The sequence below is a fragment of the Salmo salar genome, chromosome 25, assembly GCF_965601325.2.
Source record: "Salmo salar chromosome 25, fSalSal1, whole genome shotgun sequence".
Classification (NCBI taxonomy): Eukaryota; Metazoa; Chordata; class Actinopteri; order Salmoniformes; family Salmonidae; genus Salmo; species Salmo salar.
The window spans coordinates 17,298,289-17,535,864 of record NC_138315.1 but is presented as its reverse complement, the minus strand read 5'-3'; the positions used below and the strand labels follow the sequence as shown (position 1 = coordinate 17,535,864).

Below are 237,576 nucleotides of genomic sequence, written 5' to 3'. Positions count from 1 at the left end.
AGGATAATTGGTGGATGGGGGACCAACTCCAACAGGAAGTGACAGTACAGTACTTGTGCCCTTAAGAAATAACTACTCATGTAGACTCATCAAATAAATTTTGTCACTTAAATTTTGTCATTGGTTTTTCCATTGTGGTTGACTCATAGAGAATAAGGATTGACAGCACTCATATGGTAATAGGCTACTGTACCAGCATAGCTTGATTGGTATCACAAAGGACCCATATTTCCATTCCACCATTGTGACACAATACCACCCCTAGTTACCCCAAATCTTTATGACCATCTGAGTTTAGTCATCATGTTATTTTATTGTTGGCTTTGGCAATTTCTATGGTGACAAAGCTGACCTGTTTACTGACGTTCTCACTTCTCCCCAATTCTGACCTTTACTTGACAGCCAAGATAAGTGAGAAGCATTCAGATACAGGATTTGGACTCAAACATGAATTTCTGTTTGTCAGCCTATGCCGATTGCTCACACATCCTCCATTTACTGTGATGTGATTTTTTTCCCCTCTTATATTATTTTTACGAATGAAATCGGTTCAAATCAATTCCCACTGTATTCTTCCATCCTAAGAAGGTTGAACTCCATCTGCTCAGCCTGCTCTCATAGACTAGATGTAACATACTAAACACTCAAATTAGAATGACATGCTATTACCTTTGGTATGGTTACATAAGACTGAAGGTAACTTCAAACTGCAAATAACCCAAATGTCTAGCAACTCAAAGGTTGCTTGCTTGAATCTCATCACAGACAACTTTAGCATTTTCGCTAATTAGTTACTTTGCAACCACTTACTACTTTTTAGCTACTTTGCAACTACTTAGCGTGTAGCTAACCCTTTCCCTAACCATTTAACCTAACTCCTAATTCTAACCTTAACCCTAACCCCTAGCCTAGCTAACATTAGCCACCTAGTTAATGTTAGAGTTAGCTACCAAGCTAACGTTAGCCACAACAAATTTAAATTTGTAACATATCATACTTATTGTACATTCATAACATATTGTACAAATTGCAATTCTTAACATATCAAACGAAATGCAATTCATAATGCCAAATGGATGATGGACATCCACAAATTAATACATACCCTACGAAATGTAACATACCATACTAGATGGAGGGAGACAGATTTTTTTAAATGTTCTCCTTGCAGATGTCAAGTAATTCAAAGGCACAATTAAGACTTGTCTCTTCCAGTACAATGGAGACTGGTCTCTGTTGAGGCAATGGTGCTTTCTGCTCTGCAGCTGATTGTGTTCACCAACCAACAGACCTATTCCTCCCTCATCTGTATTCGCTGGAGCCTCATCTGCACTCTCTCTCCATATATACTGTAGCTTCATCACCTTGAAAGGCGATTGTTGTAACACTCACAAATTAGTCTTTTTCAATCATTTCTCACCTCCACTCCTCTCTCCTGTTGAGTAATAACGCAGCTCTAACATGACAAAGATCCATATATCTTCATGGCTCATATATTCTCATTGATTGGAAAATACGCAGTTGCATCTTAATTCGGCGTTAGCCTTGCTACAAAGTCCAACTCCGTTCAATTACAAAAAAGATTTGTCAAGCAAGAAGATACATGCTGTAATTTAGACGTTCTTGAACTTCTGTAAATATAACAACTAAACATTATGGATGGAGAACCTCTACCCGCAGTTTTACAGAAGATAAACAGTGATCTGTTGTCTTCCTATCTCTGTAGGCCTAAATTATTGTTATCTCTGTTTCAAGGTTAGTACTGCAGCCTTTTGAGAGTGCAGTCCACTATAGCAAAGCTACTAGTTTCATTGGAAAAAGAGACTGCATGAATCTTCAAACCGAGACAAGACACAAATTCAGTAGTGTAAAGTACTTCAGTGAAAATACTTTAAAGTACTACTTAAGTCATTTTGGGGGGTAACTGTACTTTACTTGACTATTTATATTTTTGACAACTTTAACTTTTACTCCACTACATTCCTAAAGAAAAGAATGTACTTTTTACTCCAAACATTTTCCCTGACACCCAAAAGTACTCATACATTTTGAATGCTTAACAGGACAAGAAAATAGTCCAATTCACGCACTTATCAAGTGAACATCCCTGGTCATCCCGTAGTACTGCCTCTGTTATGGCGGACTCACTAAACACAAATGTTTCATTTGTAAATGATGTCTGAGTGTTTGAGTGTGCCCCTGAATTCCCCTGGCGGCGAATCGCATCTCTGCATGTCTGTCAGACATATCAGTGTGGATGACGGATCACCACCTCAAGCTGAACCTCGGCAAGACGGAGCTGCTCTTCCTCCCAGGGAAGGACTGCCCGTTCCATGATCTCGCCATCACGGTTGACAACTCCCTTGTGTCCTCCTCCCAGAGTGCTAAGAACCTTGGCGTGATCCTGGACAACACCCTGTCGTTCTCCACTAACATCAAGGCGGTGACCCGATCCTGTAGGTTCATGCTCTACAACATTCGCAGAGTATGACCCTGCCTCACACAGGAAGCGGCGCAGGTCCAAATCCAGGCACTTGTCATCTCCCGTCTGGATTACTGCAACTCTCTGTTGGCTGGGCTCCCTGCCTGTGCCATTAAACCCCTACAACTCATCCAGAACACCGCAGCCCGTCTGGTGTTCAACCTTCCCAAGTTCTCTCACGTCACCCCGCTCCTCCGCTCTCTCCACTGGCTTCCAGTTGAAGCTCGCATCCGCTACAAGACCATGGTGATTGCCTACGGAGCTGTGAAGGGAACGGCACCTCCATACCTTCAGGCTCTGATCAGGCCCTACACCCAAACAAGGGCACTGCGTTCATCCACCTCTGGCCTGCTGGCCCCCCTACTTCTGAGGAAGCACAGTTCCCGCTCAGCCCAGTCAAACCTGTTCGCTGCTCTGACACCCCAATGGTGGAACAAGCTCCCTCACGACGCCAGGACAGCGGAGTCAATCACCACCTTCCGGAGACACCTGAAACCCCACCTCTTTAAGGAATACCTAGGATAGGATAAAGTAATCCTTCTAACCTCCCCCCCCCCCTTAAAAGATTTAGATGCACTATTGTAAAGTGGTTGTTCCACTGGATATCATAAGGTGAATGCACCAGTTTGTAAGTCGCTCTGGATAAGAGCGTCTGCTAAATGACTTAAATGTAAATGTAATGTAAATGTAATATCCGTGAATTTAAAAAACAAGACAATCGTCCCATCTGGTTTGCCTAATATAAGCAATTTGAAATGATTTATACTTGTAGTTTTGCGTTTGATGCTTAAGTATATTTTTGCAATTACATTTACTTTTGATTCTTAAGTATATTTAAAACCAAATACTTTTAGACTTTTACTAAAGTCATATTTTACTGGGTGTCTTTCACTTTTACTTGAGTCATTTTCTTATCTTTACTCACACAGACTCATTTACTGACTCAAGCACACATCCTCATACCCACAGAAGTTGTACCAGATGTCTTTGTCCCAGGACTGCACAATAACACATCAGTCATGATAGTCTCATAGTATGACAGGTATGGATTTTGCATCCTGAGGTGACTCGCAACCCGAAGAACTCTATATCACCAGAGATCATTGTCATGTACTGGGTGTCCATAGTTATCAGAGTGTCATTGATTTTGTGGAGATGTGGTTAACTCCTGTTATTTTTCTCCATGGCCTAATTAAAGATTCAGAAGGGACCTTGTCTCTGTGTTGATGTTGTGTCCCAGGGGGTGGTGTAATTCTGCTAACAGACAGGAAAAGGCCCTGTGTCAACCAGGATGCTGAGGTGGCACTTCAATGCTGGCATCCATACAGACGAGGGTTGCTTCCTTCATCTGACCGCTGTGAGTTAACTGTACCTCCATCTCTAGGACTCCACACGACCTGTAAATGAACTCACCGCTTTACATGCATATGGCACACCCCAGCTGTCAATTTATGCTAATGCCCCTCGAATTAGCCATGGAAAACAATTAATTCTCTCAGAGAGTTGATGGGGAGTTTTCAAAAGGAGCCTTACCACAGTCTTTTGTGTCAGAACACTTGCTGACTTTGTGGGTAGTGAGGCAGAGGCATGGATAGAATTCAAGTGAAAATGTGCCCAAAATTAAAACAAGGTCTTGCAAGCTTAGTTAATATGCCAGCAAGTAATCACTGGAGTTGGTTAGTTCATTGATCTGACAGTAGTTTGTATGTCTTTCTTTTGACACCTGTTTGCAGAAATGGTCTGTCCATAGGGCAATTTGGGCAAATTTCAAGTGGGCCAGTCCATCTCATGGAGATTTTGGTTTGTTAAAAAATGGTCCTGTTAAGAACTATTATTGTATTTTTGGTGCGGAATTATCATAATTTGGGTAATGGGTAGCCGTTCCATTTCACAGATACCGGCCCTAAGTAGTTTAGTGGGCCGACCCATTTGCCCCTGGTGAGCTGGTGTGTCAAAAATGCCCAGGACGATGTATGGTCCCAGTCCGCCCCTTGTTTTTGTATCAGTAGTTGGCTGTCAATGTGGTTGTGCTTGGTGGTTACCAGAAAAGTATTTATTACTATTTTATTTGGCTACTACTTGTTTTACTTTATTATAGTTTCTTATGACATAAATCTAACATAATAAGGGATTTTAAAACAAATGTGATGTGTCTTATTTGGTATGCCTTGCTGTGCTTTGGATGACATGGCATCTTGTGTGAGATTAACTGTAACAGCCTATTGCTCTGCTATCTTCTGCAGGTAAGTGGCTGCTCTGGAATAAGCTTTTTGCTGAGTCTTAAAGTCCTACTACAGTCTCCTTTTCAGCTAATTATGACCTGATTTACTTAACAAAAGGCACATCTCAATAGGTGTTCCAGGTATCCTCATGATACGGCACAAGTGGAGAGGTGGGCCTTTCCTCTTTTGTTCTCTATGGCTCCTCCATTATTCGTTAAGCAAGGTGGGAGGCCGATGACATCACGATTCCCCATCAAACCAAATAAAATGAAGGTTTATTGGTCGTGTACACAGATTTGCAGATGTTATCACAGGTGCAGCGAAATGTATGTGTTTCTAGCTCCAACAGTGCAGTAATAATACCTAGCGATACAAAACAATATGACCATGATCCCAAAAGTAAAAACAAATAAATTAAGAAATATCAGAACGAGCAATGTCCAAGTCAGAATATAAATATGTACACATAGTGTACAAAACACTAGGAACACTAATATTGAGTTGCACCCCCTTTTGCCCTCAGAACAGCCTCAATTCGTCGGCGCATGGACTCTTCAAGGTGTCAAAAGCATTCCACAGGGATGTTGGCCCATGTTGAATCTAATGCTTCCCACAGTTATGTCAATTTGGCTGGATGTCCTTTGCGTGGTCAACCATTCTTGATACACACGGGAAATTGTTGAGAGTGAAAAACCCAGCAGCATTGCAGTTCTTGACACACTCAAACCGGTGCTCCTGGCACCTACTACCATACTCTAAAATCACTTAAATATTTTGCCCTGCCCCTTCACCCTCTGAATGGCACACATACACAATGTCTCAATTGTCTCAAGGCTTAAAAATCCTTCTTTAACCTGTCTCCTCCCCTTCATTTACACTGATTGAAGTGGATTTAATAGGTGACATCAATAAGGGATCATAGCTTTCACCTGGATTTACCTGGTCAGTCTATGTCATGGAAAGAGCCGGTGTTCCTAATGTTTTGTACACATATAATGGCGCAGGGATAGTATATGAATAGAAAAGGTGTGTACAGCGGTAGTTATATAGGATGTGTCATGCCTGCTCCCACTCCCCCTCCCTGGCGCTCGAAGGCGCCAGGCTCCCCAGCATTACGCATCCCTGCTACCATCATTACGCACACCTGCCTTCCCCCGTCATGCGCATCAACAAATTATTGGACTCACCTGGACTCAATCACCTGTTTTATTACCTCCCCTATATTTGTCAGTTTCCCAGCTCTGTTCCCCAGTGCTGCATTAATTGTCATATGTCCTTATGTTACTCGGTGCTGACGCTGTTCCTGTCCTGTTCTATGTCCATTACAAATTAAATGTTGACTCCCCGTACCTGCTTCTCATCTCCAGTGTTGGTCCTTACAGGATTAGCCATGAGAATAGAGTATATGTATACACATGTACTGTCTCCTCCTTGTAGATGGTAGCGGGGTGAACAGCTTGTGGCTCGGGTGGCTGACGTCCTTGATGATCTTCTGGGCCTTCCTGTGACACCGGGTGCTGTAGAGCAGGCAGTGTGCCCAAGATGATGCGTTGTGCTGGCTACACCAATCTCTGGAGAGTTATGCGGTTGCAGACAGTGCAATTGCCGTACCAGCCCAAAAGGATGCGCTCAATGGAACATCTGTAGAAGTTTGTGAGGGTCTTAGGGGCCATGTCAAATTTCTTCAGCCCCTGGAGGTTGAAGATTCGCTGTTGCACCTTATTCACCACACTATCGGAGTGAAGGGACCATTTCAGGTTGTCAGTGATGTGCACAACGAGGAACATGAAGCTTTTGACCCTCTCCACTGCAACCTCACTGATGTGGATGGGGGCGTGCTCTCTCTGCTGTCTCCTGTAGTCAACGACCAGCTCCTTCTTTTTTTTGTTGACGTTGAGGAAGAGGTTATTATCCTGGCACCAGTCCTCCAGGTCTCTCAGCTCCTCAGTGTAGGCTGTCTCATCATTATTGGTAATCAGGCCTAACACTGTTGTGTTGTTAGCAAACTTGATTATACAGTTAGAGACGTGCGTGGCCACACGGGTGAACAGGGAGTAAAGGAGGGGCTTGAGCACACAGCCCTGTAGGGTCTCCGTGTTGAGGTGTTCTTGCCTACCTTCACCACTAGTGGTCGGCCCGTCAGGAAGTGCAGGACCCAGTTTTACAGGGAAGGGTTCAGACCCAGGGCCCTGAGCTTAGTGATGAGCTTGGAGGGCATTATGGTGTTGAAGGCTGAGCTGTAGTCAATGAACAGCATTCTTCCATAAGTATTTATCTTGTCCAGTTGGGATAGGGCAGTGTGCAGTGCAATGGTGATTGTGTTGTCACTGGATCTGTTGGGGCGATATGCAAATTGTAGTGGGCCTAGGTTGTCAGGTAAGGTGGAGGTAATATGGTCCTTAACCTCTCTAGGGGGTGTGGGATGGTAGCGTCCCACCTGGCCAACATCTGGTGAAATTGCAGAGCGCCAAATTCAAATTAAATTACTATAAATATTTAACTTTCATGAAATCACAAGTGTAATACATAAAATAAAGCTTAATCCAGCCGCTGTGTCAGATTTCAAAAAGGCTTTACGGCGAAAGCAAACCATGCGGTTATCTGAGGACAGCGCTCAGCAGACAAAACATTACATAGTTACCAGCCAAGTAGACTAGTCACAAAAGTCAGAAATAGCAATAGAATTAATCACTTACCTTTGATGATCTTCATATGGTTGCACTCACAAGACTCCCAGTTACACAATAAATGTTTGTTTTGTTTGATAAAGTCCCTCTTTATATCCAAAAACCTCAATTTTGTTGGCGCATTTTGTTCAGTAATCCAATGGCTCAAATGTGGTCACAAGAGGCAGACGAAAATTCCAAATTGTATCCGTAAAGTTCGTAGAAACATGTCAAACGATGTTTATAATCAACCCTTAGGTTGTTTTTAGCCTAAATAATCAATAATATTTCAACCGGACAATAGCGTCGTCAATATAAAAGAAAAACAAGAAAAGTGCGCTCTCAGTCGTGCGCAGGACCCAACTCTGGGGACATCCCACTATCCACTGACTGTGGTCATTCTCCCTCATTTTTCAGAATAAAAGCCTGAAACAATGTCTAAAGACTGTTCACATCTAGTGGAAGCCATAGGGAACGGAATCTGGGTCCTATCCCTTTAAATGGTGGATAGACTTTCATTGGAAAAACAGCCATTTCAAAATAATGGCACTTCCTGGATGGATTTTCCTGGCAGGTTTTCGCCTGCCATGTCAGTTCTGTTATACTCACAGACATTATGTTAACAATTTTAGAAACTTTGGAATGTTTTCTATCCAAATCTACTAATTATATACATATCCTAGCTTCTGGGCCTGAGTAGCAGGCAGTTTACTTTGGGCGCGCTTTTCATCCAGAGGTGAAAATAGTGCCCCCTACCCTAGTGAGGTTAACTAGCATCTCAAAGCACTTCATGATGACAGAATTGAGTGCTATGGGGCGACAGTCATTTAGTTCAGTTACCTTCGCTTTCTTGGGTACAGGAACAATGGTGGACATCTTGAAGCAAATGGGGACACCAGACTGTTTTGATTGATTTGATTGATTAGAATCCCCATTAGCCGATACCAATGGTGACAACTAGTCTTACTGGGGTCCGACATATAACGAAAAAGACAATACAGATAAAATACTTTACAATTTACATACTGTACATATGGGATATGGAGCGAATGAATATGTCCATAAACACTGGTCTGCACATGCTCTGAGGATGAGGCTTGGGATGCCATCTGGGCCAACAGCCTTGTCAGGGTTAACAAGCTTAAATGACTTACTCACGTCGGCCACGGAGAACGAGAGCACACAGTCCTCGTGTGCGGAGGGGGCTCGATGTTGCTTTCCTCGAAACAGACGAAGGTGTTTAGCTTTCACCTTTATAATCCATGATTGACTGGAATCCCTACAACATACAGTACGTCTCGTGTCTGAGCCATTGAATTGCTTCTCCACTTTGTCCCTGTACTGTTTTTTGCCTCTTTGATTGCTTTTTTTAGACCGACTCCTTGAATTGCCTACCCTAGCTTGCAGTTATGTCTAAAAACACTCATTCGCTCAAAACATATTTGTTTACCCTTTAGTGTGTGTATGTTATTGTATTTCTACTTGGAATATAGTTTTCCAACAGTAAAAGTAAAACCAATTGCTGGAGGCGGTCTTTTAGTAGAAATCAAGGCACGTTTATAGTACCTTTTGACAGCCTCCTCATATCTGGAGTTGCCTCTTCATCTAAACTACGATTAGAACCGCGCTTAGATCAGCAACAGGCATGTCAGGTTGAAAATATCAAGCTTCTTGACATGCCTATGATTAAGTAAATATATTGTTATGTTACTTGTTATCTTTTCCTTTTTTGATTTGTCAAAGATAACAAAAATGGAATTGGGTTTCCATCCAAAGTAAATCTTGACTATTCTTTGTGAAGGGTTCTTTCTGCTCTCAGTCTATTTTCTGCACCATTCTTGTACCTCTTTTGTGTCTCACAAAGCAGTCATGCCCACAAAAGAGGTTCAAAACCTGTGATTTTTTTTGTCAGGAGAGAAGTAACTGTCTCTTTTGTATGGTGTGCAGTGTTGCAGAGCAAAAAGCAATTTGGAATTACAGAGGCCCAAGCACTGATTAGCAATGGTAGGTTGGCTAAAAATGACTTTTTAATGACCAAAATATCACATATATAGGATTTTCTGTTTGTAGCATATTTTGTAATTGCAAGTAAATAGTGAGTGTGTTTGTGTGTGAGAGAGAGTGTAAGTTAGTAATGATAATACACTGTTGCCACTATATTAAATCAGATGACTGACCAGTCGTGTTAAGGCATGTCCACCCTGACTGAGTTTCTATTGGTTGTAGCTCCTGCTGTCACCTGTCTCTCACACCCAGCTAGGCTCTGTAGGGGGACAATCGCTGTCTATCTCTGGCTCACTAACCTTCCTCATTCTTTTTCATCTGTTCAACTGACTTCCAGTGGGCCTGCCAGTATTCCTAGATCGAACTGGCAGAGATTCCAGCTCTGTTGATGTTGATGCACCAACTGCTCTCAATAGCTATCTGGCCCGTGACATTCAGGAGGGAGACAATTCCAGCAGAAGTATCATAGAGATGAGTTTTGGGGGTTTAGCCTGTGAAATGACTGTGTCCCGGTAAGTCCAGAAACCCTATGAGATTTTTATATTCACCATTGGTAATGTAGCTCCTAAACAGTGGATTTTCAACCATATCAAATAGCTCTGTACAGGATCTAATACAGCAGCTGTCTCTGTGGAGCTGTGCCTGGCTGATGCACAGTGTTAGGGAACATCAAGTCTTGTCTCCTGAACGATTTCTAAGAGGTTCTCTGGTGGAGATGAAATTGGCCATTCGCTCTGGACTGAATGCTGGAGAGGCCACGTGGGGCAAATGACGGCCAGACATCTGTGTGCATTTTATCTGCATTATACGGGGTAAAGCATTCAAAGTGTACCATCTGGGCTTGTGCTCAGCTTTATAGAAGATAATGACAGGGAGTTGTCCTGATATTCCAAAACCATGGCTTGGTGGGAATAATATTTTCCTCTGCAGGTAACATGTAGAAATACTGGATAAGAGACATGAAGGTTAGGTTAAATCTCTTAACCATTACAAATATCTCTCAAGTCAACCTGGCACTTGATTAAACTGACAAATATAGTTTTACAATGCATTTGAATGGATGCACTTCACCATGATACACATTTCCTTTGCTTAAACGTTATTGTGCATTTCCACACCACTGCCACTCTCTGTTGTCATCTATGCGTAGTCACTTTAATTAACTCTACCTACATGTACATATTACCTCAACTACATATTACCTCAACATTGACTCTTTACCTGCACCCCCCTGTATATATTGTTAATTTTTACTGCTCCTCTTTAATTACTTGTTACTTTTATCTCTTATTCGTATCTGTATTTTTCGAAACTGCACTGTCGGTTAGGGGCTCGTAAGTAAGCATTTCACTGTAAGGTCTACACCTGTTGTATTCGGCACATGTGACTAATACAATTTGATTTGATTTGAATTAGTTCATATTTTTACACACAATTTAGTGTGTACTAAAACATGTTTGTGCTGGTTGATTAGCTCTACAAAGCCCACAGCACAATCATTTCCAGACTCTCCATGTCTCTCAAAGCAACAACCCAGTGCAGTCAAATTAGTGAGCTTCCCTTTGCCACATTATCATTATTCATTTGCGCTCCCCCAGAGAAACTAACACTGCCAGAGGACAACGCAGCTGGAGCATCAACAGCCAGAGGGTGCAACCATTATCATGAAACCCAACTAACACCTCGAGCAGCACAGTGTGGGTTCCTTGTGAAAATTGCTAAACACGTTCTGTTGGCAGAGTGTGTTATACTATTTGATTATATGGTGAGGCTGATAGAGCAGAGGACAGCTGGCAAGAAGAGGACTGAGAAGAATCACTCTTCGCAGCTAATGCTACAAAGGACATAGAGTGGTCCTTCCCCACAGGGTAAAGACGTCAGATAGACATTCAGTTTGGGTTGAGATTGAGTTGTCAACTAATGGTATTTTGTAAAATTGTGTAACTTTATCTATCAATGATTTGTGATATCTAGGTTATATTTATGTTGATGTTGATGATTAATTAGTCATGTTGATGCAAAGTGATCATGTTAAAGTATGTTGAAATTAGTTTTTTTTTTGCTTGGAGGTAATCTCAGAACAAAATCAGGTCAAAATAATTAACCAAGTCTATCAATAGTAGGTTGAATTAGATTGAATGCTTGTATTTTATGGAAAACATAAGTGTTATGTGCATGTACATTGAGTAGATAACATGAGTAAAAAATATATTTTGTTTGACCAAGCATTATTGTGTTTACCGAAGTGCTACTCAAGAACTCTGTCTTACAGCACAATGAATTATACTTTGGGCAAACGAACGGTGGTAAAAACCACTAGGCTGCTCAGTGTAATCTGTGCCATTAAATAAAACAGATGCTTATTTGTTTTCCCTTGTAGGGAAAAATAGATTAGTACCGGATTGACATGATAAAGGTTACCTTCAATTACAGAAGCAATTTTCCAGCCTTTTTTCGTCTGTTTGAAATCTGTTAGGCCAATCGTCAAACACAAGCAAAAAATATTGTTTGGAAAACATTATAACAGGTATTGAAGTGTCAGTAAGTTTTGGGAAGCATTGTCCGGAACGGAATGATATCACATCAATAAACTTGTTGAAAAGTAAAGCCATTATTCTCTTATTTCTAAATTACATTATATGGGTATAAAAACACAATGGGTGGAAGTGCTCTAGTTTGCAAGTGCTAGGGAACAGATTTATATCTGTGTGCCCCCGTGTTAGATTACTTTTTCGAAAGCCATCAAACTAGTCATAATGTTGCTTTTAGAATTTCCATGAACACCTGCCAAACCACCACAGCTTAGCAACTCAGTGGGCTTACCATGTTTATAAGACATTGCCTTTGAGGCATTGCCATCAATCACAGCTGCTGCAATATATTGTCATGTAGCCTACCCAAGCCCTCTGCACCCATTCATGGTCTAGTCTAGAGACAGACATGAGCCAACAGAGCATTGAATAGTAACGCAAAACATTCTCCAAGAAAAGGCATGGCAAAACTGAAATGTACAGTATACTTTATACCTCTGGTGAGGCATCTCATTTCAGCATAGTGGCTGTTCCATGATTGAAGCCACAACGATGGGCTTAGCTTTATCTCACTGGAGGCAGATCACAACTCTAGAGCTAACTTGAATCAAAGGACTGAGGAAGTGGAGCTTGCCTTGCTGCTGTACTGAGCTCAAAAAAATGACTTCCCTTCCAGGATGTAAGCCCTCTTGAGACAGGCTCTTTATTTTAATTCAATCCCAAACTTCTCTAACAGCAGAATATCATCTGCCTGCCACATTGTCACAGGGAGTAGGTATACAATCCATAGGCCTACTCCCCAACCAGCTCAGAATGTTGCTTGCATCTATGTTCAAAAGCAGGAAGTGAAAAGACAGGAAGTGTTTCATAATCCTCTGACAGTTTCAGCTGTTTTAACTCAGCACTGTGTACTGTAAGCCTCTGACTCACTGAGGGTTGGGATATAATAAAAGTGAGATATATTGTCAGCTAAAATTACATAATATTGATTTCCTGCATGGGAATCCAGGGAGAGGAAGAAGTATGGGGCCTCTTAGCAGGATCTTATTAATTAATAGGTTGTCTCAGGGGGTGAAGAAGTTATGTAACACTGTGGTGATTCAGTCCCATGGCGGAGACAGGAAAGCACTATAGGTGTCTCACAGGATGAGCCTAACTAGTGTGTTCTATGATGAAATTCTTTACTCAGATACTGTACGTATAGCAAAGACCATCTGCACAATAACAGCAATGAATCATGTGGCTTCAATTGAATAACATTGGATTCTGTCACCAGAGCTGCTCAAAGGCCTACAATTGAAGTGATTTTAGATATTTATGATTTTTATTAGGATCCCCATTAGCTGACAGTTAGTCTTTTTGGGTTCCAACACATAACAAAAATAATTTACAGACAAAAATTAACATAGACATTACAGACTTACATAAGAACATTTTTTGAATACAACTAAAGACAAATTTGCAACAATTTTTTGTTGTTGTTGAAATAATACAACTAAAGAATAATAATGTGTTTAGTGTCTGTGTGTGTGTGTGTGTGTGTGTGTGTGTGTGTGTGTGTGTGTGTGTGTGTGTGTGTGTGTGTGTGTGTGTGGTGTGTGTGTGTGTGTGTGTGTGTGTGTGTATCAGTTACACATGTCAGTACATACAAACAAAAATTTGCTCACATGGGAGAGAGGCGTTGTTCCGTGAGGTGTTGCTTTATTTGTTTTTGAAACCAGGATTGTTGTTCATTGCATGCGATCATAGCTCTATATAATACCCCTGAATGCATGTCTGGTGGGATAAGTATATCTGTCCGAGCTATATGTAAGTTGATTATACAGACAATTTTGAATTTTCAACCCATTACATTTTCTCACAACAAAAATAATTAATGCAGTCAATCTCTCCTCTACTTTGAGCCAAGAGAGACTGACATGCATTCTGTTGACATTAGCTTTCTGTGTACATTGAAGGGCAAGAAGTGTTGCTCTGTTCTGGGCCAGCTGCAGCTTTTTTAGGTCCTTCTTTGCAGCACTTGACCATATCACTGGGCAAGAGTCAAGATTACATAAAACTAGAGCCTGCAGGACTTCTGTGATTAGAATGCTGAGCATGTGATTAGAATGCTGAGCATCTCTTTATCACAGACAAAACTCTCCCCATATTTACACCAATTGAATTAATATATCTTGACCATGACAATTGACAGTGTAAGGTGACTGAAAGAGAGAAACACGGCTCTAGGTAGTGTATTTCACTGGTTTGTGATTCACTGACACCGCCCCCGGGGAATAAAGCAGCCCAAGAGTTAACACACAGGAACTTTATTTCAATACACTGAGGAAGATGAACATGGGATGTACATAGGGGTGAAAAATGGGAAAGGTAATGGAAAGGTAGCAGTTCTGTAATAGACAGAAACAGAGGTAATAAATACAACATATGCCAAATTAATAGACCAAGGCACAAATGCACAGATACAGAATCTTACACAATATAGCAGTAATAAATGGCAAAGGACTGTATAGATTGCATATGCCACCTGCAAAGTATGTTTCCTCTTGATGGAGTATGTTTCCCCTGCAGAGGGGCAACATACAAAAAATGTCTCACAACTCACTTTGGGCATGCACACCATTCCACAAGCACAGAGATATGAGTGAGTTGTTGATGGGCAGCGACAGATATGTTGCTCTCTGTCACTGCTTGATGGAGACTGCAAATATTGTGCAGAGTCAAGAGGATGGGCAGATGTCCGGCTCCCTAGTAGCCTCCCTAGCAGCCTATCAGGGCACAGGTCACACAGGTTAGGGAGAGTTTGAGAGGCACGTTTATGGTACCCTTTAGACTCTCAGGCTCCGGTCGTGGAGGATGGGGAGTGGAGCTTAGGGTTGTGAGGTGCTGATAACTGTCACCGGCAGGGAATTTGTAACAGTGACACCAAGAACTGCCATTTCCCAAACTTGCTCAACAGCCACATCATTCATTATCAGATTCAGCTGAGGTCTAGAACTTAGGGACTGATTTTTACCAAATACAAAGCTTTTAGTTTGAGATACAGTATGTTCAGGACAAGTTTATTAGTAGCCACCTATTCCAAAACTGACTGCAACTCTTTTTTTAGGGTTGCAGTGAGTTCACTAGCTGTGTTTGCTGACATGTATAATGTTGAATCCTCAGCATACATAGACACACGGGCTTTGTTAAAGGCTAGTGGTAGATCATTAGTAAAATAGAGAACAGAAAAGGACTAAGACAGCTGCCTTGCGGAATACCACACTTTACATGTTTTACATTAGAGAAGCTTCCATTAAATAAGACCCTATGTGTTCTATTGGATAGATAACTGTCAACCCATGATATAGTAGAGGATGTAAAGCCATAACACATACACTTTTCCAATAACAGATTATGGTCAATAATATCAAAGGCTGCACTAAAGTCTAACAATACAGCTCCCACAAATCTTCTAATTATCAATTTCTTTCAGACAATCATCAGTCATTTGTGTCAGTGCAGTACATGTTGAGTGCCCTCTATTAGCATGCTGAAAGTCTGTTGTTAACCTTTTACTGCAGTGGGCTAAGGGATCACACTAAGTGATTCTCGGTAGTCTTAAACAAATCTACTTTGAAATGAAAAGTATACACCTCACACACATAGTTATGGGCAAAACAAAAAGAAGACACCTGTACCATTTCAGATATAATTTATTCAATTTTGAGTTTTCAATCTCAATATTACACTTTATATACATCACAGAATACTGAAATATAACAAAACCTTTTGACATAGAAACACCAGATAATGAAAAAAAAATCTTTATTAATTATAAAATTATGAAAGATATTAATAACATTCCACCCATGAGGCCAAAGAGGGAACTTTTGGTCATTGAGTGCAGGAAAGGGCTATATTGATCACAGAGAAATCGCATTGTATTTGGTCAAACCATTATTTTCTCCAAAAGGTTCCTAAGAGCTGGCATGCTGATTGGTAGGCTTTTAGAACCAGTAAAGGGCGCTTTACCATTCTTGGGTAGTGAAATGACTCTAGCTTCCCTCCAGGTCTGAGGACAAATACTCCAGGCTCAGGTTAAAGATATGACAAACAGGAGTGGCAATACAGTCCGCTACCAAACTCAATAGCATTCCATTTAAGTTGTCAATACCAGGTGGTTTCTCATTATTGATGGACAACAATAATTAATCCACCTTTACCACACTACATTTTTTTTTCATTGTTAGGTATTTAATGCATGAATATGATGGCTCACAGTTTGTGTTGGCATTTCATTTCTGAGCTATTCCTTTTCATTTCATTCCTTTTCATGGAGGTAAAACTGTGATTTAATTAAAGTGTCAATGCAATTTTTTCTAGTTCTTGCTTGTTTAAAAAAATTATATTTGAAGCAGCTTAAAGGAAGAGAGCAGCACAGCAAATCAGATCTGAAAACTGCTAAGGCAGAAAGTCAGTCCCATTAGACCACTTTTTTCTCACACTGAAATCAGAGCTAATGATAACTAATGTATGTTATCCAAATTTGTTCATGCATAAACAATCCGGCTAATGGACTATATGAAACCTTTGTGATACTCCTCACTCTATCTGTCTCGTCATCAGACCCTAAACTCGACAAAGTTAATCACATAATTCCCACATCAGCGTGTGGTTCCCCTCTGAGCCAGTATTTCACGGATTACAATCAGATGCTCTGTCTAATTACTCAGCATTAATTTGAACATCAAACTTCAGTCTTATCCTCTCTGGAAATTTACAAAGTAAAGCTGCAAGTAATAATCTGTCAAACCATCTTTATTGAGGTGGTGAATTGACGGTTTGACCCTTTGTCAGAAGATCAAATTTCTTGTACTCCTGAAGGCAATGTCGAACATGACAGCGGGGGCAAACCCCATTTAGACTGACATCACCAGAAGTGATTTTACCAATCATGTAATTTCCCTGATATCTAAGTCTTATTTCCAAAGAGAATCGAGCTGATATCTATTTATATTTATAGCACCTTAAAAATACTAGCAAGATGATTGAAAACACTTTACCATGCACAACATAGATCTTTGAGTGTTGCATTTGGGTTTCTCCTTCAAAGTACATAGATTTGGGTTTTATGTCATGCACCAGCATAGACCTGTGATTCCAGTGTTACTTTCCTGTGATGCTCTCATAGATCCACTTCACACTCCAGGGGAGAGGTGAGTGGTGCCTCAGCCGCATGGTCCCTTCCACAGAGCCCTGTGAAGGTGGGAGACAGGGCCTACTGGTCTCAGACAGTTTTGACACTGAACATGGGATGGCTATCAGATTGGATGCTGGAAGGAGTTCAGTCTAGTCCTTGAGAGACACTGCCATCACCGTGGATTGCGTCAGTTTCTGTGATGGCTGCTCAAAGGGTTACCTGGCTGTACCTGTTCCAGGTTTGGATCTTTGGCTGTGTCCCAATCGACAAGGACCCTGCCTTTTGAAGCATAATTTGAAATGTTTTAAAATAAATAAATATCTAAATAATATCTAAGATATCTAAGATAAAGTAAGATAAATGTATCTTATACTGTATCTCTTATATCTCTGGTGTAGGATATCCTGTAACTTAGCAAAGATATTTTTAACAATTCTGTTAAATTTGAGAGACCATTTTCCAGAAGAATGAGGAATAACTTTGTGAAATGTGAGTGTTATGTTTATTTATTCACAAATTTTGGACATACAACGCTAAGTTTGCTGTTATCAGCCCGTGCGGCCTGCCCAACGCATTACCGGGGACAAACTTCCCACCCTCCTGGACACCTACAGCACCCTATGCCATAGGAAGGCCAAAAGGATCATCAAGGACATCAACCACTGCCTGTTCACCCCGTTATCATCCAGAAGACGAGGACAGTACAGGTGCATCAAAGCTGGGACCGAGAGACTGAAACACAGCTTCTATCTCAAGGCCATCAGACTGCTAAACAGCCATCACTAGCACATCAGAGGCAGCTGCCTATAGACATAGATTAGGAATCACTGGCCACTTTTAGAAATGGATCACTAGCCACTTTAATAATGTTTCCGTATCTAGCATTACGCATCATTGAAAATAAGAATTTGTTGTTAACTGACTTGCCTAGTTAAATAAAGGTAAAATAAAATAAAAAATACAAATATCATATCATATGTATAAACTGCACTCCACACTATTCTACGGTATCTTAGTCACTTTAAAATCGTGTTTACATATTGCATCACCCATTTCATATGTATATATTGTATTGTATTCTATACTACACCACTGACTGTTAAACAGCCATCTCCAGCACATCAGAGGCTGCTGCCTATAGACATAGATAAGGAATTACTGGCCACTTTAAGGAAATGAAACACTAGTTACTTTAATAATGTCTCCGTATCTTGCATTACTCATCTCATAGGTGTAAACTGTACTCTATACTATTCTACGGTATCTTAGTCACTTTAATTGTGTGTAAATATTGCATCACACATTTCATATGTATATACTGTATTCTATATTATGTCACTGTATCTTAGTCCAATGCCACTCTGACATATATGTATATTCTTAATCCATTCCTTACTTAGATTTACGTGTATTTTGGGTATGTATTTTGAAACTGTTAGATATTACTTGTTAGAGATTAATGCACTGTCGGAGCTAGAAGCACAAGCATTTCGCTACACCCGCATCTGCTAAACACGTGTATGTGACCAATACATTTGATTTGATTTGATTTTCATTTGATTTCCATACGCACACACACACATAACACATACACACATATCGACCAAACACACATTCATACACATTACACACACACACACACACACACACACACACACACACACACACACACACACACACACACACACACACACACACACACACACACACACACACACACACACACACACACACATGTACACTCACACACTTTTACGGTCATCATTTGCTGCTGCTACTCTGTTCTTTATTTTACTGTTATTACTATCTATCATGATGCCTAGTCACTTTATTCTGCCTTCATGTACATATCTACGTCAAATACCTTGTACCTCTGCACATTGTTCTGTTACTGGTACTCCCTGTATATAGCTCTGGTGTATTTTATTTTATTCTTCTTGTGTTAAAGTTTTAAGCAAGCATTTTGCTCTAAAGTCTACACTAGTTGTATTTAGCGCATGTGACAAGTCAAATTTGATTTGATTAGCTAGCTAACAATTGACATGATCTGGCTAGCTAGCTAGCGATTTCTTCCAACCAACAATGAAATAAATGAATTGTGAATTCAGCAATGTGTAAATTATAAAGAACCGGACAGTTTTTAAATCCCGAATTGGTGAACTTGCTAGTTAGCTAATGATCAGTCTTGCAATGTATGTATGTACTTACTCTGACTGTGATATATGGTTTTCTTACCTAGCTACAGTATCTTAAAGTAACTGTCCAGTGGAAATCTTTTAAAAGTTCATATTCTGTTAACTCATAGCCAAATAATGTTGTTAACTCATCCTATACTTGTATTTGTGACCAAAGCATAAATTGGAGAAAAAGCACACAAAAAAAACCCACCTCAAACATGTATCTCAAACAGACCGTTTACAAAATGCTTGCTATTTCCTCATATAGGATGATGTCATCCTTCTGAGGAAGATGAGCTGGCCAATTAGCGGTCTACTTACATTAATATTTTTTTTTATGACCAGTATACACCCACACCACTCTCTTTTTGGGGTATGCCCACACCATTTAAACAGACTTTTTAACATATTTAATTACCATTTTTTGGAAGGAAAACTATTTCACTCATATTGTAATTAATTACAGGTCATATTTCATAGAAATCTGGAAACACTGGACCGTTACTGGTAACACTTTACTTGACACCCTGTCATAACCATGTCATAATATGTAAGAACAGCTGACATAACTTGTCATAACCTGTTATAATATGGTCATAGCACTGTCCTGACACATCTATTTAGACCTGTTGTGACATATATTGTGTTATTTTTGTGGCAGGTTACGACACCGACAAAACCTACAACGGTAGTTATTTTATGGCTGTTTTTTTGACACCTACATAAAACTGTCAAACCCCACAAAAACTACCACACAGGGAAAAACATTCTATTACACCATAGCCTACCTAACATTGTTTTATTAACCATATTAAATTATCATTGTAATTGCGCACACAGTGATGTCAGACATGCACCTACCCAATGCTCTTTTGCTGATGACTGGGATGAATGCAGGAGCAGATTTCAGGAGCAGGACAAGACACCCTCTGTTAGACTGATGACTGATATAAGGGCATGCACGTGATAGGCCTATCTGGCTTATATGATTATGATGGTCATAATGCTTCTTGACAATGTCATAAAGTGTATTTTCTACAAGTTATTTAAAATATGATGAAAAAAACATGACTGTAAATAATTAATTACAAAATTAATTACATGTTATGACACTGGGTGTCAAGTGAAGTGTTACCCAGTTATTTAAAGATGAATGCAGTTTTTTCCCCTAATGTGCTTTCAGGTCTAAAAAGGGCATGTGTTAATTTCACTCTTTTGGCAGGACACTCTTTTGCAACTTCACTCTTTTGTTTTTTTGTTGTGCGCCTATTTTATTATTTTTATTAAGTGAAGTGTTAATTATTATTACACCACTAATGTTACAGTAATTGTAACATTAGCTATCTGATTAAAAAGAAAATGCAGCTAGCTGTGTTCTGTTCAATCTTGGCTTTCTAGCTATTCAGGTAATTTGTGCATTCACCTAGAGGGTGTAGTTATTCCTGACGTTATGTATTACCTCTAGGTGTAAACGGAATCATCCTAGCCGCTAATACACTAATGTCCCCGGCGACCGGTTTATATATAAAACATTCTCCTATCGGTTTCCTCCTTAGCTTTATTTAATGGGAGGCCGCCAATATGCGTACTGTCTTAATAAAACACAATTTTCACTTGCTTTGGGACGCCAAAGACCAGACAACATATACTTTGGCAAACTTTGGGGATAGTGTTGCATCACATTGGGTCTGAGGGCAAAGTTACCAGTTAAAATATTTATAAAAGGATAAGTTATTGTACTCATAGTGTAAAGACTTATCTGTAGAAATGTACAAATGATACTGTAATTTGAGGCTAATTCTCCTTTACCTCCATCTCCAGCACTGGACATTGTATAGAGAGATATAGACCTCCATGATCATGAGTTTTCCTTAAAGTATTGAACATTTTACACTGTTAGAAAAAAGGGTTCCAAAAGGGTTATTCAGCTGTCCCCATAGGAGAACCCTTTTTGGTTCTATGTACAAGCCTTTTTGGTTCCAGGTAGAACCCTTTTAGGTTCCATGTAAAAGCCCTCTGTGGAAAGGGTTGTACCTGGAACCAAAAAGGGTTCTACTTGGAATCGAAAGGGTTCTACCTGGAACCAAAATGAGTTCTTCAAAGGGTTCTCCTATAGGGACAGCCGAATAACCCTTTTGGAACCCTTTTTTCTAAGAGTGTAAAATGTTACTCAACGGATCAGAGGGAAAAGTACCCACAACAATAGACCAGCAACAGAATTGTGTAGGTTTATATGAGAAGACACTACTATGCATTGTATTATTGATTAATCAGTGGGTGTAACTTACTGCAAATACAGGTTGACGGAGATTGTGTTTATTCAAGTGTCTAATCCTTAACAAAAGGTCTAATGACACCCACAACATTTAATGGACATTTCTTAAAATAAGCAGACTCTTCTTCTCATCTAACATGGTTTGCCAGATTCCAAGGCATTTCAGACAGTTGTTGAAATAAATACTTCTTCTCATGTTAAAGTATTGCCTTATTTATTCAGTGACTCATTTCTTCTCACACTTCTCACACTTCTCACACCCGTACAGTTTAGGCTATAATATGCCAAGAACACATATAGAGATACAACAGACTAGTATTTTTCACCATAGTTATTCCTATTTCTCTCTGATGCTCCAGGGCTACCCAAAGTGTTGGTCAAGCCTGATAATCTGATGGCGTCCATCTTCTCCATCCATGAGGGAAACATTGTATTTATTTATTAGACATTATGCAGGACGAACCACCTAGTTTTCAAGAGTGTCCAAATGAAAAACCCCAAGACAAACAAACAGTACTTAGTAACAATAATAATATGGCAACTACTGTCTAATAATAATAGCAATTAAATAATAATCATAAAAAAGTAAATTAGCAGCATAAAAAAGTTGTTGTACAACTACTAATAGGCCTATAACTAATAAAAACTACTGCTACAACTACTAATACAGAAAGAAAAAAAAAACGACAGTGCCTTCAGAAATATTCACACCTCTTGACTTTTTCCACATGTTGTTGTTTTACAGCCTGAGTTAAAAATTATTATTATTATTATTAAACATCACAGGCAACTTCCTGTGGCGGGTGTCACAGGTCCTTGCTCATCAGCTTATCACAGGCTTCCAGGTCACCTGGGATGAGGTCACAACTGAGAGCTGACAAAGCAGTCAGTCCAACAGTGTAATCTCTTAGTCCTAGATTCTGCCTCCATTCAATTTGTTAAATTCTATTTCATTCTATTCTATTCAAATATCAAAATGTTCCTGTGACGGAACGTGGAAAGGCATGCAGTCACTTTATGTGGCTACTGTAATGTGTTTGCTTTCGGAAAATAACCACAAATGCATTTTCTCAGTACCGCTAATATTTGAACAATAATACAATTCAAAGATGCACTAAGTATTATTAGAGAATGGTTGTAAATCACCAGTATTTCCCACTAAACAACTATCATGTGGATATCCCTCTTAACCTCTGTATTTCTAGAAGCACTTTAGTTGTCATCCTATAAAGGGAGCTACTCTGACATAACCTTGGTCCCTGTCAGTGTTCCAGGCATTGACTTAATGAGGCTGGGTGCAACTGGCAGCATCATTTTGGTAATGAACCAAGTACACATTATTCAGCTATCGCTTTAAATAAACCACATAGCCGTCATATCTTAGCCCCACAAACATGAATTTAGCTGGATATTAGTGTAAGAAAAATCACTAATAGGAGATATCCCTTCAAAATCCTCTTGGCCTTTCACTTGTCTTGGGCTATGTGTGTGTGCTCACTTTAATAAATAGTGCTGCTTCAGTCAGTGAAAGTGTGTTGCTGACCACTGGTCAGACTCACACCTGTGTTCTGGTTTCAGCTGTATCTAAACCCTAACCCTGGTCCCAGCCACTTCTCCAATCCATACTGAAACCCATGCCTGGTACGTAAGCCATTTTGGCAATGGCTTACAGAAGTTATGTGTTCATTAAGCATTATCCTTCTATAACTGCTTTTTAATGGACATAGCCTAGTTAGAGCAACTGCTGAGCTGAAGGTACTGTGACTATTACGCATTTATCCTGTTTCCAGTCAGCAATTCCTTCCAAATTCATTTGGCAAAAGTACTGTCTTACATTTTCAAGAGTGGTATGCATTTCAAGTGGGCTATACTTCTGAAGTATGCAGTAGGAAAAAAAACTACAGTTTCTGTATTATGGTCTGTGTTGTTTATCTGCTACTTACTACAAAAAAAACGCATTTGCATCTGAACGCTGGGACGTAACATTATAATAAACCACTATATAAATGTGAGTCAACAAATCATGAGGATAACACACAGTGTAACTTCTGAGCCCCGCACTTAAATGCAGGGTTATGTACTGTAACTAAAGAAAAGCATGAGTTCCAACCATCCTGATACACTTAAGAATAGAAAGTCTTTGGCCCTATTTCTCTGCTTGGATAAAGCCGTGGAAAGGAAAATCTGATTGTTTATGTATTGCTTTGTTGTTGTCCAAGCCTGGATGAATGTGTGTGACTTCTGAATTAAACATGATGCTATTTTATTCATTTCTTAAAATGCAACGAATATGCCCCAGAATAGGGCCCCTCAACCAATTAAAATGCCTGACCATACACATAAGCTTAGAACAGTGGAGCTGACAGTGGCTTCAAAACTTGTCAAACAGAATCAAAGATTCCTTGAGTTTTTTCTCATCTTTCTTTTCTTTCATTCTAAGTTTTTTTTAAATGTATGATGCAAGCAGTCTGAAGTCGGAAATTGGATCTGTTATTGATGAGGGAAACTGGAAATTGTCCAACTGTCAGATCAGCACTATTATCTGCCTTTAGGTTTGAGGCAAATTAGACTTGGGGTCTCTGAGGTGCTGGGACCCTTACAGGCTGGCGGTGCGGCGCAGCACTCACAGAGCGTGGCATTTCCTTGATGGAATTCTCTTTAATCGGGAGAAGTTTCACCGTCCCCTCTTGACTTGTTCACATCAGTTTGCTTAGTTTTTCTGGGCAGACAAATGGCTCTGTATTTCACAAGTCACACTGGCAACATCTCCAGGTTGGTCAACAACAACAAACTGAAAAGTGATGCATATTTACAAAAAATTATTTGTTTAGGAAGCTTTTGGAGCATGCAAGGATCACTGTTATAAATAAGGAAACATTTGCAGAAATAACAATCCCACCACAAAAACACATGTCTAACACTAAGAAATATACATGTGTCAAAATGCATTAGGCATATCTCTTGGTAGATAACTTTGGGTTAATATAGCAGTCCAAACCTTTTCCGTACTGGCTTTCAGGGAGTGGTATTCTTTTGTTTGTTTGTGTATCAAATAAGGAGAAACATTTTATTGTGCCTCACAGTTGTCTTGTGGGGCAGCTCTTTCAATACTATATGTCTCTGGTGAAATGGCTCTGAAACTGTAAATATATACCGAAAACCATTCATCCAAATAAAATGAACACTAGACTTTTACAATGGGAAGGCAGCATATTATCAGTCATGACTGGAGGAGAGTTTTCTTACTAATTTAACACAAGGCACAAAGCTTTACACCAGTGTCTTTAAAAAAAATCAGTAGTGAAGTTGTTTTTGGTTCAAGTTCTTTTTGGTTCAGTGTAGCTACCTTCATTGGGTTTCATTTCCCACTAAGGTAAACTATTGTCTCTTATTTTCAGATGATTAGCCCAAGTTTGTAAGTTCACAGAAATTTAGTCATCACACTCAACTTCTTGAACTTGAACAATCACACTCATGCAAGCATGTACGTACTCACATACACACACAACCATATGCCTGGCCACCTTTAACAGCACCCATGGATGGGAATTCTCTGCTCCTGTGGGCACTCTCCCCCTGAACCACTTTGATGATTCCTGGTATAATATATCATCCACATCCGGTCTACAAAGCAGGGGCAATAGGCACATCCTCTCCTGCAGGGTTTAAAGTTAGTTAATGGATCACAGAGTTAATCAACCAAGGAGGGCACCTCTACAAAGTAAATGAGAGGAGAGCTCCATTTGACTGTTATCATTTGAGATTACTGGATCAGACACAGCATTTTAAACAAGCCCCAATGATTCCTGCTCATTCCCTTCTGTCAGATATACTCAACTGCTATTACAAAATAAAATAAAATTTGATTGGTCGCGTACACAGTTTAGCAGATGGTATTGCGGGTGCAGCAAAATTATTGTGTTACTTGCTCCTAACAGTGCAGCAAAAAAATCTAACAAGTACACAAATAATCATCAAAAAACTAAAAACAAGAAATCACGAATGTCAAAACAAATCCAGTCAACATCCCAAATAACACTGTACCGGTGGAGGCTGCTGAGGGGAGGACGGCTCATAATAATGGCCGGAACAGAGCAAATGGAATGGCATCAAACATCTGAAAACCATGTGTTTGATGTATTTGATACCATTCCACTGATTCCCCTCCAGTCATTACCACAAGCCCGTTCTCCCCAATTGAGGTGCCACCAACCTCCTGTGGAGTGTACAGTTGTGGCCAAAAGTTTTGAGAATGACACAATTATTAATTTCCACAAAGTTTGCTGCTTCAGTGTCTTTAGATATTTTTGTCAGATGTTACTATGGAATACTGAAGTATAATTACAAGCATTTCATAAGTGTAAAAGGCTTTTATTAACAATTACATGAAGTTGATGCAAAGAGTCAATATTTGCAGTGTTGACCCTTCATTTTCAAGACCTCTGTAATCCACCCTGGCATGCTGTCAATTAACTTCTGGGCCACATCCTGACTGATGGCAGCCCATTCTTGCATAATCAATGCTTGGAGTTTGTCAGAATTTGTGGGGTTTTGTTTGTCCACCCGCCTCTTGAGGATTGACCGCAAGTTCTCAATAGGATTAAGGTCTGGGGAGTTTCCTGGCCATGGACCCAAAATATTGATGTTTTGTTCCCCGAGCCACTTAGTTATCATTTTTGCCTTATGGCAAGGTGCTCCATCACGCTGGAAAGGCATTGTTCATCACCAAACTGTTCCTGGATGGTTGGAAGAAGTTGCTCTCAGAGGATGTGTTGGTACCATTCTTTATTCACGGCTGTGTTCTTAGGCAAAATTGTGAGTGAGCCCACTCCCTTAGCTGAGAAGCAACCCCACACATGAATGGTCTCAGGATGCTTTACTGTTGGCATGACACAGGACTGATGGTAGCGCTCACCTTGTCTTCTCCGGACAAGCTTTTTTCCGGATGCCCAAACAATTGGAAAGGGGATTCATCAGAGAAAATGACTTTACCCCAGTCCTCAGCAGTCCAATCCCTGTACCTTTTGCAGAATATTAGTCTGTCCCTGATGTTTTTCCTGGAGAGAAGTGGCTTCTTTGCTGCCCTTCTTGACACCAGGCCATCCTCCAAAAGTCTTTGCCTCACTGTGCATGCAGATGCACTCACACCTGCCTGCTGCCATTCCTGAGCAAGCTCAAGCCTTCTTCACAACAATTGAACTGCTCTCCTTGAAGTTCTTGATGATCCGATAAATGGTTGATAGAGGTGCAATCTTACTGGCAGCAATATCCTTGCCTGTGAAGCCCTTTTAGTGCAAAGCAATGATGACGACACGTGTTTCCTTGCGCAGGAGGCTGGTGCACCTTAATTGGGGAGGACGGGCTCGTGGTAATGGCTGGAGTGGAATGGGTGGAATGGCATCAAATACGTCAACCACATGGCTTTCCTGTGTTTGATTCCATTCCATCAGCTCCGTTCCAGCCATTATTATGAGCAGTCCTCCCCTCACCAGCCCCCGTGAGCAGTAGATATATTACAGTGAGCTAAGTCGAGAATCCAGGGGCTAAATAAACAGTGTAACAAAATGCAATTTACTGTAGTAGATATATTAGAATAGGGTATGTGAAGAATACAGTATTTAAATTTAAAACTGTATAAAAGAAACAGTCCAGTTTTTAATGTCTCTATATACATGGGACAACAGCATTGACTGTGTGAGTATAGGCATATGCATGTGTGTGAATGTATATGTGAGTACAGAAGTCTGCGTGTGTATGAGGTGTGTGTGCATCTGAGCTTGTGTGTGTGTTTTGTGTGATTGAGATTGAGTCTATCTTTGTCTCTTACTATAGGAGATTGTGCGGTGGCAGTTCAACAGTCTGATGGCCTGGAGATAGAAGCTATTTTTCAGTCTTTCGGTCCCGGCTTTGATGCACCTGTACTGTCTCTGTCTGTTAGATGGTAGCAGAGTGAAAAGACCGTGATTCGGGTAGCTCAGGTCCTTGATGATCTTCTTGGCTTTCCTTTGACACCGAGTGCTGTAAATGAATGCTCTCAATAGTGCATCTGTAGAAGTTTGTCAGGTTCTTAGGGGCCATTCTGAATTTCTTCAGCCATGGTGAGGTGAGGGAGTACAACCACTCACATGAAGAGTATCACCTGTTTTTCTTACAATAGTGTGACTGATTGATATCACTGCAGGTAGGTACAAATTTGCTGAAAAATACCAGTGAGTTCTATGGAGAACAATGGGTATTTTCACACTTACACTGTACTGTTCACACATGGGTTATTATTTAGGGATTGTGGGTCACTTTTGGTTTTTCAACACACAATAAGGACTCCAGTACAACACAACTGATCATACAAGTCTGTATGGGTGTATACCTAGCCTGACCATGTCAATAGTATTGCTCCTTAAATCTCTGCATCATCCATCTTCCCTTATCAGCGTTTATACGCCATCAGGTGTGCAGTGTCCTACACAGTCCCTCTGGTAATTTAACTCGCAATATGTTTTCAGAGTATTTTCTGAATGCTCCAAGTCATTATTGTCTCTGGCGGGTACCTTGAGGGAGATTAAACTAGAGTGGAGAGCCAGTGAGGATGTCAGGTGAGGGTCTGCTGTTTTATTTACAATCTCCACTGCCTCCAGTAGCAGAACCAGAGCGTTCAGCCCAGCCCCAGCCCCAAGGAGAGAAGAAGACTGAGGGATATCAGCAGCAATGCCAACCTGATCCTCTTCCTCCTCCGCCTCCCGTCCTCATCTGCAGGCTCTCTGTGTCCACCATGGCAGAGTGATTGACCACTGGCTCTAGATTAGAATTGATTGCATCGGCAAAATAACAAAAGAAGCCTATTAGTATTCAAGCAGCAGACAGGTAGTGTGTGTCACACTGTGGGATCTCTGCTGACAGCAGACCTGGATCCATTATTAACAACACATTGTCTAGCAAGCTGATGCTAAAGATGAGAGTGGGGCCTTTTGATTTGAGTAATGCAGCGGTTCTAATTGGGTTGTATCGATCCATCCACCCGCTCCTGTTCATGACTGAACGAACAGGATGGATGCCCTGCTGGTCGAAGTGAGTTGAAGGGTAAAATACTGGGGAAACCTGAGAAAGGTTTTTATGTGCTGTTAGCTCATGTAGTGTGTCTGTGGAGGTATTGGAAATGTTTTTGCTTAAGTTTCCATGAGAATGGATTGGAAGCAGTCATGGTCTCCTTCAGAGGACAGTAGAGGAGAGCAGGCTGCTCTTGTATATGTGTCTCCGTGGGGGATTGGGTCTGGCAAAATCATGGCTGGTCCTTAATCCCGTCTCTTTGCCTATAAAGGGATTGTGAGTGTGTCAAAAAGAGACATACAATAAAGCTATCATTGCTACGTATTGTTATGGTAAAATCTGTTATTGTATTGACACTGCAGAATTCAACGGTATTTTTTTATTCCAAGTCTATACAATGTAATAAAGTGACTGACATTTTCTCTGGGGTTCTTCCAATAGCTACATCTGTTATTCAGCCATTTTACAGTATATAGGTCTCAGGTGCAGCTAAACCACTTGGCTACTCGTCCTTGCTCTTGACCGGGAGACGCTAGAAGCTTTGCCTTTCTTACAACCTGATGTTTTTAGCATTTACCTCTACATGCATTGAAGTGAATGGGCTACATTATGAGTCATTTCCTGGTCTTTCACTCTGTATTGAACATGTCGTTAATTACTAGTTGTCAGAGCTATAGACGAAATTCCAAATATAGTCTCCCTCTTACATTTTACATTTTAGTCATTTAGCAGACGCTCTTATCCAGAGCGACTTACAGTAGTGAATGCATACATTTGATACATTTCATTTCATGCATTTTCTTTATTTTATTATTATTTAAAAAAAAAAAAATGAGTACTGGCCCCCCGTGGGAATCAAACCCACAACCCTGGCATTGCACACACCATGCTGGCGTTGAAAACACCATGCTCTACCAAGTGAGCCACAGGGAAAACTGCGAATACCATATCTTACAGCAAATACCATTTTTAAATGTTCTTTCACCTCATGTGGCTCAGTTGGTAGAACATGGTGCTTGCAACGCCAAGGTTGTGGATTCTATTCCCACGGGGGGACCAGTACGAAAAAGGTATGAAAAAGTACAAAAAAGGTATGAAAATGTATCCACTCACTACTGTAAGTCACTCTGGATAAGAGTGTTTGCTAAATGACTAAAATGTAAAATATCGGAGCATACTCCATCATTCCCCTTTTCCTGGTGTCTATTTGAATGTGAATTACTGTAAAACATGCTGACTACGCAGTTCAGAGCGTGCATAGACAGATATGACAGAGAAGGAAATAGTGTGATGAGGGAAAGGGGGATCAAGCTAATCTTTATCTAAAGCCTATTGATCTTAAACAACGTAATGTTTTATTGTCCTTTATTTATTTAAATATGATTGGTATAAGCAACAATCCGTTCAGGAATATTACAGTACTGATATTCTTGTTGCTGCTTTTGTAACGGCCGTCGTCAAAATGAGACCAAGGTGCAGCGGACGATGTGTTCATCTTGAAAGACTTTAATGGACTAAATGAACACTTACAAAATAAACCAAAAACAACCACCAACAGTTCTGTCAGGTTGTAAAACTAAACAGAAAATATTCACCCACAAACCCCAAAGGAAAAACAGGCTGCCTATGTATGACTCTCAATCAGCAACAACAATCTACAGCTGTTCCTGATTGAGAGCCATACACGGCCGAAACAAAGTAATACACCAACATAGAAAACGGAACATAGAACGCCCACCCATGTCATACCCTGGCCTAACCAAAAATAGAGAACAAAAAACCCTCTCTATGGCCAGGGCGTTACAGCTTTAAGCAATTGACATTAAGCAATCAGTCAGCTGGATAACATGTCTGCGTCAACTCAGATGACATTTAAAACAACAGCTTAATTCATTAGTACACAAACCACATACTGTAAACTGTAAATCTAGAAGAAATGTACTAAGAAAAGTTTCAAGATTTCAATGTTTTCTGGTTGATATGGAACTCTGTTATGAGCAAGTCACCCAATGGCAGTAGAGATTCATTTGACTCTGTTGTTTGAGGCCAATGTGATAAATTAAACACAGGGGAGACCATGCTATTCACAGCTTAAAGGCTCTGGTCTTGCTGCTTTAACCTCCTATATGTTAAAACTGTCCTGTTAAACATTCATGCAAATCCAATGACAGAGACAAAGATATCAAAGAATATGCCACCGTTTGAATGTTCACTGTCCATTACCTCTATCCATGTCTGGAGAAAGCAAATGATACAGCGTTTCAATGTTATACTGCGGGAAAGGTAAAGGAAGAATAAAATGTTAATTCCCAGTGACTGAGGATACAACTCCAGGACCAGAATCTATCCTTTGATCATGCGTTGAACAGGCAACCTGTTGTCATGCCTACGATGTAAGACACCGTCACCTGTCCACGGCCCTCCACTGGTCACCAGATGTATTAACACAGTTGAAGCGCTTTAAAGTAGTGTGCAGAGTGCCACTACTTGAACAGGCCACCCCTCAGAGTCTAGATCCTCTCTAGGTTCCTTCCCAGGTTCCTGCCTTTCTAGGGAGTTTTTCCTAGCCACCATGCTTTTACATCTACATTGCTTGATGTTTGGGGTTATAAGCTGGGTTTCTGTATAGTACTTTGTGACATCTGCTGATGTAAAAAGGGTTTTATGAATGTATTTCATTGAATGATTGATAATGCCTCTTCTGCAGGTTGACTATCAACATTGTAATTAAATCTGCTCAATGTGATAACTGCCTGTAACTGCCTTGAGGGTGCTCATCAGGAGATTGATCCCAAGGACAGAGTATTCGGAAGGTATTCATACCCCTTCACTTTTTTCACATTTTGTTATGTTACAGCCTTATTCTAAAATGGATTAAAGAAAACATTCTCCTCATCAATCAACACAAAATACCCCATAATGACGAAGCAAAAACTGTTTTTTAGAAATTTAGAAATACCTTCTTTACATAAGCCTTCAGACCCTTTGTTATGAGACTTGAAATTGAGCTCAGGTGCATCCTGTTTGCATTGATTATCCTTGAGATGTTTCTACAACTTGATTGGAGTCCACCTGTGGTAAATATAATTGATTAGACATGATTTGGAAAGGCCACCCACTGTCTACAGAAGTTCCCACAGTTGACAGTGCATGTCAGAGCAAAAACCAAGTCATGAGGTCGAATGAATTGTCCGTAGAGCGCCGAGACAGGATTGTGTCGAGGCACAGATCTGGGGTGTACCAAAACATTTCTGCATCATTGAAGATGCTGTAATCGCTGCCAAAGGTGCTTCAACAAAGTACTGAGTAAAGGGTCTGAATACTTATGCAAATGTAATATTTGACAAAAACCTCTTTTGCATTGTCATTATGGGGTATTGTTTGTAGATTGATGAGGGGTAAAAACAATTGAATCCATTTTAGAATAAGTCTGTAATGTAACAAAAAGTGAAGGGGTCTGAATACTTTCCCGAATGCAGTGTCTCACGTCTCACGACTTCCGTGCTTGGAAAAACCAACAACACTTATCCTGTACAAGCCTTGCAAATGTTCTCAATTCCCTGAAAATAGGGTCCCCGTCTGGATCATAGCTGTTAGATGTGATGTAAAATGGCTATTGTCTTCAATAGATCAAGTGGCTACCTCATTTGAAACCAGAATAAATGCATTTAGGGTCTGAAATGAACAGTGTCACAATGTTTCCTGTATATTAATTCAGCAGATCGCTTACATTGCCATTTCCCTCGCACTCTGCCCTGTGTCTGATCCACAGGCATCATTCACAAGGCACTCAGAAATCCCCTAATGCCAGAGGATGAGGAGGTCAGTAGTGCATATTGACCTGTTACGTATTAACATTGCAGTAAGAGTTCAATGAACGCTTGGTCCTGGCTTTAATCGTGGAGGACTGAAAGTGACACATAACAAAATTAAATCTAGCCATTTGCCAGAGTGAGATACGTTTGGTCCCAGAGCTTGATTAAACCCACCAGGATGTTATGTTGATGGGCGGATTAAGTCTGTTGAGGTCAGGGTATCATCCATCTACTGAAGATCTTAATCAATTATGTATATAAACCCTGGATTGCTGATATGCATTGACCATTGAGAGGCTTTGAAGCCACCGGTCGGCCATATTTGTAGAATGGCACCGGAGGGAATGGCTGACTTTTTAAGTGCTCCTAACCAACTGTGCTATTTTGTTCATTTTGCCGCGTTGTTTGTAACTTATTTTTAAAATGATTTTGTGCATAATGTTGCTGCTACCGTCTCTTATGACCGAAAATAAATTCTGGACATCAGAACAATGATTACTGACCTTGAATTGGAAGAATCATTTTTCTTTAACGAGTCCGACGGTAAGGATATACTGCTTTCTCAGGAACGGGCCCAAATCCCCATCATTTGCGTGAAGAAAAGACAAAGAAAAAGGGGGCAGATGTCGGGCTGACTTCTGAGAATTTGTAGGCGAGTGAGTAAACTCCCACTGCCATCCGTTCTACTGGCCAACGTGCAATCATTGGAAAAAAAAATGTTTGACCTACGATCAAGATTATACTACCACCAAGATAATTCTCATCTAAACTCAGAAAAAAAAGAAAATTCCCTTTTTCAGGACCCTGTCTTTCAAAGATAATTCGTAAAAATCCAAATAACTTCACAGATCTTCATTGTAAAGGGTTTAAACACTGTTTTCCATGCTTGTTCAATGAACCATAAATAATTATTGAACATGCACCTGTGGAACGGTCGTTAAGACACTAACAGCTTACAGACAGACGGTTGGCAATTAAGGTCACAGTTATAAAAACTTAGGACACTAAAGAGGCCGTTCTAGTGACTCTGAAAAACACCAAAACAAAGATTCCCAGGGTCCACGCTCATCTGCGTAAACGTGCCTTAGGCATGCTGCAAGGATGCACGAGGACTGCAGATGTGGCCAGGGCAATAAATTGCAATTTCCGTACTATGAGATGCATAAGACAGCGCTACAGAGAGACAGGACGGACAGCTGACCATCCTTGCAGTGGCAAACCACGTGTAACAGCACCTGCACAGGATCGATATATCCGAACATCACACCGGGTACAGGATGTCAACAACAACTGCCTGAGTTACACCAGGAACGCATAATCCCTCCATCAGTGCTCAGACTGTCCACAATAGTCTGAGAGAGGCTGGACTGAGGGCTTGTAGGCCTGTTGTTAGGCAGGTCCTCACCAGACATCACCGGCAACAACGTCGCCGATGGGCACAAACCCACCATCGCTGGACCAGACAGGACTGGCAGAAAGTGCTCGTCACCAGGGGTGATAGTCGGATTCGCGTTTATGGACGAAGGAATGAGCGTTACACTGAGGCCTGTACTCTGGAACGGGATCAATTTGGAGGTATGGGGTCCGTCATGGTCTGGGGCAGTGTGTCACAGCATCATCGGACTAAGCTTGTTGTCATTGCAGGCAATCTCAACGCTGTGCGTTACAGGGAAGACATCTTCCTCCGTCATGTGGTACCCTTCCTGCAGCCTCATCCTGACATGACCCTCCAGCATGACAATGCCACCAGCCATACTGCTCATTCTGTGCATGATTTCCTGCAAGACAGGAATGTCAGTGTTCTACCATGGCCAGCGAAGAGCCCGGATCTCAATCCAATTGAACACGTCTGGGACCTGGTGGATCGGAAGGTGAAGGCTAGGGCCATTTCCCCCAGAAATGTCCGGGAACTTGCAGGTGCCTTGGTGGAAAAGTGGGGTAACATCTCACAGCAAGAACTGGCACATCTGGTGCAGTCCATGAGGAGGTGATGCACTGCAGTACTTAATGCAGCTGGTGGCCACACCAGATACTGACTGTTACTTTTGATTTTGTCCCCCATTTTGTTCAGGGGCACATTATTCCATTTCTGTTAGTAACATATCTGTGGAACTTGTTCAGTTTATGTCTCAGTTGTTGAATCTTGTTTTGTTCATACAAATATTTACACGCTAAGTTTGCTGAAAATGAACGCAGTTGACAGTGAGAGGACGTTTCTTTTTTTGCTGAGTTTATATTATTCGTAGCCATCTGTTTACCACAACAACCCAATGCTGACACTAAGACTGCACTCAACCAGCTGTATAAGGCCATAAGCAAACAAGAAAATGCTCATCCATAATTGTCGCTCCTAGTGGCCGGGGACTTTAATGCAGGGAAACTTAAATCCGTTTAATCTCATTTCTATCAGCGTGTCACATGTGCAACCAGAGGAAAAAAAATCTCTAGACCACCTTTACTCCACACACAGAGATGCATACAAAGCTCTCCCCCGCCATCCATTTGGCAAATCTGACCATAATTCTATCCTCATGATTCCCGCTTTCAAGCACTAAAGCAGGAAGTACCAGTGACTCACTCAACACAGTGGTCAGATGACGCAGATGCTATGCTACAGGACTGTTTTGCTAGCACAGACTGGAATAAGTTTCAGGATTCATCAAATGGCATTGAGGAGTATACCAACTCAGTCATCGACTTCATCAATGAGTGCATTGACGATGTTGTCCCCACAGTGACAGTACGTACATATCCCAATCATAAGCCATGGATTACAGGCAACATCCGCATTGTGCTAAAGGCTAGAGCTGCTGCTTTCAAAAAGCGGGACATTAATCCAGATGCTTATCCCGCTATGCCCTCAGAAAAACCATCAAACATGCAAAGCGTCAATACAGGATTAAGATTCAACCCTACTACACCAGCTCTGATGCCCGTTGAATGTGGCAGGGCTTGAAAACTATAACGGACTACAAAGGGAAACTCAGCCGCAAGCTTCCCTGTAATGCGAGCCTACCAGACGAGCTAAATGTCTTTTATGCTCGCTTTGAGGCAAGCAACACTGAAGCATGCATGAGAGCACCGACTGTTCTGGACGACTGTTTGATAACGCTCATGGTAGGCGATGTGAGCAAGACCTTTAAACAGGTCAACATTCACAAAAGCCGTGGGGCCAGATGGATTACCAGGACGTGTACTCAAGGCATGAGCGGAACAACCAGCAAGTGTCTTCACTGACATTTTCAACCTCTCCGTGACCAAGTCTGTAATACCTACATGCTTCAAGCAGACCACCAAATGCCCAAGGAAGCGAAGGTAACCTGCCTAAATGATTACCGCCACGTAGCACTCACGTCGGTCGCCATGAAGTGCTTTGAAAGGCTGGTCATGGCTCACATCAACAGTATCCTCCCGGATACCCTAGATCCACTCCAATTCACATACCACCCCAACAGATCCACAGATGACACAATCTCAATCGCACTCCACACTGCCCTTTCCCTCTTGGACAAATGGAACACCTATGTGAGAATGCTGTTCATTGACTACAGCTCAGCGTTCAACACCATAGTGCCCACATAGCTCATCACTAAGCTAAGGACCCTGGGACTAAACACCTCCCTCTGCAACTGGATCCTGGACTTCCTGACGGGTCGCCCCCAGGTGGTAAGGGTAGGCAACAACATGTCTGCAATGCTGATCCTCAACACTGGGGCCCCTCAGGGGTGTGCTTAGTCCCCTCCTGTACTCCTTGTTCACCCCCGACCGTGTGGCCAAACACGACTCCAACACCAACATTAAGTTAGCTGAAGACACAACAGCCTGTTCACAACAGCCTGGCTAATTTGATGGGTCGTGTAATATTCTGGCTGAAGAGGAGTCTTTTGCTAAGACATGTAGCTAGTTAGGTAGCTAGCTAAACAATGAACCGGCATAATCCCAAGTCATACTACTACCATTGCAAACATTTTCATAGCTGTAGTATGAATCTGCAGGTAGCTAAAGCTAACAAACTAGGTTCAATGTTAGCTAGCTAACAGGGTATAACTAGCAATGCAAATGGATTTCTGATTTGAATAATATTACAACACAGATCATACACGTAAAGTTAGCTAGTGAGCCAACAAGCTAACGTTTGCTCGGTAACTAACAGTACACTTTAACTTGCAATAAAAATTACTTTCTGACAAAATTAGAAACATCTGAAAATGTAGCTAGACTCTTACCCGTATACATGGAGGAACGCTTCACGGTAGACTGGAACCATTTAACTCCATTTGGTTTGTATCTTGTTTGGCCAGTGTCGTATCATGTCACTCCGGTTCACACTGACCGTGGCGTGTGCAAAAAATAGCCCATCACTTTTTCCAAATGATTTGTCGATAGCCCCTGCTAAATTCAGGGCATCAATGTTGTTGAGAAAAGTAGCATACTTTTGTAGTTCTCGGTGGCTAACATTATGGCAAAAATAAATATGTTTTACAATGGTGGGTGAATGCCAAGATGGAGGCACGATAGTTTCAACACAGCGCCCCCTTATCAGTCATTTAGTGTATAGAGTATAAAAATCATCATTGGAATCAATCCAGCCTAGGGAAAAAGCTATGTTTTATCAGGGAGTGATACTCAAAAATGTTAAGTCATGTACTGTCAACAACTACCCACTGGGCACAAACTGGTTGAATCAATGTTGTTTCAACGTAATTTGTCAAAGTATTGTGAAGTGGAATCTAGGTTTCATCTAAAAATATACAATGCATATAGGCCTAGGGTTTCAAACTTTGTTTGATTTCAGATTTAATCTCCAAATTAATAATTAATATGTTGGATTCACGTCTCCATCTCAACAAAAAATGTAAGTTAAATAATGGGAATAAATCAAATCAAACTTTATTTAAGTGCATTTCAAGTTTGATCTGATTTTATTTAGTCCTATTCTTTAACTTTGGTTGAGATGGAGACTTAAATCCAACATATCAATTATTAATTTGTAGACTGGACTAAATCAGTGGCACAGATGGAAATATTCAAGCAGAATATAATCTCCTTCAAATTATGATATTTGGTTGCGTTGACAACCAAACACAATTCAATATAACTTTTGTAATACAATAAATAGCTTATTTACGTAATTCCAGAGTGGACATACTAATTTAAAAACTAATGTTATTTTGTGATGTTGAGATCACAACTTATTTATCACATGATCATGACATAACAAAAGTCATTACGTCGAGATCAAAATACTTTTCTGGTGATCACGCATAACAAAAAAAAACTTGCTAATCTTGTGATCTAGCTAGTTAGCTACGTAGGCGTGTTAGCTAGTCCAACTCATCCCAAACGATCTCAAGTGGGTTGAGGTTCGGGTTTTGGGGAGCCAGGTCATCTGATGCAACCCTCATTCACTCTCCTTCTTGGTCAAATAGCCCTTACACAGATTGAAGGTGTGTTGGGTCATTGTCCTGTTGAAAAACAAATGAGAGTCCCACTAAGCGCAAACCAGATAGCATGGCGTATTGCTGCAGAATGCTGTGGTAGCCATGCTGGTTAAGTGTGCCTTGAAATCTTAAAAATCACTGACAATGTCACCACCAAAGAACCCCCACACCATCATACGTCCTCCTCCATGCTTCACGGTGGGAACCACACATGCAGAGATAATCCGTTCACCTACTCTGCGTCTCACAAAGAGACGGAACCAAAAATCTCAAATTTGGACTCATCAGACCAAAGGACAGATTTCCACCGGTCTAAAGTCCATTGCTCGTGTTTCTTGGCCCAAGCAAATGTCTTATTATTATTGGTGTCCTTTAGTAGTGGTTTCTTTGCAGCAATTCAACCATGAAGGCCTGATTCATGCAGTCTCCTCTGAACAATTGATGTTGAGATGTGTCTGTTACTTGAACTCTGTGAAGCATTTATTTGGGCTACAATTTGAGGTGCAGTTAACTCTAATGAACTTATCCTCTGCAGCAGAGCTACCTCTGGGTCTTTCTTTCCTCTGGTGGTCCTCATGAGAACCAATTTCATCATAGAACTTTATGGTTTTTGTGACTGCACTTGAAGAATTTTCTGGATTGACTGACCTTCATGTCTTAAAGTAATGCTGGACTGTCATTTCTCTTTGCTTATTTGAGCTGTTCTTGCCATAATATGGACTTGGTCTTTTATCAAATAGGGCTATCTTCTGTGTACCACCCCTACCTTGTCACAACACAACTGATTGGCTCAAACGCATTAAGAAAGATAGAAATTGCACAAATTCATTTTTAACAAGGCACACTTGTTAATTGAAATGCATTCCAGGTGACTACCTCATGACGCTGGGTGATTGAATGCCAAGAGTGTGCAACGCTGTCATCAAGTCAAAGGGTGGCTACTTTAAAGAATCTCAAATGTAAAATATATTTTGATTTGTTTAACACATTTTTGGTTACTGCATGATTCCATATGTGTTATTTCATCATTTTGATGTCTTCACTATTATTATATTATGTCTATGTCTTCACTATTATTCTATTATGTAGAAAATAGTAAAATATACAAAAAACCCTGGAATGAGTAGGTGTGTCCAAACTTTTGACTGGTCCTGTATAAGGTAAACTTCATGTTTTGTGGATAATATGTACATATACAGTGGGTGAGCTCCATTCCTGACAGGCTGATTACATTCAATGGCAGTTTCAGAAGCTGATGTCAGGATGCTGCTTTGTAGGCACAGCTCCTGACAGGAAGATTAGTTGTCAACGTGTTATAGGCTGATGCATATCATCCAGAGTGAGTGAGCTCTATTCCTGGCAGGCTGATCAGATTCAGTAGAAGCCTCAGAGGCTGATGAATCAAGAATGCTGCCTTGTCCATAAACATGAATTGTCCCTTACAATTATACACATATCAGCTAACAACCATCATATATAACAACCTATCCAGCTAGCTAACAAGACTTGCCAAATTACAGTGCCTTCAGAAAACCCTCACCTCCATTTACATTTTCCACATTTTGTTGTTTTAGAGCCTGAATTTTTGTCACTGGCGAACACACAATACCCCATAATGTCAAAGTGGAATTATATTTTTTCCATTTTTACAAATTTAAAAAAATCTAAGCTGAAATGTCTTGAGTCAATAGGTATTCAAACCGTTCCTTTTGGCAAGCCTTAAAATGTGCTTAACAAGTCACATAATAAATTGCATGGACTCACTTTGTGTGCAATAAAAGTTTTTAACATGATTTTCGAATGACTACCTCATCTCTGTACCCCACACATACATCTGTAAGGTCCATCAGTCGAGAAGTCAATGTCAAAGACAGATTCAACCACAAAGACCAGGGACGTTTTCCAATGCCTCGCAAAGAAGTGCACCTACTGGTATATGAAAAAAATGCAGACATTGAATATCCCTAGTTATTAATTACACGTTGTATCAATTAACCCAGTCACTATGAAGATAAAGGCGTCCTTCCTAACTCAGTCGCCAGAGAGGAAGGAAACCGCTCAGGGATTTCACCAGGAGGTCAATGGTGACTTTAAAACAGTTACAGAGTTTATTGGCTGTGATAGGAGAAAACTGAGGATGGATCAACAACATTGTAGTTACTCCACAATACTAACCTAATTGTCAGAGTGAAAAGAAGGAAGCCTGTACAGAATTTAAAAAAATCCAAAACAGGCATCCTGTTTGCAACAAGGCACTAAAGTAAAATAAATGTTGCAAAGCAATTCACTTTTTGGCCTGAATTCAAAGTGTTATATTTGGGGCAAATCCAATACAATGCATTACTGAGTACCACTCTCCATATTTTCAAGCATAGTGGTGGCTGCATCATGTTATGGATATGCATGTAATCGTTAAGTACTGGGGAGTTTTTCAAGATAAAAAAGAAACAGAATGGAGCTAAGCACAGGCAAAATCCTAGAGGAAAACCTGGTTCAGCCTACTTACCCTGAAGAAGGCACAGTGATGCCAAAACGTTGGTGATTTACCCAATAAATGACTGGGAGTTTATATATAGAGTGTGTGACTCTCTTTATTTTTATAGCTTATAGTTTATTCGCTGTTAGTCAACACCTACACATAAAATTATTTTCTCTGGGTGTATGCCAGCTCATGTTTTTTATCAGTCTGCTTTCCACCAGACACTGGGAGTTGAATTCACCTTTCAGCAGGAAAATAAACTAAATAAAAAAGCCAAATCTACACCGGAGTTGCTTACCAAGAAGATAGTGAATGTTCCTGCGTGGCCTAGTTACAGTTGTGACTTAAGTCTACCTGAAAGATCTGAAAATGGTTGTCTAGCAATGATTAAAAACCAATTTGACAGAGCTTGAAGAATTTTGAAAAGAATAATGGGCAAATGTTGCACAATCCAGGTGTGGAAAGCTCTTTGAGACTTACCCAGAAAGATTCACAGCTGTAAGTGCTGCCAAAGGTGACTCTACAAAGTATGACTCAGGGGTGTGAATACTTACGTAAATGGGATATTTCTGTATTTCATTTTCAATACGTTTTGAAACATTACTAAAAACGTTTTCACTTTGGCATTATGGGGTGTTGTGTGTAGATGGGTGAGATAATTCAGGCTGTAACACAAAATATGGAATAAATCAAGGGGTTTGAATACTTTCTGAAGGCACTGTGGCTGCATTGTTGCTTGCATGCGATTGGCTGTGGCCAGCAGCATATCACCACTACTGCTTGCCTCTGAAGCTAAGCAGAGTTGGTCCTGGTTGGTCCCTGGAGACCAGATGCTGCTGGAAGTGGTGTTGGATGGCAAGTAAGAGGCACTCTTTAATAAAAAAAAATGGATATATAGCGTTTTGCAATAAAAATAATAAAAAGATCATACACATGTCAAATCTATTAATTTAAGTACCTTGCAAAAGTATTCATCCCTCTTGGCATTTTTCCTATTATGTTGCATTACAACTTGTAATTTAAATCGATTTTTGGGGGGGATTTCATGTAGTGGACATACACAAAATAGTCCAAATTGGTGAAGTGAAATGAAAAAAATTACTTGTTAAAAAAAAAAAACGGAAAGTGCATATGTATTCACCCCCTTTGCTATGAAGCCCCCAAATAAGATCTGGTGCAACCAATTACCTTCAGAAGTCACATCATTAGTTAAATAACGTCCACCTGTGTGAAATCTAAGTGTCACATGATCTGTCACATGATCTCAGTATACAGTGAGGGAAAAAAGTATTTGATCCCCTGCTGATTTTGTACGTTTGCCCACTGACAAAGAAATGATCGGTCTATAATTTTAATGGTAGGTTTATTTGAACAGTGAGAGACAGAATAACAACAAAAAAATCCAGAAAAACGCATGTCAAAAATGTTATAAATTGATTTGCATTTTAATGAGGGAAATAAGTATTTGACCCCTCTGCAAAACATGACTTAGTACTTGGTGGCAAAACCCTTGTTGGCAATCACAGAGGTCAGACGTTTCTTGTAGTTGGCCACCAGGTTTGCACACATCTCAGGAGGGATTTTGTCCCACTCCTCTTTGCAGATCTTCTCCAAGTCTTTAAGGTTTCGAGGCAACTCAAACCTTCAGCTCCCTCCACAGATTTTCTATGGGATTAAGGTCTGGAGACTGGCTAGGCCACTCCAGGACCTTAATGTGCTTCTTCTTGAGCCACTCCTTTGTTGCCTTGGCCGTGTGTTTTGGGTCATTGTCATGCTGGAATACCCATCCACGACCCATTTTCAATGCCCTGACTGAGGGAAGGAGGTTCTCACCCAAGATTTGACCTTACATGGCCCTGTCCATCGTCCCTTTGATGCGGTGCAGTTGTCATGTCCCCTTAGCAGAAAAACACCCCCAAAGCATAATGTTTCCACCTCCATGTTTGACGGTGGGGATGGTGTTCTTGAGGTCATAGGCAGCATTCCTCCTCCTCCAAACACGGCGAGTTGAGTTGATTCCAAAGAGCTCCATTTTGGTCTCATCTGACCACAACACTTTCACCCAGTTGTCCTCTGAATCATTCAGATGTTCATTGGCAAACTTCAGACGGGCATGTATATGTATTCTTGAGCAAGGGGACCTTGCGAGCGCTGCAGGATTTCAGTCCTTCACTGCGTAGTGTGTTACCAATTGTTTTCTTGGTGACTATGGTCCCAGCTGCCTTGAGATCATTGACAAGATCCTCCCGTGTAGTTCTGGGCTGATTCCTCACCGTTCTCATGATCATTGCAACTCCACGAGGTGAGATCTTGCATGGTGCCCCAGGCCGAGGGATATTGACAGTTCTTTTGTGTTTCTTCCATTTGCGAATAATCGCACCAAATGTTGTCACCTTCTCACCAAGCTGCTTGGCGATGGTCTTGTAGCCCATTCCAGCCTTGTGTAGGTCTACAATCTTGTCCCTGACATCCTTGGAGAGCTCTTTGGTCTTGGCCATGGTGGAGAGTTTGGAATCTGATTGATTGATTGCTTCTGTGGACAGGTGTCTTTTATATAGGTAACAAACTGAGATTAGGAGCACTCCCTTTAAGAGTGTGCTCCTAATCTCAGCTCGTTACCGGTATAAAAGACACCTGGGAGCCAGAAATCTTTCTGATTGAGAGGGGGTCAAATACTTATTTCCCTCATTAAAATGCAAATCAATTTATAACATTTTTGACATGCGTTTTTCTGGATTTTTTTGTTGTTATTCTGTCACTCACTGTTCAAATAAACCTACCATTAAAATTATAGACTGATCATTTCTTTGTCAGTGGGCAAACGTACAAAATCAGCAGGGGATCAAATACTTTTTTCCCTCACTGTATATACACCTCTTCTGAAAGGCCCCAGAGTCTGCAACACCATAAAGCAAGGGGTACCACCAAGCAAGCAGCACCATGAAGACCAAGGAGCTCTCCAAACAGGTCAGAGACAAAGTTGTGGAGAATTACAGATCAGGGTTGGGTTATAAAAAAATATCAGAAACTTTGAACATCCCACGGAGCACCATTAAATCCATTATTAAAAAAATGGAAAGAATATGGCACCACAACAAACCTGCCAACAGAGGGCCCCCCGCCAAAACTCCAGGCAAGGAGGGCATTAATCAGAGAGGCAACAAAGAGACCAAAGATAACCCTGAAGGAGCTGCAACGCTCACAGCGGAGATTGGAGTATCTGTCCACAGGACCACTTTAAGCCGTACACTCCACAGAGATGTGTTTTACAGAAGAGTGGCCCGAAAAAAGCCATTGCTTAAAGAAAAAAATAAGCAAACATGTTTGGTGTTCGCAAAAAGGTATGTGGGAGACTCCCCAAGCATATTGAAGAAGGTACTCTGGTCAGATGAGACTAAAATGTAGCTTTTGGGCCATCAAGGCCAACACTATGTCTTGCGCTAACCCATCACCTCTCATCACTCCGAGAACACCATCCCCACAGTGCAGCATGGTGGTGGCAGCATCATGCAGTGGGGATGTTTTTCATCGACAGGGACTGAGAAACAGGTCAGAATTGAAGGAAGGTTGGCACTAAATACAGGGAAATTTTTGAGGGAAACCTGTTTCAGTGTTCCAGAGATTTGAGACTGGGACAGAGGTTCACCTTCCAGTAGGACAATGACCCTAAGCATACTGCTAAAGCAACACTAGAGGGGTTTAAGGGGAAACATTTAAATGTCTTGGAATGGCCTAGTCAAAGCCCAGATCTCAATCCAATTGAGATCCAATCTGTGGTCCAATCTCAATCCAATCTGTGGTATGACTTAAAGATTGCTGTACACCAGCGGAACCCATCCAACTTGAAGGAGCTGGAGCAGATTTGCCTTGAAGAATGGGTAAAAATCCAAGTGGCTAGATGTGCCAAGTTTATAGAGACATACCCCAAGAGACTTGTAGCTGTAATTGCTGCAAAAGGTGGCTCTACAAAGTATTGACTTTGGGGGGGGGGAATAGTTATGCAAGCTCAAGTTTTCTGTTTTTTTGTTTTATTTCTTGTTTGTTTCACGATGAAAAATCTTTTGCATCTTCAAAGTGGTAGGCATGTTGTGTAAATCAAATGATACAAACCCCCCCAAAAATCCATTTTAATTCCAGGTAGTAAGGCAACAAAATAGGAAAAATGCAAAGGGGGTGAATACTTTCGTAAGCCACCGTAAAAATCAGAGAACAGTAATATTTTATACACACATGAAGGTACCCATAAGCAATGATTTCTGATGAAAAAAAAAAAAAAAAATGTGAAAATGTTGTGGATATAGCGTTTTGAAATTAACTGTTCGTGTATTCTTTATCTACTACGTTTTTAGATGCTCAGGCTCATGGTCAACGTCTCCTTATGTAAAAAGAAATATCAAATGTGTTGCGTTGCAGGCTTTTTTCATTGAGACATTTCCATCCTTTCCCCTAACCCTTAGTCTTTGAAATAGTGGTTGACTATCACAGCTTTACAGATAAAATGTTTTTTGGGGGTGTGTTGCAGTGCATATAAATTCCCAACAACAACAACAGTAGCAAACTAGACAGACTTGCAACCCAAAAAGCAGCAATCTTCTGTGAAACAGTAATGGTGTCTAGACTACCATCCTTGAACGATAGTATAACAATTTCAGCCATGACTAAATTAGACTATCATATTCCAGACCCATATACTCCAGAGAGATCAATCGAAATGGTCAAGTGCAATGGCAGTGCACTTACTTTTATTTCCTAATCTACCCAGCTTTATTGCTTCACCGGGCTGTTTGCTGATGGTTCATAGGCTGTGTCAGGTGAATTCCCTGCTCAGGGTGGGCTACATTCTGAGGATCTTGCTATGCTATCCCGCTAATTGGGGTTTCTAAGTTAAAGTGACAGGCCCTGGGTATGAGTTTAGATTGAGCTTTTAGAAAGGTCAGAAGGGGTAATGATTTTTAGCACTTGTCATAACAGATCTCAATTGCCAATCTGTCCTTTTCTCTTTGACAACTAAACCACGGTTTCCCACTGGTGTGTGACTATGTTGAAAAGAATTGTTCTGCTATTGAATTAAAATCAAAAGCTAGAGTCTGTCAAGGAGAAAATGAATACAGTTGTTATTGCTCCCTATATTTACATAATGTAGCTTTTTGTTGTTGCTTTTGCCATTATTCAGTCGATTAATCTCTCAGAGTCAGCATCAAAAATACCCCAAAGACATGTTTGTCTCTGACACAATAAGACATTGCTGAAAGTGAGGGCAGAAAGAGCAATGTATTTTGAGTCTTCTCTTGCCTCAGGCATTCCAGAATGTATGTGGGACCTTTCTGACCATGCCTTTACACTCTTATTCTATGTGGAACTACTCTTCCAGGAAGACACAGAGCAATTGTCTTTGACATTCGATAAATTTATTCAGCAGACCCCATGTACATTTTTCCATCTCCCATATTTTACGATAAGATTCCTGTCATTACTGTTTCCAAACAAACCTTGTGACCTCTTTGTTAAGTCTTGTAAATAAGCTGGAGGGGATAGCCTACGTCCCACGTGAATTAAATCAGCCTGGCCTCAGAGCCATAAGAAACATACTTTATGTATTTCTGAGCACCTCAAAGGCGTATGATACCTACTATTGGTCTAGTTACTTTAGACAAAAATGAAAGTAGTTATGTTGGTCGGGGGAATATGGGTGGGAGTTATCCTCGACTGTCTTGAAATCCAAAAGGTTACGTGTTCAAGTTATGCCGGAGACCTCTGTGTGCATTTAGCTCTGCACTGTCGGAAAAGGACCCGTAAATAAGCATTTCATTGTTGGTCTACAGCTGTTGTTTATGAAGCATGTGACAAATACAATTTTATTCGATTTGAACTAACCTTTTCCCTAACCCTTATTCTAAACTTAACCCAATTCACAGAAATTCATCCTAACCTTTCAAGTAAATTATCCTAACCTTTGTCGTTAGTTCACTTTACCACCAACTTATATTCTCCACGTAATTGTTCTTTGTTGTTTTGACACAACAAGCAACCTGGTTTCACAGAAAGACTAATAATACTATACGTCCTCCAAGACAAATGATAACTTAAATCGTCCAATTTGTATTCTATTGTACGACCGCTATTCCATTTATAATTTAACCTAACGTAACGTAACATTTCATACTAAATGGAGTGTCACAGATTTACATACAAAATAATATGAATTGCCCTGAGACCACATTGATTAAATAAATCATGTGTCTTATGCAATATGTGGCAAAGCCAAGGTATTTTAGAATACTACTGTACCTACTATAGAATTCTATAGTAAACTGTAGTATACTGTAGTATCCCTCGATCATGTGTAGTACTGACTATAGAATGTTGTAGTATACTGTATAATACTATAGTAATTACTACAGTATTATAAAAAAAAAGCATTGTAGTAAATACTACAGTAATGTCTGCAAAAACACTACAGTCCGCGAAAACACTACACCTTAACTTTAACTATAGTAAATATTACAGTATTTAATTTGCATATACCCTGCCCAATCTCCTCTTCCATATTTCAATTTGTGCCACCCATAAATGAGAAACCTACATGCCAAGTACAGACCATATATTGTGTTCCCTACAGGTTATAGAAAAGAGCAGGAGCTCTAAACTATTAGTTCAGACCCCAGGCCAACTGATTAGTATTAGTAATATTAGTATTTATCCAGTAGGTTTCCTGAAGGAGAAAGCCTCCACTTCTATGTAAACTCAGCAAAAAAAGAAACATCCTCTCACTGTCAACTGCGTATATTTTCAGCAAACTTAACATGTGTAAATATTTGTATGAACATAACAAGATTCAACAACTGAGACATAAACTGAACAAGTTCCACAGACATGTGACTAAGAGAAATGGAATAATGTGTCCCTAAACAAAGGGGGGTCAAAATCAAAAGCAACAGTCAGTATCTGGTGTGGCCACCAGCTGCATTAAGTATTGCATTGCATCTCCTCCTCGTGGACTGTACCAGATTTGCCAGTTCTTGCTGTGATATGTTACCCCACTCTTCCACCAAGGCACCTGCAAGTTCCCGGACATTTCTGGGGGGAATGGCCTTAGCCCTCACCCTCCAATCCAACAGGTCCCAGACGTGCTCAATGGGATTGAGATCCGGGCTCTTCGCTGGCCATGACAGAACACTGACATTCCTGTCTTGCAGGAATTACACACAGAATGAGCAGTATGGCTGGTGGCATTGTCATGCTGGAGGGTCATGTCAGGATGAGCCTGCAGGAAGGGTACCACATGAGGGAGGAGGATGTCTTCCCTGTAACGCACAGTGTTGAGATTGCCTGCAATGACAACAAGCTCAGTCCAATGATGCTGTGACACACCGCCCCAGACCATGACGGACCCTCCACCTCCAAATCGATCCCGCTCCAGAGTACAGGCCTCGGTGTAACACTCCTTCCTTCCACGATAAACGTGAATCCGACCATCACACCTGGTGAGAGACAAAACCGCGACTCGTCAGTGACGAGCATTTTTTGCTAGTCATGTCTGGTCCAGCGACGGTGGGTTTGTGCACGTAGGCGACGTTGTTACTGGTGATGTCTGGTGAGGACCTGCCTTACAGCAGGCCTACAAGCCCTCAGTCCAGCCTCTCTCAGCCTATTGCGGACAGTCTGAGCGCTAATGGAATTGTGCGTTCCTGGTGTAACTCGGGCAGATGTTGTTGCCATCCTCTATCTGTCCCGCAGGTATAATGTTCGGATGTACCGATCCTGTGCAGGTGTTGTTACACGTGGTCTGCCACGGCGAGGACGATCAGCTGTCCGTCCTGTCTCCCTGTAGCACTGTCTTAGGTGTCTCACAGTACGGACATTGCAATTTATTGCCCTGGCCACAACTGCAGTCCTCATGCCTCCTTGCAGCATGCCTAAGGCATGTTCACACAGATGAGCATGGACCCTGGGGATCTTTCTTTTGGTGGTTTTCAGAGTCAGCAGAAAGGCCTCTTTAGAGTCCTAAGTTTTCATAACTGTGACCTTAATTGCCAACCGTCTGTAAGCTGTTTGTGTCTTAACGACCGTTCCACAGGTGCATGTTCATTAATTGTTCATGGGTCATTGAACAAGCATGGGAAACAGTGTTTAAACCCTTTACAATGAAGATCTGTGAAGTTATTTGGATTTTTACGAATTATCTTTGAATGACAGGGTCCTGAAAAAGCGACGTATCTTTTTTTGATGAGTTTATAAAACAAACACACTATAGTAAATACTACATTAATGTCTGCAAAAACACTACAGTAAATACTACATTATACTACAGTCTGCAAAAATACTACATTAAATACAAGGTGATGGAACTTGTTCTTGGAACAGAACTGAAAATGGCAGAATAATGAAAATTTTTAAGGAAGCGAGAACAAAACTGAACTATACTGTTCCAGAACAGAAGCATTATTTTAAAAGCATGGGAAGCGGGGATTAACGTTACTTTACGTTATGCGCATTCTTTTCTCCAGTCCCTCAAGAAAAGCAACAAAGCTCCTATGCAAAGCACTCACTTTGTCACTCAGAAACGTATTACAGTGTCTGACTGCCAGCTGAAAATCTTTGCCAGTGTATGTGTGTAGGCCCATGCCCCTCCCCCTCCCTCTGAAGCATAGTCTAACTTACAAGCGTAATTCAGAAGCTAGGGAGATATATTGTTAATTAGAGAAGAATGGATTAACTTTTCAATGCTAGTTAAGGACACTATAGTTATCACTTTTCACATTTAATTTATTAACTACAAAAAGGTCATACGTGTTTTTATTTTAATTCTGGTGCAGCTCTGCACACACAAGCTTGTTAACTAGCTAGCTCTGGTCTCGCTCTTGAAAACTGTAGCCGCCATTATGTGTAATGTAATGGAACTGAAAGCCATGATCAAGGGCTCAAAGTCGTTCAAAGTTCAATCATAGAATCCACTCCTCCGTAGGTATAATTAGGTGGGCCTAATTCACATAATGCACTTCATAACAACAAGATGCCCAGCACTTCATGCCCAGCGTTCTCCTCACTAGCGAAATGTCAGTCACATCTCACACTAGCTCTATCCATTGGTGAAGACATTTTATGCTGAGCTAAATTTTAAACCATGGTGATTTCAGAGGTTTAAAAAGGAACAGAAAGGAACAAAATAAACTGTTACTTTTGTTTGGTTCGAACCGGTTCAGAACTTTATTTTGTTGGTCGGAACAGCAAAAATAATATTTCTGTTCAGAACGAAACGATTGGAAAATTATTTTGGTTTCAACCCCTAGTAAATAGTACAGTATACATACCACAATCTGCAAAAATGCTAAATTAATTACTATAGTATATATTACCATTTTCTTTTAGTACAGTATTTATAATGTTATTCACTGTAAATACAACAGTATTCTACAGTAAATTCCGCAAAAACACTTCAGTTAATACTGTAGTATTTATACAATAGTTTAATATAATATTTTTTCATGTGGGATAGCATAGCATACCAGTAGCTCGCAGCCCACATACAGTATGAGTAGCTCTCCCAAAATCCTGGAAGTACATGAATTGTTTCATGTTATCCACCGCAAACTGTGATAAACAAATCTCACAAGTATCAGGCGCTGCAAGCTCCCAGCTACTATCTAATCAACGTAACAATGCCATTTTATTTAGTTAAGCAAGTGAGTGAAGAACAAATTATTATTTACAAGGACGGACTACCAAAAGGCTAAAGGCCTCCTGTGGGGATGGGGGCTGGGATACATTTTTTTTAAATAGGACAAAACACACATCACTACAAGAGACACCACAACACTACATAAAGAGAGACCTAAGACAACATAGCATGGTAGCAACACACGACAACAACACAGTAGCAACTCAACATGGCAGCAGCACAACATGATAGGAGCACAAAACATGGTACAAACATTATTGGGCACAGACAACAGCACAAAGGGCAAGAAGGTAGAGACAACAATGCATCACGCAAAGCAGCCACAAGTCAGTAAGAGTGTCCATGATTGAGTCATTGAATGAAGAGATGGAGATAAAACTGTCCAGTTTGAGTGTCTTTTGCAGCTCGTTCCAGCCGCTAGCTGCAGCGAACTGAAAAGCAGAGCAACCCAGGGATGTGTGTGCTTTGGGGACCTCTAACAGAATGTGACTAGCAGAACGGGTGTTGAATGTCGAGGATGAGGGCTGCAGTAGGTGTCTCAGATAGGGGGGAGGAAGGCCTAAGAGGGTTTTATAAATAAGCATCAACCACTGGGTCTTGCGACGGGTATACAGAGATGACCAGTTTACAGAGGAGTATAGAGTGCAGTGATGGAGCATTGGTGGCAAATCTGATAGCCGAATGGTAAAGAACATCTAGCCACTCAAGAGCACCCTTACCTGCCGATCTATAAATTACGTCTCCATAATATAGCATGGGTAGGATGGTCATCTGAATCAGGGTTCATTTGGCAGCTGGGGTGAAAGAGGAGCGATTACGATAGAGGAAACCAAGTCTATATTTAACTTTAGCTGAAGCTTGGATATGTGCTGAGAGATGGACAATCTACCGTCCCAAGTACTTGTATGAGGTGACTACCTCAAGCTCTCAACCCTCAGAGGTAGTAATCACACCGGTGGGGAGAGAGGCATTCTTCTTACCGAACCACATGACCTTTGTTTTGGAGGTGTTCAAATGAAAGTTAAGTGCAGAGAAAGCTTGTTAGACACTAAGAAAGCTTTGTTGTAGAGCATTTAACACAAAATCCGGGGAGCTGAGTATAAAATCCGGCCAGCTGAGTATAAGACTGTATCATCTGCATAAAAATAGATGAGTGTGGGGCCTAGGATCAAGCCTTGGGGTACTCCCTTGGTGACAGGCAGTGGCTGAGACAGCAGATGTCTCAGCCACTCTGTCATCATTACCCTTAAGGGGTCCTAAACTTAAAAATCAAATAGCTAAATGATCCTTGGTATGACCTTAAGGATTTAATCTTAAGGATTTACTTTCAGATATCCACAATTGGCCATCACCCCCAAAGGATCAGTAATACAGTATTTGGTTGTCATGTCACATTTTGGCTCATCATCACTGTAGGAAAAAGCCTGGTCACTGTAACTGTAATGATGTAAGTTACAGTTTGCTGTATTAACACCCCTGAACATTGTGTACCAGCCAGTCTGAATGGAACAGTAACAGGCTGGTCTCATAGACTAGACATAACATAGTAAATTAAAATCCAGGACAGTAAATTCAAATCCAGGACACTCAAATTAGTATGATTTGGTATAGTTACATAAGACAGAAGGTTATTAAAAAGTACTACATATAGGATTTCTGAAAATAGCTGTTTCCATCAAATTGGTGACAATATTCATGTGAACATTCTAAATTCAGCATAAAAACAATATGCACATTTTCCCACCATTTTCGATCAAATTGACATGTTGCAGACAAAAGTCTGTTGCGTGATGACGTAGTGCAAATAAATATACCTTTTGCTGTTAAATTCCCATGTACCAAATAAAAAATATAAGTTAAATGGGTTTTCATTCACCATTGTAGAATAATAGTGAAAACATCAAAACTATGAAAAAACACATATGGAATCATGTAGTAACCAAAAACTGTTCAACAAATCAAAATATATTTTAGATTTGAGATTATTTTAAGTAGCCACCCTTTGCCTTGATGACAACTTTCCACACTCTTGGCATTCTCTCAACCAGCTTCATGAGGTAGTCACCTGGAATGCATTTCAATTAACAGGTGTGCCTTGTTAAAAATTAATTTGTGCAATTTCTTTCCTTCTTAATGCGTTTGAGGCAATCAGTTGTGTTGTGACAAGGTAGAGGTGGTATACAGAAGATAGCACTATTTGGTAAAAGACCAAATCCATATTATGGCAAGAACAGCTCAAATAAGCAAAGAGAAATGACAGTCCATCATTACTTTAAGACATGGTCAGTCAATCCAGAAAATGTCAAAAACGTTAAAAGTTTCTTCAAGTGCAGTCCCACAAAAAATCAACCTCTATGATGAAACTGGCTCTCATGAGGACCGCCACAGGAAAGGAAGACCCAGAGTTACCTCTGCTGCAGAAGATAAGTTCATTAGAGTGAACTGCACCTCAGATTGCAGCACAAATAAATGCTTGACAGAGGTCAAGTAACAGACACATCTCAACATCAACTGTTCAGAGGAGACTGCATGAATCAGGCCATCATGGTCGAATTGCTGCTAAGAAACTATTACTAAAGGACACCAATAATAACAAGAGACCTGCTTGTGCCAAGAAACACGAGCAATGGACATTAGACCGGTGGAAATCTGTCCTTTGGTCTGATGAGTCCAAATTTGAGATTTTTGGTTCCAAGCGCCATGTCTTTGTGAAACGCAGAGTAGATGAACGGATGATCTCTGCATGAGTGGTTCCCACCATGAAAAATGGAGGAGGAGGTGTGATGGTGTGGGGGTGCTTTGGTGGTGACACTGTCTGTGATTTATTTAGAATTCAAGGCACACTTAACTAGCATGGCTACCAAAGCATTTTGCAGCGATACACCATCCCATCTGGTTTGCACTTAGTGGGACTCTCATTTGTTTTTCAACAGGACAATGACCCAACACACCTTCAGGCTGTGTAAGGGCTTTTTTGACCAAGAAGGAGAGTGGACGAGTGCTGCATCAGATGACCTGGCCTCCACAATCACCCGACCTCAACCCAATTGAGATGGTTTGGGATGAGTTGGTCCGCAGAGTAAAGGAAAAGCAGCCAACAAGTGCTCAGCATATGTGGGAACTCCTTCAAGACTGTTGGAAAAACATTCCAGGTGAAGCTGGTTGAGAGTGCCAACTGTGTGCAAAGCTGTCATCAAGGCAAAGGTTGGCTACTTTGAAGAATCTAAAATATACCATATATTTGAATTTGTTTAACACTTTTTTGGTTACTACATGATTCCTTATGTGTTATTTCATAGTTTTGATGTCTTTACTATTATTCTACAATGTACAAAATTGTAAAAATAAAGAAAAACCCTTGAATGAGTACGTGTGTCCAAACTTTTGACTGGTACTGTATATAGCGAGTGTGCCCACTCCGGTATTGGCACATGCGCTCTAGAGCTCACGTATAGCCTACATGAGATTATTATGGGCAAAAGAGCAAGATTATTTCTACTTGTCAAACGGCAGCCAAGCATCAATGATCATGTCACCATAATAAGACCCTATTACTATAAGTTAATATTATATTAGACGTGATTACTAGAATTTGTTTAATTTTGCAGTAAAGGCTACACAAATTAAGTACCAAGACATTTTAAAATCAGTTTTTTTTCTGCCATGTGTAGTATGCGGTATGCTATGTATTGTAAAACGACACAATCATTATTTGAATTCAGCTTTTTTTCTGTGCTTGGGCTCATATTGAATGCATTCAGCTGTACAACTGACTAGGTATCCCCCCTTTCCCTATATAGGCTTATGCACATGCATAAGCTTTAATATGCGTATTGGTGTTTTGAATTAATCATCGCCTTAGAAAACCCTATCCATTTTGTTGTGGTAGACTTTGAGACAATATCCACAATGTTTTCTGCTCAGTTTCAACCTATTGTTGAACTCCTTTCTTCAAATGTATCAATCTGAGTGAGGTGAGTTTTAAAAGCACCATACTGTTTTGATAATGTGTTTGATGTGATTTTCGGTTGCATTTGCATTGATGTCAGAGTGGTTAGAGGAATAATAGAGACCTGAGTACCAGGCCATTAGTGACCTGATGGTGGTTAGTGAGTTGGGTACTACCAATGCTTGTCCAGAGTGCATAAAAGGTGATTACCATGACTCAATGGTCACATGGAATTGTACTGCGTTCATGACTCATGACTGCCAGTGTGGCGGTAATACGGATACCGCAACACCCCGAGTTCTGGACATCCTGACAAGCCGGCCCCATGTGGTGAAGGTAGGTAACATCCCCTCCTCCACGCTGATCTTATTCTAAAATTGATTCCTGTGGCGGGCCTCATGAGAGACAGTTTCAACATAGCGCTTGATGGTTTTTGCGACTGCACTTGAAGGAACATTCAAAGTTCTTGAAATGTTCTGCATTGACTGACCTTCATGTCTTAATTAAAGTAATGATGGACTGTTGTTTCTGTTTGCTTACTTGAGCTGTTTTTGCCATAATATGGACTTGGTCTTTTACCAAACAGGGCTACCTTCCGTATACCACCCCTACCTTGTCACAACACAACTGATTGGCTCAAACGCATTAAGAAGGAAAGTAATTTGACAAATTAACTTTTAACAAGGCACACCTGTTAATTGAAATGCATTCCAGGTGACTACCTCATGAAGCTGGTTGAGAGAATGCCAAGAGTGTGCAAAGCTGTCATCAGGGCAAAGGGTGGCTACTTTAAAGAATATATAAAATATATTTTGATTTGTTCTTCACTTTTTTGGTTACTACATGATTCCATATGTGTTATTTCATAGTTTTGATGTCTTCACTATTATTCTACAATGTAGAAAACAGTAAAAAATAAAGAATAACCCTGGAATGAGTAGGTGTGCCCAAACTTTTGACTGGTACTATATGTAAAGAACGTATTTCTGTTTTAAATTTTTAATAAATGTACAAAAAATTGGCAGTTTAAAAAGGCAGTTGAGAGGTGTAACTTTAGATTGAGTATTGATGGGGATAGGCAAAATGTATCGTATTGTCAAAACAAAATACACAAAAATATAAGGATCCCTAATGAATCAATAAAAACTTGACATCCATATTAGGGGGGAACACGTTTCAAGAATTAGACTAGCTTACAATGTCTCACACACCCAATCAATGTTTCCTGTATTTGTATTCATCAACCATCTCACACTCTCTCTCTCTCGCTCTCTCGCTCTCTCTCTCTCTCTCTCTCTCTCTCTCTCTCTCTCTCTCTCTCTCTCTCTCTCTCGCTCTTTCTCTCTCGCTCTTTCTCTCTCTCTCTCTCTCTCTCTCTCTCTCTCTCGCTCACACACACACACACACACACACACACACACACACACACACACACACACACACACACACACACACACACACACACACACACACACACACACAGCTAGCATGACAAAATGTTGACATGATGACAATCTTTTCAATAAGTTATTGTGATCAACATCATCTCTCCCCCCTCTCTCTCACACACACACACACACACTCACACACACAGAACATACAGACACAAACACATACATACAGATAGCATCACAGCGTTGACATGACAATGTTTTTTAAAGTTTTTGTGATCATCATCTATCTCTGTTTCTTTCTCTTTCTCCCAGTCACATACATACACACACATGTTTGTTTTACTATTCTTGTGGGGACCAAACAATTGATTCCCATTCAAAATCCTACTTTCCCTAAACCCTAACCCTTAACCCAACACTAAACCTTAACCTAACCCTTAACCCTTACTTCTGCCCCTGAGCAAGGCAGTTAACCCACTGTTCCCTGGGCGCCGAAGACGTGGATGTTGATTAAGGCAGCCCCCCGCAATTATCTGATTCAGAGGGGTTGGGTTAAATGCGGAAGCTACATTTCAGTTGAATACATTCGGTATCCCCCTTTCCCTTTCCTAACTCCTAACTGCTAACTCTTAACCTTAACCCCTAAGCTAACACTAAACCTAATTCTAACCCTAAATCTGCCTCCACTATTCCAGCACCATTTCAAATTCAGCATTTCAACAGCATCAAATCACCTATGCTTAAGTCTAATACAGTGACAACTAAAAGATTACAATAACAATTTAGTTCAATCAACGTAAGCTAAATATCAATTGGCTGTCCATGGTACTGATTTCTCTCTCTGTGCGTGTGTGTGTGTGTGTGTGTGTGTGTGTGTGTGTGTGTGTGTGTGTGTGTGTGTGTGTGTGTGTGTGTGTGTGTGTGTGTGTGTGTGTGTGTGTGTGTGTGTGTGTGTGGAAGTGTTTAACTATAAACAAGAAAAATTGGAACAACTGACAACGATTAGCCAGCTAGTTAACATTAGCCTACTACATCTAGTTAACATTAGCCTACTACATCTAGCTACATATTGGAACTTCCATCCTCTCAGGCCAGAGGCACAATGTATGAATTTATGATAAGAACATAATCACTGTTATAATCATTGGCCAGTACAGATAATTAAGTAAAAGCCCAAATCCCTATCTCCATCCATGGCTAATTTAAGAAAGGGACAATTTAGCTAGCCACTGTAACTTTTTTTCTGTCAATGACGTTTGGCTTCTGATGTGATATGATTGGTGTTACTGGCTTCCCTTGACAATTTGTTTTGGTGTGCTAGGACCATTCACAGTTGAGCTCACTCTGTTTAGCTCAACGTGGATTGGCTATTATTGTATAATTTTTTAATTAAGGGGGGCTAAATGCTCGCTGGCTTCCCTTGCATTCAATGCTATGGGCGGAAACAATATCATACTCTTTTTGACCAGACAGCATCAGATAGATGGGTTACACATACAGCGACAGAGGGGTTCTGTTTCACTCCCTCAGATGCTTTCTCCGGTGAGGTACAATCAGCCTCTTGCAAATTGAAGGACAATTATGAAACATCGAGAGACAAAAAATAAATTATTTTATGGTTTTTTTCCCACTTGTAAATGTTTTGGGGAAGCCTGGCTTCCTTTGGCATCCATGAATACATACCACTGACACACACACACACACATACGTATTGTTTTTAACTAAGCAGATTAAAACTTACCATGTCTTACCAGAATTAGCTAGAGAGCTAACGTTAGCTAGCTAAAATTTGCCAGCTAGCTAAAATGTCTTTGCCGTTCTTCTCCCCAACAAACCGCCGCTTTACTTACAAAAGGAAAACAAGAATGCAGGAGAACAAGGACTACCACTTAGCAATCAAATCTTTTCCATTATTTTTGTATGTTTTGAGAAACTGCCCTTCTATTCCATCTGTGTTGTTGTGTAGCCTACTGGGCACTCTGTCCCAATGGATGGCCGTATGGAATGTTGTTGCTTGACATAGTTTCATAATTTCATTGTACTGCAGTTTTACTGCATTTTAACGGCAGTGATTTTTGTAAAGGTATCCTGTGTTATTGTACATGTTTATCTTACATGCTGGTAGCCTGGAACAAATGTTATGGAAGTGAATGGGCACTTTTCAACTGTAGTAAAATCATAAGCATTTATGACATCAGAGATTCTCTAAATTAGGGACCATCTCTGATAGCAGACAGTCACACATTTTTGCTTGCTAACGACCTAGCGAATTTGATGACTTTAAGTATATCACATTTCTTAATTTGAAAAAATGTGTATTTGATCACCTGCCAGATAAAATCCTCAAATGGCCCTACTCCTAAAAAGTAATCGGCCAGATAAGCTGAAATGGACTCAGCCCGAGTACCATTGGCCGGAGCCCAGAGTAATATGATTCTGCTGGACTCGGGAAGTGCTCGGCCCGCATGAAGCCCCGAAGTCTGAGTCCATGGCATGTCCTCCCTGAGTATCAAACGGAATAGGCCCGAGCCCAGAGCGTTCATTCGGTATGCCATGAGACCCTAACCCACATTGGTGCACTCTGCCATCTGCTGTTACACGCCAATAGTGGCGTGTATTCATGGATGCCAACGGAAGCCAGGCTTTCCCCAAAAAATATACAGAGAAGAAAATGAAAAAATATAACATAATTTATCTTTCGTCAAGAGGCTGAATTCCCAAGAGGCTGAATGTATCTCACCGGAGAAAGCATCCGAGCGAGCGAAACAGCGCCCCTCTGTCTCTCAACGTGTAGGTCATCTATCTGATGCTGTCTGGTCCAAACAAGTATGACATTTTTGCCGCCCGTAGCATTGAATGCAAGGGAAGTAAGCGAGCATTTGGACTCCGTTGATAAAAAAGTATAACAAATTTGCCAATCAGCGTTGAGCTAAACTGAGCAAGCTCAACTGTGAATAGTCCTGGCGCACCAAAAAAAGTGTAAAGGGAAGCCAGTTTGGATTTTGGCGTAACTCTGAACAAATCACATTGAGAACATACGTCATTGACAGAAACAACTTGAAATGTTGCATCTCGTTGTGTTGTTGTCCTACGGTGGCTAGCTAGCTAGCTAAAATTGGCCCTTTCCTAAATTAGCCATGGATGGAGATAGGGATTTGGACTTGTGGTTTTACTTAATTCTCTGTACTGGCCAATGATTATAATGGCGATTCTGATCCAGCCATTAATTTGTACATTGTTGTGCCCCTGGCCTGAGAGGATGGAAGTTCAATACATGAACTCAGCAAAAAAAGAAACGTCCCTGTTTTAGGACCCTGTCTTTCAAAGATAATTCATAAAAATCCAAATAACTTCACAGACCTTCATTGCAAAGGGTTTAAACACTGTTTCCCATGTTTGTTCAATGACTCATAAACAATTAACGCTGTGCGTTACAGGGAAGACATCCTCCTCCCTCATGTGGTACCCTTCCTGCAGGCTCATCCTGACATGACCCTCTAGCATGACAATGCCACCAGCCATACTGCTCGTCCTGTGCATGATTTCCTGCAAGACAGGAATGTCAGTGTTCTGCCAGGGCCAGCGAAGACCCCGGATCTCAATACTAGATGCACTGCAGTAGTTAATGCAGCTGGTGGCCACACCAGATACTGACTGTTACTTTTGATTTTGACCCCCCCCCCCCCTTTGTTCAGGGACACATTATTCAATTTCTGTTAGTCACATGTCTTTGGAACTTGTTCAGTTTATGTCCCAGTTGTTGAATCTTGTTATGTTCATAAAAATATTCACAAGTTAAGTTTGCAGAAAATAAATGCAGTTGACAGTGAGAGGACGTTTCTCTTTTTTGCAGAGTTTAGCTAGATATAGAAGGCTAAAGTTAACTAGCTAACATTACCTATGAATGGAGGTTTTATATATATATTAACCTTTATTTAACTAGGCAACTACCTTTATTTAACTAGGCAAGTCAGTTAAGAACAAATTCTTATTTACAATGACGGCCTACATCGACCTAACCCGGACAACGCTGGGCCAATTGTGCTTCACCCTATGGAACTCCCAATCACAGCCGGTTGTGAAACAGCCTGGAAGTTAGGCTTGCGAGGAAGCAATTTAGCCTGGTAGCCTAAGACAACAAAACATGTAAGCGTGTACTGTATGACAAAGTGACCTTTTCATCAACATGAAAGAGCGGAGTATGGCATTGGGTGAGTCAACATAGTTTTCTACTTGCACGAACACGCACACACACACATAGAGAAATCAGAACCATGGACAGCCACATCATGTTTAGCTTACGTTGATTGGACTACATATTTGTTGCCATTTTTAGTTGTCACTGTATTAGACTAAGCAGAGTTGATTTGATGATGTTGAAATGTTGAAGTTGAAATGGTGCTGTAATAGTGGAGGCAGCTCCTGTTCTCTTTGCGACTTGCGGTAACTCTCTGGTGTTTTAAAACAATTGTTGTTAAGTGGTCCGAAGGTCGCCTATGCATTAACAGGTTATAGAGCAAACAACGCAGTTAATATGGCTTTTTTTCTGGCTTCCCCAGTGTATTTACCCATGCACCACTGCTGTTTGCCAACTGTTCTAAGATGAATCATGCAAATCCTGCTGAAAATAAAATAACTCAAATTGTAATAATTGTAATGGTCTTATACCCAATGGGTTTAATGGCCCACAAACACTATGCATATGTTTATGAACATAGATTGGGGTCTATTAATTGAGTAGCATTTAGATAACTGGTCAGTAGTTTAATCAGATTTCAACCAAAAACCAGATCAACCAAAATAAGAGATCTTTGAAAAATACATCTTAATCTGGTTGTGATTTAGTTATATGACGTCCCGACCAGATTTCAACCAGAAAAATATGTCTTTATTACATTGTATGCCCACTGAGTCTTTTCCAGTTTTCGGTTCTGTTCCCCGAACCGGTTCCAACACCTGCATGTGACCAAATCGGATTTGTGTGTGTTCAGACAGCAGTCATTTGCTGACATGGCTATGCTAGTTGTCATAGTAATGGCGGGTGTGTGAGCAATGGTGTAAGCTGACTGCACTGTTGCTTAAGGACTTGTAAGTAAGCATTTCACGGTAAGGTCTACACATGTTGTATTCGGCGCATGTGACAATAACGTTTGATTTGATTTGCTTTGATTGGTGGTGGTGCTCATGCTTCCTATCACTCTGGAGTTACTTAGCAAGGTAAGGGTACAACAATGCCTGTCATGGACGTTTCCCAGTTTCTTTGAATGTTCAACATTATAGTGTAAGAACACTTTTAAAGCCTCAAAAGATAAGATGATCCAACTTTCAAAATTAGTCAATTTTGTCTAGCCGCAGCAGTCAACTAGCTAGCCAGGTAGCTGTTTAGCTCTCTAGCACATTCACTAATTTGTTTGTAAACCATTAACAAGTAAATTAGCTACCACATGTTCTTGTCAAAACTGTCAACTGAGTAGCTAGCAAGCAACACGATATGCCAAAAAATAGTCTAAAAAGGTGGTTTGAAATGTTGCTTGAAATATCTGATTTCATGTGCTTTTTGGCTGTTCAGACTGCAGGAAAAACAACAGATTCAAATCAGATATGCAAATAAATGTGAGTCACTTCAAACTGCCAATGTTAACAAAGATTAACAGAGGTGGAAGTGAATCATTCACCACCAACCCTCGCTTTGTATAACTGTGTTATTGCAGCCATGATGATAATCCACTGTTGATCTACCCTGGACTAAACCGCTTTAAAATCAATAAAGCACTGAACGGTTCAATAATGGTCTCCACACAACACAGCCCAATATACCAGTACCACATAGGGATACTTCATCTCATTTGACTCTCACTCACACCACAGCTGTAAAGAGGTTAGTTATTCCAGAGGTTTTCTTTCTGATAATCAATGTCAGGTTTGACTAAAAACCTTCTCTGACAATATACTCCACTCCGTGTTTTCGCGCCCGCTCTGTGCATCTGAGCACATAGCGGTCTCCTCTCCAGTCCTCAGCTTTTCGACTTTCTACAGTAATGTATCCTCCCCGACGTCGCTTTCTGAGTGAAGTTGAGTGAACACGTTGAGGAGCCCGCTCTCTGCTGAATCCATGTGGCTTTGTGGCTTTACCTGGACTCACTACACACATTCTCTTCTCTGCGGCAACGCGGGTGGCAAAATAAACAGACGTTGATTGAGAAAGAAGTGTTGATGCACAGTTGTAGAAAAGTGTCAACCACTAAACGTTGAGTTGTTAGAGGCTACCTGCGTATGCACTGCAGTGGACTTCCTCTCTAAACTGGAATCAGCAGAGGATAAAAGAAGGATTAATCACAGAAGTGCACGATGCTGAGATACCAGACCGTCCTTTGGACTTTCTCATTGCTGTCTGTTGCAGCAGGATCCGATTTTAAAGCACGTAACTGCAGTGGGGTTAAAGAAGCTTCTATTGCAAAAGGCTTCAGCTTTGAAAATGTTCCTCTCCAACAAATGTCAGGTAAGAACGGAATGATTTGAGTGCTACCTATCAATACGTAGGCTAGGCTATGTAAACTATTCAACACAGTCCATGGTTGCAAAGTGAGTCATATTATTGCATAATAAACCATATCATCTGGATAATAATTTTCTTTATGAGCGAAAATCATATACTGTATTATTAAAATGGTAAAGTTTAACTACCGACACTGACTGCTATGGGAGTAATTTACACTGATCAAGTAAAGGTGAAAGAACATTTTGAAAACAGGTGCCTTTACACTACGAAGCACATTGATGTTATTGAGGGATATAACTGTTCATTATGATAATGCACAGATATATATGTGAAAGTAGCCTTTATGAAAGTACTGTCGTTGTTCTGCGTGGAAGGCAGACTCAGATGAAGGCTATACTCACCTGTCATCCATAAAGTTGGGGTTGCTTTTTATTTATGAAGGACAAGTATTATAATATAAATGTAGCCTAATAATAATAAAAAAGTTATTCTATTTTCTAAATAATAATAATTAGCCTAGAACAACTTAACACACACTGTTTTAACACTGTCCTTATCTAGGTTACTTCAACAGGATGGCAGTAAATCATTTTTTATGACCATCCAACAATACCACCCCTCATAAATCAAACTCTTTAGCAATTTAAACTCAAAGTAGTCTAATTATGCAGATATATCACAATAGCCAAGTGTATAACATTCCCATTCTCTATGCTTTCGTTCATTGGTTAAAAGTTCATCCTAAATATATCCACTACACTAAAATAGAATATAAGTAGTCCTTGACATATTGCTATTTTAATATTTGACTGAATAAAGTGATTTCTTTATTTCTCTAACATGCTGCATAATATGTAAATGACAGCAGCAGAATAATCCTGGTGGCACTAGATTTGCTGGTGTGTCCAGTAGAGGTCTCTGTGTCTGCTATGAGCCTCTGTGTCAAACTAATGCATCATCAGGCATGCACTGGATTGATTTCTGTCCTGTTGATAAAGTGACAATGACGCTGTCATGTAACGATCCCTCAAGTCAGTGCAATTCAATTTCCATCCAATATCCATTCCACTTCACATATGTGTCAACCATAGGTTAATGCTGGCATGATGCTATTATTATAGTTTTTGTAAGATGTATGTAAATATTATGATAACCAGCTGGTCTTCATATTTATATGGACTTTCCCTACTTCAGGCCATGGAGGCTTGGATTTCTCTGACCCACCCAAGTCAAGCTGTGGCTGGCTGGCTCAGTCAGAAACAACATTATTGCTTCACTGTTCTGCTCAAGCATTCACAAGGGCACATTTGCGCAAGAGAGTTGTCAGGGGGAATATTTCAACGATTTTGTGTAGGTATTGTTAGCTTGATGCACGAAGTGGATCAGAATGTTATTTTTATGATGTTAGTTGTTTCCTCGTTCCCTCCCCATATGAATATGCACTTTGTCTGCCCAGACCATTAATGTCATAATGGCTTAGATCCCATAATTCTGTAGTTACAGACAGAAATCTGGCACAGGTAAAAAGCCTGCATATTTGATAACAAGCACACCTGTTCATAGACGGGCTTGAATAACTAACTGATTAAATCCCTCAGATGTAGGCACGCTCCTGTCGTTGACATCTAATCTCCAATGAATGAAAACCTCAGTGTCTCTCATCTCTGAGTGATGCAGCTGTATGGCACTGCTTTGATCACATCCACATGGGTGTTGACCCCATTTGTCTTCAGGAATGGCAATGACTGACTATATGATTTATGCAATGTCAACACCTCAGCAGCGGATGGCTGAAACAATTTATGTGTGTTTAGCTGACACAATTGTGTGCATATCCTTTGTTTATTCATACTAGCGATGTTAACATTCCTGTGTCACTACCACCGTGTGTGCAATAAACTCAGAAATGGTGCCTCATCTAAGATTCTTGTCAAGTTTCAATAGTATACAACCTGCATGCCAGTTGATAGAAAATGCTAATCTGGGTAATGCATGTTAAAATAGCTCAATGTAGTTTCAATGTACAATGAGGTGGGAAAAAAACGAGTCTATCTGCTGCATAATAGGTTGACATTTTCATTTTCATATCCTTAAAATATTTAACATGAATTCTAACCGTCGTATAGGGCAGGTAGCTCTATGCATTGCTTACTTTTTGTTTGCCTTGAATCACAATGTGTTATGATTAAATCCTATTCAAGGATCTTCACTGAATAATCAGTTGAGTTGAGGTCTGTTGCTTTTGGCCATTCCCCCAAGAGGAGGGCCATCAACCTCTAATTGTGGTCAAAAAGAGATGGGTGTGCCAGCATGACTTTGATGTCTGATGCCTTAGAGACTAAAGATGTTGGACATCATCAAATTAGATGTAAGGCACTGGAATTCCTCTCATATCCTTATGGAATCCCTTTGGCTTCATATTGTCCATGGTTCTACTATTTTTCAGTGGTTTCTGATATACAAATGTGCGATTTTTTTTTTTTTACTCAGTAGGCACCATCTCAACCCTTTTCTATGTATCTCACACTTAGTTAGAATTCATTAGGGGTTTAAATATAACTTCATTGGATTGTAATGCCTTCATATAATGCTGCATTAAAACAGTATCAGAGGGACCAACTGCTGTCGCATATGCCAACATAAGAAAGTTGTCAATCATAATTTAGGCTTATTGAAGCTTTCTCAAAGCTACTTTTAAGAGAGTCCATCCTACAGTTATATGCATGCTACACCCACTCCTATCGTTTCAGACCAGTAGTTTATATCGAATGGCTGAGCTGGAGCAGCATGTGTGGTCAGCATCAGCCAGGTCAGGTGGAATGTCAGCAGTGATGTCAGCGTTATTGATAGAAGTCCTGCTATGAGTCAGTGCCTGCAGGCCCAGTTGGTAGAGTAATACTCCGGGACGTGGCCTGTACATTCTGAAGAGTCCCTGGTCCAAGTTGTCAGCATGTACAAGAGTGACTGGAAATGTGGACTGGCTGCATAGTGCATTGCTTTACAACAGGGGTGACAAACATACGGCCCACGGACCAGACAAACTTAATATACGAAACTTTTAACCAAATGCGTCCCCCGGGGGAAAATGAGTTTGACACCGCTGCCTTACGCCCTAAATCAGTGGACTGTCAGCGCAGCAAAAATTGTCCGGTGCTCCTCCATCTCCTCTACAAGTTCTTGCCCCTGTATTTAAATAAACTGTCAGTGAGTTCCTTACATACCGGCCTCCCTCATCCAATCCCATCAATGCCCTGGTGAAAGACTAGCCCTGCATGCAGGCTTGGGAAAGATCTATCTCAGGTTCCATTTACTGACCCAATGAATTAACCAATACGCAAGACGAGACGCGACGACGGGGTGACTTGGAAGATGAGTCAGACAGACTGCTAGACCCTTCCTGGTAGATGTGTGTTATTAGGAACACAGACACACACACACCCCTGAGCTGTGTCTGTGGAGCTTCTCAAGCTGTCCCAGCTCGACCCTATCATTTCATGTCCAGCTCAGCCTCCCTGTTCCCAGCAGTGGAATGGGACCGAAATAACGGTGCTGATATTTGATGTGGTCCATGGCTGCGTACACAAGCAGTCAAATTATCTCTGCTGAGCCGTGTAATGTGCACAGGTCCTCATCCTGACTTAAGTTGTGGAATAGATTGAAAAGGGCAAAATGGGAGCGCCAGCAGAGAGAACGACCAAGTGAATCTGTTGGCCTCTGTGGCATACGTCCGTATTACTATGATACATTATCAGATTATGATGACCTCCCCACTGACACACCCAGATGAGGAGAGGGATCTGTGAGGGGAATTCTGGCAAGGATCACATGTGGTGGTGGTATGCCTCTGTATTTTAATGTCCAGCTGATAGAAAGGATGGTGATGGAATTGTACCTAATTGAACTGTTGGGATTGGCAGTGATTGAAATTGATGTAAATAATAGCGGTGGTGGCGGTTGTGGTGGCGGGGGCTATAGTCTGTTGATTTAATCGGAATGTTTCCTACCGTGACACACACACAGGAGGTATCATCAGGAAAGCCAGGGACCCAAACACTCATCTCTTTTTTTCCATGCCAAAGTGGATTTCTCAAATGCCTCTTCCAGCTCCATGCGATTAATCATGCTCATGAATACTAAAATGGGCTGCATGATGGGGTTTCTCAACAGGAGCTCCCTCTTGGAGCAGGGAGGAATGACTCTGGTTTGCCTGCTAGTATTTCAGCCTCTCAGGGAGAATAACAGAATAACAGTGCAGTCGCTCAAAGCGTATCAACAAGCTCCTGCAGAGTATAGACGCTGTTGCTGCCAATATCTTTTGTCAAGAAATTAAGTTGACAAGAGGACACACTTTTTTTTGTCCCCTTTTGTGTTTAGTTATTTTATATTGGATATAAATGTGTAATTGAGCATTTATCTTGCGGTGGATAATTAATCTAGGCTATTCCAATGTTCCTAGTTCATTCTTTGTTCCTTGTTGATATAACTCCCTGTGTGTTCACACTTGGTGCACTGTTTTGATTATCTTCCCACCAATACAATTCGCACATTTCATCACACGTGCCGTCAAACTAATTGCTGGGAACATGTAATGCATAGTTTCCATGTAAGCAAAATTATATCTGACTTGACAAGTGCTTTTTATTACAATGTGTTCAGTTCTACCATCTCTCTAGATACAGTATAGTGTCATTATAATTCAAGCCATAGAAGGGAGATGGATTTCGAGGCGAGAACTTGGAAGATTAAATGCTAATTCCTATACCATTACACCCTTGTGATTGATTTCAGCACTAAGTGGGCTCTAGTTTTGAGTGTTGCCATTTTTCATATGCACGCACATCTTTTTTTCTTTATGTTTAAGCCTCTCTGTACACTTCTTGATTTTAAATTAGTCTCTTAAAGCAATAAAGACTATAATTGCCATGATTTTCAATGGCGATGGATAATAGTTAAAAACTTCTCAAGGTAAAAGTCTCTCCATGACTTTATTTAATTCTTTAATTTTTTCATTGTCCCTTGTCCCTGTTTGAACTTGAATGTCTTGACAGATAGTGTAGAATTGTGTGACGGTTTATTTAATTATTTTCATTATTATTTAAATTAGGCTTGTCAGCTCTCTCGTGTAATCTCAGAGAAGATGGCACACATTGTCACATAGGCAGGGCATCCTCCTTGGCACTAATAATGTGAAATTATTAATAAATAATACATGTCTGTCAATCTCATCACTGTTGAATTAAGTATATAGAGCAAACATATGTACAAGAAATACCGATAATTCTCGTGAGACTGTAAACAATAAATGTTTGAAAACGCAAGTCATCATTGCTTTGTGTTGTGTGAAAGAATATACTTTCACTGTCAGAATGGATTCTATGTCTTTAATCTGTCAGAGATATCCAATTCAAATATAACTGGATATGTTATTTCATTGATTGGTGATGTTAATATAACCTGACATTAATATCTTGTTTGGGTTAGGGATGTTTTGAAGAAGATGATTTGATTGTAGTGATATGAAACCTATGTGAAAGACCAATATTTTAGGAAATTGAAAGACATGAATAATCACCTTTGCCCACAGCAAATGAAATAAAGTAAAATGTCATTTATCACATGCGCCGAATACAACAGGTGTAGACCTTACAGTGAAATTGTCACGTCCTGGCCAGTATAAGGATTAATTGTTATTGTAGTTTGGTCAGGACGTGGCAGAGGGTATTTGTTTTATGTGGCTCGGGGTGGTGTTTTTCTAAAAAGGGCATTTGATTTAGTATTCCGGGGTTTTTGGGCACTGTTCCTTGTCTACGTATTTCTATGTTGATCTAGTTGGTTGTATGTCTATGTTTGGTTAATTGGGGTGGACTTCCAATTGAAGGCAGCTGTGTGGTGTTGCCTTTGATTGGAAGTCCTATATTAGTTGGGTGTGTTTGTCTGTGTATTGGTGGGATATTGTTTCTTGTCTAGCATGTATGAGCCTGAGAAGACTGACGGTATATCTTGAGTTCGTTTAGTTGTTTTTGTGTTCATTTTGATTTAATAAATGTTCAAAATGAACAAACACAGTCCTGCTGCATTTTGGTCCTCCTTCACCGACGATAACCGTGACAGAAATGCTTACTAACAAGCCCTTTAAACAACAATGCAGTTTTAAGAAAAATAAGTGTTAAATAAAAAATACATAAATAAAAAATAAAAAATTAAAGTAACAAATAATTAAACAGCAGCAGTAAAATAACAATAGCGAGGCTATATACAGGGGGTACCGGTACAGAGTCAATGTGTGCGGGGGCACCGGTTAATCGAGGTAATTGAGGTAATATGTACATGTAGGTAGAGTTAAAGTGACTATGCATAGATAATAAACAGAGAGTAGCAGCAGCTTAAAAGAGGGGTATGGGTAGCCCTTTGATTAGCTATTCAGGAGTCTTATGGCTTGGGGGTAGAAGCTGTTAAGAAACCTTTTGGACCTAGACTTGGCACTCCAAGTCTAGGTCCATTGTCTTTGACAATTTTTAGGGCCTTCCTCTGACACTGCCTGGTATAGAGGTCCTGGATGGCAGGAAGCTTTGTCCCAGTGATTTCCCTCATTAAAATGCAAATCAATTTATAACATCTCACTGTTCAAATAAACCTACCATTAAAATTATAGACTGATCATTTCTTTGTCAGTGGGCAAATGTACAAAATCAGCAGGGGATCAAATACTTTTTCCCCTCACTGTAGTTTGTTGGTGATGTGGACACCAAGGAACTTGAAGCTCTCAACCTACTCCACTACAGCCCTGTCGATGAGAATGGGGGCGTGCTCGGTCCTCCTTTTCCTGTAGTCCACAATCATCTCCTTTGTCTTGATCACGTTGAGGGAGAGGTTGTTGTCCTGGCACCACACGGCCAGGTCTCTGACCTCCTCCCTGTAGGCTGTCTCATCATTGTCGGTGATCAGGCCTACCACTGTTGTGTCATCGGCAAACTTGATGATGGTTTTGGAGTCGTGCCTGGCCATGCAGTCATGAGTGAACAGGGAGTACAGGAGGGGACTGAGCACGCACCCTTGAGGATCAGCATGGCGGATGTGTTGATACCTACCCTTACAACCTGGGGGCGGCCCGTCAGGAAGTCCAGGATCCAGTTGCAGAGGGAGGTGTTTAGTCCCAGGGTCCTTAGCTTAGTGATGAGCTTTGAGGGCACTATGGTGTCGAATGCTGAGCTGTAGTCAATGAATAGCATTCTCACATAGGTGTTCCTTATGTCCAGGTGGGAAAGGGCAGTGTTGAGTGCAGCCTTGGGGCGGTATGCAAATTGGAGTGGATCTAGGATTTCTGGGATAGTGGTGTTGAAGTGAGCCATGACCAGCCTTTCAAAGCACTTAATGGCTACAGACGTGAGTGCTACGGGTCAGTAGTCATTTAGGCGGGTTACCTTAGTGTTGTTGGGCACAGGGACTATGGTGGTCTGCTTGAAACATGTTGGTATTACAGACTCAGTCAGGGACAGGTTGAAAATGTCAGTGAAGACACTTGCCAGTTGGTCAGCGCATGCGCGGAGTACCACGTCCTGGTAATCCGTCTGGCGGCCTTGTGAATGTTGACTTGTGTAAAGGTCTTACTCACATCGGCTACGGAGAGCGTGATCACACAGTCGTCTGGAACAGCTGATAGTTTCATGCATGTTTCAGTGTTACTTGCCTCGAATCGAGCATAGAAGTAATTTAGCTCATCTGGTAGGCTTGTGTCCCTGGGAAGCTTGTGGCTGTGCTTCCCTTTGCAGTCTGTAATAGTTTTCAAGTCCTGCCACATCCGACGAGCGTCGGAGCCGGTGTAGTACGATTCAATCTTAGTCCTGTATTGATGCTTTGCCTGTTTGATGGTTCGTCAGAGGGCATAGTGGGATTTCTTATAAGCTTCCGGGTTAGAGTCCCTCTCCTTGAAAGCGGCAGCTCTACCGTTTAGCTCAGTGTGGATGTTGCCTGTAATTTATGGCTTTGGATCGGGGTATGTACGTACAGTCACTGTGGGGACGACGTCATCGATGCAATTATTGATGAAGCCAGTGACTAATGTGGTGTACTCCTCAATGCCATCGGAAGAATCCCAGAACATATTCCAGTCTGTGCTAGCAAAACAGTCCTGTAGTTTAGCATGTGCTTCATCTGATCACTTTTTTATTGACTGAGTCAAAGGTGTTTCCTGCTTAGTTATTGCTTATAAGCAGGAATAAGGAGGATAGAATTATGGTCAGATTTGCCAAATGGAGGGCAAGGGAGAGCTTTGTACGCATCTCTGTGTGTGGAGTAAAGGTGGTCTTGAGTTTGTTTTCCCTTTGGTTGTACATTTAACATGCTGGTAGAAATGAGGTAAAACTGATTTAAGTTTCCCTGCATTAAAGTCCCCAGCCACTAGGAGTGCTAAAAAACAAAATAGCACAATTGATTAGGAGATCGTAAAACGGCAGTCATCTCCTCCGGCGCCATTATTCACTGTTACGCTTAATGAATGTGTGTAACTTTTAGTCAACTCCTAACTTTTCAAGCAACTCTGGAAGCACTGATCATTTACATACCCTCCTTGGAGATCAGTGGATCTTCTTGTATTGATAAAAACTACCTGGCCCGTGTCTGCTGCAACAAGGATCAGTCATACTTTATAGCTCCTTATTTCCCCTCAGCCTGTCACAACAGTGAGCCATCAGAAAACAAAGCTCCCTTGAATACCTCGTCACTGCCGTTGGATCTATCTTTAGCCCCATGTCTGTCACGTCAGTCCTGTTGACAACATCAGACTAGACATGTGCACCTGTAGGAGTGCTTTGTCTTTTCACTACTCCTGGGAAGGGGCCAACGAGTTTGCATGTTGCGTAAGGGGCCATGAGGGAGGTATTGAACGCTAGAAGTGTGTCCTCTCCCCTCTCAGGCCACTTGGCCACTGAGTGGAGGGTGGAGGTATACCAGAAGTGTAACAAGCCACCAGGCACTAATGAAGCCCAGTGCCTTGGTAGTAAGCTGTAAATGAGGAGTGAAAGGTAATGATCAGTACAGGCCTTAGGGCCTTCCTAGTATCTACTCTCAGCCACCAGCTGCTACCTGTAAGTCCTTTGCCATGCTCCAGTTAGCAGGTTGACGCAGAAGAGAGTCACTCGCTAGCAGCTCGTCGTTCTCTGGGGCTTCTAGGCCCACTGCCCATGTATATCAAATGTCCTCAGCAATTTTCCCATTCCTCCTCCACTCATTTTATTACATAGTCCCCAATAAATATCAAAGCCAGACATGGTCGTATGTATGCTGATTATGCGTTTCTTTTCATTCCACACTGTAGTGTACATGGTCTTTGGGTATTCTTTACAGGATCTTCTATAGGTTTAGCATTTCCAATATATGCCCTCTTGTCATGTGCATCATCATCGTTGAAGGTACCTATTCTGGTACAGTATCAAAGGTATCGTAGACATTTTCATCCAATGAGGTGCTATCCCAGTCACATTGCCGGTATTGGCTCTGAATCCAACTGCTGTGACATTTAATTGCTTTGAAGTGACTTCCACAATACTTTTGGAAAGCAATTTTTAGACTTTGAACCTTTAGCCTTGAATTTTAAGGGAGTCCACAGTAGAGTGATCTGATATGATGTACAACTCACCTCAGCTGCAGCATGAGGGCCTTCGAAAATGGAATGTTCCAGATTTCAAATGTCATTGAATGGCTATTTTCTGTGTATGGCAGGATCAACAGATCCTGAAAATGCATTATATTGGCTAGAGAGCCCGTTTACCCACAAGGCTTTTTCAACTTCTCTCCTGAGAATATGGCACAGTTTTTCAAACAGCATTTCCTTTCAGTAGCAGAGGGAGTTGCCTAATACTAGTTTTTTTTCTTCTTTTTTTTTCTTTTTTGTGTAAATTCCCTTAGGATATTATTTTTTTCTTGCAATGAAACATCTTATTGTAATAAGAATGATTTCGCTCACAAATCAATAATTCTTGCCACAACCCTACGAGTTGCGAGTTTTTGGCCCAATTTGAAATGCAATGACAATGACATTTTGTAATTGTGACATTGGTTTAGATATTAGCATTTGACAGTCCGACATCTCCTTTATATTTGACTCTCCTGAGGACGCAAGCCAGACCACCATGTCATTATGTTGAAGGTAAAATGTGACACAATCATCTGTAGGCCTACTGTGCTGCTTATTTGAACATTTGCAAATTCATTCAAGGACATTTATCAGCATATAACGTTATTTAAAAACATGGGACATCCCTCTAATTTGGAGTCCTGGCATGGTGTAGTATGCTAGGGGAATACAGTGTTGTCCCATATTGATTGATGTAAGTCCTAGCTAGAATCTGCTATTCCAAATAACACCTATTGGGATATTTCTAAAAGGATGATGCCTCCGGTAGTGAGGAAAACACAGATGGCAATTTTCAGATCAATGTTGATAATTTTAACTCTCCTTGCCTATCGAATTGAGCTACCACTCAAAAAGGCACGATCAAGTTCCTTCGTAACCTCAATCACTTTGTTTAAAATAGTGTGATATCTCAATAGTATTCGTGTGGACACATTTTAAGTTGTAAAGTGTGAATATTAAAATAAGGAGGAAAAGGTACACTGACATTGACGGGAGGGATGGGTAAAACTCCTCTCTCGTTCTTTCTGTTTTTATCATAATAACACCTTTACTGTCTCTGTGACTCATAAATATAGTGCCACAGTAACTATGTTTGTTCTGACTTGGCATTTGCACAAACATTTACAGTATCATTTTCTCAGGCCCCCCTTAACCTCTTAAATGTAACTAAATGTAATCGAACATGTAATCTTCCCTTAAAGCACAGTAGATAACTACCTTGGGTGTGTCCCAAAGACAGAGCAAAGCTTTCCTCTGACCTGGATCAATGCTGGCTATAACTCAGTCATAACTCTTTAGCCATGGTATGACTCTTAATCAGGGGGTGGAATGAGTGGGCAGATTAAATCAATGTCCAGAGCCAAAGCGCGTTAGGAATTTTTTGAATGTTCCTATTGCCTAACCTTATGCAATAGTTCTGTGAAATTGATTCATTTATAAAGCAGCTGGACATTTTGACATCATGAGTACCTCTTGACCCTTCCCGAAATGACTAATATGTCACTGATGGCTATGTTGTTTTAGTTCTATAAGATGTAGCGTTTGCTCTAAGCATCAGGCCTGTAAACGTATGGCAGCAGGAGCCATGGGAGATATACCAGATGGCAGTGCACATATGCTTTGGGTCTGTTTGGCCAGGTACACTGATGAATACTTCTGAGAGTTGGCCTACCTTTTCTGGCATGGAAATGTAACTTGAACACCTTTAATTCCCAACGCTGGCTAATCCCAGTTCCGGTGAATAGGTAGAGTAACTTTTTCTACAGTGATGGGGGTCCTAATGTTTTATATGTCAATTGAAATAGGTCCCTGTCAGTGTAGGTTGTGAATGTGAAATATTGTGATAACACTTTTTATATTACACATTGGCTTGCAATGACTTGATTTAGCTGTGCAATTGTCTGTCCTTTTTTTTACTGATTGTTTTAAAACATTTTCACAAGAGTGTTCATGTAGATTACAGGATGATTAGCAAGCCTAATAGCTATCGAGGGTCAGGTGCTTCGAACATGACAGACTTGCCCTGTGCTACTCTGAAACGCTAAAATCATAGCACAATTAGAATCAGTCCATGAGTAAATTCACATCTAAGTGGTAGTAAGAAGCTTCCTTTCTACATGGCATTGAGTATGCAAAGTAAAGACAAGCACACCTTAGTGGGGTAGTGTTTGGAATATGAATGTCTTCCTGTATTAGGCCCAGGGAAAGGCTTCATCAGCACAGATAATGGGAGAGGTGATCTGACTGACACTCTGCTTGATTACAGACACTGGAGTGACAGGAAGTAATTGCGACTCACGAAGGCAGCTCATATAGCTGTTGATAAAACACTGAATGCATGCATAAGCCTCATTACCTCGCAACCACATTTGCACATTTTCTGTATTACAATGAGATATCTGTATGCCCCCACACATCTTTAGTTTGTGCCTTTGAAGAAACATAGAAAGTATAGGCTATTGCCCACACACACACATCTCCAGTCTGTGAACACCATTGTTCATACTCTGTCTCACTCTCACCAGTATACTAATCACTGCAACAACATTCAATATTTTTTTTGATTTAATTCGCTTACCTGACAATGCGAGGACAATCATATGCTTGCATGCATGTGTAAATGTGCTGTGTCTGGGGAGGCAAGAAGGAGTAGAGCCCTATTTCTGCATCCTGACAACTCTGATAGCCGAGAGGACAGGGATGAGGCTGGGGATGGGCTGGTGCTGCCGCAAGGTTGCGTTGGGACACTTCTCTTTATTTCACCCTCGCAGCATTCTTAATACTAGATGACTCACCAGAGGCCCACTTTGATACTAGGATATTAGCAGGAAATAATGTCCCCCTCAGCCATTACAGCCCAGGTCCAGGTCCAGATGACAATACACTGAGCACTACATTAGGCAAAAGTATTGTATGGCTGTTCAGGGCCAGAGCTAAGGAAGGGGGAGCAGTAGTGCACTGCTTTGCACCCTACTATGAGAGACCAGGTACCCTGATATACAGTATTCTGCACTATATCACCAGAATGGAATTCGCATAAACAGTGCAATATATGTTTATCTTGTTGCGGGCATAAGCTGTCGTTTTCTAAAGATAGGCCTTTTCAAAGCTATTTAGCGATTAAACGACATTACGGTTATTTTTGTTTTTTTAAACAACTAACTGATCGACGTCGATTCAATTATTTGAATTCCATTTAGTTTGGGTATTTCTGTGAGCTCAATGCTCAGTTTCTGTAGAAAAATCATATCAAGCCTGCACTGTGTGATGTAGTAGCGAGTGGTAAATTCCAACAGGCCAATATTCTACATCAGAGATGGGAAACTTTTATGGGGGTGGGGGCCACAAAAAATCTCAACTTGTCATGATGGGCAGCAGTTGCTTGCAGGGAACAAAATCAATGGGGGCCCCCCATCAGGTCATTTGGCCAAGTTTAGATAGCTAGCCGCAAATCTAACTTAGCATTCTAAATACATTTTGCTGACATGGACTAATTGACTGACTATCAGTGACTTACATAACAAGAGAAAAACTGATGATGCACAACTTGTGTATTCTAACTCTCAATAGTAAGTTGAGACCCCGACTGAGTTCCTAAAAAATGTAATAAATAAAAACAATTTTGAAACCAGTTGCCCATCCCTGTTCTACATGGTTTAGTGCAGAAAACGTGGTAATTAACTACAGGGTCCATAATCCATTGCGCACCCGCTTGTCCGGTCTGTGTGGAGCACACACGGAGACCTCGTTGACAGCAGTCATAAAAGTATGCCCTATTTACTTTGAAGAACTACTAAAATAGTGATTTTGTCAGACAGCATAGAGATGAGATGATGACATGGAATAAAATGTAAAAAGTCATAAAATAAAACAAATATTTTATTAAAGTAAAGTAATGTGAATAAATGATGGTTAATAAGTGGTAACAGTAATGGGCAATCACTATCAGCATAGGACTTGTATTAATTGTTTTATTATGTGTTGTTCGATCGTTCAACCCATGTAATGGATACCACCCTGGATACCACCGCTGGCTTGCTTCTGAAGCTAAGCAGTGTTAGTCCTGGTCTGTCCCTGGATGGGAGACCAGATGCTGCTGGAAGTGGTGTTGGAGGGCCAGTAGGAGGCACTCTGGCCTAAACAATGCCCCAGGGCAGTGATTGGGGACACTGCCCTGTGTAGGGTGCAGTCTTTTGGATGGGATGTTAAACAGTTGTCTTGACTCTCTAAGGTCATTAAAGATCCCATTGCACTTATTGTAAGAGTAGGGGTGTTAACCCCGGTGTCCTGGTTAAATTCCCAATCTTTCCCTCATACCATCATGGTTACCTAATCATCCCCAGCTTACAATTGGCTCATTCATCCCCCTCCTCTCCCCTGTAACTGTTCGTTGCTGTAAATGTGAATGTGTTCTCAGTCAACTTACCTGGTAAAATAAAATAAATAAAAGTAATGCATAGTGCATTTAATGTAAAAAAAAATATCGAAACTGAAATTGAAAACCGTGATACATTTTTTTATAATCGAACCGAAACCTAACCGACCTCAAAAAGCACTAATCACTCAGCACTAAAGCTATTCAAAGAGTATGCTGTGTGAACCACTCTTTCTTCTCTGCCTAATGGGGAATTGTATTCCATTGTGTACCAACAAAAATATATCTGTGTGTCCACTGTGCTGTTTTAACCTTGGACATAAAGGATATACAGGCTACCTTGGTTGAGTGGAGAAGTTCCTTGAAAGCCCCTTATGGGATGTTGATGTACGAGAAACTCATTTTAAGTGATGTTTTGCTCTGTTGAGACTGCGGGAACACTGCACGGTCTAAGTGTCGGAGCGGAGGAGCTCTTTGTGGGTGACACGTCTGATGGAGAGCTGCACTCAGACCTGTGGCCAGTGGGACCTCCCTGACTACTTCCAACCTTTGGCCCATTAAAGTGTCCACTAAACAACTGTCTCTCAAACTTTTCCTTTATACACAGGCAGTGACCTACCTAAAGCTTTTGAGTTTTCTTTTGACATGCAAACTAAACAAACCTGTGTTTAAGGTGTAGGCAACAGTCATAAGCTGTGGTAAAAAAAAAGAGTTAGCTGCGAACAAACTGTGTGTGGGTTTCAACCTCCTGCCCTCACTGGTGGGTGTTAATTCTCTACTTAATGGCTGAGGTCAGCTCAGCTTCTGCCAGATGAAGCTGAACTGATTCTCAAAGTTTGGTTAGCCTGCAGGTGTCTGAGTAAATTACATCTCAATTCTATTTGGGTAGTGAGCGAGAGAGAGGAGACTTCGGAAATTAGGTCATTTTTAGAGGGCTGTTTGGGCGACATGGTTGGTTGCTTTTAGGTTTTAACAAAACATGAAGCCTACATCATCAACACACTTAACATAGCAATTTTTTTTTATGTCAAGAATCATTGGTTAGTCATAACGTGATCAGATTATTTAGCCACATCATTGGTCTTCAACGTGATATTGCATTTGGGCTAGTGTGTGGAGACTACTAAATGGAGGGAGAGCTGAATCAGCGTCCATGGCCCTACAAATGGCTGTTTGGGAAAATGGAAGTATGATGTCGATCATTAACTTTTAATTCAGTTCAGTGTTTCATGGATGTCATCAATTGCAATGTGATTTCCTTCTGAATGGTAGGCTATATCATAAATCGTATTTCACGCTGTTCTCCCTACTGGCTACACTGACGACTTATTGGCAATGTTACACTTGCCATTATAAAAATGGTAGGACACAGAAGCTAGAAAGACATGGAAGGCGTTCGTTAATACATTATGATCCATGGACAAGTTCCAAATATTATAAACTGATCACTCATTGTTGTAAACAAATGTGAATCCTACAGCCATTGTCAAATCAAAGTTTCCTCATGTTGTGTCTCATGATTCCTTCATTTACTGTAAATGTTTGGCAAAAACCACCATGAATGTTTTTGAACGCTCAGTAGGAGAGAGGGATCATAAACAGCAGAGAAACACATGTCTTTGTCCTCAAGTGGTAAGTGGAGCTGGCCATGAATTTCATCTGTGGGCTGCTGGCAATTTTAATTTCATTTTGTTCGTAGGGAGCTGGCTGAATGTTGGGAGAACAGAATGATTGCATGGGGAGAGGTAACAACTCTGACACACATTTCTATATGTGTGTGTCTGTGTGTGTATGCGCGTGTGTGTGTGTGTGTGTGTGTGTGTGTGTGTGTGTTTGAGGAAATGCTGTCTGCCACTGTCTCATCCAACCAGATTTATGATTACTGTTATAGGCTATTTCTGGCATATTGCTATGATGTTTTCAATGCCTTTACTTTGTGACACTAGCTAGTGCTGGTATCTGATCCAAATACTGGATGTATTAATGCTTTGGATTGATGGATGCTGCAACATGTTTTCATGCCTGACTTCACAGTCACACACCATGGGTAATTCATATGTAGGGATTCCTCCCATCAGGCACGAGTGACTTTGTTATGCAGCAGATTGTCATACAGTACATTGCACAGGCACACCCTCATACACCCCCCTTTTAATGGTCGGTATTGAAAATACAGTAACATGTAGAGTCAACAAAAACACACACTAGAGCAATCAACACCTCTAGATATCTGATGGTTGAATTATTATTCACTGTCATAGCTACCTGTTAGAGCCAAAAAACAACAACAACCAATGGCATTCTCTTACCGGTAGACCTGAAAATATCTGTCAGTTTTACAACAATGGGCTCTTTAATTCAATTCAGTAGTGGTTGCATGCAGAGACTGGTTCAAAGTGAGACAACAGTGTATTAAAAAGCTGTTACTAGAATTGATCCAATCAGTTTCAGCAGCTAACCCCTAGTTTATGTGAGAGATTTTGATTTTGGCACCCATTTGTGTTAAAGGCATAAACAGCACTTTGTTATCATGTTGTGAGCAGCACAGCTTGACAAATATGACTTTAATAATTAAATAGGGAAAGGCGACTGCGTATTGACAGTGAGCGAGAAGTGCAAGGCATTGTTAGACCAGCAACAATACTGTAAACGTTCTAAAGATAATGATTTGGGGTTTTATTTTTTAGTCTGACATTACTGATATTACTCTAAAAATATTCACATCAGCAACCCTTCTGTCACAGCAAAACCGTAGGTTTATCAACCATCCCTGTGTTAGTTGGATCAGAATAGTATATAAATATGTTCTAGTTTTGGGTCTGCTGTTTATTACATGGGGACAATGTTCCCTCTAAGCTGCACACATGCAGGGCGTGCAGCTCCCCTCGGACTGCCGCAGAAGAAGCAGAGGAGCACAAGATTGGACTTCACTCAACTTTCTGCAGGTTTCCCTCTACTGGTTTCACTCTACTGAAGGAATTGTAATCGAATCAAAGCAATATCAGCCACTTTCAATGTAATATACCAAAACAAACTAACTATTTAAGATTTAGTATGCAAATCTAGCTGTGCAAGAGATTTTCTTGTAGGCTGAGCGCATTGGATTAGGATTCTATTGCATTGACATGCACAACTCTGCGGTAGACCTATATGCAAATAGCCATTGCCATATATGGATCTGTGCCATTCATTTGAACTGGACTGTGTTTAGGCTACAGCGGTCACGAGTAGATGCACTTGTTTTGAGATCAAAGTGAGAGCTGCATTTAACCACATGCGCATGTGTTCATATTCGTTCCTAGTTACTGAGTTATAATCCCAGTTATAGCTCATTTCTAGTCAACAATGGTTGAGTGGTTGCTTCCAACAAGAGCACAATAAGTGTGCATTTCTAGCCATCTTTGGAAAGTAAGTCAGGTAATTTTATAAAAATAAAGGAGAGCCGCACACTCTAGGAGCTCAGATGCAACATGATTTATGTCCCATGGCTTAAAGGGAAAGTGTTGTACTTTAAGACGGTCTTGATTAAGCTAAGTAGCCAATAGGCAGAGTGGAACATAATTTGTCTGATTCTCTATAATAATGGTATGGGAATGATAAAGCATTTTATTTTGTAAAGTGGTTTCTTGCATCAAACACAACATTTTCAGTCACCTCCTTATCTGAAGGTGGATAAACAGGTTAATGTCAAGCCCTGCATGTTGACATTAAAATGGTCTCATGGAATGTAGGCATTGAACACCACACATTGGCTGCTACTGTAGGCTGAATGATAAAACAGCAATTTCCATGTTAAAATGTTATGATAAGTTTTTCTCCATTGTTTTTTATGGTAGGCCACTGCTAGGCCTACATTATGATCAAATAGCCACAGTAGCCTACTTCACCACTGTTAAAACTGTAACTTAAAAGTGGGTACAGCCTCAGTGTTCACAGTAAACGCACGCTGGAAGTTGCACAGAATTTTCACAACGTTCGAGTTTGCACACAGCAGACCTGACATTTGCTCAGTGCCCAAAGAAATTAGAGGGAACATTGCACGGGGGTCATGAGGAATCTGTGTGACTGAATACCATCTCTGTTGTTTGCAGGTGACCATCTCCGGGTATGTCCCCAGGGCAATACCTGTTGCAGTTCAGAAATGGAGGACAAGTTTGGCCAACAAAGCAAGCTGGAGTTAGAGAACCTGGTTGATGAAACTAGTAAAGAATTACGAAGCACCTTCGTCTCCAGACATAAAAAGTTTGATGGTAAGAGACGCTCTCTTTCAATTATTTGTTTTGATATCTCACAAGTGGGATTCAACAGAATCCCTACGTAGCTTGAAGAACCAATCATAGACGACGTTTGTCGGAGACAGACAGGTTGAGTGGTGAATGAGGGAGTCCCTCCCCTCATACTAAAGAGCCACTCTCCCGCCCTCTGATCATTCTCACCTCTCTTTGTCACAGAAGAGCTTTGCCTGCCTAGTCCTTAGCATGACTTGATCTGTTTTCCTATTTAACTGTACACAGGTGTGCCGTTAAGGTTATGCCGCCGCTACGCTCTGCCTATTGTGGCCAACAATTTGTGGCGTTCCTGCTTGTGGGCATTCCTCTTTTTACTTCTATTGGTACATTTTTAAGCTAGGACTCCAGTACACAGGTGCGAGGCGGGTGTGCTCCATAACGTTGGATGCCGACTGCTGATAAACCCACAGAAGAAGAAGAACAGGCGGGGCAACAATGGTAGCCATCTAGCTAGGACACCGGTAGACAGTGTCCTTCGCCCCTGCCTTTCAGGCACTGCTTTCCCGCAGTTCTGTTAACAACGGTGAGGGCAGGTGTTCGGCATGCGGGAGTGAAGGACACTGTGTTATAGCTAGCTAGGAGGACGCCGGTAAACAGCAGGTGGGAGGCTGGTGGGAGGTATGAGGCGGGGGCACCACCAGCAGCTAGCCATCTAGGACACCGGTAGACAGTGTCCTTGGCCCTGAAAATCTCTGATAATACTTATTTTACTTTTGACCCACTTAATCGTATAGACAATCAGGGGAAATTCAGAATATCAAAAGTGTCACACAAGCGTGAAGATGGTGTGCTTGGAGTGGGGCGTACATGCTGGAACCAATGGGATACTCGAGGGAGGGCGTTCATGTATTTGCAGGAATGCCCACATGCAGGAACGCCCCGCATTGCGAGTCACAATCACACATTATTGGGTTTTTCAGCTTTCGTTTTTTGTGTTGGGTGCCTTTACCGAAAGGAATGTTTCCGTTTCAGGTAAGAATTATCTTCACTGCTTTTCTTCCCTCGTCTCCTTTCGTAGATAGCAGCTAGCTACTGAGCTACACAGCTAGCTACACAGCTAGCTACTAAGACTTAGCTAGCTCGCCACAATGCTAGCTATCCTACCGACTAACTTTTCTACCTGAAATGATAGAATTGCTAGTTCGCTCTCTTGTTTAGCTCAACCCACTACCGACCGTCCTAGAGTCACTGCTTATCAATCGAGAGCCACGCTTTTGTTTGTCGCAAGAATAACAAAGAGCTATCTTCCTTTCGATAATGTTGTGCAAGCTAACTATGCTGATAGCCCACTTGGTAAGCCCAGAGACTTGGTAAGTCCACGCTGCAAGGCGCAAGCTAACTTGGCTAGCTTGTTGGAAAGCAAGCTATCCACAGAAGCATTGCTTGCTAGCTCAGACCGACTTCCCTACCTGCACATACGGTAGCACAAGCACTGCTTGCTATAAGAACCTAGCTAACGCCTACACAAGCCCACCACGACTATAGCTTTTATACACAGTTCCCGCCCCAGCTAGCCATTAGGCACCTAATAAGCTAGCTCACGCCTTTCAAGGCTAATTTGCAGCAGGCGATATCAGGCTAGCAGGCCTTTTTCCACGAATTAGGAACAAAGGAAGGGTAATAGTGGCTTAACAATGGCCTAACCTGAATCCCGGGATCAACAAATTATGTCCACTGCTACCTCGCCTGAGGCAGGCACACAAACCACCTTGCTCTTGCGCTGGCAGCTCGACGATGCTGGGATGCTGGCTGCTACTGGCTCTCCCACCTACTGTGGTATTGCCAGCTTGCTCTCTCATTTAGTACGTTTAACTTTCAATCGTTTCATTGGCTGATCGGATACACCACACCGTGCTACGGTCAAAAGAGATTCTCTAGACCGAAGAAGCAATGCTACTGGTGCGGATCTCTTTGGCTAACAAGGTGCTAGCTATAGCTAGGTTAATACCCCACTGGGTGAACACTGGATGGCTAACACAAGAGCCTTGCGGCTAAGCGTTAAGAGTTATAATGGGACCCATACTCCATGGGAAATGAACATGCTCAGTCAGCATTCTAACGAGTCCTGCAAGTTTTATAAGGTTTTGACCAAGTACCGGCTCATGCTAACTTAAGCTATGCCACTAGCAATCACGGTTAATGCTAACTACCACCACCTAGCTGTTGTTAGCTTAGTTCCCATTTTCTAGTTCGCCTAGCATTAACTTGCTTTGTGCTTACTAACTGAACCGGTCCCTCAGGGAGGGACTCCCTGAACCGGCCGCTCTAAGCTGTGTTCCTGTCTCGCTCTATTCACCTAGGCGACTGGTTCATATCAGTCGACCTGCAGGAAACTTTTTTCAAATAAACTGCCAGCACACAGGAGTTTTCTAAGTCTTGCTTGTCAAGGCACAGCCTAAGAATACCTCGCTGTTCAATTTGGGCTAGTGCTAGCTCCCTGAACATTCAGCAAATGTGTAGAGGCAGCTTTCACACTCCTGAGAAACACACCTACGTACATAGACAATTACCTGCTTTGCTCCCCATCCCTGGAGCAAGCGGTATGTTAGTAGTTGATGCTATTCTTTAATAACACAGACCCCAAAGCAAATCAGTGGGAGGAAAATAGGGTTATTCAAAGCGGACAAATCATGCTTGGAAGTAGATGGTAGATGTTCATGCTCCCCTGTCCTCAGTGATTCTCCCCAGTGATTCTCTTCAGTGATTCTCGCCACAGAACAAAGGGATAGGATGTAGTTTTATAACCCAGCCCTACCCTGTGGTTGACCAATTAGAATTCCTTGCAATATATCTGGGCCAATGGCCAAATAACAAGTATCCTATTTCAGGTTGGACCAACGAGAATGTGCCACATATAGCTATGAGTTCAGGATTGACATTCCTAACAGATGTTGAACTGAAAACCAACTATTTATTGATAATTCCATATTGTCCGTTAGTACTCTGTTGACTTTTAGTACTCTTGACCTCTCATCATTTGCGTTGTGTATTTATCTTCAAAATATTCTTACAGGTATGAAACACAGTTTAATTTGAAAACTACATCTCAAGCTCAATCAGATAAAGAGTTGTTGTGTGCCAACACAGAGAATAGAATACCAACAGTTGAAGTCGGAAGTTTACATACACCTTAGCCAAATACAATTAAACTCAGTTTTTCACAATTACTGACATTTAATCCTAGTAAAAATTCTCTGTCTTAGGTCAGTTAGGATCACCACTTTATTTTAAGAATGTGAAATGTCAGAATAATAGTAGAGAGAATGATTTATTTCAGCTTTTATTTCTTTCATCACATCCCAGTGGGTCAGAAGTTCACATACACTCAATTAGTATTTGGAAGCATTGCCTTTAAATTGTTTAACTTTGGACAAACGTTTCGGGTAGCCTTCCACAAGCTTCCCACAATAAGTTGGATGGATTTTTCCTCCTGACAGAGGTGGTGTAACTGAGTCAGGTTTGTAGGCCTCCTTGCTCGCACACACTTTTTCAGTTCTGCCCACACATTTTCTTTAGGATTGAAATCAGGGCTTTGTGATGGTCACTCTAATACCTAGATTTTGTTGTCCTTGGAAGACCCATTTGCGACCAAGCTTTAACATCCTGACTGATGTCTTGAGATGTTTCTTCAATATATCCACACAATTTCCTACCTCATGATGCCATCTATTTTGTGAAGTGCACCAGTCCCTCCTGCAGCAAAGCACCCCCACACCATGATGCTGCCACCCACGTGCTTCACGGTTGGGATGGTGTTTTTCGGCTTGCAAGCCTCCCCCTTTTTCCTCCAAACATAACGATGGTCATTATGGCCAAACAGTTCTATTTTTGTTTCATCAGACCAGAGGACATTTCTTCAAAAAGTACGATCTTTGTCCCCATGTCCAGTTGTAAACCGTAGTCTGGCTTTTTTATGGCGGTTTTGGAGCAGTGTCTTCTTGCTGAGGGGCCTTTCAGGTTATGTCGATATAGGACTTGTTTTACTGTGGATATAGATACTTTTGTACCTGTTCCCTCCAGCATCTTCACAAGGTCCTTTGCTGTTGTTCTGGGATTGATTTGCACTTTTCACACCAAAGTACGTTCATCTCTAGGAGGCAGAACGCGTCTCCTCCTGAGCGGTATGATGGCTGCGTGGTCCCATGGTGTTTGCGTACTATTGTTTGTACAGATGAACGTGGTACCTTCAGGCATTTGGAAATTGCTCCCAAGGATGAACCAGACTTGTGGAGGTCTTCAATTGTTTGTCTGAGGTCTTGGCTGATTTCTTTTGATTTTCCCATGATGTCAAGCAAAGAGGCACTGAGTTTGAAGGTAGGCCTTGAAATACATCCACAGGTACACCTCCAGTTAACTCAAATTATGTCAATTAGCCTATCAGAAGCTTCTAAAGCCATGACGTAATTTTTGGGAGTTTTCCAAACTGTTTAAAGGCACAGTCAACTTAGTGTATGTAAACTTCTGACGCACTGGAATTGTGATACAGTGAATTATACATGAAATAATCTGTCTGTAAACAATTGTTGGAAAAATGACTTGTGTCATGCACAAAGTAGATGTCCTAACCGACTTGCCAAAACTATAGTTTGTTAACAAGAAATGTGTGGAGTGGTTGAAAAATTAGTTTTAATGACTCCAACTTAAGTGTATGTAAACTTCCGACTTCAACTCTAGGTGTAATGCTGGATTCTCTCAGGCAACACTCTCGGATGCCTGCACCACGTCACTCCGACAGTGCCTCTTCCTGTTACACAGGGGGTGCTCGGTCACGCTCAGAATATGTCTCTGAGTGCTGGGGTTGATTGCGTCCACCATTTCAGTAGTAGCACTTGGCCTACTGAGGATGAGAGACTTCCAATGTTGGGGTCTGCCCAACGTCTGTGTGCACGTGTCACATCAATCGTCAGATAAGGTGACCTTCGCATGTATCTCAGCTCTCCGTCACTGGAAGAGCCCCTCGATCTTCGTTTCTGTCACTCCCTTAGGGGTAGTGGCAACGAGGAAGGTGGGGGCGACAGACGAGCTGGGGCGCAGTTCACGAGGGGAATGCAATAAACGAAGTTACCTTGAATTTAAATTACCTCGAATTGTTGACAGCATTTCTTTTACTAAAACACTTTCTACCCTCCCTGTCACATTTTGATCAGAACGGACAATACAGCTGTGAGGGCATACATCAACCACCAGGGCGGCACTCGCTCACTGCGCTTTTTAAGGAAAGGGGAAGGGATAGGGGGATACCTAGTCAGTTGTACAACTGAATGCTTTATGAAATGTGTCTTCCGCATTTAACCCAACCCCTCTGAATCAAAGAGGTGCGGGGGGCTGCCTTAATCGACATCCACGTCTTCGGTGCCCGAATGTCAATTATACAACCTATACATCAGGATTATTCTGGGGAGCAAAGCACACCTTCTTTCACTACTTGTGACTCATGTCCGAAGCATACTAAATGTAGGAGCTGACTTATTGTCCACAGGGAATACCCATCACGGGGAATGGAAACTCCATCCCCAAATGGTGAAACAGTTCTCCTCTAAGCCTCATACTCCCCACTAGTCCGAGTGCGGGAAGTTCCTCAATGGCCAGGCAGGCTCTGGTTAGCGCATATCATTCTTCTGCGGTACGATGAGCCTTGGCAACTCCCGTTATGCAGGGATCTGCTGACCCAAGCGAACGGAGAGATTTTCCACACTCTCCCGAATGCCATCCTGCCCCGTGAGAGACAGGCCTGCTTCTCTGAGTCATTGAGACTATCCAGAGTGCTAGGGCCTCTTCTACATGCTGTATGGAAATAAGTGGCGCATATTTGAGAAGTGGTGTGAGCAAAAACTGATAATTTCTTCTGCCGGACCTTTTGGACAGAGGGAAAGCTCTCTCCACGGTTCTATCTAGCCGCTATCTCGGCCTGTCATATAGGCTTTGACAAGAACATGGTGGGAAAACACCCCTGATAAACATCCCTTGTTATGTTGTTTCATGAAGGGGGTGCGTCGCTTATGACCAGTTCACAACCCTTTAGTCCCACCATGGGATTGGTCTATTGTGCTTGAGGCTATTTCACAGCAGCCTATTGAGCTGCTGGAAAGTGTGGAGATTAAACATCTCTCCTTTATCACTAGAACCGCTGGGCCTTTCAGCATATATGTATCCGCTAGAGAGCGTTGTCAGCCATCCCCGTAAGCATACGCATCAGATTCCTATACTGTGTTATCAACCTAAATACATACAGTTTAAAAAGAATATTGATTGATTGAGTGTCTTAAGAATATTTGGGTTATTTTGAATAATTGTATATCGTATATTTTGAAGTAAATAAAATGAATGTAAGGATATGTTTTAGACTACAAAGGAAACTGCAACACGTAGGCCTCGCCTATTTTATTTTCTCTGTCAATAAACATTACAGTGTAATACATTTGCTAAATTTCATTGGTAGATTTGATTTGTATTAGAGTTATAGTAAGCAATAGAGTCCACTTACCCAGTTACAGATTATTTTGACAAAGTAGAAACGAAAAAGAGATTATCAACCAGCAAGGCGCGCAGGTCAAATTATTTGCCATAAAGCTAGGCCTTAAGCAGCAACGTTTGATAAATAGCCTAATACATAAATAATTGTATGCATAAACAATGCATAAACAACAAGTAGACTAGAGTTATAGTAAGTAATACAGTACAGCTACAGCTTCTTTTGTCAAAGTAGAATGAAAAAGTGGCGCAGGTCAAATGCGCTTTTGTCGCTATTTTCTACCCAAACCGCGCCATCCCTCCTAGATTCCTGTCTCACTGCCCGGTTGGAATCACCTTCTCAGTTGGCCCTGTTCTGTTTTTTTCTGCGGCGAGACTCAGGCATCGGAGGTGGTGGCTCGAAGTCAACATCTAAATCGGGTGAAGACCCATTGTCATCAGCAATGTCGATTTCGGGCTCAATATCCGATCCTCCATCCGACTCCAGCTCATCTAAATTCTGCAGCATCTGCAATGCTGTCAGTGCGTCCATTGTGAACTACACACATTGTACTCTGAACTCAGTGTCTGATTTGACTCTCACCGAGGGGAGATTTATATACCATTTCCAGCCTTACAATAAAAACATTACAGTTTATCAATTTTATTTTTAGATTCTATTAGTAATAGCAGTCAAATGATTTGCAGTGAAGGTAAGTACCAACATTTGATAAATATGTTTTATAAACAGTGCATAAACAATTGTAAAGGATACATTGCATAAATAAATATTTGTGAAAATATTGCATAAAGAAAGATTCATATTTGTGAAAATATATTCCTTCAAGTAAAGAAAACAGAGTCAAGACTATATTTTTCATTATTCTACAAAGGCATACTGCAACATGTAGGCATCGACTATTTTCGTTTTTCTTACAAGAAAAACATTACAGTGTAATACATTAGATACATTTGATTTGTAGATTCCATTATAACTACAGTTAAAGTAAGTAACAGTGGTGTAAAGTTCTTAAGGAAAAATATTTTAAAGTACTACTTTAGTAGTTTTTTGCAGTATCTGTACTTTACTATTTCTAATTTTGACTACTTTTACTTCACTATATTCCTAAAGAAAATAATGTACTTTTTACTCCATACATTTTCCCTGAGGCCCAAAAGTACTCGATACATTTTGAATGCTTAACAGGACAGGAAAATGGTCCAATTCACGCACTTATCAAGAGAACATCCCTGCTCATCCCTACTACCTCTGATTTGGACTCACTAAACACAAATGCTTCATTTTTAAAGGATGTCTGAGTGTTGGAATGTACCTCTGGCTATCCGTAAATTAAAAAAACAAGAAAAGGGTGCTGTCTGGTTTGCTTAGTACAGTTTCTCCCAATTGTTTACTCACTAAAACGAGCCCATGAGGCACAATTACCCAAACCTGTAACTCATTTAGCAGAACCATACACCAGAGCTGCAATACTTCTGGCACGTGTTTTACTTTACACTCCGATTGCAATTCTATAACAAACATTTTCCAAAACACAACACACAATTCTCTACCTTTGGCACCACCATCACAACTAAAATCTCTTGTATTCAAGAGCTAAGCTCAATTCCCAATTAATCACTTTCACTCTACAACACAATATTCAATAACATTCACCAGGTGAGCTTGTCTACATTGGACCGTGTATTACAGCGCAACCGAATCCAGATGAAACAGGTCTACAGGGTGCCATTTGAGCGAAACTCAGAGGGTTAAAGAACAGCGCGATGAATATGTGCAAGTAAGTACTATACTGTGAATTTACTATCATATCAGCACTGTATAGACACATTACAGTACTGTAATCCAGTGTATTGTGTCTTACCATATTGACTGCTCTAGGTCTGTCACATATTTTCTTGTCTGTTTCAGAGAGTCTTGGAGCTGGATACTGCTGCAATTCAGCACGTTTATATTTACATTGATGAGGCTGGCTTCAACCTAGCCAAAAGAAGGGGACAGGGACGGAACATTATTGGCCACCGTGACATTGTGAATGTCCCTGGACAGCGTTGAGGGAATATCACCATTACCATGCCAACCTTGGTCCCTTCTACACCGCCCTTCCCATCACATTCCTGGACACACTACATGGCATCCTCATTCCAGCCGAGCAGAGGGGTGGGACCAGAGCAGCCCAGGTATGTTGTCATCGTGAGTTTCACGGGCTGCTCTGGTCCGCAACTGGTTCATCGACCACACACAATGTATTGTTCTATACCTCCCACCATATTCCCCATTCCTAAACCCAATTGAAGAGTTTTTTTCGTCATGGTGATGGAAGGTGTATGACCACCATCCCCTCGCACGCATGCCTCTTCCCCAGGCAATGGAGGATGCATGTGGTGAAATTGATGTGGGGCCTTTCTCCGGCTGGATCCGTCACGACCAGAAGATTCTTTCCCCGCTGTTTAGCCAGGGAGAACATGGCTTGTGATGTAGATGAGGTGCTGTGGCCAGACCAAAATAGGAGGCAGGATGCAGCCTAATGTTTTTTTTCTTACATTTTGTGTGTTTTTGTCTTTGTGTTTAGAGTTTTGAAAGAATGAGCCACTTTCATTTTTTATTTTTGTACAGAAAACCCTTTATCTTACTGAATGTTTTCCCTGGTTTTCTCCTGTTGGGTATGGAAAATGTTACATACAAAACGCAAATGTTCAAAAATACTGCATTTTCGAAATAAATGACAATGTTTTTGTTACTGTATTGTTTTCGTGTTTATTTATGTATATTTGAATAGGTATACATTACTGTAACAATCTTTTACAACCGGCTACAGTGTAACACTGAAAATGCAAAACGCATAAAGCTACTGATGGGATATTTATACTGTAGTATGTTGTGTTGCGCACATCAGTGTGTTGGTTGGTAGACAGATCTATTAATTTTGATGCAAAAAAAAAAAAAAAAAAACATTTTAGGAAGAAAACAGTTATGAATGCGGTGTTTGCTTTTGCTAGAGATTTGTAGAGTTTTGCGTTTGGTGTTTTGGGAATATGGCCCAAAGATTCAGCAAACGTGTGTAAACAATTGTGGAAAACTGTAATTTTGAGCAGGGAGTACATGATTTGATTGCTGTGTTTCATTTTACAAGATGTCTGTGGGGTTTGGGTAAATTGGCTAACTGTTTTGTGTTTAGAGTTTTGAGTACCTGAGATGTCGTTCAGCAAACATGTGTTAACATTTGGGAAACTGTGGAATTTGAAATGATTTTTACTTTTGATACTTAAGTATATTTTAGCAATTACATTTACTTTTGATACTTAAGTATATTTAAAACCAAATACTTTTACTGAAGTATTTTACTGGGTGACTTTCGCTTTTACTTGAGTCATTTTCTGTTAAGGTATCTTTACTTTTACTCAAGTATGACAATTGGGTACTTTTTTCCACCACTGGCAAGTAATACAGTCCAGTTACAGCTTCTTCTGACACAGTAGAAATTAAAAAGAGTTGTCTTTTTTCCTGGGTGTGAGTTGTTGTGCGCTTGGGGAAGAGGAAGAGCAGGAGGCTCTGCTGCCACAATTCTTACACTATTGTTCTAAATTCAATCACCATCTTCACCCCCCTCCATCCTCATCATTCAGTTCATTCAAATTCAATCATGAAGTTACAACCATCAGTTTCTAGTGGTTTCTATCACCATTCAATGAGGAGAGAGACATACTATATTAGAGCCTGGGTACCAATGCCTTACAATTCATTTGTCTTTGTCCCTTAAAGGTGTACTATGCAGAACTCGCTTCGTTATTTCCTGGTTCCTAAAATTCTAACAGTTTGCCTAATTTCACTTTATGTGACAAAACAAGCAAGTATGGTGTAGATAATCATTGTACCGTCTAAGCTGCTGTGAAATACACTATATATACAAAAATATGTGGACACGCCTTCAAATTAGTGGATTCGGCGATTTCAGCCACAGCCGTTACTGACAGGTGAATAAAATGGAGCACACAGCCATGCAATCTCCATAGACAAACATTGACAGTAGAATGGCCTTACTGAAAAGCTCAGTGACTTTCAACGTGGCACCGTCATAGGATGCCACGTTTCCAATAAGTCAGTTCGTCAAATTTCTGCCCTGCTAGTGCTGCCCCAGTCAACTGTAAGTGCTGTTATTGTGAAGTGGAAATGTCTATGAGCAACAACTGCTCAGCCGCAAAATGGTAGGCCACAAAAGCGGGACCGCCGAGTGCTGAAGCACGTAGCGCGTAAAAATTGTCTGCCCTCGTTTGCAACACTCACTACCGAATTCCAAACTGCTTCTGGAAGCAACTTCAGCACAATAACTGTTTGTCTGGAGCTTCATGAAATGGGTTTCCATGGCCAAGCAGCCAAGCATTGGCTGGAGTGGTGTAAAGCTCACTGCCATTGGACTCTGGAGCAGTGGAAATGCGTTCTCTGGAGTGATGAATCACGCTTCACCATCTGGCAGTCTGGCAGACGAATCTGGGTTTGTCGAAGCCAGGAGAACAATACAGTGAGGGAAAAAAGTATTTGATCCCCTGCTGATTTTGTACGTTTTCCCACTGACAAAGAAATGATCAGTCTATAATTTTAATGGTAGGTTTATTTGAACAGTGAGAGACAGAATAACAACAAAAACATCCAGAAAAACGTATGTCAAAAATGTTATAAATTGATTTGCATTTTAATGAGGGAAATACGTTTTTGACCCCTCTGCAAAACATGACTTAGTACTTGGTGACAAAACCCTTGTTGGCAATCACAGAGGTCAGACATTTTATGTAGTTGGCCACCAGGTTTGCACACATCTCAGGAGGGATTTTGTCCCACTCCTCTTTGCAGATCTTCTCCAAGTCATTAAGGTTTCGAGGCTGACGTTTGGCAACTCGAACCTTCAGCTCCCTCCACAGATTTTCTATGGGATTAAGGTCTGGAGACTGGCTAGGACCTTAATGTGCTTCTTCTTGAGCCACTCCTTTGTTGCCTTGGCCGTGTGTTTTGGGTCATTGTCATGCTGGAATACCCATCCACGACCCATTTTCAATGCCCTGGCTGAGGGAAGGAGGTTCTCACCCACGATTTGACGGTACATGGCCCTGTCCATCGTCCCTTTGATGCGGTGAAGTTGTCCTGTCCCCTTAGCAGAAAAACACCCCCAAAGCATAATGTTTCCACCTCCATGTTTGACGGTGGGGATGGTGTTCTTGGGGTCATAGGCAGCATTCCTCCTCCTCCAAACACGGCGAGTTGAGTTGATTCCAAAGAGCTCCATTTTGGTCTCATCTGACCACAACACTTTCACCCAGTTGTCCTCTGAATCATTCAGATGTTCATTGGCAAACTTCAGACGGGCATGTTATGTGCTTTCTTGAGCAGGGGGACCTTGCGTGTGCTGCAGGATTTCAGTCCTTCACGGCATAGTGTGTTACCAATTGTTTTCTTGGTGACTATGGTCCCAGCTGCCTTGAGATCATTGACACGATCCTCCCGTGTAGTTCTGGGCTGATTCCTCACCGTTCTCATGATCATTGCAACTCCACGAGGTGAGATCTTGCATGAAGCCACAGGCCGAGGGAGATTGACAGTTCTTTTGTCTTTCTTTGTTGTCACCTTCTCACCAAGCTGCTTGGCGATGGTCTTGTAGCCCATTCCAGCCTTGTGTAGGTCTACAATCTTGTCCCTGACATCCTTGGAGAGCTCTTTGGTCTTGGCCATGGTGGAGAGTTTGGAATCTGATTGATTGATTGCTTCTGTGGACAGGTGTCTTTTATACAGGTAACAAACTGAGATTAGGAGCACTCCCTTTAAGAGTGTGCTCCTAATCTCAGCTCGTTACCTGTATAAAAGACACCTGGGAGCCAGAAATCTTTCTGATTGAGAGGGGGTCAAAAACTTATTTCCCTCATTAAAATGCAAATCAATTTATAACATTTTTGACATACGTTTTTCTGGATTTTTTGTTGTTGTTATTCTGTCTCTCACTGTTCAAATAAACCTACCATTAAAATTATAGACTGATCATTTCTTTGTCAGTGGGCAAACGTACAAAATCAGCAGGGGTTCAAATACTTTTTCCCCCTCACTGTACCTCTCCGAATGCATAGTTCCAACTGTAAAGTTTGGTGGAGGAGAAATGATGGTCTGAGGCTGTTTTTCATGGTTCTGGCTAGGCCCCTTAGTTCCAGTGAAGGGGAATCTTAACACTACAGAATACAATGACATTCTAGACAACTCCTATTGAACTCTACAGCCCTACCTATGGATTGTGCACCCATGAAGTGGGGTATCAGCCTACTCAGTGACACCCACAGAAGACAACTATGTAGAGTTTACATAAATATTAGCGTCAGTAAGTAGGCTAATTCCCCATTTCATTAGTGCACAATCCATAGGTTAGGCTGTACAGTGCAATATGAATGTTCAGTACTCACAATAGGCTGACTGGGAAGGTGATTTCCCGCAGTCAAAGTCCTGCAATATGAGCTAAGATGCTAATATTGATGTAAACTCTTGAGAATTGTTTTCTGTGGGTGTCACAGAGTAGGATGATACCCCATTTCATGGGTGCACAATCCATAGATAAGGCTGTACGGTGCATATAAGTATACCCAATGCAATTATGCAGTCTAATGTCCGCAGTGGGATTTCAACAGTTTTTTTCTGTTTATTGTCAAACTAATTAATTATTGTATTTAATTTTAAATGATGTAACAACATAATTGTTACATAATTCCCCTATTTGTATCCGTTTGCATCACTTTCAAGTGAGGGACTTTTAATTTGAAGGTGAACTGCTAATTTCACTATTGTGGCTAATCGTTATCGTGCCTAACTTCACATAGGTATGGAGAAGCGGGTACCAGGGCCATTGGCCAATGTTCAGATAGAAACGTATTATGTAGAACAGGGGTCTTCAACATTTTCTTACCCAGGGACCCCGCCCAAGCAAACCAGCGGCCCATGTTATTTTTTCCACGTATTTGGATCTTAAATTCTTTAGTGATTTGGACACCAATGAATTTGAAGCTCTCAACCTGCTCCGCTGCAGCCTAGTCGATGTGGATGGAGGCGTGCTTGCCCACCCGTTTCCTGTTGTCCACGATCAGCTCCTTGGTTTTACTGACGTTGAGGGAGAGGTTGCTGTTCTGGCACCACACCACCAGGTCCCTGACCACTTCCTCCCTGTAGGCTGACTCATCATCACCAGTGAACAGGCCTACCACCATCATGTCGTCAGCAAACTTGATGATGGTGTTGGAGTCATGCGTGGCCATGCAGTCGTGGGTGAACAGGGAATACAGGAGTGGACTAAGCACACACCCCTGTGGGGCCCCTGTGTTGAGGGACAGCGTGGAGGAGGTGATGTTGCCTATCCTCACCACCTGGTGTCGGCCCGTCAGGAAGTCCAGGATCCAGTTGCAGAGGGAAGTGTTCAGACCCAGAGTCCTAAGCTTGGTGACGAGCTTGGAGGGGACAATGGTGTTGAACGCTGAGCTGTAGTCAATGAACAGCATTTTTACAGATAAGAGGTATTCCTCTTATCTAGGTGGGTGAGGGCAGTGTGGAGAGCAATTGAGATTGCGTCATCTATGGATCTGTTAGGGCGGTATGCAAATTGGAGTAGGTCTAGGGTGTCTGCAATGTTGGAGTTAATGTGTGCCATAACCAGCCTTTCAAAGCACTTCATGATTATAGAAGTGAGTACTACAAGGCGGTAGTCATTGTGGCATGAAGCCTTAGACTTCTTGGGGACAGGAATGATGGTGGTCATCTTAAAACATGTGGGGATTATAGACTGGGACAAGGAGGGGTTGAAAATGACTGTGAATATGCCTGCCAGTACTTACCGTCGGGCTCAGTGGCCTTGCGGGTGTTGACCTGATTTAAGACCAATGGTGCTTCTACAAAGTATTGACTCTGGGGTGTGAATACTTATGTAAATTATATATTTCTGTGTTTAATTTTCAATAAATGTGCAAACATTTCTAAAAACATGTTTTCACTTTGTCATTAAATTAAGTTGTGTATAAAAACTATTTAATCAATTTTGAATTCAGGCTGTAACACAACAAAATGTGGAGTAAGTCAAGGGGTATGAATACTTTCTGAAGGCACTGTATCTTCTTATGAAGTTATATAAAAGGTTGAACCCCCCTCTCCTAAAATAAATGTATTAAGCCGATTATGACGATTATTATACGATAATTCTGCCAGCCTTCATTCAAACACATGTTCACTAATAGCAACTGTTTAGCTGTTTAAAAAAAGGTTAGCCATGTGTTGGCAAAAACGTTCTTTGTGCCGCGGTGAGGGGCTTTTAAGGTAGTAATAGCTGTAAATACAACAACAGGTAAATATCCTCTAAATACTTTTCCGCTTGTGATTTAAAAATGTAGAAATGTATAAAATACAAATATTTTATGGGGGGCTTAAAAAAGCAAACGTCAGTGGCTGTTGGCCTATGGCGGTTCTAGTGTTTAGATCGCTTTACGGGTCACCCTTACATCCACAAAATGAGTGAGTGAGCTGTATGTACTGTCAGTTCACCATTCGTGACTACAGTTTTCCCGGGGCTTTTCCAAGGTTACCTTGTTTCCCAATTACTAAGGTTAGTGGCAATTACATTGTCTCGCCTTGGAGCTTTTGGCTTTCCACTCGCCGCCATTTCCTTCTATGGATGAGGAGCGGCTCCACCGTTTGGGTCCAGTACACGTGTTGCGCATATTCTTGGATAGAACAAGAGTCTTGCGCAAGAGCTTCCAACCTGCAAGGGGAGGCCCCTTTCTCGTCAACAGTTGTCACATTGGATTGTGGAAGCTATTATATTGGCCTGTAATAGCAAGGGGTTACAGCCTCTGGAGGGCCTGAGGACTCACTCCCCCAGAGGTATGGCTACCTCTTGAGCACTGTTCAAGGGAATCTCCTTACAGGAGATTTGTGATGCGGCTTGTTGGGCATCCCCTCATACTTTTGAGGTTCTACCGACTAGACGTATATGTACCTTTATTGGTGCAAATTGTCCTCAGTGCCAGGGCCTCTGAGGGTTGATACGCGAGACTGCCTGGCTTCGGAGAGCATGTGCGATACGGTAGTTGGCCATATCCCACTTGTGAGATATCGAAACTAATAATTCAAAGATAACTTAAGGTTACTGGCGAACCCCACTTCTCTGATATTATGGATGCTATATCTCATCACATTCCCCTACTCGCAAGAGTGTGAGGAAGTACTCAATACTCGAGAATGATCAGAGGGCGGGCGAGTGGCTCTTTAGTATGAGGGGAGGGGCTCCCTCATTCGCCTCTCGACCTGTCTGTCTCTGACGAACATGTATATAATTGGTTCTTCGAGATACTTAGAGATATCAGAGAACCGGGGTTACGCAAGTAACCTTCCATATCTGGTATTCTAACAACTCTGCTTTTGTTTATCTGGATACCCTCTTCTTAAGTGTTTCTCACGCAATACTCTTTCATTTGATCTACTTATAGCCTATGCGCTCCTTGAGTGTACTTGAGTTTTGAGGATCCTTAATTAACAAAGTTTGTATCAGTTCTGTGGCAGTTTAGCTTACTGTTGTGTTTGCAATTTAGTCAACTCGCTCTTGAATTCTAAATCCTCACGAAGAGTCTGAGTACCTCCTTGGATTAGACAAGCATGGCCCCTTGCGCAGCAGATTGACAGCTGGAACCAGGAGCAGAGTGCCTCGTCCTCCTCAAATAAAGCTCCTATAGCAGGTCTGCTGCTGCAGTATGTGTGATCCTGACTTAACCCCACACCGACTACTGACTACCTCTCCTGGCCCCCTCGGCTCTGAGAATGGATCTTCTATTTGCAGAGATATATTCTTTTTTACACCTCGGCCTCAACTTTCACACTTTCTCCTGATCCTCCTCTTCCCAGTGAGCCCATGCTAGTTATGGTTTAATGAGCAATAATACTTTCCAATGGCAGCAGCTGCTCATCAGGACTCCTTGGAGGAGATGGAGAAGAAAATCATGTCAATTATCGGATCCATTTCCACAGCCATCCACCTCATTTCACTCAGCTGCTTTTTATAAAGTTTTTTTTTAATATATGATTTATGTTAGAGAAGCTCTGTAGAGAAAGTGCCTGTGTGCTGGCTCTCCCTGTCCCAGATGGGTGCTCTTTGGCATAACTTATTTTGTTGAACCAAAACCATATTGTGCTTCTGTTTGGGTTGGATTTGCTTCAGTTGGTTAGTTGTTAACACAGGGAATTCAGGGAGTTTGTCAATGTTAAACCAAGCAGTGGCCTTGATTCAACATTGTTCTCTCCAGTGTTTGGAGCTATGGGCTTTCACAGATTAGTCAGAGGCCTTCTACCCCTTCCCCCCTGCACATTTACCCTGCCACCATCCCCCAATGGACATCTATCATTGTTACAGTTATACATGTGTAGATATTATTATTATGATTGTTGTTTCATTCACTTCTCTTTTTGACCTTGACTGTTGGAGCTTGGAGCTTAAGATTTTTACTGTACCTTGCAATTACACCTGCGACCCTGTGCATGTGACTAATAAACTCATCGAACCATCTAATCCAATCTCTCTCTCTCTCGCTCGCTCTCTCTCTCTCTCACTCTCTCTTTCTGAAGTGGGGGTCTTCAACATTTTCTTACCAAGGGACCCCCGCCCAAGCACACCAGCAGCCCATGTTTTTTTCCACGTATTTGGATCTTAAATTCTTTAGTGATTTGGACACCAATGAATTTGAAGCTCTCAACCTGCTCCGCTGCAGCCTAGTCGATGTGGATGGAGGCGTGCTTGCCCACCCGTTTCCTGTAGTCCACGATCAGCTCCTTGGTTTTACTGACTTTGAGGGAGAGGTTGCTGTTCTGGCACCACACCACCAGGTCCCTGACCACTTCCTCCCTGTAGGCTGACTCATCATCACCAGTGAGCAGGCCTACCACCATCGTGTCGTCAGCAAACTTGATGATGGTGTTGGAGTCATGCGTGGCCATGCAGTCGTGGGTGAACAGGGAATACAGGAGTGGACTAAGCACACACCCCTGTGGGGCCCCTGTGTTGAGGGACAGCGTGGAGGAGGTGATGTTGCCTATCCTCACCACCTGGTGTTGGCCCGTCAGGAAGTCCAAGATCCAGTTGCAGAGGGAAGTGTTCAGACCCAGAGTCCTAAGCTTGGTGACGAGCTTGGAGGGGACAATGGTGTTGAACGCTGAGCTGTAGTCAATGAACAGCATTTTTACATAGGTATTCCTCTTATCTAGGTGGGTGAGGGCAGTGTAGCGAGCAATTGAGATTGCATCATCTGTGGATCTGTTAGGGCGGTATGCAAATTGGAGTAGGTCTAGGGTGTCTGCAATGTTGGAGTTAATGTGTGCCATAACCAGCCTCTCAAAGCCTTCTCTTCTGGGGGGGGGGCAGAGGGGGCCATTTTGGACCCCTTGTGGCGCCCCTGTGACAACAATTTTGGACCCCCTTGTGGCCCCCCAGAATGTGGAGTATGAAATAATTTTTACATAACTAATTTTTGCTATCGTTCTTTTTTTACATCCATTATTAGACAGTGGCAATGCGGAACATGGTCTTTTGCCTGCTAATGCCTGCAATGCAGTGAAGAAAACGATATGACAACAATAACGTCTAATGTAACTGGCCCCTCTAACAGTACAACTGGCCCTAGCTTGGCCCCCCCCAGTTGAAATGGTCTAGAACCGCCACTGCTCAAAGCACTTCATGATTACAGAAGTGAGTACTACAAGGCGGTAGTCATTGTGGCATGAAGCCTTAGACTTCTTGGGGACAGGAATGATGGTGGTCATCTTAAAACATGTGGGGATTATAGACTGGGACAAGGAGCGGTTGAAAATGACTGAATATGCCTGCCAGTAGTTACTGTCGGGGTCAGTGGCCTTGCGGGTGTTGACCTGATTTAAGACCAATGGTGCTTCTACTAAGTATTGACTCTGGGGTGTGAATACTTATGTAAATTATGTATTTTTGGGTTAAATGTGCAAACATTCCTAAAAACATGTTTTCACTTTGTCATTGAATGAAATTGTGTGTAAAAACTATTTAATCCATTTTGAATTCAGGCTGTAACACAACAAAATGTGGAATAAGTCAAGGTGTATGAATACTTTCTGAAGGCACTGTACCTTCTTATAAAGTTATATAAAAAAGTTGAACCCCTCTTCTCATAAAATAAATGTATTAAGACGATTATGACAATTATTATACGATAATTCTTCCAGCCTTCATTCAAACACATGTTCACTTATAGCAACTGTTTAGCTGTTTAAAAAAAGGTTAGCCATGTGTTGGCAAAAATGTATGTCCAAGTCAAGAAAGCTTGCCAGCAGCCAGCATCACTTGCCACAACTGGTACTCGTGGGTGCTATGTCATCTACTTCAGTGGGTCCCGTGTGGCTCAGTTGGTAGAGCATAGCTCTTGCAACACCAGGGTTGTGAGTTTGATTCCAATGCGGGACCAGTATGGGAAAATGTATGCACTCACTACTGTAAGTCACTCCTAATGAAAGTGTCTGCTGAATAATGTAAATTTGGTGAGAAATAAAGTTAACATCAATAGAAGGATATGACCATATTTACTGCAATGAGTATATCATAAAAAATTTGGTAAGTATGTTGTTGCTAGCGATATTCATTTAAACATATTAATCTAATATGTATTTGCGGATCCCCTGCAGTACCTCTGCGGACCCCCAGGGGGTCACGGAACCCCAGGTTGAATACTCCTGATAGAACAAATATGTCTCTCTGATTCTAAGGAATCATATCAAGTATATTCATGGCATTTCTATCTTCTTTCTGAAGTGGAACATAACTGGAAAGCACAAACACCCCACCTTATAGTTTCTCATAAAACTTAGCCTGTCACGTCCTGACCAGCAGAGGGTGTTGTTGTGTAGTTTTTGGTCAGGACGTGGCAGAGTATGTCTGTGTATGTGTGTTCTGGGTGTTGTGTTTCTATGTGGGTCTGTGTGGCTCCCGATCAGGGACAGCTGGTTATCGTTGTTCCTGATTGGGAGTCATATAATTAGGAGTATGTTTGTCACTTGGGTTTGTGGGTGGTTGAGTTAACACTGCTATTCGTTTGTTCGTAAGTAGCCTGTTAGCATGTCGTGAGTGTTTATTGTTTTTTTTCCTGTGTTTACTTTACTTAATTATATTAAAAGATGAGTATCCACATTCCGCATGCAGTTTGGTCTCTTCAACACGGCTTCAACATTTATGACAGAACCACCCACTACAACAAGACCAAGCAGCGGAAAAAGGAGAAGAGGAACACTAATTATATGGACTATGGTGAAGAATGGACTTGGGAAGAGATTCAGGACGGGGCTGGACCTTGGCACCAGGCTGGGGAATACCGTCGCCCACGGGAGGAGTTGGAGGAAGCTAAGGCAGAGAGGAGGCGATATGAGGCCAGGAACGCGCTGGCGAAGAAGCCGGAGAGGCACCCCCAATAAAAACATTTTGGGGGGGGGCACACGGGTAGTTTGGCTAGGCCTAGGAAGAGCCATAAACCAGCTACCCGTGAGTATATGGAGGAGCGTATGAGGTGGAGGGCGCCGTAGTGCGCACCTCAGCGAAACATCTCGCCAATACGCACGCACAGTCCGGTGCGCGCCATTCCAGCCCCTCGCAGATGCCGTGCTAGAGTGGGCATCCAGCCTGGTAGGAGGATGTCTGCGCAGCGCGTCTGGTCGCCGGTACGCCTCCTAGGACCAGGCTACCCTACTCCCGCTCTACGCACGGCAACCATCAGGCCCCTGCACAGCCCAGTTCACCCTGCACCAACACCCCGCTTGTGCAGGGCTGCTAGTTCCATCCAGCCAGGACGGGTTGTGCAGGCGGTGTGGTCAAGGCCACCTGTGCGCCTCCATGGCCCAGTCTTTCCGGTTCCCGCCTCTCGCGCTATCCCGGAAGTGAGTACCTCCAGTCTGGCACGACCAGTACCAGCAACCCGGACCAAGCTTCCCATTAGTCGGCCTAGTCCTGTTCAGCCTGTTCCCGCTCCTCGCACTAGTCCTGGGGTGCGTGTATCCAGCCTGGTACCTCCTCTACCAGCCCCACGCATCAGGCGTCCAGTGCGTCAGCCCAGCCTCGAGAGCTCGGCACCAGTGTGCAGTCCAGAGTATCCGGCACCAGTGTGCAGTCCAGAGTATCCGGCAACAGTGTCTAGTCCGGAACCGAGGGAATCTGCCTGCGACCCAGAACCGAAGGAGTCTGCCTATGACTCGGAACCAAAGGAGTCTGCCTGTGACCCGGAACCGAAGGGGTCTGCCTGCGACCTGGAACCGGGTGAGTCTGCCTACGATCCGGAAATAAATAGAATTAACTGTGAACTAAAAGAATCTGCCTATGACCCAGAACCCAATGAGTCTGCCTACAGCGTTAACCGGAGGGAGTATGCCTACGACCTGGAATGGAAAGAGTCTGCCCATGAGCTACAACGGAGTGAGTCTATCTACGACCCGGACCCCAATGAGTCTGCTTACAACCTGGAGGGCAGGAGGCCGGAACCAGAGCCACCTCCAGGATAGGTGGGTTGGGGAGGGGGGGTGTAGCACAGTGCCGTCGTTGACGGCAGCCACCCTCCCTTCCCTCCCTTATTGTTTAGGGGGATATTTGTATTTTGTTTTTGTTGTGGTTTTGGGGGATTTTGTGGTTTCTTTTTTTAGGTGCATTCGGGGTATGCACCTTTAGGGTTTAGGGGGGGGGGGTACTGTCACGTCCTGACCAGCAGAGGGTGTTGTTGTGTAGTTTTTGGTCAGGACGTGGCAGAGTATGTCTGTGTATGTGTGTTCTGGGTGTTGTGTTTCTATGTGGGTCTGTGTGGCTCCCGATCAGGGACAGCTGGTTATCGTTGTTCCTGATTGGGAGTCATATAATTAGGAGTATGTTTGTCACTTGGGTTTGTGGGTGGTTGAGTTAACCTCTATGGGCTAGGTGGTGCACTCCATCAACAGCAGGTGCATTTCAAGAGCGGCAAATTTGAATCCAAATAAATGTCAAAATTTAAATTTTTCAAACATACAACTATTTTACACCCTTTGAAAGATAAACATCTCCTTAATCTAACCACGTTTTACGATTTCAAAAAGGTTTTACGGCGAAAGCATAAATTTAGAGTATGTTATGACAGTACATTTACAAGAGTTGTGTGTAATGTTTTGTCAATTCAAAGACAGGGTCACCAAAACCATAAAACCAGCTAAAATGATGCACTAACCTTTTACAATCTCCATCAGATGACACTCCTAGGACATTATGTTAGACAATGCATGCATTTTTAGTTCTATCAAGTTCATATTTATATCCAAAAACAGCGTATTACTATGGCATTGATGTTGAGGAAATCGTTTCACCTCCAATAACCGGCAGTCAAGTCAACACCACAAATTAAATAATTAAAATTAGAAAACATTGGTAAAATATTATATTGTCATTTAAAGAATTATAGATTTACATCTCTTGAACGCAATCAACTTGCCAGATTTAAAAATAACCTTACTGGGAAATCACACTTTGCAATAATCTGAGCACTGCGCCCAGAAAAATACGCGTTGCGATACAGACTAGACGTCATGTTGGGGAGATCTAAAATCGAAAATACTATGTAAATAATCCATTACCTTTGATTCTCTTCATCAGATGTCACTTCCAGGTATCACAGGTCCATAACGAATGTAGTTTTGTTCAAAAAAGCTCATCATTTATGTCCAAAAATCTCCGTCTTGTTAGCACATGATCTAAGCCAGCCGGACTTCTCGTCATGAACGAGGGGAAAAAATATATTTACGTTCGTTCAAACATGTCAAACGTTGTATAGCATAAATCATTAGGGCCTTTTTTAACCAGAACATGAATAATATTCAAGGTGGACGAATGCATTCTCTTTTATAACGTATTGGAACGAGGGTACCCAACATGAACTCGCGCGCCAGGTGTCTAATGGGCCATCATCGTTCCATGGCTCTTGTTCGGTCAGATCTCCCTCCAGAAGACTCAAAACACTTTGTAAAGGCTGGTGACATCTAGTGGAAGCAATAGGAAGTGCCAAAATATTCCTCAGCCCCTGTGTTTTTCAATGGCATAGGTTTAAAGGTAATACAACACATCAGGTATCCACTTCCTGTCAGAAAATGTCTCAGGGTTTTGCCTGCCAAATGAGTTCTGTTATACTCACAGACACCATTCAAACAGTTTTAGAAACATTAGAGTGTTTTCTATCCATATATAATAAGTATATGCATATTCTAGTTACTGGGTAGGATTAGTAACCAGATTAAATCGGGTACATTTTTTTATCCAGCCGTGCAAATACTGCCCCCTAGCCCTAACAGGTTAACACTGCTATTCGTTTGTTCGTAAGTAGCCTGTTAGCATGTCGTGAGTGTTTATTGTTTTTTTCTGTGTATACTTTACTTAATTATATTAAAAGATGAGTATCCACATTCCTCATGCAGTTTAGTCTCTTCAACACGGCTTCAACATTTATGACATAGCCAAATGCTTGAATTCAAGATTGAATAGTATTCAAGTTTGGACTGTTAACACTTGTAAAAAAAACATATACAATTTAGCTAATGTCAAGGGCAAACATGCAAACACCGCTTTGATGTTTAATGTGTGAGGATGTGAAAAATTAGCAGAGCTGATAAAGCATATTCTGAATTCATTTTGTATGCCCCACAATTATTCAATGGAGAGCAGTGCATATGTTAAATCCTGCAGTCACCTGCAGCTGAGATTTAAAGCAGAGTAATTTTTCATGCAGTATGATGCACTTGGCAGACATGCCTAGGAGTATTACTACAAATCTTCAGTAACAACATTAGGGCAATTACAGAATGATCATGAATACGCTAGTAAAACACTAGGCGAATCTTGTTAATCGACCATTGACAAATGAAGATGAACATGTTTTATTACCAAGTCATTACAAGTTTACTGTAGCTACTCTGTCAAATGACTTTTATTTGGCAAGGGGACACAAAGGTTTATTAGTAAGCAAATGTTTAAATTTATGGTCATGGTGATTATTTAGCTGAATATGTTAGTCCAAATGATGTATTTGCTTCTGTTTTGCTAAATTTATTGTGATACGCTTATGCTGTTGATATTGTTCTTGCACTGTCATCACATACTTTTAATTATAATACACAAAGTTGACTGCCTCAGTACCTCTTCACAAACCAATAACAGGCCAATCCTATTTACCTAAATCCAAAAGAACTGCAATATTTCTAAGAGCTCAGAGGGTACATTCTTGACCCACCAGGCTGAGCTTACTTAAGATGATAATATGAATTATTCATCCAAGATATCCTCATTAAACCTGCCTCTGCACTGCTCGCACTGTCCCTAGTAAACTGCAACCCAGGTAAAAGACATCTGCATTAAACTCAGCATTTTGAGCCTCTAGCTCCTCATTATGAAGACCAGAATATACTTTCATGTAAGACAAATGTCACACTTTTTACACATTTTACAATACAAACATAAATGCAACATCACACAGCTCTTGAGTGTTTTGAACTTCAACCTAATTCCCAGCAGCAAGTGGCATGATTCACCATGCCCACTCCTTCTAAACGTTTCAACGTATCTGATCCGAAAACTGTGGGCTATTGAATTACGGCCTATCAAATGATTGCATAGTTGCTCAGAAACTCAATGTCAGAACGTCGGTGTGTTCTTTTTTCCAGGAAAACAAAATCTTTAGCACACATGCCGTTCCTGGAAGCAATCATGCATAAATAAATAAGTATTATTTTGATCGGTCTCTGTCAGGGAGAGTGAATGTCATGAGAGGAGAGTAAGTCTCCACGGATGGGGTTGGGGGAAGTAAATGGAGTTTGTCCAGCAGCACTTACATCCATGGCACCAGGCACCCCTGTTCCTCTAGGGGCCCTGTGCCACTCTCCATAATTTCATCAGTGTCAGGATGGATGCTGTGTGCAGGTTTCCATGCTGCAGCATTCTGCTGGCTGCGAGCTTTACAGGAGACACAGAGTCTGGAGAGGGTCTCTGCTGACTAGCAACACTGGTAACATGAGACATTCCTATTTGGACTCTGATTTCATTCATGTGTCGGTTATCTATCATTTCAATCACTTTGGAGAAATGTAAAAGCCTGAAGAATTCTAGAGTTGTTTTAGCAAGGTCAGCCTTCACCTTCCTGGCCAAGGAATATTAAGAATATTTTCAACATCTGTATTGGATTTGTTTTCATCAGTTAGTATTAGAAATATGGAATCAGAGGCCAACTATACCGTACAGTATTTTATGTTGATATATTTGATAAAAAAGTCAACTTCAGGACAATTACTGTAGCCGAGTTAAACCAGACTGCTAACCATCGTTTGAAGTGAAACAATGGTGAACCTAGTGTTTAACCAGGCTACAATTATTGTGCCCACAACATTGAGTAGGACACCACTGAGGTATAATAAGAACTGGAGACTGCGTCCAAGAGGTCCGACCATCGTTTTCAAGGTAATCAACTCACGTTCGCATACGCTGATTCATGGACCGTCTATATCCTGGTTGCATTCGGTTTATATGGACAAACATTGCATGTGCACTAGCACTCGGTGTACACAGGGAGCAGCGCGAGCAGTGATGACATCATCACCTCATCCAAAAACAAGGTAGTAATTGGATGAATATAAAATGTTAATATATTCGGCTGTGAGTGATGAAGAAGAAAAATTGACCTCCGACAGTTATTTGAATAGTTCAATGTATGTTTTGTGCACAAAGGTGATGACTAAAGTGTCTTATTAGGAATTTTGAAATCGGACTTCTCTATGTGGTCGTGTATGGAAATTTGCTTTCTGGGTCGTGCGTCAGTTAAACTGCAGTATCGAAGCAAAACTGTAGGCGCAGTCGAAACTATGCTTCTAGACTGAAACCCTGGCCCTTTGGAGGACACTGGACAAGTAAGCCTTGTTACCTAATGTTCAGTGCTAGCTGTCTCATTTCAATTTTATTTACCATGTATTAAGCACCTGTTTGTTGAGTCCCACCCACACAGGGTGAGTGTTCAGGTATTTCCTACACTCTGTGTGGAGTGGGCCATGAACCTTCTGTAGCTGACAGAGCAGCCCACACATACCTGACACCACTGCCTACGTGTCACTACCACAACAGTGAGAGAGTGCACCGTCGCCATCCTCTGCCAAGATGTTCCTGGCAGAAATATCCCACATCGCCCCCAAAGATCTACTCCATCAGCTAGTCAGCTGTAACATAGACCTACAAGAGAAAATAGAGGCCAACATCTCATCTACCAATGTCAATAACACGGCTTCTATTAGTGTGATTTATTATCATTTTCCTATGTTCTGGTGGATAATTTATGCATAGCATATTTTTCAGTGGCTTGGCGCTAATCCATATCCCAGGACCCTGGGAAACAGTACTGTTGTGCTCTGAGAAATTTGAAAAATAACAGGCCCTCAGATTTCTCTCCCGTTTAGCTCATTAAATACTGAGGTGGGGGTCTTAATTACTAATCAATGTCCTAGCCCTCCGCTGACCACTAACACCATGGTGCTGCCGATCTACACAGAATATTAATGTAGTGAGACCGGCATTATCGATTCTATCTAGAGCCACAGACTCTTAAACAGTCCCATGCCTGTGGTGCAGTGCTTTTAGATTAATATTTGAATTGTTTTGTTTTTCACACACAGAAATAGCATCCTTCCAAACTGCCTTTTCATGCCTCTGACAGAGGTCTGTCTGATCTGTGGTAATTGTCTTTGCTCTGATTGTTTTTCTCCCCTGCTTTAATTCCCATTTAGACGTAATGATGTGTTGTCTTGATCGTGGTGTTAAGAGTTCATGACTATCCCAATTCTATTTCCCTTCCACACTAATAGGCCAATGTGACTTGCACTGAGCTTCCTAAAGATTAAGAGGCAATTGTCGATATCATATTACTTGCCCGAGATCATATTGATTTCCGTTGCCCCTCATATGGATGAACACTATGCCATAACAATTACACCCGTTCAAGGAGAAGAGGGAAATGGAATTCAGTTCCTTTTTCTTCTCCTTTTTTTAGCCAGTTGTCGATTGACAGGGCTCACGCCAACAGCCCTCACCCCAGCCAGTAGAATATGACTCACAACACCAGCCCCAGAGGAATAATCCCCAGGCATGCATGGTATAAAAGGTCAGGTTGTCATGTTCTCCACAGTAACGGAGGCCTTCCTCTCAGACTCATTCCCGTCCCTCAGACAGCGTCCTCCCCATCGGGCCGATGGCAGGCTCCTCTCCTCTCGGTAATGCAAGCCTCTGATTGACAGGTGGATTTGGGATTATTTTCCCCGGGGCAGGAAAAGTGCAGGTTTCAAGCAGAGGCATTAAAGATAGAGGAGATGCTTATATATGCCGAGGCGAGCATCCTAAATCCATGCAGCCCTGATAAACACATGAGAGAGGGAGAGATAGAGGGAGAGAGGGAGACAGGAGAGGAGAAACAGAGAGGGAGAGATGGAGAAAGAGGAGGGAGAGAAAGGGAGTGTGTTTTTCTGTGGGCTGGCTTTATCCCTGCAGGATAGCGCCTAGAGTAGCATGGATGGAGATAAGATGGTATGTGTGCTCTGCTCTAGGAGAAATCACAGGCAATGTCATTTTTATGATGTGAAGCACAATGGGGAGCTTCGCTGATACAGTACTCTTGAATTGCTTACTTGTATGAACAAGTGTAGCTTTTAATCTATGGATGGGGTATGGATTTAGTGATCTCTAACTTGATAGGGAGTTTTTCCTAGCCACTGTGCTTCTACTGTACATCTGCATTGCTTGCTATTTCGGTTTTTAGGCTGGGTGTCTGTATATGCATTGGGCTCCAGAGTGGCGCAAAGGGCTAAGGCACTGCATCTCAGTGCAACAGGCGTCACTACAGTCTCTGGTTTGAATCCAGGCTGTGTCACATCCGGCCGTGATTGGGAGTCCCATAAGGCGGCACACAATTGGCCCAGCGTCGACCGGGATTGGCTGGGGTAGGCCGTCATTGTAAATAATAATTTGTTCTTAACTGACTTGCCTAGTTAAATGAATAAAATACATTGCGCTTTGTGACAACTGCTGATATAAAAAGGGCGTTTAAAATACATTTGACTTGATTGATAGAAAAACCAACCAAACCTGAATAATTTGAAGTCTATATTTTAAATCGGGTTGGAAACGAAATGATTTTCCAATCGTTCTGTTCCAAGCAAAACCCCTACTTCTTTCATTCCGTTCCAGTTTTCCGACCAGCATAATAAATTTCTGAACCAGTTCGAACCCCCTATCTCATCCCCATATTGTTATTTATCTTCTTGCACTTTTCCACCCCAGTATCTCTACTTGCACATCATCATCTGCACATCTATCACTCCAGTGTTAATGGTAAATTGTAATTATTTCGCATCTATGGCCTATTTATTGCCTTACCACCCTACTTTTCTACATTTGCACACACTGTACATAGATTTTTATTTTGTGTTAGTGACTGTACGTTTGTTTATGTGTAACTCTGTGTTGTTGTTTTTGTCGCACTGCTTTGCTATATCTTGGCCAGGTCGCAGTTGTAAATGAGAACTTGTTCTCAACTGCACTACCTGGTTAAATAAAGGTGAAATAAAATAAAAATAAATTTAGAAAAGTAAGAGTTCATATAGTTCCTTTTTGTAAAATAAAATCCCATTGAAATCCACAAAGTTTTCACATTTAGCTCATTATTTTACGGGTAAGCTAGTTGTTTACATGGTTGATGCACAGATACTGTAAGTGCAGGTGTGAGATGTGACTTAAATTTCACGGGTAGGGTAAGAGCGAGAGAGAGGGTGGACATGAGTGGGGTTGGCTTGAAGTGCTCAGCATCATGATATGACTTGAATTGGAATGTGTTTAGGATATTACTAGCGTTATAACTTCACTGAATTACAGAATTATATACTAGACATTAGGAATATTTCTGGAACAAAAAATAACATTATGAACTGGTTCTCAAGATTTTAACATGACGGTTCTGTTCCGGAACACTAGGGATCACTTTTATTTCTGGTTCTGTTTCCGTTCCTAAAATAATTACGTTATTTTTTGTTTTTCGATCCTGTACTGGTTCCAACCCCTGATTTAAAGGATGATCATTTGATCGTTTTGGTCTACTGATCTACTGATTTATACTGTAAAACTATTTTACTCCAATGCTGTGAGTGGATGTCATGAGGTTCAATCAAATTGATCTGCTTTGTAAATTCTTGCATGCTCAAACCCTGATGCTCAGGGCTGCAGAAGGATGATCACGTAAAGTCAATGCTGAGGTGGCTGCATCTTTAATATTGACGTTGTTATAAATGACCTACCATATGGTGATTGATGGCAGCATTGAAATCGTCTCCTGTTATCACGGGATATTTCCTTAATTATGTGACCTCCACATTTTTACTGTCAGCTTGAACGTTCCTGGCGTTGTGGCTTTGCTTGAAGTATTCTCTCACGCCAGCAACATCAGAACATTCTCGGATGCCTTCAGAATCCACAATGTCACTGGGTGAATGCTTCAACTGTCAAGTGTTGCCTTGAAGACTGGGGGCATTTTTTATTTGCTTTTGTGGAAAAGCTTTGGATCACTGTGAATCTCTGTAATTTTGATTTGTCCCATAGCTTTCGTGAATCAAAATTATTTTGGCTTCCGTGTTGTTTTAGAAAGCCCTGTAGTGTGTTACTGCTGGTCCCGTCTCAGGGGACATTGCTGTAATTATCTATAGCCCGCAAGGCCCCACTTTAGACTGTGGCCCCTGAACAGGCCCCAAATGACCCAAATCAATTATCTTCAAAAAATAATGATCAAGACACTGGAGTGCCCAACAAAATAAATCTTAGTTCTCAAAGAGTTGTCAAGAACTTGTTTTGCCTTTTCTCTTTGTGGACGTTCTCATACACAGATACTTACATTTTGTTAGAACAGATAGACTTCTGACCGCTCTGGTCGACCTCAGTGAGAGAGTGACTGCATCCTAGAGAAGCAGTGACGTAGCTACACTTTGTCAAAGTGAGAATGGCTCCATTTAGCCTCCTCTCCTGTGCTCACTGTGAGGAATGGCGGACATATTGAGCTTTATCTGCTGAAAGTAATGAACTCTTTGCCAGTTAGGGGTATTAACATCGCTCTTGTCCAACATTTCTGCCTCATTGTCCTCTCGGCTCACAGCTTTCGCAGCCAGTCATTTTGGGCAGACCTCTTAATTACGGCGATGTATTGAGGCCTTAAGTGAGCTCTACTTGTAATTTGCAGTTTCTGACATAATTCCTTAATACCTGATTGTAAAATATGATCCTATTCATGGATTTGCTGTAATTATATTAAGTCGTCTTTTTTACTAAATGTATTATTCACTGAACTGTATTGAGGTCACCCGTAATGTGAGTGATAATTATTCATCCTAATTGTACTGGAATAAAGCTTGGAATGATATCAAAAATTCAGACTATATAAAAAAAAATATTCCGCCTTAATTATGTTGATTATATTCGATTAATAGCCGTGCTGATCCGAAAGGGAGAAGAACTGCACACAGATATTTTCTTATCCTCAACTGCACATTCTTAAGTTTAGTTGACGCTGAAATTAGTTTCAAAGCTGTCATTAATCAGAAGAGATATCACTGGGTGCCATATTTATTTTTTATTAATGAAGCGAAGTTGATTAAGCACAAGACAAGCTTGGAACACACTGCAATAAGTACAAATCTTTGCTTAAATAATTCAATATATATCTTCCATTGTGTCTCAATTCTCTCAAGGGTGCTAAAAAATGACCTTATTTAAACAAACTTCACTGAAGACAAAACTTTACTTTCTGGAAGTTGTTTGGAAGTGCTAAACACCTGCTAACTTCTTTCTGGAAGTGATAAGTACGTTCACTAAATTAAAGGATGACAAATTATTTGTCATTGGTATTGTTTCTGAACGCATCACACTGGTAAAAGACAAAGGTGTGGAAATGTAATTTGATGTTATTATGTCCCACGGGACATAAACATGTCACCGGAGTCCAACAACAGCAACATTAAAGAACAGGTAAAAACAGAAATACTAAAGGATTTGTTATAAAGTGAAAATAGAATCCGGATATGGCATGCCAATTACACCCCATAATGCAAACACCCAAATATTGAGACATTTCAATCTGTCACGCTTCAGAGAAGTGTAAACAGTGAACCACCACACTCTTCCAGCATAATGTATTTCTAAGCACAACGAAAGCTCTTTTAATACACTTTTGGACGAAAATAACAACTGTTTGCCTCGTTAATACAGATGAGTGAACGCACTGTCCTGTGTTCGCTATGAAATAATAAAGTACTGTACTTGGAGATCCGTGTTTAACGCTTATCCTCTCGTCTCAGTGGGCTTTAGATGTCATAAATACTGAGCCATGTTGAGTAGAAAACCAACTGCTGGTAAATCTGAAGCAATCTATCTTCTACACTGTCTCTAAGGGATAAGGATGTAAATAATCAAGGTTACCTTCCCAGTCACATGTAGGCAGGTGTGAGAGATTGTAATGAAAGAACAACACAGGTGTCTGGTGGTGGTGCTGCTGCACCAAGGACATAGTACAAGCAGTTTGATAAAGCTAGATTATGCTAGATTGCATATTAAGTTACAGTATGATGTCTTCAGGTAGGGAGGACCAGTACGGAGAAAAAAATGTATGAAATGTATGCATTCACTACTGTAAGTCGCTCTGGATAAGAGCGTCTGCTAAATGACTAAAATGTAACATGTGAAATGTAAAATGATAATTAATGGAGGGAGAAAAACATACTGAGCAAGACAAGACAACTTGAGCGTTTCTTAAATGCAGCCGCCTTGCATGCAGATAGCACGTATTCTAGCAGAAGACGGATTCAGTATTAAAGCATTTCAGATCATATTTCCCAGGGATCGTTTCTCTCTGGTGTTTAGATTCTCGCTAATGTGTTGCTCCTAATGTAATTTAATTTCACTAGCATTGCAGAGCGCTAATGAACACTTAGAGCCATTGCAATTTTAACAAGGCCCCTCTGATTCTGGCCTGATAAGTGATTGAAATGCACAGCTCCATATTGAGAGCAGTACGGCTCTGGGCTCTGGGCTCTTGGCTAAACAGCATGTGACCCAACATGAACTGCACAGAGACCGCCCAGGGTCTTACTTTCTATATCATACCCTGTTATATTTATGAAGATAGGAGCGTCTTGATCTCTTGGCTTTTAAAGTATGAGTATCTGAGACAGTAGTAATAGATTTAATCCAAGCTCTGATACCTTCCTTGGTTTAGTATGGAAGTCATGGAGGTGTCTGCTATGATTAGTCCTGAATTGTTGCACCCTGTGCTCCTAATTTGGAGGAAGTGGCATGAACCCTATTCAAATGTAATCTGGTTCCTTGAGCGGCAAGGCTATCATCATTGATAGCAGATGGTGGGAGACATTATCACCTCATTGCCGTTACTGACGACCCATATAGGTCATTCAGTAAACAATAAGCTGTGCGTAGGAAGTGAATAATGCAGGAAAGGAAGACGTTGAGAAAGGCAAGCATACTTATTGTCCTCTATAGTATCACTTCAAAAGTGTTTTCGTAATATGTGGGGGGGGGAAATGGAATGTGTCGGTGCTGTTTGTACTTGATGCGTTGTCATTCCCATTAATGTCCAACGGAGTGTTTTTGAGGATGGCAGGTGCCATCTAGAGAAATAAAGATCTACCTTCACCACAAATACAGGCCTTATTGCTTTCCAGAATCACACCAGGAGAGCGTCCTTTGTCATTTCAAAAGGTAGTTTATATTGGAGTTGGAAAAAAATCCCCAAAAAGTGTGGATTCATATCAGAATGTAATCAGAGCAACAAACAATGGGCCTTTTGACAGGTAGTCTTTGTTTGGCAAGGATTTTTGTGAATTAACTTCTGAAATTACAATGGAGGATATCCTGCTGTCTGTTACTTTGATATGCACATTGCCTTTTTCTGCACCATATGTATTCCACTTTCTTTGCTAATTGCTTCTCAGTCACACGCTTGATATCACAGCATGGTCACGATTCTAGTTATTCTGGTGTGTTTTCCACAGCAGATGCTATTTATTCCCAAAACCATGCTATTGGAGAAAATCCATTGTGCCTTTTGACAACTTAAGAAATACAGTTCCCATTAAATATAGAGATTTGCATGCAATAACCTTTAGATGTATCACATACAGTGCCTTCGGAAAGTATTCAGAAGTTGCTGGTCTTGCCACCTGAGAGAGAAATTAAACAAACCGCATTTTATTTTCTGAAATAAATTACAACTTGTAGAGTCCATGCCCCAACATATTTAGGCTGTTATGAGGGCGAAAATGAGGAGATGCAACTCAAAATTAGGAAGGTGTTCCTAATATTTGATACACTCAGTGTACAGCGCATTCGGAAAGTATTCCGACCCCTTGACTTCTTCCACATTTTCTTCCACAAAATGTATTAAATCTTTTTTTTTTTCATCATCAATCTACACACAATGCCCCATAATGACAAAGCAAAAACAGGTTTACATACATTTTGCCGAAAATATATATATATATATTACATTTACATAAGTATTCAGACCCTTTACTCAGTACTTTGTTGAAGCACCTTTGGCAGCGATTACAGCCTCGAGTATTCTTGGGAATGACGCTACAAGCTTGACACATCTGTATTTGGGGAGTTTCTCCCATTCTTCTCTGCAGATCCTGTCAAGCTTTGTCAGGTTGGATGAGGAGTGTTGCTGCACAGCTATTTTCAGGTCTCTCCAGAGATGTTCGATCAAGTCCGGGCTCTGGCTGGGCCACTCAAGGACATTCAGAGACTTGTCCTGAAGTCGTTGTCCTGTTGGAAGGTAAAACTTTGCCCCAGTCTGAGGTCCTGAACGTTCTGGAGCTGGTTTCCATTAAGGATCTCTCTGTACTTAGCCTCATTCATCTTTGCCTCGATCCTGACTAGTCTCCCAGTCCTTGCTGCTGAAAAACATCCCCACAACATGATACTGGCACCATCATGCTTCACCGTAGGGATGGTGCCAGGTTTCCTCCAGATGTGAAGCTTGGCATTCAGGCCAAAGAGTTCAATCTTGGTTTTCTCAGACCAGAGAATCTTGTTTCTCATGGTCTGAGAGTCTTTAGGTGCCTTTTGGCAAACTCCAAGCGGGCTGTCATGTGCCTTTTACTGAGGAGTGTCTTCCGTCTGGCCACTACCATAAAGCCTGATTGGTGGAGGGCTGCAGAGATGGTTGTCCTTCTGGAAAGTTCTCCCATCTCCACAGAGGAACTCTAGAGCTCTGTCAGAGTGACCGTCGGGTTCTTGGCCACCTCCCTGACCAAGGCCCTTCTCCCCGATTGTTCAGTTTGGGCTGGTGGCCAACTCTAGGAAGAGTCTTGGTAATTCCAAATTTCTTCTATTTAAGAATGATGGAGGCTACTGTGTTCTTGGGGACCTTCAATACTGCAGAAATGTTTTGGTACCCTTCCCCAGATCAGTGCCTCGACTCAATCCTGTCTCTGAGCTCTATGGACAATTTATTCGTCCTCATGGCTTTGTTTTTGCTTTGACATGCACAGTCAACTGTGGGACCTTACATAGACAGGTGTGTGCCTTTCCAAATCATGTCTAATCAATTTAATTTACTACTGCTGGACTTCGATCAAGTTGTAGAAACATCTCAACGATCATCAATGGAAACAGGATGCACCTGAGCTCAATTTTGAGTCTCATAGCAAAGGGTCTGAATACTTATGTAAATAAGGTATTTCTGTTTTTTATTTGTAATACTTTTACAAACATTTCTAAATACCTATTTTTGCTTAAAGTATTACTGTTTTCGCTTTGTCATCATGGGATATTGTGTGTAGATTGCTGAGGATTTAAAAAAAAATCCATTTTAGATTAAGGCTGTAACATAACAAAATGTGGAAAAAGTCAAGGGGTCTGAATACTTTCCGAAGGCACTGTATAATAGCACTATTGAATGGTATGAATATACAAACCTCCACTGCCAAGTCACATGTATTTCCACAAATCAAACCTGAGCAAAACAGATATTCATTGCTAAAGCAAAATGGACTCTAGGAAGTCCAAGTGTGCTTGAATAGGGCCAGCCTATTGAGAGTGACCGGCAGTATAGAATTACAAAATCATAAACACTTCTGAAGTTTATAGGAGAATGTGAAGATAGATATAGTATCAGTGTGACTAGACACTCAGTGGTAACCTGAAAAACGTCCATCTCATCACTGTTTAATTTTAGCAACAGGATGTCTTGTGAAAATTGCATGGAAGTGTGCCAATCTTACATCCAGACACCCTTCATCATCAAAAGACAAACTGGTGTACAGTGCCTTTACTTTTAAAGGATGAAAATGTAAAAATGTTAACTCATGTTTAAAAGTCAATAGATATACCATTAGCATACTACACACAGCATGAGAGCACGTACAGTATTTGTAGACATATATATATAGTATTATATACAGTTGATGTCGGAAGTTTACACACACCCTGATATGTTTCACCTCTCCTTGTGATTGTCTCCACCCCCCTCCAGGTGTCATCCATCTTCCCTTTTAACCTCAGTGTATGTACAGTTGAAGTCGGAAGTTTACATACACAAGCCTCCCACAATAAGTTGGGTGAATTTTGGCCCATTCTTCCTGACAGAGCTGGTGTAACTGAGTCAGGTGTGTAGGCCTCTTGCTCGCACACGCTCGCACATGCTTTTTCAGTTCTGCCCACAAATTTTCTATAGGATTGAGGTCAGGGCTTTATGATGGCCACTCCAATACCTTGACTTTATTGACCTTAAGCCATTTTGCCACAACTTTGGAAGTATGTTTGCGGGGCAGCAGCATAGCCTAGTGGTTAGAGCGTTGGACTAGTAACCAAAAGGTTGCAAGATCGAATCCTCGAGCTGACAAGGTACAAATCTGTTGTTCTGCCCCTGAACAAGGCAGTTAACCCACTGTTCCTAGGCTGTGATTGAAAATAAGAATTTGTTCTTTACTGACTTGCCTAGTAAAATAAATAAATTGTTCACTTGGAAGACCCATTTGTGACCAAGCTTCAACTTCCTGACTGATGTCTTGAGATGTTGCTTCAATATATCCACATATTTTCCTTCCTCATGATGCCATCTATTTTGTGAAGCACCCCCACAACATGATGCTGCCACCCCGGTGCTTCACGGTTGGGATGGTGTTCTTCGGCTTGCAAGCCTCCCCCTTTTTCCTCCAAACATAATGATGGTCATTATGGCCAAACAGTTCTATTTTTGTTTCATCAGACCAGAGGACATTTCTCCAAAAAGTATGATCTTTGGCCCCATGTGCAGTTGCATACCGTAGTCTGGCTTTTTTATGGCGGTTTTGGAGCAGTGGCTTCTTTCTTGCTGAGCGGCCTTTCAGGTTATGTCGATATAGGTTTACTGTGGATATAGATACTTTTGTACCTGTTTCCTCCAGCATCTTCACAAGGTCCTTTGCTGTTGTTCTGGGATTGATTTGCACTTTTTGCAACAAAGTACGTTCATCTCTAGGAGACAGAACGAGTCTCCTTCCTGAGCGGTATGACGGCTGCGTGGTCCCATGGTGTTTATACTTGCGTACTATTGTTTGTACAGATGAACGTGGTACCTTCAGGCATTTGGAAATTGATCCCAAGGATGAACCAGACTTGTGGAGGTCTACAATTCTTTTTCTGAGGTCTTGGCTGATTTCTTTTGATTTTCCATTATGTCAAGCAACGTGGCACTGAATTTGAAGGTAGGCCTTGAAATACATCCACAGGTACAACTCCAATTGACTCAAATTATGTCTAATTAGCCTCTCAGCAGCTTCTAAAGCCATGACATAATTTTCTGGAATTTTCCAAGCTGTTTAAAGGCACAGTCAACTTAGTGTATGTAAATTCTGACCCCCTGGAATTGTGATACAGTGAATTATAATTGAGATAATCTGTCTGTAAACAATTGTTGTAAAAATTACTTGTGTCATGCACAAAGTAGATGTCCTAACTGACTTGCCAAAACTATAGTTTGTTAACAAGAAATTTGTGGAGTGGTTGAAAAAATAGTTTTAATGACTTCAACCTAAGTGTATGTAAACTTCCGACTTTCAACTGTATATATATATATGTATATATATATAGTATATGCTGTACATCAGAGATGGGCAACTTTGAATGGGGTGGGGTTCACAAAAAATCGGAATTTGTCATGAGGGGCCGCAGTGGCTCGCGGATCTGCATCCCCACATCCATACCCACACATGCAGTCAAAGCCGGCCCTAGCCTTTTGGTCCCCCCCACCTTGCGAGCAAAACATTTTATCAGCCCATCCTCTTGACAGCAGAGAGAACAAAGGCAATACATATTTTGCCATGTGACGTACAATTTTTTGTGCAGTTTTAAAGCAAGTTTTCTGCAATTCTACACATTTTGCCGTTGGGCATAGAGAAAATGTTGCCGTTTTAAAGCAAGTTTGCTGCAATTCTACACATTTTTTCATGGGGCGGAGAGAATGTTTTCAAATTCTTTAACTAATTTCATGCAATGTGCAGTTTTACAGCTAATTACTTGCAATTCGACTTATTTTGCCATAGGGTGAGAGAAATGTTTGCCGTTTTAATATGATATCTGAGTGAGAGGGACTAATAAAACAAATGGGGTTCCCCGGTCGGTAATTTGACCATGATTACTACAAGTTTAGATAGCTGGCTAGACTATCTTACCAATCTAAAATGTTTTTGCTGACATGGGCTGTCAGTGAAAAGCAGAAGAGAAAGACTGCTGATGCGCAACCAAATTTAGAACATTGCATCTTGTCTATTCTACTATTCTAACTCTTAACATTAAGTTGAGACTCCGACTGAGTTCTCAACAAAAATTATTATTATTATTGTACATTATTTAAATTGTCTCTCTCTTTCTTCTCTTGACCAAGAGTTCTTCCTGGAGCTGCTGGAGAACACGGAGAAGTCCCTGAACGAGATGTTCGTGCGGACCTATGGCAAGCCTTACATGCAAAACTCAGAAGTCTTCCAGAACCTGTTTGCCGAGCTGAAGCGCTACTACACTGGGGGCAACGTGAACCTGGAGGAGATGCTCAACGACTTCTGGTCGCGGCTGCTGGAGCGCATGTTCACGCTGCTCAACTCCCAGTACGTAATCACAGATGACTATCTGGAGTGCATCAGCAAGTACACAGACCAGCTAAAACCCTTTGGAGACGTGCCCAGGAAGCTCAAGGCTCAGGTTACAAGGGCCTTCATTGCAGCCCGCACATTCGTCCAGGGGCTCTCAGTTGGTCGAGAGGTGGCCAACAGGGTGTCCAAGGTAAGCCCAAGTCTCTGCCATTCATAAAAACTGCCCTCATGAAAAAACTATTTTGCAGATATTACTAGGGTATACTGTAGTATTTACTATAATAAAAATAGGACATATATAGTATATTTTCAAGGATCCAAAGTGGGTGATTTCTCTTTGCAGAAACCTACTGGACAAATAATAAAAGAGCAAATTTGACATAACCTGTAAGTAGGTAGGACAGGAGTCTTAATGGCAAGGTTCAACATTTCTGCTATTTTTTATAACCTATAACCTACTACAGTTTACTACAATGTAGTACATAAATATACAGTACTGTAGGATTATATAGTCAATTATAGTATTTTTTACATTTGGGTATGAGGGTGTTAACCATGACTTATTTCCATAATAAAAATAATATTATTCATGCCATGATTACCAGGTAAAATTTCTTATGGGACAGTCTATTGCCATGAAGTACAAAATTCTATAGAAAGTGCTATTAATGAATGAAAGGTCCTACAGTGCGTTGTGTATTCTACAGTATACTACAAAATTCTACAGTAAGTGCTACATGATCAAAGGATACTACAGTGTGTAGCATACAGTGCATTCGGAAAGTATTCAGACCCCTTGACTTTTTCCCCAAAAATGTACACTACTGTTCCAAAGTTTGGGGTCACTTAGAAATTTCCTTACGGAGGTCCATTATCAGCAACCATCACTCCTGTGTTCCAATGGCACGTTGTGTTAGCTAATCCAAGATCATTGGAAAACCCTTTTGCAATTATGTTAGCACAGCTGAAAACTGTTGTTCTGATTAAAGAAGCAATAAAACTGGCCTTCTTTAGACTAGTTGAGTATCTGGAGTATCATCATTTATGGGTTCGATTAAAGATTCATAATGGCCAGAATCAAAGAACTTTCTTCTGAAACTCGTCAGTCTATTCATGTTTTGAGAAATGAATGTGAGAAATTGCCAAGAAACTGACGATCTGGTGCAACGCTGTGTACTACTCCCTTCACAGAACAGCGCAAACTGGCCCTAACCAGAATAGAAAGAGGAGTGGGAGACCCCGGTGCACAACTGAGCAAGAGGACAAGTACATTAGAATGTCTAGTTTGAGAAACAGACGCCTCACAAGTCCTCAACTGGCAGCTTCAATAAATAATACCCGCAAAACACCAGTCTCAACGTCAACATTGAAGAGGCGACTCTGGGATGCTGGCCTTCTAGGCAGAGTTGCAAAGAAAAAGCCATATCTCAGACTGGCCAATAAAAATAAAAGATTAAGATGGGCAAAATAACACAGACACTGGACAGAGGAGTGGCCAGCACAGTCACCGGATCTCAACCCTATTGAGTTGTTGTGGGAGCAGCTTGACCGTATGGTACGTAAGAAGTGCCCATCAAGCCAGTCCAACTTGTGGGAGGTGCTTCAGGAAGCATGTGGTGAAATCTCTTCAGATTACCTCAACAAATTGGCAACTAGAATGTCAAATGTCTGCAAGGCTATAATTGCTGCAAATGGAGGATTCTTTGACGAAAGCAAAGTTTAAAGGACACAATTATTATTTAAATTAAAAACCCTTATTTTTAACCTTGTCAATGTCTTCACTATACTTCCTATTCATTTTGCAACTCATTTCATGTATGTTTTCATGGAAAACAAGGACATTTCTAAGTGACCCCGAACTTTTGAACGGTAGTGTACATTACAGCCTTATTCTGAAATGTATTTAAAAAATAATAATTCTCGTTAATCTACACACAATGCCCCATAATGACAAAGCGAAAATAGGTATTTAGAAATGTTTACAAAAGTATTACAAATAAAAACAGAAATACCTTATTTACATAAATATTCAGACCCTTTGCTATGAGACTCAAAATTTAGCTCAGGTGCATCCGGTTTCCATTGATCATCCTTGAGATGTTTCTACAGCTTGACTGGAGTCCACCTGTGGTACATTTAAATTGATTGGACATGATTTGGAAAGGCACACACCTGTCTATATAAGGTCCCACAGTTGACAGTGCATGTCAGAGCAAAAACCAAGCCATGAGGTTGAAGGAATTGTCCGTAGAGCTCCGAGATAGGATTGTGTTGAGGCACAGATCTGGGGAAGGGTACCAAATAATTTCTGCAGCACTGAAGGTCCCCAAGAACACAGTAGCCTCCATCATTCTTAAATGGATGAAGTTTGGAACCACCAAGACTCTTCCTAGAGCTCGCCGCCTGGCCGAACTGAGCAATTGGGGGAGAAGGGCCTTGGTCAGGGATGTTACCAAGAATCCAATGGTCACTCTGACAGAGCTCTAGAGTTCCTCTGTGGAGATGAGATAACCTTCCAGAGGGCCAACCATCCCTGCAGCACTCCACCAATCAGGCTTTAATGGTAGAGTGGCCAGACGGAAGCCACTCCTCAGTAAAAGGCACATGACAGCCCGCTTGGAGTTTACCAAAAGTCAGCTAAAGACTCTCAGACCATGAGAAACAAGATTCTCTGGTCTGATGAAACATAGATTGAACTCTTTGGCCTGAATGCCAAGCTTCACGTCTGGAGGAAACCTGGCACCATCCCTATGGTGAGGCATGGTGGTTGCAGGATCATTCTGTGGGGATGTTTTTTATCGTCAGGGACTGGGAGACTGGTCAGGATTGGTGGAAAGATGAACGGAGCAAAGTACAGAGAGATCCTTGACGAAAACCTTCTCCATAGCACTCAGGACCTCAGACTGGGGCGATGGTTCACCTTCCAACAGGACAGAAACCCTAAGCACACAGCCAAGACAATGCAGTAGTGGCTTCAGGACAAGTCTCTGAATATCCTTGAGTGGCCCAGCCAGAGCCCGGACTTGAACTCGATTGAACATCTCTGGAGAGACCTGAAAATAGTTGTGCAGTGACGCTCCCCATCCAACCTGACAGATCTTGACAAGATCTGCAGAGAAGAATGGGAGAAACTCCCCAAATACAGGTGTGTCAAGCTTGTAACGTCATTCCCAAGAAGACTCGTGGCTGTAATCACTGCCAAAGGTGCTTCAACAAAGTACTGAGCAAAGGGTCTGAATACTTATGTAAATGTCATATTTCAGTTTTTTTTATGCATTTTCAAAAATGTATGAAAACCTTTTTTTGCTTTGTCATTATGGGGCATTGTGTGTAGATTGATGAGGGGGGAAAACTATTTAATACATTTTAGAATAAAGCTGTAACATAACAAAATTTGGAAAAAGTCAAGGGGTCTGAATACTTTCCGAATGCGCTGTACACTGAGTGTATCAAACATTAGGAACACCTTCCTAATTTTGAGTTGAATCTCCTCATTTTAGCCCTCATAACAGCTTCAATTTGTTGGGGCATGGACTCTACAAGTTGTAATTTATTTCAGAAAATAAAATTTGTTTTGTTTTATTTCTCTCTCAGGTGGCAAGACCAGCAATTTCTTTCTTTCTCTTTTCTTGCCTTAGGCGGAAAGTAAATGGGCCAAGCAAATTAAATATAACTGAGGTATTTCACATAGAACAAAATGTGAAATGTTCAGTGAATTTAGTAGAATTCATGGTTAAAATAAGCAGAACTTCATTTGATTATTTCAGGCTAAAGGAAAAGGGCTGAATTACAGGAGTGGAAAGGTTGTCACGTCCTGACCAGTATTAGGGATTATTTGTAATTGTAGTTTGGTCAGGACGTAGCAGAGGGTATTTGTTTTATGTGGTTCGGGGTGGTTGGTTGTGTACACTACCGCACATTTTTTGTCCATTAAAATAACATCAAAATGATCAGAAATACAGTGTAGACATTGTTAATGTTGTAAATGACTATTGTAGCTGGAAATGGCTGATTTTTTAATGGAATATCTACATAGGCGTACAGAGGCCCATTATCAGCAACCATCTCCCCTGTGTTCCAATGGCACGTTGTGTTAGCTAATCCAAGTTCATCATTTTAGAAGGCTAATTGATCATTAGAAAACCCTTTTGCAATTATGTTAGCACAGCTGAAAACTGTTCTGCTGATTTAAAGAAGCAATAAAATTGGCCTTCTGTAGACTAGTTGAGTATCTGGAGCATCAACATTTGTGGGTTCGATTACAGGCTCAAAATGGCCAGGAACAAAGAACTTTCTTCTGAAATTCATCAGTCTATTCTTGTTCTGAGAAATGAAGGCTATTCCATGCGATACATTTTCATGAAACTGAAGATCTCGTACAACGCTGTGTACTACTCCCTTCACAGAACAGCGCAAACTGGCTCTAACTTGAATAGGAGGAGTGGGAGGCCCCGGTGCACAACTGAGGAAGAGTACAAGTACATTAGTGTGTCTAGTTTGAGAAACAGACGCCTCACAAGTACTCAACTGGCAGCTTTATTAAATAGTACCCGCAAAACACCAGTCTCAACGTCAACAGTGAAGGGAAGACTCCGGGATGCTGGCCTTCTAGGCAGAGTTCCTCTGTCCAGTGTTTGTGTTCTTTTGCCCATCTTAATCTTTTCTTTTTATTGGCCAGTCTGAGATTAGGCTTTTTCTTTGCAACTCTGCCTAGAAGGCCAGTATCCCAGAGTTGCCTCTTCACTGTTGACGTTGAGACTGGTGTTTTGAGGGTACTATTTAAAGAAGCTGCCAGTTGAGGACTTGTGAGGCATCTCACACTACTGGTCAAAAGTTTTAGAACACCTGTTCATTCAAGGGTTTTTGTTTAATTTTATTATCTTCTACTTTGTAGAATAATAGTGAAGACATCAAAACTTTGAAATAACACATATGGAATCATGTAGTAACCATTTTCTTTTTTTAAACAAATTCGAAATATATTTTTTGAGATTCTTCAAATTGCCACCCTTTGCCTTGATGACAGCTTTGCACACTCTTGGCAATTCTCTCAACCAGCTTCATGAGGTAGTAGTAAAATAATAGTACAAATAAAGAAGAACCTTTGAATGAGTAGGTGTTCTAAAACTTTTGACCAGTATTGTGTGTGTGTGTTTATGTATATATCTCAAAATATCAGTACAGTAGCCAAGAAAATGTTACCAGGAGTAAGAGCATTGAATATCATTTTCAGAGGCTTTTGTCTATGCGTACCTGTCTGCAAATCATACATACACTTGGTGTACAAAACATATACAAATTTCAGTACAGTAGCCAAGAAAATGTTACCAATATATTTCCAGACTAAACCAGGTGTTAAATGGTATCAGATTAAACATTACAGCATTGAAGATCATTTTGTAGTATTCTACAGTACACTACAAAATTCTATAGTAAACACTAAACAGTCGAGGGATACTACAGTGTGGAGTATATTATTCTACAGCACACTACACAATTATATAGTAAGTACTACAAAGGATTGAGGGAAAATACAGTGCGGATAATAGTATTCTGTAACGATACAGGGTGAGACGCAGATGCAGACAAGGGAGGCAGATGGTTAGAGTCTTTGATATGTATTATAAAACAAGGGGCAGGCAAGAGACAGGTCGTGGACAGGCAAAATATCATAAACCAGGTCAGAGTCCAGAAGGTACAGAGTGGCAGGCAGGCTCGAGGTCAGGGCAGGCTGAATGGTCAGGCAGGCGGGCTCAGTGTCAGGGCAGGCAAAGGTCAGAACCGGGAGGACTAGAAAAACAGAGACTTGGAAAAAGCAGGAGCATGGAAAAACACGCAGGTTGACTTGACGAGACAAGACAAGATGAACGGACAGACAAAGAGAGAACACAGGTATACAGTTGAAGTCGGAAGTTAACATACACTTAGGTTGGAGTCATTAAAACATATTTTTAGGACATCTACTTTGTGCATGACACAAGTAATTTTTACAACAATTGTTTACAGACAGATTATTTCACTGTATCACAATTCCAGTGGGTCAGAAGTTTACATACACTAAGTTGACTGTGCCTTTAAACAGCTTGGAAAATTCCAGAAAATGATGTCATGGCTTTAGAAGCTTCTGATAGGCTAATTGACATCATTTGTCACGGGCTTCTTCATCATCCGATGATATAGCGAAATCGTCGTCTGAAAAGGTGGACCAATATGCAGCAGAGTTGGTGTTCATTTTCTTAATTTATTAACGAACGTTGAACACGGAAAAACAAGAAAACAATAAGCACGACAAATGACAGTTTTGCAGGCTATACATACGCAGTACAAAAACAATCTCCCACAAATACAAGACAAACACATCCAACTAATATAGGACTTCCAATCAAAGGCAACACCAAACAGCTGCCTTCAATTGGAAGTCCACCCCAATTAACTCAACATAGAAACACACTCACTAGACTACACATAGAAATACATAAACATAGACCATAACTCAAAACCCGGAAATAATAAATCAAACACCCTTTTCCCAAAACACCACCCTGAACCACATAAAACAAATACCCTCTGCCACGTCCTGACCAAACTACAATACCAATTAACCCTTATACTGGCCAGGACGTGACAGTACCCCCCCCCCCCTTAAAGGTGCTAACCCCGGAAGCACCTTAACAAAAATAACCCCAAACACCAAAAGAAAAATTCCCCCCCTACTAAAGGGAGGGAAGGGAGGGTGGCTGCCGTCAACGACGGCACTGTGCTACACCCCCCCTCCCCAACCCACCTATCTCTGGAGGTGGTTCCGGTTCTGGCCGTTCCAGGCTGTCGGGGCAGTCTGGGCAGTCTGGCCAGTCCGGCAGCTCGGGGCAGTCTGGCCAGTCCGGCAGCTCGGGGCAGTCTGGCCACTCCGGCAGCTCGGGGCAGTCTGGCCACTCCGGCAGCTCGGGGCAGTCTGGCCACTCCGGCAGCTCGGGGCAGTCTGGCCACTCCGGCAGCTCGGGGCAGTCTGGCCACTCGGGGACTGTTGACTGGCGGGCAGCTCCGGCGACTGTTGACTGGCGGGCAGCTCCGGCGACTGTTGACTGGCGGGCAGCTCCGGCGACTGTTGACTGGCGGGCAGCTCCGGCGACTGTTGACTGGCGGGCAGCTCTGGTGACTGGCGAGGCTGGGTTTACGCACTTGAAGCCTGGTGCGTGGTGCTGGTACTGGGCGTACCAGATTGAGAACACGCACCTCCAGGCTAGTGCGGGGAGCGGGAACAGGACGAGTCGGACTGGGTTGACGCACTTCCGGGTCCGCACGAGAGACAGGAGCTGGAAACCCAGGGCTATGGAGGCGCACAGTCGGTCTTGATCTTACCTCCTGCACAACCCGTCTTGGCTGGATGGAACTAGTAGCCCTGCACGAGCGGGGTGCTTGTACAGGGCGGACTGGGTTGTGCAGGGGCCTGATGGTAGCCGTGCGTAGAGCGGGAGTTGGGTAGCCTGGTCCTCGGAGGTGTACCGGCGACCAGATGCGCTGCGCAGGCATCCTCCTACCAGGCTGGATGCCCGCTCTAGCACGGCACCTGCGAGGGGCTGGAATAACGCGCACCGGACTGTGCGTGCGTATGGGTGAGATAGTGCGCTCCTCAGCGAAACATGGCGCTCTCCACCTCATACGCTCCTCCATATAACCACGGGTAGCTGGCTTCCGGCTCTTCCTATGCCTAGCCAAACTACCCGTGTGCCCCCCCCAAAAAAATTATTGGGGGTGCCTCTCGTGCTTCAACGCCAGTCGTGTTCCTCGGAAACGTTCCCGGTCCATACCAGCCTTTCGCCTCTCCTCTCTCTCTCTTACCATCAGTCCCCATGGAAGGCGATCTTTTCCTGATTGGATCTCCTCCCAAGTGTAGGAGCCTTCTCCCTTCAAGATCTCCTCCCAAGTCCATCTCTCACCATAGTCCAACTCAAAATCCCACTGCTCCTTCCTCTGCTGCTTGGTCCTGGTTTGGTGGGAGATTTTGTCACGGGCTTCTTCATCATCCGATGATAGCGAAATCGTCGTCTGAAAAGGTGGACCAATATGCAGCAGAGTTGGTGTTCATTTTCTTAATTTATTAACGAACGTTGAACACGGAAAAACAAGAAAACAATAAGCACGACAAATGACAGTTTTGCAGGCTATACATACGCAGTGCAAAAACAATCTCCCACAAATACAAGACAAACACACCCAACTAATATAGGACTTCCAATCAAAGGAAACACCAAACAGCTGCCTTCAATTGGAAGTCCACCCCAATTAACTCAACATAGAAACACACTCACTAGACTACACATAGAAATACATAAACATAGACCATAACTCAAAACCCGGAAATAATAAATCAAACACCCTTTTCCCAAAACACCACCCTGAACCACATAAAACAAATACCCTCTGCCACGTCCTGACCAAACTACAATACCAATTAACCCTTATACTGGCCAGGACGTGACATCATTTGAGTCAATTGGAGGTGTACCTGTGGATGTAGTTCAAGGCCTACCTTCACACTCAGTGCCTCTTTGCTTGACATCATGGGAAAATCAAAAGAAATCAGCCAAGACCTCAGAAAAAAATTGTAGACCTCCACAAGTCTGGTTCATCCTTGGGAGCAATTTCCAAATGCCTGAAGGTACCACGTTCATCTGTTCAAACAATTGTACCCAAGTATAAACACCATGGGACCACGCAGCCATCATGCCGCTCAGGAAGGAGATGCGTTCTGTCTTCTGGAGATGAACGTACTTTGTTGTGAAAAGTGCAAATCAATCCCAGAACAACAGCAAAGGACCTTGTGAAGATGCTGGCGGAAACAGGTACAAAAGTATCAATATCCACAGTAAAACCAGATCTATATCGACATAACCTGAAAGGCCACTCAGCAAGGAAGAAGCCACTTCTCCAAAACCGCAATAAAAAAGCCAGACTACGGTTTGCAACCCCACATGGGGACAAAGATCGTACTTTTTGGAGAAATGTCCTCTGGGCTGATGAAACAAAAATAGAACTGTTTGGCCATAATGACCATCGTTATGTTTGGAGGAAAAAGGGGGACGCTTGCAAGCCGAAGAACACCATCCCAACCATGAAGCACGGGGGTGGCAGCATCATGTTGTGGGGGTGCTTTGCTGCCGGAGTAACGGGTGCAAAAGATGGCATCATGAGGTAGGAAAATTATCTGGATATATATAACATCTCAAGACATAGGTCAGGAAGTTAAAGCTTGGTCACAAATGGGTCTTCCAAATGGACAATGACCCCAAGCATACATCCAAATTTGTGGCAAAATGGCTTAAGGACAACAAAGTCAAGGTATTGGAGTGGCCATCACAAAGCCCTGACCTCAATCCTATAGAACATTTGTGGGCAGAAATGAAAAAGTGTGTGTGCGCAAGGAGGCCTACAAACCTGACTCAGTTACTCCAGCTCTGTCAAGCGGAATGGGCCAAAATTCACCCAACTTATTGTGGGAAGCTTGTGGAAGGCTACCCAAAACGTTTGACCCAAGTTAAACAATTTAAAAGCAATGCTAACAAATACTAATTGAGTGTATGTAAACTTCTGACCCATTGGGAATATGATGAAAGAAATAAAAGCTGAAAGAAATCATTTTCTTTATTATTTTTCTGACATTTCACATTCTTAAAATAAAGTGGTGATCCTAACTGACCTAAGACATGGAAGTTTTACTAGGATTAAATGTCAGGAATTGTGAAAAACTGAGTTTAAATGTATTTGGCTAAATGGCTAAAGTGTATGTAAACTTACGACTTCAACTGTACATACACTGAGGGTAAAAGGGAAGATGGGTGACACCTGGAGAGGGGTGGAGACAATCACAAGGAGAGGTGAAACATATCAGGGTGTGACTATTCTACAATATACAGTTTACTATAAAATACTAGAATTCTATAGTAAGTACTGTAGTATTATTTAGTAAACTGTAGTATTTTTTATGAGTTTATTTTATTTTTTTGCTTTTGCCTAATTTGCTGCTATTGTGCAGCGGTGAGAATGCTAATTCTGATAAGGAATACACCACTTCCCATTGCAAAAGGGAATTTTCTCCTGAATCCTTTGACCCAATTATATAATGTACAATTAATGTCATAGATTTATATCAAAACTTTTCCCAGAATTGAACAATGGACTGACTGTGTTGGATCCATCATTATCACATATAAATATTATATTCCAAAACCTGAGATCATAAAACGGAGCAATTTGTTGGTGTTGGAGTTGGTGTTGGAATGGATTTTACTGGTGGGGAAAGAAGGAGGCTTTTAACAGAATCCAACACATTCTTGAACAAGCTGAAGGTGTTCTAATTTACTTTCTGGGTGAGGTTTTGTTCTCTCCCAGAAGATCCTCTACAGTATAATATTACTGACTTACCACCAGCACCACCTCTTTGTATGGGCCTATGGACTTTTGGGTTGAGGCTCGGCGCTGCCCTCTCGAGTACTCTATAATGACTACTGATGGGGCCTCCCGTTATTCACAAGGAATTCTTAAGCATGGGAAGAGTATCTGTCTCCAAGCTACGAGGAAATATTATTTTCTATGGATGTTTGTATCTCTATCGTCCAATATTTGTTAAGTCTGTATACCATCCCCATTAATCTTGCTGTAAGTATTCTGTTTGATGTGATGTAATCTTAATGCAGCTAGCTGTTGCTGCAGTATATCACTGCCTTAGGAGTGTGTGTAGTTTCGATCCAGTGCAAAGGAAGATTAAGGGCATAGCGAGAGATGTATGCTTGGTATTAGCTCCACTCAACAACAACAACAACTGTTTTCTAGATCGTGTTCACAGTTAATATCAACATTAGAACACTGGCCTTATAGATACAATTTGCTTCCCCTGCTTCGGTGGTCACAAGCAATTTACCGGAATTGCATGCGTTTGTTACCATTATTGGTGTTGATAATACTGTGCAAACTGTTCTGCGTAGTCTGAGGAGAAGCCTGGACATCAAGGCTAGAAAACAGTTAATATCCTGTTTGGAAATTGAGTCCTTATGCAACTGTTGCTGGTCAATGGGTTTATGTTCATCATAATTCATGATAAATAGGGTGTGTGTCATGAGGATTTTAGCGCAGCCACAGTATTATACGGTCAAAGGCACGAGGAAACCCAAGGTGATTTGACTGCCTGCGGATTATCAGATGTACAACCCATGAACATCCAACAAACTCAACCTTTCCACCGCGGGCCATTCATTACCAGCAAGCATGATGAACTCCGTAACCCACAATCATGTGTGACCACGTCATGCACCTCCAGGCCATATCAGGTCCCCATTTCCAGCCAGGGCTGCCTGATGAAACCCTCTTTATGAGCAAACCCTGAGGATGAGTTGTTAGCATCTGTGGTATTGACACACATCCTGGGTTCCCTGGCAGCCGTCATGTCTCCACCTCACCTCTGACATTACCCAGGGACCTGAGACACAGGTCATGTGGCGGGGGCAAAGGCGCTTTGATCCACGGGGCCTCAACTCATCAGAAGAGATTGGGTGTAAGCATAATGGAATAAGACACCCCAGAGGAGGTGTCCTGGCACCCGGCTACAGTGAGATGTGACATCTATGCCGAGTGCTGCTGGGGGACTTTATTGAGTTAAAGGAGCTGGTGTTGTACATCACATCCCAGCAGTTCACAGTTTTTGACTAAGACACTCAGCTTTTGACTGGAGGCACTGCCTGAGTAACTACAGACACACGTTTGTATATCGCCTGGCAGTTTAGTTTACCCATGATCAATCAGAGTTTGGCATTCAATTACACTTATTACAGCATAAATACCAGCGTAGGCTTGGTGTTTACCCATTTTTCTAAACCTCTGATATGAAAAGATATACCCAAGGATATATCAAGGCTCAAGGCTCCAAAATGTTCTCAAAGTATCAAAGACTGCATTCTCATTATGGGTACACCGTGTATTTCTGTTATTCAGTGTTGCAAAGCGGTGATGTGGCTATTGATTGATTCTAATAATAGGACGCGCTTTGATGAGCCTGTATCATTAGAATAATACCTGCTCTGCAAATGGTATGATGCGCTGAAAGAAGCAAGCAGTCCAGGGCGAGATAGGGGGAGAGTCGAGCAGACATTATGGCAACATACTAAGTGCTGGAAGAGTAGCATTTGTCAGGTGTCAGTTCTGCAAATTGAAAAAGGGGGAAGCAACTCCATACCATGTCTTACTGTACGGAAATGCACATGAAGGATTCTTCCATCGGAGTATTTTAAAATAAAGTGGATTTCAGGTTCAAATGACCCTTTTAAGATCTTCGAATCTGAAAAATACGTATTTTTATCGCATCCATGTGAAATGAATGAATTGTATTCACCAACAGTTGCTATGCAACTGCAGAACAAAGCAATCTGAAATGTCACAAATATTGAAAGCACATAGTGTATAGCCACCACAGGTAGCAGAGAATCTAAATAAACGATTACCCCCTTGATATCTTCAACTTGCAGCCCCCACACCTGTGAGTTCCTTTGGATGTCAGTGGGTACATGACATTGTTTGAGTGATCAGCATCAGACTGTTGTGATAAGTCAAGCCAATGACGGAGGAAGCTAGCAGTAGATGTTTGAGGCGTATCAGTCAGTCAGTCAGTGTGTGTGTGTGTGTGTGTGTGTGTGTGTGTGTGTGTGTGTGTGTGTGTGTGTGTGTGTGTGTGTGTGTGTGTGTGTGTGTGTGTGTGTGTGTGTTTGATCCTTGTCTTCAAGCCTGACTCTGTGGAGGCTGTTGATGCCTCCGCCTCTCCTTCCCCTCAACAGATCCTCACTGTTGGGTTGAGAGAGACAGGGGTCCAATCACATCAAACATGAAGACAGCTCAGAAACCACTCAAAACACAGACTTCCAGCCGAGCTGTGCCTCTTCTCTCACCTCATTCATGCAGTGTCTGGGTACTTTGGGAAGTTTAAACTAGTACATCTGCTCACACTGGAAATACACAAGATATTTTGGGTGTTGTGTAAAATTATACTTCGTTCAGAATGTATTTTCAATTCAGAACAGAGACCGGGTGTTTTCTTTATTATTTTAAAGATGTTGAGATTAACCTGACGAAGTAGGAATGTGTTATTTTATCTACAGTATACAGTATATACAAAGGTATGTGGACACCCCTTCAAATGTGTGGATTCAGCTATTTCAGCCACACCCATTGCTGACAGGTGTATAAAATAGAGTACACAGCCATGCAATCTCCAGAGACAAACATTGGCAGTAGAATGGGCTTACTGAAGAGCTCATTGACTTTCAATGTGGCACCGTCATAGGATGCCACCTTTCCAACAAGTCAGTTCGTCAAATATCTGCCCTACTAGAGCTGCCCCGGTCAACTGTAAGTGCTGTTATTGTGGAGCAACAACGCCTCAACCGCGAAGTGGTAGGCCACACAAGCCCAAAGAACGGAACCGCCGAGTGCTGAAGCACGTTGCACGTAAAAATTATCTGTCCTCGGTTGCAACACTCACTACCGATTTCCAAACTGCCTCTGGAAGCAACGTCAGCACAATAACTGTTAGTCGGGAGCTTCATGAAATGGGTTTCCATGGCCGAGCAGCCGCACACAAGCCTAAGATCACCATGTTCAATGCCAAGCATCGACTGGAGTGGTGTAAAGCTCACCGCCATTGTACTTTGGAGCAGTGGAAATGCGTTCTCTGGAGTGATGAATCACACTTCACCATCTGGCAGTCTGACGGACAAATTTGAACGCTACCTGCCCGAATGAGTAGTACCAACTGTAAAGTTTGGTGGAGGTGGAATAATGGTCTGGGGCTGTTTTTAATGGTTTGGGCTAGGCTCCTTAGATCCAGTGAAGGGAAATCTTAACACTACAGCATACAATGACATTCTAGACGATTCTGTGCTTCCAACTTTGTGGCAACAGTTTGGGGAAGGCCCTTTCCTGTTTCAGCATGATAATGCCCCTTTGCACAAAGCAAGGTCCATACAGAAATGGTTTGTCGAGATCGGTGTGGAAGAACTTGAATGGCCTGCACAGAGCCCTGACCTCAACCCCATCGAACACATTTGGGATGAATTGGAACGTTGACTGCGAGCCAGGCCTAATCACCCAACATCAGTGCCCGACCTCACTAATGCTCTTGTGGCTGAATGGAAGCAAGTCCCCCGCAGCAATGTTCTAACATCTAGTGGAAAGTCTTCCCAGAAGAATGGAGGCTGTTATAGCAGCAAAGGGGGACCAACTTCATATTAATGCCCATGATTCTGGAATGAGATGCTCAACGAGCACATGTCCACATACTTTTGGTAATGTAGTGTATTTTGGCTAGAGTAACAAGAAGCTCAGACACTACTGCAATAAAATGCATAAAACATGTAGGCATCCACTTACACACACACACACACACACACACACACACACACACACACACACACACACACACACACACACACACACACACACACACACACACACACACACACACACACACACACACACACACACAAGCAAACTGATGCACTGACAGAAATGGTGGTTAGGGAATTGCTTTTTCACATAGGCCTGAGATGCAGTAACAAGGTTAAGAAATTATTATTAAGGGCCTGTCTGTGTTGGTGTTTGTTAAATAGATAAAGCCATTAGCCATTACCCGGGAGCCTTGACTTCAAAAAAAATATGTTGATATTTGCATTATTGACCAAACAAGTCTGGTGCTGTATTTTTCACATATTTTCAATTTCACCAGCTACAACTGTTGTTCATGTCGTTCCTGTTTATGTATGCTGAGCTTCTGTTGAGCGCCATAGATGTAAGGACAGTGGAGCGGCCGGCGTGTCTTTTTGCATTTTAAACAGTGTCTTAAGCCTGACATTCTCGAACTTCATTTGACCTCATGAGAATTGTGTTGTAGTTCTCTATTGAAAACAGAAAGCACAGTAGAATGCTCCTACTCTTCTCCGGTTCACTCACTGTGCTGTGTTCCTGGTAAAGGGCCCTCAATCTGGACAGAAATGTTGCCTGGGAGGAATCATACTGGTTTATGTAGAACATAGTTTTACTTCCTGTTAGCTTTCTTAGCCAGCTAGTATCTTATTATTCATCCAAGACAGGAAGTTACAGTTTGCTGTATCCTATGTGTAAAACAGTATGTCGTATCTGTGTAAAACAGTATTTCGTATCTGTTATGTAGCTGATCTTTATTCTGACGCTATATCCACCCACCAGGTGAGCAGCACCCCAGCGTGTATCCGAGCACTGACCAAGATGATGTACTGCACATACTGCCAAGCCATGCCCTCCGTGAAGCCCTGTAACAACTACTGTCTGAACGTCATGAAGGGCTGTCTCGCCAACCAGGCCGATCTGGACCCAGAGTGGAACCAGTACATCGGTAAGACCCCTCCCTTTGTCTTTGTATAAAAAATGCATGCTGTGTTGAATTGTCGGTCGGTGTTTTTCATTTTATGGTAAGATGTCATTCATGTTTTATTTGTCTGTGTTTAGTCCCGTGGACACAACTTGGGCACTGTGATAAGACGGTACATTTTCGTTTTACTGTTTGAATCTTAATTTTTTTTTCTTTGACAATTTATACTGGATGAAAACGCCATAACTCATTGGCTGGTGGGCTCATGCTGTGTTAAATGGGGACTTGCGGTGGGATAGTAGCACACTGGGAAACGCTGAGCTTTGTGGAAAGCAGTTCAACAGGAGCTCGTTTAACTCGGGGAGATTACAAACATGAATATAACATGGCAGCTATTTTTCTAATAGACTGCCTAATTCAGTTTGGAGCTTTCATTTAGATATGTCAAGACTGCTGAAGTGAACTAAAGCCGAGCAGGCTAGCTGCGATCTGCACTTTAGAGACACATGACAAGCATGCTGCTGTCAGAAACAAGCAGCTGAAATGGGGCCACAGCTCTCTGGATAGTTGTTCCATGTCAGAACATCGGAGGCCCAGTGTAAAGTACAGCGCATTGAGGTGCTGGTGGAGCAGTGTGACATCCGTCAGATTAATATTCAATGGTAGCATCAGGTTGACTATTAGAGTCTTGTTACCCAGGACTAAATGTAAAGCTGATGGTGTGTGTTTACTGTATAGGCACTGTATGATTCGCTATTACAGAGCTTGACCACTTCAATGGCTCTCTACTGTAGGCTAAATCAGTCACTACAGTAAAGGTCCAGAAGTACAAGATTTATGCGATTTATCTAACAGTTTTACGTTTTATGTCCTTCTATTTGATAATTGGGTGGTTTACCTGAAATACTGTGTTTTTTCTAGATGTCAACATTTCCGTACTTTCAATTGGAGAATTGTTCCAGGGGTGGAGATTAAATGTCAGTTCATATATTTTGGCTCGCTGACATTTCATATTCATTACAGGCTGAAAGATTTTCAATTAGCTCAAGGTCCAACCGCACAGAGGATATCGATTGGGCTTTCACAGCCTACAATTTTTATTTGTTTATTTATTTATTTCACCTTTATTTAACCAGGTAGGCAAGTTGAGAACAAGTTCTCATTTGCAACTGCGACCTGGCCAAGATAAAGCATAGCAATTTGACACATACAACAACACAGAGTTACACATGGAATAAACAAAACATACAGTCAATAAGAAACAACAACAACAGAACAAAAGAAAACAAAAAGTCTATAAACAGTGAGTGCAAATGAGGTAAGTTAAGGCAATAAATAGGCCATGGTGGCAAAGTAATTACAATATAGCAATTAAACACTGGAATGGTAGATGTGCAGGAGATGAATGTGCAAGTAGAGATACTGGGGTGCAAAGGAGCATGATAAATAAATAAATAAAGTATGGGGATGAGGTAGGTAGATAGATGGGCTGTTTACAGATGGGCTATGTACAGCTGCAGTGATCTGTGAGCTGCTCTGACAGCTGGTGCTTAAAGCTAGTGAGGGAGATATGAGTCTCCAGCTTCAGAGATTTTTGCAGTTCGTTCCAGTCATTGGCAGCAGAGAACTGGAAGGAAAGACGACCAAAGGAGGAATTGGCTTTGGGGGTGACCAGTGAGATATACCTGCTGGAGCGCGTGCTACGAGTGGGTGCTGCTATGGTGACCAGTGAGCTGAGATAAGGCGGGGCTTTACCTAGCAGAGACTTGTAGATAACCTGGAGCCAGTGGGTTTGGCGACGAGTATGAAGTGAGGGCCAACCAACGAGAGCGTACAAGTCGCAATGGTGGGTAGTGAATGGGGCTTTGGTGACAAAACGGATGGCATTGTGATAGACTGCATCCAGTTTATTGAGTAGAGTGTTGGAGGCTATTTTATAGATGACATCACCGAAGTCGAGGATCGGTAGGATGGTCAGTTTTGGCAGCATGAGTGAAGGATGCTTTGTTGCAATATAGGAAGCCGATTCTAGATTTAATTTTGGATTGGAGATGCTTAATGTGAGTCTGGAAGGAGAGTTTACAGTCTAACCAGACACCCAGGTATTTGTAGTTGTCCACGTATTCTAAGTCAGAGCCGTCCAGATTAGTGATGCGGGACAGGCGGGCAGTGATCGATTGAATAGCATGCATTTAGTTTTACTTGCGTTTAAGAGCAGTTGGAGGCCACGGAAGGAGAGTTGTATGGCATTGAAGCTCGTCTGAAGGTTAGTTAACACAGTGTCCAAAGAGGGGCCAGAAGTATACAGAATGGTGTCGTCTGCGTAGAGGTGGATCAGAGAATCACCAGCAGCAAGAGCAACATCATTGATGTATACAGAGAAGAGAGTCGGCCCGAGAATTGAACCCTGTGGCATACCCATAGAGACTGCCAGAGGTCCGGACAACAGGCCCTCCGATTTGACACACTGAACTCTATCAGAGAAGTAGTTGGTAAACCAGGCGAGGCAATCATTGGAGAAACCAAGGCTGTCGAGTCTGCCAATAAGAACGTGGTGATTGACAGAGTCGAAAGCCTTGGCCAGGTTGATGAATTACGGCTGCACAGTAATGTCTCTTATCGATGGCGGTTATGATGTCGTTTAGGACCTTGAGCGTGGCTGAGGTGCACCCAGGACCAGCTCTGAAACCAATAGTGATTGCGTGTCTGTCAAATGTCCCCTATGCTTCTCACTGTTCTTTAAGTAGTTGAGAGGAGGATAGACCCCGTGAAAATGAACTACAACCTCTAATAACACGCCTTTTTCTTTCACATGTGCCAGATGATCATACATAGGCTTTGCTTTGCAGCGTAGGGCATTGGCGGTTTTTGCCGTGATGGTGAAATCCATTGAGTTTGCATAAAAGCTCACAAACCAATATAGGATTATCATACTGTTGAACATGTCTTTTCAGGGCTACATTGTAGTAATGTACTTTAACTCACATGAAAACCTTTAGCTATTCCAGTTGCTGTGAATAGAAAGGGAGAAGCTGGTGACTACAGGGCTTTAGAGTGAAATAAAACACAAAAGCCTGGGAGACTGACATGGAACTGGCACCAGAGCTTAAGTAAAGATATTCATCTTGATTCCAGTGGCATCTATCTAGCCCAACAGCATATGTCTGCTCCGCTGACCAGAGAAGACGAGATATCGGAAAGGTGAAAAGCTAATTCAACCAAGGAGTGAGAAATCCTTTACAGCTGGAAGCTGAGCTCCCGATAGCAATGATTTTTCCCTCAGCACCTCCTCACTGCTAGAGCTCCACCAGCAGAAAATAACACTCTCTGACACAGTGCATTGGAACTTCTGACAAAAGTTGGACAAAAAGGCAGCCATTCACATTACCCTCAGCCTAACCTTCATTTATCCTCAGTGTGAATGTGTGGGGGGCAGAGGAGGGACTCTGGTGCCACTGCCAAAAGCAGGCCAAAACAGATGTTCATTCAGTGCAGCTGTGCTTCTGCTTCCATTCATTCAGTCTAGCTAGCGAAATATGGAATGCTCCAAAACATCCATCTCTTCTTATAATAGCTGTGTGCCAATGCGGGGCTTCCGTTTATGCATAGTCGAAGACAGGGGGGAAAATACGAGAGGCTGTATAAAGCTCCCATTATATTGGTGTGTCTGAATGTTCGTGTTCCTCTCTGAAAGGGTTTCAATATGTTATTTATGAAAATGGAGTTGAAGCTTGGCACTGTGTACTGCGACCGATGGAACTATTAGTATGTGCCACTACAAATCAGTTGAGTTCTGTGTGTTTTTGTATATTTTATTGTACATATAGCTATTATGTAGCCCATAGCCAGCCCCCACTGCCAACCCAACCCAAATGATATACCCTTGAAGGAACTTGCTTTCAGTAATTTATTTCAGAAAATAAAATGTGGTTTGTTTTATTTTATTTCTCTCTAAGGTGGCAAGACCAGCAAGTTTGTACCTTTTTTTCTTTCCATTTTCTTGCCTTAGGCGGGAAGCAAATGGGCCAAGCAAATGAAATATGACTGAGGTATTTCACGTAGAACAAAATGTGAAATGTTCAGTGAATCTAGTAGAATTCATGGCTAAAATAAGCAGAACTTCATTTGATTATTTCAAGCTAAAGGAAAAGGGCTGAATTACAGGAATGGAAAGGTGCTGTACCTATAGAGATTGATTGATCGTAGAAGGTCATGGCACTGTTGTCATACACATAAAATATCATAATACCAAAAATATATGGCATAATATCAGAATCTGTAATATCAAAATATCAGTAGAGTAGCCAAGTCCATTTTAATAACACATTTCAACATTGACTAAACCAAGGGTTAAATGGTATCAGATTAAACATTACAGCCTTGAAGATAATTTTCAGAGGTTTTATCTATGCATACCTGCCTGCATATCAAACATGAATCAGACAGTACAAAGGACCCATGTTTAAATATGCAAATCTGTCAGCTGAATTCAAGCAACATGGGTTTTGTTTTCCCTCCTCAAGTATTCATGTGATTAAAATAGAAGGAATAAATCATGGATTATATTGGTTCCACTGACTAGCCAGTCTCTAATCCATTTGTTCCCATTGCAACCATTTGTTCTGACCTCTTTCTATTTTGCATGAAAAAACAACACAAACGGCTCAGTCTATGAATTATGGAACCAGGTGGCAGACATCATCCTTTATTCAACCTGCGTTCTGCATTCATCCCTGCAACAGAATTATGGCATGCATGTGAATCAGTTCACTCCAGGGTTCGTTTTGTTTTACAAAATGTATGTTCATATTATATACAAGTAATAGAAAAGCAGTAGATGAATGTCATGTGAAGTAAGATTAGATGAGAAGTCAGATGTTTTTTAATGGGATGAATCATCTGAAGCGTTGGGTAGGCTAACCGATGAACATCTGTCAGTTCACACCTGAACACTCACCACTGAACATACAGTATATGCTGGATTCACCAACTCCTCCAGGGTTTTGTATTACATGATGCATTAGGCTTGAAATATGCATCGAATCTCAGTTTGTATGATGGCTGTTTATATTTACATGTCTTTGAGGTGCCTTTGAAGTGTTTTCATACAGGGAATCGTCCTTTTTTTTATTGAATAATGTTGTAAAAAGTCATATATCTGAAACACTTTTTAAGAGGTTATGTATTTGGCTGTCCTAGAGAATTGATGTCTCGATCAGCCTATGGTGTTTGAACCTCCGTCACATGCTGTGGTGATATATGTGGCCCTCTCTAGTTTACACCCCACGTGTCATTATCATTTTTTGTGTTGACAGGTGATAGAAAGCGATTTTCCTTCCTGCTTGACTACCGCAATGCACACAAGACTAGGCCTACCCATTTGCTAATACTCTGGGACAATCCAAAGGTGTATTCTACAACGGTGTCACAGCTTTTTCTTCTATTATTTGGCTTCATTGCAATACTGACTAGTATCGTTCTCTCTAGAGGCCGTGTGTCACCACAGCGTAAGTGATCTGCATTGATTTTATTTGCTCATTTCTTTTTAATTGCGTGATTTGTTTCACTAGGGGTAACTGGAGACAGTCACAACCTCACAATTCATGAAAAACATTTCCTGTCCTTTGTGAAGATTTCCTCATTAATAAAATATAGAAGAGGAAGGAAAATAAATACTCCCAGCAACACACCACTAGAGGACTGCCCGTGGCTGAGAATGAGACAACTGGCCCAAAAGATTTCCTCTTCTGCAAGGGCACCGCACTAAAGGAAATGGAAATAGTGATCATATTGTTAATTAATTGTGTGTCCTTACATATGTTTAAACATGGATATAATGAATTGCCACTTATGCCTCAACACCACAGCAGCTAATGAAGTCAGTCAGTAGGGACCTAAAGCAACAGCGTTTTATTCAGCTATATCCGTCTTCCTCTCATAGACATAGGACTCTAGGTGTGCACCAGTGACTTGCATGGTGGGCTGCTTATTATTTGTGATTACCATGCTTGTCTGTCTCCAAAAAAGTAGCATAGAATCACTTATACTTTGAGACGGAACTCTCTGGCTGAAATACGAAAGCGTCAGGTACATCATTCGAAGTGACATTTCATACTTGGATCTGCAGTACTAATGGATCATTATGATGGATGTAATTGGCTTTGTATCAGGCAGAAACGGACATTTTATGACAAAAGAAGTGAGTTTGAAAAGACTAATAAAACATGTAGCATCCCTGTCTGGGTTCTCTTTAGTGGTATAGTCTGCACAGCTTACGTCTCTGCGTTGCTCACTCCTTAGCTTGTGCAAGTCCTGGCTTTATGCTTAGAAGAAATGCCGGAGTTGACCTGAAATTTGATAATGTATCTAATAATAAAACTGAAGGTGCAATCAGGGGTAGTGTGGGTGTCAAAGAGAGAGAGAGAGAGAGAGAGAGAGAGAGAGAGAGAGAGAGAGAGAGAGAACCATGTATCTGCAGCAGTAGACCCAGGCCAGGTGCCATGAGGTCTCATTCTAGAGCTGTGATTTAAACAGCATCATGTAGGTGTAGAGACTCTTACCACCCACTGCTGAGGAAGCAGAAGAATTCATTGAATATGAAGATTCATTTTGATAGCTCATCTGACTGTCAACATCACTTTCCTTGCCCTGAAATTGTATTGCATCCCTTTGTGATGCGATGTAGCAATGGAACCGACCTAAAGTATAAAACCATCTATTCCGTTCCATTAGATTGTTTTAGTTTTCTTCTCTGCCTATTGCTAAATCAGTGAGGTCTGAACTTTCCCCTCATGGTGATGCATGCAGACCTCTGAGCAGGGGCGATTTAGCATGGTCTTCCAGTGCTATTTCACCCCACCACTGGAATGGATAAATGGGTTTATAATGGTTGTTTGCTCTCGGACTAATCTTTGTGGCCACTTCCACCACACAGGGACACGGGGTTAAGCAAATACAAATAAGTAATCTTATATCCTTTGTGATATGTGACCACAGTTGATAGAATCCTGGAATCCATTAATGTCCCTAGCTGTGGGGAAAGGTGAGGGTTGGATAGTCAAAGCTGTTAGAATAAATTGCTTCTTTAATGAGCCCTGCCTTGCTAGAACACAAACCCAAACACATTAAGAATACATTCCTGATGTACTGTAGGTAGAGCCTGTGAAATAATGTCTACCTAATCTGTCGCCAGATTGAAGTCCGACATCGCAGCAAGAAAGCATTTGTTTTGTGTGTTTTTATCGATGAAGTAAGGCAGCAGTGTGTGAAAACAGTGGTTGTGAACCTGTTACTCAGACATCATCATAATTCACCTGCATGGAATTACTTTTTCACCATAATGTTGATCAAGATTTGTAAAGGAGTTGCTGAATATAGAGAGAAATGGGTGTCATAATGCCTGCTGGAGTCATGACGTAAAAAAAAAAATACATTTTCATTGCGTCGTCACATCCATTCCTTTTCTGATTTCAGAGCGGTTCAGCAGGTGATACTTTGTCCAGATCATGTTTGGGTTTTGTGGTAATCATGTGTTACCAACTTCTCAAACATGTGGTTTTACGAGGAGAAAATTGATGTTGACTGGAAGCAAGGATTTCCTCTACATATTTGTGGACAAAATCGTTGAAACACCCCTGTCAGCCTGCATTAGAGATCATTGGACAGATGCTCGGTTCAAAGACAATCCCCATGACATCCCTCACCCCATTAGTAACGGGATCCGTTGGAGAAGGGCTGGCTATTGGGTTCTGCTGCAGAATTTCATTAGGACTAGCTGCTCCTGAGAACATATGTTTTCTATAGCTTAAAATACATGCTTATTATGAGCTATTATACAGTTACAACTGATAATTACATGTAGGATATGAATAAAAATCTGATTAACACTTGCATTTATTTTCCTGTTTAGTACATAACTTCAGTATAGATTGCTATTCTGTGTTGCTGAAGGCAATGAACACTCATGTAGGTTTAATAAGCAAGTGAAAACGCTATATGATCGTCTTTAATTAAAATAGTTTCTGTCCAAACAGGATGCATGCCACGACTCAAGTTTTTTGCTTTGAAGAACTACATCCGAATAGTAGTGCAGCTCAAAGGATATAATCAGTTTCTACCTATGTAATCGTTTCCTTCTGTTTGTCTATTATCAGATAAAACACAATTGTCATAAATTATGCCTAATTGCTAGGTACATTTATGCTCAAACCCCAGTGAATTTGATCCTACTTTACAGTGGCGCTATTTCAGAAGTTTCAATGGTATACTTTTAATGCACTTCAACAGTCTTTGAACAGTGTGCAAGAGTTGTCTCTCCGATCCATATCCTCATGAGACTCATAGGATTACTGCTATTCGCGAGGGGCCTTATTTTTGTCGTTCGTCTGGGGAGGACGTCTTCTATGCAGATCGTTTTATCTGTAAATTAAATATTCATGGGTGTGTTTTAAAACGAGTCTATTTCCCCAGTGTTATCCCGAGATTAAAGGCAACCTGTGTCAGACCTTCTCCAGTTGTAGACCTGAACATGATAGAAGTGCCGGTGGCGTCAGCGTTTGGGTTCACGCGATCAGATGTGCGCATTTAAATCTCCTCCAGACATACATTCAAACCAGCAATAACTACCTTCTTGCATGTTACATTTGATTGAACTATATTTGTATGCATTGCAAGTCAAATAGCCTGTCTGATCTATGAATCAGACAGAAAATCAAGTGTCTGTTGTTTTGTGTTTCTGCACAGCCAGAAAGAACAAAAGAACAAGTCTCCACAGAACATTGTTATCAGGAATTAGCTACTATCTGGCGTGGTGTGGCCATTTCAAAACTCTGTGAATGAATAGAGAGCTTTCAGGAAATAAATGGGTGTTTGGAAAGGCAATTGCCATGTGCGCAAAGCTTTTATGGCTTGATAGAAAAAGATTTAGCTCAGTCGATCTTGGAAGGTCTTTTTTTATGTGTATCATTGCTATGAATATTTCAAAAGAGCTGTGGATAGTCTCATCTGTTTCTCTCTGGCGTCTGTGTGTGTGTGTGTGTGTGCGTGTGTGCGTGCGTGCGTGCACGCGTACACGCACACCATGTGCACGCGCTCGTATGTGTGCTCAAGGACTTTTTTATCAGGACAAATTGTGACCAAGGAACAATATGCTTTCCCCTGCCCATTTTTTTCTACGGTGTCATATAACACCATTAGTTGGCTGAGTGAACCACAGATGAGCTATGCTTTACAGAATCCAAATTACATGAGAGCCATTTTTCATCTCAGGGATCTCTTCAGAGGTAAAGAGCCATACATGGGCCTTTTCACTTTCCTTATTTGTCCTTGTCTGCTGGAGCTTTTCTAGCAGACAGCCTCCATTTTAGGGGCAACAATTTCGATAGCTGAAAATAGGAGATTGTCTGTAGGACAGGGTTTTCCTTTTTGTGTGGTTGTATTACAATTTACTGTAATAGAGTGTTCAATTCAAATAAATGAACATGCCTCTAAAAAAATTCTATGTTTATATAATTACATTTCAGGAAAACGCGGTCTTTCCTTTAGTGTGTTCATTTTGGAAGAAACTACTGTCGCTAACAGCGCCCTCATCATCATTTTTGGCCTCTTGTCTCAAAATAGGACAAGATGGGCGCTATTTTCATGGCTGTGTGGTGATGATAACCAGATTTCATCCTGTTGGCCGGTGGCCTATCTCCATACTACAAAAGTGAAGCAGGGAGAGCTGAGCTTGGCACGCAGGAGCAGCAGCCCAGTCACAGTGGACCAGACTCTGTGCTCTCCTCATAAATGAGACTCATTAATTCTCCATGTAGGTAGAGAGCGCTACCGCGTGCCTCCTTCTCCTCAGAGACGCAGCACTGTGGCTAACTGCAATTTGACTGCCCTGTCCTGCCCTGCCCTGACTTGACCCAATCAGCATCACTGTCTTGGCTCCTTACTAGCAGTATACACTACACCAGTCTCTCTCTCTCGCGCTCTCTCTCTCTCTCTCTCTCTCTCTCTCTCTCTCTCTCTTTCTCTCTCTTTGCGCGCTCTCTCTCTTCACTCCTCTCGCTCTGTCTCTCTCTGTCTGTCTCTCTCTTTGGGGATTGTGTGGGATGAGGCGCTGCATCCTGGGCTCCCTGTGTTTGTAGTGCCCATCTGATAAACATATCTTAACTCCACATGGCTGGGAAAGATTGCCATCTTCCCTTGTGCTGCTGAAGGCAACTCCATTCACTCTCTGCATGGGAGATCTGTGGAGGAGCTCACCACTGGCTGCTCTGACCTGGATTGTCACTTTTTGAACATTTGAATTTGAGTGTGTGACCGTTATTTTTCTGTACATCATACCTGAGGCCTGCTGCATGCATTCAGATTACATTTACATTATTAGCTTGGATACTGACATTGTTAGATTTAGCAGTGTGTGTACCTAAAGCTTTGTTGACATACGTTCTTTGAACGTAACGTGTCATTGCCTTAAGACATCCGGATCCACATCCTATGAAAATATAAGGTGAACTTCATTTTGCTTGTGGATACTTAACAGACTGCAGCTAGGAAACCAAAATAAACCTAGTTAGTCCCTGACCCCTGACCTTAGCCAGTGTGCTGATGGATTTCTAACCCAGCATCACAGGCTATCTGCCGCCCCATTGTAAACAAACACAAGTGCTCTTCAAAGAGCCTGCTTCAGACATAATTGGAAGGAAATGGCACCAGAGATGACTGAGGTAACGTTGCCCAGCCAGCTCTTCTCCTTACCATTAGTGATAGCAGGTCCCCAAAGACCACTGTGGCCTCATTCTGCAAACATCTAAAGTAGTTATGGGAGACTGGGAGTTTCACGATTATAACTTATTTGAAATCAAGAGAAATCATCAAAGCTTCCCTTTTTACATAGTTTTATATAAGTAAGCAATGATTTCCAAACCAGTAATTTCAATGTTTATGGAAAATAATGCGTCAACAAATTGTTCATCTTGTTATGATTACAGTCTATTGTAGTTCTGCCATTTGAGCATGGTAATCAACAAATGTTCTCAAAAACAGCTTATTGAATGATGAAGAGGAGACTGTGGCAGCAAGCCAAAGGATTTGTATTACAACACAAAGCCGCATCATAGAACCAATTTTTTATGTATTTTAACAACAAGTGACCTGTGATGTTGGGAAGGTTACACACCTGGAAAAAACATCATGGTAATGCATATCAATTTATGACTTGTGGTCAATGGTTTTCCATGCCATAAATGAAATGATTACTTAATTCAGTAGATAGGTAATGACAGGGTAATTATGACAGCGTGTGGGTGGTGAGGTCCTGTCCTGGGAGGTCTACTGGCTGAGACTGCCTGGGCATGACTGAGAAGTTCTACAAGAGCCCTAGAGCAGTGTTACCCAGGCCTCGCTGTTCCCCTTTGGGGCTGCTAGCTCGCCAGGTCCCCATATGCCTGTGGATCTCCACTCCCACTCCAAACTGTCATTACACAGAGAGACAGACAGTCCCAGTCCCACATTAACATGGATATCCCCCCAAGATAGAGCACAGCAGCTCTGTTCCATGACAATAACAATTAGCCCATGGTTTTGTAAAGGGCAACTCCGGAGGGCTAAGACCGCAATGAGAATCAGGAAATGTTCTTATACAGTATAATTAATAAGAAAGACAGTGCGATACTGTATGTTGGACAATAATTCTTCTGAATTGGACATCATTGATCTCTTTGGTTCAAGGATCATATGATATTATTATAATTCCAGACCCGTGTGGGGTGATTAAAATGCTGTAAGTAAATGCGGTGTTGTGATAATCATATACAGTTCAGATGTTGCCGTATGGTTTTAGTCTACACAGTGATATTAATGAGGTGGTGACCTTATAGCATCCGTGCCCGGAGCGAAAGTAAATAAGACCTCAATTTTCTTCGCTTTGAGAAATTCGATTAAATCAACAACTAATCATCACTGTTATTTTTATTTCGTATAACTCCATTTATATTGAATCTATTGAGTTGATCTACATAGAAATTGAATATACCCCCAGAAGCATTCATGATACATAATTATGTATTGCTGTGATTGGATGCGGTAATTTATTTCAAGTGCCAACCACATACAGTATAACAATTTGTTATGATGAGACGCTGTGATGAGATGCTACTTCTTTCTTAGACAAGTATGACAGTTAATGATGAATATTGACAAATAGCAAATTATAAAGGTGTTTTGCATGTTGCATAAATATACAAATACATTTTGCTGAAGTGATACATGAATTGTCTTAGTGATACCAAGGCAAAGCATTGAATGCAAATGGACGAAAATCTGCTTTCTCTGGACACATAAGTCTTCCAACTCAAGCCTTTGGCAGTCATTATGGCTAAATTCCTCTCTTTCTCTCTCTCTCTATCTCTCTCTCTCTCTCTCTCTCACACGCGTGTGTTCAATCTCATGCGCGCTCTCACTCTCACTCTGTCTCTCTCTCTCGACAGATGCCATGTTGCTGGTGGCACAGAGGCTGGAGGGACCCTTCAACATCGAGTCTGTCATGGAACCCATTGATGTCAAGATTTCGGAGGCCATCATGAATATGCAAGATAACAGTGTCCAAGTCTCCTACAGGGTATGTCAACCAAATTAGTCAAACTGATTCCCAGAAGCCAACAAAGTGTCTTCCCAGAAAACCAAAATTGTTTCTGTGAAAGCTCCGAGAGCATTTGTTAGGAAAAAGTTCTCATAACACAAAAACTGTCCGGTCGTGCTGATGACTGTATAAAACATTTGTCTGATGTTGCAAGAATGTTCCAAGAACACATTTAATCTGTTCTTCAAAGAATTTCCAGAATGAGATACACTACCGTTCAAAAGTTTGTGGTCTGGGGCACATTTTCTGTCCATTATAATAACATCAAATTGATCAGAAATACAGTGCAGACATTGTTAATGTTGTAAATGACTATTGTAGCTGGAAACGACTGATTTTTTTAATGGAATATCTACGTAGGAATACAGAGGGCCATTATCAGCAACCGTCACGCCTGTGTTCCAATGGCACGTTGTGTTAGCTAATCCAAGTTTATCATTTTAAAAGGCTAATTGGTCATTAGAAAACCCTTTTGCAATTATGTTAGCACAGCTGAAAACTGTTGTTCTGATTAAAGAAGCAATAAAACGGGCCTTGTTTAGACTATCTGAGTATATGGAGCATTAGCATTTGTGGGTTCGATTACAGGCTCAAAATGGCCAGAAACAAAGAACTTTCTCCTGAAACTCGTCAGTCTATTCTTGTTCTGAGAAATGAAGGCTATTCCATGCAAGAAATTGCCAAGAAACTGAAGATCTCATACAACGCTGGGTACTACTTAAAGGTTACCAGAACATTTACATAATTAGGTTGTGGGAACAGTGCGGGAACATTACAAGAGACACGTTCTCAAAACACAAAATATGTTCAGTTGTGATGACATTCATACAATGTTTTAAGTTAGGTTGCGTAGGACATTCCTATAATGTTGTAAGAAGAACACCTGGTCTAAGTTCTTTAAAGGTTCCCACACCATATGGGAGTTGTCTGGGTATTTTGCAATAATATTATTGTGATATTTACATAGGTTGCACAGAACATTCCCACAATGTTGCACAATGTTCCACCATTTCCAAATAAGTCATTTTATATGACTTTCATAGCATATTTGTTTTAGGTTAAACATAATATTCCATTTCAATAACATTTAGAAAATGCTATATTTAAGTTTGACCTAATATTACCGAAACATTCTCAGCATGCAAATCTGTAGTTCCTTATAGCAGATTGGAATACATCCCCATTATATTTCTCTGCAGATTTAATGGCAATTCTCATTTGAGGACTGTATTGTAGGTGATATAGACATATGGCATTTTCATTTCATTCATAGGACATTTGAAGAGCATTTAATCATGCAAACACCTACTATATTTCTTACATTTCATATGTTTTCAATCTGCACATGTGGGGTACTTGGAACCTGCAATACTTGGATCCCAAGCCAGGTCTTTTATTCTCTACGCCACCAGAGAAGCCTATGAGTATCCAAGACTATGAGTATCCAAGACTATGAGTGATGATCTAGGATCACTTTTGCTTTTCAGATCATGAAAAATAAGACAGGGGGGCCATATCAACCGTCTCAAAGTAGAAATTATATCGGGTGCGTTTTTTAAAAAGTTTAACAGTACATTTTTAGACAATGTTTGATTCATTACAGTTAGTCTAAATTCTGCATTTCTGACTGGATTGCCCAAAAGTTATCATTAGGTTTCCAGGTAATGTAATAACACAATGTACCAGTAATGCAAACATCAGGTGAATGTTTTATACAAACATTGTATAATCATCAGCAAAACGACTGGACAGTTTTTATGTTATTAGAACATTTGCCATAACTTAACAAATGTTCTATTTTGCATTACTGGTACATTGTCTTATTACTGCTCCTGAGTGGCACAGTGGTCTAAGTCACTGCATCTCAGTGCTAGAGGTGTCACTATAGTACCTGGTTCAAATCCAGGCTGTATCACATCTGGCTGTGATTGGGAGTCCCATAGGGTGGCACACAATTGGCCCAGCGTCGTCCGGGTTTGGCCGGTGTAGGCCGTCATTGTAAATAAGAATTTGTTCTTAACTGGCTTGCCTAGTTAAATAAAGGTTAAATACATGTATTTTTTTTAAATGTATTACATTACCGGGAAACTTAATGAGAACTTCATATCATCAAATCAAATTGTATTGGTCACGTACACATATTTAGCAGATGTTATTGTGGGTGAAGCGAAATGCTTGTGTTCCTAGCTCCAATAGTGCGGTAGTATCTAAAAGTAAAAGATTGGAATTAAGCAATGTTTTGAGCAATGTTGGAGTGGCATTGACTAAAATACAGTAGAATAGAATACAGTATATACATACAAGATGAATAAAGCAGTATGTAAACATTATTTAAACATGATTAAAGTGACTAGTGTTCCATTATTAAAGTGGCCAGTGATTCCAAATCTATGTATATAGGGCAGCAGCCTCTAATGTGCAGGGTTGCGTAACTGGGTGGAAGCAGGCTAGTGATGGCTATTTAACAGTATGATGGCCTTAAGATAACTTGATGATTGAGTTGGAGGCGTGCATGGCCACGCAGTCATGGGTGAACAAGGAGTACAGGAGGGGGCTGAGCACGCACCCTTGTGGGGCCCCTGTGTTGAGGATCAGCAAAGTGGAGGTGTTGTTTCCTACCTTCACCACCTTGGGGCAGCTCCTCCAGGACCCAGTTGCACAAGGCGGGGTTCAGACCCAGGGCCCCGAGCTTAATGATGAGCTTGGTGGGTACTACGGTGCTGAATGCTGAGCTATAGTCAATGAACAGCATTCTTACATAGGTTTTCCTCTTGTCTAGATGGGATAGGGCAGTGTGCAGTGCGATGGCGATTGCATCGTCTGTGTCTTTATTGGGGTGGTAAGCAAATTGAAGTGGATTTAGGGTGTCAGGTAAGGTAAGGTAGAGGTGATATGATCCTTAACTAGGCTCTCAAAGCACTGATACAGGGCGATAGTAATTTAGTTCAGTTACCGTTGCTTTCTTGGGTAAAGGAACAATGGTGGAAATCTTGAAGCAAGTGGGGACAGCAGACTGGGATAGGGAGAAATTGAATATGTCCATAAACACTCCAGCCAGATGGTCTGCGCATGGGGAGGGCCTTAGACTTTTAGAAAAGTTGAGTAGCAGTGGTCCAATGTTTTGCCAGCGCAAGTATTACAATCAATGTGTTGGTAGAACTTCGGTAGTGTTTTCTTCAAATTTGCTTTGTTAAAATCCCCAGCTACAATAAATGCGGCCTCAGGATATGTGGTTTCCAGTTTACATAAAGTCCAGTGTAGTTATTTGAGGTCCTTCGTCGTATCGGCTTGAAGGGAATATACACGGCTGTGACTATAACCAAAGCTAATTATCTTGGGAGGTAATACCGTTGGCATTTGATTGTGAGGTATTCTAGGTCGGGTGAACAAAAGGACTTGAGTTTCTGTATGTTATCACAATCACTCCATGAGTGTTTAATCATGAAACATACACCCCCGCCTTTCTTCTTCCTGGAGAGTTCTCTATTCCTGTCTGCGCGATGTACTGAGAACCCAGATGGCTGTATGGATGGTGACAGTATATCCCCAGAGAGCCATGTTTCCGTGAAACAGAGTATGTTACAATCCCTGATGTCTTTCTGGAAGGAGATCCTCGCCCTGAGCTCATCTACATTATTATTCAGAGATTGAACATTAGCGAGTGATATACTTGGAAGCGGTGGATGGTATGCACGCCTCCTGAGTTGGAACTTTTGAGGAATGTCCTGTGGTGGTTGTAACATTTTAGTGAATGCTAGAACATTCCAAGGATATTTCGTAAAAAAAATGTATACATTTAAGAAAATGATTTCGTTATCAAAAACATTCTTTGAACTTAATGGGAATCTTAGCTAATGTTCTGGGAATGTTCCCGGTTTGCTGGGTAGAGTCCAATAACACACAAATTAAAAGTTTATGGCATTACAGACTTAATGTGGGAGTAGAGAACAAGGGCAGGATGGCACATCTGTATTCTGTCACATACAGTTTATATTTGTAAACCAACTGGATCATGTTTTAGGTGTGTATTGCTACCCATTCTAATTATATCAAATTTTAGGTCTTTGTATTTGAATTACATGTTTCTCTATGGTCAGATAATCTTAGTTCAACTAACAGTAGTTAATGTGTTTCCAGTGTTTTACTGCATTTTCCTTTGCCCACAAAATTGTAGTCATTGCAAAAAAAACTGAAGTGGTTGTGAAGAGATTCTTCAGCCTACGCAATGTTGGGTGCTCGCTCTCGTTCAAGGCTAAATGCTCTGTTGGCTTTCTCACGATGCAGACGCAGCTTTGTTTATCTTTAAAGAATATGTGGTGAATTGCCCATAATCCATTAAAAAGTTAACTCCATGATATTATATATGGCTGGTCTTGCACCAGTTGAAAAACCTGTCGGCTCTGGTTAGATCAATGTGACTTTGAGCACTGTCATGTTGGTAATGTGGGGGCTGTAGGATCCACAAGGCCTTAACAAAACATTGTGTTTTCCCTCTTTTCCACATCCCAAGTAATTCTAGCTCCTCTCGCAATCCAACAGTTGGATGTTCTTCTCTGTGTAATTGCAGGTTTTTCAAGGCTGCGGCCAACCAAAGCCCTCAGGAATGGGCGGCAGGTCTACCCGGGGAGTCTCGGATGTGTTCAACGCCCGCTTCAGGCCCTACAGCCCAGAGGAGCGGCCCACCACTGCAGCTGGCACCAGCCTGGACAGACTGGTAAGGAAAAGCAGAGACACACATAGCCCACTCACAGCCCACAGGACCACTGCTTCAGAGTAAACATCATTTGTCTTTCTGCCTTGACACTGTTTATTAAAGCTGGTGATTTGCCATGGTAGGGCCCCCGGAGCCGGAAATTAATTATTTGTGCTCGTCCTCCGTTCAGGCCTCACTCACTCTCTCTTTATCGATCCGTGTTTGTTAACAAATCATCAGCTTTACCCGGGAGGGCAAAGAGAAGTGTGCAGCATCCTGTGCCCTTCCTGTCTATGTGTACCTCACAAATAAGACAGAAAAGATTAATGGAATTTGTGAGATTGACAAAGTCAGGTGTTTGCTGTATAAAGTAAACCTTTGCTTTCGATCAGATTAGCTTTGTTTTGTTTCATTAGATCTTGTTTTTCCGATTTTCATCTCATACAACCTTGACAGTGACACCTAACTTGATGTTTTGCTAAGGGTAGAGGTCAACATATAGCTGACAGTCCAATTCAGGTGAGGGACATTTCTCATCATGGATTATCCTTACTACAGTCCCCTCTCTCTCGCTCTTCTCCCTCTCTTTCCCTCTCTTTCCCTCTCTCTCTCTCTCTCTCTCTCTCTCTCTCTCTCTCTCTCTCTCTCTCTCTCTCTCTCTCTCTCTCTCTCTCTCTCTCTCTCTCTCTCTCTCTCTCTCTCTCTCTCTCTCTCTCTCTCTCTCTCTCTCTCTCTCTCTCTCTCTCTCTCTCTCTCTGCATGCAGATGGTAATGTGAGAGCCAGGAGTTAAGGCTTGTCAAATTGACCGATTTGAAAAGTCTGTCACTATCATGCAGTGCTATTTTTGTACGAGACCAAAAACCAAGGTTAAATATGTTTCTCTCAATAATCCTCAAACACTTCATTTTGAATGTATTCAATATTTGTTTGTTTGATGTACAGATGTAGGATCTTATTTGACCAGTTTCTCACAGCAGAAAAATAATCCTGCAGCAACAGGAAATGTGAATTAATGGACATTGTTGTAGGGGTTAATACATTTTTTGTTAGGGCAAATCAACTCTGACATTCTTTAAAGTAAATTACAAACTTTAGAAGCCTTTTTAAACTTTGAAAACACTATACGTTTGCATTTCCTGCTGATCATATTAAAATCCTACACCTGTATAGTGGGACTGCACTATTTTAATTATGGACTCAATTGAAAGTCACCACATTGTTTTCTAACTCAGAAAAATAATATCCTTAAATGGATTGAGAAAATAATTTTCTGCATGGCTTCGGGCTAAAGCCAGAATCCCATTATAAGAAAATATACATTTTCTTCCATCAATTTCATTAATGAATAGTAATTATGATTTCCCTTAACTTTGTTCCTCCTCTTAGCTCTTTTTAAAGGAGTCTGATGTCTTTGGATGTATGCATTCGGACGTAATGTCTTTGTGTACCTCCCTCTTTCCTCCTCCACTGTCTCACTTTATTTAATTAAAATGCTTCTCTTTCCCATTGCTATGCTGCTTACCAGAGGACTGTCTGGAGTGCAATGCAACACAGTGTAAGCTTTATGAATTCTACTCTTAACCTAAATCATTTTGTGTGGGGCCCTTTTGTCACATCTTGTCTCCTATGCCATACTTCCTAATGTTTTGTCACTAAAAAAGAAGAATTACAGACTCATAGTTTCCATAGACGAGGTATGGTTGTATATTACCTGGCAACTACTGTTGTAAACAAGTACAGTGACATCCAAAGCCCAACGGTAAACCTGATATATATTCCATCTCAGCCACTGTCTCAGATACTACTCCCAAAAGAGTCAACTTTCAAATAACCTTTTTATGTTATTACGGAGTAGTCTGTGTTTGATTTACAAAGCAATGTATTTGTGGAGCTGTTGAGACCTTGATCATGGCCTCAGTGTTTTATGGTCTTCCGTAACAGTATTGGCTGTTAAACATTGTATTAGTAGTCAGGTGTACCACCAAGACCGGCGCTGTAGACGAGGGAGTTGAAGGAGCTACGGTTCCTTCAGGTAGTGAGGACTCTTCCCTAGAGGCCGGTCCATGTTTTTTCTCCCTTACCCACTATATCTATACAGACACAGCAGAGACCTCACATTGCCTTAGCTAATGGAGTCAACTCCTGGAGGAGCCCAGGCAATAACCAGGTGACCTACTCCATCAGAGCTTGGCAGAGGAGAACTCTGAGAGGGGTGTTGGTTGGTGGTGGTGGTGTCTGGGTGGTTGCTCAAATGGCAGACAGAGTGAAATGAGGCCTCCAGACTGCCTCATGAATAACTGGGCAATTAGCCCGCTTGGAGATTCCCTCTAGATGTTGAGTTGAGTGACAGAGGTTGATTATGGACATCTGATGGCTAGACAAGGACACCTGATGAGGGTCTCCATTATGAGGATCCATGTGCACTGTAGTCAGGGGGTGTCTAGTTCTCTGCTGTGCTGGCTGGTTCACAGTCAGTTTCTACTGGCTCCATAAAAAGTTGCTAGAGTACAGTAGCTTTCTAGAGACAGCCGTCCTCTCTCAGTTTCATGATACCATAGAGTTCTTTCAATAATAAAGCTGTGAACTGTAGTGGTGGTGACGAGAGGCTGAATGTTAAAGTAACTACCCAATGAAAGTCTCACTTTAAAAAGTTCAAATTCTGTTAACTCATATCCAAGTGTTGTTAATGTTGTTGACTCGTCCTATACTCGTATTTGTGGCCAAAGCATAAATTGGAGAAAATATTGTTCCAAAACCCCACCTCAAACTTGTATCTCAAACAGACAGATTAAAAAATGCATGGCTATTTCCTCATAGAACATATATTTTTTTTTTTTTTTCACCTTTATTTAACCAGGTAGGCAAGTTGAGAACAAGTTCTCATTTACAATTGTGACCTGGCCAAGATAAAGCAAGCAGTTTGACACATACAACAACACAGAGTTACGCATGGAGTAAAACAAACATATAGTCAATAATATAGTAGAAAAATAAGTCTATATACAAAGTGAGCAAATGAGGTGAGATAAGGGAGGTAAAGGCAAAAAAGGCCATGGTGGCGAAGTAAATACAATATAGCAAGTAAAACACTGGAATGGTAGATTTGCAGAGGAAGAAAGTGCAAAGTAGAAATAGAAATAATGGGGTGCAAAGGAGCAAAATAAATAAATACTGTAGGGGAAGAGGTAGTTGTTTGGGCTAAATTATAGATGGGCTATGTACAGGTGCAGTAATCTGTGAGCTGCTCTGACAGCTGGTGCTTAAACATGATGGCATCTCCCTGAGAAGGATGAGCTGGCCAATCAGTGGTCTAAAGAAGGATGAGCTGGCCAATCAGCGGTCTAAAGTAGGATGAGTTTGCCAATCAGCGGTCTACTTGCATTAATATTTTTAATAACCGGTATACGCCCAAACCATTCTATTGTTGGGGTACACCTACACCATTTCAACAGAGAAAAGCTGCTTTTTAACATACCGTTGAAGTTGGTAGTTTACATACACTTAGGTTGGAGTCATTAAAACTCGTTTTTCAACCACTCAACAAATTTCTTGTTAACAAACTATAGCTTTGGCAAGTCGGTTAGGACATCTACTTAGTGCATGACACAAGTAATTTTTCCAACAATTGTTTGCAGAGAGATTATATCACAATTCCAGTGGGTCAGAAGTTTACATACACTAAGTTGACTGTGCCTTTAAACAGCTTGGAAAATTCCAGAAAATGATGTCATGGCTTTAGAAGCTTCTGATAGGCTAATTGACATCATTTGAGTCAATTGGAGTTGTACCTGTGGATGTATTTCAAGGCCTACCTTCAAACTCAGTGTCTCTTTGCTTGACATCATGGGAAAATCAAAAGAAATCAGCCAAGACCTCAGAAAAAAATTGTAGACCTCCACAAGTCTGGTTCATCCTTGGGAGCAATTTCCAAACGCCTGAAGGTACCACGTTCATCTGTACAAACAATAGTACGCAAGTATAAACACCATGGGACTATGCAGCCATCATACCGCTCAGGAAGGAGACGCGTTCTGTCTCCTAGAGATGAACGTACTTTGGTGCGAAAAGTGCAAATCAATCTCAGAACAACAGCAAAGGACCTTGTGAAGATGCTGAAGGAAACAGGTACAAAAATACCTATATCCACAGTAAAACGAGTCCTATATCAACATAACCTGAAAGGCCACTCAGCAAGGAAGAAGCCACTGCTCCAAAACTGCCATAAAAAAGCCAGACTACGGTTTGCAACTGCACATGGGGAAAAAGATTGTACTTTTTGGAGAAATATCCTATGGTCTGATGAAACAAAAATAGAACTGTTTGGCCGTAATGACCATCATTATGTTTGGAGGAAAAAGGGGGAGGCTTGCAAGCCGCAGAATACCATCCCAACCGTGAAGCACGGGGGTGGCAGCATCATGTTGTTGGGGTGCTTTGCTGCAGGAGGGACTGGTGCACTTCACAAAATAGATGGCATCATCAGGGAAATTATGTGGATATATTGAAGCAACATCTCAAGACATCAGTCAGGAAGTTAAACCTTGGTTGCAAATGGGTCTTCCAAATGGACAATGACCCCAAGCATACTTCCAAAGTTGTGGCAAAATGGCTTAAGGACAACAAAGTAGAGTGGCCATCACAAAGCCCTGACCTCAATCCTATAGAAAATGTGTGGGCAGAACTGAAAAAGCATGTGCGAGCAAGAGGCCTACAAACCTGACTCAGTTACACCAGCTCTCTCAGGAGGAATGGGCCAGAATTCACCCAACTTATTGTGGGAAGCTTGTGGAAGGCTATCCGAAACATTAGACACATGTTAAACAATTTAAAGCCAATGCTACCAAATACTAATTGAGTGTATGTACACTTCTGACCCACTGGGAATGTGATGAAAGAAATAAAAGCTGAAATAAATCATTCTCTCTACTATTATTCTGACATTTCACATTCTTAAAATAAAGTGGTGATCCTAACTGACCTAAGACAGGGTATTTTTACTAGGATTAAATGTCAGGAATTGTGAATAACTGAGTTGCAATGTATTTGGCTAAGGTGTATGCCCATCATTAGGATGTAATGTGAAGCTGGACTGTCTTAAAATAATCACACTGGCCACAGAGAAGGGATTTTCTGAATACAGTAATAATTTTGTCTGTCAGAATGTTGTTTTCATTGATCTGTGAGTTATAGGTTATATAGTTATGAGTTGCAGTGTAAGTATTCAGACCCTTTTACTTTTTCCACATTTAGTTACGTTACAGCCTTATTCTATAATTTATTAAATATCTTTTTCCCCTCATCACTCTACACACAATACCAGATTTACATTTTAGTCATTTAGCAGACGCTCTTATCCAGAGCGACTTACATTAGTGAACGCATACACTTTATACATTTTTTTTTTTCCTTCTCCGTACTGGTCCCCCGTGGGAATCGAACCCACAACGCTGGGGTTGCAAACACCATGCTCTACCAACTGAGCAACACGGGACCCAATAATGACATAGCAAAAACAGGTTTTTAGAAATGTTTGTATTAAAAATAAAAAACAGAAATACCTTCTTTTTTAAAAAATGTATACATTAGTCAATGTTAGAATAAGTCTGTAACGTAACAAAATGTGGAAAAAGTCAATGGGTCTGAATGCTTTCCGAATGCACTGTATATGCTTTAATAAGCAATGTAAAAACAGTAAAGATATAATGTCTTGTAAGTTAAAGGCTTTGGGAAAACAGAGAGTGCAGACATATTGGCCCAGTGCATGGTAGTGTAACCTTATCATTCTTTAACTTTAACCATAGTCAGACAACTGAAATATCCATCCAGAAGCGGCCATGATAAATGTGATAGCCCTAAATTCATTTATGAACCGCTATCTCCAAGGCAGTAGGTTGCTGCAGTTTGCATTAGGCTTGGGATTGCGGGGGTGTCTCCAGATACCTTAAACATGTATTTCCCTCATTGAAGCAGCCTTCTGCCAGGTAACTGACAGTTATTAACCCGGATCCTGTGGTCTCTCATACAGTAGCTGCAGTCCCCACAGCTGCAGCAGTTATCAATGTCACTGTTCCCATCTGTTTATTCACCGTCAGAGGTGTCTGATACCCAGTGGGAGGCCCCCTCTTTCACTTCTGCTGCTTTGTCGTCCCACTCACTGTCTTCCTTTAACTTCCATAACATCATAATTATCAGTGACACTCCCAGTGATGTCGCATGTTTCCAAAGCTAAGGAGTCCTTTGATTTGGAGTTAGTGTCTGACTTCAGCGGTGAATTAGCTAGTCAAAGGATGCAAGCTGAGCCAGGGATGGCAGGAACTCAGGAAGGGTCTGTTGTCGTCTGGCTGTGTTGCAGTGCTTTATGGGGAAGCCCTGAAGAGCAGGTCCACCTCCAGGCTCCTGCTCCGTGAGCCATGACTGCTTAATTTCCTGACATCCTGTCACCATCCGCCATCACAGTCCTGTGAGAGGAATGGATCTTTGAACGTCCTAAGGGAGATGAAGGCGCTACAGAGTGGCAGGCAGAGAGGGCCTTTAACGGCTGTTGTTTGATGATAGGGCAGGCCTTTAATGTGCCATTTAGTATAAGTTGTTTTATTCATTGTCTTCTCCTGGGGCGTCCTTGTCATGAAATGTATTCCAAGGTCATTTTTCAATCACAGGAAAAAGCAGGAAGCAAAAAAGTTATTTTATTGAATTTTAAAATAATGTTTAGTTGCCATTTACAACCTTTTAGTTGGAAATGTATACTGTACGTGATTACAACATGGATTTAGCTAACTATTGCTTTACGCTGATAGCTAACGATCAGCATAAATCGTTGCACAACTGAACGTGGATGTTGCAAGAGGTTGGTTAACTCCATTCGGTGGATTATTTCTGTGTAATTATACTCTTTGCTTCATATTTCGGGAACTCGATAGGCTGATGTCCATTTCCATGTACTTGCAAATCCGTGCGCTCGCCAGCCCTAATTCAGTTGTGTGGATGTAAATGAATTGTGCTGGCCTCATTGATTGCTTTTGGGAGACTGAAGTCCTCTAGCTGTGCATGGATGTGGCGCCTAATGTGCAGTAAAGGAAATTGGATAACTCCAGAGCAGTGCCATAGAAACCAAGCTACAGTCTATCTTCATTAGCTAGATGAGCATCATCTTGGAACACAACAACAGTCTGTTGCAGCTTCTCTTGTATTCTGCCCTTTGAATTTGGTCTCATGCTCCATCTCAGTAGTTTCTATGCTGCCTGTTATATTTGTAATTACTTTTATTCATAGTCTGACTTATATTTATAATATGTTTAATAATACACTGCTCAAAAAAATTAAGGGAACACTTAAACAACACAATGTAACTCCAAGTCAATCACACTTCTGTGAAATCAAACTGTCCACTTAGGAAGCAACACTGATTGACAATACATTTCACATGCTGTTGTGCAAATGGAATAGACAACAGGTGGAAATTATAGGCAATTAGCAAGACATCCCCAATAAAGGAGTGGTTCTGCAGGTGGTAACCACAGACCACTTCTCAGTTCCTATGCTTCCTGGCTGATGTTTTGGTCACTTTTGAATGCTGGCGGTGCTTTCACTCTAGTGGTAGCATGAGACGGAGTCTACAACCCACACAAGTGGCTCAGGTAGTGCAGCTCATCCAGGATGGCACATCAATGTGAGCTGTGGCAAGAAGGTTTGCTGTGTCTGTCAGCGTAGTGTCCAGAGCATGGAGGCGCTACCAGGAGACAGGCCAGTACATCAGGAGACGTGGAGGAGGCCGTAGGAGGGCAACAACCCAGCAGCAGGACCGCTACCTCCGCCTTTGTGCAAGGAGGAGCAGGAGAAGCACTGCCAGAGCCCTGCAAAATTACCTCCAGGAGGCCACAAATGTGCATGTGTCTGCTCAAAACGGTCAGAAACAGACTCCATGAGGGTGGTATGAGGGCCCGACGTCCACAGGTGGGGGTTGTGCTTACAGCCCAACACCGTGCAGGACGTTTGGCATTTGCCAGAGAACACCAAGATTGGCAAATTCGCCACTGGCGCCCTGTGCTCTTCACAGATGAAAGCAGGTTCACACTAAGCACATGACATACGTGACAGAGTCTGGAGACGCCGTGGAGAACGTTCTGCTGCCTGCAACATCCTCCAACATGACCGGTTTGGCGGTGGGTCAGTCATGGTGTGGGGTGGCATTTCTTTGGGGGGCCGCACAGCCCTCCATGTGCTCGCCAGAGGTAGCCTGACTGCCATTAGGTACCGAGATGAGATCCTCAGACCCCTTGTGAGACCATATGCTGGTGTGGTTGGCCCTGGGTTCCTCCTAATGCAAGACAATGCTAGGCCTCATGTGGCTGGAGTGTGTCAGCAGTTCCTGCAAGAGGAAGGCATTGATGCTATGGACTGGCCCGCCCGTTTCCCAGACCTGAATCCAATTGAGCACATCTGGGACATCATGTCTCGCTCCATCCACCAACGCCACGTTGCACCACAGACTGTCCAGGAGTTGGCGGATGCTTTAGTCCAGGTCTGGGAGGAGATCCCTCAGGAGGCCATCCGCCACCTCATCAGGAGCATGTCCAGGCCTTGTAGGGAGGTCATACAGGCACGTGGAGGCCACACACACTACTGAGCCTCATTTTGACTTGTTTTATGGACATTACATCAAAGTTGGATCAGCCTGTAGTGTGGTTTTCCACTTTAATTTTGAGTGTGACTCCAAATCCAGACCTCCATGGGTTGATAAATTGGATTTCCATTGATTATTTTTGTGTGATTTTGTTGTCAGCACATTCAACTATGTAAAGAAAAAAGTATTTAATAAGATTATTTCTGTCATTCAGATCTAGGATGTGTTGTTTAAGTGTTCCCTTTATTTTTTTGAGCAGTATATATATAATGTTTACCTATTTCTCTCTGGAGCATAATAGATTTAGGTCTCGTAGAATCGGGTCTCATAGAAAGAAGTCTCTCATGCAAGTGAAACATATTGTTCAGATCCCTTGTGACTTGCAGCCATGTGCATGGGAACAAATGTAAAATGCCGGTGTGGTGGCCTGGGTCATACTGCAGCCTGGAAACCTTCATTCTATCCTTTTTCAAAGTCTTGACCCATACATAAACCATCTGCAATGCAGAATCACTTTAAGCCTCTGAAACATTCTTGTTTTAGATATGGCTTAATGGAAGTAAGTAGGCCTATCCACATATCCATTCTTATAGTGGTTGCATTTATCCATTCTAGCCATGCTATTATGTAGATTCCACAGATTCTAACATAATTGTTAGTTTCCCCCAAACCACATAAAAATAAATAGTGTAAAGATGGATAGTCCTATTATTTGACAGTGTATTTAGGAATCTCTGAACAAAGGGTGGTACTCAAGCATACAAATGTAATGGTTGAAAATGGTAGCCTGACAAATTCAGCAAATGCCAGCAATCTTGGATAACCACCCGAGACTACATTCAGAATGTTACAAATCACAATGGGTTTAATACAAGCGGTTTAGTGTTTTCTTCTACTTCAAGGTCTCTAGAGCTACTTGTATGCTAAATCATTTGCCAGGCGGTTTCAAGGGAAATGAGGATGAACAAACGGATGACAAGTTAGCAAATGTCTCTATTATCATGTCTCCATCACAGGATATCTCACTGAGGAGATACTAGTCTCTACTCTCTCTCGTTGTAGAATTAGTCCAAAAGTAGACGTCACACATTCTATAATACTGCCAGATATTTGATGTACTGTGCCTTCGGGAAGGTATTCAGACACCTTGACTTTTTCCACATTTTGTACGTTACAGCCTTATTTCAAAATGTATTAAATGTTTTTTTTTCTCATTAAATCTACACACAATACCCCATAATGACGAAGCAAAAATGGTTTTTTTTAGACATTTTTGCTAATTTATTACAAATCAAAAACTGAAATATAACATTTACATAAGTATTCAGACCCTTTACTCATTACTTTGTTGAAGCACCTTTTGCACTGATTACAGCATAGACTCTTCTTGGGTATGACGCTACAAGCTTGACACACCTGTATTTGGGGAGTTTCTCCCATTCTTCTCTGCAGATCCTGTCAAGCTTTGTCAGGTTGGATGAGGAGCGTTGCTGCACAGCTATTTTCAGGTCTCTCCAGAGATGTTTGATCGGGTTCAAGTCTGGGCTCTGGCTGGGCCACTCAAGGACATTCAGAGACTTGTCCTGAAGCCATTCCTGCGTTGTCTTGGCTGTGTGCTTAGGGTCGTTGTCCTGTTGGAAGGTGAACCTTCACCCCAGTCTGAGGTCCTGAGAGCTCTGGAGCAGGTTTTCATCAAGGATCTCTCTGTACTTTGCTCCGTTCATCTTTGTCTCCCAGTCCCTGCAGCTGAAAAACATCCCCACAGCATGATGCAACCACCACCATGCTACACCGTAAGGGATGGTGTCAGGTTTCCTCCAGAGGTGACGCTTAGCATTCAGGCCAGTTCAATCTTGGTTTCATCAGACCAGAGAATCGTGTTTCTCATGGTCTGAGAGTCTTTAGGTGCCTTTTGGCAAACTCCAAGCGGGCTGTCATGTGCCTTTTACTGAGGAGTGGCTTCCGTCTGGCTATTTTACCATGCAGGCCTGTTTGGTGGAGTGCTGCAGTGATGGTTGTCTTTCTGGAAGTTTCTCCCATCTCCATAGAGGAACTTTAGAGCTCTGGCAGAGTGACCATTGGGTCTTGGTCACCTCCCTGACCAAAGCCCTTCTTCCCCGATTGCTCAGTTTGGCCAGGCGGCCAGCTCTAGGAAGAGTCTTGGTGGTTCCAAACTTCTTCCATTTAAGAATGATGGAGGTCACTGTGTTCTTGGGGACCTTCAATGCTGCAGACATTTTTTGGTACCCTTCCCCAGATCTGTGCCTTGACACAATCCTGTCTCGGAGCTCTACGGACAATTCCTTCGACCTCATGGCTTGGTTCTTGCTCTGACATGCATGGTCAACTGTGGGACCTTATATAGACAGGTGTGTAGCTTTCCAAATCATGTCCAATCAATGGAATTTACCACAGGTGGACTCCAATCAAGTTGTAGAAACATCTCAAGGATGATCAATGGAAACCGGATGCACCTGAGCTAAATTTCGAGTCTCGTAGCAAAGGGTCTGAATAATTTTGTAAATAAGGTATTTCTGTTTATTATTTTTAATACATTTGCTAAAATAAAATAAACTGTTTTTGCTTTGTCATTATGGGCTATTGTGTGTAGATTGCTGAGGATTTGTTTTATTTAATACATTTTATAATAAGGCTGAAACGTAGCAAAATTTGGAAAAGGTCAAGGGGTCTGAATACTTTCCGAAGGCCCTGCATCTCACCTTTTAATCCAATGATCAGTCATTCACCAAATAGTTGTGGTGTTTTATTCTATTTCAGTTCTTGAATTAGCACTTTCTATCCACAAATAGTTGATAATGTCAAACAATGAGCTGTGTGTCAGACAGCAGAAGGATGGTAAAGATGGCATGGCACCAGGCTCTTTCACAGCTGTGTTTAGTTATAAAAGGAAGGAAATCATGTCTATTCCTGAAGATGTCACGATGTCACTCTGCTCTGCTTGCAGATGTGTACAGCGGTACAGCCATGGCACCGCACCACAAATAGACAGTTTTGCTCTCACATGAGAGTCACCAAATAACACATTCCCTCCCATCACCAGACGCACATGCACACACACCACAACCACAAGCAACACCACCGCAAGTTGTTATCTCATAATGAGTCCTGGCACTCTGTACCACTCACCTCTACGTATAACTTGAAACTAACTGCATGTAATTTGAAAAATAAATATGGCTATTAATATGGCTATTATACGGCGATATTTGATGTTTTACTTGGAGGAACAGCGCTGTAATCATCAAGGGATTTGATATGAATAATTTCAGGCAGCGTCACACCAAGTTCCTCTTCGTCTCTTGTTAGCAGGGTCTCCTTCCATGGATCGTTCCTTCATCCTAACTAATGGTGTTGCCATTAAGGCCCTGCTCCTCTTCATATCTGTCAATACATTAATGAGATACATTTGGCCCCATCACACCCGGGCCTTTGCAGGCTTCCCCGGAGAGCCGGGCCAGCCGGGGAAGAGCAGGTCCCCGATTGCTCTGTTCTTCTGAACAGCATGGAGCTTCCCTTTAATCATCTCCTCTCGCTCCACCACTTCTCCAGTCCTAGCCTAGGGCAAATCACTAGCACAAACTTAGAACCATTTCATCAATGTTCTGTTATTTTGCCCCACCAAGGCATCCCTGTTTGATAAATTGAGCGCACCATGATCAAGTGTATTGCTTAACTGCTAGTCGTTGAGGGACTGATTCCAGGGTATGTAAAAAGGGGTTACCCTGATTACGGCACGCTGGGACAATTTGACTGCGTGTAAAAGGCTGTTATAACAACAACTAATTGAAAGAAGCCACTTATTGTTGGACCTTCTTCAACCCCTTCGTTAGTATACTGTACTCCCACTGGAATCTGCATGCAAGAGTTAGTAAAAGGTTAAAGATCTCACAACTACTGCACAGTGACATACTGTATGCTAATGCAGTATGTTTGGTGCTATATTTCAGAGCACTAAAATACTGTATTTCTTGAATTAGTTGAACATGGTACGCTATAACACACTTACTCCTCCTTGTAAAGCATTGGTTTCTTCAGGTATTTGGTCTTGCCCTGTCCTCTCAATGTTACTATCTATCCATGGGGGTTTCAATTAGAAATGAGAGAAAAGTGGACTGATTTGCCTGTGATGGAACTTGACCAAATTATCCCTCTGAGAGAGAATCCATTAACAGGTAATTATGCGTCCCCTGAAACAACACTATTATACTATTTAAGGACCTAGAGAAGTTAGAGCTAAGATAAAATCCCAGACAGGTAACGTATAGTACATGAAATGATGTGCATGTTGAAGGATTTCTCTCATACAGTAATACTGTTGTGTTGAATTGTGTAAAACAGAACTACATAATAGCTACAATTCAATATATATTTGGGAAAGAGTCAAAACAGCAGTTTATTGTCCACATAAACAACATATGACACCAACCATAACTGTTTGTTTGTTCTACTGTACGTGAAGCTGCACTGGATCAAGATTGAAGTCTCTCATCATTATGCACTAGCACTACAAGAAGAATTCCCAAGTAAAAGTACTGTAGATATGAATATTGTTTCATCATTGCTCTATGTACGTGTTATTCCCTTGTCTAATATGAGGATTGAACATTTCAAACACTTGATATATGGGGAGCCTTCTGAGTGGTGATAAATATTCATTGCCATTGTTCCCGTAGCCTTGCTTGCATCTGTCATTCCTTCAATCTCTGCCAGCCATAACGCTGGGGAAGATCCTGCTACATTTCTCTCACTGTTCCAAAGTTAAATCAAAGCAACCTGAAAATAATAGTCACATTTGAATGACAATAAGACTCTCACCTCGCGTCAATTATGTGCTGTGCCAGGAAACATTGTAATAACAGTCACAAAGACAGGGCTTCACAGACATATGGTGCCATCAGTCTTGGGTATTGGAATGATATACAGGCAGGACACACCACCGCTATGCTGAGATCTCTGTGTTAAATCATAGCCTTCCGCTCCGGCAGATTTAATGCAGAGACATAATCAGGACTCTAGGGAACCAAGCCAGGGCTGCATGAGGCTGGGGCTGCATGGGGCTGGGGCTGCATGGGGCTGGGGCTGCATGGGGCTGGGGCTGCATGGGGCTGGGGGTAAGGCTGGTGCTACTCGGGCTTAGGACTGCTGGGGTTAAGGGCTTGGGTTAAAGCTGCGGCTGAGGCTCGAGTTAGCTGCTGGGGCTTGGGCTGATGTTAAGGTTGGAGCTGAGGGTAGGACTTTGGCTGCTGATACTGAAGCGTGAGGCTGTGGCTGGAGCTGCAGGATGATTGGCCTCCACCTGTTCTGGCATGGATAAATAGTAATTGGCTTCCAAACGTTTATCTTGTGGCCACTGAAATATACCACAGTAGCACAGATATTTCACAGTTCGGCACTGTGACCACTTTATTCAAATTCAATATCAGAGTGCTGCTGATACATGTGACAAGTTCAGAGCGCTGCTGAAGACAACGTGACAGCTTAGTTTCTGCCAGTTGTTCACTGAAACACAGTTGCTTTGTTACTCATGGAGATATTCACTTAGAGTCTGTACAATCATGTATGGCCGTTTGCCAATGCCATCAGGGTTTGTGTGTTTTGGAAGTTGCACTGCAGTAAGCTAGTTTTATAATACAAACAACACATTGAAGTTACTGTAAAGACCGACTGTGTCATTGACCTGAGTTTGAAGGAGGAACCGCTCAGGTATATCCGTCCCGTCTGTGCTTAAACTGAAAGGATTAACAGTTGTTTGATCTCTTTTAGGGGTCGCCCAATACACCGTCACAGAGGGGAAACATGTTTGTATTTGCCCTCTGTTGATTGTTATTGATTAGGGTGAAATGAGACAACACATCCATGTGCACTACACTAGCTGCTTTATGCAGTAACCCCTGTCCCCTCTCAGAGTTTAGCTTCTTCCAAGGATACACACACAATTCAACGGTCACGCCATTGTGGAAAGTCTTATTCAAAACACAATCTCAGAGTTAATTTACTTAGTATGTGTTTTTTGGGTGGGGCAATATTCTTTTTTGGAGATTTTTAATATGCAGAGTGGGTTTTGGGACAGATGGTGTGTCGTGGTTGAGAGGCTGTGCTGTTTATGAGGAGACCCAGGCCCAGGAGGAAGGGTTTATGAGGTGTTAGACACCAGTGATTAAATAGCCGTGTCGAGGGACAAACACCCACAGGGGCTCACTCCACCGCCACCATTCACCACACTGGAGCTGGGGAACAGGGACATCTGCAGTCTTTAAAAACATAAAGGATAGGTAAATAGTGTTATTTAAGATCAAAATCAAATCAAATTGTATTTGTCACATGCGCCGAATACAACCGTGAAATGCTTATTTACTAGCCCTTTTCCAACAATGCAGAGTTAAAATGTGAGAAAAAATAGCAACAAAAAAAAGGAAATAGTAACACAATAAAATGACAATAGCGAGGCTACATACAGGGAGTACCGGTACCGAGTCAATGTGCAGGGGTACGAGGAAGTTGAGGTAATTGAGGTAATATGTACATGTAGGTAGGGGAAAAGTGACTGGGCAATCAGGATAGACAAGCAGCAGCATGTGTGAAGAATGTGAAGGAGTGTGAAAAGATTGTATGGATTCCACGTTTGTTGAATAAATGACAGCAGTGACAGATACCCGTAACAGACGTTTTACCAACCTTGACAAAGGACGGGAATGTCTAATTCACCCACTGTCCCAGGTGTGAATCAGTCTCTACTCAGAGGGTTAGAATGAAAACCAGCAGTGTTGCCCAATGGAGTAGCCTAGGGTCTGGATCTACTGTAGCAGACTGAAATATCCCTGTTGCCGTGGACTCCGACGAGAGAAGAGTGTCTGGTGTCAGGGTCATCCATTCCACCTCACTGTTGGTCAGAGTCAGACGTATGGAGTATGGCAGGGGTTTGCTGCAGGGAGCAGACTCCTTGAGCTCTGTACTGTAATTGAGATGCAGCTAGAATACAGCATTCATATCAAATGAAAACCTATTTTAAAAGCAGGCAGTAGTGACTGTTGCCAGGGAAAATAGGTTGATCATGGAGCCCCTTGTGGTTTGTGTGGCCAGACCTTCTGTACAGGCTATGATTAGACTGAGCTCAGCCTGCACTCATTTAGCAGAGACTTGTGACTGAAGGATACTTTTTATATGCGGCAGCGATGACATCCTTTGTTATTCATTCAGAAACCCATAATTAACAGTTGATTAATCATCATAATGGACTTTGTAAGTGACATAGAACATCTGTACCTTTTTAAAACTATATTTTCCAAATCCACATTAACGACGCTCTGAGGAAGTGACACCTTGCCTTATTAAAAAAAAACGGAATGAAAATATGTTTAATGAAAGCAGTGCTGAATCAAGTTAGGGCATTCCCCTTTTTATATGCAGTGTCTCACCTCTGCAGTCTGACAGCCAGCGGAAGTTGATATTAGTCACCTTGGTGCTCATCCCGTAGTAAGTTGATAGAGTTTGGTTTCCGGCCCCAGGCAGCATTGTAGAACAGCCAGGAGGTTGACTTTGGCTTGAAAGCCGGTAACACGTCAGTTTTTGATCTGGAGATTGGCAAGGGCAACACAGATAGAAGGACAGAGAGACGAGAGAAAAAAAGTGATATGGCAAGGGTCATTTTATCAATGCACAAAGGTTTGTTTTTTTACTACAAATAAAGGCATATAATTATCTGCATAAAATATTTGCTTATAGGATATAAAATGCATTTACTCTTGTAGCCTAGGTAGATGACAATCATCTGTAAATACTCTGCCCATGTATTTATCTATGCGGAACTACCCAATTATTTCCCACAATGAGCAAATATAGTGTGCATGGTAAGTTTGCTTTGGAATGAACTGCTTTGAATTTGAAGGCACTTTAGTTGATCTGAGTTTAAAAGTAAAGTCATGATGTCCGCTGTATGACAGGTAGTGTGTGTGTAATTTACGGCGGCATTAGCACATAACTAATGATGTTTACAGCTGGATTAATCCCCAGTACTGCCTTTTATATCCATCAGTTAGACCCGCTGGTTTCCCATTGGTAATCCCCTTGCAGACAGCTGCAGACAGAGGGGGGAGAGAGAGAGGGAGGGGAGAGAAAGTGAGAAAGAGAGGTGGAAAGGGAGAAATCGAAAGAGAGAGACAGGGAGAGAGACAGGGGGAGAGACAGGGAGAGAGAGAGGGAGAGATGTACCTGTATGGCTCAGGACAGAGAGAGAGAGAGAGAGAAACAGGGACAGAGAGAGCGAGCGAGAGATGTACCTGTATGGCTCAGGACAGAGAGAGAGAGAGAGAGAGAGACAGGGAGAGGGAGAGGGAGAGATGTACCTGTATGGCTCAGGAAAGAGAGAGAGAGAGAGAGAGAGAGAGAGAGACAGGGAGAGAGAGAGCGAGAGATGTACCTGTATGGCTCAGGACAGAGAGAGAGAGAAACAGGGACAGAGAGAGCGAGCGAGAGATGTACCTGTATGGCTCAAGAGAGAGAGAGAGAGAGAGAGAGAGAGAGAGAGAGAGAGAGAGAGAGAGAGAGAGAGAGGGGGGGACAGGGACAGAGAGAGCGAGAGATGTACCTGTATGGCTCAGGACAGAGAGAGAGAGAGAAACAGGGACAGAGAGAGCGAGAGATGTACCTGTATGGCTCAGGACAGAGAGAGAGAGAGAGAGAGAGAGAAACAGGGACAGAGAGAGCGAGAGATGTACCTGTATGGCTCAGGACAGAGAGAGAGAGAGAGAGAGAAACAGGGACAGAGAGAGCGAGAGATGTACCTGTATGGCTCAGGACAGAGAGAGAGAGAAACAGGGACAGAGAGAGCGAGCGAGCGAGAGATGTACCGTATGGCTCAGGACAGAGAGAGAGAGAGTAGGCAGAAGGCTAGGCAGGACTGTGCTGCAGAATTTGATCCTCTGTTTAATTTCATGTTAAATCTTCAATGTTTTCACACATTATTCCATCCAAACCATAGCACTTTTTCCCCCCAATAACCTTTATGTGAAAAGCTTTGTCACAACGATATGTATTTCATTATGAATACAAACAAACATTGAGACTGGAAATGTCATGTTGAAGCTCAGAAAGCCTCAACCCCCAGCAATCCTGAAACAATTTCACATTTCCTAATTACTTTTTGCCCTGTTTGTCAGGTTGTGTGGCCGTCCCTGCATATCGCTGCCTAGTGGCAGTCATTCTAAAGCAATCAGCAGGCACGCGTCCTCTGGAGGTATTCTAAATATTCTGTCATTAGCCTAAAGGACCGCTCCGTGCTTTGAAGAGAGATGGATTATAGATGGCATGATGCATTAAACAGCATGTAGATATGAGTTCAGAAGCAGAAACACAAGCCCATGCTCTTTGATTGGGTAGTCCTGGGTTGTTTAAACTGGAAAGACTCCACTGTGAGATTAGCTAGCCAAATACAGAAACTCTGAACAGTGCTCTCTTGATAGCTATTATGATATTCTCTATCGATTATCCTTGATATTATTACTAACATTATTTCTACAGTGGTTGGTACTGTATTTATTTCCTGGACAGTGAATGCTAGTGAATAGGGTTGAAAGCTACCTATTTAACACACAGCTCATATAATGGCACATTTTCTGGTTCCTGTGGTGCAACATGTAATTTGTCCAAATGTGCATCAAAGTGGCACATGAAAGGGAATGTCTTCATTCTGTCTTCACGGTGAAGACTTCTCGTGTCAGCATTACATTTAAATTGTTTTGCATTTTAGTCATTTAGCAGACGCTCTTATCCAAAGTGACTTACATTAGAGCGCTGTGTTCTCTGTCTTGATATATATATATATATATATATATGGATATTAACCATGGTTAATAACAATACCTTTAATGTCCTGTGGCTTCACATTTGTCATTATCACCCAATCAGTGTGGATGTTAGAGTAAACAGGAAGTGGGGTTCATTTCTTTGGAGTATTTTAAGGATGTTTGTGATTTTAATGGAAATACCTCCTATTGTCTGACAGCTGTTTAGAGAGATGATCAAGGTCATGAACATAATCTCAGTTTCCTCTCTCTTCTCTCTCTCTTTCTCTCTCTCTCTCTCTCTCTCTCTCTCTCTCCTTTTCTGTCTCAATCTCAGTCGTTCTCTTTTGCTCTCTGTGTGTCTCTCTTTCTGCCTTCTCTCTCTCCTTCTCTCTCTTAGTCTTTCTCTCTCTTTCTCTTTCTACTCTCCATATTCCCTTCTCATTTACACCCTGCACATACTGTACCTGTCTATCAGTGCTGCTCAGCCTATGTACCCTCCACTTCTTATGCATACATGCATGCACTAGAGAATTCAAATAAACTTTCTCTCAGTAAAAGTGGCTCTATCGAGAGCTGAGATGATAAGGTTCTTTGCATTTTGAGAATCTCTATGTATCTTTGCATGTTTTTTAGCTTGAATATTTTTTTTTATGATAAAAAAAGTAAACTTGATATAACTAGGTAAGACAGTTAAGAACAAATTCTTAACTACAATAACGGCCTACCCCAGCCAATTGCGCTGTGCACTATGGCACTTCCAATCACGGCCGGATATGATACAGCCTGGAATCGAACCAGGGACTGTAGTGACACCTCCTGCACAGAGACACAGTGCATTAGACAGCTGCACCACTCAGGAGCCTTGCAATATCTTGTAAATGTGTAAAGCATTTGCCTGTATATATAGACTTATGTAACTCATTTGTATTATCACTTGCTGGTGCAGAAACTTCAATTCCCATGGCATATTAGCACAGCTAGAGGCAGCATAGTTTAAAGAATGACCTTGCTACTTTAATGTCAAGTATTAATTATGGATACCATTTGCATGATCCATACTTACATTTTGTATAGAATGTGTGTGTGTGTGCGCGTGGATGTCGGTACACAACATATATTAATGTATCTATTATACAGTGAGTGTACAAAACTCTTTCCACAACATAGAGTGCCTTCAGAAACTTTTCACACCCCTTGACTTTTTCCACATGTTGTTGTGTTACAGCCTGATTTTTTTTACACTGTCCAACACACAATACCCCATAATGTCTAAGTGGAATTATGTTTTTAGACATTTTTACCAATTCATAAAAAATGAAAGCTGAAGTGTATTCAGCCCCTTTGTTATGACAAGCCTAAATAAGTTCAGGAGTAAAAATGTACAAGTCACATAATAAGTTGCATGGACTCACTCTGTGTAAAATAATAGTGTTTACCATGATTTTTGAATGACTACCTAGTTTCTGTACCCCACACATAAAAGTATACGTAAGGTTCCTCAGTCGAACAGTGAATTTCAAAAACAGATTCAACCACAAAGACCACTGTTTTTATTCCAATGCCTTTCGAAGAAGGGCATCTATTGGTAGATGGGTAAAAATTTTATAAAAATACATTGAAATCCCTTTGAGTATGGGGAAGTTATTAATTACACTTTGGATCAATATCAATACACCTAGCCACTACAATGATGCAGGCGTCCTTCCTAACTCAGTTGCCGGAAAGGAAAGAAACCACTCAGGGATTTGACCATGAGGGCAATGGTGACTTTAAAACAGTTACAGAGTTTAATGGCTGTGATAGGAGAAAACTGAAGATGGATCAACAACATTGTAAACTAAATGACAGAGTGAAAAGAAGGAAGCCTGTACATAGTAAAAATATTGCAAAACATGCATCCTGTTTGCAATGAGGCATTGAAGTAAAACTGCAAAACATTTGGCAAAGAAATGAACTTCATGTCCTGAATACAAAGTGTTATGTTTGGGACAAATCCAACATAACACATCACTGAGTACCACTCCTCATATTTTCAAGCATGGTGGTGGCTGCATCATGTTATTGGTATGCTTGTCATCTGCAAGGACTAGGGAGATTTTTAGGATAAAATGAAACGGAATAGAGCTAAGCACAGGCAAAATCCTAGAGGAAAACCGGGTTCAGTCTGCTTTCCAACAGACATTGGGAGATTAATTCACCTTTCAGCAGGACAATAACCCAAAACACAAGGCCAAATATACACTGGAGTTGTTTACCAAGACAACATTGAGTGTTTCTGAGTGGTCTAGTTACAGTTTTGACTTAAATCGACAAAAAAAGCTATGGCAAGACTTGAAAATGGCTGTCTAGCAATGATCAACAAGCAACTTGACAGAGCTTGAAGAATAAAAAAAGGGCAAACATTATAAAAGAAAGCACTTAGAGGCTCTTAGAGACTTACCCGGAAAGACTCAACAAAACAAAGGAGATGATCGTGGACTTCAGGAAACAGCAGAGGGAGCACCCCCCTATCCACATCGAAGGGACAGTAATGGAGAAGGTGGAAAGTTTTAAGTTCCTCGGCGTACACATCACAGACAAACTGAAATGGTCCACCCACACAGACAGTGTGGTGAAGAAGGCGCAACAGCGCCTCTTCAACCTCAGGAGTCTGAAGAAATGTGCCTTGTCAACCAAAATCAACAAACTTTTACAGATGCAAAATTGAGAGCATCCTATCGGGCTGTTTCAAAGCCTGGTACGGCAACTGCACCGCCCTGAACCGCAGGACTCTCCAGAGGGTGGTACCGTCTGCACAACGCATCACCGGGGGCAAACTACCTGCCCTCCATGACACCTACAGCACCCGATGTCACAGGAAGGCCAAAAAGATCATCAAGGACAACAACCACCCGAGCCACTGCCTGTTCACACCGCTACCATCCAGAAGGCGAGGTCAGTACAGGTGCATCAAAGCTGGGACCGAGAGACTGAAAAACAGCTTCTATCTCAAGTCTAGCAGACTGCTAAACAGCCATCACTAACTCAGAGAGGCTGCTGCCTACATTGAGACCCAATCACTGGACACTTTAATAAATGGATCACTAGTCACTTTAAACAATACCACTTTAAATAATGCCTCTTTAATAATGTTTACATATCTTACATTACTCATATCATATGTAAATACTGTATTTTATACCATCTATTGAACCTTGCCTATGCTGCTCGGCCATCGCTCATCCATATATTTATATGTACATATTCTCATTCACCCCTTTAGATTTGTGTGTATTAGGTAGTTGTTGGGAAATTGTTAGATTACATGTTAGATATTGCTGCACTGTCGGAACTAGAAGCACAAGCATTTTGCTACACTCGCATTAACATCTACTAACCATGTGTATGTGACAAATCAAATTTGATTTGATTTGAGCTGTAATCGCTGCCAAAGGTGATTCAAACATGTATTGACTTAATTTTCAATAAATTTGCAAACATTTCTAAAAACATGTTTTCACTTTGTCATTATGGAGTATTGTGTGGAGTTGGGTGAGCAATTCAGGCTGTAACAAAACAAAATATGGAATAAGTCAAGGGGTGTGAATACTTTCTGAAGGCACTGACCAGGTGAATCCAGGTGAAAGCTATGATCCCTTATTGATGCCACCTGTTAAATCAACTTCAATCAGTGTAGATGAAGGGGAGGAGACAGGTTAAATAAGGATTTTTAATTCTTGAGACAATTACGACATTGATTGTGTTTGTGTGCCATTCAGAGGGTGAGTGGGCCAGACAAAAGATTGAAGTGCCTTTGAACAGGGTATGGTAGTAGGTGCCGGCACCGGTTTGAGTGTGTCAAGAATTGTTTTGGGTGGTCCATTACCCAAAGGACAGCCAGTCAACTTGACACAGCTGTGGGAAGCATTGGAGACAACATGGGCCAGCATCCCTGTGGAACATTTTTGACACCTTGTAGAGTCCATGCCCTGACGAATTTAAGCTGTTTTGAGGACAAAATGGGGTGCAATGCAATATTAGGAAGGTGTTCCTAATGTTTTGTGCACTCAGTGTACATTAATATACATTCATGTATAATGTAATACATTAATGTATAAAGGCTGGTACACAGTGTTGAATTTGCAGTTGAATTTGCGGTCTCTCACTTTCTCACTTACTCACACCATACACACGCACTCCCTCAATTTCTAAGAGATGTAGTGCCATCTAGTGGTCATAGTATGCCATACTGCCATTCTGCCTGTATCAGCTTGTTGATGCAGTCATCATACCATTTGATTTATTCATAGGGAATGCACAATGAAGAGGGGGACTGAGATTCAAAAACAGTTTATAGAAGTAAATTGCATTTGGTCTACTTCTCCTCTTTCTTTATTCTCACTCCTTTGGTGTGCTGAAAGTATTTGAGATTGAGGTAGAAAGTCAAATTCCATTTGGATTCCATTCAAAGTATATTTTCTCTCTCTGGAGATGGTCTTTGTTCACTCTGTAGGAATATCAGTTATATATTTAAATGTTAAGAATATGGGATATAAAGAAATATATATTTAATATGTATTCACTTATTTTGTAATGAAACAGAATTTTGAGAATGGATCCCCCTTAATATGATCAATGAGAATATGGAGTGACGTAAGATAACACAACCTAAAGCCCCATCATAGTTTCATGATAACGTCATTAAAGTCACATTAAACACAACTATCAGTACAGTGCATTCGGAAAGTATTCAGACTCCTTCTCTTTTTCCACATTTTGTTACGTTGCAGCCTTATTCTAAAATGTATTAAATATATGTTTTATCATCAATCTACACACAATACCCCATAATGACAAAGCTAAAACTGTTTCTAAGAAAATGTTAGCACATTTATATAAAAAAATACCTTATTTACATAAATATTCAGACCCTTTGCTATGAGACTCGAAATGTAGCTCAGGTGCATCCTGTTTCCATTGATCATCCTTGAGATGTTTCTGCAACTTGATTGGAGTTCACCTGTAGTAAATTCAATTGATTGGACATGATTTGGAAAGGTACACACTTGTCTATATAAGGTCCCACAGTTGACAATGCATGTCAGAGCAAAAACCAAGCCATGAGGTCGAAGTAATTGTCCGTAGAGCTCCGGGAAAGGGTTGTGTTGAGGCACAGATCTGGGGAAGGGTACAAAACAATGTCTGCAGCATTGAAGGTCACCAAGAACACATCATTCTTAAAGGGAAGAAGTTTAGAACCATCAAGACTCTTCCTAGAGCTGGCCGCCTGGCCAAGCTGAGCAATCGGGGGAGAAGGGCCTTCGTCAGGGAGGTGACCAAGAACCCTTCTAGAAGGACAACCATCTCTGCAGCACTCCACCAATCAGGCCTTTATGGTAGAGTGGCCAGACGGAAGCCACTCCTCAGTAAAAGACACATGACAGCCCACTTGGTGTTTGCCAAAAGGCACCTAAAGGACTCAGACCATGAGAAACAAGATTCTCTGGTCTGATGAAACCAAGATTAAACTCTGGCCTGAATGCCAAACTTCACATCTGGAGGAAACCTGGCACCATCCCTACAGTGAAGCATGGTGGTGGCAGCATCATGCTGTGGGGGATGTTTTTCAATGGCAGGGACTGGGAGACTAGTCAGGATCAAGGGAAAGATGAACAGAGCAAAGGACAGACAGATCCTTGATGAAAACCTGCTCCAGAGCACTCAGGACTTCAGACTGTGGCGAAGGTTCACCTTCAAACAGGACAACAACCCTAAACACACAGCCAAGAAAATGCAGGAGTGGCTTCAGGACAAATCTCTGAATATCCTTGAGTTGCCCAGCCAGAGCCCGGACTTGAACCCGATCTAACATCTCTGGATAGACCTGAAAATAGCTGTGCAGCGATGGTCCCCATCCAACCTGACTGAGCTTAAGAGGATCTGCAGAGAAGAATGGAAGACACTCCCCAAATAAAGGGGGAGCTGGTAGCCTCATACCCAAGAAGACTTGAGGCTGTAATCGCTGCCAAAGGTGCTTCAACAAAGTACTGGATAAAAGGTCTGAATACTTATGTGAATGTGATATTTCAGTATTTTTTCATTTTTGTTTGCAAAAATGTCTATAATCCTGTTGTTGCTTTGTCATTTTTGGGTATTGTGTGTAGATTGATGAAGGAAAAAAACAATTGAATCCATTTTAGAGTAAGGATGTAACATAACAAAATGTGGATAAAGGGAAGGGGTCTGAATACTTTCCGAATGAACTGTACAAAAGCTCAAGCCCACATTTATTTCTCAAAGCTCTGTAAAGCAGACTGGCCAAAATGAATCTCTTGAATGTTCTTTTAAAACCATCCACCAACCAACAAAGCCCCCCCTGCCTTCTCTAGCTGCACAGTACAGTACGTCTTATTCCTCAGATCACAAGGTCATCAGGGGCCGCTATAAAGGAACGTATTGGAGTTGTGTCAGTCTAATCTCTGTATTTGTTGATGGTGAGATCACATGGATCCATATTACCCGGTCCATCTTAGCTCATATAATGGTAGGTATATTATACAGAGTCCTATGGGCCTGGTCGAAAGTAGTGCACCACATAGGGAATAGAATGCCATTTGCACCCAGTGTATCCCCAAAATAATTGAATCTTAGTGCAGTCAGTTGTGTGGTTTAGTGAAACATGGCCGGTGATGTTAGTGCACTGAGTGGTATCCTGGCCCCTCTGGGCAGCAGCATCAGAGCTGCTAACATGCTTTGGCATCCGTGTGACAGGATTAACACATCAAAAGCAGTGGCAGTGGCCTACAGCAGCGACCCCACTGTCAGTACTGCACCTTTCATGTTCAACTACAGGTTCACTACAATTTCCCCTGCTGCTCACAGCATGACAAGGGGAGACAGATAAGGGAGACACTCTGACGTTATCAGGTTTCCCTTCAACTTCTGTGAACGACGTAAATCCAAACTTTTTAATACAGCATCCAGGTTTATGGTGCAAGTTGCCAGACATGTTGTGGTTGTGATGCGTGGTTGCTAGGTAAATGTGTCTTTGGAGGGCACTGCTGGTCTGGACTTTTCTCTACATCAGCCTTCATCCCATACGTTCTCTATAGGGGACAGCTTCATTGTCTCCTTGAGCTACGAGTGAAATTGATTTTTAACCGTGTATACTCTCCGAATGTACACTCACAATTTGACCATTCTTTTAGCTGCAATATCTGTGTTGAATGTCTTGATAAAGTGTCAAGTGTACACTACAGTCTTTCTAGCAAGACGAAGTGTCACTCGATGATGAGGTTATGGACCATTGAGTCTCATACCCAAGTCAGTGCTGTCAATTGGTCTCCCTTTACTTCACATGCTCAGGTGATTGACATCAAGGAGAAACTGAAGCTGTTCAAGAAGTTGTGGTCCAACCTGCCTGAGGACATCTGCCAGCCACACAGGGTGACAGCAGGGAATGCCACCGATGACGACCAGTGTTGGAATGGGCACACCAAGGGCAGGTAAAACTGGACTACAGAAATCTGTAGATGCACCCTAACACAGGCTGCTTACCCTGAACACTTAGGTAAACTAGCACTAAATGACTTCCATTATATGTCTGATCCCTGAATTAAGTACCTCTTTTATTATGTATTTTGCACTGACCCAAATACGACAACTAACTATTGGAGAGCCTTGACATTTCTGGCAGAGGCATGGCAAAACAAGTGGAAGACAAATTGCTGTGCACTCCAAAGTCCTCCGAGGAGTTGGGAAACATTAAAGCGTCAGAACCAAACTGAGCCTTCCCTGGAGAGGGCCTTTAATGTTTGTTTTCATTTGCTTTGATGTCTTTTTATAACCCGCATGATGCCCCGTTGCTGGAACTAATTGCATTAGCAGCCAAAATGTTTGACAATTGAAGTTAAATGCTGCTTTGTCCCAAAAGGGGAGACTAATAAACTACTGTTATTCCAAAGTCATAATCCAACTTCAACATGTGCATATTGACTACTTGCTGGGTGACTTCACTTGAATAATAATAGCATAGCTCATTTATGGTTCTCATTCAGTCATTTTGAATGTAATATTTAGTTGTTTCCTAAGTATATGCTAATTACATAGAGGTTGCATTTATTCAACAATTGTGATTGTGTGTGTTTCACAGGAGGTTGGTGGCACCTTAACTGGGGAGAACGGGCTCGTGGTAATGACTGGAGCGGTTTCCATGTGTTTGATGCCATTCCATTTCTTCCGTTCCAGCCATTATTGTGATCCGTCCTCCCCTCAGCAGCCTCCTGTTGTGTGTTTCCTACTGAACATCTGTTTCCCGTCTTTCTTGATATGCCAGATTGTCTGGTAGAAACATACTGCCTCTACTGGTTAGCCCTTGTTTAACACCCAAAGGTTGAGATAGAAACATAACTAAAGATTCTGAGGCAGGTGAGGCTGGTGGGAGGAGCTATAGGAGGACGGGCTCATTGTAATAGCTGGTATGGAATTTATGGAACGGTATTAAACACATCAAACATATGGAAACCACATGTTTGACTCCATTCCAAGTTTCGTTCCACTTACTGAGCAATATAACTGGTGATAGGTCTTGTGGGTATTCCATAGATTGGCAGATAGATTTTTACGCTGGTAAATGGTAGGGAAAAAATATTTTTGTAACAGCTCAATGTCTATTATTTGTGAGTTTAGTATTTCTTGTTTTGATGGCCAAGAGGTCCTGATATCAACTATGACTCGTACAAAAATTGTACTTCTTGGTGTGTTGTTATTCGAAGCTGCCAGACTGTTTCAGACTAGCACGGATAGGTGGATGTAGGAAAACAAAGTTAGTATTGGAGATTAAATATAACATAGCACAGCCCTTTGTGGGTGGCAGTGGCGACTGAGTTGTGAGAAAAAAAAAACTGAAAGTGACCCCTGTAACATTTTCCCGGGTGAAATATATTGTGGTGTGTAAACACATTCTGAGACATGTGCAGTTCAAGAGTTCACTCTACTCACCCTGGTGACCCCTAACAGACCTGTGCTATTCATGCTTGTCAGAAAGAAAGCAGAGGACAAAAATAACATGGTAGAGAGCTACATGGAGAGTCCAGCCTTTGTCTCTGTCCTTTCTTATTCAACTGGCGGTTGCAGAGCCCACAGCCTGTTCTGGAGAATTCTGTGTAACAGAAGGAGGGGAAACACATGCAGGGGAGGCCAGAACAGACTTTAAACCCTCTAGAATCTAAGCCCTGTCTAAGCTGGGGGGAGGGGTTCTAAGCTAACATATGGAATTGTTTTAAGACGGTCATACCAAGGACCATTTTTCTCTTTGATTCATCATTTTAAGATCCCTTAAGATATTAAAAGATATATATAAAACCATTTTTTGATGAAACATTGAATTTGGCATTACTGCTATTCACCAATAGAAACACATTGAACAACAGATTCACTACATGGAACAACAGACAGTCCGTAAAAAAAAAATCTAAACGAAGTTTGTTCTGAATTGTCTGTCCTATATCTGAGAGATATAAGAAAGATCAAGAAACTATTTGTATGTATTTTACATGTATTTAACCCCTTATTTTAGGCACTAAACTATCTCCATATATACTGTACTTCCATTTATTTTTTAACTGGTACCGGGAACCTTCAGAGGACATATTAGTGTGTAGCCCAAACCGTTCAGACGTTATAGACAGAAGTTGGTAGAAGAGGCTGTACCGACTTTCAGACGAGTCTTGTGAAGCCGATTGCCAAACCGTTCGGACACTACAGACTTTTTTGTGAAAAGATCCCTTTTTCTGGATGTCTCATGGCCTGACTGTCAAGTGTGCTCCCTCTCTGGCCTTTAGGTCACCAGGCTGCTCGTTATGGCACACACCTGTCACCATCGTTACGCGCACCTGCGCATCATCAATCAAATGTATTTATAATAATCAGGCCAGGTAGTCCTGAGGCATCGTCCTAGTGCTTAGGTCCTCTGAGAGAGAGAAGAGAGAGAGAGAGAGAGAGAGAGAAAGAGAGAGAGAAAGAAAGAAAGAACGAAAGAAAGAAAGAAAGAAAGAAAGAAAGAAAGAAAGAAAGAAAGAAAGAAAGAAAGAAAGAAAGAAAGAAAGAAAGAAAGAAAGAAAGAAAAAAAGAAAGAAAAAAAGAGAATTAGAGAGAGCATACTTAAATTCACACAGGACACCGGATAAGACAGGAGAAATACTCCAGATATAACAGACTGACCCTAGCCCCCCGACATATAAACTACTGCAGCATAAATACTGGAGGCTGAGACAGGAGGGGTCGGGAGACACTGTGGCCCCGTCCGACGATACCCCCGGACAGGGCCAAACAGGCAGGATATAACCCCACCCACTTTGCCAAGCACAGCCCCCACACCACTAGAGGGATACCTTCAACCACCAACTTACCATCCTGAGACAAGGCCGAGTATAGCCCACAAAGATCTCCGCCACGGCACAACCCAAGGGGGGGCGCCAACCCGGACAGGAAGATCACGTCAGTGACTCAACCCACTCAAGTGACGCACCCCTCCTAGGGACGGCATGGAAGAGCACCAGTAAGCCAGTGACTCAGCCCCTGTAATAGGGTTAGAGGCAGAGAAGGGAAGGGAACCGAGGGGAACCGGCAATGCAGAGACAGCAAGGGCGGTTCGTTGCTCCAGTGCCTTTCCGTTCACCTTCACACTCCTGGGCCAGACTACACTTAATCATAGGACCCACTGAAGAGATGAGTATTCAATAAAGACTTAAAGGTCAAGACCGAGTCTGCGTCTCTCACATGGATAGGCAGACCATTGGAGCTCTATAGGAGAAAGCCCTGCCTCCAGGTGTTTGCTTAGAAATTCTAGGGACAGTAAGGAGGCCTGCGTCTTGTGACCTTAGCGTACGTGTAGGTATGTACGGCAGGACCAAATCGGAAAGAGCAAGCCCATGTAATGCTTATTAGGTTAGCAGTACAACCTTAATCAGCCCTTGCCTTAACAGGAAGCCAGTGTAGAGAGGCTAGCACTGGAGTAATATGATCAAATATTTGGGTTCTAGTCAAGATTCTAGCAGCCGTGTTTAGCACTAACTGAAGTTTATTTAGTGCTTTATCCAGGTAGCTGGAAAGTAGAGCATTGCAGTAGTCTAATCTAGAAGTGGCAAAAGCATGGATACATTTTTCTGCATCATCAGATTCACCTGGACTCCATTACCTCCCTGATTACCTTCCCTATATGTCACTCCCTTTGGTTCCTTCCCCAGGCATTATTGTTTCTGTTCCTGTGTCATGTCTGTGTGTTGTTCGTGTTTCTTATTTTGTATTGTGTTGTGTTTATTTATTAAAACACTCACTCCCTGAACCCGACTCTCAGCGTTCATCGTTACACTGACAAACACAGCTCTAGCTCTGCCACCTTTCACCGCAGATGCAGAAGACTGATTTTGGTGGATTGAGATGCAGCCCATGCAAAAAAATATCTCTAGCTTAAACAGATGGATTTTGATGGGGATTTTTGTATTATGTAAATTTGACTTCCGCAGGGCTGCGGAAATTGTAGGCTAAGGGTTAATGAGGCTGTCGAGTGTCATTAACCGCTCTGGCATTACTCTCATTCACCCCAGTGTGTTGCTCCAATGTTACACATGAAATGTTCTGCTAATTGCCTAATGAATTGGTTTCTCTCAGTGTGCTTAAGACATGATTTCTATTAAAAAAAAAAACAGTTTCAGGGGATTTCAGTGGTAACTATGGTAACTCTCTTTTTAGTACATATGAAATGAAGTCATCTTTTTTTTTGTCCTGCCTGGCAGGTATTTCCCAGAGGTTATGAAAGACGGATTGACCAATCAGGTGAATAACCCGGAGGTGGGCGTGGACATCACCAGGCCGGACACGTTCATTCGCCAACAGATCATGGCTCTGAGAGTGATGACAAACAAGTTAAAAAATGCCTACAATGGCAATGATATCTACTTTCAAGACTCAAGTAAGTAACTCCACACATTTTTTTAAATATATATTATATTGTTAAGAAATACTGTAGCTATACAGTTTTCCCAGTATACCTACTGTACAAGTATTGGATTTGTTGTTTTTTGTTTTTATACTTCACCTTTTCATGTTCAAAAAATGCAGTAATTATTTCTAAATTCATGTGATCACTTCAACGTTGAACATGTATTTTATATCAATAGTCCTCTCTCTGTTACTTTCTCAGTATATTTATTGACTGCTTACTGTGCCCTCTGTGTTCCTGTGCTGTTGTCCAGGTGATGAGGGCAGTGGCTCGGGCAGTGGCAGCGGCTGCACGGAGGCCTGCGTCACTGAGTTTGACTTTGCCAGCACCGAGGCACCGGTGGTGGGAGCGGACCGGAGCGGGAGCGGCCCGGTGGAGGATTCAGCAGCAGCCACACACCCTGCCCCCTCAGCAGCCCTGCTGGCCAGCCTGGCCCTCTCAGTCCTGGCACTGCACAGGCTATGGAGATAATGCTGGGGGAACTCACCCAACGTGGACAGAAGGATCTCTCTCTACGGTGTGTTTTTCTACTCAAGCAGACTGGAGCTACAGTCAAGCAGACAGTATTCAGGCAGCCTTGGCCTCTTCTCTGTTCTGGAGACAGCAGTCATGCATCCTAGATCCCCCTTCCTCCTCCTAAAGTGTCTGGTCATTGGTGCCATCCTTAGGCAGGACTTCACATGACTCCCGTCACTCCAAAATAGAAACAGATGATCCACCGTCAAACATTGTTCAAGAAGCCCAAAGGAATTACTTTTTTCTGGCATAAGGCAGATGTTATTAGGTCTCCATGAGAAAAAGTAATTGCACTTTTGGTCTATTTTTTTATGCTATAGAAGATTATTATGTTGTACCACTGTGAGATTGTGGAGAGGATGCACCAAGAGGTGATCAGAAGTTAGAACTAGAACTATGGTGTAAGGTGATCTCAGCTGGCAGGTATTTTACTTGTTTGGCAGGTCAGTAGTGCATTTCTTCATTCATAAAACAAACCCGAATTTCCCAAAATCACATAAAAATACCATATATACAGTATAGCTTTCACATTAATTGTTGATTTCTTCCTTGGTTCATCGGCTTTAAATATTATTGAATATTTTTCTACATTGACAGAAGATGATACATATGAAACATGTTTAACGTTAATCAGGTAAAGTATATATTCAAAAGTATGTGGACATCCCTTCAAATTAGTGGATTTGGCTATTTCAGCCACATCCGTCGCTGACAGGTGTATAAAATCGAGCACACCACCATGCAATCTCCATAGACAAACATTGGCAGTAGAATGGCCTTACTGAAGTATGTCAAATTTCTGCCCTGCTAGAGCTGCCCCGGTCAACTGTAAGTTCTGTTATTGTGAAGTGGAAACGTCTAGGAGCAACAACCGTTCAGCCGTGAAGTGGTAGGCCACACAAGCACACAGAACGGGACAGCTGACTGCTGAAGCGCATAGCGCGTAAAAATCATCTGTCCACAGTTGCAGCACTCACTACCGAGTTCCAAACTGTCTCTGGAAGCAATGTCAGCTCAAGAACTGTTAGTCGGGAGCTTCATGAAATGGGTTTCCATGGCCGAGCAGCCGCACACAAGACTAAGATCACCATGCGCAATACTAAGCGTCGGCTGGAGTGGTGTAAAGCTCGCCCCTCATTGGACCCTGGAGCAGTGGAAACACATTCTCTGGAGTGATGAATCACGGTTCACAATCTGGCAGTTCGACAGACGAATCTGGGTTTGGCAGATACCAGGAGAACGCTACCTGCCCAAATGCATAGTGCCAACTGTAAAGTTTGGTGGAGGAGAAATATTGGTCTGGGGCAGTTTTTCATGGTTCCAGCTAGGCCCCTTAGTTCCAGTGAAGAGAAATCTTAACACTACAGCATACAATGACATTCTAGGCGATTCTGTGCTTCCAACTTTGTGGCAACAGTTTGGGGAAGACCCTTTCCTGTTCAGCATGTCAATGCCCCCGTGCACAAAGCAAAGTTCATACAGAAATGGTTTGTCGAGATCGGTGTGGAAGTACTTGACTGGCCTGCACAGAGTCTGGGCCTCAACCCTATCGAACTCCTTTGGCATGAATTGGTGAAATAAATAAAATAAAAATTGGAACGCCGACTGCGAGCCAGGCCTAATCGCCCAACGTCAGTGCCCGACCTCACTAATGCTCTTGTGGCTGAATGGAAGCAAAGGGGGGACCAACTCCATATTAATGCCCATGATTTTGGAATTAGATGTTTTGACGAGCAGGTGTCCACATTCTTTTGGCCATGTAGTGTATCTAATATAAGTTTTTACCATTTACTGCATTCTGTTGTTTTGAGTGCAGATGTTATCATACCACAAAGAACCTCATCAGAATTATTGCTTTAGGTTATGTTATATGGTGATATCCACTATGTCAGATTTTCCCATAATTGGAGAGAATAAGAGAATGTCCAACTATTTAGAAAGGATCGGCCTACATTTATTGGTGTGAGGTTATTGAAAGTTTACATAATTTTTTCCCCTTATATTTTTTATATCCTCAGATATGAACCTTTACCTGATAACTCAGGATTGAGATATTTTTTATGTTAATTCAACTTTTTTTGAACTGCACATGCTTAACTTCATAAGCATATGTTCATCTAGTGTTTTCATTACCTGCAATGTGATGTCTAACTTCCCATCTGTAATTATGAAGGCAAATTTAGATACAGTAAGACACCATGTTCTAACAATTCTAGCAAGCACTTCTTATGAACTCAACTGAGGCCCTCCGACTTTTGAGGCCCTCAGATTTCAAGATTTCCAACATTTATTGACAAGATCATGAATTAATCCGTTTTATGGAAGATAAATGTGCAGTTAAAGTTAATGCACTTAAATATCTCTAATGTCAAGTGAGCTAATGTCAACATCTGTATTTAACTGTAACCACCAATGTCTTTATAATTCACAAGTAGATCTGACGAAATTACAGTACACATAATATTGATTCAAACCAAATGTTGTTTATATGTAGTTATTCACTCATTACTAAAAACAAGATGAGGTGCCAAATTGTAGTAGGTAAAAACATAGCACATTGAAGACAAAAAAATGCCAAAGGCAAAAAAAAAGGCCCCTTCATTTATCTCTGGCGCCTGAGTGGTTCTGTGTGCAGAGACAGGCTCAAAGCCGACCACAGCCACCTGTGAAATGAGAATCTTAGAAGGTAGAGAGTGTCTGGACAGGGTTGAACGCTCCAGTGAGGATAGGCAGTAGAGCGTACCTACAGAGACTGGGAAAGGATTGGCATTACTGAAGGGGGCGTACTGTATTTCCCCCCTCAAATGCTAACCAACAAAACCAGCCTCAAGTAGTATGGTGTTCTCAGAGGGCCGGCCGGTCAACTCTGTAAACCATGAAGGCCAGCTAAGCTAAGCATACATATCAAGGGAGTTAGCCAGTATTATATTAATATCCTTCAGCTCTTATTATCATCTCTTATTGGCCTTGTTGCAGCATATCAATTGTGAGCTTGCTTCGTTGCCTCTTGATAAACCAGTATTAGTGTTCACCTTGGCAAATGATGATGATGATGTGCAAAATAATAGAGAACAAACATTTTTGTCTCTTTGTCAGTGTGTCCTTAAAATAAGATTCTTTATTATGAATAATGATCTGGCAGGATGCAGATTTTATTTTTTTGTATTATTGCACTTTTAATGGTCATATTTTTCCTATATTTTGTCTTGTACTGTATGTTCATGGATCAGCAAAAGTAATGTAAAAAACAAATGTTTCAGAAACCTTATTCATCAACATTTCACACAATCAAATGCATTCTATTGTAACAACAACAAAAAAATACGATCATGATAATATCTTGCTTGGAGTTGGAAAACAGTTTCATGCCAATAAGGTTGATTATCTAGTTAACATAAAGACCGTACAAACAAATATGCCTTACAGTTTTTTAATGCAATTAAAATGGTTGCATCTGTGTTTTGTTACTCTTTCATGCAAATAAATATTTGTTAAAAAGATAATAATAGCTTTGCAATTTTTGAAAATGTTATTTAAATGCCTAACAGAAAAAAATCGATATATTATAATGGATTCTCCAATTAGGGACAAAAACTGGATAATGTCAATCTTAGGTAATAATGGATACAGTATAGGTGACAATATCATCATATTATTAAATCATTTCACATAAACAAAATGTCCTACTGTATGCTCTGTTATTTTTTTAAACAGAACAAGAACAGGATAGTGTAGGTAAAAGAAGATGCAAAGCACTAATACATTGTACTGTAAATTCCCATCAACAATGTCTGGTTTGACAGAGCGCGAGTAATTTAGTACTGAGGTACATTTCAACATGAGAAGCAACAAGGATACTAACCCAAAGTGTTACAGTACATACTGTTTAGGCTTCCTCTGTGTACTTTTTGTTGGTGAACTGTGCATTGATAAGGGGTTCAAAGCCACGTTTCCTGCGCTGCTGCAAGTAGAGGACCAAGACAAGTAGAAGAACCAGAAGACCCAGGAAAACACCGCCCAGGGTGGACCCCAGCACAAACACAAATCCACTGTCCGTAGCTGAGGAAGGGATTTAAGAAAAAAGATTTAACGCAAACAAGACCTTTATGAGAGCTTTCTTATTTCATTTTGACCTGATAATAAAATAAGAAAAAGTTGATGACGATTAATTTTATTGCAAAGACGACTGTGAAATCACTAACCATCCAGTGAAATGGCATAAGAATATCCCAGCTGGTCAGACGCAACGTAAATCTCTTCATTGGTCACAGGAGGGAAGAATGGCACCATGTTGTAATCTCTGTTGTGACCAATGGGGGCCATCTCATCGGGGAAACTGGAGTTTGGTGGAACAGACTTCCTCATCCACTCATCAAAAATGGCATCAGTGAAAGCATGGAGCACCTTTTAATGAGATAGAGAGTTATGTAATTTTAAAACATTTGGTAGCACTTTAAATTAAGTTGCCAACACTACATCAAATTGCCCTTTATTACTATGTAACTGCACAGTAATAACTGTAGTAACAATAAAGTAACCACATAGTTATTGCTATGCATTTACATTGTAATAGGGTTTAGTGGTATCAGGTATTACACAATTGGAACAAGGACTGTGTAATTCCACATCCACTTGCTGAAGGTTATCCCACATGTATCATTATTCATGTTATTCCACATGTTATTGTTCCCCTATGTAATTACACATTTGAAAGTCCCCTGTGAATTACAATGTTAATAATTAGTCAAACCAAAATATGACCTTGTTACATGTAACTACACTGCCATCAAATTCAAGTGTAATTCCAGGGTTGATACCATCTTGATCTAATGATGTAAATAGACTAGGACATGCGAGGCTGTTATATGCTAACTACATAATAATGAAATGCATTATTACCTACTGGGTTTCACTTCACATTAATAAGTAGCTTGGTCCTGTCTGGCTACATGATAATTACAAGTGTATCCCGTTCAACTATGTTGCTCTTACATTACTTTTTATTCTCTATAACCTTAGAAGCAGGTAAGAACACAGACTTAAATGTATTTAAAATAACCAGTAGTTAATTACATCAAGACGGTATCAACCCTGGTATTACCTGTGGATTTGGTGGCAGCGGCACTGTATAGTATAGTAACAAGGTCATATATTGGTTCAAGTTATTAAAATGATCATTCACAGGTGACTTTCAAACGTGTAATAACAAAACTAGTTACATAGTGGAACAAGAAAATATCTAATAATATCAGTGGGATAACCGTCAGCAAGTGGATGTGGAATTACAAAATTGTGTAACAACTTAAAGCGCCATAACTCTAGTATCATGTAATTACATAGTAACCACTGTGTTGTTATTACAGTTATTACTGTGTCGTTACATACATGATCACCTTCATTTAAGGTGATATCAAACGTTTAAGCATCTTCTGCACAGAAAACGGCTAACTACAAAATAGTTTACTTTATCCCACATGACAGTCAAATACAATACGGAAATACATGGACTCATAAGCAGTTGTACAAACTAGATCATTACTAGAAAGATGGGGTCATTGGCTGCGGAGTGAGATAGAGCGCTGGTTCCATTGAGGAAGGAGTGGACCAGGTTGTGCAGGTTGTTCACTGAGGAGTCAAGCTCTGCCTCGCCATCCGGCTTCTCATAGCCTTCAAGAGAATTCCTGTATAGAAAACAAATTACAGTTGGAAGTCAGAAACAATGCAATTTAGACAGATTACTCAACGTTATTTTATTGGATAATACCTTATGGGTAAAGTCCCAGGTCAGTGTCAATAGATTAGGTTACCTGAAGCTGAAGGTAGAGTTAGTGTAGAAGGGAGCGTTGTCAAAGTCTCTGATGTTTAAACAGCTTTTGACATCATTCATGGTGGGCAGACTCATGTCGGTCCTCGCGCCACCCATCTGACCTCTCCTAATGCTCCCCTCACTGGTCCCATTACAGAGAGTGACCAGGCGGTTATATTCATCCAGGCTGGGGAGGGGGGAAAATTCAAGCAACATTTTAGGACAGTGAGTCTGGTACAAAATATATGATGAAAATGTACCCAGTAGTATCAAAACCAGCATAGGCCCACAAAGCATAAACAGCACAGGTATAGTACATACAGGGCATGGTTTCCCAGACATGGATTAAGCCTAGTCCTTTACTTTCAATGAAACTTCTTAATTGAACATGCTTTTTAGTCCAGGACTAGGTTTTGGGCTAGATTCAATCCGATTGACATAGCGTTGTTTTTGCGGTGTCGAAGGTGGAACTTCTTGAGATCTGTCGACTCCACCAGTGGCTCGTTGCGTTATCGCAGAGACTGCCGTTGGATGCAACAAAACCACACTCGACTATAATCTGACAAATCCCATGCAGCCCACAGTTACAAGTTAGACTCATAGGCATAAATCCCTCCAGCCAAATGAACATGAAAACATGCGTTAGCCTAACCAGTGGCGACTCTACCTGTTTAGCTAAAAAATATATAATATATATATATATATATATATATATATATATATATACATTACCGTTCAAAAGTTTGGGGTCACTTAGAAATGACCTTGTTTTTGAAAGAAAAGCAAATTTATTGTCTATTCTTGTTCTGAGAAATGAAGGCTATTCCATGCGAGAAATTGCCAAGAAACTGAAGATCTCGTACAACGCTGTGTACTACTCCCTTCACAGAACAGCGCAAACTGGCTCTAACCAGAATAGAAAGAGGAGTGGGAGGCCCCGGTGCACAACTGAGCAGGAGGACAAGTACATTAGAGTGTCTAGTTTGAGAAACCGATGCCTCACAAGTCCTCAACTGGCAGCTTCATTAAATAGTACTCGCAAACACCAGTCTCAATGTCAACAGTGAAGAAGCGACTCCGGGATGCTGGTGCAATTTAGATTTTGGCCACTAGATGGCAGCAGTGTATGTACATAGTTTTAGACTGATCCAATGAACTTTTGCATTCTGTTCAAAATCTTGTATCCAGTCTGCCCAAATGTGCCTATTGGTTTATTGATACATTTTCAAGGTCATAACTGTGCACTCTCCTCAAACAAGGTGAACGTTAGCTAGTTAGCATTAGCCTTCAACATCTAGCTACATATTGAACTTCCATCCTCTCAGGCCATGGGTACTACAATGTATGAATTAATGGTTGGATCAGAATCGGCGTTATAATCATTGACCAGTACGGAGAATTAAGTAAAACCACAAGTCCAAATCTCTATCTCAATCCATGGCTAATTTAAGAAAGGGCCAATTTTAGCTAGCTGGCTAGCTAGCCACCAGATGACAACAACACAACGAGATGCAACAATACAAGTCAATGACGTATGCTCTAAATGGGAATGCCAAATCCAAGCTGGCTTCCCTTTACACTTTTTTTGGGTGTGCCAGGACTTGCTCAGTTTAGCTCAACACTAATTGGCAAAACTTGTATACTTTTTTTATGAAGGGAGGCCAGATGCTCGCTGGCTTACCTAGCCTTCAATGCTACGGTCAGCAACAATTCAATTGGACCACACAGCGTCTGATAGATGGCCTATACGTAGAGAAACATAGGGATGCTGTTTCGCTCGCTCAGATGCTTTCTCTTGTGAGATACATTCAGCCTCTTGTGAATTGAAAGAAAATTATGAAACAGAGAGATGAAAGACATTTTCACTTTTGGTAGATTTTTGGGGGAAGCCTGGCTTCCCTTGGCATCCATGAATACACACCACTGGCTCTTATCTGCACATCGTTCCCTTATGCCATACTTGTTACATCTCAATTGCTATTTTGCTTACGGTGCATTCGGAAAGTATTACATTTACATTTACATTTGAGTCATTTAGCAGACGCTCTTATCCAGAGCGACTTACAGTAGTGAATGCATACATTTAATTTAATTTCAAATATTTATTTTTTCTTTAAAAAAAATGTTCTTCCCCGTACTGGGCCCCCCGTGGGAAACGAACCCACAACCCTGGCGTTGCAAACACCATGCTCTACCAACTGAGCTACAGGAGGAATATTTTGAGTACATTTCTGATTTGAGTCTTGAGCTAAAAAAGTTTAAAGAACCATTGTATGATCTAAAAACCATCTGATGCAAGACGGTTCCAAGACATAACTCACTGTATTCTGACCCTTTCTCCTTTTCCACATTTTGTTACATTACAGACTTATTCTAAAATTGATTAAATAAAACAATTTCCTCATCAATCCACATACAATACTCCATAATTACAAAGTGAAAACCGGTTTAGAAATGTTTATCAAATTAAATAAAAATAAAAAACAAAAATACTTTATTTACATAAGTATTCAGAGCCGTTGCTATGAGACTCGAAATCTAGCTCAAGCGTATCCTTGAGATGTTTCTACAACATTGATTGGAGTCCACATGTGGTAAATTCAATTGATTGGACATGATTTGGAAAGACACACCTGTCTATATAAGGTCTCACAGTTGACAGTGCAGGTCAGAGCAAAAACCAAGCCATGAAGTCGAAAGAATTGTCCGTAGAGCTCCGGGACAGGATTGTGTCGAGGCACAGATCTGGGAAAGAGTACCAATAAAAACTTCCACCATCCCTATGGTGAAGCATGGTGGTGGCAGCATCATGCTGTGGGGATGTTTTTTAGTGGCAGGGAGACTAGTTAGGATTGAGGGAAAGAGGAACGGAGCAAAGGACAGAGAGATCCTTGATGAAAACCTGCTCCAAAGCGCTCAGGACCTCAGAATGGGGTGAAGGTTCACCTTCCAACAGGACAACGACCCTAAGCACACAGCCACAACAACGCAGGAGTGGCTTCAGGACAAGTGTCTGAATGTCCTTAAGAGGCCCAGCCAGAGCCTGGACTAGAACCCAATCGAACATCTCCGGAAAGACCTGAAAATTGTTGTGCAGCGACGCTCCCCATCTAACCTGACAGAGCTTGAGAGGATCTGCAGAGAAGGATGGGAGAAACTCCCCATATACAGGTGTGCCAAACTTGTAGCGTGATACCCAAGAAGACTCGAGGCTGTAATTGCTGCCAAAGGTGCTTCAACAAAGTACTGAATAAAGGGTCTAAATACTTATGTGAATGTGATATTGAAGTTTTTTATTTGTATACATTTGCAAAAACAAATGTTGCTTTGTCATTATGGGGTATGTAGCTCAGTTGGTAGAGCATGGTGTTTGCAACGCCAGGGTTGTGGGTTCGATTCCCACGGGGGGCCAGCACAGGGAGAAAAAAAATATGAAATGTATGCATTCACTACTGTAAGTCGCTCTGGATAAGAGCGTCTGCTAAAATGACTAAAATGTAGATTGATGAGGGGGAAAAAACGATTTCATCCATTTTAGAATAAGTCTGTAATGCAACAAAATGTGGAATAAGTCAAGGTGTCTGAATACTTTCTGAATGCACTGTAGGTCTATCTCATTAGTAACTTATTCATCATTTTAGGCAATTTTGGAATGATGCATTTCTTTGTCCTGCTTACTTTGTGAATTATAATTAGTTCATGTGCTTTTCTCCATGAGGAGGGGATACTATAATGTTGTTGGGTCTGTAACCATGTTTGCCAGTAAGTAATAGACCCATGTAATTCCAGTTGATATTGCGAGGGTTGTTTTGTTTGGCCTAATAAAATACTTCAAATGGTAGGTTAACAGTGTCTCTCTCGCTCGCTCTCTCTCTCTCTCTGTGGGGACTTAAAGAAGAATAAAGTTAACATTTATCTGAACTAACGCCTATCTGAATTTCTAACCATTTTGAAAGTGCTGAACGAAGGCCTACCTCGCCGCAGCTTGTTTGCTTGCACTTGCTTATACTTGGAGCTTAGTTTTAGTGACATAAGAACAGACATCATGAATCTACTGAACATAAATGTAATAATGTTTGTGTATGGTTTAAAAGTCAAAACCGATGTCAGCATTAGTTATTATTGAAGGATAATGCCGTTTTTATCAAGTTACACAAATCCACAAGGAGTCAGTAGAAACCATATTTGTTTAAGCAAGTCAGCAATATCAGCTATTGTTTTTAAAAAGGCAGTAAAGGAGGATGAATGAACGTTTCCGCTGCCAGATGAGGCTACGCTGATAGCCAGATGTAGCGGTAATAAGGATCCATTCCATGATGCTGAAAAGAAAGCTCCTCTGTCGGGACAGATTTATGTAGGCTCTAACAGTTTGTGGGCACCGTTTGTCACCGTTATAGTTTAATGAATGTATTGTTTAGTGTTGTGTGGTGTAGTGTAGCCTATTTGCTGGCATGCATCTAAAAGAATTGGTTGAGTTTGCCCTACCAAGATTTACATGCTAAAATTGCCACTGAGCCTAACATATCAATGATTTGATATTTGAGAGTCATTATTTCTAATATCGATAATGCCTGCACTTTCGAGCGCAGGTTTGAACCTCTAACACAGTAGGGATAATAATGAAGTGGTTTGTGACACATGAGAGCAGCCGCTCACCGATATGTCACCTCATACCACAGTTGCACCTCCAACCCCACCAAAACATTGGTGGTTAACACTGGTTAACGCACGGTCTGATTGAATCCAGGCCTTAATCTGTTTCCGGGTAACCTGCCCACAATGTTTTAACTCATTTCTGTCCAAAAACGCACCTGTCGCACACCACTCCCCAATTGGAGAACCTGGACTGGTTACTGATGAGGGAGGGGTTGTCTGGGTTGCGTCCCCCCAGGAGAGAGTCTGTGCAGACGTCACACTCAGTCTGCCCTGTGGCAAAGTTCCAGTATGGAACAGCAAAGTTCTCATTGCCAGTCAGTCTCTGCAGAATTGAGGAAAGGTTTACTTCCATTCTCATCAATATTTGAAGCCGTTTTTCACGTCTTTCTCGTCATCATTCAAACCCACTCTTACCTGCAGGTCTCTCTCCAGACTGAGTAGGTGGTATCTGTGCCAGGTGATGAAGGCTGGTCCTTTGTGGGAGAAGTCAATGGCCTTGAAAGGACGACCTGGACCTACAGAGAAACACAAGGTTTTTCATGAGCAACTTCTGAATGTTCTCTTCTGCTATCTATACAATACATGGAGATTGGAGAGTTTTATATAAACATATAACTAGTAAATAAGTAACACAGCAAGTGATACATTTAGAACATTTGTCTTTCATTTATGTTCCAACCAAGAAGGGATTAGCTTGAAGGTTGAATGTCATTTAATATACACTGAATGTACAAAACATTAAGAACACCTGCTCTTTCCATGACGTAGACAAGCTATGATCCTTTATTGATGTCGCGTGTTAAATCCACTTCAATCAGTGTAGATGAAGGGGAGGAGACAGGTAGAATTTTTTTTTTTTATGACTTGAGACAATTGAGCCATGGATTGTGTATGTATGCCATTCAGAGTGAATGGGTGAGACAAAATATTGAAATGCCTTTGAACAGAGTATGGTAGTAGGCACCATTTTATGTCAAGAACTGCAACGCTGCTGTATATTGAAATATATTGTAATTATTATTTCATCTATAAATGTATGAAATTATAAAATAATCAATGGGTGTTGTACCTAGAAGTGTGTCTCTGACAGAGTAGTAATGCTGCCACACAAAGAAGTCGTAGATGGAAATATTGGAGAACTGGGGCTGGGTTCCATTGGGCCCCAACAGGCCCAGCCAGTGTTGTGTGGCGATGACATAGTCTGGGTGGGTGGTGTTCTTGGCCCGGTCCAACACATCCAGAAACTCCTGAAGCTCAGCTGGAGTCAGAGAGTGGATGTTCTTCCTCACCACCGGGGCTTTACGTACGTCACAGTTTGGTCCTGTCCAGCCAAACTTACACTGGCCACAGTCGAAGCCACCAAAGTTACCTAGACACATGAAGGGAATATAGATAATGTAAATCAAGTATATGGGAACAGTCAAAAATGTGGACCATTCCTTAAACTTATGGGGACAGTTCAATTATCACAATTCCCAATTATCACAATTCCCACCTAAAGGGCAACTCCGCAACTTTTCAACCGCAATCTCCAGCACCAAACTAATGCCTACATATGTGAAAAGGGCGCATTTCGACGTTTTGCATAAAAAATACAATGTTAAAAGTGTTAACAAATGTTAAAAATAGTGACATGGGGAGCAAGAAAATGTATTATTTAACCTTTCTTTAAATAGGCATGTTAGTTAAAAACGAATTCTTATTTACTACCCTGGCCAAACCTTAACCCGGACGACGCTGGGCCAATTGTGCACAGCCCTATGGGACTCCCAAACACGGCCGTTTGTAATGCAGCCTAGAATCAAACCAGAGTCTGTAGTGACACCTCTAGCACTGAGATGCAGTACCTTAGACTGCTGCGCCACTCGGGAGCCCTCCCTCTGGCTAGACAATACCCTCCCTCTGGCTAGAAACTCATTGCAGGTTTTGAAAATCCCTGTTTTTCTTACTTTTAATCCTATTATGTCACAGGGAAGCATTTTTTAGGACCTTCTCATCTTATCTCTTTAACCACAGATCATAGAAACATTCCGTTTTCATTTGTAGACACTGGTTTGGTGCTAAAGATAATTCATATGTGGATGAAAAGTGGTGAAGTTGCCCTTTAGCAATTTTCAATCGTTGTTTTAGGTTCTAATGTGATCCAAACAAAAAGCTATATTTTTCAATAGTGAACACTGATTTGCTGAAAGCATTTATTTAAGACTTAAAGGCGCAATCAGCAGTTGAAACAATAACAAACCCACTCCCGGCCCCTGATTCGATAAAAAGCTGAGGGATGGGGCTGGAGAAATGTAACCACTCTCAAATTCATAGACAGAGTTTAACCATGTTTTTAGGCTATATAGTGTTTGTTTATATTAACTTTGTTTACAAACATTGGAGTAAAACAAGCTTATATTTTGGTGTCTGATGGGATACAACAGTTGAACTTAGCTTATGAGGCATTTATACGTTATTTTCTTCAATAATCAATGGGTACATATCATTAATTTACAAGTCCAAAAATGTATGCTGCAACTGCACATGCCCCCTTTAAATGTAGCACTTCATTTTAATTTGACTTACCAGAGCACCTGCATGTCCGATTGAAGAATTTGATAGGCCACCTTTCTCGATCATCAACATTTCTCAACCTATACGGTCCGCCCCAGGGTTTGGTACTGACTCTGATGTCGGAGCAGTTTCCTCGTCCAGATAAAGATCCACACACATTAGCAGGATCAGAGCCGAGAGCAGGGCAGCACTGCTTTGAGACGATCCCCTCCACCGTGCTGCAGACTCGAGGAAACTGAGCCTCTGTAGAATCGGGCCGTGTCACAAAACAAACCAAACCTAGCACCAGCGCCTTGATCATCTTCAACACCTCTTGTCCTCGTATGGCCACTCACAAACCAGTTTGTACACCAGTTCACAGCAATTACGTGCTCAATTATTTCCCCCTAAAGGGTATGGAATCACATTTGTAACGCTCCTCAGTTGTGTATTCAACATTTGGCTACAGTCATAAATATAATTTCACGAGGGACAGCCTGAGAGAAAGTACACTGTGATCCAGTCAGTCTCAGGAACGTTAAAAAAGCTTCCAATGTATGTGCCCTCTATAAGTATGGTCAGAAAGGATTAAGATCATGGTCTCGTGGTAATCACCTGACACACGAGAACTATGAGCTGGACTCATACCAGAGTCCAGTGAAACGCCTCAGGCCAAAATACTTAGGGTGTTGGGTAGTCAACAGAATATGGTATCTACAGGTCCATATACTGTGAAACTCACAATATTGTCCCTTGAATAATCCAACAAAAAGTTCACACAATTTAACAATAGATATTGAAATCCGATCACTTTTGCAAGTCTGATAACCTACTAATTATAATCCAGTCAGGCCTCCCGAGTGGTGCAGTGGCCTAAGACACTGCATCGCAGTGCTTGCTGTGCCACTAGAGATTCTGGGTTTGAGTCCAGGCTCTGTCACAGCCGGCCGCGACCGGGAGACCCATGGGGTGGCGCACAATTGTCTGGGTTAGGGGAGGGTTAGGCTGGCAGGGATATCCTTGTCCCATCGTGCACTAGTGACTCCTGTGGTGGGCTGGGCACAGTTGCCAGGTGTACAGTGTTTCCTCTGACACCTTGGTGCGGCTGGCTTCTGGGTTAAGTGGGCATTGTGTCAAGAAGCAGTGTGGCTTGGTTGGGTTGTGTTGGAAGACGCATGGCTCTCGACCTTTGCCTCTCCTGAGTCTGTACGGAAGTTGCAGCAACAAGACTGTAACTACCAATTGTGGAGAAAAAAGGTCATAGAGAATTATAAAACAAACTATAATCCAGTCATCAGTTCTGTTTAGTGTAATTTATAAGGTTGTTTTTGCCATTTTATCGCATGACATATCATTCATATAACCTTAAATTGTTTAAATCATGATAGCCTAGTACTACAAAACATGGCTCACATAGTTCATGCAAAGAAATCTTCATCTGAACACAAAAACTAAAGAGACTTCCGAATCACGCAAGTTATGTTTACTACAACTCTGCATCGGGAAAAACAGATTAAAATACCTTGATCAGATTGTGCTAATTTTGGCGTATGGAGGCCATGCGGATTAAGAACATGCAGGCTGAAATGTTATACTTCGACCAATTATTTCCCTTTTCTCTGGTATAATCTAAACTATGTTCAGACTTTTCAGTCTAATGCTGTACTTCTGGTGTATTACTGTACCAAATCTCCTTTCTTTTTACGTATTTCAACAAGTCCTCAGGTCATGAGATATTTGTCCTCTGAGATTTTAGTACAGAGCTTGCTGAAAGGGTCACCCTTGTGACAAGAAAGTTCCCCAACCACAACCAAACTCTTACATTTAGACTGTTAAAGTATGCTACTCTGGTAGGGTTGTTTCTATGGACTGGGAGAGTTAAATTACATTTTTGCCTTAAGCAACATAATGAACAAGTAGGCTATATTGTATACTGGAGTACTAAGAATTTGTTATCTTATACTGCGCTGGGAAAAAGTCATCAAACGATTGTTGAATCTTTCTTAGAACCAAGCATTCTTCGTTCTGTGGGAGGAGCTCCAAAAACATCAACGAAGGTATATGATGCTTGGTACGCCAGTGCAGAAATGTCTGATGTCATATGCTTTGTGCTCGTGTGATTAGCTAGATTTTCCCTTCCACCTCTTACCTATGGCCTGGCATGTGACTGTTGAGTGAAAAGTCACAAGAATACCTAAACTCAGCAACAAAAAAAGAAACGTCCTCTCACTGTCAAGTGCGTATATTTTCAGAACATTTTACATGTGTAAATATTTGTATGAATATAACAAGATTCAACAACTGAGACATAAACTGAACAAGTTCCACAAACATGTGACTAACAGAAATGGAATAATGTGTCCCTGAACAAAGGTGGGGTCAAAATCAAAAGTAACCGTCAGTATCTGGTGTGGCCACCAGCTGCATTAAGTACTGCAGTGCATCTCCTCCTCATGGACTGCACCAGATTTGCCTGTTCTTGCTGTGAGATGTTACCCCACTCTTCCACCAAGGCACCTGCAAGTTCCCAGACATTTCTGGTGGGAATGGCCCTCGCCCTCACCCTCCGATCCAACAGGTCCCAGACGTGCTCAATGGCTTCGCTAGCCATGGCAGAACACTGACATTCCTGTCTTGCAGGAAATCACGCACAGAACGAGCAGTATGGCTGGTGGCATTGTCATGCTGGAGGGTCATGTCAGGATGAGCCTGCAGGAAGGGTACCACATGAGGGAGGACGATGTCTTCCCTGTAACGCACAGCATTGAGATTGCCTGCAATGACAAAAAGCTCAGTCCGATAATGCTGTGAAACACCGCCCCAGACCATGACGGACCCTCCACCTCCAAATCGATCCCACTCCAGAGCAGAGGCCTCGGTGTAACACTCATTCCTTCGACGATAAACGCGAATCTGACCATCACCCCTGGTGAGACAAAACCGTGACCCGTCAGTGAAGAGCACTTTTTGCCAGTCCTGTCTGGTCCAACGACAGTGGGTTTGTGCACATAGGTGACGTAGTTGCCGGTGATGTCTGGTGAGGACCTGCCTTACAACAGGCCTACAAGCCCTCAGTCCAACCTCTCTCAGCCTATTTCGGACAGTCTGAGCACTGATGGAGGGATTGTGCGTTCCTGGTGTAACTCGGGGAGTTGTTGTTCCCATCCTGTACCTGTCCCGCAGGTGTGATGTTCAGATGTACCTATCCTGTGCAGGTGTTGTTACATGTGGTCTGCCACTGCGAGGACGATCAGCTGTCCGTCCTGTCTCCCTGTAGTGCTGTCTTAGGCGTCTCACAGTACAGACATTGCAATTTATTGCCCTGGCCACATCTGCAGTCCTCATGCCTCATTGCAGCATGCCTAAGGCATGTTCACGCAGATGAGGAGGGACCCTGGGCATCTTTCTTTTGGTGTTTTTCAGAGTCAGTAGAAAGTCCTCCTTAGTGTCCTAAGTTTTCATAACTGTGACCTTAATTGCCTACCATCTGTAAGCTGTTAGTGTCTTAATGACCGTTCCACATGTGCATGTTCATTAATTGTTTATGGTTCATTGAACAAGCAGTATTTAAACCCTTTACAATGAAGATCTGTGAAGTTATTTGGATTTTTACAAATTATCTTTGAACGACAGGGTCCTGAAAAAGGGTTGTTTCTTTTTTTGCTGAGTTTACATATACGGCTAGTGAGGGCATGTGATCATTTTTTACAAATAAATTCTAATCCGCTAATAAAAATAAAAAATGGAATCCAAGAAAAAAAGTCCTGAGTCCCGAAATACATTTTTTAATTAAACAAATACTATTCTGTGAAGATTTGTAGAAACAATTTGCTGGTATTTTAACACTGTCCATTATTGTCATAAAGAAAGATACACTAATATGTTGTTTATTTAATGGACACAATCATATTTTCTCTCTGCAAGTCTACGCAGTTGCTGAATTACTCAAAAGCCAACATTTTATGGACCTAATGTAAGAAATCAACAGAAAGAGTCAGAATGTAGTGTGGTTATCAAGAGAGAAAATAGCCCCTCCCTTTGTGTGACCATACCTCTTAGATAGGGTTAGATGTTAAGTCCCCTATATAGGGGACTGTGAGCTGTTCTGGACCGGTTCTGACTGACGAGTGAACGAGGCAGGGTCCAGTGCCTTATAGTGCCAGAAAGCTCCATCAATCTGCTTTCCACTATGACTCTGTCAATGGGGCTGACTTGAAGTCTCAGGTTTCAGACCCACATTTGCATAGGGAGTGAGTGTCACATTTTCTGACCTATCCAGACAAAGAATCGCTTTTATTTGTATATTTTCGTAAACTATGTACTTGAGCTTGTGTACTCAAAAGTGACTGCGCCACAGTAATTTATAACTATTTTACCCGAAAGGTGAGATCTAGACCTTTCTAGAAGAATGCAGCATTAGTAGTTATTGTTTATGGCAATCTCATAAAAAAAATATATATATATTTTGTGTATGTCTATTTGTAGGTTGGCATTTATTGTTATGAATCTTGACCTGGAGGCAGCTCTACAGAATGGTCACTAACTAGCACAGCCACAAAGTTATAAAATCTGATTTTAAACCTGACCCTAACCTTAACCTTAACCTTAACCACACTGCTAACACTCATTTTAAATTAAGACCAAAAAGTAGATGTTTGTTTTCATGAATTTTTACGGTATAACCCATTTTGACTTTGAAGTTGCCCCATTTAGTGGAAATAGCTCAGTTCTGCCTCCATGGCAAGATTCATGACAACCATAAACTTACTGTCTATTTAGGCGGTAATATACATTTTGACATAACATTCAAGAGGTATGTAAATTCTACACATTCCTAGGGGTTACCAAACATTCTGCTTCATGACCTACCAGGGTTAAGCAGTGAAAAAAACATACCCAGACCAAAATAATAAGTTAATAATTGATTAATAAAACCCTCTTCTTCATAACATTTAACTGGATGTGGATTTGAGTAGGGGCTCTTGTGACCAATTTTAAGAAACCGACTGTATAATAATGACATTATTTGTAAGTACAAAAAATGCCACCACCTGTCGCGTCCCACAAGTGGGTGCCGACACACAGTATGGGAGCCATTGCCTTATACAACGGGTACTATAAGGTTCACTGCACTTAACAGGATTAGCCAGTAGGATTACTGGAAAAAGCCAAATGGAATGTGTTATAGAAATTATAAAGAAGAAGTGAATTGAGTAAACCATGGAGTTATAATATATTTCAAGTAAAACTTAATGCACACAATTGAATTTGTATTTGTATTTATTATGGATCTCTTCCTGGGGTAAAGCAAAATTAAGGCAGTTGAGGTTTACGGTTTACTGAATGTTTTGTCCCAAATACAATGCTTTTAGTTTTAGAAATATTTAGGGCTAACTTATTCCTTGCCACCCACTCTTCGTCAAGTGTTGCAGTCATTTCAATCGCTGGAGTAGCTGACGTGTATAGTGTTGAGTCATCCGCGTACATAGACACTCTGGCTTTACTCAAAGTCAGTGGCATGTTGTTAGTAAAAATGTAAAAAAGCAAGGGGCCTAATAGGCAAACAAAGGAAAGGAAAGATAACTGGAATCAGAATCAAAGGGTGTACAAATATTTATTCTCAAACATAAGCTACATTTTTGTCCAAGACATAGAATCAAACATTACAGAACAAGAACTGAAAATGGGCTCTCAATAAATGAATAAATATTCAGTAAATGTTCATTATTCTGTATGGGTTCATCCCTTGTGTGGTTCTGATTGGCTGAATATAAATATTACAGGTCTCAAACATTCTACCCTCAGGGTTTTATGTTGATGAAATAAGTACTTAGCTTGAGTTACAGTATGTTTCAATTGATCCAATAAGTATGGCTGTGTATTACGTTAATATGAACATTGCATACAAGCTTAATCAAATAAACCGTAGTCTTTCTTTGGGTTACTGTTAGACTTTAGCTCAAGAAAAGTTCAAGAGTTGTCTATGTACTTTCTATTGTATTGTATTAAGGGTTCAAAGCCATGCTTTCTTCGCCGGTGCAGCATGTAAACCACGACTACCATGAGCACAGCCAGTAGGCCCATGAAAATGCCTGTCAAAGTAGTTCTCACGACAAATACAGGATTACCGTCATTCTCTGAAAGACAAATGGAAAGAAAGCAAACTCTGAAATGAATTGGTGCTTACTTCATTTTCTTACCATTAGCGTTGAATGCGTAGTGCAAATGCCTGTTGAAATGTTGAATCACTTACCATCCAGTGAAATGGCATAAGAATATCCCAGCTGGTCAGACGCAACGTAAATCTCTTCATTGGTCACAGGAGGGAAGAATGGCACCATGTTGTAATCTCTGTTGTGACCAATGGGGGCCATCTCATCGGGGAAACTGGAGTTTGGTGGAACAGACTTCCTGATCCACTCATCAAAAATGGCATCAGTGAAAGCATGGAGAACCTATACAAATACATTTCTTAGTTATACAAACTAAGTAAAAACGCATTATTATTATGAAATGTACATGCACTTGTTTTGTTTTATTGAATTAAATGATATCTTATTTGTTTTATTTTTCATTACTAGAAAGATGGGATCATTGGCTGCGGAGTGAGACAGAGCGCTGGTTCCATTGAGGAAGGAGTGGACCAGGTTGTGCAGGTTGTTCACTGAAGAGTCAAGCTCTGCCTCACCATCTGGCTTGTCATAGCCTTCAAGAGAATTCCTGTTAACAACAGGTCATATTTTATCGTTAGCATACACACATAACACTTTTGCCAAGAGAAAAAGTGAGTTATCGAAGGAAAATGACCTGAAGCTGAAGGTAGAGTTAGTGTAGTAGGGAGAACGGTCAAAGTCTCTGAGTCTGAGACAACTCCTGACGTCATTCATTGTGGGAAGACTCATGTTGCTCCTCCCTACCTGACCTCTCCTTATATGTCCCTCACTGGTCCCATTACACAAAGTGACCAGGCGGTTATATTCATCCATGCTGGGAGAGAAGACAGATGTTATTTAATTATGAATAGAGATGCTATCCCCTGTACACATAAGTGAAGGTACGCGCTTGTGTGCATGCGTGCACACAAACACAAACACACATGCGTGCAGGCACAGACACAAATACTCATTCACCTATGCTTAGCCACATACACTCAGCATTTTGACACAAATTGCTCCAGACCTGTTACACACCACCCCCCAATTGGAGAACCTGGACTGGTTACTGATGAGGGAGGGGTTGTCTGGGTTGCGTCCCCCCAGGAGAGAGTCTGTGCAGACGTCACACTCAGTCTGCCCTGTGGCAAAGTTCCAGTATGGAACAGCAAAGTTCTCATTGCCAGTCAGTCTCTGCAGAAGAGAGGTCATTCTGCTATACACATTCTGTAGACATTTCCCATTAACGTGCATACTCGTGAGAATAATAAGGCCACAATGAAATGACCTCCTCACTCTTACCTGCAGGTCTCTCTCCAGACTGAGTAGGTGGTATCTGTGCCAGGTTATAAAGGCAGGTCCTTTGTGGGAGAAATCAATGTGTTTGAAAAGACGTCCAGGTCCTAGAAAAGATTAAACGTACTGGTCACAGATATGTAATAGATATTCAATTGTTTAACATTGTGCACATGTAAATGGTCATCATTATACTTTCTTGTTTGGTTGTTTGTGTGGTACATCACATTTACCAAGGAGCGTGTCTCTGACAGAGTAGTAATGCTGCCATGTAAAGAAGTCGTAGATGGAAATATTGGAGAACTGGGGCTGGGTTCCATTGGGCCCCAGCAGGCCCAGCCAGTGCTGTGTGGCGATGACATAGTCTGGGTGGGTGGTGTTCTTGGCCTGGTCCAACACATCCAGAAACTCCTGAAGCTCAGCTGGAGTCAGAGAGTGGATGTTCTTCCTCACCACCGGGGCTTTACGTACGTCACAGTTTGGTCCTGTCCAGCCAAACTTACACTGGCCACAGTCGAAGCCACCAAAGTTACCTAGACACATGAAGGGAATATAGATCATAATGTAGCTATGCTGTACAACATACTAATACACTTTTGTACATGTAATTTTAACCTAAAGTTAGATCCTTATATAGATAATAGAGATCCCTTAGAGGAAGTTTAACATTTTCAATATTATAACTTCAATACTTACCGAAGCACCTGCAAGTTTGATTAAAAAATTTTGTTGGCCACCTTTCACGGTCATCTCGGTTTCTCAACCTATACGGTCCGCCCCAGGGTTTGGTACTGACTCTGATGTCGGAGCAGTTTCCTCGTCCAGATAAAGATCCACACACATTAGCAGGATCAGAGCCGAGAGCAGGGCAGCACTGCTTTGAGACGATCCCCTCCACCGTGCTGCAGACTCGAGGAAACTGAGCCTCTGTAGAATCGGGCCGTGTCACCAAAAAAAAATGCCCCAGCACCAGCACCAGAGCCCTCATCTTTCACGCAGCTGTAATCTTCTGCCTTCTCCCTAAAAATTGATTTGTACACCTGTTCACAGCAATGATGTGGTCAATAAGTTCCAATAAGACACAGAGATGGAACTAATTCAATGTCATGGTCTTTGCCTTTCCCATTTAAAAATAAAAAATTAATTCAAGGCCCACTTCGTAATTTCCAACCCATTCAGCACAATTACAGATAGCATTGACAGTGGGCTGCAGGCCTCCAGTAAATTCACCCGTTCTTCCCAGAAATTATAAAATAAGATTTCTGGGGACAAGTGATAAAACTACCCACCCTGTGTCTTTTAAGAACCCAGAGAACAAAGATGTCCGTACGTTTGCACAATGCTTGCCCTCAGTTAAAGATCCCGTGGTAGCAGATGAGGAAAAATAAAAAGTATTGGGCCTCCAGGCAATTGATCATGTGACAAGATAAGCCTTAGTTTTTTCTCCTACCGTTCATGTGGTGCCCATTCCCAACCACAGAAGTACCACAGTGACTGTAACAATTTGACATTATTCACACCACTTTCAACTCTACCATTGCTTTCTAAAACTGCCCTCTGGCAGAAGGCATGAATTTCAACTTTGGTGCTTTTAATGCAAAAAAGGCATAGTTCAGTAGGTGTTTCATCTCCACAGTCATGAACAATTTGAACATTTTAAATAATTTTTATCATCATTCGTCTACCTTTCTCTGTTTACTGTTTAGTAACCTTTCATGTACTCAGTATGTGACTACAGTCATACTGGTATCATCTGATAGACCCCTAAGGAACTCTTTCAAATCATGTGTTCAACTGAATGTTGCCCCTGACCTCGATGAGTATGCACTTTTCAACAAAAAAACTTCAGAATTTGTGCATATGCTTCTCATCATGTACCACAAGCAATCATATTTTCTTGGACTCAAAAATCCTTATGGTTAACCATTCATTTCAATAGATCTTTAGAACACTTTGAATGAATTACATGATATCCTAAATCAAGCTTTTGTATTTCATGGAATGTGAAATCTGTCATATAGAACCCCAAAGCCTCCATTGAAACACATGGTGGTGCTAGAGAGCCATCTTTGAAATACAATGGTGGCAAGTGTACTGGAAAATAAGTATTTGAGGGTATGTACACAGTTGTATAAGTTACTTCTTATGTGCAGCTTGTCACTGTAGTCCAGCACTCCAATGTTACATGGTACAATTTCTTCCTGCTATAGCTTTAGAAAGTATAAGCTTTACTAGGTAAATGGGTTGTTACCGGCGTTGTTTCACGAAATGAGCGCCTTTTGGGTCCCTTTGATATTTTAAATAGACATTGTGCACAAATATATATATTTTTATCTATATATTTTATATTTATTAAATGAAGTTCCCTTTAATATAGACCACGTGGAAAATGCAATAAATCAGCATGTTGATATTTCCCTCTGTGCATCCTCTGTGCATCCTCTGTGCATCCTATGGAGATTTGAACCCATTTAACCCCGAAATGTATTCGAGTGTTCACCATCATTGTAAAGCCCTAGTTAATTTGTTGCTTTGACAAAGTCATTTCTAAAGATCATTATTGATTTAATGTGACTAGGGATTCATTTTAAGGTAAAAAAAAAAAGCCTTGTCCCTCATTTTAAGGTCAACCATGTTACGTGAACTGAACTGAACTCTAGTTTTAATATGGTGATACTATTCCTTTTTACATTGTTTTTTTTTCTTCAAAATAATTTAAAGAAACATTGAACATCTAATAGTCAAATCATAGTGTAAACTCAGGTGAGCTGGTTCTACTCTTTTTTTCTAGGCACTGGTTTTGTGGTGGAAAACTGAGTGGGTTGAGCGTAACACTTCAACCCTGTTACCCATAAATAGACAGGCTAGACATTTTTTTCACAATTACAATTTCTTTTGAAGCTTGCATTCAATTGCCCCTCACTGTTGCACACAACAATCTTCCATTCCCCCTGTCACAAGAGGATTTATGGCTGACTTAAGATGAAATAGTCAACACTGTTACTTTCTTTGGCACTTAATAGGCACTTACTATAGTCCCTTTTTTAATTTAACCTCTTGAGATGGGAAAATGTTTTTTAATAAATTGAACATGTGTTCTTTATGACAGAATGCTAAAATTAGGTGAAATCAACAACAACAACAAAAATCATCAAGTTACACTACTCAAAAGGCACCTAATTGGTGGAACGACCCAGTTATTCAGATGTATAATGTATTAGTTTTTTTCCTGAGATTTGGCACCTACTGATACCTAATCTGGCCCTGATGTCCTGAAGTTATACTAAATTCTAAGACAACACAGGAAATACTCAGAAATAGGCATAAGCCTTTCGGGGCCCTAAGCGAGATTTGGTTGGCCCCCTGGAGCCGGCCTTGCATATTAGCATAAACGTGACATCAGTCAAAACACCTCAATACAAAACATGGTATCAAGAACAAGATAAAACTAGCTGAAACGAGGCACCAACGATTCCCCACATGGCAGCTTCTTGTCATTGTTTCTAGCTATCTGGCCATCCAGAATCTCAACAACACATGGCCTTCTGACCCAATAAGCGATGCGCATCGTTTTGTGATGTTGTCAGCTAACCCGTCTATTGTGCCCGGTAATGCTTTTATCCACTCCATTTGTTTCACCTCATCCCCATTATCATTTCAATTCATGTATTATTACCCTTTGATTTTGCACTGAGTGGTTGACCACCGTATGAGAACAATTTGAGTGCTGTTGATTTTTGAGCTGCTAATTGCACCAGTGTGGAATATGCATGCAGTGTTGTCCTCTTTTGTTTTTGTTTGAGAGACAATATTGTCCGGGCTGTGTTGAGAGTCCTACCCGTATCAGCCCCAATGGAAGTGGCATTGTTCTAAAATGGAAAGTTCCAAATGAAAGGCCAGCATTACATAAAGGGAAAGTGCTGCTCAGCCTTTGAAGTGCTGCAAATGAAAATTCTCCTTTAATAGCATTTCAAAGAGATATCACAGAAGGAGGTGATGCTTAATTTGTGAAATGATCTACTTATTAACATGTTGATGGCAAAATGCATCCATTTCCTTAATGGCTAGGTGAATATTCTGTTCAGCGCGTTGTGCTCTGTACACATTTGGAGGAATATAATGTGTTGGTTGGAAGAAAGAGGGCCTTTTCAAATTGTAATCGAGAGTACTTCAGTTTCATTCACTGAGAACCGAGCTCAGTGGTCTGAAAACGGGAAGAACTGATTGGAGGAGCAACTGAATCACCTGATTTAAACCAGCACTCTAAGCCACACTCACAGCACCTCAGTCTAATTGATAGAAAGGCATCTTTTGTCCTCTCAGATCACAATTGATAGCCTGCTGAGGCAATCACACACTGTTAAAAGTGAACGGGACTGGAGTATGGTGGATGCTTCCAGTCTTATTCATTGTTGCCCAAGAAAGGCCTTGCCTTGTTTATTTTGTAGTGTTGGGTATGAAAGCCATTCAGATTCAATACATTCAGCTGAAAGGATGCTATGACCTCTGCTTATAGCAGAGGTACAGTGTAAACCCGATTACCCATGCTAGTGTTAGAAACCTTGATTTAGAATTACAGCAGGTACAGTTCAAATGCAAATATGAGGTTGCAGGTGTGGCCCCATTTCTACTTTTGGGTTATATTTCATGATAGTTCATGCCTACTTCACCAGCTCTGTATATAGTCACCTTTCGTTATAGGTCATCACCTGTTGAATTGCTTTACATTTAAATTGTATTATAGGAACTTTTAGAGAGAGAGAGAAAAAGAGAGATGCAGTGTGTTTAAATGACATGAGGGGGGCAGTATTGTTTTGTTTGTGGTCTTTGTTCAGGGGCATGATTGACCAAGCCACCTATGTTGCCTTCATGATGCTTTCCCAAAAACACCATCAAATAGTCTAGGTATGGAAATTAACTGCCACCATTTAAAATTCCAACCATTCCAGGCAATAACTTCCTGTATATTGCCTTTATGTTGGTCTGGGCGGTGTAGCCTATAGATGTAAGCCTATTGAGTGTCCCAGTATACTGTCTTAATCCTCTATAAGACTTCTATATCCACCTTCAAACTAATAACTAGAGGCAACATGTCCTCAACAAACTAGTTTACCAACTTCTGTCACAAACTGGCCTAATTAGACACTGGAAAATAAGATTTATAGTTGCCGTGAAATAATGCTTCGGGTCAATTATTTAGAAGATTCCCATGATGTTATCTTCAAATTGTAAAGCCGATTCGAGGACAAGCAGCATGAAAAACAATGTTCTTAGATAAATTGCCATTAAAAGTCTACATGTGTTGAAATGAATCAAGACGCTATCCATGATCATCAACATAAGGTTTATATGGGCAACCTACAGTACAGTACAACCAACACTTATTACATGCATTTAAAGGGCCCTGGACTAATTACTAATCTCTCCCCTTGTACCATTAGAAATGGAAATTAGAAGTACAAAAAAAGACCTTGGGCACTTTTCAATCAGAATACATTAAAGTTGCATTATAGAGGGATAAAAAGAGCGTTGAGTGTTTAAAGTGCTCGGCTGTTCCATGCTCTTCTCACAAATCCTGTCAAGAGCTATAATGCAGGATCCTCTTTAAGTGAGTATTTCCAGTAGGCACCGTCTGACACCGACGTCCCTGGACGTTGAATAGACATTGAAATTTGATTTGGCCCAAACATAGACGTCTATGATTGGTTTAGATTTAGTCCAGTCTGGACCAAATCTGAACCAAGCATAGATGTCCAAGTTTCACAGGTTTGGACAGCACAGTACAGCACAGTAGAGCACAGCAGAGTACAGTATATTAAAGTAGAGTATAGTATATTTCCGTACAGTACAGTAGAGTAAAGTACAGCACAGTAGAGCACAGTAAAGTATAGTATAATGTACTATATTGTACTGCACCCTACTGTACTGTACTCTACTGAACTAAACTCTACTGTACTGTACTGAACTTAACACTACTGTGCTCTACTGTACTGTACTGTGCTGTCCAAACTTGTGAGACATAGATATCCAGTCAGCTTAGATATCTGGTAAAACCAAATTTGGTCTTGTTTGGGCACCGAAGCTCACTTTGAAAGTGTTCCTTTTCACATTTACAATTTGTCCTTTCAGCACACGCTCTTATCCAGAGCGACTTACAGTGCCTTCAACTAAGGTAGAGAAACAACCACATATCACTGTCAGAGCAAGAAAAACTTTTCTGTAACCGTTACTGAGAATGTTATCGTAGTTTAAGTGTTCTGTTGTTTTTTTCTATTGATCTAAAAACTTTTAACATGATCACTACAAGTTTGAAAGCCTTTGAAAAAGCTAACCTAAGTCCATGTGACAGATGGGAGGAATAATACATATTCCATACTGCAATCTTTAGTTTGCTCCATTTTCCTATTTCAATTGTAATAAAGCATTTCAATGTGATATAGTGCTTTCTTCATTGACATGTAGACATAAGTGAATGTACGTACGGTTGACATTTGGCCATAGAAACAATAACCAAAATAATGTATTTTCAAGATCCGGAAAATATTATTTTCAACATTCATTAAGAAATGAAAATGTACCTAATTTCAACACAATTTTGCTCACTGGGTTTACCCTTTGTTCCTCTGTCCCGGATCTCAGGATCTCCAAATCACAGACAGAATTGTTCAACAATTACAGTATAACAAGGGAATAAAATATGGTATATTGTTGTGGAACTGGCTGCTGAAAACAAAACTGCTATTTATTTTTTGCTATGCCAAAATCAGAATATTGGCTAGACCATTCAGTGATTCTTTCTCCAGTGCTTCCCGCCCACCTCTCTGGCAGCTTACCGATTTACATTTCAGCATAATGCAGGCATTAGAGGAGGCACAAGGCAGCCCTGATAAGTTACAAAGTGCTTCGGGGTAAACCTCGTAAGAAGAGGTTTTGGAGTTATTTACAGCGTTCAAATCCTTCAAAATGCATGGCTGGAGGAAGAGATTTGTTTTGCAGTTGATGATTTGCACACAAAGCAAACACAATGCATATGGAGGGTGTTAAGCTGTAAATGACCAGATGACAGTCTAAGCTAATGAACTGATCCCATCACATGACCTGGGTGGAGACTATGATACCACACAGGACAACAAGGCTGCTGTCGGATGTTGCATACAAGTGCCTCATTGAAACACAGGCTCTGGATTCAAAATAGAGGGAAAATATGGGACGCAAATTATTTTTCAAAACACAATTTAATTTTCAATGAAGAACTATTTAAGCTGTATGGTGTTTTCTCCACAAAGATATGTTTTTGATTGTGCAATTCACATAATAAAAACCGCACTCCAAAATGCAAAAACCCTAACAAAGGAGGTTAAAAAGCAATGGATTTCTCTGTTATCAGAATTTCTTTCTGTACAGTTGTTCCATTTGAAATGCATTTAATTGCAAATAGAAAAGAAGAGAGAGAAAGCCAACAATGCGAAGGCTGAAGCATTTTCTCATCTGCAGCGAGTGAGAGTATTCAAATGTAAGGGGGCAGACAATGAATGAGAGGAATCGTGCTCTGAATAGCCCTCTCTTTCTCTCCCTTTCACTCCCAGGCCAATCCAAGGCCTTTTCCTTCCCTACTCTGAGGGGTGGGCTTTTCTCTCTCAGCTCAAACTTCCACACCACAACACTGTAGAACAAACACAGCCACCTGAAACCCTGGCTATATTTGACATGTAGCTGGGTATTATTGAATGTGTCACTTTTCTAACAAGTGTTATAGAGCATATCTGTTATTTTGATAGTATATGTTGTGACACTATGCCAACGCTGAGAACCATGTTGTTGAAGTGTGCTCTGTTCAGTGGATACCTTGAGGTGGATACTTCATCATGCTGCTGAGTCTTTACCAATCTGACTAAGACCCAGAGCATCTCTACTCCATCACAACACTGAGGGGGGAGTACTGGGGGGCTCACGGGACACAAAGCGGTCCATGCCTGTGTCTTTGTGGGGCCAGCCCAGGGAGCACCCCCCAGTGTGTCGTAAGTTTACTGGGGGAGCAGAGGAACAAGTTGAGGGTAGAAAGTGCACCCTTCAAACTTTCCACAACAGCTGGGAATTCTATTTTTTCTCAACAAAGATTTATACATATTTATACAAGCCCAAATGCTGATAGGAAGGTGGTAAAAAAAATCTTAGAATTGCAGAGGTAAACTATATGTAAATGCCATAAAGTAATAGACTTGTAGTGCAAATCACACCATTTTATCTTTAATTTTGCTTTCGTACCCCCCTCCCTTCCCCCCATCCTCTTTCCTCTGGCTTAAAGGTGCATCAGAGATATGCATTTAAGCATATTCAGAACACGGGGCGTGAAATTAAATGTGTGGCAGAGTGAGAAAAATATACAGACGCTGGAGATGCCTTAAAAATAGTCATTTATGCAGATGGAGAGGAGTGAAATCATTTGCAATGGGATGACCCTCTCTCCAAGCATTTCTCCCCTCACTGTTCTTCCCTAATCTTGCACTGTATCTTCATTTTTCATTGAACTCGCCAGTTTGCTGCTAAGCAGCCTTGTAGATAAGGCAAAGTGCTAAAAGGAGACGACAGAAGGAGCTCAGTGGGCCCGTTTCTATTGCACTTTCACCCAAGGCAATGGGCAGAATTTAACGGATTCCTTCCAACATATGTTTTTGCCAGATAAGTAAACAGTGTGTGTCGGAAATGAAAAAAAAGCATTTGCAATTTAATGACATTACAGCTCCCAGCTTAGCCCGCCGTGCTGCGAGGCGAAGAGCAGAGAAAGGGGAGAGCGGAAGAATGGAACCGGGTGTCATCAATGTTTTTTCTTCTCTTTTCCCTCGCAGGAAGCAGCACTGAATTCTCCTTATTCTTTTCATAGCCCTTCACTTCTCCATACCTTCCTGCTATTTTCTCCTCTTGTCCATAGTTTCCACTCCTTTGTCGGGATGAAATTATCTATTATTTTATTCAGATAACTTGCCATTTTTCCTGCCACCAGACCCTCTCTAACATCAGATTTCTGGAGCTAGGAAAGATCCACCCTGGTTTGTAGTCCTCCTCTCTGTCTCTCTCTTTCTCTCTTCTTATTCGTCTCTGTCTGGCTTCATCAAAGCACAATGGCCTGTCTGCACAATAAAGCAGCAATGTCTCTGTGTTGTCATAACATTCAGACTTAATACCAGCGCAGCAAGTGGGAAAGTAAGAGTGGGAAAATAACCTTAGCTTCTACATTTCAGAAGAAGTAAAAGATCCTCGCCTGTAAAGACTCAGTGATTTCTCTTTTCATCCTGTGGGCTGTCTGACAGCTACCTTATTATAGAAGGCTAATTGTGCAGGAAAGCAGATTATGAGAGTGGTAGGATGTACTCCTTGACCATGTGCTAATGTGATGACAAGTTTGGGGACCCTCTAAGCGAAAGGCATTGCATGCCAGGGCACTTTTTGGCACTGGCTTTAATCTGCCTTTGGTATTAACTCAGCAAACCGGTTTGTTTGAGTACGGATCAATCGCTCGCTCATTATTTTTACAAGAAAGCTTTATATTCGAGACGCTTTCCTGGTGTTGATCTCTCATTAACCATGCTATGTAAATGCACTGGCAATCCCTGTGTAAGGGATACGATGTCACCCCCGGGCCCAGGCTTGCAGAAGCACGTTACCGAAAAGAAGGGGCAGGAAATTTGGGTCAGCTTCCTTCGCCAAAACTTGAATTTCAGGTTTCTGCTTAAAGCCCCTGCTCTGCCATTCTCCTTTAATGTGTTTTTTGTTTGGTGATGTTATGTTTTAAATGTCAGCCCTGGAGCTGTCCAGTAATTCAGGAGAGACAAAAAGAGCCCTGTGTCTCAGAATCTGATCCAAGTGTTCATGTTACCTCTGTAATCGCTGCTGGCTGCAATGTATACACCCTCCATTCACTCCTTGTCTCTTCTACCGCCTTCACTATATTTACTGTATAGGCGCTGGGTGAGGAATAGGTTTGATAGGGATAGAACTGGGTGGTACAGATATGGGACTAAATAAAAATGAGTCAACGGATCACTAAGTCAAAAGGGTCATCTTGATAGCATAATGGGCTGTCTACTACCCATTGTGTAGGCTACGTTGTTCATGTAGAGGGAAATGAAACTGAATGAATAACTGACTGTTAATAACTGAAGGATCCAGCTACCTGAACTACCCAAGCAGTCAAGATGCATTGTACATCAAATTAGGGATACATATTCCAGCATGTCTACTTGCTGTTCACCAAAAAACAAAAAATATATATGAGAGACATCCAACAATATGAGATATTCAAATATCTGTTTGCATGTTTGTGAGAACAAGATGTTTGTGCTATGAGACATAGGTGAGAAATGTATTTGGCAAAAATATACTCTGGCATGGTGAATGACGCAACAATAAAATTAAGGTGACAGCCCCAGTCATTGACTTTGCATTTCTAAAGCGCCCTACATCCATAAATCTATGTCTCATTAGTGCTCTATGTCAACTATATGTATTTTTACACCTGCCTTCCTTAATCTCTTCAGTAAAGTCTGGAGCTGCTTTGAACTCATTCAAGTTCCTAGTGTGTCACCTATGACAATTTCTATGGGTACCAGTCATAAGGAAAAGTTAGGGCGCTGGTGAAAGCTCTAGCCTTCAACCCGTTTTGAAATAGCAATTCAAGAAACACTTTTCCACATGACCCATTTCAGATTATAACAAACAACTAGATTTCCTATTTGCTTGAACAACTTTGTGTGCAGGCAGTTGCAGACCTTTTCCACCTAGGAAAGTTTAATCTGTGGCCTCATTGACTGCAGAAGCAGTGCTGCCACTCTATACCATTGGCCCAAATAACTAGCCTTTCCATTCATGTTACTTTTGGCAGCTTTATATGGGAGCTATTTTACATGCACTTTAAGGCAGCACTTGGGCAAAATGAGACCATTTAAATTAAGTTATATAAAAAAGCATGAACATTATTCAACACACTCTTCCAAATGAAGGGCCTCTGACTGAGGAGAGAGATCTCATAATAAGGAATGTCCACATGTCATGCCTGGCCTTGTGATGCTTTTGTTAGTCTATAGTCATCACAATGAGAAAAGGAAGTACGGACGGACCTCTGATTAAGGCCCTGCTCTATCTCTCTCTCCCTCCCTCCCTTTTTCCATCCCTCTCTCCAGTCCTCCTCCTGACTTGTGCTGAATCAATGAAGATGTGAACATGTTACCTCAAAACAAAGCCAGTACACATGCTTTGTTCAAGAGTCACTACTACTGCTCTATACAACTCTTTTATTCAACCTTTATTTAATGACAAGGAGCAGACAACGTTGAGAACAGAGCAAATGTTGTAATGTGTTCACACAGCAAAATCTGAAATCTGACTGGACCATTCATAATAGATTTGTTCTGAAGATCTTTACATTATTTCACAATTAAGGTATGAAGTCACGCTCTTAACGAGTTCAACGAATGGCACGTTTCATATGCTGTCCAAGTATAAAGATTGAAAACGTGCATTTGCTGCTGAATATGTCATGGGTCCCGTAACAATTATGCCTTTGTGACCATCAGTACACCATAACAGCACAGGCAGGCTATACAGAGGTAGCTATATACAATTTTAAGTATTGTAATATAGAAATTATGATTCACACTGTTTCCATATACACAACATGAACAAAAGTATGTTGACACCTGCTCGTCGAACATCTCATTCCAAAATCATGGGCATTAATATGGAGTTGGTCCCCGCTTTGCTGCTATTACAGCCTCCACTCTTCTGGGTTGGAGAACATTGCTGCGGGGATTTTCTTCCATTCAGCCACAAGAGCATTAGTGAAGTCGGGCACTGATGTTGGGTAATTAGGCCAATTCATCAGGTGTTTGATGGGGTTGAGGTCAGGGCTCTGTGCAGGCCAGTCAAGTTCTTCCACATCGATCTCGACAAAACATTTCTGTATGGATCTCGGTTTGTGCACGGGGGCATTGTCATGCTGAAACAGGGAAGAGCCTTCCCCAAACTGTTGCCACAAAGTTGAAAGCACAGAATCGTCTAGAATGTCATCATATGCTATAGCGTTAAGATTTCCCTTCACTGGAACTAAGGGGCCTAGCCCAAACCATGAAAAACAGCCCAAGACCATTATTCCTTCCCCACCAAACTTTACAGTTGACACTATGCATTGGGGCAAGTAGCGTTCTCATGGCATCCGCGAAACCCAGATTCATCCATCGGACTGCCAGGTGGTGAAGAGTGATTCATAACTCCAGAGATCATGTTTCCACTGCTCCAGAGTCCAATGGCGGTGAACTTTACATCACTCCAGCCGATGCTTGGCATTGCGCATGGTGATCTTAGGCTTGTTTGTGGCTGCTCGGCCATGGAAACCCATTTCATGAAGCTCCCGACAAACAGTTATTGTGCTGATGTTGCTTCCAGAGACAGTTTGGAACTCGGTAGTGAGTGTTGCAACCGAGGACAGACGCATTTTATGCGCTACACACTTCAACACTCGGTGGTCCCGTTCTGTGAGCTTGTGTGGCCTACCACTTCGCGACTGAGCCGTTGTTGCTCCTAGACGTTTCCACTTCACAATAACAGCACGTACTGTTGCCCGGGGCAGCTCTAGCAGGGCAGAAATTTGACACAAAGTGACATGTTGGAAAGGTGGCATCGTATGAGGGTGCCACGTTGAAAGTCACTGAGCTCTTCAGTAAGGCCATTCTACTGTCAACGTTTGTCTATGGAGATTGCGTGGCTGTGTGCTCAATTTTATACACCTGTCAGCAACGGGTGTGGCTGAAATAGCCAAGTCCACTAATTTGAAGGGGTGTCCACATACTTTTGCATATATAGAGTATGCAAATATTTTTACTATGTAAAGAGACAGAGTAAAGGCAGAAAATAGTTTAAAAGTGTTTCTGACACAGTAAACATAGGGTTGTTGTTGATGATGCCATGAGCGATTCAAGATTTAAAAAAATATAAAATATACAGACGTCAGGAAACTGGGATTAAATTCACCTTTTGCTTTTTAGAATCCAATATTGACTGCAGCTCTCCTGCAGAGGAGCTATGTTAACCAGGTGGCGCACCTCCTTCCACTGATAAAGCCAAAGTTATCATCCACTAAAGTGGGGGCTGAGGATTCAAAAATTTCAGGACATGGAGATTAGTAATGGAACAACATATCATTTGGCAATGATCTATTTTGCTGTTGTTGTTAATTAAAGCAAGTATGCAGAATTTGTGTGCAAAACCATGATATCACAATGCACAGAGTGAATCCCAAATCAAGCTTTGCATATTATAATCCTGTTGAAATGTGAATAAATAAAGCCTATGAATTAATGTGGGCAAGATTTCATTTTAATGTGCTGGGAGAAATTGAGAAAAAATGAGCATTACATCTCACTTACTTCAAGTAGTTGTGGAGAGTGTGGGAAGGAATCATTCCTTCTCATTAAAGGTGCAATCTAGAGCCCCCCAGATCTCCAATGTAATAACCAGTGAAAATAATCTGTTTTATTGATAGGCACATGTAGCAGTCTGTGCCAACTACCAGGTACTTATCTTTTGCCTGTGTCCTGTCTTATAGAAGGATATAATTCTTTGTGACTGCTCCTCGGGGCATCAGCTCTTCAAGTTCATTATTTCTCTTTCCGATAGATATATTTTGCCCTAAAAACCTGAGAATTTAATATGAGAGCTGACAATCTCTGCCAGCGGTCATTTGGAAATGGAACAAAAAAATGTCATGTCAGTTGACAGAATATTTTTTAAAGCTGTACACCTTCCATCGTATTTTAATTTATTGATGGATTCACAAAGTAATCCTACACATGCCACACACTTTGGGTTTTTTGAAGGGGAGAGTGGATGCTCTTACTTCACACTGAGCAGTATTAGAATGGAATATTTCAACAAAGTCTAATTTTGTCAATGTATATATTGTTTGACTGTGCTGCACAATAGGTTAGTGTCTACATAATTACACGTTTGGCTTATGAGAGTAATCGTATTTCTTTCCTTCAACACAGTAGGGGAGATCGGGTTTGGTTGTCACACTTTTTACTCATCTGTATTTCACAGCTCCGTTATATCTTACAAGACTCTTTTCATCATGAATAGAAAACCAAGGTATTGGGTTGAAATAGGGACCCTTTTTATCCTCATATCTAATTCCAACATGAAGTTATAACCCCTCAAACGCAATCTGTCCAATTATGACAACAAGCCCCATCGCGGGGTTGGTTGTCGCACAGTATGGGGTTGGTTGTCACACTGTTTGCTAGTTACTTATTCCTTATGCAACAGGAAATTAAGCAATATACCATACAGTCGTAGAAATAGCCAAGCCTTTCTTTGATCAAATGATATGCCTAACAAAATTCTGCATTTTATGCCTTGAGAACAACATATTTGTGTGAGTATGCGTGACAGAAAAAATGTGTGTGTGAGAGAGAGGCAACAAAGCCAGATAACACAGATACCTCTGCCCAATGTATACATGATGCATGTGGAAAATACAGTTTTGACATTGTTTGCTAATTGGCAAGACATATACAGCTGAAGTCGGACGTTTACATTAAAGTCATTAAAACTTGTTTTTCAACGACTTCACAAATTTCTTGCTAACAAACTATAGTTTGGGCAAGTTGGTTAGAACATCTACTTTGCGCATGACACAAGTCATTCTTCCAACAATGATTTACAGATAGATTATTTCAATTATAATTCAGTGTATCACAATTCCAGTGGGTCAGAAGTTTACATACACTAAGTTGACTGTGCCTTTAAACAGCTTGGAAAATTCCAGAAAATTATGTCATGGCTTTAGAAGCTTCTGATAGGCTAATTGACATAATTTGAGTCAATTGGAGGTGTACCTGTGGATGTATTTCAAGGCCTACCTTCAAACCCAGTGCCTCGTTGCTTGACATCATGAGAAAATCAAAAGAAATCAGCCAAGACCTCATCATTTTTTTTTTAGCCCTCCACAAGTCTGGTTCATCCTTGAGAGCAATTTCCAAACGCCTGAAGATACCACGTTCATCTGTACAAACAATAGTAAGCAAGTATAAACACCATGGGACCACTCAGGCATCATGCCACTCAGGAAGGTGACGCATTCTGTCTCCTAGAGATGAACGTACTTTGGTGCAAAAAGTGCAAATCAATCCCAGAACAACAGCAAAGGACCTTGTGAAGATGCTGGAGGAAACAGGTACAAAAGTATCTATATCCACAGTAAAAGGAGTCTTATATCAACATAACCTGAAAGGCCACTCAGCAAGGAAGAAGCCACTGCTCCAAAACCGCCATAAAAAAGCCAGACTACAGTTTGCAATGACACATGGGGACAAAGATCATACTTTTTGGAGAAATGTCCTCTGGGCTGTTGAAACAAAAATAGAACTGTTTGGCCATGATAACCATCTTTATGTCTGGAGGAAAAAGGGGGACGCTTGCAAGACGAAGAACACCATCCCAACCGTGAAGCACGGGGGTGGCAGCATCATGTTGTGGGGGTGCTTTGCTGCAGGAGGGACTGGTGCACGTCACAAAATAGATGCCTTCATGAGGAAGGAAAATTATGTGGATATATTGAAGCAACATCTCAAGACATCAGTTAGGAAGTTAAAGCTTGGTCGCAAATAGGTCTTCCAAATGGACAATGACCCCAAGCATACTTCCAACGTTGTGGCAAAATGGCTTAAGGACAACAAAGTCAAGGTATTGGAGTGGCCATCACAAAGCCCTGACCTCGATCCTATAGAACATTTGTGGGCAGAACTGAAAAAGTGTGTGCGAGCAAGGAGGCCTGAAAACCTGACTCAGTTACACCAGCTCCATCAGGAGGAATGGGCCAAAATTCACCCAACTTATTGTGGGACGCTTGTGGAAGGCTACCTGAAACGTTTTACCAAAGTTAACCAATTTAAAGGTAATGCTACCAAATACTAATTGAGTGTATGCAAACTTCTGACCAACTGGGAATGTGATGGAAGAAATAAAAGCTGAAATAAATCATTCTCTCTACTATTATTCTGACATTTCACATTCTTAAAATAAAGTGGTGATCCTAACTGACCTAAGTCAGGGAATTTTTACTAGGATTAAATGTCAGAAATTGTGAAAAACTGAGTTTGAATGTATTTGGCTAAGGTGTATGTAAACTTCCGACTTCAACTGTATATATTTAGAATACCTACATTTTAAAATCTACAGCTCTACATCATTTATATGTCTGCCAGACATAAGCATTATATTCTGATGTCTCAGCAACGACTACCCAATGTGTAAACGCTCTCCACACCAAATATTCCCAACACATTTTGATATGTTGCCCAATGGTGTTCGTGTTTACTGGGATGGGAGGTATTTATAGCAACAGCACAAAAGAGCTTGGGATTTATTGTATACTAGTTGCAATGTGACAACCAACCCCACATTGATAGTGACAACCAACCCCACTTTCCATGTGACAACAATCCCCCACATGGCTTGACCTAGAAACTCAGAAATAGGATGGGAATGTAGCACTCTTTCCTCTTTTCATCAAACATAATTTTTCATGTATACTCGCATAATTCAAACATTTATAATGAAAATACCGATCCCTTTTAGAAAAACACATACATTCCCCTCAACTCAATGTTTTGTCATGCTGAAATGAATTGACCAGGTGGATGAGTTCTTTCGAAGAATTCGTACATTTTAATCTTACATTTCTTACACAATAATAAGCACTGTGACAACTAACCTGTGAGACAACCAATCCCGGTCTCCCCTACTTATCTGTCATGTCTCCACCATGTTTCCATGTTAAATGATTCAAATCCGAGTCATATCTAATCTCGTCGCATAAAAGACTTAATCCAAATCACACCTTCGATTTGACGTTAAATGTCTTAAAATAAAATACAGTAAAAAAATAAAATAAACAATAAATACCTCTCCATAGATGTTCCACATGTATTTCTGTAAACACATTCTACTGAACCAGGGATCAATCTTGAACATATTAGAGTTATTCTATAGTTGAATTGACAATTCCCAGTAATCCTAGACATTGACTAATCGATCAGTAATCCCTACAATGAAGCAGTACAGTGAGTACTCACTGAGTAGAAGGACTCACATTGTGTCAGTGGGAAGCTTTCATACTGCCCCCTGGACCAAACCACTAGGATTCATGAACTGAAATGACACAATCTAGAACCATCAAGCAGCTCCACTGTTTCTTATCGTAGAATGTTAGTGTAGTAATGTCTTTCAAACAGTAGTGGGAGCCTTAGTGTTAGACAACCTATTACAGTAAGGACAGAGGAGAGTCTGTGCCTCACGAAGTGTTGTTTACCAAGTCCTCAATGTGTGTTTAAGAAGGGATACAAGTGTACAGTCATGGCATGAAGACAGTGGAGTAGCCCTGGTCCTAGCTGTCTCTTACACCTACCTGCCTCTAACACCTATGGCAATTCAATTCCTGTTGGAATCCTCTTACTCCTAAGAGTAATTTGCAATATGTTGACAGTAGACGTGATACTGATAGAGTTAATAAAGACACCATGAATTATACTCTCTGTGATATACCACAACTATTTACGAAAGGCACTGAACACTTTCTACAGGAAGTCTAATCTTGATACTGTCAATAAAGACAAGGTATTCCCTGGAAGTGGCTCCTAGATGACCTAGCTAGCGTTGTCTGGCAGGCTACAGAACACAAGAGCTGACCACTGAGTCAACTGCTGCTGCTTTATCTACTGCAGATCATCATTTTAGTTATTTCGTGCGAAGATCATAAGGAAATCCCAGTCCTCTCCCTCATAATATCTTGTGTAACTGCTTGACTTCTTTGGATGAATTCTTGGCCTGGGGGAAAACGGTGAGTAATTTGATGATCACACAAAGGCTGAACAAACCTTCCCTGAATAATTGTGTGCAGTTATGCCAACAATACTTACAGATGATCACAGATATCATTCCTCAGTGACTCCAAAGCATGATGTTCCACAAACACAAGAACGAGGAAATAGTTTGACAAATTCCTCCTGGAACAACAACAAAAAATGGACCACAGTGACAGTACAAGCATACATATGTCAAGTTGTTGGAGTTTAACCCAGTAATTTGAGTTAAAAAATGTATCCTCTTGTGGTGGCTTTTAATAATATGGATTCCTAAAAGTACTATTTGGTAAAAGACAAAATCACCACTTCAAATATTTCCGAGATACCCAGGGATAATGTTCGTGGAAATGTGATAAATACATTGGTCTCAACCATGCTCTCACCTGGGCATGAAGAGACACCTTCAACTCACCCACCAGTTCCTAATTGCAGCATGCCTTCCTGAGCCCCAGCAGAGTCCATACACCCATTGCATTATGTACTTTTAAACAAACTTGGACCTCCTAAAAGTGGAGCCAGACTTCAGAGGATGTGGCATGTTTATGGGAATGTACTGCATACAGAAATTTTCTCATTTCTTCTGGTCACCTTGGGCATAGTGACATGTATGGTTTGGAGCCTTTGATTTGAGACATGGAGGTGTGGTGGAAAAGGTGCAAAGCAAGATAATTTTTTAGGCATTTTCACCTCCTGGGAGCATAGAGAAGCAAGAAATGTAGCCGGTCCTTCCCTGGAGATTACAGGTAATACGGCACATAGCCTTCATAAACATTCTTGATACAACCTGGTGATGGAGAGATTGCTTCAGGAGAGAACTTTTCACATTTTGATTTGCCTAAAATGAGCTGGAGAAGTCAGCGATCTCTTTGAGGTTCTTAAGAGAGAAACGTGCCCTATAGCAGTAGCTCTTTGACTCCACACATACTAAATTAGACTATACAGGTGATTCCCAAAAAACATGCCCCAAGTAAATGCATAATATGTATATAATGTATACACTGTATATAAATACAAAAAAAACAACAAAGACCTGATGATGGTTTATTATTATTCACCTCAGAAAATAAATGCTAAATGTGATCCATCTAAGCCATTGAAGCCAGGTTTTAATCCAAGCCCTTGTGGGGTAGCCCCGAGCGAATTAGGAATGTAGAAACGTCTGTACATCCATCTGAGGTCAACATAGAGTTGAACCAGCGCTACATATGTATGATCATTTGCCTAATCTCCCCTCTACAAATGTCTTACAGGCACATAAAGGCTTTAACACTCAGACACTAATGATATCAGTGCATCAGAAGGGGTTTATGAAAATCTGAGACAGTCAAAGCTTGAAATCCTATGAGAGAACCCTTTACATTGCCTCTCAATATGTAATTGATGTAGATGCAGATGGACGTTTTTGGGGTTTTTTGTTGTTGAAATAATGTGAAACTAGAAAAAAAACATTTGTATATGTTGACAATGATGAGACTTCTTTCTCGAACACACTACATTGTCTTTTACAGTACACCACATCTTTGTTTTAGGATTTATTTTGATCATTTATTCTGTAACTGGAAATAAAATAACTTTAAACATCAATTTCCAAGATTATTCAATGAATTCAGAGATGACTAACTATTAGTAATTTATTGCCTTATGTAATCTATGGGACATTACAGCGCTTTACTGCATTGATCTTGTGTGACCCCCTCATCTGAAGAGGGATTGTCATTTCAAATACACTGATAAAAATGACGTGAGTACAACTCCTCTAACCAAAGGTGATTGTGTAAGTTTGAGTAACAGGGGAATTGTTTTACCCAATAGGTTTACCATCCAAGATAATGACAAGAAAGTTGTTCCCTGCAAAAATGTCCACAGCCATTACTTAACCACAAGGTCCAAGACATAATGGTATAGACAGCATGAATCACCAACACATGATATCTTTGTAGACCTCTACTCAGTTCAGTGACTGATAAATGTTGTCCTATAGTCAGTGAAAAATAAAGCTGACTTTCTAGCTTACTTGACCTATTATGGCTCCATTAGCAGTAACCCACACTAAACAATGTGCTGAATAACACACATGTAGTGTTCATTGAGTCAGTATGTAATAACCAATTCATTAAACATGAGAAATATGTGTTTGTATCTTACAGCAGGTGAAAACAACACAGAGCTGCCAACGTGGGACCCCAGCCGCTCACGAGGACTGTGTGCTTCCGATCTCTGTGGCCTACGTGAGTAAGACATTCAAGCGTGTTAACCCTCGCAAGGCTGCCAGACGGCATCCTCAAAGCATGTGAAGACCAGTTGACTGGAGTATTTACGGACATATTCAATCTCTCCCTATCCCAGTCTGTTGTCCCCACTTGATGTTCACCATTGTTCCTGTGCCCAGGTAACTGAACTAAATGACTACTGCTTTGAGAGGCTAGTTGAGTATCACCTCCACCTTACCCAACACCCTAGACTCCACTACAATTTGCATACCGCCCCAACAGATCCACAGACGATGCAATTGCCATTGCACTGAACACTGCTCTATCCTACCTGGACAAGAGGAATACCTACAGTCTGTAAGAATGCTGTTCATCGAATACAGCTCAGCCTTCAACACCATAGTGCCCTCCAAGCTCATCACTAAGCTCAGGGCCCTGGGTCTGAAACCCACCCTGTGCAACTGGGTCCTAGACTTCCTGACGGGCAGACCCCAGGTGGTGAAGGTAGGCAACAATACAGTACCCCCGCCACGCTGATCCTCAAAAAGGGGGCCCCACAGGGGTGCGTGCTCAGCCCCCATCTGTACTTCCTGGTCACCCATGACTGCATGGTCATGCACGTCTCCAACTCAATCATCAAGTTTTATGACAACACAACAGTGGTAGGCCTGATTACCAACAATGATGAGACAGCCAACAGGGAGGTGGTGAGATCCCTGGTGCCAGAAAAATAACCTCTCCCCCAACTTTAACAAATTGAAGGAGCTGATCGTCGACTACAAGAGAAAGCAGACAGAGCACGCCCCCATCCACATGGACGGGCTGCAGTGGAGTGTCAAACGCTTCAAGTTCCTCAGCATGCACATCACCGAGGACCTGAAATGGTTCCTTCACACTGACAGTGTGGTAAAGAAGGTGCATCAGTGACACTTCAATCTCAGGAAGCTGAAGAAATTCGGCTTGATCCTTAAGAACCCCAGAACTTCTACAGATGCACCGCCAAGATCATTCTGGCTGTATCCCCGTCTGGTACGGCAACTTCACCGCCTACACCACATGAACAAAAGTATGTGGACATGTGCTAGTCGAACATCTCATTCCAAAATCATGGGCATTAATATGGAGTTGAACCCCCCTTTGCTGCTATAAACAGCCTCTACTATTCTGGGAAGGCTTCCACTAGATGCTTGAGCATTGCTACTGGAACTTGGTAGCGTTACACTGGCATCCGCCAAACCAAGATTCGTCCATCGGAGTGCCAGATTGTGAAGCGTGATTCATCACTCCAGAGAACAGGTTTCTACTACTCCATAGTCCAATGGTGGTGAGCTTTACACCACTCCAGCCGATGCTTGGAATTGCACATGGTGATCTTAGGCTTGTGTGGGGCTGCTCGGCCAAGGGAAACCATTTCATGAAGGCCCCGAAATATATATATATACACACACACCTTACCAGTCAAAAGTTTGGACACACCTACTCATTGAAGGGTTTTTCTTTCTTTTTATTATTTTCCACATTGTAGAATAATGGTGAAGACATCAAAATTATGAAATAACACATATGGAATAATTTAGTAACCAAAAATGTTTAAAACAAATCTAAATATATTTTTGATTCTTCAAAGTAGCCACCATTTGCTTTGATGACAGCTTTGCATACTCTTGGCATTCTCTCAACCAGCTTCACCTGGAATACTTTTCCAACAGTCTTGAAGGAGTTCCCACATATGCGGAGCACTTGTTGGCTGCTTAGGGTTATTGTGGAGGCCAGGTCATCTGATGCAACACTCCATCACTCTCCTTGGTCAAATAGCCCCTACACAGCCTGGAGGTGTGTTGGGTCATTGTCCTGTTGAAAAAACTAATGATAGTCCCACTAAGTGCAAAACAGATGGGATGGCGTATCGCTGCAGAATGCTGTGGTAGCCATGCTGGTTAAGTGTGCCTAAATAAATCACTGACAGTGTCACCAGCAAAGCACCCCCACTTCTCCTCCTCCATGCTTCATGGTGGGAACCACACATGCGGAGATCATCCGTTCACCTACTCTTCGTCTCACATCCACGGCGGTTGGAATATAAAATCTCCAATTTGGACTCATCAGACCAAAGGACAGATTTCCACTGGTCTAATGTCCATTACTCGTGCTTCTTGGCTAAAGCAAATCTCTTCTTCTTATTGGTGTCCTTTAGTAGTGGTTTCTTTGCAGCAATTCGACCATGAAGCCCTGATTCACACAGTCTCCTCTGAACAGTTGATGCTGAGATGTGTCTGTTACTTGAACTCTGTGAAGCATTTATTTGGGCTGCAATTTCTGAGGCTGGTAAGTGTAATGAACTTATCCTCTGCAGCAGAGGTAACTAACTTTGGGTCTTCCTTTCCTGTGGCGGTCCTCATGAGAGCCAGTTTCATCATAGCGCTTGATGGCTTTTGCGACTGCACTTGAAGAAACTTTCAAAGTTCTTGAAATGTTCTAGATTGACTGACCTTCATGTTTTATAAGTAATGATGGACTGTAATTTCTCTTTGCTTATTTGAGCTGTTCTTGCCATAATAAGGACTTAGTCTTTTACCAAATAGGGCTATCTTCTGTATACCACCCCCTTTGCACACTCTTGGCATTCTCTCAACCAGCCTCATGGGGTAGTCACCTGTAATGCATTTCAATTAACAGGTGTGCCTTGTTAAAAGTACATTTGCGGAATGTCTTTCCTTCTTAAAACCTGTTGAGGACAGACGTTACGCCAGCGGAACGCCCCTATCCTTAACAGGTTTTAATGCATTTGAGCCAATCAGTTGTGTTGTGACAAGGAAGGGGTGGTATACGGAAGATAGCCCTGTTTGGTAAAAGACCAAGTCCATATTATTGCAAAAACAGCTCAAATAAGCAAAGAGAAATGACAGTCCATCATTACTTTAAGACATGAAGGTCAGTCAATACGGAAAATGTCTAGATTTTTTTACGTTTCTTCAAAGTGCAGTCGCAAAAACCATCAAGTGCTATGATGAAACTGGCTCTCATGAGGACCGCCACAGTAAAGGAAGACCCAGAGTTACCTCTGCTGCAGAGGATAAGTTCATTAGAGTTAACTGCAGCTCAGATTGCAGCCCAAATAAATGCTTCACAGAGTTCAAGTGACAGACACATCTCAACATCAACTGTTCAGAGGAGACTTCATGATTCAGGCCTTCATGGTCAAATTGCTGCAAAGAAACCACTACTAAAGGACACCAATAAGAAGAGACTTGCTTTTGCCAAGAAACACGAGCAATGGACATTAGACCGGTGGAAATCTGTCCTTTGGCCTAATGAATCCAAATGTTTTATTTTTGATTCCAACCGCCGTGTCTTTGTGAGACGAAGAGTAGGTAAGTGGATGATCTCTGCATGTGTCGTTCCCACCGTGAAGCATGGAGGAGGAGGTGTGGGGTGCTTTGCTGGGGGCACTGTCAGTGATTTATTTAGAATTCAAGACACACTTAACCAGCATGGCTACCACAGCATTCTGCAGCGATACGCCATCCCATCTGGTTTGGGCTTAGTGGGACTATCATTTGTTGTTCAACAGGACAATGACCCAAAACACACCTCCAGGCTGTGTAAGGGCTATTTGACCAAGGAGAGTGATGGAGTACTGCATCAGATGACCTGGACTCCACAATCACCTGACCTCAACCCAATTGAGATGGTTTGGGATGAGTTGGACCGCAGAGGGAAGGAAAAGCAGCCAACAAGTGCTCTGTATATGTGGGAACTCCTTCAAGACTGTTGTAAAAGCATTGCTCATGAAGCTGGTTGAGAGAATGCCAAGAGTGTGCAAAGCTGTCATCAAGGCATCTTTGCCTTGATTTTTTAACACTTTTTCGCTGCTACATGATTCCATATGTGGTATTTCATACTTTTTATGTCATCAGTATTATTCTACAATGTATAAAATAGTAAAAATAAAGAAAATCCCTTGAATGAGTAGGTGTGTCCAAACTTTTGACTGGTACTGTATATACTGTATTCTAGTCATGGCTCATCATATATAATAGTAGTTTAATAAAAAATAGCGTTTAACAGGATTTTTGAATGACTACCTCATTTCTGTACCCCACACATACAATTATATGTAAGGTCCATTAGTTGAGAAGTGAATTTCAAACACAAAGACCAGGGAGGATTTCCAATGCCTCGCAAAGAAGGGCACCTATTGGAAGATAAGTAAAAAATAAAATAAAAACAGACATTGAATATCCCTTTGAGCATTAATTATACTTTGGATGGTGTATCAATACACCCAGTCACTAAAAATATACAGGCGTCCTTCCTAACTCAGTTGCCGGAGAGGAAGGGAACAGCTCAGGGATTTCACAATAAGACCAATGGGGACTTTAAAACAGTTACAGAGTTTAATGGCTGTGATAGGAGAAAATTGAGGCTGGATCAACAAGATTCTAGTTAGTCCACAATACTAACCTAAATGACAGAGTGAAAAGAAGGAAGCCTGTACAAAAGAAAAATATTCCAAAACATGCATCCTGTTTGCAACAAGGCACTAAAGTAAAACTGCAAAGAATGTGGCATAGAAATTAACTATATGTCCTGAATACAAAGTGCTATGTTTGGGGCAAATCCAACACAACACATCACTGAGTACCACTCTTCATATTTTCAAGCATGGTGGTGGCTGCATCATGTTATGGAAATGTTTGTCATCGGCAAGGACTAGGGAGTTTTTTTTAGGATCAAAAGAAATGGAATAGAGCTAAGCACAGGCAAAATCCTAGAGGAAAATGTGGTTCAGTCTGCTTTCCAACAGATACTGGAAGACAAATTTACCATTCAGCAGGACAACAACCAAAAACACAAGGCCAAATATACATGAGTTGCTTAGCAAGACAACACTGAATTTTCCCGATGGGCCTAGTTACTGTTTTGACTTAAATCAGCTTGAAAATCTATGGCAAGACTTGAAAATGGCTGTCTAGCAATGATCAACAACCAACTTGACAGAGCTTGAAGAATTTTAAAAAGAATAATGTGCAAATATTGTACAATCCAATTGTGCAAAGCTCTTAGAGACTTACGCAGAAAGACTCACTGCCAAAGATGATTCTAACATGTATTGACTCAGGGGTGTGAATACTTATGTAAATTATATATTTCTGCATTTCATTCTCATTAAATTTGCTCAAATTTGGGGTATTGTGTATATATGTGTGATAGAATAAAAAAACATTTAATCCATTTTGAATTCAGGCTGTAACACTGAGCTGGTAATGCGCGCTCTTTTATCAACCTGGCGACCTTCTCAGGCGTTTTGGTCAGCAAACTGTTGGCTGCCCTTTCAAAATATCTTCTTTCAAACCAAAAACGATAAAGTGCTAGCCTACCTTTCAAGAAAACAATCAAAAGACAAATCCTTTCTGTTTTCGAAATAAAATCACACAATAGCCTATACTCTCGTCTATTAATGTTTAGGCCTATTATCTAACAAGGCCAAGCAGCAAGTTATAAAATATTGGTGTCAGGGAACTTTCAATACATTCCCTGGTTTTCCAGAAATCCTGGTTGAGAGATTTCGGATGTCCTGCTTCCCGGAATCCTACAACTGGGATTTCGGGAATTCAGGAAAACCAGGGAATTTTATTGAAAGTTTCCAGAATTTTGCAACCCTATGCCTGAGCATGGGCAAATAGAAATCCTCATTATTTTGTTTAATGATTTTAAATTTGAGAGTCATTATATATATATTATATATATATAACCTACACTTTCTCGTTCTGAACTTCTAATGTTACTGGGATGGGTGTGGCTTCGACACAATGATCACAAGAGCAGCTGCTCAACGATTTGACAGCTCCGACGCAGTTCCACTTCTGGTTAATGCTTGATCTGATTGAAGGCCCTAGTTCCATTTTAATTTCCCTTATCTACACGCAAGTGACCATCTGCCAATTACAGCGAGACAGAAAGCTTGTATTGCCACAAGGCTGCTTGATGACTGTTCACTTAGAGCGCGGGTGTCAAACTCATTCCATGGAGGGTCGAGTGTATGCTAGTTTTCATTATTTCCTTTTAATGTTGTGTCCAATTAAGACCAAGACACCCAGGTGAGGGGAGTTCCTAACTAATCAGTGACCTTATTGATCAGTCAAGTACAAAGAAGGAGTGAAAACCCATAGACTCTCAGGCCTCCATGGAATGAGTTTGACACTTGTCTTAGAGCCAAAAATTCTGTATTTCTAATTTGTATCAGAATCATGCAGTTTATTTACAGAGGCGTATTAAAATATTTAGTTTCAGACCTGAATAGAATTATACTGGTAGATGTAAGTCTGGACAAAAAGTGTAACATCATAATCAACTGCAGACAAGCCGTTTCCTTCCATGCTGACCTGTTGGCTAAATTCACCTCAGCAGGGTCAAAGTAAAACCCTTCATTCCCCATGGGATGAATTTGACAGACAGGGATGACCATCTCAAACACTGCCCTCAGTTCACATGCCTACATTATGTCATTTCAAAAAAATATGGTCAAAGCTTGATTTATTCTGTACACCCAACAATATGTTTTTGGACTGCCACATAACAGACATACCGCCGCAGCCATTCTGGATTGTACAAGTGTGATCCTGCATGACAGATGGTGTTTTTGCGGCCATGGTTTTGGATATGAGACTGAGTTTGGTTATGCTGAAGTAATCAGAGACATTAAATACAATGTTGAGCTGTGATTGAGGGATTTGATGAAGATCCTCAGTCAGTCTCGTGCATTTAGTTTTAAGAAAAAAAATTCTAAGTTGAATTGTATTGAAATACTATCTTGTTTATGAGCATGATTGCTTAAAGGGTTTTAGGCCTTTTCAACATTGGCACTCACATTCAGGGAGTTCAGCCCTGAAAGTCTGTAATTCTATGACTTGCCTATCTTGGAATCAACTCTGGAAAAACATTTTCTGGGAAAAAAAAGTTTCCGCCTAGTTATTTGCATAGTTGCATCTCCACCTTTCCCATTGAGTCCACTTTTCTTCCATGGAGAAAAAGCATATCTATTCAAAAGGCATTTAGTCCTTTTCTTTCTTGGCCGGGTAACCTATTCATCAATTGTTCTGCCTTGTAGATTGCATTCTAATGCTAATCTGGCGTGTTAAATATATATTTTGCTCCCCTTTCACCGTTTTGTCATTCAGTTTATCCAGTTTTGGCCACCCATTTTATTTATTTATGCTCCTGCTTCTATTCATGTGCTCATGTATTTTTTATTGTGTTGTTTCACTGTCATGCAGTGTCAACTCACTCTATTCAAAGTGGGCTACTTGAAGGGCTTGGAGGGACAAAGCGTGTACACATTGCAGTGCTATTCACTCCGGCCAGCTGGATCGGCTGAAAAAAACCTTGTGAAAAGAAATCCTCCACAATGGACACAGAGAAGTGCACAATGCTAACAGTTTTCCAAATACCACTGATTGCTTTCATCACAATGAGGGAAAGCAGCCGCTTTTTGCTGAGCTCCACTTCAACAAACAACACTCTCACAAAAACCTCCCAACCCACGTTTTGTTCCCAGACAAAACCTCCTCGACCGTCTAAACGCTCCCAGTGAAGAAAAAGTTCTTTCAGGGTTTCTTCCCCCTTTCCTTAAGTAAAATATAATAAAAGGGAAAAGAAAGAGAGGGAAATGGTCACTGAGCTGGTAATGCGCGCTCTTTTATCAACCTGGCGACCTTCTCAGGCGTTTTGGTCAGCAAACTGTTGGCTGCCCTTTCAAAATATCTTCTTTCAAACCAAAAACGATAAAGTGCTAGCCTACCTTTCAAGAAAACAATCAAAAGACAAATCCTTTCTGTTTTCGAAATAAAATCACACAATAGCCTATACTCTCGTCTATTAATGTTTAGGCCTATTATCTAACAAGGCCAAGCAGCAAGTTATAAAATATTGGTGTCAGAATGGGGACCAAAGATACAAATAAAAGTCCCCCGTGAAGCATTCAAATGTGCAGAAATAATTTTGAGAGGATAAATGTTTGCTATTTTTCTATTTTATACTGCATGAAACAAGCTCAACTGCGCGTTATTTCCAGAGCAAAGTAGGAAGTTCCGTGGAGGGAAGTGATCGGAGTATTACAATAGAGAATCCAGAGTGGTGAAAGGGTTTAATTAACCGTGTCGGAGATAATTATCCCTGGACAGTCTAAATTAGTTTTGCATAATCGCTCTGATCCATATGAATTAACTTCTTAATGTTATCTATGAGGGGTAGTTTGCTTGAATAACATGCCCAATGTATTACATGTCATAATGAGCATAAATTCAGATATCCCCGACACACACACGCACACACGCACACACACACACACACACACACACACACACACACACACACACACACACACACACACACACACACACACAGCAGATGTGATAAACTGTGCCACAGCTAAGAATATTGAAGTATTTTCATTGAATAAGAAAAATACAATGCTATTAGTTGTGTTTTGTAATTGGACGCTGGCACTTAGATCTAATTCAGGCCCTGTTTTATACCTCAAAGAGATGCCTGTTCTACAGGCCCGAAGAGCTCACTTTTTTTTACTACTGGGAATAGAGGGCTTAAAAAAAACCACTCAGATGTATCTTCCTTCCTTTTCACGATTAAAATTGTGATAAATCAGGTTTTGGCTCTTGATTACAATGGGTTGATTTAGATTCCCGCGTAATGTTATTCACAACACGAACAAAAGCGGCCTTTGGAGGATACCTTACACTCCACCTGGACTGACCACATCATGGCAATTCAGATACAAATCTTGTTAGCAATTCAACAGGAACTACAGCGATTCTTTCTGTTCTTCCGCATACGCTTTATTATAATCCTTTGTTCAACAAATGAAAAGAATAGCATTTAAGAGTTTAAAGTACATGTAAGTGGTGTTAAATAAAACACAAAACAGACAACTTCATTAAGAGTTAGTAAAAACGAATGATGCTCCTTATGCACGTAAATGCACAGGTCTCAAGAAACAAAAATGATCAGAGATAGTTTTGTGTCTTGCCAATGTTGATAGAAAGGCGAACGATTGTAGTCGAATTAAAAAAACTTTTGGGCTCGTCATTCTTTAAAATAAATTACATAATATAAGCACTTCCTATTTACTGTGCAAATGTTACAGGACAAGGTATGTCCTCTGTTCAATCGACAGGGTCACCATAATCATTCCACTAAACAATAAATAGTACAGACATCTATAAAACAGCGTTTCAAAACTCAAAATATACACTGGATTTCTAATCAAACAACCCAGTCAGTCCCAGGCCCTATCTCAAGCACTAGCCTAATGGCAAATGAACTATTAGCATCATTTATCTGTACACATTTACAGGCTTATGTCATTCTGATTGAAACAAGAAAGCCAGACGGACAAACAATTATCATTCCTTCTTGACCAACAATATAAATCATAATAGCCAGTGATTAGACTCTTTAAACAATATTGAATTATCAGGTACAATATATGAAGACAATTATGGCCAGTTCATGTTTACCTATATCTGATTTGTTGTGGGATGCAGTAAACTAGGCCTACTTGATAACAACAAGTCAAGCAGGTGCATTTGCAACAGATATAAATCAAATATGGTACCTTTCAAATGAGTATTCACATTGACACGGGCAAATAGATCTCCTACTCTTTCCTCCACAGTTCAGTATTTCTGCCATCCTTTTGTTCTGTCCCTCTGGGATTTGCCCGGAGATGTATGAATATTAGTTTAGAGAGTTCGCTATATAAGAATTACCTTAGATAAAGGCATTAATCAATATACATACACATGTGATATCTGAGACAACGAGCACTTCATCACATGTACAAGTTTGTGCATGCATAATAAACTCTTGCATGAATATTTTTTTCTTCACATTTAAACGTCTCCTAAATCCAATATAGGCTATCATAATGCCGCTGCATATGCAGGGTAGTCAAGTTGAGGTTTGCCCATGCCAGGCAGCAGGATGTAGGCTAGCGGTGGCTGAAGACCCGCAGAGGGCCAGCCCGTACAGTTACAGGGGATCATGTAGCCTGGGTTGCCCGGGGCTGGATGAGAGTGAGTGTGAGTGTGTGTTCCACCAACACTACCAGTTCCAGAGAAAGCCGTGCCACCAGGGTACCCCAGAGATGGGTAAGGAAACGATGGAGAGGAAAGCTCTGACATCTTCGACCCGAGGTCAAAAAATGAATAGGGGTTCGTGGTCATGGACGGGTTGAAGAAGACTCTCGCTGCTGCGGCCGCCGCTGCCGCTGCTGCCTTGTCTGGGTTCCCTAATAGGGACTCGTGAAGTGCTCCATGAGATAGACCGCTAACTTTAAGCGCGTCGTGCTCTCCAAGATTGTAGGGCACTGGGAAGGCAAACTTGTCTTTTTTCATCAGAGTCTTTGGCTTCCGCCTAGGTCTGTATTTATAGTCAGGGTGTTCCTTCATGTGCATGGCTCTCAGTCGTTTAGCTTCGTCAATGAATGGCCTTTTCTCCGACTCGGTGAGAAGTTTCCACTCCGCTCCCAATCTTTTGCTGATCTCGGAGTTGTGCATTTTTGGGTTCTCCTGAGCCATTTTTCTTCTCTGCGCTCTGGACCAAACCATGAAGGCATTCATCGGGCGTTTTACGTGATCCATTGGTTTAGACATGTTGGTACAAAATACTTTTGGTCTGAAAAGGTAAATATCACAGACAATATGTCAAGTCTCTTTCTAATATTTAGTGGCAGTAAAGTCTGTTTGCCTAACACACGGTAAAATGTTACATAGGCCTACATATATAATAAAACTAAGTAATCCAATTAAATATATTTCGCAGAAATACATTATTGTGTGAGATAAAATGCTTCAAAAGTATATTTCCTTTACTTACGTAAAATATCAGTGCTTCATCACACCGTAGTAAGATATCCGTTTTGAAAAGAGCAATGCGCAGCGTTCTGGTGAGAAACTCTATAAAAGTTAGGTTTTCTGATGCATGTTGATATCCGACGAGGACAATATAGCATCGAAGACAGAAGGCAATATATCTAGAGCTACAGTTCTTATCTTGTTTTGCTGCTATCGCCAGAGACTGTTAACCGCCACTCAGCACTTGAATCCAGCGTTTACGCAAATGGTTGATAACTCCGGGCTGCCCCATGTGAAATAAGGTTTTCAGAGGCAGGTAGTGAAAGTGCGACAGGAGCATGCGCAGTACGTCTAACACACACTGAGCGCTCTTTTAATCCCACCCTGAGCGCGAGGAGGACCAGGGACTCGGAGGAAAATGCGTCACCATATATTTGGCTGGATGATATCCTATAAGCCCTTTATAGTTAAGTTAATCGTACAGGTCTTTAAAGCATATTATCATAAGGATAATTTATCCATGTTATCATAAGGATCATTTATCACGATATATTATTATATTATAATACATTTGTAATTATTATTAGTAATGCAAACTCTGTTTTTTGGTAAGTATTCATTTTAGTATAGTTAGACATATTCAGGTACATATACATGGCTTGCAACCAAAAGTGAACGGCTCCTGAGAAGTGTTGTCTAGGCCTAGCTTTAGTAATTCACCAAACACGTTGAAAATTCAGCCCAAGATATACAGTAAGTTTCAGATGACTAAGAGCATGAGGTTTCCATAAATTAAATTAAAGTTTTTTTTGTTGTTGAAACAATTGATTGCATAAGACGCTCAATGACAGGGGAAAGAGCGTTGATGATGGAAACGTGAATAGGCTCTACTCTCTTGCTCCTCTCTCTCTCCCTCTTCCCCGAGTGCACACTATTTTATTTCTAAATAACTATTGTCTTTACTTGTTATTTCATCTAAATAACCTACTGTTATAGTCTACTATGCACCGTCTCTTACAACTACAGTAGCCTATATTGTCATTTCATCTCTTCCTGAATGGTAGGCTTCTGCCTGTCCCTTGTTCAATGGGTGGCACTAGCTTTACAGAAATGTTACACGTCTAGACGCAAGATAACGTGGTAAAGAATGTCTTCTTTAATTTTCTGATATTGTGCAAAAGCATTTTGTCATAAATATGCCTAAATACAGAGGAGGCTAGAGTGTCTCTAAACGTGCTTGGTGAAATTAATTATTTTTCCTGAATTCTCCCTTTCACTTTCACTTCAAAAGACTTTCCCAAGGGCGGCGAATCGACAACCGAAATTAGGTTGTCGAATATTCAACTAAGCAATTACAGTTATCTGAAAGACTCGTTGAGTAAATTGTATGTTTAAGTGGTTTGTTCCCGTACCTTCTCTGTTGTGCATAATTATTAAAATGAAAGTGAAAATAAGGCTGCATCAAACAATTTACAATGCCGATTTATAGTCAGTGCGTTTTATTTGATATAGTGTATGAATTAATGCCAAATTGAATTAAATATAAAGTCGTCTTTCAAGAATTATTTGCACTTGTAGGCTGAGTCAGGATTTCTGATACCTCAGCTGGTAAGATACTGAACAGTGGCAATGTTAAGTCTTATTCCTCCTGTAATTCTTTTATTGTTAGTTGTTTTATTATTATTAGTAGTAGTAGTAGTAGTATCATTATCATTATTATTATTGTTGCATATAAATTGTGTCCTATATAAAGTCTTATCATCAATTTCAATTAATTCTCATGAAAACTCTCATGTCCAGCACATCCCATCAGCTATTACAGTGTTGAAATCAACAGTAATACAAGGAGGGGTTGATGCGATACGTTGAGATAATGTGCTATAAATCATGCATGATAACAATTAAGGAAGAAAAAAAGTTGTGATTGAATGACATTGGATGAACTCAATAGGATGCGCTATTTAGAAGGGAAATACAGCTCCATTGACTGCTGTCGTTTTCTCTCAGTTGGTGTGATATACGTTTTCAAATTTAATAAGCCTAAACGAGCGAGAATAATGTTGTATCATTGTGTCCGGGAAATAGTGCCCTCGGCACTGAAAGACCGCTCATTGTCTCAACATGGAGGAAACCTGATGATCAGGTGGAGATCATCCGCGTCAAAAGGACCGTCCGCTGATTGACAAGTGCGCAATGACGCTTCTGAGAGAGACAGGCTGCTGCCTTGACTGAAAGTATGCGCATCTCTCAACACTGTGGTGTGCTCCTATTGTGGGGCTGTCATTGCCTTAGATAACATTCTAGCAGTGAACCGCGCGAATCATTCTGAAGAGCATCTCATTTTATGACACAAACACGCAAATAGCTATGAATTATATGAATAAGTTAAGGGAAAAGTTATCATCTGTAGATAGTAAGTGTGTAAGCGTACAGTCCATTGAGCACACAAAGTTATGTTTTTCATCCTCTCATAATCATGAACCTTATAAATGTTACTCCCCCACTATTGCAATTTGTTGGGGGGGAAATAAAACACACATTTAATTCTGAACTCAGCAGTATTTAATACTGTGTATAATTACTGAATCATAATAGCCTGTTGCTGAAGCGTGACCAGGAGATTATAGTGTGCAGCCAGAGATTGACTTAACTGAAAATGCCCATAGTTCTTATAAATGATAAGGGCTTGCTGAATAAACCTTCAATTCAATTAGTATTTCCACACCTGAACCTCACCCCGATTTGATTTAGCAGATTGCCAATGATTCATTTATTTCCTTTTCTATTTAATGACACAGTAACACTATTTCCCAGTTTGGCAAACACGTGTAATTAAGATCTAATAAATTGATGTAAATTAGTGGGTTTTTTAAAGCTTTTTCTGTTGCGTTTCCCTCTCCCGGGGCCTGGGTTAGAATGGGAATAACAGTTCAATAATTCAAGATGGGCTAGTGAGAGTGGGAGAATTACCTTGTGATAAAGCCTGGGTCCATCCTCTGAAACGAAGGGAGCAGAGCACTCCCACCTCACAGCATACTGTCTGGTGATAAGGCTGAAAAGAAAAATTGCATGCAAATGGAAGGCAGACAGCACAACAAGCACATGGGGACATTTTTTTATGGAGAGATCGCACACAGTTCACTCCAAAGCTCTAGCCATCATATAGTCTGAAATGGGTGAGAGGTGAGAGAATTTGCAGATAGGAGCACAAGTTGGTTGTTTTACTTGCAGCAAAATCCCTATAGCTTTGTATGTAATATGCAGCGTGCTGTATTACATCGCTGACAAGGACGTTACCCTATGATCTTGCAGTTGACATAAAGAAACCCATCTACAAAGACACTTAGAGGATGTGGAGTTTATCTCTTCATTTTCCTTTCACTGATAATTACACTACCAGGGCATAGCTGCACCCTGTTGTTTACTGTCATTCTCCAAAGCAGAGAGGGAAGAGATACAAATCATTTCCACAGAGGAAATTGTTAGAGAGCAGATGACTTGTCCTCCTGGTATCAGACATCTTTTCTTTTACACAGTAAACTGATCTGGGGTAAACAACAGCCAGCTACTGTCAACCCCTTCAAACCACAGGACTCGGCCATATTTACTCCAACATGAAAGTGTGGTCATTATTATGGTTAGGGGTTGGAGATGTGGAGAGGGAGGGGTCCAGATCATGTAGCTGATGTGGTGGTCCTTTTCTTTCAGCTTGGATGATCACAGCACTGCCTTCTTCCTTTCACCCTACTGTATCATGTCCTTCCTGACAACAAGGAAGAGAGTAAGGAAATCTATATGTAGATCTAAACCAATTAGATCAATAGGAAGGTAGTCAGGTGGTCATGTTGTGGTATTCATGTTGTTTTATGTGTTTTTCTTTAAAACATTTCAAGGCATCCTTATTTTCCCTGTTTTTAAAGCTGCTTGTCAATGTACAGTAAAGCATGAGCACATCATTTTTTATTTATTTTAATTAAACAATTTTGTTTGCATCGTTGAGATGGTATTGAGATATATTGTGGATAAGGTTGAAATGAAACAGGCTCAATATTCTCTTCTCTATAATTGTACGAGAGATCAGCCAGCTTACCTCACATAGCCCATTTTGTGTCTCTGCATTGAGCAATACTGTGTATTGAGAATTAGGGTACAATGACAAAAAAGCTATTAGAAATTAGGACAGAATTCTTTACATTTGAAAAGAAAAAACGCCAGAGCAGTGAAAGCTGTTTAGTTTCAATGTAATCTAATTAAACATAGAGGATAAAATGTTCTCTGCATGATCTCCTGAGCCAGACGCTATTGAAACTCAATTTGTCATCCATTAAATACTGTTTGCTTCAGAATCTTATCTTAATACCTAGTCAGCTTTTGAGATAGAGATAATGGCTTAAACAGTTCAGTCGTGTGTAAAATCCAATTGATTACTATTTAAAGATGTATGCATTTAGATTAGAAGTAATTTTGTCTCATGTGTTCTGTGTTTATACAATGCCTAGTAAATGTTCTCAAGTGTCAGGGTACGTAATGCCAGGTTTGGCAAATCAACAATAAGGTCTCCTGCATTACTTGTAATGAGCCATATTGAGCTTGGAATAAATACATAATTAATGTGAGCAAAGTTAATATTTTGTTGTGGATATTTCTTTTTTTTTTTTTTAAATGTGACC

General features: G+C 41.4%; 4 protein-coding genes across 4 annotated transcripts; 1 reads left to right on the top strand and 3 right to left on the bottom strand.

Moving 5' to 3' along the window:
* Positions 1-61,184: 61,184 nt before the first annotated feature.
* Positions 61,185-184,968, top strand: LOC106586272 (glypican-6). The gene is made up of 9 exons (XM_014173395.3): positions 61,185-61,839; positions 79,937-80,095; positions 117,629-118,020; positions 133,077-133,242; positions 145,695-145,825; positions 150,414-150,560; positions 176,311-176,450; positions 180,741-180,916; positions 181,200-184,968. Exons 1-9 carry the CDS (start codon positions 61,689-61,691, stop codon positions 181,415-181,417), a joined length of 1,680 nt encoding a protein of 559 aa, XP_014028870.1. The 5' UTR covers positions 61,185-61,688; the 3' UTR covers positions 181,418-184,968.
* Positions 183,228-194,986, bottom strand: dct (L-dopachrome tautomerase-like). Its single transcript, NM_001123688.4, has 8 exons — positions 194,493-194,986; positions 192,994-193,293; positions 192,339-192,439; positions 192,080-192,246; positions 187,270-187,455; positions 187,002-187,143; positions 185,665-185,866; positions 183,228-185,521 (listed from the first exon to the last, which is right to left on the bottom strand). The coding sequence occupies exons 1-8, from the start codon at positions 194,779-194,781 to the stop codon at positions 185,349-185,351; spliced, it is 1,560 nt and encodes a 519-aa protein (NP_001117160.5). The 5' UTR covers positions 194,782-194,986; the 3' UTR covers positions 183,228-185,348.
* A 5,068-nt stretch (positions 194,987-200,054) lies between these two features.
* On the bottom strand, positions 200,055-203,381 carry LOC100137092 (dopachrome tautomerase-like). Its single transcript, XM_014173392.3, has 8 exons — positions 202,604-203,381; positions 202,141-202,440; positions 201,914-202,014; positions 201,639-201,805; positions 201,267-201,446; positions 201,038-201,179; positions 200,713-200,914; positions 200,055-200,596 (listed from the first exon to the last, which is right to left on the bottom strand). The coding sequence occupies exons 1-8, from the start codon at positions 202,893-202,895 to the stop codon at positions 200,430-200,432; spliced, it is 1,551 nt and encodes a 516-aa protein (XP_014028867.3). The 5' UTR covers positions 202,896-203,381; the 3' UTR covers positions 200,055-200,429.
* Positions 203,382-231,586: 28,205 nt separating this feature from the next.
* On the bottom strand, positions 231,587-233,178 carry LOC106586270 (transcription factor Sox-21-B). The gene is made up of 2 exons (XM_014173390.3): positions 232,929-233,178; positions 231,587-232,727 (listed from the first exon to the last, which is right to left on the bottom strand). Exon 2 carries the CDS (start codon positions 232,703-232,705, stop codon positions 231,974-231,976), a length of 732 nt encoding a protein of 243 aa, XP_014028865.1. The 5' UTR covers positions 232,706-232,727; positions 232,929-233,178; the 3' UTR covers positions 231,587-231,973.
* Positions 233,179-237,576: the final 4,398 nt, after the last annotated feature.

Bases quoted from the DNA above. Each gene is read 5' to 3' on its own strand.
- LOC106586272 (XM_014173395.3), top strand. From the start codon at position 61,689: ATGCTGAGATACCAGACCGTCCTTTGGACTTTCTCATTGCTGTCTGTT. The intron at 61,840-79,936 runs GTAAGAACGGAA...TGTTGTTTGCAG, and splicing joins TCCTCTCCAACAAATGTCAG to GTGACCATCTCCGGGTATGT. The intron at 145,826-150,413 runs GTATGTCAACCA...GTGTAATTGCAG, and splicing joins GTGTCCAAGTCTCCTACAGG to GTTTTTCAAGGCTGCGGCCA.
- dct (NM_001123688.4), bottom strand. From the start codon at position 194,781: ATGATCAAGGCGCTGGTGCTAGGTTTGGTTTGTTTTGTGACACGGCCC. The intron at 192,440-192,993 runs GTACAACACCCA...GTTTCTCTGTAG, and splicing joins TGTCAGAGACACACTTCTAG to GTCCAGGTCGTCCTTTCAAG. The intron at 192,247-192,338 runs GTAAGAGTGGGT...TCAATTCTGCAG, and splicing joins GTCTGGAGAGAGACCTGCAG to AGACTGACTGGCAATGAGAA.
- LOC100137092 (XM_014173392.3), bottom strand. From the start codon at position 202,895: ATGAGGGCTCTGGTGCTGGTGCTGGGGCATTTTTTTTTGGTGACACGG. The intron at 202,441-202,603 runs GTAAGTATTGAA...TCATGTGTCTAG, and splicing joins TCAAACTTGCAGGTGCTTCG to GTAACTTTGGTGGCTTCGAC. The intron at 201,447-201,638 runs GTCTGGAGCAAT...CTTCTCTCCCAG, and splicing joins TGGGGGGTGGTGTGTAACAG to CATGGATGAATATAACCGCC.
- LOC106586270 (XM_014173390.3), bottom strand. From the start codon at position 232,705: ATGTCTAAACCAATGGATCACGTAAAACGCCCGATGAATGCCTTCATG.